This window comes from Brachyistius frenatus, unplaced genomic scaffold (genome assembly GCF_029030835.1).
Source record: "Brachyistius frenatus isolate BFR_SWC_R1_liver_20210118 unplaced genomic scaffold, ASM2903083v1 Contig_28, whole genome shotgun sequence".
NCBI lineage: Eukaryota > Metazoa > Chordata > Actinopteri > Embiotocidae > Brachyistius > Brachyistius frenatus.
Genome location: NW_027210627.1, coordinates 3,116,786 through 3,395,000, shown reverse-complemented (window position 1 = coordinate 3,395,000; position 278,215 = coordinate 3,116,786). Strand labels below are relative to the sequence as shown.

Sequence of the window (278,215 nt, the reverse complement as noted above, 5' to 3'; positions counted from 1 at the left end):
GAACATCTGCCTTTCTCCCGCCAATGTTTCCCTCTTTTGGACTATTTCTGAGTTGTTGTCTCGCTTTCGTTTTGCTTCTTTCTGCTCGGTTTAACTTCATGCGCCTAATCAGCGAACGCCTACCCACAAACCTCTAACTCGCATTTTAAGATTTTTTTATTTTTATTTTTTTATATCGAGCAGTGGGGAGGGCAGCCTCGCCAACCTTAAACGGCCCCACGTGTTAGAGATCCTACTTTGGGCTCTTCTGCTTTATGTGGGAGCGTTTTCCGTTTACCTCAATTCACGTACCTCATCCCACCTCTATCGCTCTACATTTCCACGTCTTTGGCCTGCTCTGCTTCATGTCTTTATCTTAAAGTTCTCACTCTCAAAGGTTTTTTTTTCCCCTCTGTATCCTCGCCTCTTAATTTCTTTTACCCTTCTCAAGCTTTTATGTGTCCATTTCATCTCCCCTCTTTTTTCATTTCTTATTCCTTTACTGTCATCTCTATCCTCAGCCTCTTTATCTAACAAAAAGGCTGCAGAGCTTCAAAGCTATTCTGTTTTCACAGCCGCCTGTAGATTCACTGTTATTTTCTGTTCTGTGAACTTCCCATCATTTTTCTCCGACTTGCATTTTAGAGAGTTCACCTTGTGCAGCTTTTATGAGATCTTTGTTCATGTTTGTTACACAGTCGTACCTACATGTGAGCTGACAGACTGGCACACATGGAACAGTTTAGAATTTGCAGTGCATTTCAGGGTGGGAAGGTGAACAGCAAACTATCTTCCTTTATTACTGTGGCATTAATTTAACCTTCATGTAAGTCTCTCTTGAGTCAAAAAACAGAAAAAAATGGGGGGGGGTGAATATTTACTGACCCTAACCTTTACTTAGTTACGTACTTCTCTGTGCTGTGAATGTAAACACCACAATAGATAGATAGATTACTTTATTAATCCCCTGAGGGAAATTAAAGTGTCGTAGCTGCCAGGTTCATAAAATACATTTACAATAAAATATGAAGTAAAAAAAAATACACAGGGGTTTATACACAGGTGTTTGTATATATTTTTGATGTGTATGTACAGGTTAAAAAAAAAAAAAAAAACATGAAGTATGCCAAGCTGCAACGACCTGAATTCTGAATTGTGCAGGAGCTGGACGGTGGAAAATATGAACAGAATTTCCACCAGTCTCTCCATGACAGAGGTTCGTGCAAAACAAGTTTAGCGTGCTTCCGTGATGGCAAGCAGATGAGTTGTAGAGTTGTAAACTCCTTTAAACAGTAAGGTTTGATGAGTGTGTTGCTGAAGGTGGTCTTTAATTGGTCCAGCATTTTGTGACGGGAATAGGAGGTTGTGGTGGCGGGGTGTGGTTAGCTCAGCTGCAGGGGGTAGAGAGTGGGAGGAGTGGTTCAGGGAACGGTGCCGGGAAGGTGTAATGAGCACAGCTGAGCCAAATAGGGACTGTTGAGCTCTCCCCTATAAAGGGAGCAGGAAGAAGGAGGCTGGGGAGGAGCGGTTGCACGGAGACGTCGGTGTGTGGTCAGGGCAAATAAAGGCATTTTACGCCCGAACGTACGACTGAGCGCGTCATCTGTGTCCAGGAGAGACCCCGGTAGCACCAACCTCGCTACAGGGGTATTGTCCGAGATTGTCCGTAGTTTTGCCAGATTAAGTAAACAAGATCATTTACGTAAGAAGAAAAGTAATGCTCCCGAATATGTTCTTGATGCAAGCAGTTAATGAGGAGCCTTCCAGTTTTCATTTATAGTTCAACTTTGGATTTCTCTCTATGAATGCACCCTGGAAACCGGAGACGCTGACGTGATCCGGCCATAATGTGCGTTAATCATTTAACCTTAGGTCGGGAATTTAAAGGTGGTGAACTCTGCCTTATCTCTTTACTGTGTCACTCACTGTGAGATTAGTGAGTAGAAGGTGTGCAGTTCACATGGCTGAGCGAGTCGCGGGTCACTATGTCGGACCAATCGCAGTTCTCGTAATCCACGTGGTACTTGTCGATTCACTTCTGAGAAGGTGCCGGCCAACCATGGCGTGACCTCTGACCTACCTAAAGTATTACTTTTAGGTCTTGTTTTTGTAATGTGTTTATTTAACCTTTGGAATTCACTCTGAAAGAGATCAACAATCTGCCTAAACAAGCTTTAAACCCACATTTTATTAATTCAAGCATTTGCTGCGTCCATCCAGTCCCACCAGGTTTTTTTTTTGTTTGTTTTTTTTGGAACAACTGATTCAGTGAATGGTTTGGAAAGATGAGCTGATGTGGAAACATGGCAAAATAAGAGCATGAGCCGAGCACTTGTGCCTCTCCCTGTCCTCGATATCTGCCACTAGTTTGGTTGCACCACGTCCCTAAAACACTTCTATGCTGTGTGTTTTTCAAAACGTTGACAGCGACTTCTCAGTCAGCTAAAGTCTCCGCCGGTTGCTTACTTGGAACATTTTCTCTCTCTCCACCAGGTTTTTCCGATCACAGACTCGTCACAACAGAGCCAAAGGTGAGTGGTTGTTTTTTTTTCTTCTTCTCGCTCCTTTTCCGATCCTTTTTTTTCTCCTGACTTTCTCTGTACACTACACGCTTTCTGTGGCTTTATGGGAACTTTTTGTTTACCGTTTGTCAACAAAACCGCATAACCTTCAACTACAATCATACAGTCCTCTGCAAACTGTCAATGTAAACACAAGCGGGGCCCTCTGTGGTTTGAAATTGGTAGTTTGACATATCGGGATTGGTACCATCACAAATGCAACTGCAGAAAATAACCACTGGAGGGAGGCAGAGTATTTCTTTCTCTGTTGCCTTGTTCTTACACTTGATGAGCTTCCTAAGAATAGAGGGAATAGGAGCACCACAAATACAAATGATGAATGAAAAATGATTTCAACATTGCAAGGGTGACTTTCTTTTTTTAATATTAGCAGGTTTGAATATGTTGTGTGTGTGTGCGTGTGCGTGTGTGCGTGCGTGTGTGTGTGTGTGCGTGCGTGCGTGTGTGTGTGTGTGTGTGTGTGTGTGAGAGATTATGGAGTTGTATTAGTCCATGTTTTCACTTTAAAAAGAGCATAATTAAAGAGAGAGCTTTAAGTCTGTCAAACAGACAGAGGGAAGGAAGAAGTTTTTAGCCGGATTAGGTTGTTTTAGCTTGTTGGAGGGTCTCTCTCCTCAGCTAGTCCCCTCCTTCTTTTTTTACACTCTACTCCATCGCCTCCCCTCTCTGACTACTGATAGGGCAGACATGGATTCAACGGAGAGAGGAGGAGGAAAGAGAGGGAGGGAGGGCGGGAGGAAGGAAGGAAGGGATGGGAAGAGAGTTCAGATATGAGGGAAGGACTAAAGTAGAAACAAAGAAAACGCTGCAGGTGTGAGCATTCAGCATGCCATTAGCTTGACCACACAAACTGAGCAGGTGTGAGAGAGAGCTGAGGTGAAGGACAGGTAGATGCTGTCTTCACTGTGGGATTCCGGCAGCTGAAGTTTGTATTTGGTGCAGGATGGTTTCGAGTTAGAGAGCAGTTCAGTTGATTTCATAGCAAGTGCAGACCAAGCCATGGCCCTTCTCACCAACGGAGCGCAGAGTCTGGGCTCCTATTACTGCCTGATCCGACGCAGGTTCAAGAGGAGGCGCAAGAAACGCTCCGAACGCAAAGGTAACCCCTCAGAGTGGAAGTTCCCAGACTGAGATTTGATGCTGAGCTTGCTTGTTGTAGACGAGGAAAGTCAGGAGAATTGTGCACTGGCTGTGATAAACCATTTCTTTCACAGCTCTGTCAGTTTTTAACTCGTTTATTGCATCAGCAGACTGCTGTGAAATCTCTTCTTGTTTCTCCGTGCAAACAATTAGGGTTCAGAAGCTGGTAATTCTTCACAGTATATTTGTGTGTGTGTGTGTGTGTGTGTGTGCGTGCGTGTGCGCGTGTGGTTAGACATCCTGTATTCAAAATGAACTTCATACACCTCAAATGCTTCAGTTTCTGTTCTTTGGCAATTCTACCCGAGGGATATTCTGGAGTTGAAATTTAAAGTATTGTAAATTTGTAAAAAAAAAAAAAAAAGAAAAAGAAAAAAAGAAATGCACTTTCCAGAAAAAATTTGGCCATTGACATTTTCTTGGAAATAATGTGTACTTATTAGAGAAGTATCTGTAATTATGTGGTTTACATGTGTTGTTTTTGTGTTATAATTATTCATGTTCATGTTTTATCTTAATTTTTTTACATTCAATTTTTCGTAAAGAAATGTATATTAAGCACATGTTGGCAAAGATACTAAGTCTTTTGTTAGTTTACAGATCAAACGTTCAGTTATTGACCGAATACGCTGCCTGTGTTTTCACATATATGTAGATTTACATTTGGTATTATACCACCATAAAGAAAGAGACCTGCTTTGGTCCGATGTTTACAAACATATTCATTGTGAACCGTAAACACCATTACAAAATGTACTTTTTGTTTATCTGTTTGCTGTTCAGTTTATATTTTCAGCATTTTAGCTTTTATGAGAAAAGTAAGAGGAGCGGGTCATAAATCCTGGGCTGCATAATGGTGTTAGTATCCTTTTGCTGTTTCAAGGGGACATTTTTACTCTACATTTAATGCATGTTAAGAAAACGTGCAAAAAGGAAAGCTTCCAAAAAAACAAAAACAAAAAAAAAGGGTCACAATCCAAAGCGCTGAATATAATCTGTCTGTTTTGATTTATGTTTCTGCTTTCTGGTTTGTGTCGTAAATTTACAGAAAAGAGTTTTTCTTTGTTTTGTTTATTTATGTGGAATTATTGGAATATATATATATATATATATATATATATATATATATATATATATATATATATTTTTTTTTTTAAGTACAGAGAGATGGTTTCTTCTTTGCCCTCTTTCTCTCTCTCTCTCTCTCTCTCTCTCCCTTTGACTCTCCCTGTCTCTGAGTGAGACGGGTCCATGTCTCTGTGTAATTGAAGTCGAGTGACGGGAGCCCCACAGAGGCTCTAAGCTTTTCTCTCCTGAGTTTGCTGCCCTGCTCTGGGGATTAGCCTAACAGCAAAGGTAGTAATTACTTAGGTGGCCACAGCTCACTGGCAGTATTAGCCATGTCTCAGCCACTTGCTTTGACACCCGCCACCCTCCGTAGCGGGCTCCCCGCACCGCCCCACCCGCTCCCCCAGCTGAGTCGAGTCCATTCATCCAAATAAATCCGCCACTGCTGATGCTGCATTTTTTTAGCCTCCGATTTGCACACCCGAGCCCCGCTCGCTCGGAGAGTGACGACGTCCATCAGTATTACGCAGGTCTGTTTCCCGCCTTTTCGCTCTCCCTTATCACCATGGGAATGAAAGTGGCACTTTTTCACCATGCTGAGAAAAGCGATGACTAAGCGGGACTTTTGGGCCAATGTTGCGCCGCTAGCTCTCTCAGTAGGCTTTTAATGCCCTGCGCTGGAAGCCTCCTGATAAGTTGCTTAGTACACGAGAGTGTCCAGTGGGTTAGCCGCTAATGCTAGCTGAGATGATGAGGTCATGTACTTAGGACAATCCTCAGTAGAATAACTTGACACTGACTCGAGAAAAGGTCCTGGCTTGGTTTTTCGTGACAGTGAGGGCAGTGTCGGTTCTGCACCGCCGGACTGGACAGTCCATTAAGTGCACATCAGTATCTTGCACAAGGACACTTCAAGGCGTCGATACCGGGGTCTACTAGGGTCAGCTGTTTGAGGAGCCGTCTCTGTATCCACTAGTCCACACCGCGAAATGCATATTTATCTCAACTCTTATTTATTCCTTTAGAACTACTTATTTTATTTGACTAATAATTTGCATCAGCTTATTTGGAGGAAGTGTCTTTAAAGAGTTTTGTGTATTTTGTGTCTACAGACGAGCTATGAATTTCAACCCAGAGAGGATTTTTTTTTTTTTTCTCCCCCTGAAGCTCTGTGTACTGTTTGAATCTCACTGGGAGTTGCACATAAGGTCCAAACACGATCATCACGTACTAACATCTGATGTCACGCAGTTAATTTTTCAATATATTTGTGTAATGTAACTGTAAATGCAGACATTTAGACATGTTGTGGTCAAAAAAAGCACAGCTGTTACTAAAGACATGATGGTTCTGTTCTGTTCTGTTCTGTTCAAGTGTCTCTGTAAACCATGACGATGTTACAGTGAGCCAACATGTGCGATGCCAGGACCCTGAAGCTGAAACGGCTAAATAGAATTTAGCCGGTATTCATTTTATTATTTACAACTGTTCTTTTCCTATATGCCCAAATGTAATCTGTAAAAATGCCCTACTACGGAGTATTTAAGTCATATGCCTCTGGTTAAATTACAGGTGTGTAAAACGATGGTGGACAGTATGCAAGGACAATTGACTCAGTATAATTGCATCTGTTAAGGTGGGACAAAATTACACTTTTACCTCCTTACAGTTTCACTAATTGGAGAATGAGGTAGATATCAATCACGCAGGGTTATATATTTGCTATTATACTAATTACCTACTTCAATGGTCCATCTGTAGCTGAGTTACAAACTGAGCACCCCCAGCCTGCATGTTTTATCAATTTCCATTCATGTTTTATTCCAGCAGTGGTCTTTGTTGTAGCGCGTTTAAAAATTCTGTAGCTCTCTTGATCTTTTTTTATTGTCAATAAAGTCCGGGGTCAGTTGACAAGATTATAGATTTTTGTCCATGCCGGTGCTCAACATGGTTTGATACAGAGGTGAAAAAAAATATTCAGACCCACTGCCTGGTAAAAATAGAAGTCCTGCATTCAGTTTAAGTATTCATTGCAAAATGTATTTCAGAGGTAATAGTACTCAATATGGAGAGTATCTGATGGATTTGTGTTGTCATTTATCGACAGTGCGGTACATGATTCGATGTAATTTATGTTGCACCGCAGGTATCATGTCCCCCAACCCTGGTTTTGAATCATCACCCTGAAACAAAATAATTGATTTCCAAAACTATGGTCAGTGTTTGCATTATGCCATTTAGCTACTTTAGTTTCAGGACCCCGATATGGTGCACATTTTCTGATTGTTTCACTATCATGGCTGATCGGAACATTTGAATTGAAGAGACATAGTTAATGTCAATAAAAGCACTCGTGCTTTTCCTAAAAATGTAAAAGTCGAAATATGGAGTGAAAAAAAAAAACCCATAAGGTTACTCTTTCTATCTCTCGCCTGTGTAAGGTTGGTGTCGGAGTTGTAATAATGTTGCTGAATACCATTTTCCTTCTCTTAATATTGTTTTTATGTATTGTCCAGATATTTTGGGACCTGGCCCTTCAATCTTTTTTCTCTATTTACATAATTTGAAGTAGATCAAATGTAAAACTGCAACTCTGATCTAAACATTAAGTTGAACATACTGCGGGACTGGTATTTATTGATGGCAGAAGCAGTTATTGTGTAAATAATCATAATATATTTGTGCTTTGTAAGTGAATTACCACACAGTTCACGGTGACTTTTTAAAAATGCTGAACTTAAGCATATCTTCCAAGTAATAAGTTCTTCAATGCATCTCTCATAAATGTGCCAAGCCATGACACTCGCAGACGATGCTTTCCAATGGGCCGTGTATGAAATATGGAAAATGGGGAACAGAGGCCTTTTTCTGCCATGCCAGCAAAATCTCCAAAATGAGCTTTTTGCAACTTGAATAGGAGGGGCAGACGGGGGGGGTCTGCACTGCCTGACGCTTACAATCAATCGCTGTGGAGGAGACTTTGTCCGCAACAAAAATCTGTTTTCAGATTCTCTCCTCTTAGATAACCTTCCTTCAGTCTAACCGTTCTCATCTTATCCTATTTTTCATTTCCTTAATTTACTGTATTCACACTTGTCTAAAATGGTCTCAAAATGTTTTTGCCTTTTGTAAAACAAAAAATCTACAACCCAATTGTTTCTTTATGATTTGTCTGTTTCCCTTTAGAATAATCAAAGCTTCCGTGTAGGATTTAAAAAAAAAAAAAAAAAAAACGACCCGGAAATCAAATAGAAAACACGTTTGCATTAATTTACCTAACAACAACTTCAACAACAACAATAAAAGCTGTCGATTATGAGCCTTGCCTCATTTGGCAACACAAACATAGCAGCACTCTGTCATGATAAGAAATGAGTTGTGTCTGCCTGTCTCAATGTAATTAGCTTTGATTAGCATGCTCTAATGACTGGAACAGACTGACAAGGGAGAACAAAAAAAAAAAAAAAAAGGTTGTAGTGAGACTGCACAAACCGCCGAGGTGTGTTCAGCTGGCGCAGAGACACTTTCACAGCCCGAGAGATGTATGCAGGGGATTTGTGTCGGCTCCTCTTCATCACAGCGGAGATAAACTTCATTAGTGTAGATTCGGTGTCTTTGTAGATCCGCATAGATAGGGATATTGAAATGTTTTGCTTTTGCAGCTGGTTATTCTGCTGCTTGCATGGCATAGGTGTGAAGGAATTTCTGTTGAGGTAATGGAACAAGACGTAGTGGTTATGAAAATGTGATTTTCCCTACAAATGCGAGGCAATGCGGAGGAAAGCTTAATTTTCAGTGTGAGATTCTCACCACAGAAATCATGATTCATATTGCTTTGTGTAGCGCGGCGTAGACCCTTGGTCTCCTCTTTCCTCCCACCTCCGACACTCGTCCTCTTATGGTGTATGAACACCTCGTGCCTCCCTCTGTCAGCTGTCATGACCGATTTCATCCAGCAGAGGTTTCCCGTCCCGCCCTCTCCCGACTCTCCATCAACGCTACCTGTCTGCCCGACAATAGCAAGGGCGTAAAGTGTGAAATTCAACTCGGAGATGACAGTGTCTCAGGCACGCACAAATCTACATTGATGCATCCATGTCCTTTGCACAGCATTCATAGTAACCCCCACCCCCCGCGCCTTCATGCGTACACGCAAACAAGCATATGCACGCTTCTCTCCTCGCAATCCCGGCCTTGAATGTGACAAACGGGCATCCAGGCAAGGAGAGAGGAAGGACAGAGGAGAGGGTTGTGTGACAGGGTGAGATGGACAGAAGGAAGCAGAGAGAAAGAACTGATGAATTTCGAAAGTTAAGCAATGCAAGGAGAAAAAAAAGGCACCATGCATGCACCAGTCTGGCTGTCCCTCTTTATTCAAAATTCAAACATTCGTTCAGACGTATTAAACGTTCCAACTGTGATGACCCGTTCAAATTCAAAATTCCAGTCAATATGCACAGCAGCCCGTATGAGGTAGTTTGCCTTGTCATCCAACAGAGGGCGCTCTAAAAAACCACCATCAACTCGACCCACCGAAGCCCCTATTTGACCAGATATGATCATTAGTTGTTGGTCAGACGAAGGTAAGAATGGAGGACACTAGTGAGCAAAGCCGTGCAGAGCAGACAATCACGATACGAAAACATCTGAGAAGCAGTGTGCAGTGTGCGTTCCAAAACCGTAGATGCAAAAGTAACTAACAAAGATATTGCTGTGACATCAGGTTCGAATTAATTCGAGCGAACTGCGTATCATTTGATGTTTGTTTGAATGTCATTTTTGGAAAAAGGGACAGCGTTGACCCGAGGGCTCCCGAGGCCTGTAATTGGATGTTCTCGAACTCCATTGTGGAATTAGATGTTGGTTGTTATCTTGTTTTCTTCACAACAAGACAAGTGTAATGGAGATCTTTATCCCTTTGGAAAAATGCCCACACTGTAGGAAGAAGTTTTAGGGCATTTTGTAATTGAAGTCGGTCACCTAAATTGGACAGCATGTCAAATGTAATGTTCTGCACGATTGTTTAATTCTTACCGTTCTGCATCTTCAGTATTGCTGCTGGTCAAATGCACCTGGATATTTGTGTGCACACGCGTGTTTACGGGCGTCCCTCTACCTGTGTGCTCGGTTGGGCGTTCGAACATTGAGCACAGCAGCAACGGTGGTGGTCCTCTGCATTCGCACACGCACGCACGCACTCACACACACACACACACATACACACACACACACACACACACACTCACACTCACACACACACAGGCGCTTGCTACCTATGCTGTGTCATAAATCAGAGCTGTCAAATAGATTTTACAGCTTCTAGTGAAAAGAGGAGAGGCAGCCACCCAACAACCTTGAAAAGATGGAAGAAAGCAAAAGTAGTGGAGTTTTATTATCATCAAACCTGATACCTGGACCTGAGGAATCTGTAAAGAGCGACAGGACAGTTTTTGACTGAGTGTACATGACAGACAAACTGAAAGATTTTCTGTGGAGTGAGCATGATGTGTAACTGCACTGACCACTCCATCTATACAATCCCTGTGATGCAACAAGTCCATGTGACAGGACTCATGGTTGTTGTGTCTTTGGGAGACTTTGGGTTCCAAACCCAGTCAAGGTTTACAGGTTATTTTAATTCTGTACTCGCGTGCCAATTGGTACATTTCATGATGAGATTTGCATTAAATGATACACTGGTATGTAAGGTTGTAACAAAGTTGATTTAATATAGAATCTTTCACACACAAAGTCAAAAAGTGCTTCACAACAATAACAACAAAAGCGATGCCACGGATATTAAAAATAATCCACAAATTTTAACAAACACAACATACCCTTAAAATACAAGCCCGAGACAATATGAGGTGAGGCCAAGTCGAATTTTAATAAGTGTGTCTTAATTTGTTTTTTCAAAGGCATCAACAGAAATTGCAAATAGTATGAGGAGTTAAAGCTGAATTGTGGCATATCAAGACACACTAATCTAGGAACTGAAGAAAAAAGAAAACATATAAACAAAATAGAAAAAAAATACAGAATTTTTGACTGCCCAAGTTTACCACTGTTCCTGTATATGTGAGGAAAACAACGGATTCATTTTAGCAACATTGTATTTTTTGTTTTTTAAATCTATTACGAATGTATCTGTGTTTTTTGTGTGTGGTGGACTGTGATTGCAAATGACAGTGTACCACAGACTGAAGGAAACACTCGGGGTTTGTGACTTTTAATGGTTATTATTCCATTAACAAGACTTTGTGGGACCTGTTGTTATTTGGGGAATTGTTTAATCGGACAATAAAGAATATTAATAATGCATATATACCACACAGGTATCCAGTCTTGTTTCACTAAAGGTCTGAAAGAGTAAGGGCCACAAGTTTTCGCCATTTTGTAAAGTGTAACTCGTCGCGAGACTAATGATGTGCATACGACCTCATATTTCTACAGGTGTAGTTGTGTTCTGTCAGCTTAACACAACCACAAAGTGGATCTTTGATTCTCGTGTAAAAACTGAGAAAGAAAGATGAAGGCCATTTTTATTAAGTGTTCATTGTCTCGGACACTTTCCTCGACCAAGCGTGTAAATTCCCTGACTGGCGAGCCTCACAGGATGTCAGTGAGTGAAGAGGCCACCTCTTAATATGCAGAGTGGAGGAAAGCATGTACATCCAACAGTAGGGCTCAGAAGGCAAATCGCTTCTGGCAGCCTAATTCACTGGTCATTAGAAGGGCCAAATTGAATAATGGACTCTGAGGTTGAGGTGTGTATGTACGCGTGTTCATGTGTAAGTGTGTCTGATGAGGCAGGGAGGGCCATGTTGGGTGGCCGTACTCTTCGGCCCCCTTACCTTGGCCCATCAGTTTCAATCAGGCAGCGCGACAGGCCCTCCCCCTTTCTGCCACGACCCCTTCTCCATTAGGCCACCGGCACCCGCACGTGTACTCCATTACGCTGCATTACCTGGTCAGTGTCTGGAGACATCACCTCAAGAAGCGGGAGAGGGCTTCACAAAAAGAAGAAGAAAAAAAAAGACCCAATGCTCTTTCTATTAAGATTCTTCCTCTCTCGCACTTTCTTGAGGTAATCACTGGGCTGCCAAAGCTTTATTGGGGAAAGTAATGGGATTGTGGGATGGCGACAGTAGCACTCACTTATCTAACTGTATACATGGACAGTTAGCAATGATACCTGGCTTCCACCATGTATCTTTCCCTGTCCTTATTTTCGATTCCTCCTTCCCCTTGCGTCTACTTTTACTAATTTTTCTATTCATTGTTTGTGTTTTAAAGGAAAATTTCAGCTATTTTCCATCTGCGAAGCGTTCCGTCTCCGACAAGGCGACCGGAGTAAATCGGCGTCATTAAACTCAATGCTTCACACCCCATCGGTTTGCCGCAGTGCGCGTTAGCAGCATCCAAGACATGCTAAAGATAGGCAGGGAGTCTATTTCTGACGGAAACCACTCAAACACCGCGGCAAGCTGAACAGAGCAAATCCGCCAGGCAGGAAGTCAGTTGGAGAAAAACAAACAGAATTCTGTCGATTTTCTAAATAAAACACCAATGTGCAAACTTCTTATCATAAAACAGTTCGCTGTCTGCACCTGCGGTCTTTCAATTAGGACAAGAAATGCGTTCTCTTTGCGCTACAGACATGCTATGTAAAATAGCTACGCAATAAAAAAAAAAAAAAGAGCATTCATGTTTTTATATATATTAACGGATGGACTATATTAACTTTGTCTGTAGGGTGCAGCACAAAGTAGGAAAAGACAACAATAAACACAAAATGGACCGAAAAAAAGAAAACATTTAACATTTTACCCGAGCCAGAAACACAAAAATCAAGGAAACATGTCCAAATCAGGAAGCAGGTAGAGAAAATGCTGTTTCTGAAACACTCTCGATGGGATGTCAAACCGTGGAGAGGACGGAATAAAATTGCGGCGCAAACCGGCACTGCTCAGTGGAAAATGCAAGTAAAAGTAGTTACCATCAAACAATATCTGGACCATCTTAACACAGACAAGATTATCAAATGCACGGTTTACAGAAGTAAAGAAAGGAGTCTAAATGTAATAGCTTATGCTTTGGATGTTTTGGAGTATATTTCAGCAGAGTGAAAGTGCAAGTCCAAATAGAGGAGGACTATTTGCTGCTTACGTTGAAGCCCCAGAATGACACAACTCCGGAAGAAAACCTGATTTCTGCCTGTTTATTTACCTGCAAAAGCTAGACACCTTCATGGTTTTGTATTACACCAAACAAGAAACTGATATGAAAACACGACTGTTGCTTGATTTTCCCCTGAAGATCAGTTTCAAATAGTAACAAAAAAAGAAGCACTTTGCCTTTAACCTAAAATAGGCCTGTGTCACTGCTAATGTTCCTGTTCTAATAGCAAGTTCTGGTGAGTTGGATAGGCCTGATGTGGCTTGAAATGTGATTCTTAAAATAAAGGAAGAATCAGACAGAAATGGAATGGCTCGGAGTGGTGGCGCTGCCTGGTGGGCCTATCAGTCTGTGTTAAGGCTGCTGAGAGGGCTGTCTCACAGGCGGGCTTCCTGCACCAGCCATTTCCCATGGCCATTTGTCTCTGTCCACTTTCTTTCCCTTTCCTTGCCCCCTTTTTTTTTCCCCTTCATCTCCTCTTCCCCCTCATCTTCGATCGCTCATTTTGGACTCTCAGTCTTGTTCGATCTGTTTCTCTTCTCTTTACTCTGCTTTCTCCACTTTTGCCATCACCGCAAATCTCCAGTTTTTCCTCCGTTCCAACGATTACACTGATAAACAAGTTGTGCTGGCCATGGAAACTAGTAACTAGCCTACTAGTTAGTTGGTATAGTAAGAGAGCAAATAGTTCAGTTTAATTAAAGACGCATGTTATGTTTATGACATCGTTCTGTTGAATGCACAACTTTAAATGGCCAATTAAGAACTTCCACCACTTGCTCGTTTGTTTTTTGTTTTTTTACCTGTCATCATGTTACTCCTCAGAAAGATGTCAGGTCAGGTTTTTTCACCAAAAAATACAATTACCCTGATGACTGTCTTTGTTTTCGGGTTGTGTCTGTTAGTGAAAGCAGAGCAATATGCCTGTTGCTTATTGGCAGCTTGAAACTCAACAGATATGATCTAATAAAAGTTACTGATGCCAGTGCCTTTTATTGCAACTATACACAGCTTATTAGTTTTATGAAGAATGAAATGCAAATTGTAATCTTGTTTCACGTTTTTCGTTCACATTGACATATTCATCAAAGCAGATTTCAGTTTGGGGAATTGCTTTGTCTTGTTTTGACTTAAAAAAGCAGTGATTAAGGCTGTGCATTTTATATTTTATATTTATATTTTATTTTATATTTTGTACTGCTATTTTATTGCTTTTCTATTATATTATTATCTTATTGCTTCTGTATGCTGCTGTAGCGAAAAAAAATTCCCCTCGGGGATTAATAAAGTAACTACCTAACCTAACCTAACCATAACTCTCCGGCAGATGATATGTGACAAAGATACCCATCAAATATGTGGATTTGACTGTTATTATTCCTGTAGTTCAACTGAACTTCAACAAGATACACAATTGTGTCAATTCATGGGTATGCTCGAAAATGATGTTCTACCATTACGCAGCGTAACAATATTACACTATTCGGTCAACAATTCGGAATATTAGCATTATTAGAATATTCATTTTAACAATCACACTAAAAATGATAATGCTATTATAGTGAACGATATGCTATTGCACACCCCAAGCATCCATCTCACACTCGTAGACACGTGTAGTTTCATTTTTCATGGATGTTGCAAGGTAGTTAGCTAGAAGATGAAACTTCACGTGGAGACACAAAAGGTTCTTGATGATTAAATTCACGTTATCAATAATATCTATGTTCTCAAAGCCTGTGTGCTACTAGGAAGGTTGTAAAATGTTCAAAAATGATGCCAATATCCGAACCAAGAACGAAAATTGAATTGCACAAAAATAACATTACGTAAAAACCCAGCTTTGGTTTAAACACTTTACATTATGCTGTTGGTCGGTGTTACAGCAACAGAGCAGTTCACATAATACGAGCGATGTTGTTAATTATGATTTGCGCAGCTAGCGCTCTAACATTTTCCTCTGATAATCTAATGCCAGACGGCAACACACTTATCTAATCTTTCTGACATTCTCTTTACAATGTGTCAAACTGTACCCCATGTGCAACCGCAGAGCTGAAAACAGACCATATAAAGCCAACGCGAGCAGATGTTTACATCTGGTTTCCTTGGAGGTGGAAGCTACATCATCCTCCACCTTATCATTTGCTGCTCCAGTGAAATTACATCTGTGGTTTAAACGATATTGTCTTGAACACTTTGAATAGATTGGAATAAAGTGAAGGAGAGCAGTAAAAGTTTGATCAAAGAAAAACGTGTCAGAAAGCAACAGAGTACAAAAGTGTACTTTTTTTTTTTTTTTTTTTTTTTTTTAAGAGGGCTGGGATTTGCAGCGGCAACAAACATCATTGATGTGACGTTTTTCATCGTCAATATAAAAAATGACTGATTAATGTCCCTGAAAATTAGAACGAGAAATATCTGACGTGCATCACGAAAACGCATTGTAGGAATGAGGCCTGGCAAATCGTTCATTTTCCCTCTTTTGGCTGGCTACCTGTGTGTATGTGTGTGTTTCACTGATGTCAGCCGGCTGCACCTCAGAGGCCGGTACGCTGGGTCCTTCGGGCCTTGATGGACACGGGAAGCGAGGGCAGCCATTTAGCTGCAGCCCGGTCTCTGGCCCACCAGCCCCGCTCGCTGCCCTCCCCCAGCCCCGCTGGCGCTGGAGGGAATCATAGCCACTCAGTCTGATGATTTATGACCACACGTGAAGCCAGCCTAAGAAGTTTGCATGCGTGTTTGTGTCTGTGTGTATTTCTGGGAAATTGTTGCGGGGAGAAAACAAAAAAGAGGCACGAAAGAAAGAGTCTGTATTGTGTGAGAGGGTGTGATTTAAAAAAATATATATATATATATATATGTGTGGGTTTAAAGAAACTAAAGATTGAAAAAAGATGAGGGAGTTTTGCAGCTTCAAGGAGAATGCTAAAAATTTGCAGTGCTGTGTTTTGGGCTTTTGGTTTACAGCTTTTTATGCACATAGGCAGAGAATAGATTATAGTGGGTTGCAAACAGAAGTCTGTGTGCTCATGTGCCAGGGACACCATTATCAGTCGCCTGGCCTTTATGGCTGGGCCTCTTATTCTCTCTCTCTCCTCACTCTTCCATGAACCTTGACTCTGCCAGCCTTCTGAAATGCAACCCCCCATAAAATCCATCAAATAAAAAATTCATATTGATACTCTGCCTGTGTTTTCACCACCTTGTTCTGCTCCCACCATCAGTAGCCTGTGATGATAAACGACTGACTGTCAGATATTAAAGTCTAGAGCACAATAAAAGTTTGATTCCCTCCTTCTTCCACACTCCTGCCTCTTCCGTGCTACTCTGTTTTCTCGCTGTCCACGTTTCTAGGACGTAGAAATCAGTTTGCATTGTAGGCTTTCAGCCATGCTTCTTTATTCATTGTGAGGTATGACTAATGCAACAGTTAAAAAGCTAGTAAACATAACAGGCTTCGTGTTTAACATCCATTCTGTCATTGGATGTTCATGTAGTTGTCATTCTAGCAAAAACAGCAAACTTACTCTGGCTTCACCATCTCAAGCTGCTTTTCTCTGTCATATAAAATAAGATAATCCTTTATTAGTCCCGCAGTGGGGAAATTTTACAAAATATATATAATAGAAATGAATACAAAATATCAGTTTTCTCTGTTTTAAAACAGAGAAAACTCATCTGATATTAATCAGCAGATTAATAACTAAGAAACTTTACTTGCGACCCTACTTCTTATTAAGTTCAAGTGGAAAATCAAGTTGTGTAAATTGACCTTGTAGAAAATGTTTTGAAAAGTAACCAACCAAAATGGACTTTGAGCAGTGCACCAATGAATTAGCCGTGCGACAGGGGCTCAAGTGATAGTGTGGTGTGCGAGGGCAGTGCCCATTTTTCCCTCTTAACTCCCAGCCGAGCTTCTGTATTGGTCCATTACCCAGCAAGTCCTGGCATTCGACTGCAAACAACGATGCCACCACAGAGAGCCTGTCAGACCACAGCAGTCAGTTAAACAGACCGCTGGCCAGCCAAGCCGTTTGCTGCAGGGATCTGATGCTGAGGACGTGAAGATGACTCAAAATCTGCCTCTTTAACCCCTCAATATTGTCAATGAATTACTTATTTTAGTAGCTTGTTCCATTATTTTCTCTAATAATATCAAACCGTGCACCAATAATGTAATTGTAAATTGAATTGAATAATATTTATTCAAGTAGACTTTCACATATATTTAAACAGTTCTACTTGATTAGTCATAAATTAGTATTTTACATGCAAGTTCATGAAAGCTTTCATTATAACTTAGTGTGAAATGGTTCTCAATGGAACCTGTTTAAGTCCCCAGATGTAGCATTCGAGAAGTATATAAACATTTAATAATTGCTTTATAAAAAATGATGTAGTTAGCAGCTATAAGGGCATTTTAAGTGTTTGTTCTTGTACTGTATTTGTCAAAAACTATATGTATTTGTATGAAGATGTATTAGGTTATATGCACAGTTTTGAAAATTTAACATATTTTAAATATTTAAAACTGTTTTACTATATTGAAAGTAATGATCTGTGTGTACACCAGCCTCGTGTTTTGGTAAAACAATGTTTATGACGTATTACAACCCATTTATTACAGTTTTATATACTGCTTACAAATATAATTGTAAAGCATATTCTCCCATATACATAAATAACTAATGAATGACCTGTCTGCCTGTATACGATATTCTAACAAACTAAAGGCAAAAATAAAGACATCGTCAATCAGGACTGACCGATGTTGCTGACGCTGTTGAAGAACACTTCACAGTTTGCAAACTCAGCCAATGTTTCAGTGAATAAATTAGTGAAATGATTTAATACAAATCAAAACTGTATTTCCTGTAGAAGCATATTTTCAATGTCAGGTTTGTAAAGGTCAGTGCCACATCAGTTCTAGCTATTAATTTGACTGCATTAGTTGAAAAGCTCCTTTCACTTGGCGTAACATCCGGCAAGTTTTCTCTTCTCTCTGTACATTTTCTTTGGCTTTTCATTCTCAAATCCTTTTTCTACAACTCTGTTTAATTTTTCTTTCCACCATACATTTTTTGACAAAGTTACACCAGAGCTGATAAACAGAGAACTTCTAAAATTGTAACAATGCTTTACCCTTTTTAACCCTTTAAAATAAAAATTTTACCACAAACAACGTGAGAATTTGAACGAGATGTCTTACTGAATTATAAAGAACACCACACAGACGCCATGGCATCACTGGCGGAATCTGCGCAGTTTTGCAGTCATTAAAAAACAACATTAAAAGGTATTTTTATAACAGTGATGGAACCTGAGAGCAGCACATTTATCTTCGCTTATTCAGAGCAAACACTTTAGGCCTGAATATCAATTACTGTGCAGTCAGGCGACACAATATTCAGCCGTCACTGAAAAAATAGGTGTTTGCTCCATTAAAAACACATCCCGACATGCATGTTTCTGTTTATTGTGAACTGTGAAGGTAAAATATAGTAAAAGAAATCATCAAGACCAAGAATTAGTCGAGTCTACAGTATGATCCTTGGGATTGAAGAATATTTTTGTTGGGTTACAATACCACAGGGGTAAGGGCTGTATTTGTGCAAGGGTGCATGCTTTTTCCTCTGTCGACTGGTGACAGGAGCTAAGTGTGAGCTGTTTTTAGAGCCTGTCTTGGTCCTGTCAGCAGAGCAGCATGTCAGGCTGCTGAAAGTTTGAGGGAGGAGGCTTTTGTCTTTTGTCTTTTTAATATGCTGTTAATGTAGTCTGGATGACAGTAGTAGATTTCCCTCACTGGGCCAAAGCATCAGGTGATGTCACTGACGCTGTTTGCCGACACTGCAGGCTGAAAAATGATGTGAGGCAGGCAGGACTGAATGAATAGCTTATAAGTAATTTCATCGGTTGAAAAAGCAAAATGCAACTTTATTTTTTGTTCGTATTTGAGTAACACAATTTGTTCTCCATTCAAAGCCATGACTTTCTTATCTAGTTAAATCTTTCATATTTATTTTTATCTGCCTTTTGGTACTGCCAAATTGTACCATTCAACCCCAGACACGTAGTGTATTTGTAGCTTCTTTTTTTTTTTTAACAGTTTGTTTTCAATTACAGTTGGACTCGCATAGCTCGAGCGAAAGGTGAAACACTAAAGTAAAGGAGGTAAGTGCTATCAAAGCCAAAACACCTTCCCCACAGTGTCTGTATAATCACATGAAAGAGCAAACCTTTTATGTGAGATGACAGTAGAAACTTTAGTTTACAGTCAGACCAATCAAATGCTGTCATCTCCTCACAGGACCAATTAGAAGCTATCATTCCATCAGTGGGCCAATTGCCACGTCATCCAAATTGCAGCCGTGTTGCCTTGTGTCCTTTTCTGTTACGCTTTTTCTACATTTCAATAGCCAATGCCAAAATAGAGGAAGGTGTATTATGTGCTGGATGCTTCATAATTAAAACATTTTAAAAAAAAACCAAAGATGAGATTGCATTCCTCAGATGTTTATAAGTGAAACTGAGTAATAATAAGTGCTAGCTGTGTCGCTTTGGTCAAAAGACAGACAAGGGATGCAGTTTACAGCCATGCTGAATATAATACAACGACGATTCAGAAGGAGTCAATCATGCTGTTAAAACGTGTTATATTAGTTGGATTCATGTGGCATACAAACTGGCTAGTCAAAGTACATTTTTTGAAACTGCGGTAGGTGTCGCAACTGAGGAAAATGGAGGGACAAATAAGAGCTGTGGAGAATAAGGCAGGTTGCAGCAGAAATATAGATGTAAATATACAAACCACAATGCTAATTTTGTGGCATTTTGAAGACATGGTGTATCAGAAATGTGACAAGGCTGCTCACTGAATAAACGGAAACAAACATGGAAAAAGCCCCACGCAAACAAAAATAGTGCCACTAAGCATCTTAGTGAAGGACATGAGTCAGACATGGGGACATAGTGAGTAAACGGGACTTCAACCCAAGCACCAGTAATACAGCGATCTTTGTGGATTATTAGTTATTTACATGGCAAAACAGTAAATACACGGAGAACAATCATATCTGGGAAAAACTACTAGAAGCAAGCCAATCATAAAGCACATGCTGGGATAAACAGTAAAATAAAAAGTCAATCACCCTTAAATCATACAAAGATAGTTTAAAGCATTTGAGTGTTTTGAAAGCCAAAACTCTAAACTATGACAGTCGTGTTGGATGATGTAGCCGACTGAGTGGATGAACTGGCCTCCAATTCAAGTTGACTGGCCACCAAACAAAGAGTCTAAGTGCCTAGACTAGAATCTAAAGCAATGTGGGACACTGAAAAGAGGCCAAACTAAGCACTCTCTAAAAACTACCCTCTTAGTAATGCAGATCCATGTGCCAAACATGTTTAGAGTCCTCACCTAGGACGGTAAATCACTACGGAGACTAGTAAAGGCAGAGATTACGTGATGAGTAAAACCCAACGAACATCCTAAATATTGTCATTATGCTACGGAGATAAAACACTGAGGTGATGTCAGGATTGTGAGTGAATTTAAATAGCTTCATAGGGAACCGTTTCCAGTCGTTGTATCCTCCTGGGCGTAGACCTTAGGTTCATTTTGAAACTGTCGGCTAGAATTGTCTCCAACAAGCCATTTGGCATCAGAGTTTTCCAGAGATTCAAGGACAAAATTATTAAAAAACTTCATGATGTTGGAAGTTGCTTTTATCCAAAGTGATGGTACACCATCGGGAGCAATGTGTTTTTTTAGTGTTCAGTGTCTTGCGCAAGGACACTTAGGCATGTGGACAGGAGGAGCTGGGGATTGAACCACCAACCTTCTGATTCGTGTGCAACCCACTCTACCGACTGAGCTACAGCCTCCCTGTTATACTATAATACAATGTTATACTTAACATATGCACGAGCAAGTGAGGGTCCATTAGCGTCTGTTGGACATACATTTCCTTCATCAGAGGGTGTCTGGCTCTGTCCGGACGGCCACGTAGCTCCAGTTTGTTTCTTTGGACTGCGTGGACTTTTCCAGGCAGCCACTGTGCTACAAGAGAGCCAGCAGCACACACGTCGGAAAACCAGAATGGATGTTGAATTGGAAGAGAGGCTGTGTGAATCTGTTAAATCCACCAAATATCAGGCCCTCGATCGATTTTATAGGTCCTGTATGAATTCAGCAAAATTACAGAGCCGGTGTTTGATGTGTTGGATAAAGCCGTAGTTCAAAGGAAAATGCTTCCCATTTTGCGAATACATTCCTATACTGCTTAGCATTGGTGATTTTGCATCAATGGAGCTTTCAACTGAATGTATTTTTGTTTTCTATCTAATTTCCTTTTTTGGTTGCCTTTCCAGTTTCCAGTTGCAGAGGGTGTGTAATTATTATTATTGATTAGTAAATCAATATGACCTCCCTCTTTCATTGCTCTTTTAAGGTTCGAAGTTGGCCTGAAATCATTTTGATGTAAATTCTCCCCAGACTGGCCTTCATAGACGGTTTGTTTTTAGACGGTTTGAACCCCACTGCCTGCCAAGGGCAGACCTTTCCATCTCCTTCTGTTTTAAAGGAGATAATGATTCTCCTTTAGTTGCAATAGGATTGCATTTTCTATCTCATCCTTTGTTCCTCACTCACCTTTACCTTTCCATCCCCACCGCCCCACCTCCTCCCATCAGTCGGCCACTGCTGGTACTCCCTCCATGGTGGCAATGCTCTATCGCTCCGTCACAGCGCAAGCGAGGGATGAGAGACAAATCAAAACCACCTTATTTCCCCTCAGTCCCGCTCACCGTGCCAGATTGAATTTGAGGTTTTTCATCTTCTTTCTCATCTTTCTCTCTTCCCTGCCTCCCTTGGCGTCCACTCAGAATTACCGGGAACCCAAGCCGCCTCACAACTTGATGACGCACTATGGTTTATGCATGTGGAGGGAGATAGTTGGTCGCCCTCGGCTCCAATTCTTTTGACTCACTTTGAATCTTCTGCTTCAGTTATGTGTTTTAAAAAAAAAAAAAAAGGTCAATATGATGATCCATCAAGGATCCCGCCTTGACTTGAAATCCTCAAGCGTGCAAATGTCCAACTTAGTTTTGTAAGCTTTAATGTCCAAAAAAAAAGTCCGATCTTTAAAGAAAGATGAGAAAATGTCTGTTTTTAATGTTCTGTACTTCACATTTCCCAGAAGGTTTTTTTTGGATCGGAGCGTAAATATTTTCAAAATCCCCTGGTTGTCAGATGTAAACCATAAGATGTATCTAAATCAAGATTCTTTGATGTCGAAGTATATTCTTTGCGAGCACAGCGGTGGTAAATATTACATTGCTGTCAGTCCATCATATTTTAAAGTACATAGTGTGTAGTTGCAGTGATGCCCAGCGCAGTCATTTATTTTTTTATTTTTTTTCAGTTCAGAAATTATTTTCAAATAAAAGTTAACCAAGCAGCTTAAGGACTACACCAGTAAATATTTTGATAACCATGTTACTAGTTTTAGAAAAAGATCTATAACAATCAGGCAACGGACCACTTTCCAGAAAATATCATTGACTCTTAAGCGGAATAGATTTTTCTTGAGGCAAAAAATTATTTATGTGCCTCGGTTAACTACCAGACAAGTTGATGAATTTTCTAAGTCACGGTTTAGATTACTCCAATTTGTCACTGTAGCTCAGCATTTGGCTGAACTAACAGTGGACAGCTCTTCTCAAAGGGAGGAGATACAGCCACACATCAAACTCCCACACCGCACGTTATACATACACTGAGCCCAGCGCTGATCGCTCCTAATAATCACGTGTCACCAGTATCTTGAGTGTGAGAATTGAGAGTACCCTGATAGTACTGGCATGTTTTTAACGTTGCAGAATGGGTTTTAACAGGGATCTTGAATTTCATGGAACGCAAAATATAAGCTTTCATTTTAGAAAACAAAATCCAGTGACCATGTTTTTTATGAAGCCCAGTGCCCTTTAGGTCTGCACAGTCATTTATATCCACGTTTACTTCTCAAGACACACACACACACTCTCACTTTATGAATTCTTCGTGGAACGCTCCCGACTGATTACACCTGATTTCAGGAATAGTTACGGATTTATGGCCAAGGCGGTCTCATCTGAAAATCAAAACTGACAGTCACACTTGCATAGCGTGCTGATTAGACTACACAGCAGTGTGTGTTGGAGGAATAAGACAGAATTTATATGAATAAAACCACAGCAATGTTTTATTTATTTTTTTATCGTTGTACTTTGATAAATTGACTCCAATTTACTCCTCCACATTTGCCCAATCCTGATCATTAAAAGTCTGTAAAAAAAAAAAAAAATCACACTGCATGTTGCACTGCAGATGTTAAAAGTTGTAAGTTAACTAGTCTGGCGCGTAGATGTGGCTCTGAGTTGCTGGATGAATTGTGTTGGGGACGAGGGAGAAATTACTCTCATCTCCCACTCTGTTGGACCTAGTCCCACCCATCCTCCCATCACCCCACCTTTTCATTTTCAATTATGGGTTGGAATATGAATCTTTAATAGGGTGATAATTGTGCTAGCATATTTGCTGTCACCCACCATTAGCCCAGATTAATTAGCCCATTTAGTTTAGCTTAAGAAAGTGTCTGGCTGAGGAATGGGTGCACTGATGGAAGATAGAGAGAGAGGAGAATCAGCACAATCTGTTCTGTATCATAGTGCCATCTTTTTCCTGCCTTCTCTCATTCTCTTTGTGTTGTTCACTCCTCTCTGCTCTCTTCCCGCTACTTTAACTCTCTTTTTCTCATCTGACTTAGTCTGTTAGTCTGTTTCATCCGTCTGCACTCTTCTGCTCTGCTCTCAGCAATATTTTTTTTGTCGCTCCGTGACTTTTCAAGTGGTTTGTGGGGAGACTGATGGGGGTGCTGAGTCGTCGCAGTTGAAACTTTCTCAGAATTTATAATTCTGTAATTACCAGTAAAGCATTAAACCAGTGGTGCAACTTTTTCAACTAAGCTGGTTTTCTCAAATTGTATTTTTGGAGATCATGAATTTTATGTTAAGCAGGCTGAAATTGATTCTAAAAATTAAGCCCTTAAATTTGATATGAATCACCAATTTGATTCATCATTTTTGAGTTTCAGCAATATGTTTTAATGTTGCTGTAATAGCGTAAGTAATAGGGGCGGCTGTGGGTCAGCTGGTAGAGCGCGTTACCCACTAATCATAAGGTCGGTTGTTCAAAACCCAGTTCCCCCTGTCCACGTGCCGAAGTGTCCTCTACTGACTGTTCTTCAGTCCCGCTGAGTATTTTAGGATCTTTAAGCTCATTGTTTTGGTTTTATTGACCAAGTCTGTCTTGTTTAACTCTCGCTCAAGCTTGTTTCCGGCCACAAGAGGCTGACTTTTTCGCTAACAAAGCTCCAGTGATGTGATATAATGTTACCCGCTCAGCAGCAAACAGTAAACGGATGACAGTTAGCAACAAAGTGGCTAAATATTCTGCGGTGAAACATTTAACTGGTGGAGGACAAGACGGAGATAGATATTTGTCATTAGGCCGGAAACACAACTCTGACCGAATGCTGACCAATTACAAGCAACCAATTACAAACCTAAATACCACAACAGCTTTAGAAAGAGATAAGATATCAGTATTGTGTTTACAACTTGTTCCTGTCGCACCGAATGGAAAAAACAAAAGCAAGTCTTAAACTTTACTCCTGATGTGGTTTTGCCCGCCTGGTATTTTATAGACAACTTGGTTCGCTTTGCCCGGTCATCGTTTGCTTATATCATGTCAAACACTGACCAAAAAGTTTTCTTTGATTACTGGCTTTCTTAATGAGTCATTCATTTGTGGCCTTGCAGTCAACCACTTCCACAGTACTTGCAGTTGCAGAAAAAAAAACCCGAAAGAAAATGACGTATGGCTGAAGTGTTGGATGTTCACGGTCAGTATGAGGGAACATTTTAAATTGGAGGAAATCATTTGATTCAGTGTTAGTGTGAAAAGTATTGCTTAATGGAGCTTTAATCACAAGCTCCACCTTCAGATGAGTCTTCTCTGCGTGCATGCGTGGCAGTGGAGTGACTTGGCCATGTCACTAGCTGTATATCTCTCAGCAGGCAGTGGGAAATGAGGTCTAATCGGAGGGATATTAAAGTCACAATAGACTGCTCCTGCTATTAAGGCCTGTCAGCCCTGGCCTCCTCGCTCACCTTGATATCTCTCAGTCTCTGAATATTTATATGCCTACATCAGGGTCTACTTACACAGTACAATGTGTGCATGTTTCTGTGTGCGTGCGCCGGTGCATCAAGCCAGAACTTTATCATCACTGTAGCTCCTCGGGCTGAATATGTTTCTTTGTGCATGTGTGTCATTGTGTCTGTGTATCTTACGCAGTCCACCTTTCTGTCCCTCGTATCCCCAGGTGCAGCCGGGGCAAGGCTGCTCACAGGTCAGAACAAACCCGTCACCATGGATGTGGATGAAGAAGAGAATATGAGTGAGTCCACTCTGATTTTTCTCATTTGTCCGTCCGTCTGTCTGTCCTCTTGTCTGTGCAAATACCTGGTCTCTCCATTTAAATGTATGCCTGTACTTTTGTTTCCCTCCTCTCTGTCTGCCCGCATGTTATCCCTTGTCTGTCCTCCTCTGCTGTGTAATCAGTGTGAAAAGATTTTTGGTTGCTTATATTATGCAAGTATTTGTACACGCAAAACAACAGAAACAAAATTCAAATCTAACCTGTACCTATTGTATAATTGTGTTTCAAAAACATATGTTTGAAAAACCTAAATAGTACTGCTCATATCTGTTGTTATAAATTATATGCTGATGTAGGAGGTTCATCTTTCAAATGCTATGATCAAGATGGAGGTATCATTTGTCCTTATCTGCACTAACCGAGCTCGCACACACAAATATACGGCGCTCATGCTAGCAAACCTTTTAGAGAAGAACTAATCATCACATCTGAGATGCTTCAGCTCATATTTCAGATTTCATCTACCTCCCTTTCTCTCTTTAGAAAATCTTCTCCACTCCAGCTTATTGAACTTTAATTAGACTTTTTTTTTTCTGACTCTGTAACTGAGGCCCAGAAGGCAAAAAAAGAGTGAATGTGTTTCACCACGTCTGCAACAATACTGAAGGTCGCTGTCATCCTAGCGGTGCCCTAACCGGCAACACAACAGTTTCTATTGTAGTATCATACTTGTTGTTTTTTTACTCTGGAGAAATGTTTTGTTACTTGTTAGGTCAAATAAGCAGTCACAAAATAGTCTTTGTTGCCTTTCAAAGCCTGTGAAGCCTCCTTCTTACATTCGTGCTGCCAGTCAAAAGATATATTTGAAGATAAAACACAGTCCAAGCTCACAAGCCTGTTTCTTTAATACCAAAGGAACACCAGAGGGAAAACATGAAAGAATTTCTAACTTTTATGTGACAACCTTAGCGCCGCTTGAAATTCTTTATTCACATGAATCATCCCAAATCAAAACCCCAACAAACAAGTTATGGTTAAAATTAAGTTTTGATAAAAGGCTTTTTTTTTTTTTTTGTCTGAAATATTCGGTTCATGCAACTCCCACAGCGGATTTTAGCGCTGAAAGATCCGAGCGTATGTTTTCTCTTTTTTTTTTTTCCTTTGTGTAACTAATGGATGCTGATTACACAAAAGTTGGCATGATGACAACCACAAGTGCATGTGTGTACAATAATTCAGTGCATGGATTCGTGGCTGTTGCTATATGCCGTTTGTCCTCTGATCTGGTAAACGGGCTCTTGATTATTAATAGATATCCATCCTGCAAATTTATTATATTATAGAATGAATACATTTTTTTTTAGTTAGCTCCAGGTTGTTGTGTGCCATTTTATTCAGTGTATTTGTGCAGCATGCTAAAGAGTTTCCGTTATGTGTCTTTTTGGCCACAAATCTAACTGTTAAGGTGAGATACTGGCCACTAGCAGAAACATGAGTAGTTAAATATGTTATGCAAGAACTTAAATGTAAAAAAAAAAAAAAAAAAAGATTTACCCCAGAAGATTCTGTTATCTTACCTTTGTAGAGTGAGCCACAGTACTCCTAGCTGTTTAATTTAAACTTATACATTTATAATGAGTCTAAGTCCTAGTTTAATTCGTCCCATTTTCCACCACAGCTTCAATGCTCCGGTATTTGTGGTGGACAATGGTGAAGTTTATGTCCATGTCCGGCCCACAAATTTCAACCATCATCATTCTGATAGGTGATAGTTCTCCTCCGCTACTACTACGCACAGTTACGCTCTCCATATTTTACTATTATTTAGTTTATTTGCATAACACGAATACCAATTTGCAGAATGCATCAACACACCACAAAATATTGCATGTTTTGAGCTCATAAACTGAAGGATTTGCAGTTTGTGTTTGTGATTTTAGGAATAAATGTGTTGTTGTCTTTCTCCTTGCCTTGAGACATGTCAGTTGCAGTATGCAGATGGTAACGGCATGTCAGTACATTTTGCAACCTAAAACTGTTCTCTGACAAGCTCCACGGGGGGATCTAAGAGGCGCAGGGTCTTATGAATGGCACCTCTTAGGAAACTTTTTTTTTTTTAATTCCGATTTTCCTCATTTCAAATACAAGTCATTCTTTAAAAAAAAAAAAAAAAAAAAAAAAAAGAAATCTCGTAAAAAGGAGTAAACAGCATTTTAACCTCCCACCGTGTCACCAGTCAAGCCGTAGGATCCTGCAATAGGTGGAGTCTTCTCCTTCTGCCTCTTTGATGTACTCTCCTGTTTGCCTGGTCCTCAGCTCCTCCCCCTGCACTACTCCCCCTGCACTCCCTCAACCCAACCTACAATCCCACTCATGCACACTGCGGCCTCTCTTTCTCCTGAGTACCGCAAGGAGTAACCTATCAAGCCTTTGCTGAAGGATGTTATAAATGAAAATTTTTGCCAATATTCCATCCACTTTGCTAACTGGATTCAGTGATATGTGTTCCCCAGTTCAGTATATTTCAGAACCTGCGGTGTAAAACTGAACACTCAAAATGTTTTTGGATTTCTCTATAGGCATTCAAGCTATTGAACATTTATAGAGTGGAAAAAGAACAGCTCTTTTTGTGTGTGTATGTTTCTATGTTAAGTGTAGATATGCGTGCTCGTATTTGTGTGCATTTATGTTTGAGACCCATAACACTGTGCAACCTGAAAAATGTACACTAGTTCCTATACTTGAAAAGACATTTCTCCCACTTTACCCCCACTCTTTTAATAACAAGCCCTTGTCTTAATTGTTAAGATAAATTCTGAAAAAATACCCCAAATTATTCTCAACGATGCTTTGAATATTGGCAAAGGTATACTTTTAGGGACGATAGCTGTATTGTTGTTGTGCTGTTTGTAGTAATCTCAATAGACTAAGGGTAATATGTTCAAAGTTAAATTAAAAGCTAGCTTCTTTTGCTATAATAAAGGAACACAAATCATTGGTTCAGTTCCAAAGAGTGATAAAGGAATCTATAAATTTTGCATTTACAAGATCCTGCAACGAAGGCGTTGTAAGTTACTCTTTCTGGGCACCGCAGGTTCAAGCAGCACCGACGTTAAGGAAAACCGAAACCTGGACAACGTGTCCTGCAAAGACGGGGTGGGAGTGGCTGAACAGCTCCCCAATGGAAGCGGCCTGGGCAGTCGTAAGCGTCCCTTAGAAGAGGGAAACAATGGCCACACGCATTCCAAGTTCCGGGCCAAGAAACGCAAGAAAACCCCCGGGCCAGTCCTGCCTAAGAATGCTCTGATGCAGCTGAATGAAATCAAACCAGGTCTTCAGTACAAACTGCTGTCTCAGACCGGACCAGTCCATGCACCAGTTTTTGTCATGACTGTGGAGGTCAATGGACAGATGTTTGAGGGCATGGGTCCAACCAAGAAGAAGGCTAAACTGAATGCGGCTGAGAAAGCACTGCGTTCCTTCGTCCAGTTCCCAAATGCATCCGAGGCCCACCTGGCCATGGGCCGAACCCTGACTGTGAACACAGACTTTACATCCGACCAAGCTGACTTCCCAGACATGCTCTTCAATGGGTTTGAGACACCGGCCGCACCAGAAGAACCCTTCTTTCTTGGCTCCAATGGTAGCAGTTCCTTAAATTCACTAGGAGAGTACCCACTGCCCACGCCACCTGGCAGCAACCTTGTCCAGGCCCCATTGCCCCCTCCATCTGCATTCAGCTCGCCCTCCAGTGGCAAAAACCCAGTCATGATCCTCAATGAGCTCAGGCCAGGCCTCAAATATGACTTTGTCTCGGAGAGCGGTGAGAGTCATGCCAAGAATTTTGTGATGTCAGTAACAGTGGATGCACAGACGTTTGAAGGCTCAGGGCGCAACAAGAAGCTGGCTAAAGCCCGGGCAGCACAGGCCGCCCTATCTGCTCTGTTCAACATGCAGCTAGACCAGACACCATCCAGGCAACCCATACCGAGAGAAGGATTGCAGCTCCACCTACCCCAGGTAAGATATTTGTTTCACTTGTTGATTGCAAACAGAATCTAACCAGATCAGATGAGATCAGTAACGGAACAATTTGATACATATCACCAAGGTGTGCATCACTTGAGGCCCCAGGAAGTGACAGCCTTTGGCTCTCTTTAGTTATATTGCCCTGAAATAAATATATTGTTTGATAAGGTAGCTTTGGTTTGGTAATTACATTTTCATTTGTGAAGTTGTAGTGTTTTCAGGTGAATATCAGTTTTTCTGGCCTTGAAAATTATTTTGAAAAACAACATTGTTTCCTGAATTGAACACGCCCAAGAGACCTTTTTTTTTTTCTAAGGGTTGTGATCTTCAGAAGATATCAGTACTTTCAGTAGTCCCGAAAGCTCGTCATACTAACATTTCCATCGGCAGTAGATACAAATAATTGTACTTGTTTGAATAATTTTATTATTAAAAGCAAAAATGCACATAATCATAGATTGACTTGGCATCACAGCTCAAAAATTTAAGGTACACCCATGGGTATCTGGAAAGGAATCTTAAGTACGACTGTTTTATAATACATAAGGATACTCAAAGCACTTGTCCTTCCCCACTCACACTATTTATGTTGGGCATGGAATTAATTAATTTGTTGTTACAATGCAGGGATTATAATTTAAAGTATTCAGTAGTCAATATGGGACGCGTACCTCCCGGAGTTAGTTGAATGTTTGTTTTAAGCTCAGGGAGTAACAGCAAATCCCTGAGGTTTTATTTGGGGTTTTTTTCTTACGTTAAATTGCTTATGAGTAAATGCAATGGCTTGTCAGAATAATTCTGCCTTCATAAACGGTGTTATTAGATGACTTAGTCAATGCTTTCAACCATACATGACCCTGAATCTTTTTTTAAAAAGAGCGTCACAAATGACAGAACTTGAAATGACAAAGATTTAAAAGCAGATGGAGCCGTTAAGTTGTAAAGATGATTGTTTTAGACACTACACATTGGATCTAGATAAACAAGTCACGCCACTCTCAATAATGAATAATGCTCCCAGAGTAAATGGCTGTTGAAGAAATAGTACCACCGTTAGCTTCGGTAGAGGATATGGCCAGAACTAGAAAGGAAAGTATTCTTCTGGACTTGTCTGTTGGGTTGCAAAGAGGTCGACTCCAAACTGCTCCATCTGTCAAACTGTGTAGTTCTGCTGGGTTATCATTCAAATCTCATTCACATCAGGTTAGCAGAGACTTGGGGAAGGTGGTACCTTCATATGCCACTGACTGCCAGTGTGTGACAAGAGATAACAGAGGCAGCAAAGCTAATCAGCTTGACACGCTGTCAACAGTGCCCCCGCCCAACCACCCCAAAGCCTTTTCTTTCTTTCTTTACTCACTCTCTCCACTTGTCAACTGATTTATTCAACAAGCACCCCGTTATAACGATAGCGCCCCCACTAATTGCTCTATTAATTCTCTGTCGCTTGATATTTAATTTCTGCAGCCTGTTTCCATCTGGCAAGGCACTAATAGGGAGAAATAGTTGGAGTACACTGCTGTTGCAGAATTTTTTTTTAGATTTGTCTTTGATAGTTTAGTAGGTTTCTTGATGTTCAAACTAAAAAATAAAAAAAAAAACATCAAAAATGTCTTTCATCTTTTCAAATACTTCTACAACAAAGAAATATGTAGTAGTGAAGAGTAATAGTTAAAAAAATTTTACTCTTTACTGAACAACTTTGGACGTGCGATGTGTATTTTTTTTTTGCACCCCGGGAGAATAAAAGTCAGAGATGACCTTGGCATTCGAAAGTCAAATGATCTGGCCATGAGTGGGTGATTCTGAAGTAGCAGGGAAGTAATATTGGACTAATCTCTTTAATTTGTGATCATCCAACCGTCGTCTCTCCTCTCGGTTGTCGTCATTTTCCATCACATTAGCAAGGGATAAAGAGCCAGCTCGGGGAGCAGGCTGTCCAAGAACAAAAGACGTGTGAAGTTCACGTCAGGTTTCTCCCATTATTTGGACCACAGTTTTTAAACCTTGCGGACTACCAATGAGCGCTTTGTTCTCATCTGTAGCTCAGATTTTTCGTGTTTGTTTTTTGACATGTGATTCGCTCTCAGAAGGGAAGATGGTAAATTATAACTGTCATGCCAAAGTCAAACAGCGTTGTTGGAAAGATGGTTAGCTTTGCCTCAGGGGGTCAACCCAGTTTCACTTGTTGCTGTTTCAACGCTCTGACTCTTGTTTGAAGCTGAGGGTGAACACTGTGACAGGTACATAGTGCTCTAGGGGAAGATAACATCAGACATGCTTTGTAAGCTGACATATCTGACACAAGCTTGTGTTTGTGTGGCTGCGCGTGTCTTCCTGCTGTGTCTCTGCGTGTGTGTGTGTGTGTGTGTGTGTGTGTGTGTGTGTGTGTGTGTGTGTGTGTGTGTGTGTGTGTGTGTGTGTGTGTGTGTGTGTGTGTGTGTGTGTGTGTGTGTGTGTGTGTGTGTGTGTGTGCGTGCATGTGCGTGTGTGTGTGATTCCAGGTTCTAGCTGATGCCGTCTCTCGCCTGGTGGTGGATAAGTTCAGTGAGCTGACAGAAAACTTCACCTCCCCCCATGCACGACGAAAAGTCCTAGCAGGGGTCGTCATGACAACAGGTAGGTTTTTCAGGAGGAGACTGTTGCCGCTTTTAAGCTGACAAAATACAGCACCGACTACAGTCGGTTGTATAGTCCAAAGAAAAGTTGAGGTTTCGAGCCCAAAATAGCAGCTGACAACAATCAGGGTTAAGCGCACTATATGATGGTCCTCATATATACATTATATAGGATATTGTATATGCATGCAGGGAACAGTTTTCAGCAGACAAAAACCCAGTGAGTATGACCCGCTCAGTACCAAACAGCAAACAGACATTTGCAAACAACTGTGGAGCATTTACAAACTAAAGAAATAGATATTTTAAGAGTTGGTAGATACCAAAAACAGAGCTAAAAGAGTTCAAAAATGGTTAAATAATGTTGCCCCATAAACCTCCGGATGTAAGTAAGTAAGTTTCCTTCATTAGAGACAGTGATGTCTTTAACCACAATGTATTTACATTAATTTATATATTATATCATCTTTAGGGACCTAGCAGGCTGAGGGTTAGGATTCCACAGCAATGGCTTTTTAAGGCATGTTTTTTTTTTTCTTTTCTCAATGACATTGATCCTGTAGTATCCTCTTTATTTTCACACCTGTGAAGTTCATCAAGGGCACAAAAACATAATTGAGACCTCGTGTACAGTCTGTGCTTTAAGGCTGCGTCATGTCCGCTGACTCATATATGCTCCGTTTCACCCCAATAGGGACCGATGTTAAGGAAGCACAGGTTATTTGTGTCTCCACGGGTACCAAATGCATCAACGGTGAGTACATGAGCGACCGCGGCCTGGCACTCAATGACTGCCACGCTGAGATAATCGCCCGACGCTCGCTCATCAGGTACCTCTACACCCAGCTGGAGTTCTTCCTCAGGTCAGTGCACGATGTAAAAACGTATTTTCTTCAAGCACAGTTTATTTATTTTTTTGCATGTTCGAGCGGATACTGTAATACCGCCTTGCAGCAACTGCTCTGCTTCTAATTGTATTCATTTAAAGTCCATTTAACTGTGCCGTGATGAAAAATGATGTAAATGTAGTTTCTCCTGCTTTTTCGTCAGCCCCAGTTTAAATTTGCCATCGGTCTGTTGTCATAGCAATGGCAAGGAGGACCACCATAAGTCGATATTTGTTCAGTGTGACAAGGGAGGCTACAGGTTAAGGGACAACGTTCAGTTCCACCTCTACATCAGCACCTCGCCCTGCGGAGACGCCCGGATCTTCTCTCCGCACGAGGCCGGAGTGGAAGGTACGAAAACAACAGCAGAGGATTCACATGCTGCTTAACGCCAGCCGTGTGTCTCCTCCTCAACTCAGCTGACATGTTTTTAATTTGGTTCCGTCTGAGCTCAGAATTCAGTTTCAACAACAGTTTATGTTATTTAATTAAATTTGTAGGTTTTGCTCCTATGCTTCGTTTCATTTAATTAGAATTTTACTCCAATGTCCAAATACGCATTACAGACACATTTAAACAAGGCAGTAGTAATTAGAGCTTTTTGTCATTCTCTGTCTGCCTCTATCAGTCTTCCCCCCGCCCAGCCCACCCACACTGTCTGTCTGATTAACCTCCCTCTTACTCTTGTCACAGTGCTTTCCGTTGCACATGGCAGACTGAATAGAAAACAGACACATTCAATTAGTCACTGAATAGATGGTGCCTGCTGGTGGAACAGCAGAAAACTTTGATAACATAATAGTAAATAATAGTTCATACTGTGTGAAAGATTTTTTTATCTTTTTTTTCTTAGAATCACTGGCTGTGTCCAAAATCACTCTTAATTACTGCATGTAACTTGTAATATATTTAGTTGAGTGTCTGAACTCTCAATGTGTCAACTATACAGTCCCCACAAAAGTTCCCCAGTGGAACAAAAAAATGGTGCAAATGGCGTTTTCTTAAATGCATTTTATAGATGCAAAAATGGCTGTTGTACTGCTCAACCACTGACAGTGACGAAACAAAATGATGATTAGCAAGTGTCCGAATTGTCAGTTCATTACTCGGTATTGATTGCGTTATATGGGAAGTATTGGCTGAATAAACAAGGGAGAGATTTCGGACAAGGCTTCTGTTTTCTCATTTCTCATTTGTAGTTATTTGCATATTGATGGAGATAAACATTTTTGACAGAGCCAGTCATATTAGTCTGACTTGTTCTGGAATAAGTAGCCCACTGAACTTTTCTGACGGTTTGTGTTTTTATGTGAGCGTCTCTGTCTCTCTTTGCCCTTCCTTGTTTAGACCAAGGAGACAGACATCCCAACCGGAAAGCACGGGGTCAGCTAAGGACCAAAATTGAGTCGGGGGAGGGCACCATCCCTGTGAGGTCCAGCAACACCATCCAGACCTGGGACGGTGTGCTTCAAGGAGAGAGGCTACTCACCATGTCCTGCAGTGACAAGATTGCGAGGTAATTAGGTTCAAATTCAGGTCGAATACAGCCTTTAAAAACAATTACTGTTGGCAGTGTTTGTGGATAATATTATAATTCATGTTCAGTTTTAGCCTGCAGCTGATTGTTGCTTTGCAGTTTTCTGTTGTTTCTTATTTCACAGAAAATCTTTCATGGAGCAGGGCAGCATTTTGGAAAATATGTTCTCTTTCTTGAGAGAAGAAGGTCAGCAGTTTTCAGTGTAAAGCCCTACAGCCAGGAGCTGGTTAGTTTAACCTCTGTTCTGACAAATCCACCTACCTACATCAAGTTTGCTAATTAAAGATTTTAACCAAAATATCAAACTATTTTTTTATGTATTTTTCTCATGCGTGACAACTAGATACTGTGTTCAATTCTCTTGGTGTAACTTCAAGGACTCGTGTCCTTGAAGTTTGGTATATTTTTTAACAAAATATACCAAATATCTGTTGTGAAAGTACCTACCTTCACGGATAGTTTGTGTAATCAACAAATACTGGAAGTGAACATGTGAGCAGAGTAGAGAACTTGCCCTGGTCCTCGTTCTGGATGAAGGGGAAGACTGAAGCACGCAGGGAGAGAGGCGGAGCTGCTGGTCGGCGTTGGTTTCGGGAGATTTTGTGTGCGAGGAAACACCTTGGCGAGTTTTACCATCGTTTGGTTCAAGAGCTGAAGTCTCTCCGTTTGTCTGAGGTGTGTGCAGAGCAGAAAAAGATATGACGTAAGGTCTTTGTGGCTCTAGTCTTACATTTTATTTACAAAGATTTAGTTGTTACATTTTTTTTTCTGTCAGGGCACCTGATATATTTGAAAACCTCAAATTAAACAACTGCGACAGTGGATTGGACCGAAGGCTGTCCAGAAATGTGTTTGTGGACTTGAAGTCACCACCATCAAACCAGGAGAAAACAATGTTGCTACTCCTAACCACATTATAAATTGTATTCCCTAAAAATGACTATATAAAGCAGGGAAGCAATGACAAAACTGTTATTGTCAATAAATCAATAGTAAAAATACATGGAGGGCTTATTTTTCCAACTGACATTTAATTTGCTATCCCAGAATTTAATTCTTCAGCCCTTTTTCGCCGTGTTTCATGATACCCTTTTCATGTGTTTTATTTATTGGCAATATAATCTACTGTATAGTGCTAAATCATGCCTTGGTCGATCCGCTGTGTCACTTGGGAGTCTATGGTTTCCTTCAGGGAGTGTCAGGGGCAGCTGAAGTGATGGATCCTCCGTCCCTGGGGGCGTTTTTGCAGGCAGATCATAGCGTCTTTAGTCTCTGTCCATGTTCAAGGCAACACTGTGCCTCTCTGGTGATGAACGATAAAACTTTTCCATAACTCCTCTCACGAGCCCTCCTCCTCCTCCTCTTCCCCTTCCTCTTCCTTCTCCGCCCAGGATCGTAATACTTTGCCTGAACGCACCGAGTGATTGAATGCAGAGCGTGAATTTGACGAGGGACATGTCTACTGAGTAGCGAATGCTGTTTGCACTGGGTGAAAGGTGTTGTTGCCCTTTTCAGCGTGTCAGTATTGGCGCCAGTGATTTTGATTTTGAGTGGTTGTCCAACGTTGAGGGATCCAAGTCAGTAGAGGGCAAAATAAGGTTGAAGACTGTACATATGGCTACGTGCGGTGTTTTTTTTCTGGCCTGTTTATTTTTTTATTTTTTTTGTTAGATAACGAGCAAGAACATGAAATATTTTATGGCTCACACCAGTTACAGGGCCACAGAAAAAAATACCCCGCTGCAGTTTAGGTGTTATAAATATCTCTCCTCCACTGTGAGAGGCTATTATGCACGTCTTCTCTGCCTGATTATGCCTTCTCATAACACAGCTATTAGCCAGGTCCGAAATCTGCTATCCACCTGCTTCTGTCCCTGTCTGAGTGATTATTGAGCCACCGGGCTGCTATTTAATACAACCACTGACTGGCACACTTTGACCATGCCCTCACTGTTCCCTCCTTACACATTGTTTTGTTCTCCTCTCATTTTCCTTGGATTACATGCCCGGCCCGACAGCTTCAATGTGAACAAGCAGTTCTCTGCCTCGCGTCTGTTCTCTTCAGCTTTTTTTTTTTTTTTTTTTTTTTTTTTTTTTCAAAAGAGCTCATTAGCAAACAGGCGAAGCTTGTAAGGGTTCTTTCTCCCTGTTTGTCTTATGTTCTTATTTCTTCAACACCTCACCACGTGTGCTTTCTGACTTTGAACCCTTGTGTCGTGTGTTTGTATGTGTGTGTAGATGCACATAGCATGATATTGAACACAAAAAAAAACACAGCAATGTTTGACAAGGCTGAAATTGAATCCCTTTAAAAACATGAAAACTATACTGGTTTGTGGTTCTTTTCCCAAAATGTGTGTGTCCTTCAGTGGGTGTATTTGTGTCACCATGTTGTTGTGATGAAGCAATATGTGTGTGTATTACTGCAGCCTGCGCATGGCAGAGTATATTACGAAGCTGTTTGAATGTGCTGGATGTGTGCCTTACTGCTCACAGCAATTCATTGATTTCATTTTGCCCTCCCTCAGTTTCACACTCTCTCACACACACACTGCCTGACACACACACACATACACACAGGGAATATTGCATATGGAAACAATAGGCCCTCTATGTAGCCTGGGGTCTTATGCTTGCATTTTCCTCATCGTTGTGGGTTCATGCTGGTGATTTCACACACTCAAAAACAGACTGCCTCAAATGAAAGCCAGAATGAGAAGAGCTTATCAACACACTGTGTCACATTTATGTTTTTTTTGTGTTTTTTTTTTTTTATTATGTACCTCGCAGGACACAAGCAAAAGATAATGACTTTTTATATATATATATATATATATATATATCATCTAATGCAACAAAGAGACCAAAGCCATCTTTGAATTTATCCTGCGAACTTCTGGTACTGTTTGTGTAGCCAAAGCTTCATATACTGTGTTTTTCTGTGCCATATAGCTTTATTGTTGGCCTAAAACTATTTAAAAACTTGAGCCACAACATGACAAGTTCTTTATTACCCAGCCTGGTGTCATGCCAAAGCATGTAACACACCTGTCAGTTCACTAGAGGATACCGTGTCAGTGTCATGTTTTGCCTCACCTGGGCGTGAAAAGTACACACACGTATAAACGTGGTCAAAGAAGGGGGTCATGTAAGGAAGTAGTAAAAGTGATAACGTCCGGATAGGAAGGTAGCTTGTTGCTTGTTTGATGGATCAGGACTTTCACCAAGGAGACCAGGGTTTGAGTCCGTGAGAATGTGGTGTTGATTTCCTTCAAGTAACGTAAATACGTTTCTCATGTAACATATTCAACTTTCGTAACGTACATTAAATAACTACTGTGATATATACATATATATATATATAACGTTGCTTACATAATGTGACTTTTTTTTAACCCAAATTATCATCTTTTCTTAACTGTAAGCAAGTTTTTTTTTACCCAACCATGTTATTTTTTTTGGTGGCTAAACCTAAGGCGCCTTACTTGTCTCGCCTAAACGAGGCAAAACATGCCACTGACACGGTATCCTCTAGTGGACTGATGAGTGGATTGCATCCTTGACAGCATGTTGCATTATCATAAATATAGGATTTGTATTGTTTTGAGTAAATCCCATGCACACTATTCTATTGATGAAAAGATTTACTAACGCAGCCAATATGCATTAATCTGCAGCTGAAGATAGTTCCTAACAAATGCCTGACTTTCTACACTTTGAGTATTGAGCCATTGAAATAATAAAACTGTATTTGTGAACTGTTGTTTTAAGGTTTATGTCATAGAACCAAATGGGATTGGAGCTGAATACAGGGTCTGGAAAGACATTGAAAACTTATAGGTTTTACGCTTTCCATCGATTTTGTTGACATTAAGAAATATTAAAATATGAGTAACACCAACCAGCCATTTAAGTCCTTTACAAACTGTTGCTTTCTCTGTCTTAACTTTCCCTTTCCTTCCTTCTCACCATCATCCTTCTTTCTTCCTCCCTCTCCTATTTTCTCAGCCCTCGCACTCCTCCTGACTTTTCCTCCAATTCTGCCCTCTCCTCTGCATGTCTCCGACGCCCATTTCTCTTGCTCCCTCTCTGTCTCTACGTCTCTCCGTGTCTCTCTCTCAGTGAGGTGGGCAGGCGCTGCTTCACAGAGCATGTCAATGGGAAAATGACTGGGGAGAGATGGCTAATGATGCAGCGTAGAAATACACAGAAGTCTGCGGGGAAATGAAATTGGATACCTCAGAGTGTACACAGCTGTAGGATTACGTGTGTAGGATTGGCTGGTTATGTACGACTACTGTAAAGCAAATTCCATTGATGTGACAAGCCTTGCTCCAATACTGTGTCTTTGTTGTTGAGTAAAGTAAGACTTATTATAAATTGGAGCAAGATACAAATTATTCCAAAAATGTCGTTAAAACAGGATATTTCCAACAAATATGCTCCACTTCCATATTTTCTAATGTATGCGTGTTTCCCTCTGCAGGTGGAACGTGGTGGGCATCCAGGGCTCTTTGATGAGCTACTTCTCAGAGCCAATCTACTTCTCCAGCATCATCCTCGGCAGCCTTTACCACGCTGACCACCTCTCCAGGGCCATGTACCAACGCATCGCAGATATCGAGGACCTGCCGCAGCAGTTCACCCTCAACAGGCCTCTACTCAGTGGTAAGAGCCCCCTTTGACGTGGAGCAATTGGGAAATAAGAATTTAAAAAAAAAAAAAAAAACATCCAATAAGATTTCCCAAAGTTAAAGCATGGTGACGTTCACATTTTCCGGGTTATGAAAAGGTGAACGTGACATTTCATTGTTCATCTTTGCCAATCAAACTCCAGCTGTCTAAATAGCAAGGACTAAGACTTTAATCCTAAAAAGTAAACACATCAATTCACCTCGCTGGTCAGTCCCACGAGAACATCAACACAGTTATTGCTTTTCGCTTCTGTTTGATCTCAGCTGACATTTTCTTAGTTCCTGTGGAATTTAAATAGCTTTTATCATTTTGTGTACATTTCAGCAGTAGGTTGACCTTTTAAAAAGGCCATATAGACCAGGACTCTCTTTACCTTTACATTTTTAGATTTAGTGCAGTCAGTCTTTGTCTTCTTTGACCTTAGTAAGACAATATGATGTCAATTTTACGAACCTTTTTTTTCACCAACTTCACTTGGTTCTTAACTCATTTAGCTTGCTGTCATTCATATTTGTTCTTTCCTTTAAAGCCATTTTTCTGGGTTAAGTTTTAATTTTTTAAGTTTCTACTTTTTCACATTTGACTTCCTGTCCGGTTTTTTTTCAACTCCTCTTCAAGTTTTCACATATTTCACTATATATATATATATATATATATATATATACAATATCGTGCATTTACTACAGACATTGACAAGACAAAGTGTTCAAGTAAAAATAATACATTTTGTTGTTAAGCTCCTATCCCACTTATTTACAGTTGCTACTTCTGCCCAGATATCCCAGCTGACTTTGTGCGAAGGCAGGGTACAGCCTGAATAGATCACCAGTCCATCACAGAAAGACCGACAAGGTCAATGTAAAATCGCGAATTAACCTCATGCACATGTTTTGGACGGTGGGAGGAGCCCAGAGGAAACCCACGTAAGCAGAGGAAGAACACGCAAACTTCACACAGAGAAGACCAGCCTGCCCACTGTGGGAAGGTCTTTAATTATTATTATCATTATTGTAGTACTAATGCTCATGGGGTCCAATTTTCTGTTTTCCGGTATTAATAAAATCACAATCAAAATCAATCGTAGTCGCAAGTAAAAAAAAAAAAATCGATTCCATATTTTCCACCAAAACGCCAACAATCTGCGTTGTGCTGCTTTATTTGGATGGACCTTCCCTCCTGTTGTCATCGCTCTTCCAACCTGAGCCCTGAGCATGATGCACCAAAATACCACATCATCAAGAAAAGCAAATTTCAAGGTCAAGAAAACACCAGACTGTCAGAGCACTACTTGCACCGGTCATTACGCAGCCAGGTAAATAGTGCACTGAAATTCAGACGGCGAAGGGAGCGACACTGTGGTCATTGTGTTTACATCCTTGGGGATGATATGGGTTCATCCTATCACAGAGCCCGGAAATACGTGCAGCTCCTCCCCTCCGGTTGCTCTCTAACTGCCGAGTAAAGGAGATAATAGTCGGGGGTTATTAACCTTTTCCGCTTTAGAGAGTTTTCAGCGGTGAAGGGCTGTGGCGTTAGAGCGCTGAGGGTTTCATCCCTTTTAAATCATTTCTGCCACAAGTGCTGCCAAATGATACCGAGGAGCTTAACACACACACACACACACACACACACACACACACACACACACACACACACACACACACACACACACACACACACACACACACACACACACACACAAAGAGAGAGAGAGACATAGGGATTTATGACATCCATATATCTCCCATTTATGCTTGAGATACAGTGGAGGCCAAAGCCCTGGAGTGTGCTGCAGGAGAGCAGGCACTGTCCTCAGAATCCCCCCCCCCCACCCCTCCTGTTCGTCTCCCTGGAGATAGACAAAATAAATAAAAAAGCAAAGAAAAATAACGTCCTGTTTAAAGATATTTGAGCTGTGGGAGCAGCTGTCATTTGAAGAAATGGGCTGCCGGGTTTGGATACCTCATCCATTGTTCGGAGGGGGGGGGGCTTTTGTTGCTCTGGGCACCAGTTGGTGCAGAGCCAGTAATGAGATAATTATCTCACAGCAACTTTTCCGCTTGAAAGCCTTGAGACATTTGTTCATTTATTTAATGTTCTGAGGTTGCTGACATGATGCTGGAGAAGGAATTTTACCATGCTGGTAAATGAAAACAGTTCGATCTGTGAGGCCGTATTTTAACCGGGGTGTGTGTGTGTGTGTGTGTGTGTGTGTGTGTGTCTGATTTCAGGTATAAGTAACGCTGAAGCCCGGCAGCCAGGCAAGGCACCGAACTTCAGCGTGAACTGGACAGTGGGCGACCAGGCCCTGGAGGTGATCAACGCGACCACCGGCAAGGACGACATGGGCCGCGCTTCACGTCTCTGCAAACACGCCCTCTACAGCCGCTGGGTGCGCCTACACTCCAAGGTACGCAGAGGCCAGAGCTGCACGCACACATTCATGCAACTAAACATAATGCTCTACGCTGTATTGAAACATTTCAGTCAGTACCATTAAAAAAAAACACTCATTTAATAGTGTTTGCAAGTGCTAATAGGTGTTTAATCCTTATTTTCATTGAAACCGATTTGTTGGTTGTTGTTGTTGTTTTTTAAAAACCTGGGACACCTCAAACTCAACAGCAAATTGAACCTATTTTTTTTTTTTTAATATTTTAATCATAAGAACTTACACACCGTGCGATTCAGTCAAGACACAGAATCAAACATTTGGCAAGATTACTGGACTGGTTCAGTGTGGCGATTCCAGGGATCGGTCCGAAACTCAAGCAAGATCAAACGTGGAGGCGGACCGTCGTCATCAGCTGTTTGCAACTGTGTGAGCTGTGTGTTGCGCTGATAAACCAAAATAGGAAAAAAAAAAAAAAACTCTCGATGAATTTGTTCTTGAGAAGATAGAAGAAGCTTCTGCTACAAGCGAACGTTGTTGCTACTCGCCCACGAGGGAAAGAGGGAAACCTGCGATCATTGGAAATGAAATCGTTTTCACACATTCAAATTGTAAATATGAACCTGGAGGACTCCAGTCAGTAACGTGAAGATTATTTACCCCGCGCACGTAATTGGTTCAGAGCCATTCTCAAATCTGGAGCGCCTCGTGATTGTTTGTAGAAACTAATCCGATTCAAATCATCACGATCATGCTTCTTGTTTGGGGCCAACATTCGCCACAAGGTGCCGGCTTTAACGAATACGTCTGGTGACTGTTCTTTTTTTTTTTTTTTTTTTTTTGAACAACCGAACGGCCTCAACACCTGAGGAGGTGAAGATGAACGGCAGCAACACAAAATAAAATATTCCCCAACATCAATTCCAAAGAGATCTCGTTTCAAAGAAAAAAAACAAAAGCTTAAAACAGTACGAGGTGGAAGAAGTCTTCACTTATGTGGTCTAAGTAGCGGTGGATTTTCTGCTTTGGTTCAATGATTAAATATGAATTGAAAAATCTGATGTGTGAAGGAAAAAGTGCCTCTCTGCTGAGAAAACAAACCCCCAAATAAGGGCGATGAGTCAGTCTTACTGATTAAATTCATGCCTCGTTACAAGACCGAGGAACTTCACACCTGGAACAATATTTCGCAGAGAAGTCACGAACTGCAGGTGGTCGTAAACACGCAAAGACCGAGACATACAAAAGTACTGTATAAACCTTGTTTCTTTACATTGTTGTTTTTTTGTGTGGTTTTTTTTTTTTTTTTGTGTACTCTATTGCTCACTGCTCTTCGTCCCCTCTTCCTCCTCAGCTGTCGTCCATCTTGCGGATCAAAGTCCTGAAGCCCAGCTCGTACCACGATGCCAAGCAGGCGGCCACAGAGTACCACTCTGCCAAGCAGGCGCTCATCAAGGCCTTCCACAAGGCCGGCCTGGGGGCCTGGGTCAAAAAGCCCATCGAGCAAGACCAGTTCACCCTCTGCTCCTGAGGGAGTCAGGGGACCAAGGGGTTCCTGAACCACCCACTCCTCCCTCCCTGACCCTGACCCAGGCCTGAGAGCAAGAGAGCCCCGTGTTAACAACCAGACGCTTAACTTCCGTCCCATGTGTCGGCACGCACGTGCACTTTGTCGTTGTGAAAATAAACGTGCGTAGTTTCACAAACCATCCATAGCTCATCATTCTCATTCCTCAAAAAAACAAACAAACAAAACAAACAAAAAAAAAAACTCATCCTCATGTCTTTTCTCATCATGTTGATTTATGACCTCATATTTTTTTTTTTTTTTTTTTTTTTTTTGGATGGTGTTTTCCATCTGCTTGTTTTTCTGTTTTTAAAACTGGAATCCATGTTTTTAACCACGTAGCTGTTTTATGTTTCCCAGAGGAAATCGTGTTCTTATGCTGTAGATGTGGAAGTTGAAAATTATACAGTTTTGTCTTGATCCATGAGTGTAGCCACTTTTAGGGTGAAATGTAGCCTAGAAACAGGATCTTTGTTAACGAAAACCAACGTGTATGGACCTAAAAGATATATATATAAATATATATATATACATGCTAAAATTAACGACTTTGCTGAACCTTAATTTAATGATGCATAAATCTGCAGGATGTAAATCTAGTACTGAAAAGAAAGTGAGCATAAAATAGCTATATAACATTTAATATGTGTTATTTGGTCCGTTCCTTAGATGAGACTACATGTTCTTAGCCCCTGTATTAAAGATGAAAATGTGACACAATATTGTCGCCCTGTTTGATTCACTGACTGGGGATAATGCAACGCGGCAGGTGTGACAGCAGTTTAGCAACCTTTTGTTGATTTTTGTGTGTCTTTTCCATTCATCCGTGCATACGTTCTGTAAATTATTTGATGTCACTCTCATTTCACACTTGAACCGTGGGGGCGGGGTCATGTTGACTCCTCCCCCTCGCCTGGGTCTCGGGACAAGTTTTGGGAGGTGCTGCACGTTGTAATTTTTTTTTTTTCCTTGATCTAAGCCATGGCTTTGCATGGAAACTGAACTGAGAGGCCCGCAGAGCTGAAAACACGCGATGGGGAGCCCCCGTGCGTCCCTCGGTGAATGATTTTCGAATGAATGCCAGCATCTTCCTCCACAGGCAGCTTTGAATATTTGTCTCTATTTTCTAGATTTCTTGTGATTGTTTGTTTTTGGTTCTTCGGGGACGAGGGCGGGGAAAGTTATTATTTTATTTTTTTGGGTTGTTTGTTTGTGTTTCTAAAGATCGGGACGTTTAAAGATTGGGGATAATACTGCAGTGAAAAGTAGTGATAGTATAACGGACCTCTCGGATCTTGTAATTACGTCCCATTGTGGCAGGGATCCACGATAGCTGTCAAATCATCCGTTAATAGAGATGGCATGGTCGATGCACTAAGCGGCACATCCAGTATATGAAGTTATATTCACTCGATGCCACATTACGCCACTCTGTAGTGATTGTCCCTCCACATGTTCTCTTTGGAAACACCTAGACGATCCGTGTAGTGACATGCGATCCCTGCATGACCAGTCGAATATCTGATAAACTCTGCCAGTAGATTTACAACCAAACGTCTCACAGTGTGATGTCATGTCCACCCTCCTCTCTTAAACATTTCCTTCAGAAACATGTCGGTCGCATATTTCAAGAGGACCTTTGTGACTCCTGTACACCCTGAGTGCGTAGACGTCCTCGTGTTTTCAATTTTCTAAGTGAGGACACGTTTCCAATTAACTGCAGTCAATTCCTATTTCCAGTTGTAGGGAGAAAAAAAAAGAAGAAAAAAAAAACTGTGTGAGTGTGCAATTTCTGTGTGTGCTCAGGTGTCTTTAAGCATACTCTGTCAAATTTTCACCAAAGATGATGATGTCCATGTGTGTTTCTTCCCCCAGTATTTTCCTTATGCAGAGTTTTGTTTTGTTTTGTTTTTTATATCTTATACGGTATTTTGGCATCCAACCCTTTACTGTCTGGTTTTTTGTAAATCCACCAAAACAATGTACTTTTGCTTTGTACAAAAAACTATGTATTCAACTTCAATTGTGGGGGGGAAATTGAATTGCCAGGCTTCTTTAGTGCATCTGTAGCTGTCAGTGACCACATGTATATTGTGACCTGCGATCATTATTGCTGCAATATAGTAGTCCTGTGTATATAAGGAACAACAAAGATGAACAAATGTCCTCCCCTCTCAAAATCATCCTCAAAGAACTGTCGCTCCTTCCTCCGTTTTCTGGGATTGTGAAGATGTTGATGTATTTGTGCTTCTATGTGACTCACTGGGCACCGTAAAGCATGGCACTAACACTGCCGGGGTTAACATGCTTCCTCCCCAATGTAGCCACCATGTTTGAAAAAAATAATAATAATAAAATATATATATATATATATATATATATATATATATATATATATATATATGCACTGCAAAGTGCCTCAGCTAAAAGTGGCATCCACCAGCTGGCACGTGTGATGTCATAAGTGTACCTTTTTCACTTCTTCTTGGTTGTGTTTTTGAGTCAGTATTAAAAAAAAAAATTAAAAAAAAAAAAAGGCAGGAAAAAGGGGGAAGCTCCCCGAGTAGACTTGAAAGTAAAAAACCTTGAAATTTGGTTTAAAAAAATGTAAAAAAAAATTAAAAAAAAGAATCACAGAAATGAGTGGCATCCGGTGCCCCCCCCCCCCGACAAACAGACCCAGACCAAAGTCACGAGCAATACTCCTGATGTGTCCTTTAATGTCAGCCCGTCACAAACAGGAGTCCGAATGAAGTTTCCCTCCCCCTCCGCTCCTCTTTCGCTCTTCTTCTTTTCTTCTCTCTCTACAAAGCTGTCTGAGGATTTTTTTTTTTTTTTTTTTTTATATATATATATATATATTTCCCCCTAAAGACTGCCTGCTTCTAGATTTTTGTTTTGTTTTTTTGACTGCACTAAAGATGTCAACTGATGATGTCATGATAAAAAAAAAAAAAAGTCCTCGTTTATGGATCGGATGGATTGAACTATCACAGCAAAGATTGAACTGCTCCCGCTTAATCCTTTGTGAATCCTCGATGATGATGATGATGATGATGATGGTCAGAGCCACCTCTCCCTCTCTCCCCCTTCCCGCTGCAGCTGCGCCCACGGTGGGGTTATATTTTTTCGGGTTTCGTTTTTGGTGACCCCCGGAGTGGCCGGGGTTCGTTCGCTCCGGGTTTCAGAGCCACCGCTCTCCGTTCTCCCTCTCTGTGTGAAATCCTCCACCGACAAAAAAAAAAAAACAACAAAAAAAAACCAACAACAACAAAAAAACACAACCTTGCATGTAAACTACCAACACTGAAGCTGCACCTAGCATGATGACAAACTTTTAAAGGACTCGTGTAGAAAAAAAAAAAAAAAAAAAAGTTAACAGCTAAAGATAGATATATAAAATGAACAAAAAATAATAAAAGAGTTCTTAGTTTACTTTTGCACATGGTTGGGATTCTTTCTTCTCACGTTTCTGACTGTCGTTTTGTCCTGTGTGTCTGTGAAATGAAGGACTCGTTACAGGATCACCGCGGTTTGGACGCTGACGGGTTCGTTCCGAGACGCTCTGATCAAACTGCCGAACGTCTGTTGCTCGCGTTTATTAAGTGTAGTCCGTGCGCACTTAGTGAAGAACCCGTGAGGCGTCGACCGCTTTTAAGCAGTCGCATACGAACCGGAGGTGAAGAGCGAAGCAAATCAGCCGCACTTTTCCCTTTGCCGAGCCGACTGTCGTGTGACGGCGCTGAGAAAAGTGCCTGAGTGTAAACTTGGTTTGGAGTTACGGGAGCATATTTCTTCCATCACTGCAGTCTAAATACTGGTGATTTGTTTTTGGCGGTTTAGCTTTAACATCCAAACTTTCCAATCTGAACTCCCGAGTTTTACTGAAGAATTTTAGATTAAAGTTTGACAGCGATCCGAGTGTGTTTGCACTGACTGGTTTACATTTATTTTTCAGCTTCGTTGGCCCAGTTACAGTACAAACATTTGTTAGAAAAGAAATGGAAAAAAAATAATCAAATGTAATGAGTTATAATACTTTGATAAGGTAGCTAAAATAGTTACATTACTAATTGCATCTTTAACAGGGTAACTAGTCATCTGTAACCTTTTACATTTTTAAACGCATCGCTGTAAACCGCATTGAACACTAACCCTCAAATTCAGTCAAAACATTTGAGATCTGAGAAAAGAGCCTCCAGTCAATAAATCATACTTTCCTAATGTGGCGTGAGCTTCTGTGTGTCTGTTCAGTGTCCCAGAAGATGCAGCCAACAGATCAATAATAAATCCCCCCCCCCACCCCTAACGCCGCCGACATGATGAAGGCTCAATTAGATTCAAACACTCATGACAGGTAAATGCACCCCAGACCAAAACAAGTGCGAAACTCTCTGGTTCTTTAATAATTCAAAAGCCATCTGCTGCGTCTTAAGTAGCATCCTGCTGTTTACATAAACATTAATAGCGTCACATCTATCAGAATACAAGTACAACATTTTCACACAGTTTCCGCTTGCCGGTAAGCAGCCACGTTTCAGAAAAATAAAAACAAGACTTCCCCAGTAGCACTGACGCTAAGTGTACATTTAATTCACGTTGAACGTATTCACGTATTTTACTGGAATTAGACGACTATAACGTCAAAGTAGAATTGCGAGCAATTGTGAAGGCGGTCCAAGCACCCTCGCCAGAAGCCGCATCGACCCGTCGCGTAAATCGGACCTGAAGCTACACCCACCGGAGGGAAGCGTCCTGGTGCCTTTTGAAACTTCACCAAACGCAGTGGGGGGGAAAAAAGGGAGCATCTTCCAGTGGGATTTACGACAGCGCACCCTCCTGGTTCACATTGGTAATGGCACATTTATTTATACATGTATTAACATGAATTTTGGTGCAATAAAAAAACACGTGTATTTACAGCTTCGCTGAGGCGCCACCGTGTGGCTGATTTGCATCAAACGTTGTATTCCGGTTCTGAAACACACATGGTATGAGTATAGCATCTTTATGAAACTCAGCGATGAGATCGGAGGAGGAGATTGTGACTCACCTCATCCACCTGCTGCTCTAGTTTGGTTTTGGGCTTTGTTAATGTTTAATAGTAATTGTTAACGTTGTCTTCCTCTGCACTGGCACACAGCCTCACCTTGTTTTCTACTGCGTGTTTCTCCTTCTCCACTTTTGGCGTCGATGTCCCTCTTCGGATCAGAGCACTCGTCCTCGAGCTTCCTCTTCCCGGCGGTCAGCTACGCGTTAACTTCCTCCTCATCTTCAAATCGCTCCGTCACCTCCTTCGTCTTTGCTTCCAGCTGGATCTTACTTTAGATGAGTCCTTTGCATCTCTCCTGCAACCCAGCAGGTTGTCGGTGTCCCGGTATCCAGTTTGTGCACAAATATTAGAGCTAAAAAAAAACCACATCATTAACGATGTCATAGCAACTGTGTAGACCACCCGACTCTTGGTTTAACTTAACTGCTTGAAGAAGGAGATCGTTCCTTCTCTTTCACAATGGAGACCATTTTCTCCTTGAGCTCCCTCTGCCAGTTTCAGGTTTGGCCAGATCATCCTTGAGTTTTGTGAAATCTACCTTCATTTGCGCCATTTCCTTCTCCGCCTCAGCTCTCTTCGGAAGAGGTCTGAGCTTAAAATACAGCTTCATCCACGGCTGGTGTTTTACGTTCATGAAAGAACAGAAGTGAAACTGGATCGTGAGCAAAACTCAGTTTAGTTTAATCTCCAAGGTTCAACATTAAAGTCGTATTTTTACTATAATTTTTCTTACAGCAGCGGGCGATACCTTTACAGAACATGCACCCATCATATTTTTTTTATTTTGCAGCCCATTTTATAATTTCAAACGTTAATTTACTTAAATGCCAAGTGGTTTAGGTTGGTGAAGGGTTTTTTCCCCGAATCGTTGATTTGTGTCATTTCTTGTAAGGAGAGAACTTTCAGGGCTCACTATCTAATATCATAATTTCAGATTTGCACCGTGTACGGTTTGGGCCTCACTATAGTCACTATTTGTGTCTTTATTAAAATCCAGGAAGTAATTCCTAGGATTCGGGGAAATGTAGTGTTTCAAACATTTGAACAAAATGGGCTACCAGAGCTTCACCGTTTGGCCGATTTGCATCAAATTTTATATTCTGTTTAATAATAATAATAATACAAATCTGAGCAAAAACAATAGGGTTCCACCACCGTTGGTGCTTGGACCCCGAACTATAGCGTCAGTGTAAGCAGTGCTCTTGTGCTCCAGTTAAAAAGGAAGAACACATGAATGAAACATGACTCCATACAGTAGAGGACGGTGAGGCTGCTCAGCCCTCTGGTGCAGTACGAGTGTGAGAGAGAGGGCAGCCGCTCGTGCCCCTGAGAGAAATGACAAATCATTAGCTCTGGTCCAGGGGTAAATGGGAGGCACACTCTTCCAAGGCCCACATTTCCATTTCAATTTTCTGCTCAACAGAGTTGATGTATGTGGCGAATCCCATGGCAAGACCAGTCTCCACCTCAGCCGGCTCCAGCCTCCTGTTATTCACTGGTTAGACTGCATCTGTGACCTTGTGTCTTCTTGTGTGTGTGTGTGTGTGTGTGTGTGTGTGTGTGTGTGTGTGTGTGTGTGTGTGTGTGTGTGTGTGTGTGTGTGTGTGTGTGTGTGTGTGTGTGTGTGTGTGTGTGTGTGTGTGTGTGTGTGTGTGTGTGTGTGTGTATGTGAGAGTTTTATACAATGATATCACCAACTCACTGTCACTGAATCCTAAACAAACAGACAAGTGAAGCGAGTCCCGCGATAGAAGTGTGTTTATAACAGAGAAATGAAATCGATTGTGTGTATTGAGCAGAGACGTTTCATAATATGAGCTGACAATGAAGACTTAAGTAGTCTGTAGAACGCAAGTCTTCAGGCTTAACTGACAAACTAGGGAGGAAATACGCCTGGATTGAGCTGGCAAACAGTTAAGTGTTAAAAAAAAAAGAAAATAGTATGCTGTTCTCTGTGTACTGTATTGCCAAAAGACCATGACAGGTACAATGGTGGAGAACTTACAGTAGAAAGCTGTGGACTGGTTGGTTTTCCCACCTCTTGTCTGATAGTTTGTTACTAAAAAAAAAAAAAAAAACTCAAAGAATACTTAATAAAATGGGATACTGCGTGGAGAATATGTATTTTTCCATTCGGATGGAGTCAGATCCACCGGCTCGTCCAAAAATTTGGTCACTTGTGGCTCCAAACCGCTCCAAACTAGCAAGGTGGTGACGGCCAATGTCCGAAGTCGACGTTTCATATCACCAGTTCACCATCCAGTTGGTGACATCACTGTTGGTTGCCCCTTGCTTCACACCTGCCAAATTAATTAAAATTAAATATATATAAGAAAAGGTTTTTGCAGGCCAATATCTTCGTTTAGCTCAGAAAAGCTGAGGATAACCTGCCACCTGCAGTTATATGTATAAGACTGGATCGATAAGTTGGTACCACCATGTGATCAGAATCAATTCTGAACTCTTTATCAGCTGACTTTTCAAAATCGGATAACAAGAAGACACCCCGAAGAGTAAATTAATTGACTCAACATCCACAGTCCACTGGTAATTGCGAAACCGTCTCTTTGGCGTTGTACATTGTAATTTACTCTGAGGTAATGCTAAGTGTCGCTGTGTGTGAGAGGAGTGCAGATAGGCTAAGTATAGAGAAGAAAGTGTCAAGAGGAGACGCAGATTGAGCTTATCTTTGAGCTCAGGCCTTCCTTTGTCAGAGCCGCTCCTTTCTCATGAAGACTCTTTGAACCTGACAGAATAATTAAAAGGAAGCAGAAAAAGCTGACATTTGCAATTTGACCTTTTTGACTTACGTGGCAAAATTGGCACCGTTTCCTCCAGATCACATTATAATACAATTTTGGCCTTGTGTGTGTGTGTGTGTGTGTGTGTGTGTGTGTGTGTGTGTGTGTGTGTGTGTGTGTGTGTGTGTGTGTGTGTGTGTGTGTGTGTGTGTGTGTGTGTGTGTGTGTGTGTGTGTGTGTGTGTGTGTGTGCGTGTGTGTGTGTGTGTGTGTGTGTGTAAAACTATGTGTTTAAGTATGTGTTTTGCATATGCTGCGGCAGTACAGGCGGTGTGTATTTATGAGTGTGTGGGACAGAATAAAAGAATAGCTTTATGGCATATTACCCGGCCATCGCTTCATTAAGGAGCTGTTTTCCAGTAAGCGGGCTCTATTTGAATAGCTAAATTGTCCAAACAGTGTGCAAACGAGGACTAATAGCCCGGTGCCCTTGTCACTGCCAAAGTCAGACCGAAGATCCTTCGACCTGAGTGTGTGTCCGTGTGCGTGCTTGACAGCATAACAATATTTCTGCAAATTCAAGAGGTTTTGTCTTGTTCCGTCTGCTCGGGTGTGACTTCTTTTAGCACTAATGATACAGTCAACTTTACAAATTGCTGCATATGTTAACGAGGATCTGAATCCCATAATTCCTTGTGGGAATTGTGGGCATGACCTCTCGTTATCACAGGCACAAGTGAGTCGGAGGTAGCGGGTGTTTCAACTTTTCTTAGAGCTAAATTGATGTGAGGTCTCCAATTGGGGTTGTCCGATCAAGCTCAAATAAATTTAGGGCTTAAATAACAGTATTAAATATGATACTTAGGCGAGAAACAATGTAGTTACTGTGGGTGACCACTTCTTAAATTTAATGGTTAGACATCATGAAAAAATTGCTTATTTGCTATGAAAAAGTTCTGCGATTGCTCCTGTTGCGCACGAAGGAGCACAGCAGCTTAAAGCACGTGGAGCGGGAGGAAGCAATACATTTCGTGAGTAAGAATTCCAAGTTATGTCTCTTGATCAACATCAGCGCCTGAGTTACACAAGTTTTTGTAACCAATGGCATGTGTGCATTTGCAATTTCACCATTGTCCTGAAATTTGAGCAGAGCGTACATCAAAAATTGTGTCCGATTTTTGGGGAGCAGAAAGAATTTGCAGGAATCCAAATTGTGCAAGTAGGGGAGCGACGATTATGTCAGTTCTGGTGAGAAACTTTTTTTTTTTTTTTTTTTACGTGCTGAGAGGGGCGTTTGTCATGTCGGAGAACCAGATTGCCATCGCGCCACAGTTTAGGTTGGTTGTGGCGAGTGTTTTCCCTCCCTCTGTGTTGACGGTTTGACCCTGGAGGACGAATTTACGCTGTACAACCCTTCCACTGCCGAAGCAAACCCACCTGGTTGATCCTGAACCTGACGCACCTTCTTCCGTCTTGGACAGCGACATTCTGCCCTTCTTGAAACACGAATGACCTTCATTACACTTCACCAAGTTGGTTGCTTCATCGCTGTAGCCTTTCTGAAGCATTTCGAGGGTCCTCGTTGCTGATTTCTTGAGTACGACACAGAATGGGATGGGCGCTCTCTGCTCAAGTTTCAGGTTCGAGGCTGAAATCTCAAATGCACAAGGACCACTGCGCACAAAAACCCAAATAACTTGGGAGTCCTTACTCACGGAGGAAGTTGTTGCTTCCTCCTGCTCTGTGCACATCGCTGTGCTGCACTCTGTTTGTGTGCAACAGAACCCGTCTCTGAACTTTTTGACTGAGATCAAGATAGGGTTTCGTGGCCACTGTAGATACACGCTTGGAAGGAGAGGGTGAGGTGAGGTGAGGAGTCTTCAGCTGGTTGCAATCTGCAACTGCGCCGCTGGATGTCTACACACTGCTCAGTCAGTTCTTTTCAGTAGAAACATGAGCTCATCCTTTTGCATATATTTGTCTCGTGCCTCTAATTACCCAAATATGTATTTTCCCACTTCTATTTTTGCAACAGGCTGGACAAGCTCTCTGAGCAAACTAATTTGCTTTAAATTTGCAAATATCCAGCTGTCTTTTTTTTTTGTCTCTCTCTTCTCTGTGTCAGGGCCAGACTAAGATGTCTTTCCACCTTTTGTCTCTTGCCCAGCTTATAATGAAGATCTAAGACACTGTTCCAGAAATAATGTCCTATAATGTTGTGAAACCTCACAGTAGAAGCTTCACACAGCATTTGCTTTGTTTAAAGAAAAGAGGGCTTAAATATTATGCAGACTTTCTTTACAAACTTCAGTGCTAATTGCCATAGCAACCACTATAGATGAATGTAGACACTTGTTGATTCAGTTATTTGTACTCATGGGAAAATCCTTGAATCCTGGTTCGTCTTGTTACACCAGAGACTCGCTCCCTCTGTAGTCATAACAGACGTTGCATTTAGAAGTAATCGCCCCATCACCTGGCGGGTTCCATCTTCGTCACGGGGTTGCCTATGGCGATCAAACGTGCCGGAGGTCATAGTGATAAGAATCCCTTTCCCTCACAGAGCAGGAGAAACCTCGTGATGAAGGAAAAGGATGCAAGTGTGGATTTTACATTTATAGTTTATCAACTCACTTCGATTAGATTTCACATTGACAGTTTCTTAACTTGTACTTAAATATACATGTGCAGACTGGTTATAATAGACCATGTCACACTTTCTTTCAGAATGCGAGCCTCTAAAGATATGCTCCCTGTAATTTGAAGCTGACGTCCCACACAGCGTCCCCTTGGGTCATTTGTCCAAGTTGAGGACTACAAAACGCAGAAGTAAGTAATATTCTATAGAAAAATTAGACTGGCAAGCTTGCTGTAACCTTGAGAATACCCAATATATCTTGGGTATGAATATGTGTGTACATTTTCTTACATAAACGATTCAGATTTTCACCATTACTTTACTTGTGCATGTTCATGGAGTATAATAGGCTACTGTATGTAACTACCATTAAGCATCATTTAGCAAGCTTATTGTTATGAGGATCTGTAAATTTAGATACTTTTCAGCTCATTTTTTTTTCCAACTTAAAACAAATATTTCTCCCAATAATGCTGGAGATACTTTATAGTCCTAAAGAAATATGACAGGTTTTTTTTTTAGGTGCTGCAGAGAATTTTGAAAGCGGAATCTCTCTCACAAAGCATTAAAACAGCACTGCAACGATCCGGAGAGGGAATTGTCAGGTCCAGGATATAGGAAAGTCTCAGTAGGAAAACCCATTTCTAATGAAGCTGAAAGTGTAAGCCTATGAAACCTATTTCTTGAGAAAAGAAGTGGAGGGAAATATTAGCAAAATCTGGTTCTTGATGAACCATCTTGGGTCCATGTGAAAGACTGAAAACTGAAAAACATCATACATACAATTGCTTCAGATGTCTGACTGTGGAAAAAGGAGAGAAAAATGCAACGAAAGTGTGAATAATTTAATCATTTCTCAGCGATCAGTTCTTTCAATCTAAAAAATATTGAGGAATGAAACTTACTGACCCATTTAAAATGTCCCTGTTTCCAGCTTTCCTCTGAATTCAAAGAAATGCAAAAGAAATGGGTAATCTGGGTGCATATTATTAAGTGTAATAGATATTAGAGTGTATGTCGACAATAAAACAAGCTCGCATAACATTGACCCCTGCTGCTTTATGTCTTTACCCTTCCACATCTTTTTCTTTCAAAGGTGGAGACACCACAGTGGAGCCTTAACAATTAAATACAGCTCATTAATCCAAGCTTCGGCAGCAGAAAACTGCATCTGGGCTATTTGTGGCAGTGCAGCACGGTCCCATTCTGTCGAGGTCTGAGTTTATTTACATCTTTTTTTGCCGTTGTATTTTTTTGTTTTGCCGCTGTCAGGGGGGGATTTAAAAAGAGACACAAGAGATGCATCCTCAGACCACATGCAAGATTTATTCAGGAAATACACTGGTCAGATCAACTAATTATACTGCATACAATAAAAGGATGATAATCTTGCTAGTGCAGCTGTGACCTGGAGGTAAAGGCAGGAGGCAGGCCTTGAGACCAGTGACCAGTTCAATTCCTTGGACCAGCAGCTGCCCACTGCTCAATGTGTGTGTTCATTGCTCACAGATGGGTTACGCAGAGGTCAAATTCCTGCATGATAATATGTGTAAACACATACGGTATGTATTTATATTATTCTTATCATTATAGTGTGCGTTGTTTATGTGACATATGTAATCTCATGCTGTATGTTACCTGTGCTCGTGCCCTAAACATAGTTTAGATAAATGACGACATATTAAATCAAAGGAATCTCCTAATCATTGTGAAAAATTGGATTTCACTGTGAAAAGTCACCACGTAAGACTTTAGGCCTCTACATTATACTGCCACCTGGTGGTAAAACGCGCTACTATCCGTCAGGTGAAATCCACTCTATTTTCTGTCCACCGAGAATAAATTCTTTCCTTGATGTTATCACATCGAAAAAACAAACACACAGAGTAAAACTTATTTTGGAACCCGACATCCTCCAAAGTAACACTGATTATGGAAACATATTTATTTGGTGTCTTCTGTCGTTTAGCAGGTTCATTGTGACCTTTATGTTACGTGAGCAGCACTCTTAAATCAAACGTAGTTAAACAGGGAGACTGAACAATTTATTTTGGTGTTTGTTTTTTTATTATAAAGCATTTTATTATAAAGTATTTTAAATGAACGAAACAACTAACAATTATAACGTCTAGCTTGAAGGATCAACTGTGAATAGACATATTCTATATGATATATATATAAAAAAAACTGACACTTTTCTTTACGTGCATTTTGGATTTATTGAGCACTGAAAACCTTTTTAAGCACTGAGCAGACAGGAAGATGCAGAGACATCAGAATTCACTGTGGATCAAAACTTTGGCTTTCTTCATGTTTGTGGCCACTGTGGAGAAAGAGAAGACAAATGAAAACAAAGACCACAGTGCTTTTACTTTGCTGACAGTGTAGCAGCTCCTAACTAACGCCATACAAGCTGCAGGTTCTGCTCATCGCTCACCGTATGTGGTATGAATGTGTGTTTTTATTATTCGGCGACGGCCCAAAGTTAATTGCAGATTTTTAAACAGATTTTGGAAGCAGAAGTTCAGTTTTCTGAAGCCCATGAGTTAACCTGAAGCTAACCTTCAGTGCTCAACTCGTCTGCTCACCTTCCACAAATCTGGAAGCCAAGGTCCTTCAAAATACACCACAGAATAAATCCCTTTTCGTCTTTTGACCAAAACTGCAATCTAAGTTTTCTCCTTAATTTGCATTCCAAATAATATTATGGTCAATTAAATGAAACCTGATTTTACTTTTTTGCTTTTTTGTTTCTCTGGCAAGACTTCTTGTGTCTAATATCTGAGTAACCATAATTTATAGGCTTTTGTCTCTTTTTTTTGTGTGTGAATGTGTTTTTTAAATTCAAATTCCAAATGTGAATAACAGTGTGGCGCCGGCAACAAAAATCACAAGCTTGGACCCTAACTTCACTTCCTGTTAGCGTTTTCTGCTCTGGATAAAGAACTATATCAATCAATTTCACATCAATCACATCAATTGACAAAAAAAAAAAAAAATGATGCAGAATTATCTTATAATAATTGTATTAATCATATCTGAAAACACTTCACCTTTTTTATGTGGTAAATAACATCGGTGCTTTGCCATACGAGTGCCTCCCCGTGGGTTTTGTGACTAATATTTAACTCTTCAAACGGGAAACAATAAGGTTCACTGCCGATGCACAACTTCTCCAACCTTCTCGACTGACCCTCTGCTAAAACCTAAAACCTGCACAAGTCTCTTGCTAACATCCACACGAAGCTCATCGTTGTCTGTCAGACCCATCTCGTAAAGACAGTTTTTAACTCGTGTCAAACTATTGAGGGAGGAACACGGAAGCTGAAGCAGCATGTGTTCAGTGTGTCTCCAGGCGGCCTGACAGGTGAGGTGTGCAAACTGTCATTATGCTCACTCACGTAATCTCATGTCAGCGGGCTCGTAGGTGTAGAGGCGGCTGCTGTACTTTCCTGTGATGTCTGTGCGCACAGTCATGGATGGATCTGCAAGAAAACATGTCACACACACGGACAGTTAAGGAGAGCAACAACAACAAAAAAACATGTTATCAATAAACTGTTGATGTTGGGTATTTTGTAAACTGTGCTTGTGCTACTTTGAAAGCCGTTAGACCAGGGGTGTCAAACTCATTTTTAGTTAAGGGGCCACATACTGCCCACTTTGATCTCAAGTGGGCCAGACCAGTAAAATCACAGCATAATAACGCATACATAACGACAATATTTCTCTTTGTTTAAATCATTGGTGAAGGTTTTTGGATGATAAACCCTATTTTAAGATCTTTCTACAATAAACTAGAAACATAAAGACCAAAAACTCAGACATCAGCCCATTTACGCTGGTTTTGAAGCAATTACTGGATCGATTAAAAAAAAAAAAAAAAACAAAACGTTAGTACTCATAAACCTCCATTTTCTCATAGAAATGTAATTTATGTCTTTCTGTAATTTTCACACTTAGCAAAGTCATCCGGCGGGCCGAGCTGGATCACCCGGCGGGCCGGATCCGGCCCGCGGGCCGTATGTTTGACACCCCTGCGTTAGACAGTCGTAGAGGAAGAGCAAATAGAGAAAGTGAAAAGAAAAGAGAAACAGAGGACCTGACAGCCAAAAGAGGGGTGTTTTAAGACTGAGATATCGAGATATCAAGTTCTGTTTTAACCTCAACACTTCCCACACCATCATTACAAATACAATACTGACAACCCCTGTTCGTTTCCCTCTCATCAGCACCACCTCTGACATGCATGACGCTTCAATCCCGATTCAAATCTGTCTATTTAGCTTCAGGGTAATTTGACCATCCGATTAGAACAGTTTATCATCTCACACGGTCATTTAGGAAATAAATATATTGTTCTTTTGGATTTATAACAAATATTTTGACTATAGTTTTACATTATGATAAAGGCTGTAAATACCTACCAACAAAGACAATTCTGGGAACATAGAAGCCATCAGGTGCCAGATTATAGTCGCCTGTGTCTTCCTGTAAAATAACAAAAGAAAAATGTATTTAACATCGCATATAAATGTACGTGGTAATAAAAAGTCATGTTTGAAAACAATGAGCGCAAGTGTCAGAGCACTGAAGTAGTAGAGCGGTTGCAACGTCCACTATGTGCTTATTCTTTGATTTTAATCGGTTCAGATGTTTTATCCCAGCAGTTTTTATAGTTGCATACTGGAAAGGATTTTCTTCATATTGTATGTAACAGATCTTCAATTACCACCACGTTGAGCATGATGAAATCCTGTTTGGCCAGTTTCTGGATGGACTTCACAGCAACAAACGCCTTCTTCAGAGCTGTTGAAATATTCATGTTCAGTTTCATATTGTGGCAAAGAAGGCAATATGATATGTTCTGAAAAAAATATATACATATTTATGTCCCTTATTAAAGGTAAAATCGGTGAATGTGGTACGGCATTTGCAGTGATTGCAGACTGTGTTGATTAAATTGCAGCCCATGCTCTCAACGTGTTTTCTTTTTGACAGACACAAAGGACGCTGAGCAAGTAAGGAACAAGTTTTGTAGGTGGGACCAACCTACCTAGTGTCTTTTCTTGTTCGACACTAATAAACTATAAATGCATGACACCCAGATAATTCAAACCTCATCAAGTACGACTGAGCTGTGAAATAAACTAATTAGCAATGATTGGTTTTCCATTTCGACTGAAGTGCTGGTATGGTTCAGGCATTCAAAAACAGACTGCACAATATGCTGTTTTGGTTGGTTTTTTTTGCTCAAACCTACAAACATAAAAGTAAAAGCCAGACTTTGCCCCGTAGGTGGTCTGTATTGTTTATGTGTTAAAAAAAAAAAAAAAAAAAAAAAATGCCGTTGGAGGATTCCAATGAGTTGACTTGGAAACCAGCTGAGTGATTTATGAATATAATTCACACTGACTTCACTACCTGCTTTGCAGGTATTAAGGAATGCGCCCATTGTGCTCCCCATGAAACCAAGCCCACGTCTGGGTGAGAAAGACATTCTGTGTTGTTGTTTTTTTTTAACAAACCAAAGTTAGCGCAGTACCTTGACTGTATGAGCAGTTGTCTAGATGATGAATCACCATCAGCGGTTTCTGACTGTGAGAGCCAAAACACAGAGAAACAACTTCACACATTCCTCAATACAATAAACACATTGATGGCTGTGAATGCAGTCTTGCACAAAGAAAATCCCTGAGAAATCAAAGACCCTCTGCTGGATTGCAAATGAATAATGATTAATAAAGTGGTCTTTTTTTAATTTTTTTATGGGACAGTAAAGGGGGTATAATATGTTTGAGGGGGATGCAGTAATAAAACAGATGAACAAACAGGATGAACAAATATTCAATACTGTTATCACAGAGCAGAGCCTTACCTTTCGACCATTTTTGACAGGCCTTCTTCATAACTTTGGACCCAACTAATATTACGCCCCCATCCTACAGAAATCATAATAAAGACACATTGGTAAAATCAACAACGATTTAACACGAAGCTCTATGCTTTCACTGTATTACCTTCCCTTCAGACACAAAATCAAACTGACATCTATGACTCTCCTTTGATAAAGAGTTTAAAGCCCTTAACAACAGTTGTCACAACAAAAGCATCACCTACCTCTTGATGTGGGCTGAGGCTTCTCTTTCTTTTTCTTCTGTTCACCGGCACCGACGCAGACGCCAATGAACAGAGCCAACAAGAGCCAGCGAAGCATCACTCCCTGTCCTGTGAGAGAACTGCAGTGACAGCTGGAAGTTATTCCAAAAAAAGACAATTTTGTGGCAGGAACATTTACGAGACAATTCTTTGACCCACTGTGATCAGATGGCTTCCTGAAAGCCCGATCTAGAAATAATCTGCAGCCACCAAACAAGCTCGACGGGCCCGGCATTCAAATGGTGCTATACACAGAAACAGTGGAGAAAGAATCCCTGAACATTGTCCTCAAGTGAAATCTGCACTATTATTAAAAGGTCCACCTGCTACCGTGTTAAACTAGCCTATGCATTTTTTTTTTGGGGGGGGGGGGGAGTTTGTAATTTTATATATAGTAATCATATGGGTTTAAAAAAAAAAATGAAATGCAATGCTTTTACTTTAGTTTCAGATTATTTTTCAACATAACAATTATGCAACATCACTTTATCGTTACTATCATTGTAAAAAGGATTAATATTAAAAAAAAAGTAGGATTAAAGCAGTATCTTGAAATTCGACCGACGCATTACTCTACACATCATTTTCAAGCTTTTTACGAGGAACCTTGCTATTCTGGAAGCCAATATATACATGTTTATACAAAAAGCAATTCTCTATTTAAATATTGCTTTTTGCTGAAGCCTGTTAAGGTACTGTGGAAGTCTTACCTTGTGAACTTGAAGCAATAGGCATCTGCACTTACCCTCCTGTATGCACACTTATCTGTCAGGTTTTTTTTCTTTCTTTTCTTTCATCGTAACTTGCCAAACCGGTATCTCTGCTATACATAAACGCACCAATCGCTGAAACTCAGTCACACACATGCACCGATACTAGATTGTCTATGACAGAACATCACGTTTTTATATGGGTCTCAGTGCATGATATAATTTTTTTTTTTTTTAAAAGACAGTCACACTCATAGTGTGGGAGTTGACCTCACCACTGTTTTATTTGTGGCAAAGCACGTGTGTGTTTGATATTATGATGAGGATGTGATGACATGGAAAGCCTCAAACTTTGTTTTAACCTTGACCTAATACTGGGGTTACTGGTCCTCAAAGGAGTTCAGAAAATATTTATCATTCGAGGGCTTTTAAAGGCAACCTGACCTCACAAGTTTATCAGCAACACTTTCGAAATATTCCAGTTGAAACTCTTTATTCGTTGCATAGTGGGACGTGTTGAGAACAAAATAACATCAGAACGATCAATGTAAATCAAAATCATTATCCCACGGAGGTCTGGATTCAGAATCATACTCAAAATATAAAAAATAAAAAGTGTAAAAAATCAGATCGCAGGCTGATCCAACTTCTGTGGAAACTCCTCCAGACAGGTCCAGATGAGTCTCAGTAGTGTGTGTGACCTCCACGTGTCTGTATCACTCCCTACAACCCCTGGACATGCTCCTGATGAGGGGATGTTGTCCTGAGGGATCTCCTCCCAGACATGGACCTCTCTGGACCTCTGGACACCGTGCTGACAGACACTGTAACCCTTCTTGCCGCAGCGTGCATCGGTGCGCCATCCTGGATGAGCTGCACTACCTGAGCAACGTCTGTGGGTTGTAGTTTATATGCCGCCCCTCCTCTTCCTCCTCCTCCTCCCGCTCCTCCTCCTCCTGCTCCTCCTCTTCCTCCTCCTCTACCTACCTATCCGTCATTTGCAGTCTGGTTTCTGATTGTTAGCTGTTGCTATGGACACAAAAAGCGCCTCGCGACCGTAAACCCTTGGCGCAGGCGCAGTCTCCAGCAGTGATGCCCTCTGGGATTGCAGAATATTGACATAGCAACCAGGCGACGGAGCCGCTGCATGTCCTCCTCCGGATCACGTTGTAACTTCGTCTCCTGCGTCGTAAAGTGCTTTTGTGTGACTCCCGACTTGCTGTAATGAACGCGGCGGTGGTGAAGAGGACCCAGGACACGCTGGGCAAAGTGATCAAGAAACCGCCTCTCACGGAGAAACTGCTGAGCAAGCCGCCGTTTCGATACCTCCACGACATCTTCAGCGAGGTGAGACCGAGCCGACCGCGTTAACAGAAACGTCAAGCGTCGCCGCCGGTGTTTGTTCAACGAGCCTCTTGACCTCCCGACAACCGGAGCTGCTCCGCTCAAACACGCGCGGTCCTCCCGTCCGGTTAGCTGGCCGGCACACCGACTTTAGCACGAGCTAAGCTAACCGAGTGAGTTCCAGTGTCGGGACGGCGCTGCTTTAAAATGTCTGCTGCAGCACGGACACGGTCCGCCGCTTCTCCGACTCACTGGAGCGCCGCTGACGGAGGTCGGCGTCCGTCTGAAATGTTAGGTTACCCGTTTAAAAGGTGATGTCGCCGGCCAGCCGTGCTAACGGCGTCTTCTGGTCGCTAGGGCAGGGACACGAGTCTTCTGGTCGCTAGGGCAGGGACACGAGTCTTCTGGTCTCTAAGGCAGGGACACGAGTCTTCTGGTCGCTAGGGCAGGGACACGAGTCTTCTGGTCTCTAAGGCAGGGACACGAGTCTTCTGGTCGCTAGGGCAGGGACACGAGTCTTCTGGTCGCTAAGGCAGGGACACGAGTCTTCTGGTCGCTAGGGCAGGGACACGAGTCTTCTGGTCTCTAAGGCAGGGACACGAGTCTTCTGGTCTCTAAGGCAGGGACACGAGTCTTCTGGTCGCTAGGGCAGGGACACGAGTCTTCTGGTCTCTAAGGCAGGGACACGAGTCTTCTGGTCGCTAGGGCAGGGACACGAGTCTTCTGGTCTCTAAGGCAGGGACACGAGTCTTCTGGTCGCTAAGGAAGGGACACGAGTCTTCTGGTCAGGGACACGAGTCTTCTGGTCGCTAAGGCAGGGACACGAGTCTTCTGGTCGCTAGGCAGGGACACGAGTCCCCCCCAGGGATCAACAAACCTGTCTGTCCTCTGTCGGCTCTCCTGTTGGATAAATCGGTCTGTTCTTCAGAAACCGTCCCGGCTGAGCAGCTTATCGGTGAACAAGTTATATATATATATAGTTATATATATATATATAACTATATATAACTCTCTCTCTCTCTATATATAGAGAGTTATATATAGTTACATATAGTTATATATATATATATATATATATATATATATATATATATATACACACAGGTTATAATGCAGAGACAGTGTTCTTGTTCTTGTTTCAAACTGTTTAAAAAAAAAACAAGGTACACATGTTTATTTTTTTTTTTTAAGGTAGCCAATAAAATGTGTGATTTGTCTGCAGCCACCCACAGCAGCTCTTTCTCCGAGGTGGTGAGGAGCAGGTCAGCTACCACCTGTCACACACGTTTGGTTTCCATCTCCTTCCTGTACTTCGGGAAGAGCAATACGCCACTTGGGAGACCGGAGGAGTCCCGTGGTGTGAAGAAAGTTGTTATTCACAAATAGAAAATGTACAAACACATCCAGCGTGTTTTCACTTGGTTAAAAGTGTCCCAATCGTTTCAGGCAGTCTCGCTGAGATTAAGATATCTTCTTTTCTTTTTTTTTTTTTTTTTATTCCAAGAGAGAGAGAGAGAGAGAGACCTGAGATCAAGAAACATTCACAAGAACACAATCGGCAAAAATAGAAACAACACAATAAACAAGGAATTTAAACGGGCGATAATGAAGCTTTAAAATACCTACGGGGGAGTCTGGGTGTCTAGTTTGAGGGCAGCTTGCTCCATATTCTATTTAACAGGTGCATCGTACCTGAAACCTGTTTTGCCAACATTAACGAGTACAAAAGGGATTCTGCGCTTAAGTAGCTGCTGGATTGTGTAAGGTGATGTAAGGTGGTTTAGTCTTCAGCAGGAGAGCTTTATAACGTAAGATGGCTATTTCCTCCCAACTTCGGGAAAGTCCGTGGAATCGTGTGATACAGAGAATAATTGGGAATAGGAAAGATAAAGCTTAATGCACGGTGACGCACAGGTTTTAACTGCTGAAGGGAAGCATGACGATACAGAATATGGCCAGATGTGATTATTTGTCTCTAATAAAATTCGTGTCAGCATTTTACTTGAAGATGTCATTATTGTTATTGTGATCTCGTCAGCTTCGGGGACTAAAGAGTGACTCCTGCTGTGTTGCAAACTGTCATCTCGTTTATGAATATTATCAATTTAAAACCAGACTGAACACGACAAGAATACAAGCACCAATTTATCACAACAAAACACCGGTAGTGTAAGTAATTAAGAAGGAACAGTGGTAACAAAATAATGAGTGCAATGTTACATTAAACAGGGAACACATCATCAGCCCCATGGCCCGCTCTGTTCATTTAGTCATTTAAAAAAAAAAATTTGAAATAATAGTTTATTGCAAAATCTAACGCGATCAACACTATGAAACGGCTTTTTCCTCAACTTGCACCTTTGACTTGAGATGTCAAGCAGCGTAAAATCTGTTTCACTTTTCTAAACAGAGGTGAGATCTCATTCTCACTCTCCACCTATCGGCTCGTATTTTATTTCACTTGAGCTTCATGTATATTTGATGAAGGGAAGTGTGTCGGCATGTGTGACTCCTTTCCTCTGATTAGCAATGTGTCGGAGTCTGACTCCAGGAATCACGTTGTTAAAGCCAAGAAAGACGTTTGCAACTTTTCTTTAACCGCAGAACGAATTGCAAATATAAACTGATGTTGAGCAAAGTCATCTTCGTGTCACTATTAGCCTGCGGTAGAACAGCAGCACTGCTACTTGTTATGATATTAAAAGACGTCAGAAGAAGAGCACCTGATGCACAGGAGCTACTTTAAAGGCGACGCTGTGCTTGCAGTGTGTGTTTTTGAGTTTCAGGATCATGAAATGGTTCATAGCAAAAAAAAAGTATCTTCCAACTGTGAAACCTCTTTTCTCTCCACCTCTAGGTCATCAGGACCACTGGTTTTATGAAAGGCCTGTATGAAGACAACGAAATGAAGTCGGATAGCGTAAAGGTAAGCTCCCCTTTCTCTGCTCGTTTCGGTATCTTTTCTCTTACCTCTTGTCTTCTGATCCGCACAGTTGACATCACTACACTTTTAGATACCAGTGTTCCTCCATATTCAGTTGAGTCTGTATATGTGCTTTCTTTACGTCTTACGAAAGCGGTCTTACTTGTTCATGTGCTCACCCATGCGTTACGCGGGACAGCCTGAGAGTGTCTGTTTATGGGGTAACCCTACACGCTTGCCCGTAAGACAGACTCAGTGAGAGGATCTGGCAGGGCATCACTGAGAAGGCTTGTCAAGGTGTCAGAACTTAAATCTGCTGTGTACGAGCCAGATGAATACTTAATGAGAAGATGCTACGCTAATGAGGAGAAACGTCTTAGCTGATGTTAGATAAATGTTATGGTTCAAATTTCAATTCTTTACAACTTTGAGGTCAAGTTGCTGTGATGAAACACCGTTAATTTGTCATTGGTGTATTTGTAGTTTTATCGAAGGTGTATCAGTCTCAATGATGTCACGTGGCAATAAGCTTTCATTTTAGCAGACAATGTTGACACCAACACTCAGCTCGTTCAGTTCATAGGAATGAAAACGCAAGGGCTTTCATGTGGCTCAATGTGTTACCTCATTCGGAGACTTTAAAGACATTTAAATGAAAATCTATGAGATTATTTCTTTGAAATAGATTCTTTGTGCACCGTTGTAGGTCTTATATCCAGTTGACAAGTCTCTGCATATATTTGGTAGTAGAGAAAGACACCTTCAAAATGTTTGTGAATGGGTTATATGATAGGACAATGAATTGATTTGTAGTTCATTTGTTTGACAACCTGACATTTTGTTCTGGAATTTACTTTTATTTTCATTCAAACCACTGTTTGGAGCTCATGTATTAGATCTATTTTCAACATAATTTACTTTATTAAAATGTTTCTCGAAAACATCAATATATCCTTTTAATGATTATGTTTACTAAAAGTCCTCCCAGACATTATTCTCAATTGCAAAAGTGCTTAAACAAAACCATTGACTGTATTTTAGTATTTTAACGCAAGACCATGCAGTGCTTTATGAACTGCGCAATGACATTTTAAACCAGTACTAAAACTGATAATGATCACATAAGAGTATCACAACAGTGGAGGCTGCAGGAATATACATGCTAGTGGTTACCTGAGTAACACATCGTTTTTAATAACAATGTCTTATGTCAATCATGTATTTTAATAATTGTTGAGCTCCTGTGCATGAGTGTGTTACTGAATAGAAATGACATAATGGGATCAACACTGTAAAAGGCCAGCCTATTATCGGGTGCTACGGAGGGGCCAGGTGGTTGCACCAGATACATGTCCTTATGTTACACAGTTGGCAGGCTTCTCAGATGCAGCAGGCTGATAGTCTGGAGGCACTGTTTAGCTCTGGGCCATTAGTCTGGACCAAGGTCTGTTTTATTTACATTCAAGTAAGAATGCAAGAATTAAATCAAAAGAGGGCTCGGTATTTGTTTGTTCCTCCTATTCTGAAGCCACTCCTGATTATTATTTTACAGAGACGAAGAGAGAGGAATCAGAGTTAAAGGTTGGACACAATTTGTGCTTGTTGGTCCAGTTATATTCAGAAACTGTGTATTGGGACAGGTTGGACTAGGCTGGATGAGTCTACTGCTACTCAAAGCGAGCTATGAAGAATTGTAGCATGGTAGTAATAAGTTGAGCAGACTGCAAGGATACGCATATCTCAAGGGTTTAATCATTGCAAATGGGGTCGGAAAAACTTTTCCCTGGAGTTCCTTTACTTTCACAGCCGCATCCCATGTCTTGTCTCTCTCGTGCACTCGTCCCATTCATCACAACATGTCTTTTTTTCCGTGTAGGATAAGGACTCTAAAATAGCCTTCCTTCAGAAAGCGATAGATGTCGTAATGCTGCTGAGTGGCGAGCCTCTGGCGGCAAAGCCGGCACGCATCGTGGCCGGCCACGAACCTGAGAAAACCAATGAGCTGCTGCAGGCCATCGCAAAGTGCTGCCTCAACAAGGTTCGTCTGATATATCTTTTTTTCATGGCACACATTTTGACTTGTGATTGGAGGGAAAGCGCAGGTGTATTAATGATGGCCAGGTCCTACTTTTTGTGCATGTTGGTTTACTGTTACGATTTACTGGGACACTTAATGCAACAGCCATCATTAATACATCTGTGCTTTGCTGTATGCCATTCAAAAGATCCGTTGCGAGATTACACATATACACACACACACACACACACACACGCACGCACACAATGAAAAGCTCAGTTTGAAACCCACTAATTTTCCGTATTGTTTATGTTGTCTCTGTTATACAAAAGACCAAAGTACATCTGTGGCACTACATAAAAATAACGTAAAAAATGTGTTATTTTTCACATCAAAATATTAAACTCTTGGGAAAACTGCGTGCCTCAGGGAGAACTTTGAAATATTTTAATTGTACCCTGGAGATTGAGTGTAAACACATGAGCCTGGGGCATAGCTGCTCTTTAAACTGTGTAGAGAATTCTTCGCGGTTTAAATGTGTTTTTCTAAGATCTTATGAAAAGTAAATTTGCTGTCATGTAGACATCTGGTCACAATTGCAGTAGAGATAGTATTTCAGGATTTTCAACTTGTATGAAACAATAGAAACATGTGAACGTCTTTAATGTGTATTTAGCTCTGACAGTAAAGCGCATTCGAACCATGATCATGTTTATAATGGTACGCTGGGTCCGGAAAGCCAGCTGCTAAGACACGTGCTACAATCTTGCTAATAAATCAAACATAAAATGTCACAATAAGAATTTATTGCTGAGCTTTTTGGCAGTTTTTTGTGTTTTATTTAAATAGTTTTCCTGTCTTTGAAGAACATAACACTAAATGTACCATTATTGCTTTAGTGTTATTTTTGAGGAGCTGTGTTGAACCCTTCTGTCTTCCTCATTGCAAAGGGAGGTCAGTTCAGTTGGTCCTTTTTAACGGTTAGTTTTACTTCAAGACATTTTAAAAGAGATGTTTTTAAACATGATTTGAATTCAGGCCTTCAGCTTTAAATATATTTGTCTGCACACTGCATTAACCTCATGTTTAATATTCAAAAAAACAGCAGATTACTTCCTGTTTTCTCCTGTTTTCCACTGAATAATTCCCCGTGCTTGATCTATAGATGTCCAGTGATGATGCAGTGAAGCGAGTACTTGCAGGAGAAAAGGGAGACATGAAGACCAAGGCCAGCACCTCCAGGTCCCAGGACAAGGAGAATAGGGAGGGACGTGAGCGTCATCCAGACAGAGAGGTGAGAACGCTCATTGCTACATATGATGTGAAATGTATTTTGCTGTGGTAGCATTTAGACTTGCGATCTGATGGCCTGGTTCAAATGATCATTTTTCCCATTGTGTTACCGTGAATGTCATTAAATCCTTACACATTGCTTTGATATGAACAATTTCAGGAGAAGAAAAAGATCACAGAGCGCAGCGGCAGCCGGGAGCAGAAGAACCCAGACCAGCCCAAAGAGCAGGAGAGCCGCCGCAGAGACGGAGACAAAGAACACCACCGCGACAGGGAGCGCTCGGAGAAGCACCACCGCAGCGAGCAGGACCAACATGCCAAAGACCGGGACAAGGACAAGAGTCGAGACCGGGAGCGAGACAAGGATCGGGACAAAGGAAGAGTCCGGGACAGGGACAAGGAGAAGGACAGGGAGAGGGACCGAGACAGGGAAAGAGACAAGGAGAGAGACAAAGACAGAGACAAGACGAGAGAGAGAGATTCCCACAGAGACCGAGAAAGAGACAAGGAAAAACGAAGAGACAAAGAGAGGGAGCGACACAAAGACGGAGATGAGAGAAACAAAACTGGAGACAGCAGCAACAGCAGAGTATGCAGCTCGATCCCAATCACATCTTACATGTTGGAAACAAATGCTGTTATTTACATTTAGTGTACGTTTGTGTGCAGACGAGAGTATCAGAGGAGCCGCAGCAGAAACTCGGCGCTGAAGAGCCTAAAACAGCCAAAACTGTGCCAGTGGTGAGTTCTATATTTTGACTTACGTAATGTCGGTGAATTCAAAAAACATAAAGTTGGTCAATTAATTACTTGTTTGGATCTTGAACTTTTATGTGTTGTAAGAAATTCAAATTAATTTTCTAATCTTGTGCCTTTTATTCTTGCAAGGAACCAGAACCACCTGAAGAGGTATTCAAGCCTGTACAAATAATCAGTAGAAAATAATCCAATGCTTTGCAGATCTTTTTAGTGCTTGAATGTCGGGACTGTAGCAAAGAGTCTGAGGTGGCTGGCCGCTTGCTTCAGTTCTAATTTCGGTTACAGTGTTTATTAGGCATAAGGTTTTCTTTCCTCTTATTAACATCGTAATTGATAAAAGTCACGTTTAAGTGTTTGTCCTAACGCTGCTTTCTTTGCCTGTACAGCCCACAGAAGCAGTTGAAAACCAGGTAGGAGCTTACTCTGCCGTAACAGTTAAAATGGCTCAGTGGTACTTTTCTCATTTCACATCCTCAGGGCAAAGACAGTCCACTGCTTTTTTTTATTTTTAATTTTTTTTATTTCTGATGTCTTCTCAGTTATAATCAGATATATATATATATATATATTAGAGCTTCGTAAGTCAGCTGTCAATAAACTAAGCTCACTAACTTGCTTGTTTTGATTTGGGATATCCATTTCAGAGATGAAATGTTGGTCTGGCAGTGTGTAGCGATGTTCAATTAAACATAAAACCACCTTGTTTTCTACCATGGGAGGAAGTTCGCTACACAACACAATTCACAATTGTCCCGGTACTGATTTGGTTTGTTGCTGTTCTGAGGATTTTTCTTAGTATCTCATCCTCCGCCCCTTTTGATGCTGTGACAGTCGTGTCTTTCTGGATCTTTATCAACTGAAGCTTACAGTGCTTATTCAGCTCCTCACGACAGTCACTTTGCATTCTGTCATTCTGCTTTTCTAAAAGGAAGCGGGCCTTGCTTGTGTGCTCTGCAAGCATGTTGCTACTTTAAAGCTCTACAGTGTTTTTTTTTATTTATTTTTTTTAACGTGTTGTATAATTTTTGGAGAGTTTCATGTGTGATCAAGAATATTTTGCTGGTACTGGACTAAAGTTGTATTTTTCCCTCTTATAGTTTGACAGTCCAGCTAGAATACCTCGGCCTTCATCTGCCAAAGGGCAGAGACGGAGACCCAAACTTGGAGGTCAAGGTAAAACCCCAGCACCCTATTCCAACCACCGACACCAACAAGGCATCTCACATGGTTAATACAAATATATAATACAATGCTTTCAAGTCCTGAAATCATTGACAGAAGTGCTTTTTAGTACACACAAATAGATTTGACAGTTGACGGCTTTCTATTTGCACTCCGCTAATAAAATCATTGATTAGTTCCCTCAGTGGGAGGTAGGACTGACTCATCATGATTACTGCTGTGTTGGCTGAAGCAATAAAGCTGCATAGAACTGGCATTAATAACAAGTTTTCTACGATGTCATTCTCCTATAAATATTTCAAAGACACACAGACTGTTGATTAGTCTGTTTTTCATACTAGTTTTTTTTAGTAGGTCTCATTGCTCTGTGGATTACAAAGGACCCACCCTCACAATGCTTTGTTCTCTTCTTCTCAACAGATGAATCTGACAGTGAGGGAGGTAGGTGTTCTCTTTACTCCTCTCTCTCTGTCTCATGCAGTTCCATGTAAAGAGAAACATGCTGTGGACAAGAGGTCAACATTACAGTAGACTTGGTGTGATTTGTCAAAAAAAAAAAAAAAGCGTTTTGAGGATGGCTGTGGTAAGCTGCTGTAATGGAGACGGATCGTAATGATCACACCCATGAATCAAATAACCCATATTTAATGACAGAGTCACAGAAGGAAACCCGAGCAGCTATGTTAACTAACTCTGCACTCAAAGCACAAGGCATAAAATGAATCGATCTTTTAATCTCAACTCGTGGTAATGTGGAAAAGAAGTGTCCTCCCACAATGTCAGAGTGCTCCTTTGAATTCAGGCTCCACATACTCGTAGTCAGAAAGTGAGCGCAGGAACTCATTAAGTGACTGAATGACTCAATGAAGAAAAGGAATGATGTCCTTTGTTTAAAGCATCTGAGCAAGTCAGTCAAGTTTAATTTTAAAGGCCAATTATTGGATGCAATGTTTCAACGGGCTTTCCATGTCTACACTAGCAACGGTTCCTGCCACAGCCCAAACTTACCCGGGTGTGTAAAAGAATAGGAGGCACACCGGGAGAAACACTATGTGCAGAAAGAAAGAAAAAGCTACGATGGTTTGTAGAAATTTTAAAAGAAATTCAGATGCAAGTCCAAAAGGATGATATCTATTTATAGATCTAATCGTCAGTCTTCACATCACTACACATCTTTGAGATACAGGAGCAAAGTTTATCCACTTGTCGACAGGCACCGTATGAGAATGCTATCTGTCGAGGATTTTTATTAATTCTAGGGACAATAAAGCCGCCTGTCCTCACAGATATTAAAGATTTCCTTAACACCGAGCTAAAAGGCCATTTTACTGCCCTCACTGCTTGAAAGTTTGAAACCTGTTTCACCTCATTGATGGGTGAAGCTGGGTGTGGTCAGATATTTGCTTCATTGCACACCCAACGGCGATGTCATGGGATCTTCAAGTGTGCCTGTATATCGCTGCATCCAGGTGTTAAGTTGAACCGCTGGAGTCTGCAAAGTTTTTCAGGGGATGTTAAATTACTCCAAAAGATTTGAGTGAGTTTTAGGATGGAGCACTCAGTGAAGCTCATCTTTAATGTGGGATGAAGGTGAATGCAAGGAGGTAAAAGCTGAAGTTACATGACTGAATTTCCCTTGTCCAGAGTGGTAGTGTTTCAGAAAGAGTGACGAACATTGGTGCCTTGTTCTAGCGGCGTTTTACGACGTCTCAATCCGCCGTGCTAAGTTCAAGTGTGATACTTGCTCTATTATACAAAGCTAACAGGAGTCATTGTTTGTTTGTTTTTTATAGATGGAGATGCTCAGTTAGCCCAGAGACATGACCTGCAGGAAAATGGAAACGCTGGAAGATCCTCGGTGCCATCAGACATGGCCTCCAGGTCTGAACAGTCAACACCTAACCAGAACTCACTTTCCAAACACTCATTGCTCACATGTTGCTGCTCAAGTTCATCGTCTCAAAAATGTACTTTTTCCTCTACTCAAGCTGTTTTCACATGTATCTGTTAAATGATAATAATAATAATCAGAATAATATAAAATTCAATATTGTACTAAAGCCACATAATAAATAAGTTATTAATGGAGATCACAATGTTTAGTTTTGGTTGAGGATGTATCAGAGAGAAGTTGATTTAATTTTAAAAGTAGCTGCAGCATTATTACATTGTTATATTGCGTTAAATTAATTTATATGAAAATATGGTTAGTTTTGCTTCTGAAACTCTGCCCGGGACCCGATCCAAGATGTGTTCCAGTAAATTTTGGATTCAACTGACTAATCGGTTACGATTGCTGTGTTACAGCAGCTGTTATTAATATTCTGAATGTTGTCCAATGTAAAAATTATCCTCGCAAAATCTGAGCCACTCGGTGTGGCCGCCCAAAAGTGGACATTTGGTAAATCTCAGGGAGCTGTTGACAGAATTTTGTTCTATAAAAAAGAAGAGAAAATAAAATACTCTGAGACGGGTTTTTTTTTTTTTTTTTGAAAAATAGAAAACAAATTTAGATCTAAAATCAGCTTTTAGATCGAGATATTTTTTTTAATTATTATTTATGTTCCGTCATTCTGCAGCAACAGACGGATAGCACGGCCAAGCAGTGCCCGCCCAGCACCTCCTCGAATCAAGAAACAAGACAGCCACACTGATGTGACCCTGGCTGAGAGGTGACGTCATCGTTCATATTCACCAACAACACTTGTCAAATTTACACCAGCAAAGACATAACACTACTCTTCTTTATATATTCATTCTTAGACTTGTGTAGATCCCACTAGTGGTAGAGATTAATAACTGTTGATCAAACCAAATAGAGAAAACACGCAGATGAAGATAGTATTTGGGATACAATTGTTAAAAAGATGGCTTGCATTTCTCGCCCATACATATGCCTTTAAATTAAAATTTCAGTTAGAAATGAGTTGAGCACTTTGTCTGTCTTTCAGGCTGTTCAGTGCCAAACCCTCAGCACCTGTCATCATGGACGGGAAGAAGTCTGAGGATGAGGAGAATGAAGATGAGCAATTTCTCGTGGAGGAGGCGAGCCCTCCGCTCTTAGCTACTCCTGAAATAGAGGCGGTAAGTGGCCTAAACAGTGAGTTGTTCATTGAAAACTGTAAGTCTGAGGTAGTTACCTACGTTTTTCTCTTTACAGGAACCGGCACAAGAACTAAACAGTGAAGAGAAACATGGTACACAGTCACATTTCTATATTTCTGTACTGCCATCATTTTTCCTGATTCTGCTTCTCACTGAATTGCTGAATCACGTCCTTGTTTGTGGAAATAGATCTTTCTCTTTTGTTCTAACTGTTTTTTCTCACTGTAGGTGGCCTCGTGAAAAAGATCCTCGAGACCAAGAAAGACTATGAATTGTCGCCATCCTCCCACAAACCTAAAGAGCAGGTATGGACTTGACGTAGCAGTTCTTTTTATCTCCACTAGAGGGCAGTATTAGCCCAGTTCTTACCAAATCATCAGTACCAGTGACTTGAAACCCAGGTTAAACATCTCCATCAGTGCTATCAGCGAGTCTTTCTGGAACGTTTATTCTCAGGGAACACGTTTTAACCCCACCGGAAAAAAAACCCGCTGCAACACTGGTTATTATCAAAAGAAAGATATAAACAAATGTAGTGCGGAGGTGTAATTGCACTGCCTTGAAAACCACAAAAATGTTCCCCTCCAGTGAAGCTGAAGGGGCTAATAACCAGACAAGCAAGTATGACCCTCAACAGACCACACACACTTACCACGCACATCAAGATGTCTGGACCAAAATGAGCTTGTTTTCTTGGGTTGCTTAATATCTTAGGTATGCTTAATTTTTTTTTTTGCATACAGACGTCTTTGTTTGTGCACAGTTGGAAGGTATTTGCCATCTTGGAAAAATGTTTTCTGACCTTAAATTCGATTGAAACTTCTCCCCCTGTGTTAACGTGGCAGAAAACAGACAATACACAGTTGGTTTTTCAGTCATTGTCTCGGAATATCCTCCATTTAAAAACAATATGTATAAGGAGGTCAAAGGTACCAGTAAGGTTTCTTCTTCCTTCTCATCTCCTCTTTAATGTGGACCTTTTTTTTTATTACACAAGGTGACATCTTACTGCCGCTGCTCATGGATTCCCTTCTGTCAGCTTATTTATCAGCCAGTGAGAGCGTTCTTTCATCAATATTTGGAGTGTGAGACGGTGTGAAGTTTACAGTTTGGTCTGTACTCCGCGGTGTGAGGTGGCGTATGCTGTCGGCTTTGGGTGGTCCCCTTCACTGAAGCGTACTCTCCCTGCATCCCTTCCTCAGCTGACCACCCTGACTCTGATGGATGCACTGTTTTGGACTGTCACTCATGCCGAAAGGCCCCCCCGATCTATCTCTTCCTAACTGCGGCCTCAGAAATCATCCCTCATTAATTACACCCGAAGTTGTCGAAGCTTAACCAGCAGTAGGCTGAAATAGCTTAGCAGGAATTTCAAGGCCCGGCATTTAACAAACTTTTCGTGCGAGAGTGTGTTGAAATGTAGTAACAGACACACGCAGGTAAAAAAAAAAAAACATCCAAAATAGCAGCGTTCTTTTTGTAACATGAGCATAGCCTTGTAGAGGTTACCCTAATTTTCTTAATGCAGCCTCCTCAGTTTTCAGAGCATCCTGTACGGTCTGCAGGGCAGCTTAGTGCAGGTATGTCTGCACATAGGAACTGGGAACTGCCCAGTCCACCCCTCCGTCATTATTGGCCTTACCTCGTCAGCTGTATAAAGAGCTATAATGACTTCCTTCCTGACATGAAAGGGCGGGGGGGGGGGGGGGGGTCAGCTTAATGGAGTCCTTTATTTTAATTTTTTTTTTTTTTTTGGTAATCACGGTAAAACACGCAGAGACAAAAATGTAAATATTGAGCTTCCTCATTCTATGTGGTTGGACCGGTTTGAAATTACAGCTGCTTTAATTCATTTCTTAAAGAAATATTGATATTTATTGAAACATAGTGTCTGAATAAGTCAAAAACTACTTTAACATCGTGTTCAGTGCAAACATGTCGACCTTTGGACCATTTTATTTATTTTATGGAAATTAAGTTTTTTTTTTTTTTTATTATTTTTTTTTTTTTATGTCCATTGTAATTTAATTGAGCTCTTCCGTTACTGATGTAAATTTGAGAAACACTTAAGCAATCAAAAGAATATATTTTTGCCTTGTCCCACCACAGTGTGTGCGACCAGTATTTGCTGTATATTTATGGGGACGACCTTCCTCATGACCCCTCGGCCGCCTTGTATATTATTCCAAGATACTTCTCTTTCTATTTAGACAGAATCTGCCCCTTGCAACAGCTGCGTTTTCATAAGATTTTTTTGTGTACTCTTTTCCTCCCATTTCTTTGCCCCATCCAATTAGCCTTGATGAAGGTTTGTAATGTATAAATAAACCCTGTGGCATACAAATGGATGGCTGTTGAGTGAGAGTCACGGAGGAGAAGGGCCAGAATACTCTCTGTAGAATTGTCAGGAAAATAAATACTCCTCTGCAGACCTCTGTCTTCATAAACATCCAGCGGTTTTTTTGTGGAAACATAAGGAAATGACCCCGTGGCATTCCATTAGTCATATTACTTTTGTCGAGGTCACATTGGCTTGTTAAGAGATGTTTTTTTTTTTGGTCAGGTTTATGAGCAGCACTAATCTGTTATCAGGCCTGACCTCAACCTTGATGACATATTTTGACACCCAAGTTGTTCCTTCAAATCCTTCAAAGCGGCTCTTTTTTCCATCAGAGAATTTGAAAGATTAAGCGCTTCTTTTTTTTAAAATGCATTCTCCATTTTCTTTTGCTGCAGTGTAGCCAGTGGTCCCGAGGAGGTTTCCTCTCGGTTCACCCCATACCCCAGGGTAGCGATCTCAATAGTGTCCCAAGGGATGACAGTGACCTTGTAACAACATCCTGTAACCTCATTGCTGTTCTCCTCACCTCACTGACTCCAAGCTATTTTTATGATCTAGCCAAACTTTTCAATAGCATCTGATGAAAAATGGCAAGGAAGCCCATAAACAACGTCCACAGCCAATTCTCATCTTTTGCTTTACTCCGTGGCTCACCGCTCAGATCCTCCACAGGAACCCACTGTAAAATCCTTAAGGGAGCGCATCAGTGTCTCCACATGGACACCAGCAGCCAGTCAAATTGTTCCCAGATGCTCTGAAGTTGTTAAATGTGGTCTTCAGTGATCTATAACCCACTTTAACAAGACTTAATTTTTCTTTTAATTGGTGTGATCTGAGTTTTTTTCCCCCCTTGAGTTCATAAAGATTAATGGTCAAATGACATTTTTAGCGAGCTCTGTCACACGGTGGGAAATGTTGGTGTAATATTAAGTGACAGATTTCAGGGTCAAAATAATAATTTACTATTGTGAGGCTGGTAACCACCTGCTGTAACCACCTTAGTTTGTGCTCAAATTGACTCATATTGATTGTGGGTGTAGCAGCATTTATAATATGCTTGTTTTGACCAGATTTGATCTCATAATTTACCAATAATGAATGACGCTCAACAGTCTCTTCGTAAGAGAAGCTGATCTCTCGCCATCGACCGGACAGCTAGTGTTGAAATTTTTGTTTTCCCAGTTAATGATACCCTAAAGCTTTCCATGACACTGACAGCTCCTGTGTTTGTGAGCCATTTTTCTTGTCAGAGGATACTTTGAAGAATGTTTTCCTTTTAGTCCCACAAATCCCCATAAGGGCTCCATAAATCAAACTTTTGCACGCATATCCTAATTAAGCTGATTAGGCGTGTGACATCTGGCTGAATTCACATTGCACTGCACTTTGCAGTGTTATTTGTCTGCACTGAGTTTTAGATGAAGTAGAAAAATTCAACTCAACAAGTATTTTGCTAATAATAAAATGCAGATAAAATGTTATGTATGCACTTTTTTTTTATATGATATAAATACTGTAGGTATATAGCTCAAATTTCAAACTTTTCTTCTTCTTCTTAGTCCACAAAGGCTGTGTCTTCCCTGTTGCCCTGGGGCTTTCATCACCGTCTAAGATAATGGGAAAACCTGCCCCCCCTCCCCCCCACCCCCTCCCTCCCCTCCTCTCACCTCCTACTCCTCTGTGGTCACCACGTCTAAATATTGTTCTGTGATCTGGGTGAGAAAAAGGAAAACTAGGAGCACACGGGTCTCGTAGAGCCCGACACGGACCCCCATAAAGCTGTGATTTATATCTACCCAGACAGAGTGCACACGAACAAGGGGTCATGTTTTCACGGCACTTTTTTTTTTTTTTTTTCCAACAGAGAAAAGGAAGGGGGGGGGGGGGTGGCGAGAGGACGTCAAATAGAACGAAGCCACGGGTCCTGCTCCGTCTGGGCCGTGCAGACCAAACCGCAGCCAGGCAGGCCGAATGAGCCGTAGTGTTTGTCTAGCTGCAGGGTTCACGGCGCCCAGCGGAAAGCCACCCACCTTGCTGGGGGACCGCTGGGCCGAGGCATTTCAACCCTCACACTCCTCAGCAGAGTGAGTTCGTCGCAAATGTTGTACTCGCTTCCTGAAAGAAGAAATGGTGGCAAACAATAATGTCGCATGTCATTTCTGCAGTGGGGTCTTGTCTAGCCAAGCTGCCCCTCAAAACTGTAATCAGCGAGCTGCTTGGTTTGTTTTCAGAGACGGCTCGATAAGGCTACGCTATATGCTCCAGCCGCGCCAGCCATATGTTGCCTGCCATTGGAGGGGGGGGGCTCTGTGACAGATTGTGTGTTTTGAAGAGGAAGCTGTCATTTAGTTTACATTCTCTTCCAAGTATGAATTCGGCTGCCTCACGAAGGCAGGTGCTCCCATCTGTGGAGCCAAACGGAGAGATTTGGGCCAAGAGTTGAACTTGAAAGGAGGCATAAGTGTAGTAGTTGTTACTCAATACTGTAGTTAAATAACCCCGCTGCCACAGCCTGTTACTAAAATAAACAAGACTTAAAGACCAAGATTGCGTGTGGGGGTTATGTGTGATCACTGTATGCTTCCACTGATCCTCAGGTTGCTGTTTGTAGATGTGTGTGTGTGTGTGTGTGTGTGTGTGTGTGTGTGTGTGTGTGTGTGTGTGTGTGTGTGTGTGTGTGTGTGTGTGTGTGTGTGTGTGTGTGTGTGTGTGTGTGTGTGTGTGTGTGTGTGTGTGTGTGTGGCGCTTTAGGGTTGCAATGCCGAGTGCACGCACACACACACACACACACACACACACACACACACACACACACACACACACACACACACACACAGGCCTCGCGAAGCCCAGCTGAGCAAACATCCTTGGGTTTGCTCCCTGCGAAGGGAGGTCCTTCCCTGATACCCTTCCCTCGTTTTCACCGTCAAGGGGACTGAGTGTAATTGGGAGAAAGCCAACACCCCCCTCCCCTCCCCTCCTTCACCCGCACACCATACACTGGAAGCCTTCACCAGCCAGTCAGCCAGTCCCCTACTTTAGCCAACACAATTCAGCAGCACGTTTGATCTTTATATATACAGCTAGGTTGGTAGAATTCCTGCCTAACATTTTTAGCCTTGAAATCCTAAACCACTAAATGCAGCCTTGCTCTGGTTCTGAGCATTTGAGACTTTGCTGGCAAAGGTGGAATTCCTCAAGAGAGTTTATTATGGTTTTGGTCCGGGGACACACAAGTGATTTCTGTGTGTGTTCCTACATCGGTTTGATACAGCCCTGAGTGATAAATCACGCAAATCACATCGAACCTTTTTCTTTCTTTGCCTGTTAAGCGCAACCTGTTCATGTAATTAAACAAGGCGTTCCCTTTAATCATTCCTCAAATACCAACACGCGCGCGCCCTAGAATTTGATGGTTGCATGCTACGTAATATTTTGATCACCCAAACCTCACCCATCGCACCACTTCCCCTTTCAGAACCTGGTGTCCGAGGCGGCGCAGAGGAAAGAGCGGGACATGGTGACGAGGGAGATTGATCGGCTTCGCTCGTCCATTCAGATGGTGTGCCGCAGTTCCCTACCTTTGGGCAAGATCATGGACTACATCCAGGAGGACGTGGATGCCATGCAGGCGGAGCTGCACACCTGGCGGCGGGAGAATAAGGAGCACGCGCAGGCCTTGATGCAGGAGCAGAGGTAGGACCGGTACATGCTCAACAAGCCTGCAGTTATGCGTTGTCGAATATAGTTCAGTTTATGTCCGTCACCAGTTTCACATACAGACTCGCCTTCTCGTGCGAGGGCGCTTCCTTTCTACAACATTTACTAGGAGTGCGATTCTCGCTTTGGGTGCGAGAGGTGCCCGGTCCAAATCCCGGACGTGCCCCCCAATTTGTTATAGCCCGGCTCTGAGACGGTAGCAAATAAGGAAGCATACGTGAGGGTGTAACTAATAATGCGCTTTATTTAATCAAAATGAACAAACATAACGGAAAAACAATATTCCAACGAAAACACTCAAATAATCAACACCTCACATCTGAATTCTAAACAATATCTTTTAATCTTCTACCGTTTGTTTTTCTCTCCGAGTCTCTTAAATTCATTGGAGCACAGGCGATATGTTAACGTGAATACACTGACGATGACGTATCTGTTTAAATACGAGGTCTTAAGTGTTCTGTTGTTGTATTTGCTGGTCGTTGTGGTCACTTTCTCAACTTGAACGCGGATGATTTCATGGAAACATTTCGTTCTTTGTTTGTGTGTGCTTGTATACGCCTGCAGAGCGACAGACCGCGCAGTCGAGCCTCTTAAAGCAGAACTAGCTGAACTGGAGCAGCTGATCAAGGACCAGCAGGACAAGATTTGTGCTGTAAGGTCCAACATACTGAAGAACGAAGAGAAGATCCAGAAGATGGTGACTGGCATCAACTTCTCTTCCAGAACCTGAATGAGGAAAAAAGGTTAACAAAGAAAATCTTCTAAAAAAAAAAAAAAAAAAATGCACTGAATATTGAGGCAAGAGCAGTTTTGTGTTCATAATAATGGTAAGGTCATTTTTCTTGGAGATGATGTGGGATGGGACCAAAACTGAACTTTTAGGTTTTCCTGCCAGAACAGGGAATTAACCTAAATATGTTCCTCCACAACAAGGGCAGGAAATATCTGTTGGGTACACGTTAATAAAAAAAAATTTTTTTTAAAAAAGGCCACAAATTGTTTTCGAGGTCGGACATTATTCACAAATATTGGGATAACGGGATGGAAACGTGGACGTGTGAGCTGATAAGACCGACAGATGAACGAATACAATTCATCTTCCTACCCTGCAGGAGAACCTAACCCGGTCTTTGGCCCTTGTTCTGTGATGGTGCCTTTGTTAAATGAGCCCGTGCACAACGAGTAGATGGTTGTATTTAATGCTTGGTTAGCTGCACATTCAGCATCCATTAGACCAAATTAAAAGTCTATTTCCTTGTTCTTTTCATCATGAAGGGAAAATGCATTTTTGTTTAGGGTGTGGCACGCCCAGCATTTTTCTTGGATTTGGAACTTTGACGTACAGTTTGATTGGAGTAGGAAGCAGCTTTCTTTTCCGGATATTTTGCTGTTCTCCATGGTGATCATTGAATCTGCTGTCGAGCTGTTGGACTACCTTTTCAAATATATATTAAACTTATTAATGGCACACTCGGCTAACTGGAAAAAGGAGTAAAAGTCTTGGCTGGAGAAATCTATTATTTTTATGGAGGGTCCTGGTGGTTTAGATGACTGAAATATATTTAATAGGATTGTGGTATCTTGGTTTATCATTGTCCCGGTATCGTTTATATGTCATCCTAATATTTTCTTATTCTTCCAAACCTTTGCTTTTAAGCTTTTTCCCTCAAGCTACCTTCCCCCAAAAAAAGAGGATTTTAATGTTTTCAAAAACTTTTGCTTTCTTTGCTTACAACAACCTTATCCCACTGTGTAAAATCTAGTACTCCCAGTTTATCTGTTACTTCAATCACTCTTCCACTTTTGAAGCACTGCTGCACTTTTATAAGGGGAGGTACCTTTTGAAGGGGTTTTTTTAGAAGAAAAAAACAAAACGTTTTTTGGCGACGAAGCAGTGTTAAAATTCTTTCTTCTTTCTCTTAAAGTATCTTATAACAAAAATAACAGACACACCAATCTTTCATACTTTCAGGGAGAAAAAAAACATCCATTCTCCTTGCGGTGAGCATGCAGGATAGCCACCATTGTGGAGGCCCGTCTTGTCCATTTGTACGACAGGATTTGCCAAACTGTTCCTTTTTCAGGATGGAGACCATGTTTGGTTAAATGGAAATTTCTGTGGACTTTCTATATAATACAAACAAATATTTTACTAGCTCCTTTTGCAACTTGAAGAAATGTGCTTTACACATGTAGCTAATATGAAAATACGAAGCAATACTCGACTGATAACTGTAGTAGGACGTTGGATCGCGGAGGTGTGAGACTGAATAACAACTGTCTCAGTTGTCCTCAAATTTCCAGTAATAGAAATATCCCACTGTTGTCCATGTGTGAATGGAGTACAAACAAATGCTTCCTTGTATAGTGGCCTAACTCACCCTGAATAAAAAAAAAAGCAGTTACCACATTTAGTAACAGTGTAATTTGAATGTCGTTAATACTTGCACACATGCAGTTGCTACCTCGGTTAGTTCTACTGCACATTTGCCTCCCTGACGATATACATCAACAGTGTTTACAGAAAATTATATTAAAAAAAACATTTGCTGTGAAATTCTGGTTGAATTGATGAATGTATTTATTTTACTTTATTTCTTCTTTATGACCAGTGATTACAGTTGTATCAAAACTAGTTCCATTATTTCAGATGTGATTGTGCTGATCGTTCTTTAAAGGCTCTCTTTTCTGTATAAACCACCTAAATATTTATTAGGTGGTTTATTTTCTGCTCTTTCTGAGGTTTCCACTTTCACTGTCCTGGCAGATCAATTAGTATCCAAGAGTGTAGGCTAAGAATATGAATTAATTCTGTGATGCTACTAATGTCATGGCCGAGTATATTCTAAGGACAAAACAATTTGTAACTTGGATGCTACAAACCCTGTTTGTTTTTGACAACGGTGAAAGAAAATACAGCTTGAAACTTACATTAACACTAATTTTTTTAAAAGGGACACAATACATTGCGGTGCATTGACGCTATTCACTCTTAACAATTCAGCTGTCAAAATGTGCTCTAATTTGCTCTAATAGTATTATATATAGTCCATCAAATATAGATTTTTAAAACAACGGGTAACTAATTGAAAAATCGAATTAAAAAAATTATACGAGCAACACTTGTTAAAAGTGGGAACCTGCATGCTCATAGTTCTATAAAAGAATTATTTACACTGTACACTATTTGTATCATATCCTCGGTTTCTCTTTAAACTGTATATTATGTATATGTGGAGACTGTATCATAGCTCAAATAATTATATCATTTTGTAGTGGAGTGAAATAAATGGTTACATTGCAATAAATATTTGTCTCTTTTGTGTTTTTAACAGTGGACAGCAGTGAATTGTGGCGTGCAGAGAAAGATACAGAATTAAAACCGCAAGCAGTGATATACGGGCCCTCGCACGGTGCACATCGGGGATCCAGCGGGTCGGAGCCGCCGGCTCCCCGACGTGCAGCACGCGAGGGTCCGCATATTCCCGCTTTGCAGTTTTAATATTTTTCTCGATCTCGTTCCTTATTCTTCTTTAAAAAAAAAAAAAAAATCCCTTTTTTCGGCGGCTTTAACATCTTCAAAAACTCATGAAAGTTGGTGCCTGACGCATCTGCAAAGTTTCGTGAGGTTTGGAGCATCGTTTGACCTTAAAACTCAACTTCCTGTGTCACAGCGAAACATCAAAGTTAGCCGCATCACCCTGGCTATACTTTATTTTTTGTTATTGATTTTGTATTAGGTTTTTTTTATTTTGTATTAGGGTTTTTGTTTTGGTATGACGACATTTACTAACCCAAAACTGTGTGGCTTACCCGTAGAGGCTCTCTGTGAACTGTGTGGATTACCTTGAGCGGGGCTCGAACCCACGTCCTCATGAGGTCTTTTCCAGCTCCGAAGCGGCATTATAGAAGAATAATAGGGCTTTTGCACTATCGGTACTTGGGCCCTAATTAAAGTCACAATAGCCTCACAATGGCAGTTAATTTAGAGGTAAATGACTTTACTTTGTGATTTTACGTGAAGCCCCTGTTGCGTCCAAATCACACCCTCAAGGAGACCCTTCTCTTTTGAAGCCTCATCTTTCATGACAGTAGTAGAGTATTTAATTTTCTTTTGAAGACCCTTGAGTAACACTAGCAGCAATTTTTCTTACGAAACAGCTGCGACACACACAAAACATATTAATAATCCCCTTTTAACAGCTATTAGGAAAGACTTAGAGCATTTGTGATGCAAGTTGGAGATTTAGCTGAAGGCCTCTTGCAGGTGGCATGACACCTGCAAAGACGCTGGCCTCAGTCTCAACAGGTGGATTTAAAAAAAAAAAAAAAAAAAGACAAAGAAAGGAAACCCCAACTGTCCACCTGCATCTACCTTTTCACTGTTGGGCTTCACAAAGGAATGACTGGTGACATGACTGCCTCTTAAATTCCCCGTTGATTTTAGCTTTTGAATTTCACAATGGTTTGTGCTAATGAGTGAGATCACCTTTCACTTTTGTGGTTTCCCACTAATCCTTAAGCGAGGCCAAACTGAGGGGCCCAAACACATTTGAAACTTTAATCTCAAAAATGAACTCCACTTCGTTGGGACAAACTGAATGCTAACATTCAATTTTGGTTATTAAATGGTCATTATTCTGTGTGTCGCACTTAGTGGGTTAACCCGCACATTATTCCCAGCGCTGTTACTGTCAAAACTGTAACGTCAGCTGAGCAGAAGTCTTTCGCACACTGGGTTGCTTTTCTCCACCATAATGCTTCTTTTTTTTTTTTTTTACACAGAGCTTAACGTCTGTAAGCTCCCTGTACTTGTGGGGAGACATGACTCTGTTGACCTGTCGCTCTATTTTTAGAGCACCACCGGGACTTCACTGTCTGTCATCAAGCAGCGTAGAGCCGTGGCGGCATGCTTCCCTGGTGTACGTTACCCACTCAAACGTTACTAGCACACATTGATAGTTAAAATATAGTTGGTAGTACATTTTAGTAGTTACCCACCTACAAAATCAGAATCAAAAGCCCGTTGGACCTGCTGCTTTGCCCTTCCTCTTGGATGTCAGCTTGAAAGCAGCACCATGAACATCAGAGTTTTATGAGATAATTTGAGTCTAACTTCTTCTGAATTTTAGACTCAGCATAGCTAAAGTTGACCTCTTTTAGGCCAACAAAATAAATAAATAAGGAAAATGATCTTGTAGAATGTTATGCCTGGCAGTGTGGTCAAGGCTTTCAAATAATATTTAGGGTTTCAAGTTCGGGGAAATAACAGAAAATATCGAGATTGGTTCTTTAAAATAAACAAATCATTAACGATTCTTTATTATGTGACCAGTGAACATGTCCTGGAGGCTGCTGGAGATTTTTTTTTTTTTTTGGAGACTTGGCCTTTAAAAATCTTGGCTACAACCCTGTTGTATTTTTGCATTATTGTCTTTTTTGTTATTATTCAAAAAGGAATTCCTTTTCGAAGGACACACCCTCAATTATTATCTTTTAAAATGGTTTTATTTTTGTAATCGTTGAGAATGTTTCTGTGTTTTAAAGTGTTATAGGTTCGTGCACCCACAGCAGTTAACAGCTTTAGTTTGAGGCTTTTAAAAAAAAAGAGCGTGTCCCCTTTAAATCCGTCCGGCTGAGAGCAGTCAGGAAGTAGCGCAGTGAAGTGAGCGGACGCCTCCACCGAGACAGTCACGTTTTGTTTATTTTGATGCCTCTTATCTGATCCGGATCGTCGGAGCCCGGTGGTATTGTTGTTGTTTTTTTTGGAGGGTAAACCGGTGCGGACCTGCTGCGATCCGCGGCGCTAGTTCGTTTTTGACAGTGTGACATTTCAGGAGCATGGCCGACGGTCCAGAGGCTGACGTTGACGACCCGCCCAGTATCAATTTCCCTCCGCTCATCACTGTGTCCAATCTGCCCAGCGCGACCGCTGCAGGTAACCGAGGCTGAATGATCCGAGACCGACGATGAATCATCAGTTCTCACAGGGAGCCGAGTATGAATATGAATGTATGATCCAAGTGTAGGAAGACAGCAGCTGCAAATCCAGACAGCCTTTAATAAGCATGACAACATATTACAGATGTGTTTCTGTTGGGGATATCTTAAGGTAACACATCATCTGTATCTCTTCTATTTATATCAATTATAGCGTTATAAATAATGGATTGGTCTGACCAAGACACAAGTCATAAAAACGTATCTATCTGTTCTTCAAAGGGTGGAAACAATAATAGGAAAAGCTGCAAAACTTAATGTAGTTGAACACTATCGACCTTGTGTTTAACTTCTGCTCATCTTTGGGTCTCGATCAGAATGACACAGTCACAGGAGCTCCACAGAAACACGCATCCTTCTTTAAAGATATGATACTGATATATATATATACACCAGTACATTTCTGCATCTTTGATTTGATTTGTCCAGATAAGGCCATGTTTTATTGGTCAGCTCTCCAACTCTATGTGCCCCCGTCAGGTCGCAACCTGAAGGAATGGCTCCAGGAGCAGTTCTGCGACAAACCTCTGGAGCAAGATGATATGCGGCTCCACAACGCAGCCTACGTTGGAGATCTGGACACCCTGAGGAACCTGCTGCAAGAGGACGACTTCAAACGGTGAGGAAACATAGTAACACTGCACAGCAGTTTAGGAAACAACCATTTGTTTTTCTTGGAAAATAATGAAGAAAAATGGAAAAGGCCCAGGCAAATGGAAAGAAAGACAATAAATTCACAAACACAAGGAACCAAACCCACAAAGGCACACGGTCTTTATGACGTTGGGTGTGATTATATTGTAAGTAGTGAGACAATACAGTCAGAGAGAAACGGAAGTTTTTTTTGTTTTTATTTTAGGGGTCGAAAGTAGAAGCTTGGTGTCACCAGACCCACATTTATTTTGTGAATATCTGGGTCTGGCCAAGCTCCAGAGGGAATAGTTTCCAGTCATTGCATCCTAATGAGCGTAAACCTCAGCTTAATTTTGAAACGATTGGTTCAGCCTTTAACCAATCAGCTCCGACCACCATAAGTGCCAAAACTCCACCACCGCTGCAACTACATTTAGAAAATAAAAAAAAAAAAAAATAAAAAAATGACTTCAACATCAATGCACTAACAACCAACGCTGGTCACTGATTGGTCCACCCTTTTTCAGACTGGCTAATCGAACAATAATGTGTATTCCAGACTATCATCACAGTGGAGAAAACTGAATCTGCGAGCAGAAACACCAGGCTACTAAAGTAGTGTATATCTCAACAGATCAATGTATGATCCATCTCACTGCAGAACCGCCGGCTTTTTGTCGAAGTGGTTTGTGGTTTCTGTGCTCTGTGGGTTCGTTCAGTAGTTTTTCTGAGCGACAGCTAGAGCGAGACAACTTGTACAGAATATGTCCACACACATCTGTACCACAACACGCTACATAAAACCGGTAATAAGCAGGGTGCTTTTATGTTCGTCACCTCATAGTATCAGTGGGTACTTCTGTGGAGGACAACAGCTCTCCAACATTATTAGAGATCTAAAACTCCACAAAAGCTGTGCTACAGTTACTACTACGCTATCCATACACGAGTTCTGACAGCTGTATGACTGATAGAATCACAGCCTGGCTTGACCAACCGAGACACACAGAGGACCTCCTCATAGTGGTCAGCACACATTTAACCCCAGGCCCGCAGCGGTCGTCTGCAGCCATCATACTTGGTCTCAGCGTCCACACCCAGCCAACCCATTATTACAGGTTTTAGCCAGTTCATCTCCATTACACATGGTTTACGACATGCTGTTATTTCAATAAAATCCTTTGGACCTCATTTGGTTCGGCCTGCCCTGAATACCCTAACTGCCAAGGCACTAACGCTGAGAGCTTATTTTAGCAGGTAGCTGTTGTAAATATTGAATTTGTGTTGACCGCACAGCGTGATATGTTTAAGACCTTGGCAATGCTGTTGTTTTCAGCAAGTTTTTGTGGTCTGCTTTTCATCCGACAAAAATTCATACAAAATTCAACAAGTGCAAGTGCGACATATCCAATACACTGGGCCGCTCCTTTTTCTTCTTCTTCGGTGCCAGGCGTATCAATGAGAAGTCGGTGTGGTGTTGCGGCTGTCTGCCCTGCACCCCTCTGCGGATCGCAGCCACCGCCGGACACGCCGCATGCGTGGCCTACTTGATCGCCCAGGGAGCCGAGGTGGACCTGGTGGATGTCAAAGGTCAAACAGCTCTCTACGTAGCGGTGGTTAATGGTCACCTAGAGTGTGTCCGCATCCTGCTCGAAGCCAGAGCGGATCCCAACGGGAGCCGCCACCACCGCAGCACCCCGCTGTACCACGCTGCACGGGTGGGGAGGCTGGACATCCTGCAGGAGCTCATCAGGTGAAGTTTGGCAAAGATCAGACGATGTTTTTTTTTCACTTTACTATTTTTTGTTTTGTTTTTACTACATGGCTTGTTCCTTGATTATGCATTACATTCCCTAAGAGCTTTGTATTTTTGATCTTCTGCTACCTAAGTACGTGATGCAATATTTTCCACTGCTTCTGGCAACGGTTTGGTTACTTCCTGACTTATTAAGAGCTTTTTTAACTTTTCCCAGAAGGCACAGGAACAATCATTTATCAGTCATTGGGTCCCGACAGTTACATCAGCAACGCACGTGGGACCATAGTCACAGTGTCACATGAATATTTGACTAAAGAAGAAGAGACTAAAAACGCGAAAATGATTAACTTGACCCACAATTTTTAGACTCATACCTTGACTGCATACTTAAGTCTGACCCATAAGTATTATTCTTATTCCATGATAAATTTCTCAATCAATGCAGTTTCTTCAGTCCAAATTTAAAGAAAAAAAAAGAAGAAAATATAAACTGTATCCATGGTTTGCTCTCACCAAGGTTCAATGCTGACGTTAACATGGACCACCAGCTGGGCCCGCGGCTCCTTTTAAGTGCTCGCACCCTCAACACCCTGGTGGTGTGTCCTCTCTACATCAGCGCCGCCTACCACCACCTCCACTGTTTCCGGCTGCTGCTCCAGGCCGGCGCGCAGCCCGACTTTAACTACACGGGTCCCGTCTGCCAGGAGGCTTTGACGCGTGGCCTGGCCTCCTGCCTGCTGGATGCGGTGCTGCGACACGGATGCGAGGTGGCCTTCATCCACCTGCTGCTGGACCACGGAGCCAACCCGGCCTTCGTGCCCTGGGACGAGTCTGAGCTGGAGGCTTCCAACCGGAGGAAGGTGAATCCGGAGGCACTCAAGGTTTTCCTGGAAGCAAGGCGTAAGTAAATATAATGTATGGGGGGGGAAAAAAATCTGTGAATATGCAGACATCAGACGGGAGCAGTGATTAAGTCGTTAAAAACACTGTTGCGAGGCAACGGCAACGTGGACGGCGTCTAGAAGCCAAGCAGGCTAACAATTTAGCAAACTAACAGGCGGATAACGTAATGCAGCAAATGAAAACACACAGAGGGAAAAGATGAGGCCATTGGGAAGATCAACATCTTCCTCAGACGTGGGCTATTATCTAATTGAAGTAGACAAACGTGACTAAAATTACAATATTAGCTTAATATCCAACAAAAAAAATTATTTCCACGGCCTCTGCCATTTCCGTAAATGTCACGGTAAATATGACTCACACAGCGAGTGTTTTCACTTAAGTTTGTGGAAGACTTAGGCGCAATTATTTGATAGGGGTGTTGTGGGTCCCCCAGAAGGCAAATTTTATATAATTAAATTTTTTCAATTAAACATATGCAATTTTTGAGCGTTATTATTACCATATCTGCGTAATAAGAAATTAGAAAAAGCTTTAGCAGAAAATAAACAAACAACACCCAAAAAGCCAAAAAAGGCAAAACTTGCCAAAGAAACGGAAAAGTCATTTAGTTAGTTTGATGCTCTGTTTTTCTCAAATTTAAGCAAATTCTCTTACATGCTTTATAATTCATGTTGGATTACATTGTTCGCATTTCTGAACATTTGTTGACAAGTTAAACAAAACAAAAAAAGCAAGAAACAATTTACAAAGAAAATGTCTGAAGGTTTGGATTGAGTTATTTGGGGAAAATAAATAACTGCTCCGTACCCTGTCGTCATGGCTAACTTAAATCTTAAGATTGATTTCTTTTCAGCTGCTCAGCAGCCTTTGCTTTCTTTCCTCTCAGGACATCCTCGGAGGCTGACAAACTTGTGTCGCATCAAGATCCGCAGGGCGATGGGCAAAAGTCGTCTAACCCACATACCTTCATTACCCCTACCTCAACCTATCAAGAACTTCCTGCTCCATGACAACTGACAACCGCCCCCCTTCTAGTCTTGTAAAGTGCTCATCCAACCTAAACCTTAAAAAAAAACCTCAGTCCCAAAGACAAGCCATAGAATAGAGCATTTTGTGAACCCAACTTGCTTATTGCTTATTGTTTTGTAATGATAAACAGTAATAATATTATTTTTCAAATGTTTGGAAGTCAGCATTTATACTTACACTCCTTCTAGTTATTCTGCCACCGTAATGATTATTGAAACACTTCTTAACTCCGCGGAGAACTTTTAGTGACGCCTTGACTGTACGTGTAACCTAAATGTTTGCTTTGGGACCTCCCAAATCACCAGGATGGGTTTTGGTTTTACTTTGAGTAGCACTTTTTAGCTGAACAGCCACAGTGGGAATATAATTTGGCTTAATGCAACGACTTGAACCTGCCATTTAATAAATATCTTGTCCATAGGAACATTGTCCAGATCCAGCTCCTTCAAATGCTCACTTATGCTTTATGTAAACCTGGATTTTATGCCTCTCAGGCAGGCAGAATGTACTGCAACCCCAAATTCTTAACTTGATCCCGTAGAATATCTAGATAATAAGAAATGACAAGTGAAAAGATAAAAAAAAAAAAAAGTGCCCTGGTTTAAATTGATTTGTGTTCTAGTTCTACTTGTTTTGGTGTGTTAATCATTTAATTACGCTGGTAGATCGAGGGGCTAGCAAACTACCAACACTGTTCTGTTTTTACTTATAATTCTGTTTGGTAATTGATTCTTTTTTAGCCATATGCCTTAACTTTGAGTTTTGGAAAAGTTGCCTCAAGGACTGGTCAGACAACCCAATATTACGCCAAAGCATATAATACACTTGTCCGTCCACTAGAGGACACCGTATCAGTGGCACGTTTAGCCTTGAAAAAAGGAATAAAAAGTACACACATGTATGACCAGACTGCATGCATTCCTAGGGATGCAAAGTCCGTGTAACCCGGGATACCGCTGTTCGAGTCTGTAAAACAGCACAAGTCAATGTGTATTTCTTTTAAGTAACGTCAGGAAGTTAATGACAAATTGCTACGTATTCAACGTACATCACTTACATTAAGTAACGTTTATGATGTAGGCAATGTAAAATTACTTATTTTTATCCCAAACCATGATTTCTTTTCCCAACCCTACTTGCTGGGTTTTTGGTGGCCAAACCTAAGGCACCTTTTGTTTCTTGCCGAGGTGAGGCCAAAGGTGACACTGACACGGTGTCCTCTACTGGACTTATGGGTGTATTACATGCTTTTAAAGTGATATCTGGTTGGAGCAGACAAAACTACTAAAAATAAACCAGACTACTGAAGTATAACAATGTTTTTTAAGAAGAAAATATATTTATGAATAAACGAGCAATTTAAGGCCCTTGATCTAGACTAAAACACTGGTAGGAGGAGAAACGTTTACATTTGGAGTCTAATTACTAACGTTCTTGTCAGCATAAAAAAAAATATGAAGGAAACTTTTTTGAAACCTAGTGCTGTTTAAACAAAATTAATGATTCAATCTTTTTCTGCAACACTGACAATCTCTAAAATAGTGAGTGAAATGGATTTATGATAAACAGAATAGGTTTGTATTTATTAGCCAGGAAGCTGTGTTCTCTGCGAGTCTATTGTCTGCTGTGCATTTCTGCTGCACAGCTTTTTTTCCTCAAAGGTTCACCATGCTGAAATGTCATTGCATTTTGCTTTATATATATTTTATTTTTATTTGCATATAGTAAATTTAATTAAATTATGCATTTTCTCCTGTATGTTTTTTAAGTTTGTGATTATATGACTTGAAATATCAGATTTTCACACAAGTCCTCAAAGTAGATAAAGAGAACCCAAATAAATGAGACAAAAACATTATGCTTGGTCATTTATTTTTGAGGAAAATGTTCTGATTTTACATTGTGAGTGGAATAACAGCTAATTTGAAGGTGAAATTGGACTCAGTGTTTTCACTCAGTGGGATAACAATCAGGTGTGAGTGGGCGTCCTGTTGTATTTAAAGATCAGCGATCTGTCGAAGTCTCAGCTTCACAACATGTTTGGGGAAGTGTTTCATGGCATGAACAGAAGAGATTTTTGAGGAGCTCAGAAAAGAATCGTGTACAAACGGGAGTAGTTAGAAGACCACTGTTCTCCCCAGGAGTGGTTGACCAACAAAGATCCATCCATGAGCAAAGCCAGTAACCCAGGGTAACTTCTCAGCAGCTAAAGGGCTCTCTTACATTAGATAATGTTCATCTTTAGTGAGGCCCCAATCAGGAGATGGTAAAATATTTTGCCTTGTGCTCGAGCAGACTGTATCAGTTTGACCTACTGAAAGGTCAGACAGAATCTGAGAGTGGGAAATTTGTTATTGTTGCCAAGCTGATAAATAGTTCAGGATATCATGATGGTTGAGAAAACTGCATTTTGGTGAAAACACAAGTGTCTCAGTGGAAAATGCACAGCCTGGGAACCTTGATTGGAAGCAGCGGGGAGCACAACAGCAGAGGGAAGAGGGTTCTCGGTCCAAAAAAAGTTCTGGCAAAGACCCGAAAAGATGGACTGGGATGCTTTCTGAAAAAGCCGCAGACGGAAAGGAAGATTTCCTGTAAACATGTTTTGAAGAGTTCTTCACTTTTAGAAAAGTAGAAAAGCCTTTGAAACAGCATTTAGGTTTTCATTGTGCAGTTCAAATATTTATTAAACCCAGCAAATTAACAAGACTTAATCATTAATTTATAAAAAAAAAAAAAAATTAAATCCTAGAAACAAAAAACTCTTTACCCTGTGAGAAAAACAACGTAGTCGGATGTTTTTAACAGCTTCGTGTGCAATGCTGTGAAAACAATGCACAACTGTTGCATGAGGTCTCTAGATGGCACTGTCTTCCTTTCAAGCGTGGCAGACATTTCGCTGTCTCCCATATCTCCTTCCCTCACTCCTTCTTCCCTCTCATTATTCCTTTCTTAATATCTGCTGTTGTTTATCTTTCTATCTTTCTGTTTCTTTTCCTTTCTTGATCTCCTTCATCCGTCGTTTGTCATCCTCTTCTGACTGAGTTCGCTGCAGAGAATTCGGCTGCAGACCTCAGCATGTGTCCTCAAGAGCCTCGTCCTTTCAGATCTCATCAAAGCAAGTCTTTCATTAACAGAACACACACATACACAGAATGAGGCCCTTTGCAGCAGTGCAGAGTGAAGAAGCAACTGGACAGTTTGGGAAGCCAATGTCTTCCTGTGGGGAGTTTCCATTACGAGAGTCTTCTCTTTTAAGTCAAACACGTTTTATTACGTTACAGTTTATTCAGGAAGGCATTGTGGACAGATGCATTTGAGTAATTTAAGAGATTAATTTGGGAGTGAGATATCACACGCTTGCAAAAATGATGAAAGCTAAATGCTAAGCACTTGGAAATTTTATTTTATTGGTGGCGTATATACTTTAAATCATGATCAGCGCTTAGTAGTATTTGAACACTAAAGCGAGTTCTTTGGTCGTGTAACAAAAGAGACACAGAGCTGGTAAATGGTTTATTTCCTCAGAAAATAAATGAGAGCCTGGAAAAGCTGAATGGTGTTGTTCATTCCTGAGTTTATTTGCACCACAAACTGCAATCAAAATCTCAACAGCCTCCGCTAATATCACCACAGTATTCCGCTTCAACTGGGGACCAGCATGCAAGGCGATGTTTTAATGCAGCACGGCTCGCTTCATGAGCCGACCGCAGCTCTCAGATATGGATTAAATGTTGTTTCCATGGATTTGGTGTTTCCATATAAAAAAAAAATGCTGGCGTGTTTATCAGCATCAGGAATGTCTTGAACGTGTTTGTATAACTTTTGTGTTAAATCCATGTTGGATCAAAACTCACCTGTAACTTGTTAAGCAGTTCCACCATGATGACTTTGTGCCTCTTTGTCGGGCGGCCTGCTCTCCTGCACTTGCACTAGCGAGTAGCCTGTTACCATTTGGTAATTGCCATATGCTTTAATTTGAATGACCTCATTCCTCAGGCGCTCCGGAACTCTTAGTTTCCTTCAATGACCACATCACTGTGTTTACTGCTGCCACACATGCACATGTTTGTCTCACTATCCCTGTGGAGACAACTAATTGACATACTGCAGTCCCTTTAGCCCCTTACCCTAACCTTAACTATACCTTAACCCTTACCCTAACTCTGACCAAGCCTGACCAAGACCAAGCCTTAACCCTCTAAAAGAAGATCTCAAGTTTTTGTCCCTATAGTCCCAGTCCAGGTTAAAGTCCCCACCAGGATATGAAAATAAGCCCACACACTCAGGTACTCTGCCTCTGACCCAGTGCAGTACACGTTGTTGCCACACAGCAAGCAGCAGTGGAATCGACACCCAATAACAGCTTGATGTGATTCACAGAGATTACATAAAACTGTGTTTGTCATGTAACGGTCCAAGAAAAGCACACTTTTCCGTTTCAGCTCATACCTGATCAGTGGAACAGGAAAAGCCTGGGTGTGGATGAATGAGCCTGAAAATATTGATCATTTTTCTTCATTGTGTCGGCACATGTGGGCTACAACTGCGCGTCCGGAAGCACTTTTCCCTCTATTAAGCCTGTCTTGCTCTATAAACTACTCAATCAGTGCTGAAGCGCAACACACACAAGGACTTCCTTTAGCTTTATTGATATAATTAAGTCGTATATGGTTAGAAATATTGAAAGAATCTTTACCATTAAAAGTGTGTTATAATTAAAACCCTCAGAGGGGCTTAATGAGTCTTAATTTGACTGCTTTCCAAAGGAGCCGGTAGTCATGAAATGTGGCAAGGCAGGAAGGATGTGAGGTGATTGCTTCTGTAATTACTGTCACAGTCTGTAACTTGGGTCTTATAGTTAATTAGTTCCCTCTCATTTTGGTGATGTTTAGTTATTGTGTATTGCAGCTTGCCTTGTTTGGTCTGCCTTTCAGAAACAATGAAGCTGTTGAAACTGCAAGAAAAAGCAGCTTTTGTCAATGAAAAGTTTAAAGGACAAAAATCACATTAAAATAGTATTATCCATATTCGCTCATTAGAAGTAATGATAGGAAATGAGCAAGTGGATTTAAGGCCTGGTGTAGAAAACAGAACCATTATGATTGACTGGTTCTTCAGACATAATAGTATAATCCCACTAAAATACTCAATAGTTGAAGAAAAGTACATTTATGCTTCTAAAGAGTCTGCGGGTTTTTAGCTACGGTAACAAGTGTCTGTCTGTAAACAAGTGTCTGTCTGTAAATTAGCTGTCAGTCCACGCTTTGCTGAAGACTGTAGATTGTATATTAATGTAAACCACGCTTCCGGGTCTGACAAATTAGGCCACTGCAAAAGTGCCTGAAAGTGCAATACCACAGAGGGCCTTTAGGCTAGTTTGCTCCAAAAAGGCTCTGGCTTCATAGACTCCCATTCAACTTCTGTCATTAAATACAAAGTCAATATATATTTTCAACAAGTGACTATAGTGTCATTCACTAAAGTCACTCCTTCTTAGTTTTCTGGTGGTCCATCTAAAAATAATCCCGTCATTAATTTGATATTTAGCTTTTAAAGAGTGGTGTGTTTGGGGAGGGTGTCTGCTTGATTGACAGGCATGTGGTGCAGTCAGGTTTCCATGATAGGCGGGTGGATGTAGTGTAGTCGCAGATTAAATCAGATGGCGACGGCCGAAAATACCAAACTCAAGGCTTCAGAACGGTAGTTCACAAACCAGGTTTGACGTCTCAGCTGGTGACGTCAGTAATGGCTGAACTGCTGTGAAGTTTTGTATCGACTTTTACCCTCATGATGTCCTCTTCTTTGGTCCAATACTTTGATTTATAACTAAATACAAAACTAAATCCTGTGATTTGAATGTTCAAAAATTAGCTGCAAGTTTTGTTACTTAAGTCTTTCTATTATTTTATCATGTCTGTCTTTATTTTGTTGATCTGAATAGATCATTACACATGAGCATGTTAAGTGTTGTTCTCCCACGTTGTCCTGAAAAGAAGATAATAAAATCCAACTAATTTTAGCTCTGCTACATGTCAAAACACAGAGTTTAAGAACAAAGACTCTATTTTTGTTCTTCTGACAGTAGTTGGTATCTGAGAAGGAGAGCCTGGGGATCCGTTAATGGCAGCATGACAATGTCCATTACACCAAACTACCCATGTTTGATTACTTCCGTAGAACTAGACGACTCATGGGAAGGATTTTCCACCACTAAGAAGGTCCCGTGGCTAGAAGTAGGAGGGGGTGTGTTGGATGGGGAACAAAGCTGTATAGCTGTCATGGACGGTGGGGTTGGAGCGACTGTGGTTGGGGGGTGGGTTGTGGGGGTTCCCCTCCTCTTCTTCCTCCTTCTTCTTGTCCCCCGCACAAAATGAACCAGCAACCATTGGGCAGCTTCCCAAACCGCTGGCTGACAACAACATGGGCAAGAAGAAACCCTAGTTAAACAAAAGAGGGGAGAAGAGGAAGAGAGTCATTCGGTGGCCACCACTGTGGGAATGTTGTAAACTGTACTTTCCTGAGGCCTTGGGAATCCCACACCAGAGCTGGAACCTGCGGGCATGGAAAACAGGGCCTGCATCCCCCGAGAAAGGAGATGTCAGATAGAGAACAACATCACTTGATCACTTAGTGTGGGGGAGCTAGCAGTGACGTACTTTCTCTACTGTGAAAGTGGTGAGGCAGACTGAAATTTTTTTTAACAATAGATATATTACAATACTGAGAACAAAAGCTTTGTTTAGTGAGGTATAAGGGGACAAAAGACACTGGGGACTGACACCCCATTAAACCGGCTAGATTACTATGCACCTCACCGTGGGCATCTGTCTTTGGCCCTGGACTACAAATGGCCCCAAAGGCTAAATTCACTGAGAGGCATGCGTCAGTTGTGCATTTGTCTAGTATCTACAGCACATTATAAACTGAACAGCCCGACCTCAACAGCAAATGACAACACAGGCCATAGTGGCGGTTGTAATGATGTGGGTTAGAGTTAGGGTTAGACCTCCTAACTCTAAGTCAGAAGTAATACTACATATGACAAAGTCCGCAAAAACTAAAATTGGATGGCCGTGATCATCGGGCTCTCAGACGCACTGCATAAAAAACAGACACACATCTGCAGTTAAAATCACTGCATGGGCTCAGGAACACTTCTGAAAACCATTGTTTGTGAACACAGTTCGTTGTAGAACAATATATACAACTTTTGGAGCAACATATGCTTTTAAAACTCCAGCAACTGGTCTTTTTAGTTATAAAACATTTACAGTGTTGTTAAAAGTAGAGGTGATGTAACGGAGTAAAAATGCCCGTCACAACTTTTTGGGAAATATTTAACTGGCATCAAATTCAAAATGGGCATATATTTTCCCCCCAAAAAACTAAAAATTCTCTGTTTTAACATTTGATAGGTTGCATTTGTTCTATTTTTAATTTCATATGGGTTTACATGATTTACAAATTGTCACAATCTGTTTTTATTTACATTTTATGCAGCATCCAACTTTATTGGAAACTGGGTCGTGAAAAGATATTGGTTGTAATCTGTGCCAATATCAATTTTAGGCTTGTCAGACACATAATTAATGCTTGGTGAGTCATGCAGACACATCATCAGGTCATCCATCTGTAAGATTCTCACATAATTTGACTATGTTTTATCTGTTTTGTGTTAAAATGTCCTGTTTTAAAAGAGGCATTTATTTTCACACCTGGCTAGTAAAGTTGGTTTATTTGTTGGATTATGTCTTTTGAGAAAGTTACATAAATAGTTGAAGGATCTTTTATCGGAAAGGGGCTTTTAGATTCAGCCAGAAAACCTAACCAGCACATAGTGTACGGCACACTGAAGCCTTTATTCTGCATACGTACAGGATATAGAGACAAACCACAAATGATCATTCATGAGTATTCAAAATATTTTTGATTTTTTTTTTTTTTTTTTTTGCATTGGTATTTTAATGAAATTAGCAAATCAGCATTAGGAAATCAAACTAATTACCTCATAAAAATCGATCTGTGCCTCTGAAAATGCTGAAAATCAACCAATTAAATAAAAAGTTTGAAAATGGAAAAAAATGAGAAGCCTGCATACAGTATGCACATACAAGTTTGTCTGGGCTACGATGCGAGGCCGCTGTGGAGCACCACATCAAATCGACCATTTCCTCCACTGATAAGCAGCTTCCCAGATCTGTTCGAAAGACCAAGCAGCGTTACAAAAAACATTTAGGGAAATGGTTTTGGCAATTCAAGATGTTGTTAAAACATAAAATCTGTTTTAAATTAAATGAGACATTCTCATTTCCAGATCATCCCTTAGTTTTGGGACTTTGTGAGAGAAATTACAATTTCTTGAAAAGAAGACTTTGGCAGGCCACTATTTTTGTTTAACACTGCTCCTTTGATTTTAATACAATTTCTGTCTGGATTATTTCAACTTTTATTTTTTTTATTGAAATGATCTTTTATTGATTATTTAAAGTTTTTTCATGGATGATATTCAGATGAATACTGATTCTAATTATAACTAATGTGATGACCCCAGGGCCTCTTGTGTGTGTCTTTTGGTGTCTCTAGTTCCTGATTGGTTGAAGCTGGAGATTGTCAAAGAGTTGGAGGCAGCTGGCCCCTTTTTCCAGGTTGCTTAAAAGCTGCCACATCCTGCTAGTCTGTGGACTGCTCCCCTGATACCATGCTGGGTTTCTGAGAATTTGTACAGTTAATTTTGCTTGGTCTTTGTTCATCCAGCAGCATTTCTTTCCAGTTTTTTTTTTTTCTTCAAACCAACATTTTTGTCACAATTTGTGAGATAAAAAAATGTTTTAGTTAATCCCTCATGTGCGCTTCCCTTATGTACTATGATCTCAGAGCTCACAATATTCCCAAAAGTAATTTACAGACAAAAACAGTTACAGATGTAAAAACACTTGCTTTAATCCAAGTGACAATCACATCAATGATTATAAAAGTTACAAGAAAATAGAATCAGTGTTTTCTGTTCGATCATAATTTAGCAAGATAGACATGGTCACACAGTGAACACATTATTACCTACACTTATCATTCACATAACAAGAACAAGGTCTCAATGCACTCTGGCAATATTCAGTGCTTGATACAGATGCATAGACGCTGTTATGTATGATGGGAACAAAACAAAAAAAGTAGGCTGGGACGAATGCAGCATTGCGTGACCATGAAGCCAACATCCTGTCCTCAGTGAATTCCATGGAGGAGTGTGCGGCTCCTTCGGTTTTTTCGATGCTTTTTCTAGAGTCCCAGCAAACGGCAAGTGTGTATGTATATGTGCGCGTGGGGAGGAGAGTGGCTTGATTTATGTTTCTAGAAGTCATCTCTTGCACTGTGATATTCCACAGAGACTAAAGTGAGAGGATATATTTGATATGAAAGAGAAGTCATGGATGGTGTTTTTACTGCAGGAAATGATGTAATTCTGCTATTAAATTAGGGTGTGTCTGCACTAATATTTGGATGTCAAACGCAAGATGGTTGGTGCCAATGAATTTTACAAAATTACAGTGAACTATATATGATATGACCTGTGATAAGGAATTATTTGTGTGGTTTATCGGACTGAAAAATGTGTCTGTTGCACAAACAGGTATTTTTCACATTACAGTGAGAAAATCAGAGGCGTAAATAATAAAATCAACACTTTTTTTTTTCTTTTTTTTTTTAGCTCTTTCTATTTTAGAGTCAGGTGAATCGCAGCAGATTACATTAAAGATGGCTTTGTTCTGTTCAAGTGTTAGATTCGGGTTCTGAAAGTGAAAACTGGCATTCTGCCATTCTTAATGTCATCAATTACACCTGTTTCTGCTGTGAAAAAAGGCCTGTAGTAATCCAATCAATCAAAATGTTAATAAAAATATTACTTTAAATTTTAACATTTATTATTTAGGTGTTATGTAGTGAATTTATTGCAATGTAATTATATATTAAATCTGATATTTGTTTTGTTATACTTTCTGGAAAGTTTTAGTTAAAAAAAGACATGATATTTAATTGATGGTGTAAAACTGAACTTTAGTAATGTCTTATTTTGTGTGTGATTCTTTATCACGATTCCTCTTAATAATTTGTTCAGGATTACAGCAAGATGATATACATCTTGTACAATACAATACAATACATATTGTCAAAAAGATTTTAAAAAAATTAAGTAATATATAATAAATAATAATAAAGTATTAGCCAGCAGGAATATAAGGAGAAAGTATTTTAAAGCTCGTGCAAATATTAATCCACTCTGATTATTTCATAGACAATTCGAAATATTTAGTAATGTTCACCTACTGGATAATGTCATCAATTGAATTAACAGAGTCAATCAGATGAAATTACATTCTGACAAATAATCTTAGATTTTTTTTTTTTTAAATAATTGCAGCTCATTTACAGAATGGAAAATCCAAATATGAACTGAACAATGCTGAGATTAAAATACATTAAAAGAATTTAGAAAAAAAAAAATAGATTTGCAAATAAATCTCCTCCAGACACAACTCTGCATCTGACAGAGGGAACACCAAAACAAGCCTTAAAGATAAGTTTAGACGGGGAGAATTACTTCTTCTCCGCTCCTCTCTGACTTATCTGTGTCCTCTGTGGTCTCAGAGACAGGCAGGCATTAGCACAACCCATCTCTTTAATCAGCCCACTGGAGGAGGCACCGAAGGACGCGCTGTTGACCGCAGTATGCCTCCTCTTTTATTTTCTCACCCACTGGCACGCCCACTCAGTGGGAGAGTCCTGAGGTTAGTTGAAGCCTCATGAAGCCAGTGACAGGTGGACAGGTGGCAGTTCAAGAGCACGAGCGTCAGCCACAGGGCCTCAAAGACTGCTGTGCAGCTAAAAATATGAAGGTAACCGCATCCACAGCAAACAGAGAAGCATTTATTTAAGATAACAGACACAGGTGACAAATATAAAAAATATGCTCTGGTCATATGATTTAACAACAGTTGGATTTATGATTATTAATATTGACTTCCTAATTTAATTAATTTTTTTTCTGTGACACCTTTTGGGAAATCGGTTATTCATGCAATTCAAATGTGAGACCTTAATAATGTTCTTGAGGCTTGCTGAACAACAATGAATCTGACAAAGCCAAAATAAAAAAATAAAAGTCGAACCCCAACATAAAATCTTTACACGACGGAGTGCTCCATGTCTTTCAGCTAATCTCAAACAAAGATCACAAACCCGTTAGGACAGAGGTTCCCAAAGTTTCTGGACCACGTGACACCTTAAACTGAACCAAATATCCCCACTGTCTTTAATAAAATAAAATACAATTACAATGCTTCGGACTTGGACTAGTTCGAGTACAATTGTTAGGCTCTTGAGTTCTTCCACCGGTGGTTTATGCGAGCCAGTCTGGGAATCAGGAATCTTTAAAATATATATAGATCACCATGTTCTGTTTTTTATCTTTGTGTTTCCGGATGTTTTCCAGACTTGCTGTATCCTAAAAGACAGTCAGTTCCAGTTCAGTTACAATAGTCTATGTAAAAGGTTAAAAAAAGCTAAAGTAAAGAAGAAGTGAACACCGGCTGGTCTGATTGCTACATCATTTGTGATGTTCTCTATTCTTAGTTTTCATTTTCTTATTTTTCTGGCAGCTCGTTATTGAAAACTCGCCCTGAATTTTCGTTTTCCAGGATGTTACATGTATTTGAAGAACTCCAGAGAATCTGTGACACAGAAACCACACATGGACGTACACATGCAAGGTTACATTTGTGAGAAGAATATCAGAGCAAGATGAGCTACAAAACCATCCAATTCATCCAAAGACAGCAGTTCATTTTTTTCAGTACGCCCATCAAACACGACTTTAGCAGCACAAATGTAAAAAGTACAAATACTTTAGAAAATCAAAGACATGTGCATGTAAGGTGTCAAGTGGATTTGATTTTCTGAGAGAATGTTAATGTGAAGCACACTGTGCCGCAGAAGAAGAATAATAAACCAACAAAATAGCAGCAAACAGCTGATCTCCAGTCACACAATGAACTTTAATCTCTTCATTTTTTGTAATCTGGTGTATGTTTTATTCATCAAAACATATTTTTAATGGAAAGATTCTAAATGATCTGAAAAGATAAAATTTAAGGAAACAAGAAACGGGTTTGCTGCAGGTATTTAAATCTGTGTGTGTGTGTGGGGTGGGGTGGGGGGTGGGGGGGCCATTACATTTGTTTGCATGTACAGTAATCAGCCTTTCACAGTATGTGTTACTGCTGATTATTTTTTGTGTGTGTATTTTAATGTGGTCTTTGTTGGAAGAGCGAGGTAGGAAACAGGCTTGCACGAACCACATAAACATTTCAGATTCTGAACCCGTTTTATTTATCTCGGCTCACTTCCACAATCTATAACTATGGTCGCCACATTTGTAGGATGAAAGAGTCGGATGTGTTTGCACGAGCCAGGAAGTTGTTGATCGCGTGAATCTGTGTGAATGTACACAGAAATATGAAGGGTATCAGTTTGTGTGTATATGTATGTCTTAACAGGTTGTTTGTATGGAAACGAGTGTACTGTATGTGTTTTGGTCTGTGTGCGTGAGGGTGGGTGTTTCACATGCAACGTGGCAAGTGTTTGATGGACAGTAGAGCTGCCGTGCGTGTGTGCGTGTGTGCGTGTGTGTGTGTGTGCGTGTGTGCGTGTGTGTTTGTGTGCGTGTGTGTTTGTGTGTGTGTGTGTGTGTGTGTGCGTGCGTGCGTGCGCGCATTTACTCTGTCAAATGTTTCCCATATGTGGGTGCAGGTCGAAGCCTGTGCACACTTCCTCCGCTCTCTACTGATGCCTGCCACCACCACCATTGAGTGAAATTATGTTTGCGGAATATATTTGTATGGTACTTAAACATTTCTGGGATTACAGGTGGATGGCAGTTTTCTAAATTTTTTTTATGGACATGGAATTGATTCCTTCCTGTGGGAGAGCGCAGCATGATTTTTTTTTTTTTCTGCATGTAATAATGTGTTGTACGGTGTTTTAACATGTTCACTGGACTCCCAACTAACACCAAAGTCACACAAACAAACAACTTAACCAATTGAGGCAGCGGTAAACCAGCATCTCCCGTGTTTTGCGAGGTAAAATTACTGTTTTTGTTAAGGAATTCTGGTGGCTTTGAAGGGAGAGAGTTCTTCAGTTTGGAAAAGGCTTTCTGATGGCAAAGTAAAGGGATGAACATTTTCTAAATTAGAGTACACTTGTGGTTCTCTTTTTTTGGTGGCTAGAACACATTTGTCGCTGATTCCATCTGCGGTATTTCATTCCTTAGCTTTTGGTGGTACGGCTACCTGCTTCTCTAGTACCACACACAAACCCACTTAAAAAAAAATCAAAGCTATTATTTTTTTGTTAGTTTAAAAAAAAAAAACAACACACAAACAAATGGACTTTTGCTGTATGTCATGTAGATGAAAGGATGCCAACTGCTGGTTCTATTACATAATTTTAGCATTCCTATGGGTGGTGTGAATAAAAACATCAGGTATGGGTATGTAGATCTCAGGGGGAACTCCCCAGAGGCTAGTTCCTCTCAGGGAGTGCCAAGATCTATTTGGTCTGCAGGCGCCTAATGATGACTTTACTGATATGCTTATGAGATGGTTAATATTATAGGCTCATGTCTGTATTGTGTATTACTAATTTACTGTATGTCAAGTAAAAGACATGGTTCTATGTTTTCTCAGTCATTGGTGAAGCTTTTAAATGCCAGAATCATCTTGACAAACTCCAACTTGTTGTCCTTTAGAAACACTCAATCAAATATCTCCTTCCTCTGGTAGCTCTATTGGGGTTTTACAACACAGTATAATGGGTCATTTTATTATTTTTCTCTATTATTAAGGTTGTGTACTTTTATGCTGAAGACACACACCTTCCCAGACTGTCTTTGCAGTTGGTTTGACACATGGTTTTCTTGTCATTCTGAAAACAACAATTAAAAACAAAATTTGTTTTTATTTGTTCTGATGTTTCTACATTCAGAATGCAAAATATTTGCTGTGGGAGTATTTAAACTGGATTTGGTTAAAGATGTTTAAAGGCATTACAAAAAAGCCTTCACTGCATCGCATGACAATACGCTCATCAGTACTTACCACGGCTGTAAAACCTCATCAAGCTGTGGCTTGTTGTTTTATACTTAGTGCCGAGTCTGTACCCATCACAGTGAACTCCTAACAAAGAAGGAATCAAGCAGCCACCTCATTTCGACCACATATTTGGTGTTTGTTCAAAATGGGCTGATTAAATGTCCCCAAGGCCCTTTAATGCTGCCAGATTTTCTCATAGTCAAGACCACCGCTTCTCACATGTAAACCCTGTAAGGCCTTTGTTCCGAGTTGCTCAGGTATAAGGTATAAAGATTTGCTTTGCAAGTTTCTTGCCAAGTTAATAAATGTTTGCAGTCTTTCTGCAGATCAGTATTTCACTGCTATTGTCAGTACAAGTTTGCAGTCATATATTTCTTCTTTTTACCTGCAGACCAAGGCAGACAAATGTTGATCTATATCATCTTAGCTGAAACAAATGGACCATTGCTCTTCCCAGTGTCATTAACCATAGACTCATGAAAATGTCAGTTTTCAGCGGGTGGGTTTTAAAAGAAGACACTATGACTTCTTGTAAATGTTCCATTTTATCCCAATTTTTTTTTTTTTCCAGACTTTCCTCTCTAAGATTGTCTACTGATCTACACATAATTGCGACTCTGTAAACGCTGTGCTCAAAGAGAAAACCAACTATATGCAGTGTCTTGCAAAAACATACTGAATATTTAACAGCCTCCAAGGAGAACGTGGAAAGATAAAAAGGACTTGGGTGTATCAGTACACATTTCTTCCATACATTATGAATAAACAGACAGGACTCATAGTGGGTCACAGCGACGATACCGAAACTACAAAACTTAAATGGAATCGCAGGGGTACATGTACAGACATGCAGTATGTAAACACAAAACAGGGTTGCAACATCATCCCTCTTTGACTCTCAAATGCCAATAGGAGGGATGACTCTCACCACAGAAGGATGTAACCACAAAAGAGGGGAACATCATCACCACAGCAATCACCAGTCTACTTCACTGACTTAAACCTCTTGGTTCAAAGACATTTGATCCAAACAGTACAGTGACCAGGTCTCATCACATGTCACATCATTGCTCTTGGATCATTTACTGATGGAGACAACATTTCAACAACATTTCAATCTGGTCTTTTTGGATGTCCAAATATGGAACCTGGTATCATTGCAAGGCTGTGATTAGACACGCCTGTCCACTACAGCAAAACGTGAGATAGCTGCCTAAATTGCACGTTTTCCTGTAGTGGCCGAAAATGAAAACCTACTGCATGCTTTGAGCCGTGTGATTTACATGAAAATGAAACTATTGGCAAAACCACATGGTTGGGGTTAGGAAGCAAAAGAACAAGTCAAGAAACATGTTTTCACCTCCTGGATTTGAACCTCATCATCCTGCCTCCTAATACCGACACAAAGTGTCCTCTGTACAACCTCTCTTGCCAGACCTTGGTCACATGATCCCGCGTCACATGACATTTTCATATGGGTCAGTTTCACTCTTACAAAACGTGTAACTTTCACACCTAAACAGTCCAAAGCGTAGCTATTTCGCATTTTGCTTGTCTTGGACGGGAGTGTCTTTTTCACGCTTTGCCATGATATTGGGTTGAAATATGCCAATTTAGAATGGATTTCAATCAAGTAAAGACAAGAACCAATGAAATAAGTATGACATTGGTTGATGCATACAGCTAACAATAGTAGAACCTAATAAAACAACGAGAACATGGAAGAGTTTGAATTACCATTATATCTTACAGGACGAGTCATCTCTCCATACTAGGTAGGCTACATTAAGGACCTTCAGAACTCAACATGAGCATCTTTCACCCCTCCCCACATCTCCCCCTCTCCTACCATCCCATTCTCCGGCTTAATTCAAAGCATCTTGTGGAACGACTGCAGCGGAGAGAAGGATGTGGCTGAGGCAAATAAAAGAATCATAACAACAGGATCAAAGCAGTCCTGCAAATCTATTCCTTCTGGACATGGCGGCTTTTGCATAAAACAAAGAAAGTCAAAGACAAGACAGACAGGGCGATGCTCAGAAAGGGAAGGAAGGGATAAAAGAAAAGAAAAGAAAAGAAAAGGGGAAAGCAGAGCCCCGAGTTCTGTAACTTGCGGAGAAGGTCATCAGCACCGTCTGCTGCTGTGTGATTGATATTCTTCTCTTCTTTTCCAGCTTTTTTATGTCTCTCACTCTTCCGTATGTTGATGACGCCCACCTTCTTTCTGCGCATACGATCAAACAGCTGTGTCAAGACTAACCCACAACTCTGATAGTTATTCTGCCTTCTATAGTCTAACTTAGTACACATCAGTTGGTTTTCCATTTGTTGAAAAGCTGAAAGAAATGAAAAAAAAACTGCTGCCAGAAACCAAAAGTTTAACAAACATTAAAGAGCTGGCTCCTTCAAATTTTTTGTTGTAATCATTTAAAATTCAAGTTTGAAAAAACATTGTTTCACCTTTTATTGACACAAAATGCAACAAATAAAACTATTGTACAGAATTTTGTATCCCAACATGTTTTCAAGTCTCTGCCTGTAATTTGCTGAAAACATTATGGATTAAAACTTTTGAAATTTTCCTCCAGTAGAATGTTTTATGACCTTTAAAAAACTGGCACAGAGATTCTGTATGAAAGTCCCAACATCCATACTTTAAACTGCTTTTCTCGTATAATTTCAACATAACAGAAATAATAAAGTTGTGTTTTTAGAAATAAAACATACTAAATTTGATATTACATATATAATAAACATGCTTTAGACCAAGTCCTGATGAATCTCACGGACTCGTTTAGTGTAGTCTAGAAAACCCGACAATGAAAAATTAGAAATCTTTTTATGAGACCTGTTGTCGTACTGTCACCACACACATCTGGCACTGAAGAGGAATTAAACAAACCATGATAAGAATTTGTCAATATGATAGTGGTAAGAAGAATGTTGGAGGCAGGAAGCTCTTGTTTACCAGCTTTTGTTCCAGTTTTTTTTAAAACATTATCTGCCGTTTATTTTACACTTCTTGAGTCGTTGCCACTCAAGAAGTCTTCGGCCTTCCTCGAAAGCTTCCGGTTCTGGACAGATTGAATGCGAGTACAGTTTAAGAAAATCAAAGACAAAGATGTTTATAGAATCAGGGGTTCATCCGCAGAACATTTCTGCACTAAGTATGTTTGAAATGAGCACACTGATCATGTAGTTGCAATTGTTGTGGTAAAATACTTCAACACTGCTATTATTTCTTTGTGCTCCTCCCTGTTTCATCTCCCTCAAGCTGGAACTGAGATTTCTGAACTGAAAATGGAGAGAGCCAAATCTGCACTCTGCACAAACTGCATATTTAGATCATGATGCATCGATCCTCATAATTCACATGTTTCTGTCATTTTACACTCAATTTACGATATGTTACAACTTAGGAATTCACAACACATTTTCTCAGACATAAAAGAAAGAAGGGGAAATCACGGACAGACACGGGGCAAAGTCAAACAAGCGGAGCTGCTCGGCCGGGCACTGTCACTTGGACTGCGTAGTCTGTTTTGAAACACTTCAAAGAAAATCAGGATTTTGCATGAAAAACCACATCGTGACTAGTATCTCCCCCCTGCTCCCCGGCCTTGCAGTTCCCTTGAGGAAAGGAAAATGCAGATTCGCAGAAATATTATTCCAAAGAAATATACACACTATGAACAAAAGTGAGAAATACATATTCCAGATCCAGCAGTAAAAGCCTTATGTTTGGGTCCAAGCCTTTTTGTTTGACTCTTGAGATGCCAGGGGGGTCCGGAGGGATTGGCAGGTTTACAGTCGGGGGGTAAAGTGGGGTTTGTGTGTGTGTGTGTGTGTGTGTGTGTGTGGGGGGGGGGTCGGGGTGTTTGCTATGTAAAGAGCCACCTCCTGAAAGTTTTCTCTGAAACAAAGAAGTCGCTGTGTGACAGTTCAGTGGAAGCTTCCCAGTCACTGTATAGGCCTTTGTAATCACCACAAAAGAACATACCAGCAGAGTAAGTCCATAACTCATCCACACAAACAAACTCTGATGTCGGTAAATGAGGCCGAACTCCAACCCCCGAAGGGTGAGACTTGGCTTTTGCGGTTGTAGCTTGATGAAGGCAAACAATGCAGTGTGCTGACGAGAGAAAACAGGACAGGAGACCGAAGAGTGGCAAGATGTTTCATCCAAAAGTACAAAATTACCAGCGTTAAACTTCCCTTCAATGCTACGAAGATGGAAAATCTCATGATTTTTGACACTTTGACACTTCGGTGTAACTCTGATTTTATTTTAGATTATTTGGCTTCATCGCTGAAACAATCAGATAATATTCACAGAGAAATATGTCATTTATGAGGTAAAGAAATTTAGTTTGAACATTAATGAAAGTTAGACAATCAATATGACGTTTTTCATCAACATCTGTAAGATATATACGATTTTTTTTCTTCTTTGACGATTCACTCCTCACCCACTGACAGCGGTTCTTGGGTGGCCGTCATCAGGGCTCAGATGAGTCTTCACACTGATGTTGTGGAAAACCCTCTTGTGGCGAGACCCCTGTTTCTGGTCTAAACTTATCAGTGTAACGTTTGACATAGCTGCCAAAGACCTCACAGACTGCACTGAGAAACACAGAGGCCAAAAGGAAAAAACTCGGCCAAGGCCATCCATGACAGCTGGCGTGCCACACGGCCTAAAACAATACACAGTCCGTCCCTCCTGACGGCCATCAGTACACACTCGTACTGTCACGGCAGGGGAAGAACACACGCTCGCCCTGACATCTCCAGACAGCGAAAAATAAACGGACAGATGGAAAAAGAAGACACATAATGAATAGCAGTGGCCTGGGAGAAAGGAAAACTGATCTTCTTCTCCCATCGTACACGGTATACATGCCGGGTGTCATTGTGTAATAAAGATCTTCCCCTTTACAGTCAGGACCTTTCCATGTGCATTCTCCCTATGTGTCATTGGAGAGTTCACGCCAGCACCATGAAAACACTGGCCGCAGGTCATTAAAATACCTCAGAGAATATGGGATGGTTATCAAATAATATGAACCACATTGCTCCACTTTCCTCCTGTGTAAATGGAGAGAGGATGTGAGTCTGGGGTAGATATCTCTACCTTTTCAAGTCCTCTTTGAAGTCTGGGCTTCGAAACAAGTGCCTGGGAACGTGGAAAACTTTACACACAAGTACAGTACAGAGTGCAGGCTTTTGTAAAGGTCATGACCTCACAGTTTCTCACATTTCCTTGCCTACTTATCAGAAAATAATCTGTGGAGTGGATGGTAGGAATGTTTACGTATCTATGTGGAAAAAAGCCATGAGGATATTTTGCAATTCAATTCTCACACCAAAATGATCTTTTTTAAATAATCTATTTTTTTAAGGTCACAATGAGGCCAACAGCTGAAATAACTGACCTTAAAGAACACCATAAGATGCCCTGTAAAAATACCAATCATCTTCTCCTCATAAAACACAGGGATGGATGTTCAGAAGGAGGGGGATTTTCCATCATAGCCTTTTTTCCAAACTACAAATGTCCAGCTGATTTGACAAAAGAAAAATACCAGAAAGAAAATGTCACTGTAGATGGTAGAACCTGTCAATCTCTTATTTAAATTTTTTGCCAACTGGGAATTTTCCATGTGGTTCTTTGAATCCAGTGCATAGAAGAGGCAAAATATTGTCAGCTCATCTGGACTGTAAAACATTTAGCAATAACCTCCCATATGCAGAGAAACACAGCAGGGGCAATGGTGTTGGTTCAAATTTAAATACGGACAAAATAGGGAAACACAAAGCTGAGCACATACCTTTACTAGTTTATTTTTATTTTGATGACAGGATATCAGATATTTCATTGGTTTGTAATTGTATTTATCTGAGTTTGATGATGATAAATAACAAATGAGGCACATTGTTAGTTGAGGAAGAGCACTGAAGTTGCATTTGATTAGTTGATCGGCAGCAGCTGCTTCAATCAGGTTTCACAGTCACAGCCTCGTTCATCAAGTGTTTGACATCCAGCTGAATTTGACCCTGATAATCTGAAGTTTTATCCTAATTACGGGTAATCAAGATAAAGAAAATTTCCTCAGCAGGTACATTGGAGGTCATAAAACAGCTGATTTTATTGTTTTACATCAACTCTATGAATAATAAACCTCCCTACAAACTGCTTTATGAGCTGCTGGCTCTCAAACAGCATCATCTGACCCATAAATATAATTGAATAATGCTGGTAAATTTGCATTCTGTCAATAGCTGTGAAATGGGAACGACTGCACGGCATATAATAGATTCAGTGCCTGTAGTTTGACTCATGCTTCACTCCGGTTCCTTCACAGTGGAGTTTAATCAGGCATTGAGTAAACAGGTCCAGTGCAGCAGCCCGTCTGTCTTTGACATTTCCCTCTGACGCTCTCAGTCACTGGAATTCCTCCTGCGTGGCTCACACTCCTCTGCCTCGGGCCAAGCTGGATCCCCCCGGGGCCCATCTTCAGGAGGAAATTATTTTTCATTGCCCCCAAAACACTGTTGACTCTTGCCAGTTTGGCCTCACGCCCCTCATGCTACTCTCCAGGTTGTAAGGCCGGGATTCCTCCTGCCCGTGAGGGGGCAGCTGTGAGGTCAGGCCTTCAATAAAAACAGGTCACACTGTAGACTTCAATCTTCCGTCTCCCTGTGGCTCCTGTAGACTCTATTGTCTTTGTACCATCCACAGAACAAGATATAAGTTGCATATATCATCATACATGTACTTGCCTGACTTTACCTAGAACAGTAGGAGCATTCAATCCATCTTTTCAGTGGATCTCTGCAAAATCTCTTGTCAAGCTGGATTTCAGTTACATTTCTAGGAGACTTTGTGTTTTCATTGTCAAACAAGGGCTTCATGTTGTATTATTAAACGTTTTGTTCTCAGTGGTTTTTGGGGACTGGGAAACCCTCACCAAAAATATTTCACTTCAAATAATCTAAAGTGATGGAAAATACATTTTTTTGTTGTTGTGGCTTCCCTTAAAGAGCCACACTGAACATTTCAAATGGTTGTTTTTCGCCATTTCTGCTGCAGCTGACTAATGTTCTGGTTGATGGTAATGCAATAATTGGAAGGTTCAGTATCCGCTGTAATTCATCGTGTGACGTGACGAGTATTTCTTTAAGAATGCAGTGACTCATCAAATTGGTTAGATGGCTCCAGTGTTTCAGGTGATTCAGCAGGAAATCCCACCATTGATCACAAAGGCTGCGTTTGTACTCCAAAATTTTGCGTTCATTTCCACATGACACCAAACACTGAATTTCTCCCCCGAGACGAAGGAGACAAAACACAGGAACGGAGACACGGAGGAGACAAGGGGCTGAGTGGAGAGTCTGTCAATTAGCGTTATTGTTATAAAAGCATCAACAAACAGTGTTCAAATACTGTGTCTGTACCATAAATATAAAGATACTGCCGGCAGCTAGTTAGCTTAGTTTAGTATGAAGAGTGGAAACAGCTAACAAGGCTCTGTCTGAACCATCAGCGCCTCTGAATTTAATAACAAACAGAATCGCATGATATCTGGTTTGTTTAATCTGTAAAAAAAAAAAAAAAAATTGACTTGTAAATTTAAACATGTTGTGGTTTCACTGTAGGTTTATGTGGTGGACTATTTTTCAAGTTAGTGACAAGATAATTAAACTCATTAGAAAACATGTTTGAACTGAAAGTTCAGTGCATAGAAAAAAAAAACTGCAGCAACTGTTTCCATTCTCGGAGCAATATTTGAACAATCTAAGCACACTTTTTTACAGGCGTGGCACAAATGCATTTAGGGGCGTGTCCAAATCCACTTTAGGGTTAGGGTTAGGGTTAGTTTAAGGTGGAACGGACGGTTCAAAGGGTTTATACTTAATCTTCCCATTAATCATTGGTGTGTTTTGTGCGTAACATGAAATAAATCCGTGTCATCTCCCGTCACTTTTATGCGCCGAGCACACTTGAACTTTGGCGAATTGCTAATATAATGGTAGACACCGCTTTGCAGTTAAGTGAAAACATCAAGGCAGACTGAGCTGATTAATTTAAACAATATTAATTTTACACATTGTATTTTTTTGTTTTTAACATGTTCTGTCATTCATTCACTTTGTTCCGTTTCACTCGCTCCGCCCACCGGGGGATCCAAACCTCTGCAGTCACCTGAGGCCACGCCCACCTCACCTGCTCCCAGTTCCCCAATCTGCTCACCTGCAGCCACTCTGCCAATCAGCCCTCTGAGTACACCTGCTCCGTCTGCCAGTCACTAGGGTTTAGTCTCTGTTGGTTCCGCTTAGTCTGTCCCAGTGATCAGTTTGCTGCCAACTTTAGACCCCTGTCTGAGCTTTAGACTTTGCTCCTGCCTGGTGTTTTATTTGCCCTGTTTTTTTTACTCTCTCCAGCCCTTTAGACTCAACCTCAGCCCCCCCCCCCCCCCCCTGAATTGTGGTCAGCTCCCTGGTCTTTGTAATTTTACAAACTTGGTAAAATACTGCCCACTAAATTGAGGCGAAACTGCTGTTGGCTCAAGATAGCAATGCACCTGACCACTCCTCATTTTAAGACCAACACACTCCTGGGCGCTTATGGGTGCAATACGTCTTCTACAACATGGGTGCTTGATCGGAAAATGACAACTACCTCGGTCTGAAACTAGTAAAGACACTTGTTTTTAATTTGGGCCACTTTGCACTGGGTATGATAAGATGGAGCCCTTTTATGTTACACTCAGCTGACCAGCTACTTGTCTGTAGCTTCAGACAGATATGAAAGTGATATAAATCTTCTGCTTCAATCTTGGCAAGAGAGACCAACACATTACATATACAAATCTCTATCAATGAATTTTTAAGGGGAACGCAGTGTACTGAATCAGTGAAATTCCTCACTGGTGACTGAGAGCACATGTTCTTTCCTTTTTAAAAATGCATTAAAATAAGTGAAAGCCACAGAAATAATCATGATCTAAAAACAAACAGGCTGCTGAGCAAGTTCAAATAAACAGATTTTCTGTGTGTCCTGACTGCAGTTATGAAGAGAGATTAATGCAGTTAAAGAGGGTGGCCAGTAGGGGAAAGAGGGAGGTTGAATGACCTCATTAAATCAAGAAAGATGCTTTTGTTGGGTGAATTTGCTCAAACTTGTATCAGCAGACCAGGAGAAAAGGCCCTGTAGTGTCTCTCGTGACCATCTTTCTTCCTCTTTATGTTTCCATTTAATTTCTTTTCATTATTCCTGCTCGCCTTCCCCTTTTTTCTCATCCAACCGTAGCAGGAGAAGTACAATGAATCATCGATAGTAACTTTTCTCTCATGGATGCATTTTCCAGTTCCTGGGAATCTAATTTCCTTTTTCTGCTCCTGTCAACTCATTGGTGTTTATGTTTAGCAGTCTGTTTCTTGTAACCTTTTTTGTTGTTTGCTCTTTATTCCTTCTGTCCTCCACCCCACCAGGTTCTCTCCATCTATTTTTTTTTTTTTTTTTTCTGTCAGTGGTGCTCTTTATTGTCTGCATGAAATGTTCCAAGATTAAGCCTACTCAAGGATAAGTGGGTTTTAGTACTTGGCAGCAGTTCAACCAGATATAAAATGGTAACACCTACAGCATGAGCCATTCAATCCAGTCCAAATATCCATATTGTGGAAGGGGGTGTGCATGTGCGTTGGCGTGTTGAAGGTGCAGTTGCCTCAAATGGGGAAAAAGCACATTACTGCTGGATTTTTTTTTTTTTCTTCTCACTGGAGCTTGTAAGCTTTGTGAGAAACTGTTAATTTAGATGTAACAAAAAATCCCCACGGTGCCATTTATCCCCATTAGATTAATAGTGATGCAGCGTTAATGCTCAGAGGGGGACGACTCCTGATTTAAAAACACTTTTTAAAAATTAATTTTAATGAGGCATAAAACTGAAGCATCTTCATCTGATGTGAAGTTGCTTGCTCTCTTCTTTTAATATGTAAAATCAGGGCATTGTTTACCAAAACCGGATGTCGGAGATCAATTGGCGTCCGTGGCACACTAGTCAGTCAGGGGAATAAAATGTTTTGGGATTTCACTTTTACCGAAGAGAACAGGAGCTCACTAAACCCTAACCAAAGTGCTTAACAATAAAAATGATAACCCTCATCCCCCACCACAACATAATCGTGGATTAAAAAAATAATAATAACAAATAAAACCGGAGCATAGGAACTAAGGAAATGCTATCTATCACACAGATCTGGAATGATGAAAAACCGGATTGGAGTCGAATAAAATACTAAACATGTATCATTATGCCAACTAATAAAACCAACTAAAATGTAAAAATAGACTATTAATCATATTTATTTAAGATTTTAAATTAAATTAAATAGTTATACCCAGAATTAAAACCAAAATGTGTAAATAGAAAAACATTTAAATAAATTCAAATTCAATTACAGGCCAGACTAAGGATAACTTTTTTTTTTCGAGTTAATGAGAAGATCAACACCACACTACAAGACGGGTATTTGATCTCAAACTCATCTCACAAGAAAGCTCAACCTATCTCCAGAAATGTCAAAACACGTCCTTTTTCTCCTTATCAAACAAATTGGAGAAATGCCCTGCAAACATTAAAGCTCTTCCTCAGTGTCAAACTGTTCATGCTTTAGCACTATTTTGGAATAAACATGAGTTCTGTGAGGTGGCGCCACAGTGGAGGCAGCATGGCGCACCAGAAAGGAATGCACTTCTCCCGTGTGCAAACAGATCAGAACATTAGCAGAATTGTTGTTTTTATTTTCAACCCAATTTTTTTTTCTTTTTTCTTTGCGATTTAAACCTGCTCGGGCCTCGCAGCTAACGTGAGCTTGTGGTACGATTTGGGCAGGCAGCGGGGCACTCGGGGAGGGGAGGGGAGGGGGGTTTGGGGGGTGAACACACTTCCCTCCCGCTGCAACTGTCAACTGGCAAATCAGCCTCTCATGAAAACCAGACGTTTAATTATTTTCAGATGCTGAAGCTTTTGGTGTGAGCCGCGATGTGTGACTTTGCTCAGTTCTAAGGTTGGATTAATTGAACCCTGTTGATTAAAAATGCTTGCGTGTCTCGCAGACGTGTGGTCTGAATCAGAGCGAGATCAAATAGTCACCGCACAGATAGCAAAGAATTTACAATTGTTTGCTCCCAGCATGAGGTGTAAACAGATGAGTTGGATCGACTTCACTTGGGCATGAAAGTGCTGTCAATCACATTAAAGTGTGCTTTGTGGACTTTTAGATTTTTTTTTTTTTTTTTTTTTTTTTTTTAGGCGAAATCATCAACCAAAAACAAAAACATTCCTCGACTGCATCTGATTAGTTTGTGTTGTGGCAATTTCTCCTCAGACTTAAAAACAACCAAAAAAATAAATAAACCAAAACTCGCCAAGGAACAAACTTTATGTAGTGAAAAAAGCCCATCGTCCAGGCAAGCGTAACGTTTCACAAAGTTTATTTTAACATTTCTGCAAGAAAACAAGCAAAACGGTAGCGTCTGCTGCCTCCCTCGCACTGGTAAAAACAACATTAATCCTTCCTGGTGCCTGCTCGTGCTAAACCTGCCAATTGTTGATTCACCTGACGTGCCCAGAGCCTTCAAAATAAAGGCATTAACAATTACTCTAATGAATTAAAATAATGTAGTCAAAACAAATGTAGCTATATTCCTCAGACAAATCAGCAACAGAATAAACAGATAAGGGTTTAATTAATAAACCCAACTAATAGCACCAACACTTTAACTACTGCCTCCAACGTGTTTTTAAGAGTGTGTGCACTTTCACATCGGATGGACAATATTTAGAGACACTGACTAAAACATGTGATTAGATAATGATTTCCACAGAGACTCGTCTGTGTGTAAGAACGCTTTCCATCCACCGCGCTTTGATTTGTTTGTAAAATAAATTGCTCATCATGCACACCTTCTCATGTTGCAAGCTCCTGTTGATCATTTCAGCTTCAGTGGAAAGCAGTGAAATGTTGATATACAGTGCAAAGCTGCAAAGAGGTACGACGCTGAATGAAAATCATGTGACATCTCATCTTCCACCATGATATGAAACTCTATCCTCAGCTCTGTGTCTCTTCAGCATTCAGGTTTATGATCAAAAATGCAGTCAATCATTTCTTGATGGTCCCCAGTTGGTTTCTCATTTTACACTGAATCTCGACCGCTGCGATCAAGCTGCTCCGGACTTCTGAAGTTACAAACTCTGACTACTGAGTGACCAATTTTATCCTCCAGAGCACCTTGGTGCAGTTGTGATTCCTTTCCAGTATGCAGATTTGGCTCAATCGTGCCAACAACTGGGGAAAAAGGTTGAGCAATCATGACTGTTTCAGATGGGAGAAAAACTCCCCTAAATCTTTAACAGAGGAACTTTCCTCCCTCGTGCACCCAAACGCTTTCCTTTCTTGGCACAAGCAGTGATTTCCTCCTGGTTTTTGATGTTTTCGTCATATGCCAGTTGTATACGTTATTGCAACTGACACGTACAATGATCTGTGATATCTAAATGATTTTTACTGCAATATTTAGGAGCTTGACTGAGGTACTGTGTGATAAGTGCCCTCTTGTCACCAACTTCTTTGCTTTTAAAAAACAAAAAAGAAATCACACACAAAATTTTCAAGCATGTACACTAAATATTTTTGGGGGGATGTTTGGGTTTTGGCCTCGACTTTAAGCAACAAGAGTGACGGCAATCAAAGTGTTGTATTGGTCTGGGAATCATTTTTAGAAGCAAACATCTTTTTGGCAAAACTTAATGGACGTGTAGTTGGTTGGTTGGTTGGTCCACCGTTTTGGCTGAAATATCTTAAACTTTTGAATAGCATGCCACAAAATGTAGTTCAGCAACCCAAGATCCTCAAAGACTGACCCATAATAACTTTGGTAATCCCCTCTGGGTTCACGTGGCGCCACTATGAATTTAAAATTTGTTTTCCAGAGAAATATTGGATGGATTAAATTTGTAATGTTTGCTGCAGATATTTATTCCCACCTCAGGGTAAATTAACATTTCATCTCGTGTTATCGTCAGTTCAGAGTTTTTTCATTTGTCTCGTATTATGATTTTATGTACCAAATAACTGACATGTAACTCATTCTCAGCTGTTCTTTCCGTTTAGCACTCATTTGCCGATATTGTCATGATAACAGGCTAAACTGAGCTGTTGAAGGTGTTAAACATTTATACCTGTTTAACATCAACACACCAGCTTTGCCACCACGAGCATGTTAGGCATGCTGATTTTAGCATTAGCTCAAAGCACTGCTCTTGCTCTCGAAGGAAGGGTCATCATTCCCCAGGCAGGTTTTGCCCTGAATGTTTATTTTAAGATTCACTGAGTTTAAAACCAAATCAAGCTATAAAACACGAAGAGCTTAATCTATGTGAATAGCATATTTCATTGCTTATACAGAAGTTAGCATTTCATAAGCATTTTATAAATCTTATAGAAATCATTATGAGGATTGGATACAAACAGCAAAGGTACTCGTTTACATCCTACTTTCATTGCGGGACCTATCGGTTCCATTACAGACACACAGCATCTGTCTTCAGAGAGGAAGCATTAATGTGAACAGAAGAAAAGAGATAATTGGATGATCAGATAATCACCACATGAACTATAAGAGCGACATTAGAGATGGTCCCTATTTGCATTCTTTGCTTTGTCTCTTTAGTCTCTAAGCTTTCACCAACACATTCAGCTTCAGTGGTCTCTATCCTGAGTTCAGCCTCGCTTTGGACACGATCCACCACTTGATCTGCGAAAACATGGGATTGTTCAGCGTGTGAATGTGCAAAGTTTCTTTTCACGTCTAAATCAAACCCAAAGCCACTCAAACCCAGAGCAGGAAAGACTGACCAGGTGACAGTTTCTTTCATGTTCTCTTAATCAAGCTGTAAAAAAAAAAAAAAAACGTGCATCACCTCGCTGACCTGAACAACAACAACAAGGGTCGAGGCAAAGACGGAGGGAGACAACTGGTGTCTAACAAAGCTAGCAGCTGGTCTGTCGGGGCAGTGTGTCCACAAGCATGTCTCTGCAGTGACCTAAAACGCCCCCGTGCCTGTTAAGACCATCTCCTGAGTATCAGGCCTGTGTGCGTGTGTCTCCATGGACCTGATAGTGTTTTGTTCCAAGGAAGTGGAGTTGCAGGAGGATCATATTCACATCTGGTTTCAGCAAGAGTCCCAATAAATGATACCTACGGACGACTCTACAAAATCAGTTGGTCAGTTAGTTTTCGAAAAGTTTTGCTCTAAAAGTGGACAATGAACTCTTTAACTAACCGCTACTGTTTGAAAATAATTGCCTGCCATCATGTAGGTGATCTGGGGTCAGTTAGGAGTATTGATACAGACGTGTTGGATTTACTCGTCATAAGCGCTGCCCATCCTGTGAAATCACTTGTTTACTTTCCTCTGTGGCTCTGGAGATGCATTATAAGATTTTGATTAAAAAAAAATTTAAACAGTTGTGGTGATGTCATCTGGTGATGTCATCATAGTTATCTTTCTTTTGGCTTTAAAATAGATAGAAAAGCTTTGTTTAAAAGATGGGGATGTAGAGTCCGAAAGATGTTTACTGAATTTATGAGGCAGGAGGGGCAGGTTTTATCAAGCTGCATTATGGGAAAAGCAGCAGATCAGGTTACATGGCATGACATATTAGGGGCTAAAAGTTGGACTATTTCAGAGTCTGCTGCTTTAAATTTTACAATTCTTTTGCTTTATATCCATTTCTTACAAGCCACCTTTTTTTATATACATATAAAAGCAACATGGGAAGTGTTAGCACTTTACCTTTTAATTTCCCCCTATTCATATAAACATAAGGGGTGTGCATTTTTAAAATGCCAATGGTTCCTTATGAGGAGATCAAGTTTGCCTTAATGCACAGTACTTGTCAACAATTATAACTTATCCGATAACACATACTTTACTAGTTACTAGTGGAGAGTATATACAGATGATGACTTATGTGCCCACATAAGGAGCTACATATGTTGACAAATATATGAATATCTGCCTACAACCACATTGTTCTAAACCAATCAGTTATGTTTGTTTCCAGCTATTAATTGAGTCTTCACTCCTATTTCAGTACTGGTTACCTCGGATTTGATTCAGTTTTAAATTGCTGTTGTATTTTGCACACTTGACATAGAATTGGTTCTGTTATTGCTCTGTATCCAATCAGCTGAAAAATACCTATTTAAACTCTCCAGCTGCTCTCATGACAGCAGCCTCCTGCTTTTCTTTTGATTATTCTATTTCGGATTGAAATTTTTTTTTTTTTTTTTTTTTTTTTTATGGGTTGAGTGAGTTTCGTTGTCCTTGAGCTCTTGAAAATATGTTCAAACAGTTTCATTTTAAATGCTTGCAATGAGTGAAGAAAATGAGCATTCTCTTGACAATAAAGTCCACCTTTTACAGTGATATAGTTTAAGGGGAGGAGTCATACCGACATCTGTTACTCTACAGGTGTCGCCACTGATGAGTGGAGATTCCATCGTATCTGTCCTCTCCTCGGGTCTCTGTGGCCTTTCAAACTTTCCTCAGAGACCTATAACAAAAGTCTCATAATGGTTGCGCAGATTGGGGTTAATACTTGTAATAGTGCAGTAAAGGGGAAGCTTATGATATGTTGTACACACATGAAGTCACAATATCTAAATACCACCTGCTGTATACACACCCTTAGAGCAAAAAAAAAAAAAAAAGTGTTTTTATCAAACTCGGGGCCGAGATCCAGCGTCAGGCTCCGGCAGGTCCGGGGAGAGGGGTGGTGCCCCTGGAGGGGTGTTTGCTTTAGGCCCACTTTACGACTGTGATGCTTTTTCCAGACGCGACTCGGGGCTGAAACGCAGACAGGAATGGCGCGGAGCCAGCACGCTGCTTCTTAACTTCAAGAATCAGATTCATTTTTTGGCAGGTTTTTGTCGAAGTGCTTAGGTTTGGCTCGATTGGCACAGCTCACACAAATGACTTGTGTGCATGATCTCACACACACACACGCGCTCGCACACATACACACGCGCACACAAAGAATCTGTTGTTGCCCCAAATATGCTTTAACACTTTGTGCTGGGAATGATTGTCACCCTAAACCCACAAATTCTTCACGAGAGATTTGCATTGCGATCAGTCAAGGCATTTCCTCCGTTATTTTCCATCCAGTTGACTGACATGCCCTTTGAAGCTGTGCACATACTGTTCATTGCATTAATGGTGATCGTAGCTTACCTTTAAAGGTACAAACAAAACAAAACAACAACAAAAAAAAGCCCAGAGCTATCTGAAGCCCAATCTGTGGTCAAGGGTAACTTCTGCTCCGAGTTATCACTCCAATGTGCCGTGACACTGTAATGGCTCAGGCCCAGGATGGATCAAAGAGCTGTTTGTGGTCAACATTGAAGATTACACTTGGCCGCCATGCCATTCTCTCATAGCAGCCAAGGCAGACCCCAGAGGTTTTCAGAACCGAGATGTTTATCAGCCCAGAACCCAAACAAACAAGATGTGCGTCACTGAACACAACCATGAAAAGTTAATCTTTCTTTTTTTTTTGTTTTTGTCAAGGGTGAGTGGTAAAACTCAAATCTGCTGTTCACAGCTTTTACTGTGTTTGTGTGTACTGGCTGTACATTATGGTTGAGGGGATATAAATCGGTTTATACAGTCACACTGTGGAGACCCAAATTTTTTTATTTATTTATTTTTTTGGAGGGGTGGGGGACAAAAACAAAGTCTCCGGGTAAATTCAAAGTTTAAGACTTTGTTTAATTTTCGGGTAATTCTCAGAAATAAGTAAAAGTCAGTGTTTCAGAGAGGTTTGACAGAGCAGCGATTTTGTAAAGCATGTTGGCACTGATTCTTCCCAACACAGCTCAACTGTAGGAAATGACACGTCCTCTGCATGAGCTAACGGTGTCCACACTAACCCCTCAAAATATGTCCCTGATTAAAAAAAAAAAATCGCAATATTACAAAGGACATGAAAGAGGAGGTGCTGATCATTTCTGATGCGCGTTTGATTCGCAGTTTCGTTAACTTCCTTGTTTTCCGCACAGTAACTCCCAGGTGGGAAACGGCTTCAAAACCGCGGTCCCTAATTGCGAGCATGTGGCCGTGCGCAGCGTCCAAGGCGCACTTGACTTTTCCAGGCTGTCTGATCCTGTGAGTTGAACTCCCTGGAGACGCAACGGACTTGCAGTGCTGCCTGCATGTCAATGAATAAACTACCATGCGCAGAGGAGCGAGGTTTTAATAACAGTTCGTGAGCAAAAAAAAACAAACAAAAAACAAACAAACATATTTCACGTCTCAGTAGGGACAAAAACGGATTTAATGTTTTCCCCTCCCAGTTTTTCCTGAAAGATTTCTATCGTTTGTTCTTTTCAAACCCCTTCAGGCCTCTTGAATCCTTGTATAAACAAAAAGGCGGATCTGAATCTGACAGGCGCATCTCTTCAGCGGAGGAACAAACCAAACCGGGGCCGTCAGCTGGGAGAGAGATGCTGTTGGCAGGACGGCAGACGGTCCTGACAGGTCCCGTATCTCTCAGCGTGGGCAGTCCGCTCCCCCTCCTTAATTAGAAAGCCAAGCACACTCGCACTTCTGAGGATGAGCTGTAAAAAAAAAAAAAAAAAAGAAAAAGAACACACAAAAAAAGAGAGAACGTGTCCACCCGATCAAACCACTGAGCCTAAAAAAGTAGGTCCGACTCTTTGTTTTTATGGAGTGAGATAAATTCACTTGTTCCGTATTTGAATTTTTCTGAATTAAAACGCAAAAAGGCTGATGATGAATTCATTTTATGCAAGGTCCATTTTTTTTTTTTTTAAAGTGAGATATTGAAGATTCCTTTTTTGAAAAACAAGTTTTTTTTTTTTAATTTTTGTATTAGAAACACAAAACTCACATCACAATTCAAGAAAACGTTTGGATTTGTATGCGATATCGCCTAATGTAGTTTAAACGGATTCATGCGTTTAAACCTTTCCCATGGTGGTTAAATGTATTATCTACACTAGCCAATTAAGCTTCTAACAACTATTAGAGGACATCCGGGATTAGAAGTGTAAATAAAGTGACCTTGATGTCGTATTAAGCGGGAAATCATTTATGTTTGTCTTTCGTGTGTAGCTATTCACTCCAAACTGTTTTATACTGACAATTAGCGCAGTTAAAACAAGGTGCTGGGCTTGATAACGCACAGAGTGTTGTCCGTTCAAATTTCTCCTGTGTGTCAGTCTCACGGGTGAGTTGAAGTGTGGGATGGGAAGGAGTTCATTAAGTATTGTAACTCCATCCTTGAGAAAATATGAGCGAGTTTGTTTCCTGAAATCGAATCCTAAACCCTGCTGGGAAATCAAACTCTGTGAAGATGAAGGCCGATGGGACTTTTGCTTTTTATATCCCTCTTTCAATATAAACAGAAAACTGTCTTTATAATCTAATTTTATTTAACAGAAGTTGCATCTGCAGACAAGTTTAAATGATTAAACCCGGATACAGGTAATATCTCGTGAAAATAAACAATTTATAAAAACCAAAACGCCAGAAAATGTGCCCTATGGGACTGTTTAATAAAATCCAACAATCGACTTAATCGAAAATGCATTATAATCTACAGTCACAATCGAGATCCTTTCTGGCAACAGAAAAGAGCTACATCTCGAGGTGCTTCGTGGTGTTAATTAAAAGTACAACTGTCTTATCACCTGCGATGCTTAAATGTTTACCTTTTGAGATGTTATAAACTCCACCTGGTCCGTTGTTAGACGTCTGGATTATTCAGGTTAAATCAGCTGCTGCCTCCTGATGAAGTCTCTTTCTCCATCCAAAGGCCTCATGCCGCCTCTGTTTACTGCAACACGCAGATTCCCTTTAAATAAGCATCCTGGAGGACTTCGTCAAATCGAAACCACGTGTCAGCAAACATACAGCCTTGTTGAATTAAAGTTCATCCCCGAGCTGCCCTCCATCCAACCTCGAAAGAAGTCTCTTATTTGATTAACCCCAGCGTAATTACAGCGTGCGTCCTCTCCACGGTTTTGCCGTTTAGTCAGTCATATCATTTGCAAATTAGGACCTTATTAATGTGGCTACTAGCTCCAAATTATGTGGGACGAGTTGTGGTGATACTATTGGAATACTTAAAATCGTGTAGGTCTGTTTGGAATCCTAACTTCAGCGCGTAAAAATATGCAGACACCGGAATAAATCCAAAGGCAAAAAAAAGCTTTTTTTTTTTCTTTTCTTTTTAAAAAAGCTCCGTTTTGCATTAAAATCTCGTTACATTATGTGCCAACAAAGAGCTTTCATATGTTCCTGACAGTAGTGTTTGTTGACAGCTGAGCTTTAATAGGTATAAAACAGTCCCATTCAGAGGCCACTGGGTTTGCGTGGCCTGCTGTGCCATAATGCTCGGCACAAGCCCTCCAATGGCTGCTAAATGCTGAGTGTTTTTTTGTGTGTGTCAATATTAGCGGGACTACTTGGGGGAAGTTTATAATTGGACACGTGTTTTCCTCGCTTTTTGTCGTTTGGAGATCGACTGATCCCTTTTGTAATTCGTTTTTAAAGCAATGAGCGATCCACAAGGAGGGGTAAAGGGTTCTGAAGAGCTCCCTTTCAGCCTTTAGAATTGGCCCCTAGCGACCCGCCGAGAAACATGGAGGCCCTTAAGTATTTAATCCAGGAGATGTGCCCATGAGGCTGTCACACAGCACAAATTCAGGCAGGTAGGAAGTTCTATGTTTCGTTAGGAAACACGGGCGCTCTGTTTTCTGCCTGTTATCTGTCTCTCCTGGACAGTTTATTTCCCCTGTCAGGAAAAGAAATTATAAATAGTTTATAGGTTTTTTTTTTTTTTAAATATGGAGGACATCCTTTTTGACTTCGACCAGGATGGCACCACAGATTTTGCATTTTGGGGACCGATGGATCCGAACTTCCAGTTTCAGACGCAGCTGGACACCTTCCTGCTGGACTGCACCGCAGCCACCGGCCAGCTCTCCCCCTGGTCTTCTTTTGGCTGTCAGTCCATGTTCCCGGACGCACAGCTGACCTTCACCGACCTCGACGTGCAGTCCCCGGGGTTGAGCGTCTGCGCTGAGGGCGAGACCTCCTCCGTGGACGAACCCCTGGAGGTGACCAAGCATAGGGCGCGGAGGCTGGTACCGCATCCGCCGTACAAGGTGCAGCGGCATGCCGCCAACATCCGGGAGAGGAAGAGGATGCTGAGCATCAATTCCGCTTTCGAGGAGCTCCGGTGTCACGTACCAACGTTTCCCTACGAGAAGCGGCTGTCGAAGATAGACACGCTGAGACTGGCCATAGCTTACATCGCCCTGCTCAGAGAGATCCTCATGTCAGGCTGCGATCCAAAATCCTATGTGGATGAGTGCATGAAGAATGGATACAAGAATAAAACCAACGCCATTTGGAACACCAGTGGTGAGCTGATCACTCTCATAAGCACATCACAAAAATGTCAGGAAGGATGGGATATGACAGGATTTGATCAAATCTTTACGATCATAATATAGAACATTAAATAACCTTTTTATTAATTGGTCATCATATTAATGTAGACTAAACCGCAAGCTTCTGATTTATTTTTATTTCACATTCAATTCACTTTTATGTGAAAGATCTGAATGAAACTGATGTTGATCAAATCAGTGCATTTAACTCACTGAAAAGACACGTTTTCATTATGAAGCTTATTCTTTCAGAAAGGCTTTTGAAAACTATTTAAAATATAATCCGTTTTTTCATTGAACAGAAAGTAGGCTGCTATTTGTTATTCACAGTAATCCCACAAAGCAAATGCCATTTGAAGCAGCTTTCTGTGTGTTTAGCGCAGACTTTTATCCCCAGGTGTGTTTTCCTGCACTTAAATGAGCCTCATTTTGACCGAAACAGAAGTGCTTGTATTCTTACTGACTTAACTAATTCTGTGGGAATCTGCTCTGAAGCCTCTTTATCGGGCCTTTTAGAAATAAGTGTCCCCCCCCCTTATTCTTCAGGCCCAGACCCAAGACTTGTTAAACAGTCATTAAAATGTATCGAAACTTATGTGTTTGTCCTGCCTTTGTCTCTTTCTGGCCCCGTGCTCCCTCCCATTTCTCAGATCTGACAGCCCGCCTCTCTTGGATAAAGTGGGATTAACGGAGAGACACAGTGTGGAGACTGCAGCAGGGAGGTGGTTCAGGTTCCCTCTTCCCTCTCTCGCTACATGTCAAAGACAGGCGGCCGGCCGGCGTGACGCAGCCTACCGATCGACATCTGCAGACTTCTCACCAGGTCACACACCTCGGGCTCTCTCAACCCCATCCACCACTTTGTCCTCAGAGGCTTTGAATATTCGAATTTATTGTTGACTGGTAATTGAGAGCCATTGTTTCTGGGGCAGGGGAAGGAAAAAAAAAAAAAAGAGGGTCGGCATTGTTTTTTTCCCCCCAAATGGATGGCACTTGTCACGGAGAGGCACATTGGCATGAGACTGAATGGACTTGCTGAGGACTCATACTTCTGCATGTAGCGCTGAAGTGTTTTCTGGACTCTCGCTCATTAGGCTGCGAGTCGATGTGTTAAAAAAAAAAGAGCCTTGATCATGTAAATGAGACGATGGGCGTGAGAAGCAGATCAGTTCACTGTGTTTTAGCATGTCAGGTGCTGTTTCCAAACATAGCAACAAGACTGTTTGTTACATGTGCAAGCTCTATCATCTGTTGTATTATTTATTTATTTGTAATTCTTATTTATGACAAACTGTGGTTATCTATTGTTTTGTAGCTCCAATGAGAATGTTGTTTATTTGGACTTAATGTACATTTGAAAGCTTCTCCATGTCATTTGAAAGAGTAATTTTTTCTGCAAATGGGTCAACACAGAAAACCTCACTCAGCACCTTAGAGGAGTATTTTTGTGTAGTTGTGCCACTGATGTCTTCTCAAAGGAACAATCATAAAAGATAATCCTACCTTTTCTACTGTGGTTTTATTTGTACTGGTTTCCTTTCTTGTATTTTCTATTAAGGTCTTTAGTCTGTTAAAGAGGTCAATCAAGGATCATTTCTAATGGTTTACCTTTCCTTTCCTGCTTTCACTTCCCGTTAGATGATTCGAAATATCACTTTGTCTTCTAGTGTGAATATAAATACCTATTCAAATCTAAGTTTCATATTACATCTCATATTACACACACATCCTGAATTTAGTCATGACTTGAGGACGGTGAGTCCAACTGCAGAACTGCGTACTCGTCACATAATCAGTGGATCAGTGAAGAGTATAACAGCTGTACATTTACTTTAGCATTAAACTGCTACTGTGTCGAGCAGCATGAATAGGATCAATCGCCTATTACTTTACGCAGTCATAAAAAAATTCCTAATAACTACAACTGACATCATTATGGAGGCAGACACATGTAAATGAGAGGACAGACTGCTAAAACTGTGTGTGTGTGTGGGGGGGGGGAGTTCCTGTATTGAAAAAAATTAATTGCCACCTGGCCAACAAGACAAGAGGAACTTTGCTATGCTATCAACTCTGGGAAGCTGTACCGAGGCACACGGGTGTTGTGGTAACATGGTCATGACAATGCTTATTGCTGGCAGTGTTATGTTGACAATAATCCCCCATGACGAACAAAAAGCACAGCTGAGGCGGATTGTTTTGTTCGTTTTCTAGTTTTTTTACCAAAATATTAATGAACTAAGCTATTACAATTCAAACTTGGGGGGCGTATGAATCAACCAAATTTCACAGCAGTATAATATGCAAAAGAAGTTGTGATCTTTCACCCATAGCCACACATCGATGTCAAGGTGGCACTGGAGGAAACATCCAGGTATCATCGGGGCCATTAGACATTCATTCTTTGGAGATCATCAATTAAATGCACAAAATCTGCTCAGAGCCGTGCAGCTCAAAATGTCAATCAGATAAATCCATGGTGATCAGTTGAAATAGAAGCATTACAGCCACCTACGTATTCCTTACAATGTTGCACCATGTCGACACTAATCAAACTCATAAGAGGCTTCATATCAAGACGACATCATAAGGCAAAGCTATTCTTACCACAGTGTAGTTTCTCATAGACACAGTCCACACACGCTGCTCCAGGTGTACTGGTCAGATGTGTAAAACAGGCGGAGGGAGTCCATAACAAACCCGTTCTCCTGTTGGACATGCAATGCAAGCTGAGTGTCACTAATAGAGCCCTGAGGAAACAATTAGAAAGCAGCCCAATTTCTGGTTGGGGAGTTTTGGTTACAGTAAATTTTAAAATGAATCCCTAGTTATTCTGGAGACAAATGATGAGAGATTCAAACCTATTTTTCATGAAGTTATCTGCAATTATGAGCAGGCACATCATTCTTCTTTTTTTTATTTTATTTTATTTTATTTTTTATTTTTTTTAGTGAAGAATGCATTTTGATAAGCAGTTTGTTGAAGAAAAATGGCCCTATATTAATGAGAACTTTATCAGGTTTGTACTCAAATGATTGAAGTCTTTAAAAGTTCTGTATAAGCCCTCGGCCTTTTAAAAGAATAAATGACAAGAATGACCTTTGTGGCACTGATGATCAGTGACCCCTGAGTCCCTCTAGTGGTATTGGTCTACATGTTGGACTGCATTTTTTTGAGAATTTCTCAGTGTGGTAGTTTTGGTGCCGTCCTTGTGTTTCCTAAAAATGTGATCACTAACTTTTGTGATGAAGTCTGCATAGATAGCAGAAAAACCTGTAGTGTAACCTAAATATGAAGTAATAAAGAAGTATACATTTTTTTTTAAATTTTAGTTTCGCTGTTTGTTGATTTAAAGGGCCTTTTCATTTAAACTGCTCTGTATCACTTACAAACCCTGAAACTGTCTGACAGTATTAGAAGGGTATTACTAAATGAGATAGTTTGTACATTAAATGAAATAAAATTCAATTCAATAATTATTAATAATAATAATTATTATTATAAAAAATATGAATCTATTCCTGAATATAGATCAAACAAGGATATAAGGATAACGTCCAGTCTTCTATCTTTGTTTTTAGAAACATAAAAAATAAAATGATAATTATCCTCTATAAAAACTATTATCATTAAAGAACTATGTTTTAGTTCATTATTTGTATACATTTAATGTTTGAAAGAGAAGGTATCACTGTTCTCCATAACACCCGAGCAAGCCCCATCTGCTGATGAAGACCATGAGACTTCAGTGATGCTTACGGACCGCATCACTGTCGCGCCAATAATCACGTCAAAGCTCACACTCGAGTGTAATATTGCGATAATACAACAAGTTCCACACGAAATAAAATATGTCATCTAAATATATTAATGTTGTGGAGCAATTTGCTCTTAAAATATACAACTTTTTCATAGTGGCAGCGCCGTTTCCATGGCAGCACATGGGTTATGACTAACAACTGGAAAACAATCAGTCGCCTCAGTAGAAGCGATTGTAATGTATCAATGTTTACAACTCCAGGAAGTAGTCTGACCCTCAGCAACAACGTAGCAACAAAGACGAGATCTAGTCCGTTTTACTGCTTTCTAGAGATCGTTTCTCAAACTGAATAAATGTAGCACATAGAAACACTAAACTGCTTAGCGAGCACATTCTTGTTGTAAGTAAGATATCCGCTGAAAAAAAGATATCGATGGAGTCATGTATTTTTAAGATTTTAGCACCGTGTCATGTGTTAAACATATCCGGTCAAGCCAGCCGCCGCGAGGGGTGCGCAACTATGTGTGGTGTTACGGTACGGGCGCTCGGAGCGATACAAAAAGAACCAAAAGAGACCCGATTTCGCCAAGTGGGTCATAATTAGTAACAACAAGTAAAAAAGTAAAACAACATTATTTTACATATGTATGAAATTCAATTCCAATCATATATTCCCTTTGAGACGGCGGAGTGATATTTCTAGTGATGAGCAGAGTGTGATGCTTCATGGTGATTCGAGCACGGTCCAAATATACAGTCGACCAATCAGATCGCTGGGTCGGAACTACTTGTTGTATAAACCGATTTGTTGAACTATAAATGATCAATTTGTGCATTTATCAATGTATTGAAGACGTAGAAATGGGATTTTCACTCTTGCATGACACCATGTAGTGTTTCCTCAAGATTAGTGGGATCTTCACCCGTCACAAACAGCTCTGAATACCATTCAGATGAGATACGATTCAGCCAAGCGGAAAGTTTTAGAGGCCAGAATGAGTATGATTCTTCCAGTCTGTGCACTACATCAGGAATCTTCTCTTTTTTTTTCTTTTTTTTTGAATGAGGTAGTTTATTGATTTAACGTCCGGCAGACTTACACTGACAAAAACACTGAGGCTGCTTTGCCACCAGCCGGCAGGTGTGTTTATCATGTTAGTGCAGCGCTGGAGTCTGGCCCTTGCACTTGTAAATAGAGTGAGTACATCACATCCTGTAGGAACAATGAAGGGGTCTGGATGACAGAAGATCTGAAACAGCTCTCTCAAAAGGTCACAAATCAGTCAGATGAGAGAAGCTTGACTCGATCTGAACGTGGCACATTTGGTAGATTTACAGTGTAGCCTGTCACATAACTTAGTTAAAAATGTACATAAAAATGTTGAAAAGGCTGCCTTTGATGCTTACTTATAAAATGTAGGAAAAACATATTCAATACTTCATGAAGTTAACCAATAAGATATAGAGTTCACTGACGCAGACTCGATAATGAAATCCATCTGCTGGCTATATAAACGCTTCTCGTTGAAAAGGGTAAATATAGCTGTGAATACTCTATTGCAGTTTATGAACTTACAGATTCAATGTGACACTCTACTGCTGAGGGAATGTATGTTTAACATCGTTTTAGGGTCTAAAACTCCTCGTCACCTTCATGAACATCTTCAATTTGGGAAGGTCTTTCTCCAAGAAATACACAGCCGACATATGTACTGTTTCAGTCTCTGTTTCCAAAAAACAATGGTCAATCTGCTGCATCATCATCAGCCTTGCCATTTTGAAGGAGATCCATGACTTTTTTTTTAAGCAACACTACCTTTCAGAGTCTAAATGCATTCAGTACTTGTATAACTAATGGAACTGTTGAAAATAAATTAGGGGCATCCGAGATAATAACGGTTTATTCCACAGAGCATATTTACCTAAATAACTGAAAAAAACAACAACAACAACATCCTCCCGTCTAATTCAAATGCTGACTCCTCAGAAGCCTTGCCGCCGCTCATCACCATGGTGACTCAGTGTGTTGGCACTTTTAACGGTTGTGAAAGTCTAGTTAAATGACTCACCTGCTTTTCTCATTTACAGCTCCTCTTCACAACACCGTGCTCTTCGCCTTTAGAGTCAATAATTCAGATCCGAGTGTGTGCAGGGAAAACGTGGTGCCGTCTTTACAACGTATCCCTCGGTGCCGTGAAGGGGTGGGGGGTGAGCAGTGGAAACATTCAATGGTTTCCTCCTCGGATTAGAAGCGCGGCCCTCCTGGTGACTAGAGCAAACTAACAGTGCAAAGAGAAATAAACAGTGTCAGCTTTTCGGGGCTCTCTGAGGTGTTAGCGGTGAGCGCTAACAAGGCTATCGGGTGAAATGAACATAAAAAAAAAAAGCAACAAGGCTAAAGAGACTGTGTAGAAGAGTCACCATTTCAACTCCTTTGGGTCATAGAGAGAAGATATACTTTCCTCAAGGATCCACTCAGTCTCTGTCAGGTCTGAGAATGTTACTGGTGACACAGGTGACATTGAGAGAGTGACAGTAGACTGTAAATGCCCCCCCCCCCCCTCATGTTGACATCCGGTGATCTTCACCCAACTTGTACTGCAGTCCAATCAGCAGAACAAACAGCACCACTGTTTACCCAGCCCTCCTGCGCTGCCCCTCCGAGCTCAGTCTAACCTCACTGTAGCCTGACTAACCCCAATCCCACCACGGGACACCTGGCTGAGACATCGCACCGTGAACCTGGGCCAGACCATTGTGCTAACCTTGGCACCAGGGTCACAAGTGCAGCCCCTAATTACGCTGCATTATTTGTGCAGGAGACGGCCCCCATTAAGCACCCGAGTGCGCAGCCCTGGTGTCATTTGTTCAGCAAATTTACTCTGACCCACACCCACCCTACCCCACCCACACCCCTCCTTCCCTCCTGTTTGAGCCTGGTTTAAAGTTCAGATTCTGGAAGTAGTGCCATCATTATGCATGCATAATGAATATAATTGTGTTGTAGCCGACATAATTGATCCGGCGACACTGTTTTTTGTAACTGTCATGTCAGTGAAGTGCATTTAAGTTGAGTGCCTATTGGACAAAACTGATCGACTAAACAGTACATCCATCTGTGCCCCGCACCACCACCGCCGATCCATTTGTGTATACATGTATAAATACACAGTTTAGATGGTACAGCAGAGCAGCCATTATTCATAGGCGTCCAACAAACCCATGTTGAAGTGGTCCTGAGCTACAAACTGAACCTCAAACTGACCTCCACGTGTGTGTCGTCACTTTGGACAAAGGCCTAGTAATATACATTTGTTTATATCTTCCAGCTCAGTTTTGACTATCAGGTAGTGTTTTGGAACCACAGGGCACCTTCGCTAACAGATCCAGCATGTGGCCTGAAATGAACACACAGCACTGTAGATCACGATTTCATTTCTCCACGCGCATCTCCCGCAGGGTGTAAAGCCTCAGAGAGCTGCACTTCAAAGCTTGGCTTGTTCATCGGATGTTCATGACTCTACAGGGCAGAGTCAGGTATGGGGCGGTGAGGTGAAGGTGTGTGTGTGCGTGTGCGTGCGTGCGTGTGTGTGTGTAGGGCCGGGGTTATTCTGCCCTATCTCCCCTTCCACCTCCAGATATCAAAGCAGCCGCTGAGAGTGAGGGTCTCTGGCATCCCCGGGCCCCTTTCCACACAGGAGACAAAGCAGCGAGCGAGTCTGCATCGTATTAAACAAAGCCTAAATGCTTCAAGCTGTTACACACTCCCCGGTGAAACCTTTATGAAAGGGCCCCTAATGCGATTTCAGAAACACCTTGTCATCAGCCCTGTGGCAGAAGAATGGGGAAGTGTGGATATGTGAATGAATGGGTTTCCTGGCGTTGCTCAGAGTTGACTCCGTGAGTGCAGGTGCCCCCACAGTTTTACAGCCCAATATGTACCTCTCGCTGATATCGCCTGTTGTTTCGTTTACTGTTGAGGCCTCGGCTGAACACAGGCTCTTATTAGAAACAAGTACCATTGTAATTATTTCAAATGAGAGCGAGCATGTACACTTTGAGACTGAAGAAGAATCTTGAACAAGCAAAAAAGGAAGCGATTCTTAATTTGCTTATTTTTGTTCTTTTGAAGCTATGCAATGAAATGTCATAACGTGTTAAGAAAATGTTACTGCGCAGCTCTTTTCCAGTAAGTTGTGAAAAAAGTGACTCACAACTCAGTTTTCAATAAAACAGACAAAGATGTTTTTCTCTGGGAAACAACCCGCTTCTGACTCAATACCAGGGTTTTAGTTCAAAACGGCGAATAAAAAAAAAAGAAGATTTAGTTTCTACTTCGTTACCGTATCAGTCAACATTTATCATTCATTTTCACTTTTGGTCACTTAGTAAAGCTATTTGTTAGGAATTTCCCCACATATAATTTCAGCCCAATTTATTTAATTTGTTATACTTCCTTAGTCACATTTTCTGCAGTGCTTGTGCTGTAATTTTCTTTTTTTTTTTCGTTCTTTATTATCAGTTGTTCTTTGTACTACGATCCAACTCTGCCAGATATGTAAATGGCTGGTCTGATGGGAACGGTGGGGCTACAAGTAGCTTTAAAAGCGACTGCGCTGCTGGTAATAAACACAGTATTCTGTGCAATGAAAAGCAGCTGGACGTTTTTCTCTGCTGAACATCTTTGGTTCATCTTGAATCACTTTCTGACACACACACATGCAAGTGCATATGCGAAAAGGCAGATGTAGATACATCGGTGCACGTAATAATCAGGTGATAATGTGCACGGTACATGAGTCTGAAGCGCGCGCGCGCGCGCACACACACACACACACACACACACACACACACACACACACACACACACACACACACACACACACACACACACACACACGCGCGTGTATGCTTACACACAGGCCATGGCTGTAGTTCCTCTTGCCAAAGATCATTCGGGGTGAGCCTCTCACAAAGTGTTTGGGGGTGCTGGTGAAGTCAAAGGTAACCGATCCTGGCATACATATGGACAGTAAAATTCCACTCAACACAGCCTCCAACAAATCATCTCTTCCATAACTTCCCTCACACGTCCATAACCCTCCACGTCAGATCAAAGTCTTCTTTTGAATCATAACACATCCTCACATTTGGCCTCTTTTCGCTCTGCTTTTTGTCCCCTTTTCTTTCTTTCTTTTTCTTTTGAACCTGGTTTCTGTCTCTCAACACCTCTCCGTCTCACGTCTTTGTCTCACGACCGCTTGTTTCTATTTACGGGGCTGATTTGAAGGCCGAAGGCAGTGCGTGCACCAAGGATGTGTTTTTTTTTTTAAATTTTTGCTGATGTGACATTATACAGGATCTGAGCTTATTAAGGCCGTGCCCTCGACCCTTGTGGAGCTGGTTTTGAAGGTGATAGACAAGACAGGGGTACGTCACCCGTCACCAGTCACCCCCCCCCCCCCACACACACACACACACACACACACACACACCCCCGTCTCTTTTTTTATCTTCTATAATTTCTCTCAGGGGGTTCTTGTAAGAGTCAGAAACACCAGCAATTCCTCAATGCCATTGAAATGTTTATGAATCATTTACCAACACCATATATGAATCATTTACCAGCATCCACAGGGGATTAAGAAGCTCTTATGGATATTACAGTCTGTATTTCCACATCAAAACATTTCCCAGATCTTGCTGAGGTACACTAAATAATCAATTAAAGATAATGGTTTCATACTTTGATTAGAAAAGCTCAAACTTTAAGTGGATTTTACCCTCCAGACTAGATGAAATGGGGGGAAAAAATGGATGCTCTTTTAACAGTTTGGTAGTTAAATTAAAGGTTTACTTTATACAGCGGGATTATTTTCACACTGCGTTTGGAATATGACCAGTTTGAGATTGAGGCAAACTGTCACCCCTCATTATTTGTTGCTTGCCTTTTTGAATAAACGCTTGCTTGTCATTACCCGGAGCATAAACACTGCATGGAAAAGTGCTGGTTTGGGGCCCCCTCTCCCTCCTTTTCTTCCTGTAAAGTGTGTATATGTGGAGCCTACCTCACAGATGCTGCTCAGGATCAGTCTCTTTCTCTGCAACTCAGAACCTTCTCCCCTGGGCATGCAGGCCTCCTGCAGCTGATCCAGAGAGCAGAAGGTCAAAGGTCATAATCAGGGAAAAGTGCATGTGTGCTCCTGCAAGTACATATTCCCTCTTTCATGCTATTCGCTTGCACATTTTTGAGCATTACTTTCTTATTTTGCATGTGTGAAACATTATAAAGAGGTTGTATGAAGTAGGCCAGTAAAATGTAACCACACTGCGACCTGTGCTGAGGCATGCCACATTCTGAATTAAGAGCTCTGGCACTGCATTAAAGTAGTGTGACAGCAACCATAACCAGTGGACCCAAAAATACAAAGCAGACTGTTTCATAAATGCCGAGGGAGCCACAATCAACTGGGTACTCATGGGTTTGAACTCAATTCTCAGGAGGAGCTCGGTTCCAGCCCATTTACAGCAGCCAGTCTCCATCAACATGTAGAACACAACATGGACACGCAAGATACACTTTGATTATTTTCAGATAGTTTTGTTGAACTGAAGTGCATGCTGCAGTGTAAACTAAAATTGGTGCCTAATATAATCTAAATATTCACAATTTGATTATTAATGGCTTCAAATTAACATTTGAATACTTTTTTTAAGTGTTTAATAAGTGCAAAAGCATCATACAATTTTAAAGCAACCTGCATTTCATAACAGATAAAATATAGCCTAGATCCCCTCTTCATTCGAAAATACATTCATCGATTTGAACAACAGCTTTATATAGAGGTTCAGGAGGAAATTAAAACACATTTAAATAATGATATATATAGAAGTGTAATTTCCTTAAAAACCAAGTCACAAATCCTATCCTGAAGTGTTAGGGAAATTCTATTTGATTCAAAACAGCATCTTACAAGAAAATCAAATTATTTCATCACACTGGCATATTTTTCTGATTTATTTCTTTAAGTAAAAAAAAAAATAATTAAAAATTGCAGTTTATGGGCTCCAACGCTCACTGTAGTAAAAAAAAAAAAAAAAAAAAACACAACAATGTAGAAGTACCGAAATCTCCAGAGGTCAGTCAGCTGATTTGGACAAACTCTGCATTTTGGCAGTGGATAAATTCAGCTGTTTAATATGAGCCACCTGTGCGCCGCTCTGCGCAGGGAAAACATGACATGACGGATGAAGAGGTGGACCGCTGACAAAACGCATGGTGAGAAACCGTCCAGTGGACGTATCCGCAGAAACCAGAGAGCTCGTTGGTTAGTTTAAGCCTCCTTCCTGTTTCACTTCCACATTATAGGAACTATGAGAGCGCACTGACTTGATTCGATTAAAGATCAAGCAGATAGATTTCTTTCCAGTCTGGCAAATTTGTGCGTAAATGGGCCTCCACAGTGCACCGTACTTTACACTGCCGTTAAAGCGCAGTATACTGTGCATGGATGGTTTGTCTGGATATAAAAGGCCCTTCAGAGAGGGACTGAACTGTGGCACCAAGCCTCAACTCTCCAATAACAATTTTTTTTTTTTTTTACAGCAGTTAATTCGATAGTTTTATGACCTACAAGGCTCCGGGTGACGTTTTACTTTAATTCAAACCTAACAAACTTCTCAGAAGTTTGATCTCAATAAAGAAATAATGTGTTTAGAATGAGAAAAATGAGTCCCACAATAAAATAAAAAAACATGTTACTATTTATCACAAATAGAAAGCTATTAGAAGTATTCCAATAAACGAGCAACACATTTTTTTTATAGAATATTTTAATTAGTAATTTGATCAGTTATGATTAAATTTGGGATCTCAGAAAAGAATATCTCAAATTTCGATTTCCTGTCTTTGAAGAACTGGTATGTTTGATGGGGCTATATTTGCACTTAAAGAAAAAAAAAAAAAAAAAGTAGCTAGAGGTATCCGATTCTTTTGACAGTAAATATAGTGCCTTGTTTCAGTCATCCCAGATACACGAAACCATGACTGGTCCCTCCTGCTTATTAGAGGACCAAGGAGCACACTGGCTCCCCCTCTGTCTCAAAAAAGCCCTCCCCTTTCTCTCTCAAAACTATTTAGCATCTGAAACCGGGATAAAGTTTCCCAAAAAATTTAAGGAAAAAACTTCCTGCGAGAGAAGAAGCGTGCCAACCGCCAGTTTGAACCCGGTGTCTTCTAAAGTAAGAAGCGCACAGAGATACGTCCTGAAATTATTCCCTCTCATCATTAAGGATATCTATACATCTTGGTAACCACGGCTTCAAAGGTGGACACCGTTTTTTCGTCTCTATCCCTGCATTTCTTCAAGAGAGAAATGGAAGAGGGCTCCAGTTCTCCGGTCTCCCCTGTGGATAGTCTGGTGACCAGCGAGGAGGAGCTGGACAGACAGCAGAAACGCTTCGCGAAGAAGAGGAGACACAGTAAAAAGTCCAGCGAGGATAGCAGCAGCGGCAGCAGCCCGGGTCCAGGGAAACGGGGGAAAAAGCCGAGTCCGAGCAGCACTCAGTCGTACGAGGAGCTGCAGAACCAGCGGGTCCTGGCCAACGTCCGGGAGAGGCAACGGACTCAGTCTCTGAACGAGGCGTTTGCGTCTTTGCGCAAAATTATCCCCACGCTGCCGTCGGACAAACTCAGCAAGATACAGACGCTGAAGCTGGCCTCCAGATACATAGATTTTCTGTGTCAGGTGCTGCAGAGTGACGAGATGGACAACAAGATGTCCAGCTGCAGCTACGTAGCGCACGAAAAACTCAGTTACGCATTCTCCGTGTGGAGGATGGAGGGCGCCTGGTCTATGTCAGCATCTCACTAGCACCAGAGACCTTCACTTACAATGCCAAAGCGGTGGGTATCGCGAGCTGAAGCCAAGAACATAGAATATTTGCATAATAGCAGAAGTAATGATTTTTGTATTGACTGGATCACTTTTCTACATTAATTTCCTGCAAACTGTGAGTAGTTATGAGGTGTTGCAGTGGCCACGTGTTTTTGGTATTTGGAGGGAAGTCGTTGAGGTGATCACCAAAACGTTCTTGTGCATCAGCTGTGCACCAAAATTTGAATTCGTGCGCTCAAAAGTCTGCCTGAGCTGTGCGCGCTCATAACGCGTGTGACAGATTTCACACTGAGGCCTCAGCATCCTGTCAACGCTTAGGCTGCGCCTCCGCATCTGACTGCTGCTGTATGCGGGGTTCTAGGTGACAACTGATTCGTCAGAGTACTTGTCAATAAGATCCCGCAAGAATCGAGTCAAACAAAAGTGTAGTTCAGGATGTGGAAAATAGACTGCGTATTTTGAGAACGGGATTATGTGGAGGGAAGTAGGCGGATTAATACAAATAATAGTTTCCGAACAATTTCACATGCCGGGCATCAAAATACGCCCCGTCTGTTTCTGTTGGTTCTATTTTTGCCCAGGAACAGATTAAATTAGCCCGTCTGTGACTTTTGCAGTTGATCAATATTCAGTCCCTCTTAACAGCCTTTCATAAAGAGTGGGGTTAAAAAAAAAAAACAACTAAAAATCCAGGGCCGCACCAAAACGCAGCTGCAGTGCCTCCACGGGTAATTTATATCCACAATAGAGTGCTTTCCTGTGTGGAGACCGCAGGAATGGGCAGCTCGGCTGGACATGAAAGTTCAAGCCAGTGCGAGACAATAAAAACAGAGGCCCGTATTAACAAGCAATCGGGATTTGGTCACGTTATTTTGCAGATTTGCACCTCGGTTTGCGCACGTTTGGAGAGCCCAAAACGTTATCAGTGCAGCATTTATAGGAAGAGGGTACTTTAAAAAAAAAAAAAAAAATTGGGAGTTTTTTTTAATTTGACTTTTTTTACCTTGCAATTTAGCAACATTATTGAAAAAGGGAGAAAAAAAAATAGCAAAACGCTATGAAAAAAAGATGATGTCAATCATCACTACTCCTCTTTTAGTCACTTTTAGCTTTATTGAAATATCTGACAGCTGCTCTAATTGAATCCACGCCACAGTTCCATTGTTTAAGAAAATACAAGCACAGATGTGAGCAGTTTATTTAAGCTTATACTTCTTATCAGATGGTCTGACTGAAGCTCCCCATGCAGCGTGAAGGGAACAAAGTGGATGGCACTAAACTTTTCAGTTCAAATAACCAGAAGCAGGGTTTGTTTAGTTCTCGTGGGCCTGACATGTAGTTAGCAGACCGCCCAGTCGTAACTGCTCATCAGCGAGGCTTTGTTGTTTTATAAACCAAACCCGGTGCCGTGGGGGAGAGGAATCAGGTTCATTACAGTGATTTGTGTAAGCTCAGTAAATTTGAAGGTGCTTTTTTAGTTTTTTTCATTTTATTTTTGCAGAGTTTAATTGCCCTCCATGAAATGTAGAAGAAAATAACAAAGCATTTAGATGCGTAATAACCTTAGAAACCCAGATGCCTTGAGGCTGCTTTAAAAATTCTTTCTCAAAATATGTGACGTAAACAGAAATTTTAACGTTGGGTGGAAGTAAACAGTATTAAGTTTGCTGCATGGATTTAAAGTGGGAAAATAAAAAATTCACATTGGAATATTATTCATAGATGTAAGGCCTTTTCAAAAATAAACATTTAAAACTGTGACCTTCAGTGAACGTCCTGATATTTTGATAATGACTGTGGGCTTAATGTTGCCCTGAGGAATTGGATTTTATTGTTTTAGGGTTTTTTTCCCTTATCTGCAGCAAAATGAAAATGCGTGAATTTACTCGGGTGCCTCAAACTAAAAGGCCTGGAAAAAAACCAAACTGTTTTTCTGTATTTCACTGCATCTGTATGATTCAAATAACAAATGTTCTTGCTCTTCTGTTGCCATGTGGTTTTACTCAGCTCAGCGGCTAATAATTGATTCATTAATGACTTCCCTCATGTTTAAGGGAGCCAGTGAACGCTTTAAAAACATCAGATATCCTTCCTCTTAAAAAACCCAAATCAATAGCCTGTACGTTTCAATGCATATACACACCATATCAATAATGTTTTCTCTGTTTTTCTCTCTATTTTCCATCACAGACTGTTTACTTCTACAAAGTATGAAAACCAAAGGGATTATTGAAGAACCCATCGACCTCAAAGGCATGGCGAAGAGACGTAATGTGACCCACAACAACAAACTCTTACAGGGAGTATGTATGTGGGTGCAGATCCATCACACTGCTTCTGACTGTCTGGAGCTGTTTGTGGCAGAGAGGAAGAAAAAAGACAGAGCCCTGCGATGTGTGTAGGCCAAAAGATGTTACTGCGAACAGCTCGGGATTTACAGCCTCTATTTCAGCAAAGCCATCCTTTTAATCGTTTTTAGAGGGAAATATATTTAGTTTTTCAAAGACTTTAAACCAAAGTATAAATATATATAAATGAATGCATATTGTACATACTTGTGTAAGTGCGCCTATAGCCTGTAAAGGGACCAATGCAATTTAGTTTTTTCCGCTGCATGGATTTATGTCACCGACTTTCTTTAGCAAGTCTCCATCCAAAGTCCGTCCAATGTACATTTTTGTTTTTGCTTATTTATTAAAACACGTATTTTTGAATGAATATGGTTCATTTTTTTTATTTTTTATTGAAGAAGTACATTTTGCGGCATTCAAATACATTCAAATATGAATGTAAAAAGTTGAATTTTCAGACCAACCTTAAAGAATATGACTCGTTTGCTCACCACATTTTTTTTTTTTTTTTTTTTTTTTCCTCTGCTGGGTGTGAGAAGTTGCCCTTTCGCTCTCCCCTCCTCTTGTTATGGAACTGAAACTTTAAAAAAAAAAAGCAGACCATAAAAAAACACAGCTTCATTAACAGTGGAGGAAATTTGAGCCGGTTTCAAGCTCAGCCATAAAATGTTTGTCCACTTAAATAACAAGTAATCGTTTCAAATGGCGATGCCTTTGGGTCCTTTAACGAGCAGAGAGCCCCAAGAACCGCAGATAAGGACAATAACTCCGCCTGCAGCTCGAAAAGAGAGCGAGAGAGAGAGGAAAAAAAAGGACCCCAACTAAAGAAATTCCTTTGAATCTCAGCGGCTCACTCTTTAATACATTAAGACTGTTTAGGCCTACATCTCGTTTTTCCCAGACGTGGTTAGATGCAATCTAAACACTAAAAGGAGCTCATTGTTAACGAGGCTGCTGGTGTAAGGCTGGTCTCTCTGTGGCTGGTTCAGCTAAACAGTGCACTGTAGCTCTGCTGCTGAAATCTTAATTTTACTACAAGCTAAACAAACACATTACCCTCTGGCTTTAAATATAGGAATCCTGTATTATATTTTAAGATACAGGCTGACACACTTTAAACTGGCAGTCTGCAGGTGGTGAGCTGTATAAAGTATCAAGTATCTATAGTATCCAGGATTAAATAAAAGACTTATAGCATGATGGTGATGCTATAAAATGTTGTTTTCTAATGGAATAATCTTAGTGCTGGTCTGTCTGATTTTTCTAATGGTCTGTGAAAGCGGTCTGGAGAAGGAAGCACCTGCAACGTCAGTGGCTTCACCCTCCTGCTGGTTTGCGAAGATGCTGATGCACAATACTGACATTATCCACTCGAAGAATACACTTAAAGGTCAAAATTTTGCGACACAGAGGGTCTACTTTATTTTAGAAATGATCTCAGTGGTGATCTGCCTTTCTGTTTGACTTGTTGCTCACAAAGTTGGCTGCACGGCCGGATGTGTAAAAGGAGAATCACCTCGATTAATTTCAAGAAATTTTAAATTGATTTATCTGACGCAGAGCACCATGTGTTGCTGCGATCTCTGTGACACGACCCTCCCTTCATGAAACCTGAACATCCGGCCCTTTTAAATTTGGGCCATGACAATACAAAATGTCGAAAAATTGGATTTTTCAGAATCAAATATTCCTGCAGTCCCTATTTTTTTTTTTAATGCCTTGCAAAATGTTCAAGCAATAATAGGCCACATCCTTTCTTAAATCTTTCAGAAAAACGTGTTATAGGGGAACAGATGCCACAGTGTGCAGTCACTTTTGGCATGGTGGTCTCAGATGCTGTTGGGCAGCCCTTCCTACCAAGGCCGGCTTATCCATAGGAGCCCGTTTGATACCTGCTCATTATCCCGGGCCCTCACAGCTGAGCAGCACAGAATCACCCGGGGCCACTGCACCAGTGGTGCGAGAGATCCAGATGTTTCCCGTAAAATCAGACGGAAAAAGCTACAAAACTTTAATTTGCAGTAAAATGGGAATAAAGTAAAGGTTTACACTGTATGCGCCTCAAACGGTATTCTGTATTCGTCTGGTTCAATAGAAAAAAAAAAAATCCAAAGGTTAACCTTACACCACTTTGGAGGCTCACGTTGGCTTGACTAAACTTCCTCAGTTTGTGTGTATGTTTATTTGTATTTGTGTGTGTGTTGGCAAAGCTGAGAGTCAGCTGTGTCGGCTGCCATCAAGGCGATACACAAAGCGTTAGTCAGACTTCGAATATGCCTCCAGTGTTGATCTTTCTCTTTCTTTCGCCCATTGTGTATTATGGAGGATCACTTTATCAAGTTAACTGTAAAACTGATGAAATGAGCGAATAATAAGGACTTTGTTCTGCTGTTAGTTTGGCCAAGACATTCAGTTTTAATATGCGTTTGTTATTCTGTATTTCATGCACAAGTTGGCCTTCTAAACAGGAAAAGAACAGGCTTTATAAACACGGAGGAGAAATTAAAATAAAGGCCAATCAAGAATGTGATTGCATTATAAAAAAAAAAAGTTATAATTTTGAATACTTTTCGCAGCCACACTCATTTCTTTCTCATTATTTTCTCCCTAATCATTATATATCTGTTTATACAATAGTGAAATAGTGCTGAGTATGAAATTCACAAATGAAAGGGAAGTCTTTGTGCTCACTAATTGCTGCAAAAGGCAGATAAAGTGGTATTCTTCAGCATCCAAGATGTTTAAAGGCAAACTAATAGAGCAGCATCTTATGCATTAATAGCTCAAATGGAGAGGAGAAAGTGTGTGACGCCTCAGAGCGTCGGCTTCCCCCCCGAACAAAAAGGAATTAGCCTGTTTCTTCAGCTCGTCTCCACCTTTCTTTCATTGCATCAATTAATCAGAGTCCCTATTTGACCGGGCACAGAACCTGCCTGCAAAATCATGAGGCTTTAGGCTGGTGCTTTTTATAAAAAAAAATTAAAAAAAAAAAAAAAAGATTATTACTTTACAGAAGGCTGGAGAACTATTATACACATTCACCTTATATCTGCTTTATCCGCTCTTTAACTTCTTCACATTTACGTTTCTCTTTCTCTAAAGCAGCTTGACAGTTCTGAACATCATCTGACCGCATCGACTTGTTCCAACTCGATATTAAATCTACACGATGATTACCTGAACAACTCTTACATAACATGACATTGTCAAGGTGCTGCACATCCTTGAGAAAGATGTGTGACAGGAGAGATTGTCTTCCTCATACCCGTTACTGTATCCTCCTGCAAACTGCGTGACCCCCCCCCTCTCTCTCGATGGTGTCGCTGACACTGTGAGAGAAATCCCTGCATGCCGACACGCAACGACAATACATGAGATGTGAAACCACTATTAAGTAGCATCCATCTCTTTCTGCTCTTTCAAGGAAATGTCTACTCGTTCTAATGTTTTCCAATCCTTTGAAGCGCAATGTGGATCTTTTTTTTTTTTTTTTTTTTTATTATTAAATCATTAAACGCTACAGTCCATGTAATCCTCTTATCTCTAAACTCTCACTGTTTACTGCACGGCTCACCCCTGGCTTCTAGTGAACTCTGGAAGATGGAGGGTGTGGAGCTGGACTGCAAGATGTAGTTGTAAAAGCAGTCCTGCTCGGCCAAAAGTGTCCTATGGACCCTGATGGGTGTGCGTGTGCGTGTGTGCGCGTGTGTGCGCGTGCGTGTGTGTGTGTGTGTGTGTGTGTGTGTGTGTGTGTGTGTGTGTGTGTGTGTGTGTGTGTGTGTGTGTGTGTGTGTGTGCGTGTGTGTGTGTGCGTGAGAGAAAGTGAGTGAGTGTGTATGAAAGTGTGTGAGTGATGTTTCTTTTTTCCTTTCTGTGTTCCACTGATAACACATCTGCAGTTCAGAAACCACCTTTCACTTCTGATTTGTGACAAACAAATAAACTATCTTACATTTGATGCTGTTGTACACGAACAGAGTCTCATCTGTCGTGTTGTTTTCGCATCTCTCTGGATGGGATTACTGTTGATGTAACAAGGGAGGACAATTACTCGGAGCCCTGGCAGGCAGAGAGAGAGCGGAGCTGTGAAACAAATGAATGTTTGGGCAGATGCTTTTGTTCAAACGCTCTGTGAGGTACGAGGTGTAACTTCGGTGTCTTTACTGACACACTGTCAAACCAGAAAGGCATGTGTTGTTCAACTGAGCGCTATGTATGAAGTGACGGGTCTTAATAAGGATGTGATCAATTGGGCCTTAAGCAAATAAAAAGTCAATGCCGAGACATGCAACCTGAATGCATCATTAGCTCTGCAGGTTGTGGACAGTATGTATGGGAATATAATACACATATTCACACATATATATATATATATATACACACACATATATATATATATAAGATGAGGCCAGATGGACTGTGGACAATGCCAGAAGGGAAGATGTGCTGTGAGGCTCAGAGCCAATTTCCACACACAAGCACACATATATATATTTATGTATGTATGTATGTATGTATGTATGTATGTGTGTGTGTGTGTGTGTGTGTGTGTGTGTGTGTGTGTGTATATATATATACACACAAATACATAAAATGCAGAAGAACGACTGTGAACAATAACAACATTTATATAAAGTAGTACATCAGTTTTATTCCTGAATAAATCAGTCAACCTCTTTGCTACCCGAAGCATCTGCTACCTTTTCAATAGGACGGCCAAGAAACGCTTTGACAACAAAGATTCACACGGATCATATTTTCAGTGTGCACTAACTCAGAGGGAATCTAACTTTAGCGTCCGCCATGTAAGCTAAACTATAATTACAGCTTCACTCACCGGTTCAGATGAAAGCCAGCTGGAAGATGTCGAGGCTTCACTGTTTGCTGTGTTCACAAACAAACAAACAAACAAACAAAAAAAACACCAAAAAAAAAGCATTAACAGGAATCTTTTGCCATTGATCTGTAATGCTTACTGAATTCATATTGTCCTAATGGAGATCAGTGTCAATATAAAAAAAATTAAAAAATTAAAAAAATGCCAGAATGATAATTTGCCTTCCAAAGTCACTCTGAGGCTGAGTAATGGGATGGCACCGCCCGAATCATTTCTTCTTTCCTTCCTTAATTACATGTAAAAGTCAGAAATGTTTCCCACATACTACTCACCTTCAGCTGAGGACTTGAGGCTGTAGAGGAGAAGGTAGTTCCCATCTCAATTCGCGTACTCCCGTTAGTACATTTACATATACACGTTCATTTGAATACACGTATTTGCATAATGTGTGAATTTCCACGAGGGTCGTGTTGTCTCCAATCGTATGCGGCCGTTTTGAATTTACCGGAAGTGACGACCGTAATATTTGAACGCATCACGCGCCAAGATACCGGCCGGCATTTGTTTTGCTAATTTCACCGAAACGTAGGCGTGTTTTCGTGACCCCACTTTCACGAATACAATAAACATGCTGACAGCTTCTACGCGTCCACGGTATAGTGGTACAACAACAACAACAACAAAAACATTGTAGTTTCAGAAACAACTTAAGCTTCCGGGTTGGTGGCCCCTCCCCTTCCGCTGCGTTCAAGAAAGCATCGCCCCCTAGTGGCGGGTTTCGAGTAAAGCAACATCCATACAACACGGCTCTCGTGCCAAATCTAAAAACAAGAAAAAAAGAGATTTGTTTTATATGTTTTTCAGTGACAATAACAACAAATTGATCATAAAGCCTACATAATAGGATGTGGAAACATGGCTGAAGAGCAAGTAAATGGCCTTATGTGTTCCCTGTAGTCATTATCTGATCAACAGTAATTGCAAAGAGGCAATATAACGACATAAACCAGATTAATTGTTTACCTTTTCTTTTTTTTTGTAAATAGGAGATACTTTGTTGAGCATTTGACATGTCCTGTCTTCGCCAGAATCGCTGAGCTTAGAGGGAAATTTTAGTCATTTGTGTGGATAAAGCCAGGCAGACACCGTTTGCTTGGGATGCTGACCGTCACTGAACTTTGTACTCTTGACACCCAAGATGAAAGTGACCTTATCCCAGCGTTATGTTTGCTGTAGCATCCCATAGCCATGTGTGCCCTTTTGATGTCAGTACATGCCGAACGGCAGACTAAACACATACAGTAGCAAGACAAGCAAATGCTGCACAGCTTTTCAAATACACTATGGATCAGACGCCCCAACTGGACTGGTGGAACATCCAATGGAAAGAATAGCAAACGGCTACAGGCTGGTCGTGTGCATTTCCATTGCTCCCAAAGTCATGCTTGGAATAAAATAAGTTGAGGGTAACTGCTCCGCTTGTTCAAGTTTTTTTTTTTTTCAACTTTTTGTTGGCCTTCTATCCTCCAAGAATTAATCGACTTTACTTGACAGAGACACCGCTGGGATTTCATACAAGCCCTTATATAAGTTTTGGCATGTCTGTGTTGATGATCTAAATTTGTTTCTAATTCCTCTCTTCTATAATTAGTTTTATTTGTCATCCGAGCAGCTGGCCAAAGCCTCATCGCCCATTTGGAGTCACTTGACCCTGCAATTAAAAAGCGCAGCGATGAGCACAGCTGGGAGGATGAGGCCTTTTTTTACGCATACGGGTGGCCGGGTAATAACAGAGCTAACTGATAACGACCGGCATTGCAAGAAGATGAGCAAGGCAAGAGAGCTGCCGCAGACCAGAATGTCACTGCGGAGAAACGAGAGGGAAAATAGAAAAAAAGGGGGGGGTTTCCGAGATTTCATCTCTTACTGACATTTCAGTCCTTTTGTTGTGGTAAGAGGGAACCATCTCGTGGGTTGGACTTCAGGGAGAGGGGAAAGTTCAACCAGCAGGGCTCCACCTCTCCTCTGACCCGACTCAGAGGGCACGGGGGGAGGGGGGGGTTGCTTGTCAATACCTAACAGAGATACAGTGAACTAAAAGGTGAGACGGGCAGTCTGCGTGCCACGAGCACTGTTGTTGGAGCATCCCCAGCCACAGAGGAACCATAAAGAGGGCACATTCCCAGCTTTACTGTCATCCTTTTTTCTTTTTCTATTTTTTTTAACTTCTGAAAGCCTTCAGAGCTCCTTTCAGAATCTGTAAAATGGTAAATATTGTCCCTCACGTCTCCATTTAGCTAAATTCCCGCAAGGAACCAGAGATGTGGTCTTTTTTCGTTTGCCTTCGACTCTGCATGGTGTCTCAAACCTTCGTGATTTACAGAGATTGTGACGAGCCTACAAAGCCCGTGGCGGTGGTATTATTTACACTGTCACTGAATTCAGAGTTTGACTGAAAGCAGTGGAATGTATGTTTATTTGAGGGGAGGAAAGGCGGGATTGGTTTTGTTTGCCTTCGGACTGTTGTCTTAGCGTTAGTTCCACCACCAACAGGGAATTACTGCTGTTTATTTGGACACTAGCTCTGACCTTTGACCTCTCCAAATGGGTGGCTAATCCCAGTCAGAGCTACTGTGGGGCCCCTGTTGCCATTCTTGCCAATGATGCCTCCCTCTGGATTTAAAGGGGAACTCTTTTCAGGTTTTGGGGAGAACTACTTTGTGTCCGAAAAGTTATTTAAAGCTTTTTGCGGCCAAAAACCATACCCGAGTAAAATCACAGTCCTTTTGTTCAAACTAGCCTAATTAAGTAGATGTAATACAAAAGGCATTTACTAGGAGGGGGAAAAAAATAGAATTTGTTCTACTTTCTCTTCATCGGGCTGCATTTCATGACTAATGAAATTGTTAGTACATTCACAAAGATGCACACTCAGATATTTATATTACAACCAGAGCAGAAGTAGTAGAGTTTTGATGCATTATATACTATATTTCTATAGTATTACATTCATAAGATTTCACACAACAGACAAACTTACTGATCTTTGTCAGTTCAGTGTCCCTCTCTCGTATATTGACTGCAGATAAGCATTTACAACCAGAGCTCTCTGCATGATATAAATGTTGCTGGCCACTGTACCCGTCTCAGATCGCAAATCCAGCTATGTTAGGAGAGAAGTGTTAAATCAGTGCGGGACTATTTAAAGCAGTGGGACAGTACAGTTAAAAGTAACTACAGAACATAAACAAATGCTCACTGGATGACCTGTCATATTTTTGCAGAAGATAACAGTTCTGGTGTTCTGATGGTGGGAGACACTAGAAACCAACATTATAAACATAAAAACCAAGACATTGCAGTTTTTCCAAAACAATACTTTATATTGTAGATGTCAAAGACAACATGTTAGAGCAAAGGTTCCCGAGAAAAATTTACTATTTCTGTAACAATGGTGGAACAAGTCAAAAACATAACTGATAAAAAAAAGAGAAGAATGTGCATTTTGTACATATGTAAACCTAGAACTGTTTTTTTTTTATTTTTCTGAACCACAGTGGTCATAGAGATAACTGGCTTATGTATTGGAATGGATGACTGTAACAATGACCAGGCATCTGGATGGAGCCCTTTGATAAGTCCAGATGTGACAAAGAACAAAAATGTCTTCCCACAAAATCCACCAGTCACATCTTGCCTGGTATTAAAGAGGGAAAAAAAGTCCATTCTGTTGTTGCAGTGTACAAAGCGTCCCACTAAAACAATTTGTTTTTCTACATAAATACAATAAAATCTACTGTCTGTACTAGATACCTACAGCCGCTCTCCTTCCCCCACATCCCCCCTTTTTTTTTTTTAAATATTCAAATGAAGTCTTCCAGGTTTGATGTTTCCATTTGCTACAAGTAAAAGCACAACATGGAAAGCACCCCGCCTCTTCCCCAATAGAAACAAACAAACAAACAAATAAAAAAGCGGTAAAAGAGATAAGACAGTTTGGATACAGTGAAAGTACTAATGTCCTTCAGTGCTCGATCCCTTGTGCTGGTACGTGGCAGGGGACGGACAGACAGACAGACAGACAGACAGACAGACATACATACAGACAGGTAGGCAGTGCATGCAGACACACAGATCATGCAGAGAGAGTGGAGTCAGACCAGGCCACCTAAATAAACAGACACTTCTTGGACCTATGAGGGTTAAAATAATAAAAAAAAAAAAAAAAAAAAAAAAGATCTGCCTCCTAATAAATGGAAATTATAACAAAATGGAATGTTGATGTTTTTTTTTCTTTTTTTTTCTTTTTGGTTACTGGACATTGTTTTAAGACTAACAGTGAAGACAGACGGCCAGACGAGTCAGACTGTGCTAGTTTTGGCTGCGTTTGACAAACCAAAGCATTAAACAGTAGAAAAACTATGACTGGCACTGCTGTGCAAAGGTTCTGGGAATGTTCTGGGCCGGGTTCCTGAAAAAAATCTCTTCAAGAGTGTTAAAATGCACGGAGATGTCAGTGTATCCCAGTTGAGGTGATATGCCGGACAGGCTCATCGTATGTTATTTCACATCCTGACCACAAATACCCCTGCATGCAAGTATCACACAACAATTCGGCCCCAAATTACAAAGTGATGCGTCTTTGTAAGTGTCTGATTAAATAAAAGGGAATGTACAAAAAAGCAAAATACAAAACAGAATGACAGATATGATGCCCTCCAATGTCCTTCTGCAAATGCATATGCCTTAGATGTGTTTTTAACCAAACTTAAATTCATGCCTACATTTCCCCTGTCCTTGTAAATTTACTAGGTGGAAGATGACACGAGGTTTAGATGGTCTGAACTTTGACCTCTGCTCATTTGGAGGAGTGATGGAAAAGGAGGTGATTTAAAGGAGCAGAGTTAAGGATTTAGTGGCATCTAGTGGTGAGGTTGCAGATTCCAACCGACTGAACATCCCTTGCCTCATCCTCTCCTTCCAGGCGTGTTCAAGAATCTACGGTGGCTGTAAAACTTGCCGAAAAAACAAAAAGGCCCTCTCTAGAACCGGCGTTTGGTTTGTCCCTTCTGGATTACCATAGAAACATGGCGGTGCTGCATGTTGCGGAAGAGGACCGGCTCACTACGTAGATATGAAGGGTTCATTCTAAGGTAGAAAAAAAACGCAACAATTCTTAAGTTTCAGGTGATTATACGCTAATGAAAACACAACCATGAATATAATATGACATGTCTGCCAATAGATGCCCCTAGAACCTACACATTGAACCTTTAGGGTACACGTGACATTGAAGGTTTGGCTTTCTTGAAGAAATTGGATTTTCTTGATTCCTGTTGTTCTGGGTTTTGTCCCCTCATGGTTGAAATGCACTTATTGTAAGTCGCTTTGGATAAAAGCGTCAGCTAAATGTAATGTAATGTAATGTAAAAGGTGCATTTGCAGGGAGAGATGTCATCTCTGCCATTAAGGATCATTTACATTCAGTCAAAATGAGGAAATTTACTCCTTGCAAGTCTTAAGATTTGGAAAATTTCAATCAGAATATGAGAATGTCATTTTTGTCATTTTTCTGTTTTTTAAGACATAGATATCTTTTTAAAAAAAAAAAAAAAAAAAAAAAACACACACACACACACACACAAAAAAAAAAAAAAAAATCAAAGGATGGAGTTTTGGTGTCCTTTAAGACACCCAAAGACATGTGGGCTGCTGGAGGGCTCAAACACCTGTGATCTTTTTGGATACAGAAAAAAAAAAGTCAGGCTGTTCTGAAAACCAGGAGGCATCACCTACAGACCAGAGCTGAAGAATGAGATTAATGATGCAAACTTGACAAATGTAAATTCAAATTAAAACTGAGCACATTTGGCCTGTTAAGAAAATAAGTGATGATCGTGCAAAATGATTTGCAGAGCTATCATTGTGATTTAATGTCGGGGTACAGCGTGGCCGTGTCCCAATTTAAGTCCACCCTCCTAATTTTTCTTGTTCTTTCGAACAAGTTGGAGGACAAACTTGTAAATCTTTAAAGGAAGAAAAGTGAAGAGACTGCACGTTGAACTGGTCCTTTTTGAGAAGTGTAGAATCCAGATTTTAAAATGTAGGCTCACATTTTGTAAAGTACTGAAAGTGAATAGATGCAAGCCAAGATTTTTGTTGCTCTACAATAACATCTACCCACATAACAATATTAAAAAAGCATAGAATAGTACAAGTATGTGCATGAATATGTGAGGCTGACTGCACACCTACTGTAACAGTGTTATGGTACCAATGGGATTAGAAAAACAAACAAACTGGTCATCACTGTTGAAAGACAAAAAGACAGCCAGTAAAACGCTGCTCAACACGTAATCGACTGTAACCCAGGACAGCAAATGGTGCCTTCAGGGACACACTAACTGACTGTACGCAACAGCCATGAAAAGTATCATTTTTCAATACCAACTTCAAAAACAAGGTCATAGTATTTCAGTATGTATAGATATATATAATATACTCATTTCTTTTTATATATAAATCTACTATGAACAGACAGTAAATACACAATTGTCCATCATTATACAAAGTAGAAACATTTGCATCCCGACACTCCCCCAACCCCCCCCCCCCCAAGAAAACATATTCAATGTAATGTCGGCTAAAAACAGAGTCTGAACCGTCACCTGTTGTGAAGTATGTCAGCTTTACGATGTAACAGAGAAACAGGGAGGAGAGCGTGGACAACATGTAAAAAAAAAAAAAAACACGATGGGAAAAGACATCTTAAAAAGTACAAAAATAAGTCACTAAAGAAACCGGAGAGAATACCCAAATGAGAGGGGCAAAGAGAATCCACAGAAGTAGTCATTGCGTGTGGCAGGAATACTCAGGACGTCGGTGTCCTATGTACAGTAAACAATGGTAAATACCACAGCAATGTTTCCTGTTCACTGAAATAATACATGATGAGCTTGGAGATGAAATAAAAGGTGGCAGAAGGTAGAAAACCAAACACAAGTTGGAACGATGGTTGCTACAGGAAGTGAGTCGGAAACTCACCCGTCACTGAGGCGGTTTCATCCGGCATGTTTTCAAACTTTATAGGATTATATCATTGTTTTACCTGCTAAATCATACAACTAAGCTGGTGGCAGGTGTGTGTTGCACAGTGTGACTATTTGGTCTGGCCTTGAAGCTGAATCATTTTGAATTATGGGATTAAATCCAAAATTCAGCTTCCAATTTGGAGTATTTTAAAGGTTTTACCTCTTATCTTCTCAAATATTCCGTTATGCCAAACTTTGATTGGAAAGGATTTAGATTTAATAAAACAACATTTAAAATCCAACTCTAACAGGGGGATTCAGAATCCAGAGGAGCGACTGATTGCAATACGTGCAACCTGTGACGGAGCTGGAAAAAAGATTAACATTTCAAATGATAAACGACTTTAAAAATATGTGTATACTCTTGAATATTTCTATTTTAAGACGAGCTTTGTCTTTCGCTGTGCATGAACGAGACAAGACGTACACACACCTGCTTCACAGCACCTGACATTTGGGGAGCAGATGTGCTAAAGATGTGAAACCAGCTGTGAGAGCCTGTGCAGCCCTGGGAACACCCCTCTGGAAAATCCCAGGTGGTACACTCCTTGTAACCACGGACACACATTTGTCTTAGAGAGGGTTGGTTGAACAAATTGGCTCTTATGAGATTAAATCTTTTCCAATCCTCAATAATCTGCAAAAATGAAGAGCGATTCTAATGTAGAAATTGTCACTGCTAAATTTTTGTTTTGTTTGTGGGATTGTGAGTGATTTGGCGCTACAGAGATGATAGTCCGTCATGCTTTGGCTTCATTACTATCTAAGTAGTGCGTAGAGTATGAAATGAAGTTGTGTTGCTCTATTAAAGTGCATGCTACTTAACTCTTCCCTTGATAAACAAGAATTGATGCGATTACTTAACGGTACAAATCCCACCATTAACCTTCGTTTAAATTGAGCCACCTCCAACTTGTGGCTGCGAACTACCTTCCAAGCTGAGACTGAAAATGAAGAGTAAATGCAAAGCTGGAGGGAGAGACAGTAGGCTGGTTGCAGGGAATTATAGGTAAACATGCCAAGGTCCTCCAGTCTATGTGCCAACAACATGCAGGCAGTGGATGTCTTGCCAGGATAGAAGTGTTTTTAAAGGAGTTAGGGGGGAAAAGAGGCCTCGTTCCCAAACTTTTTTTTTTTTTTTTTAAGGCAAAGCTCTTTTAAGTGGAGTTCAACACAGAAAATCCACCAGGTTTGGAAAAAAAAAAAAAAAAAAAAGGCACAAATGCACAGTCGTTTGCTGTCCAATCATTTTGGAATCCTGGAAAAAGCTGCTGACCTTCCTCATCTGTAATCTTCAACACTCTTGGGGGGGGGGGGAATTGCGGGAGATTTGTTTCTATCATTCAGATTCTTGAAAGAGCAGGAATCCATCCTTAGTGCAGAGTCACAATCACAATAGCTCTGGTTTTCTTGATAAAAGCGAGAAGATGAAGATAAAGCACAGTAAGAACAGAATAATATGAAAAGTAGACGACTGCAGATTGTCTCTTTGTGGTTCTGACTGGCGATCAGAAAGTCCAACTGTCTAGTGTTTACAAAAAGCACTGGCACTCGAGGTCGCCACTGTGGGACGGTTGAGACCATCCTCGCATATCCAAAGTCTTGAAGTGCAATGCAATGCAACACATGCATGCTGATTGCCCTGTGCACCGCTGATCAGTCAACGTATCGCTCATCTCCAATGGTCCATTTCCTTCGAGGGCCACTTTTTGTCAGCTTTTGTCTCCCGTGATAAGAATGCCATCTGGATATGGCAGAAGCGAGACACAGGACAGACATTTAAATTAAGACTGACAGGATGAGGACACGGTCAAAGATGAACACTGGTCTGAGTGGTCAAAGGCTTGGGATGTTTCTTTACATAAGAGCCTCCTCTTCCATGGGTTCTTCTTCAGATCTGGGAAGAATATAAAACCATAAACAAATTAGAAAAATTACATTCACTCTTGGCACCGTGACTGCATACTTCAAAGTATTATACATGTTATTAGAAAGCACCGAATTGGATACAACTAAAACCACTTAAACCATTTAACACTGTAAGTGAACACTCCATCATTATGTAATGATTTAAAAAAAAAAAAAAATGTTTTACTGTGTTGTGGCATCACATCACAACCCCACCAAATCTGTGTTTTTACTTCAGACATAATCAACATTTCTCCCCAGCTTGGTGCTGGGCAGGTAGCATCCAGTGGCTCAATCATAGCAAAAAAAAAGAGCTGCCTGCTGCAGCTGGAATTGAGGATGACGAGAGACTGAGCGCTACAGTTTGTAAAACCAAAAACAATGAGCTTAAGGAGACAAAGAGGCTGAAAGACGGGGCGTCACAGTTGCGCAGTAATTATCTGTCAGTATATAGTCAGTAAATAATAATAAAAAGTAATACAAATAAGAAAATGTTTTTGGAAAATATGGTCATTCGAGTTCAAATTGATACCTGTTGTTTAAAGACGCTGGAAGGTGTATTTCATTGCCTTTGGATAGAGATTGGGGTTCAACCTGGTTCGAGTCTTTGTGCTAAGCTAAGTGGCTTCTGTTTGTAGCGTCATATTTACCAACCCTCAGCAAGAAAGCAAATAACCATATATTAAGGTTCTTTAGTCACTGAGAACAGCTACAAACACAGACCTCTTTCCAATGTGCTTGTTGGCGACAGACAGTGAGGCCATGGCGGAGACAGTTTCAGCTTCCTCTGCGTCACGCTGGAGGGCTTCGCTCAACGAACAACCGAGTGTGGAGCCGGAGCGTTGCAGTGAGCGCCAGTGTTTACCTACAAAACAGAAGGACAGGGTACATGTCTAATAGGAACACTGATATGTAGAATGAGTATGGAGATGTAATATTTGTGTAAATAATCTACTCACTGTGGGCTTCAATTACTTTCTCCATAGAGTGCACAGCATTGGCGTTTGGTCTCTGTTGTAGCACCTCGTCAGGAATGGGGTCCAACTGAAACAAACAGAAAATAATCTGCGCTTTAATTTTTCTTACGAAAGAAAACAATGGTGCTGCACCTTTTTTTTAATTTATTATTATTTTTTTTTTACAGTATCAGCACCATACTTATTCGCTATCCACATCTTTGAGAGTATTTAAGATACTTGTGCTGAACTGTTCTAACTTGGCACTGGCATTGAACCTTTACCTAAAGGGAGCATCGGCGAAATGCATTAAATGTCTCAGGACATTATTTTAGATACACTGGATGTGGTCAGATATCTATTTTTCACGTGTGACTGACAGGTGTTCAGAAACGTTGCTCCAAAATCTCACTTGAACTAATGTGGTTCCCTCCTGGTTTAAAGGATCATTTTTTAATGTGGACCACAGCCCACTGGTGAGTCAAGCCAAGAGGTGGGGACGGAGTTTGAGCTGCTGACACAATAGAAAATAAGCCTGCAGATGCACACCTCCCCCCACGCACTGAGAGCTTTGCTATTCTTTGACACAAACTACAATGCGTGCTTTGTATTGCGTCCCACTCTGAGGACGCACACTAGTGTACACAGATGCCTACGCATGGAAATCGCCTGCCCACACAAACACATACATACATGCATGCACACACAAACGCACACTTCGGAGAGTACAGCAAAGCCCGTGAAACTCTCCAAGCCACAACTCAGAGGAAACAGCGCTATTCCCCAAAGTGCCTTCCCAACCCGGAATGATTCAATTTCCCCTTTGGCCGACTGCACATACGACACTTTCTCATCCCATTTTGTCAAACAGGCCCATTCAGCTCTCCACTCCACCACAGACAACATGCGTCCCTGCTCTGCTCAGTCATAACCCCTACCGAAATAGAGGACCGACTTAGAAACATGTGAAAGAGACACGGAGAGAAAGGAGAAAGAAAAAAAAAGGTTTGGCCTGAGATTTGGGAGTTGAGTGCCAGAGAAGAAGAGGAAAAAGTCATGGTCGCTTGGTCTCGCTTTGCCAAGGCTGGAAGTTTTCTTTTAATTAAAACAAATAGTGTGTGGGAGGGGTCCGCGGGGGCCGAGGGAAAAGGCAGTCTGGGGAGAGGGATACTTTAATCCTGCTGTGGCACGACAGGCTACATCATGCACTCAACAACGGACAGAGGTGCGTGCACACAGACGCACAGTTAGTGCACCAATATTTACATTGGATTGCGCTGTTTGACTGAAAGTCATCCAGAGCAATTTACAAAATTTCAAACAATAGAGGAGACTTAATGACCTCATTCGCTTGAAAGACATGACAGGCAATCTGCAGATCTTTTTTTTTTTTTTCTATGACTATATAGCAACCCATCAATAGCTCAACAATATATTTTTTACACACTGCAACAGTCAAAATAAAGAAACCTTTAAAGATCCACTCCAATCTTGTTATAATGTCCATGTGGTGTCATATCATAAGAAAAAATTAACAGTCAAAGCCATGGCTGAGCACTCCTACTTTGGAAGCGCAGTGTACCACTGACAGTCTCGAAAACATGGTTTTAAACAGCGATGGTGTTTTATGTCACATATCTTAAGAACCAATCGCAACAACTTGTGGGGTGGGGCTTTCCATATCATCGAGCCACCTCAAGCTGCGTAGGAGCGGCGGAGAGAAGGGTGGAGATAGAGGCGGGGTCAAGTATCATATAAAAGTGTAGAGTTACATCTAAGGCACTTTAAGGCATTTGGGGATCACTTTTCTTGGAAAAAAACTGTCTAAATATGTAATGTGATGAACAGATATGACCCTTTTGGGTTTCATCAATCCCAAGAGAAGGACTTTGCTTGTTTTTCTATCAACAAAAAGGGGTTAGTGGGGCCTAAAAGTGAGCAACACAACTTCTTGTAATTTAATATTCAAAATCTATAGTTTTCAGAAGACACCTGTCTGGTAACCATTCATTTGTTTCGATTGGTTTAAGCATCCAGTTTGATATCATATGATAGAGCACTTGCCTTTGTTTTTATACAGCATTAATAATAGCTGTTTTGAGAAACTGGAAGCACGCTTGTAAATTGTCCTTTTTAACTAAGATTACACCCGGACAAACCTTTGAGTTTTATGCTGTGTTCAAACCGACAATAGTGTTGAATCACAAAATGCAGCCAATTCATTCATGACTACTAAAGATCACAGTGAAACCACTTTAGTGCTGCCAATACTGAGGCCTTTGATAAAAAAATAAAAATAAAGGCAAGGTCTTGTGAAAGTAACCAGAAGATATTGACCAATCAGATACATGAAAGAGAACACTCCTGGTAGAGCACTTTCTTACGTAATACATCAGAGAGCTACACTCAAACACATCTGGGATCCTCCCAGCAATGGAGCTCATCTACTGGACAAAACTTTCAGTCCTTTTCAGACTGACACAGTAACGTATGGATCAACCCATGTCAGCAGGCCCTCCTTCACGACTTTCCTCTACAGCAGGGATGGATGCTGCCTGGCTTTGGTCAGCTGGTCTGGCTATCAGGAAGGGAAGTAAATTAATCTGATAGTACGGCCTACATTTATTTGCCAAAAAAAAGTAAGCGAGAAGCTTGAATGGTCGTTGGACGGACCATGTCATAGGAAACTCTGCTGTCCGACTGTGGCATAACATAACTTCAAATGGAGCCGAGAGGGAGACAGCGGTACTAATTCATCACTCATATCTCAAAATGTCCAAGTCTGGGGACTCAAATCAGCAATCTTTCAGTCAGACTTACTTCTCCAACCTCCAAGCTCTACCCACTGTCTGCCCACCACAACCCAGTCCCAGTCCTACTCAGCCCATACTAATCCAGCTTGCCTCAGCTCCCTGTCAAAGCAAGGTCAGGGGTTCTCTGGGGTTTCGTGGGGTTCACCTCAGAGCAGAGTTGGACAGGGGCAGCCTGTCAGCATGATTGACAGCTGGGCCTCACGCTTATAAACTTTAATGGCTCTTGTCAGGGTATTCCAGGGGCCCCCGCCCGGCAGGTGAAGCAAACACACATATGTGCGCACACACAAAGACATGCAAGTGCACTATGTATAATCATACATTTGTCCAACACATCATCCACGGTGACATTTCTGTTTATTTGAGTTTGTGGTCCTGGTCGTGCCCATACTTCTGCGTCTTGGTACCATCCGATGTCTAGCAGTCTTTTCATAGAGAGAGGGGGAGAGAAATGTCCTTTATGGACGGTTTGACTGATTTCTGAGGAAGTCTACTTCGCTGTGTGACACAGCCGCCCGAAGCAGAAGGTCCTGGCCAACAAAACCGAGACACCATGGAAAGCCATGAGCTGAGAGCGAGGAATGTGCCCCGCTAAAAAACATTCCTGAGGGAGGTTCAAACCAAAACAGAGGAAAGAGAAGGAATTCCACTTGTTCAGCAAAAGAAAAGTGCACAAGGCATCCATTGTTTACTGTTGTGTCCGTGTGCATGTGTTGGCAGTCACTAAAACCGGTTGATTATGTTATGCTAACTGAAAGAGGTAATGGTGTGTATTGTGCGAAGCAGGCGACCTTTTCGGAAAGAGGGTGTCGGTTTGCCTTGTAGTTGGGGGGCGGCGGGGAACAGCCGGACCCAAAGGGGGACAGGTGAAGTCGAGCGTCTTACAGTAACTGGAGTGCAAACGCACGGAATAACCTCACCGGCAGCTGGTAACAATTAGCATATTAGCCAGTTGTTTATCAAATAATTGCTAACAACCGTGGTTCGAAGTGGGCCCACATCTGTTTGCAAGCAATCATCAATTAGTCCCGAGTTCAGAGTTGACTAGTGCAGTCGCCAATGCATCATTCATGAGCTATTTAACTAGAGACACTTCACGATTACGCATTAGAGTGGTGGGGGTGAATAAAAGAGCCCGTAAAGTCCATTCAGCAATTTTCTTCCCCCTTGTTTCCCAGCTAATTTCAGCTGCTTTCAAAAGAAACCTAATGCTCATTATAGCACAGCAAAGTATCAACCTGCCAGTAAAAGCACAGCTATATTTCTCACACAAGTAAACAGTAAAACAAAAGTACGAGCTGCACAGGAGGGGAAGAGGATACAAACAACACCTTTAGGATGTTTTGGCTCCAATGTGGCGGCTGCCCAAATCTGCCTTTTTAGACTGCCACGTCATAAAAGCACGAATAATTTACCATATAGTTTCTTATTTTAAAAAGGTACAAGCATTTACACAGTCATTTCTATAAATGACTACATGTAAATATAAGACAAAGGAACTAGGTTTTGCCGTATTATTTCCATTCTACATAATTTTGATGAGTCGTCATGTTGCACATTTACAGGGGAGTTTTCAGTCGTTCCAAACCGGTAATACAAAGAACAAGACTTAATAACGGGGTCGACAGTATCAATCAAACCGTATTTAAAGCTACAGTAGATACTATAGTTTGATCGTAGATTTCTATTATGATGTATTGGGTTGAGGAAACCCCAGACAATACAAACCCTAGGGCAGTTTGAAGCAACACAAACAAAAGCACAGCTGACCAGCTAATCCAGCTGTGGTCTTATGACTGAGCCCACTCAGCCGACACACACACACACACACACACACACACACACACACACACACACACACACACACACACACACACACACACACACACACACACACACACACACACACACACACACACACACACACACACACACCCAGACAGCCTTGTTGTTTAGCTTGTTTGGTGATGCTACACAGCCCCTTTAGGCCTGATAGTACTGGCCTTAGGAGTTCTTAAGAATTGCTATTTGCAGGCCATTACCAGACTCTGACACTGAGTAAAGAACAAAACAAGAATACAGGCCTTTTTTCTTTCCGTCTCGCTCGGTCCCCCACTGACGTTTTCCAGCAACATTCCACGTCCATTACGGAGACCTTCGCTGAGATTATGATGAAAACACTTTCTTCTTGCGGTTTTGATCTAATCGGGGACATTTTAGCCATTTTTTCTTTCTTTCCTTTTGCTATCAGCTATTAAAGCTCCAAACAACTGAATGATCTGCCTTTGTTCAAACAGCTGACATCACTTGTAGCCAAAGAGCCAGCCGGCACAAGTGGTGAGAACTTGCGTCTATACTTAGTAAGTCGAAAACATTTGTGTTGTTCACCAGTCTATCAAAGGCATCCTGCTGATCCATCCATGCCAATATGGCTTTCTGTACAACTTTTTCTGATGTGCTGCTGTCATGATCGATTTTAATGGTTTTGGTTCAAGATTCTAAAAAATAAAACGTGTAGCCCAGAACACTTTTAATGTGAGAGCTGGAAATCTTTTCCAGAAGTCAACTTGGAACTATGAGAGTGACGCATGAGCTGAATGGTTAGAGTGCATACCACATGGGCTAAAACGACCTCAGCCTGTATTAATGGTCATCCCTTCACTCTCTACCCACATGTCCTGTCTATATCGTCTGTGCACCATGAAATAGAGGCCAAAATGCCCAAAAAACTAAATCTGACAATATGGTTGGTTTTTACATTCTAAAAATCATAATTCTGAACAAAAAATTACATTCACATTAGAAATCAATGAAAATATCAGATTTTCTTTTACAAGTCATGTATATTCAAAAAAAAGAATCTGTATATGATTAATATTATTCCTAGACTTTTAAGATCTGCCCTAGTACAGCACTCTGTACAGCTGCTTAATAACAATAGTTTCCTCCTTCCCGACTTCAAAAGATTGCACCGTTTCCTTTTATTATCTGATCCCGAGACCGAGGCTGACCCTGCTGGAAGAGGTGTGAGGGTAACCATTTTCAGATGTGTATCAGTGACGGGGCCCCGGGTGAGAGGGTGACAGGGTGAGAGGGGTGCCCTGCAGGCAGAAGCAATTGACGCCCCCCCCCCCCTGACTCCTGCCTATTTTCAAATTTTCAGCTCCCTGTGGCACCCATCCAGAGACCTCCTCCCAACCCCATGCTGAGCCCGGTGGACGGCGGGGCTGCTGAAACCTAAGAAGCAAAGCCCCCGGTCTGATTCATTATTTTTTCTGCAGGGCGGTGTTGTGAGTAACGAGAGCGTCCTTCGAACTGGAAGTCTCCGTGACAGCAAAAAGAATCCGCCCTGCTGAAGTGTCCTTGCATTCCTGAAGCCTTTCCAGATGTAATGTCGGTGTTATGCGCTGTGGCTTTGAGTCATTGGTGGGCACAGTGCAGGTAAACAGAGTTAAGTTATTAGATTAAGCCTCTGACTTCTGACAGGTTGGCGCATAGCAGTGCTTTCGTCTTAACAGGAAACATTTAAGAATTAATAGTGCTGCCATCATGATTCACAACACTTTAACTCAAGCCGCAGTCTGTCCAGCGTCACCTCAAAGTTTCTGCGAAGTTTGTCTGTCTCCAGTGGTCAGTGACTTGATGTTTTATAAGACAGTTAACTGGTGAGGTGCAGTGGCAGAATTTAATTGATGTGATCATATGCTATTGTTCTGTTTGTTTTGCTCTTGCTCCAAGATCCAAATGGAACAATGCCATGTGTGTTTTTTTTTCCAATTCCATAAACTCATTTATAGCTCGAGGGATCTGCAGGGCCGGAACGAGAAGCCTCAGGATGCAGAGATACAACCTTCAACATGGCTGATACGAATTCACCGCTCAACATTACGTGCTTATTGAACTGATTAGTTTTACTAGTACAGGCTTGGTTTGTTTTGAAGCTCAGACTGAAATATCATTATTTGTCTTACTTCATGAGTATTGGTGTTAGTCCCGAGACATTTGCCACCAACTGTATTTTGTTTGTACATCGTTACACCATATGATGACTACATGGAGTCAAACAAATAGTCCAACTTTATGTAGAGCTCTATGCATTAGTACTATTCTAAATGTCACAGCAGACATAGAGGATAATGTCTTTAGCAGGTGCAGAGAGCCATTCCAATGACAACCAACACTGTGTGGGTTGTGCTTGTGGCCAGGCCTGCAGCAACACTTGAGTGGACACTTTCGGGAAATAAATACACAAAATCTCAGTCTGGTTATTCACTCCTGATAAACTGTGTTTGGCACTCGTGGTGTTGATGCACTTAACTCTTAGTGTTCTGCCCTTATTTATCAGGCCATGACAGCTGTGTCTGCTCTCATCATTTGTTCATTATCTCTGGAAGGGTTCATTTGCAAATTGAAGGTGTAAGCCCTGTTGACAAATGTATGTAAACTAAAGGGCAAAAGTATATTTTTTTGTCCACCAGAGTATATAAAATAGGAATTTTGTCAGTTGCTCATGGACAGTTGCCAAAATCAGCTGTTGGGTATCTTTATAATTAAAGGAATGATATGCTCAACCACTATATACATATTATAAACTCCTTTCTACACAACAGTAGTCTTTTTTAGCAATAAATGAGATCTGACATATTTTGGACGAATAAGCAGCTAAAAGCTCTCCAGTCTCTGCACCAGCTTTGAGAAAAGAGTGGGTGGCAAAGAGAACCAACTACTCTGTTGTACGCTGTGAATCACAGAGCGCTGATGTTTGTTCAGTTTCATGGCTCAACCTACTCACTCCCACAATTAACCTCCTGCCTGGAAATCCTCTCCCTCCCGGGTGTGTGTGCATGCGTGCGTGCGTGCGTGCGTGCGTGTTCGTCAGTGTGGAGCGCACTGGTGTATTGACTTCTCACTCCCTGTCTTTGCGGTGGGGAAGATGAAGAGAACATGTAGAGTATATGGGACTGGCTTGGATAAAAAATATACTGTAGCTGAAACAATGTTGCTTACACATTGTCTAAGCCTGTCATATATTAATATTCCTACCTTTATTGTGTTTGGTATTTTGGCACCATTCATGTGAATGTATGAATGTATCATGTCAAATCTCAATGTTGCCTGAGATGTCAATATTTAAGGAATGAGGTGGAGTTTTACTGCATTGAAACATTTAGGAATTGCTATTTTTTGTATCATATTCATTTTCAAACTGAGGCAAATAACTTGTATCCACAAAAGCAGCCAAGGAGTAATAAAGGGGATTGATTTGAGGGAAGCTGCATCCTGAAATTTCATCTTTATATCACAAATAAAACAGAAGTTCTACAGCTGTCTGAAGTCCTTGAAATATATAAACATATAACTACACTAAAGAAGCTGTTAACGAAGTTTGTCCGCATGTTAATTTGAACAGATATCTATATCAACACACAATACTTCACATACCATATTGCTGATATGAAATCTGTACAATGAGAAAGATCCAACAGTAAAATGCCAATTTATGCTGCTGGATCCAATCAAACTAGGTTGTACTTGGGGAGTGTGCATGAAGATCCCATCTTGTGTTGTTAATACGTTTTTATCCTGAGTATGCCTTTTCTTTTGATTCCTCTACATTTGTATTTACTCAGTAATATGTAGTATATTCACGGAAATATCGACAAAGGTAAATTTGATTTGATACACTTTATTAATCCCCGAGGGGAAATTTCTTCACTGCAGCAGGGGGCTCTCAGGGGGGAGATGCTGCAGCAGGCTGCCACTAGCGCGGCGCCAGGTAACCCGACCTGAGGTGCATGTTTTTGGATGATGGGAGGAAGCCGGAGAACCCGGAGAGAACCCACGCAAGCACAGGGAGAACATGCAAACTCCGCACAGAAAGGCCCAGGACCGGATTCAAACCCGGAACCTTTTTTGCTGTGAGGTGACAGTGCTAACCACTGCACCACCGTGCCAGCTCCTTATTTAATTTTCGATGCCTTGCTCAGGAGTAGTTTGACAATAATTTCTGATGATTATTTTGACTGTAATGAATCCCTCCTTCTCTCAGCTCTCATCTTACCTCATTGCCAAGCAGAGCGGAGATGCAGGCTTCGGAGGCGTCGCATATGGCTGTGAGGTCGTGACCCCCCTCCAAGGCAAGCACCACCCGACCGCCTGCCAGACCCATCAGCTGCCTGGTCAGGTAGCCGAAGCCTGGACACACAGGAAATGACAGCAAAGAGAAGGCAGAGATAGAGAGGGAGGGAAGGAGGGAGGAACAGAGAAAAGAGCCGGAGAAAAAGAATGAAACGGAGGGAAAACTGGTATTCAGCCTCTGATTTCCTTTAACTTCCCTTTTGGATATTGATCAAAGAAAAAAGACAGAAAAAAGGGGTCTGGAACGTGGATGAAGGAAGGGTTGACTGCATCAGAGAGAGGAAAAAAGAAAGAGAGCGCACTGTGATTTACTGGGGGCCAAAAACTAAGCCCTAATATGAGCCAGGTTTAATTTTAATAAATGCGGCTTTGCGTTTAGTCTTGGTCACAGCCTTTGATGTTTTTCCTCTCAGGAGGAGGGGAGCTCTAATATATGCATTCAGCCATACTTTATTCTCCCCTAAATTCTACCCCATCCCCTCTTCCTGCAATCCTCTCTAAACCACCCATATCACCGCCTTTGACAACCAAGACCTCTGCTCTTATTTCAGATCTGCAGGACGGTTTTAGGAAAACTCTTTGCTGGCATGCCAAGGCCTCGATCTGAATACACAAGTCAGATGCACAGAATGCAGTCAGTCTTTCCTGATATCTGAAATTTGGTGTTGTATTGTACAATATACAACATGAGGGATGTTTGCAGAACGTGAGGGATATGCACGAAAATGTAAATGCATGATTAAGTTCTTGGGTATAAAAAAAACTGAGCCACAAGACATGTTTATAAAAAAAAAACAAAAAAAAAAACTTGTTGACTGTGATCATTACTTACATTTAGCTGTCAGTTTGTATCCTCCCAGGGGCGGGGCATGTCCGTCCACCGCATCAAAGCCAGAGGATACCAGAACCATGTCGGGGGCAAACTCATTAGCAATGGGCATGACCACCGTTCTACAGAAACCGAAAGAAAAAAAACCGACAACAACAAAACAATGTTTTTAAAGACTATAATACAATCTAAGACATTTAAGAGGTGTAGGAGAAGAGTTTTGCTTCCCATTTTTTATGTAGGCTTCATAACTAAGAATTTATATGAATATAAGTGCATGCATGCATTCGGTTTGGCTTGCTGTTAAAAATCCATTGTTCCTCAAAAGAATTAACAGCATGAAAAGTTTGGTGAAAAATGAGGTTACATTTTGTCCCACGAACTTGGAGAGCAGACCAACTAATTTTCCTGCCCAGTTGAATCCCATTTCTCATGCAGGCCTATCAAAATGTCACACGGCAGTTCATTAGCATTCTTGCCATAAGATATTCTTGAAGTGTCACATCTAATTAATAGGCTGGCTGAATAACAGGATCATTGGACTGCCAACACAACCAAAAGATGCATTTCTCAGAAATAAGTCAAATAAAGTATATACTCTGAGATAAGAAACTCAACTCACTGCTAGTACATTCAAAACCACCGAGTCTGATGAGCCAAGATTTCATGAAACCAATATTGGAAAATATTCCATGTGAATAGAAACATTTTGTTTTTCCCACTACTACATTTCCAGGACATGTAACTCTGTCAAAGGATGAGGAAGTCACAGCTGAACATACAGGGAGATTCAACAGGTACCTAAAAGGCACTAAAGGCAACAGTAGATGTATTTCAAGTGGTATTTCAAACAAGTACTCCACCATGATTCAGTTACATAAATCATAAACAAGCTAATTGCATAGTGAACCTGGTCACCTCTGGTGGCTAAAAAAAGGAGAAGTGGAACTTAAAAGGACTGCAATTAAAAAGAGATTCGCCATTAGTGTCCGTGTGATGTGTGTGGTATATTCTACACCCGTCTAGGGATGTTACATTTCAGTTCTGCTATGTATCAGTCACTGTTTCTTTTCTTTCTTTTTATGGCTCTTCTCTCCCTTTCATGGTTTTCAAAGAAAACATCCACCTAATGAGTTTGTATGTACAGTATGTGTGTGGCAGGGAAAATTACCACGTGTACTTTTTGAAGTGGAAAGTTTGGAAATGAGGAGGCAGCGATGAACTGCGTGGTCCTCAAGTAAAACGGGAAAGACGGAAGGACGGTTATAATTGCATGTGTGTACGTGTGTTAAGTATGGAGGATCATTCTAACACTGGGATGGGTGTGGTGAATGAGGGCTGTTTGTGTACAACCTCCATCTGACACACAACTGGTAAGGAGGGAAGGCTTGAGCGCAATGTGTCACGCACAGAAATCAAATCAACAGTGGGAAACTGTCTAAAGATTCACTGCGAGCTGCGGCTGGAAAATCCAGTCCGGTTTATATGGTAACCCCCGTTTGCAGAAAAGAATGTCAGTGTGTGTGTTTAATTTTAGGACAGTGTTGCACAGAAATATTCAATTAAATAAGATAGAATAGTTTGAATTCATTATCTTTATTTGGTGTTTTAGTGAGCTGGACATTACTTCTTTTTTTTAATAAAAAATTTAAAAAAAAAGAATCCAATCGCACAAAGGGTAATTTACACAATAATCAAACAACTAATTGGTGTCTGTAATGGTTTCTATAAATTATGAACCAGTACTAATCGATCACTGGGCTAGTCTACATCAATAGGAACACCCCACTACAAACTTAGTCAACTTTGTAGAAGTGTATCAAGTGTCATAGCTTTCTGGTTTAGAATAATTTAGGATGTCTCACTTAGTTCATAAATAGTTGGACTTCCCAAATGGCAAATCAAGTGTCTCTCTCTTTCTCTCTCTGACTCACTGTGGGTTCTTTTGGCTCTGCACAATAATTTTTTTTGGGGTCTGGGATATTTGGGCAAGTAGTGTTTTGGTGAGGTCTGCGAGTGATGGAGTACCACAGGGTTCCGTTGTAGGTCCCCTCTACTTTGCTGACCTCAGGAACACGGTGCTGGTTTGCCGGCTGTGGGCGAGCAGCGTGCCCTGAACTCCGTAGGCCACAGGTTTTTCCATCTCTCGCTCACCGCCAAATTATAACCCTGAGCTGTGCGCACCCCACCCCCCACCACAACACAACACTGGTACGTACACACAGCTGTCTGAGGGAAAGGGCGGGAGGTAGCTTTAGGAGGTTTTTGGGAGTCCCAGACAGCGAAAATACACAGAGTGTGTGCGTCACTGTGCGCTAGCGTGCATCTGGCATGGTTTCAGAAGGAAACGTCATGCAAAAGAAGATGAAAAATAGAGATGCAGAGAGGAAGAAGATGGAAGTACAAATGTGTCTGGAAAGAGAACATGGACATAATGAAGGAAAGCAGAGCATAAACAGTGGATGAATGAGGTGAAAAACATGACATACAGTAAGAATAATGTGTTTTTGATCCAACATTTCACGGACTTTGAGGCAGACAGGCGTCAACGACACAAACGAGAAGAAATAACAGATAACTATGGGTGAAAATAACAACCGGTGTGTTTAGGGAACTTAATATTGTTCTGATTTACAACACACACAGCCTTGGACCATTAATATTTGGGCTGTAAAAGACCCCACACTAAAGTGAGTCAGCCGCAGACGTTTATGTGGGCCGACACACAACGCAGAGGGTAACCTTGACCACCAAGGATACTCCAACCACCACAGGGCTCCTCCACCCCCTCCCCCAATCTTGAACACAGACAGAAACAGTCTTCTGGTCACTACGTTAAAACCTGCTGGTGTCATCAGTTACAGCCCCCCACCCCACCCCACCTAATACCCTGAAGTTTAAGGAAACGAAAAGCCGCAGCAATCAATTAGCAGACTGGCATGGAGGGAAGCGAGCGGTTTTGAGGACGACTAATTGTGCGTGAATCAGAGGGTATTTATGTGGAGATGAAAAAGACTCTTTTGTTAATTAAGGGAGGGAGAGTTTACGACTGAGCCGTAAGCTATGGGACGTTCTGAGCAAAGAGGGTCCAATCCTAACCACTGCCGACTCTCCTGGATAGATTTTTACTGCGAATAGAATTGTTTGTTGTTTCAACTTTTGTTTGGTAATGTTTGGTTTACCTAGCAACAGGTGGACATAAATCAGCTGAGAAGTAGTGGGTCTATGTCTGTATGTAAATCCAAAGGAATATTGTGTGGTTATTAAACTTCAGCACTTAATCATTGTTGTTTGTAATGTTGGGAGACTCTGAGAAATTTTAAAAAGAATGCTGAAAATCGATACAGCTGGGCTCAAACTCCAAAAACACTGGATCGTACACTTCCAATCTCCACAAGCCGAGATAAAGCCTATGACATCATTGAGGGTATTTTTCAATCTTACTCTTGGAGAAGATTTAAAATTCAACCTTTTTTCACTCGCATTCCCAATAGTGCATTAACAGATTTTCATGTGTAAAATCAATGGGGGACATAATTTTCAATGCCAGCATCTCTACCTCCACCCACACATATCTTTCCATGTCCTCTTAAAATCGACTGAATTTTACAGACTACAAACTTCACCGAGCACAACCTCATAAACAGACTTTTCATTTTCATTTGCTCTGCTCCAAATAATTTCTCCTGAGTGCTTTCAGCTTTTGGCACTTGTCACTCAACATGATTTCAACTATACACAAACGTGATCACACAGGTGAATACAGCAGCAAGTTTTGGTAGGAATATTTTTGAGCCATGAAAAACTTCCTCTCAGAACAACTCATCTTTGTGTAAATACTTTCGGCCATAATTTATCCTTTGCCAGATCTTGATTATGTCTTCAAATCCAACGTACTCCATATGGCGTCTAGGGAAAAGGGCTGAAATATGATACCGTGATGGACCACAAGATAAAAGAAATAGAGCATGTACGATGTTACATATGACACATTTTTTGTAAATTATGTATATAATCTAAAATACCATTTACTTCCACCAAATATGTTTCTTTTGTCATTTTTAAAGTCTTCAAATTTCATCTTCATCTATCCGATTATGGGTCTGGTGGGACTCAATCTGTAAAATATGGACTCTGTCCTTTAGTGGGAGGAGCACTTGTCAAACCAGCAAACAAACGGTTAAATTGCTTTCCCCCTTCGTTCATGAAAAACGTAGAGGAGAGAGAGAGAGAGAAAGAGAGAGAGAAAAACTCACACACGCACACTTACACTTCAAAGCCCTGTCATCTGGCGCTGTGGAGAGCTGGTTTGAATTAAATTTAATTCTCCTCTCTCGTCTTACCCAGTTCATGGCAAAAAAAGAGGGAGTGAGGCGGGTGGTGGAGAGAGAGAGACAGAGCGAGAGAGAGAGAGAGAGGGCGAGAGAGCGAGCGAGAGAGAGAGAGAGATGGTGCTTCTGGTTTTCATTAGGGCCAATTTTCTTATCTTTTTTCTCTGTGCTTTCTGAAGGCTAAGACTTGATCCCCTGCAAATGCAACGTGGCACAGGCCAGTGTTGGAATGGGAAGGTGCTGGCTGCAAGGCACGCATCCCCTCCCCGAGAATGAGAGGGAGGAAGGAGGGGACCACAACACACAGATAAACAATGAGACTGAAAGAGGGAGAGACAGTATATCAGGTAGCTGTACTTGTGTAAGCACACGGATGTAAAAGGTGTATGAGGGAGCATTCGCACAACTGTTCCACTGATTTTGTGCATGTTCATGCACCGTCATGTATATTTGAGCCGGGGCATTATGCGTTTCTTTAAGCTTGTGTAGGTACTTTGTACAAACACGAACTATGCATGCATATTCAATGTGTGTGTGTGTGTGTGTGTGTGTGTGTGTGTGTGTGTGTGTGTGTGTGTGTGTGTGTGTGTGTGTGTGTGTGTGTGTGTGTGTGTGTGTGTGTGTGTGTGTGTGTGTGTGTGTGTCAGATCAATGAGCTGCAGGAAAGGCTTGCTGGTGTCCTATGGGGCCTATAAATGGTCCAATACTGCTGAAGCCTCAGGGGATTAATGGCATTAAGATCTAAAGTAATAAAACCCAAACTGTCATTCTCCTTCACTTTATATGTGCAGAACTCTCCCATATTGTAAAGAAGGTTGATTTACGAACTCACAACTACATAAACAGCAAATACAAACACTGCATAAACCATAACAAAACTACTGTGCAATGCTGTACAGTATATATGGTTCCAGATGATGTTATTAAGGTTAGTTTAGCTTGTGCTTCCTCAATTTCCTTATTACTAACTATTTTAAAATGAAAAACAAGTATAATAATCTGTATTTTATTTCACTCCACTCTCTGCTATCAATTACTGTTTTTTTTTATAACCCCTGACAGAGTATACATATTAAAATGTAACTAGTCAGAAAAATAAGTTTGTTTGTTTTCTGTCTTTTGATTTCAGTCCAAACTAACACGCACACACAAGCACACTTTTAAATGTTCTACACAGCAGAAAGCTAAATGATATCATGATTTACTACTGTAATGGCTAACTCCTTTTTTATTTATTTTTTTAATACATTTTTATATTGAATTACATCAGCAATAATTGACTGATTTAAGAGACCTCTAATTGTTTAGCTTGACGTGCAATCCTTTCAACCACTGCTGTCAATGATAGAAGGCTCTGGTTTATGTTAACTCGCAATGCAGTCACTAAAATCCAAGAGTTGATTTGATGCTGTACACAGTCTTTAGCTTTCATATATGTGCTACTGGTCAGTGGTATTCCATTTCGGTGAATAATACTCTGCTTTTTGTATCAACATCGACGGAGCGAAACAGCATACTAACTTGTGTGTGCGGCACACTGCAGTAGGTTCTGGCTGCACTGATGGATTATAAATAATTTCTGTAGTATGATATACATTACATGGTTGTCATGGGTGCACATGCGTGAGAGAGCAATAAAAAAAAATAAAAAAAAGAGCACATAGGGGTTTCTGGGGTGCATTAACAGGCTACGGTGTGCTTCCGGGGGATTGCGTGCCGAAAGCTGTGATAAGACAGTGGCCTGTCGGTTAGATGTATCGGGGCCGAGGCCAGATGGACACACGACAGGAAAACATGGATTCATCTTCAAAGAGCGGTGGAACAAATCCAGGCCCTGCTCCTTTTCCAGCTGTACGAACCAAAAATGTGTAAGAGACATGTATCTGAGTGCATGCCTGTATGTGTGAGGGTGTGTGTGAGTGGTTATATATAGCTCCAGAGAGTGGACCTAATAGAAATCAGGTGAGGAATGAGGATGAGCCTCCTACCTGCTTTACAGCTCCCAATAGATAATTTGTTAAGCCATGCAGTGCAGACTCAAAAGGCTGTGACAGGAAGAATTAGGCTGCTGCCAATATTTTGAAAACCATTCCCTCTGATACACTGCCATGTCAGATAGTTAATGTAATAAAGGGACAACATTTACAGTACAACCACAATCATTAAGGCTTTGTTCAGACTGCAGGCAAATTGGATTCTTTTCTCAAATCTGATCTTTAGGACAGTCTGTCCGTACTGTTATTTGGAAGTGAACCGATCAGATTTGGTGTGTCCAGACTGATCCAGACATCCCCTATCTATCTGCATGGGTCGCTGTGGTAACAACGGCGACACGGTTTTCCGACACGGAAGCTGCCGACACAGAAGTGGCAGCAGACAGTTAGGTTTGGTTTCTGTCCGGGGAGTGTTGTTATCATTGTCCTCCGCAGTGTAAAAAATTTGCACTTTTTGACAGCGCTCTGTTGCGGTAGAATCGATTCTGATCACTCTGTCTGTCTGAAAATGACGTTGTCACCGTGTGTTGCGTTGCGAGTGACGCAAGAAATCCAATCTGAACCGCCAGAGCGTCCGGACTGAGACGCATCTGTAGTAATCTGATTGGAATCACATTTCAAACCACCTCCAAATGTGGTTTAGATCCGGATTGCAAAAATCTAATTTCATGTGATAATTTTGCCGTTCAGACTTTCACAAATCAATCTGGATATGACAATAATTGGATTTGGGCTGGAAGTCTGAACACAACCAAACTCTCTGTCTGCCTTACCTGAATGCAGCGAGATAGTCTACATCCCCCATGGGAGGCTCCAGTCCTCCAGTGAAGGCCATATTCACATTGAAGCCTACACCTGCTCCACTGCCTACCTACAATTCATAAACACACACGGCAGGGTTTGTCATGCATGAATTCCGACAATCAGGTCAGGATAAAAGCAGACAGAAAGACAGACTGGTAGCTCCTCCCACCTCATCAGGTGCTCCGCTGCCAGGGAAGAAGTTCCCGTCGTCGTAGCGATGCAGAGACAAGTAAAGGACACTGGGGTCAGTGTAGAAGGCCTGCTGGGTGCCGTTACCATGGTGAACATCCTGGAAACATTAAAAAGGGACAGGTTAAAGCAAAAATTATCATGGACTTTTCAACATTATTATCCTCTGACTATTATTTTTTGAAATGATATGGGTTTCTCAGAGACAGAGACATCAACCTCTGCACCTACACTTAGACCTAATGAATAAAAAGAGAGCGAGTGCACTATACTGCCATTCAGTGAGTCTGTATCTCAGCTGCAGCCTGTTGTGATGTCAAAAAAGGGATGGTCAGCAGGATTCAATAAAACACTCTAACTTCAATAGTCGCTCACTTTTGCCAACAACATGACATCAATTAAATTACCTCATTTTCTATATCCCAAGAATGCTTTAATACAGCGATCCTAAAAATGTCCGTTAGCTGGAGGCGAGCGGCCTGACAATGAGCTTGTTGCACTAAAAGTCGCCCTGTGACAGACAGAGAGGAAATGAAAAAGGCTCTTCAAAGGCTTTTGGGAGTGGCCACGACCAGCCGGGGATGCCACTGAAGAGCGGCGCTCCTGGACACGACAAAGGCTTCGTCATACGGTCTTATAAATTACTTTGTCTCCTCGGAAAAAAACAAAAAAAGGGACAGCATTTGACCTAAATAGCCTAGACAAGGGGGTCAGTTAGTGGCTGCTATGTTTATTACACCATTGCAAACATTTTAAAAGGACAGATAACATGATGATAAATTTGATATTCCAACAGCCTTATTTCTTGACAAGCTATTTATCTCTTTTTGATGGAAGTGCTGAAGAAGACGCAAAAAAACATTTATGGCTCAAGATGATGAAAAATCACAGGAAATGTAATGGGATCTACCTACTAGTGACTGGATTTTAATTATACCAGTTACCAACAGTTACTTTTTGAGTAAGAGAACAAGAAAGCATGTGGAGACAGCTGGACAGTCACTTAAGAGCCATTGTCTTAAGGGCAAAAATGTGTGACAAAAGAAAGGGCAAGATGAGACCATAAAAAATTTAAAAAAATCTAAAATAAGTTGTGGTAATGTCTTCGATTGGTTGAAAACAGATGACAATCCTCATCAGTTTATGAGTCATTTAGCTTTTTGTCAGTTAATTTTTTGACACCTCATGCAAGAAATTCTTATGAAAAAACCCTCCTCAGTAGCTCACCAGAAGTGATTCTTGGCTTGGAGGAAATACAATTTATGTCAAACTGAGAATATTCAGTGAGCTCAGAGAAACAGTTGGTCATACATCTATGCATAGGTGCATCCTCAGAATAGATGGTTGTGTAATAAAAAAAAAACTCTTTGGGTTTCCTGAAACTCACCCAGTCCACGATGAGGATTTTACTGACGTTGAGCCTCTGCTGCAGGAGCTTTGCTGCTATGGCGACCGAGTTGAAATAACAGAAGCCCCTGAAAATCAAAAGAGAAGATATAAACAAGACTGTGGCATTTCTGAATTGTATTGACAAGCTTGAATAATACACCTCTTAAATACTGTCATCACATTAAAGTCAATCTCAAAACTTTGAATTCAAGCGGTACAAGAGGATGAGGCAAAAAAAAAAAAAAAAAAAGAGGTGAAGAAAGAGGGGAACATAAGGACAATATACCTGCTGGAGGGAATTCAATGTAAGGGTATCTTTTTCTCTTCATGCATTTTTAATTGACTTACATAGGTGTGCTCTCCTCAGCGTGGTGTCCAGGTGGTCGAACTACAGCAAAACCATTCTGTCAGGGGAAACGGAAATCATTCACACATTACACACAGACCGTCACGGTCCTTGAAGGTTTGTTCTGTTTGACCATAAACCTGCTCCTTTGTTTCTAATCATATTCTTTCTGTCTCCTTGAAAAACTGAGGGGTCAGATGAGCATGAGCAGTCTTCATCGCTTTCAAAAATAAACTGGCACATGCGGAAATACACACATGACAACTCAAAGACTGCATCTGAATATATTACTTTCCCGGCCCCATTATTTATTATCCTGTAAGGAACATTTGGTGTCAAGAATGTGTGCAGCAAAAAAATAAATAAACGACACAAATACATAAATTAAAAGTTCAATTATTTTCCTTTCATGACACCACCTTTATCCAGTATGCGTCGGTCAATACTAAAACTAAACCTATTCTCACTATTATTCTAAAGAATGTCATCTTGCCTTACCAATTGAAAATTGTGCACATAAGTACACATAGAAACCGATGTTGCAGTGAGTCGGTTAAGGGAATCTGTGGTAACGCAGCCCTCCCAGCAAACTGTTTTTGGAGGCTCCCGCTGCTATGTGGGGACATTAGATAGATGTTTGGGCTGATGTAGAGCGAGAGAAGCTGGACTAATGATGTTGGGTCAGCTGCTGTGGATTAGCAGCCAGCCGGAAGATTACTGTGGCGACAACTGCCTCAGCTGGTTTAAGGACACCCACTTAAAGAACACAATACCGTACGTATGTAAGTGTATGAGAGGCGAGGAGGAGGTGGTGTGTTTCTCTGTATAGGCGACAGAGGAAAAATAACAATTACATTACTACAGATGTGGGGAGAAACAAAGAAAGCAGCACATGCAGAGACAAAAGTGTAAAGTGTGTGTGTGTGTGTGTGTGTGTGTGTGTGTGTGTGTGTGTGTGTGTGTGTGTGTGTGTGTGTGTGTGTGTGTGTGTGTGTGTGTGTGTGTGTGTGTGTGTGTGTGTGTGTGTGTGTCTTGAGTAGATTTATGACATTCTGTGGAGTTCACAGAGTTGTTGGTGCAGGTGGAATTTGGTTATTGGGCTGTGGAGGATCCTCCGAGGACCGTCTGCATGTGTGCAAGCATGTGTGTGTGTGTGAATATGTGTGTGCACATGTGTATGTATGACTAAAGACTAGGTTAAGCTCAGGGCAAGTCAATGCCTGTGAACTTTAACCCTAGTTTTAGCAACAAGTCTGGGTGCGTTATGCAGTTGGTTTTCGTTTTTAAACTGTGATATTGCCAACGGTGCGAAGTGCTGCATAGAAAGAGAAGATCAAGCCCATATGATGAGGGCAGGTGCGCTAGCAAAACACAACCAAAAAAACATGTGGGCATTAGTGTGGCGTGCTACCGTCTGTCTCTAAGGAATGTCATTAGTCTGTGGTATGTTGGTGCTAAGCTAACGCTAAGTGCGACGGCTGCTCTGCAGGTGGCTTTGGTGTAATACCAATAAAGGAGGCCTGTTAGCGGGGACTGCTGGCGTTTGCGGTGCCTGTGCACCAGGCCTCCCTGCTGGGTTCAAACAGTAAGCAGCCACTGCCAACAGACACATAGGAAGGAGGCTGGCTAGGGGTGGGGGGCAAGGCATGACGGGGTGGGGATGTCTGTCTGGAAGGTGCTAATGATGGTTCTGGAAGGAGGTTTCTGTGTTTGGAGGTGTGGATAGATAGTACAGCTCCAGTGCAGGAATGATATATTCATCTTATAGCACTGGGCATTAGAAGGTTTGATTAATTCACGATAAATATTCTCAATCAAACATTTGTGTATTTGCTCTGCCTTGTTCTGTCTGTAAGAATATGTTGTGGAGATTCAGGTTGAAAATGGAACAAGGCGGTTGGACTCGTCACGGAGACTAAAATCAAACCAAACCAAAAGTTATTGTCACGGCTTTATTTTGTCGCAAAGTTCATCTCAGCCTGGTTTTATATTCCATTTAAAAGTTATTAAATGGACATATTCACCCACACATAAAGGCCCCACAGACATGACAAACACATAAAATCCTTTAGTCATCCCGATATCTAAAAATGTACTGTAGCCCCAACAAACAACCATGACTAATTAATATCCAAAGAACATCCAAACCAACCTTCAGTTCTCCTGATGCTACTTTGAAGACCAGCTCCACCACAGAGCCGACGGCCAGACGAGCTGCACTGGACGAATGGACCTCGTTCCAAATGGTGTCACTGTCCACCTGCCAACACACACAAACACACAACACGTCGTGTGTTGTTTATGTGACATTTTTAAAGGGAGCAAAAATACGCAACTTCATACAGCTTTCCATTTATGTATTTATTTGTTCATCAAGGAATATGTGATGGCGTCACTTTCAGTACTTCAGAGGGACAGAGATCGTAAAACTATGAGCACATTTGAAATCATTTAGCTTGTGTCATTTCACAGGATCAAAGTTAGTCTTTTAAAGGGTGTCTGCTCTGGGTGAAGAAGCGACAGTGTAGGAAAGGCTGGAAAATGTATTCAGTGGACGAAAACAATAGAAAAAGTACGAGGCAGGAGGACATATTTAGAAGCTTAATAATGCAGACAATCTGCACGTAACAGAACAGATTTTTTTAACATTTATTTTAGTCAGAAGGAGATGATACTATCACATTTTAAACAGAATCAAAAAATATTCCTCAATTCACAATAGAGACAAATAGACATTAAGTATGGGGATTACTTAAGGTGTGATAGAAAGGCTGACTGACTTATGGGTTGGCCGATCAAACGTTATCGGCGTATACATTGTCTGATATAAAAACTAAACTTTTTTACAGAACGTAAGGCAGGAAAAGATGCTTGGAGAACTTTAGAAATTGTTGTATTGAGTGTTTTTAAAATGATAAATGATAAACTGAAAATGTGGATATGTCGTAATGTTAAGATGCCAAACTGTAATATTCACTATTGGTGGCTTATTGACGACCTGGTTGTAGAATATAGAAAATAACAGAAGTGGAGCTAAGTTATTAAAACAACCTAAAAAAAAATTCTGCATTTATTTGATTATATTATTGTATTAAAAAAAATATTTCCAGATTGATTGTTTGTATGTGTATGTGTCTGTGTGTATTTGTGTTTGAGCACACACAGACAAAAGGCAACCATTCAGTGGTCAAGTCTGATTAATGCTCAGCCCCCCCCCCCCCCCCCCCGGCCCCGATCACAACAGTACATCCACGCATACGTACACACATGCATACAAGTCCAACAGGCCAAAATATTCTGCGTGATTGATTGTACGCAGGGCCATGCACAGGATAATATACACACCCTCCATCAGGCATGGCAGATACTGCGGGCAGATGGAGGACATGATAAACACAGAGAGAAGATGCTGGCAGAGGAAAAGAAGAAAAAGGGAGGTCCGCGTGTTTGAACTGTACACACATGTGCACCGCGGGCCGATCCTGGAGCTCCAGTGAGGCTTTCTGATGTAAACCACGGAGCTCTTCTTCTTTAAATATGTTAACTTTAGAACCTGCCAGTCACTCGGCCTGTCAGACAGCCGGGCCCTTTCATCCGCGCCGACCGGCCTTAAAGCCAGTCGACTGACCGAGTGGAACATTAACCGCCAGCCACCCAGCCAGCTCCTCTGTCCTTCAACCAGTCCGTACGACTCGGCAGCTTTTCAGCCAACCGGCCCACTTTCCTCCTGTCTCCAGTGACGGAACTGAACAAAGCTGGATGATTACTCCATAATAACATCCACAGAGAAGAAAAACAGTGCTCTTCTTAAGTTAAGCCAAGAGAGAGTTTGTCATGAAATAAAACTGTGGAACGTTTAGCATTGACTAAAGAAACTAAAAAGGAGGGCGCGAGGATGCATAGAGCGCGTTGTTGCCGAGTGACTAATGGATTGAGTGGAAGACAGTATGTGGTAGCCGAGTTATTGACGGAGCGAGCGAGCAAACGAAGAGTCTAGTGAGTGAGTAAATGGGAAACTGAATCATATATACAAGTCAGGTTAATGAGCACAAACAGATGCTGCTCTAATGCTGCATGTGGAGAATGAGTGGTTTATTATTTCCCATGTTGATGTTAGTTTTGCCTCAAGCCAAGAGTGAGGGACACAGGCCAGTCAGGAAAAAGTGAAAGGGAAGCTGTGTGTGTGTGTGTGTGTGTGTGTGTGTGTGTGTGTGTGTGTGTGTGTGTGTGTGTGTGTGTGTGTGTGTGTGTGTGTGTGTGTGTGTGTGTGTGTGTGTGTGTGTGTGTGTGTGACGGAATGATGGTTCTCAACAGGCTGACAGCCTAATTTCAGCCTCTTTTCTCTGTAAATGTGTGTGTGTGTGTGTGTGTGTGTGTGTGTGTGTGTGTGTGTGTGTGTGTGTGTGTGTGTGTGTGTGTGTGTGTGTGTGTGTGTGTGTGTGTGTGTGTGTGTGCGCGCGGGGCGGGGGGGGACTTGTACGTGTGTGTATGACAGGAAGACAACAATTTAGTCTCATTTGCCATTATAAAAAGCAGAACAGAACAGCGGCGAGCTGAGGCTCTTCTTGTTCCCACCAGAGCAGCAGCAGTAACCCCAAAGGAGGGGAGGGGAGGGGAGGTAAAGGGAGGGGGCGGAAGGGAAAGGGAGAGGGAGAAGACCTGGACGTATGAGGGACATGTTAAAGACCTGGGGCAGTACTCACAAAGTTTTCTTTGACAAAATTCGCCGAAAATTCTCAGAATTGTTTTTTTAAGAAGTTTCCCGGAAAGTTAAGAGTAGATCCTGTTAAAGATACCGTAAAAGCTATTCACAAAGCATCTTAACCCTTAAAAGACGTCCTGAGGTGAAGAACTGTTGGGAGCAGGGAGGATCATTTTTAACAGGCTGAAGAATTTCTTAAGCAGTGGAGAAAATTGAGAGAAATCAGAGAAAAACTCTTGAAACGGTGAATGATGGCACATTAATGAAACTACGAATTACATCGTATAGAGATAATGTTTGTGCCGGAAATGAAAGTGATCGCAGCGCAAAGATATTTGGTAAAATGAAAAAGGACTCGAGTCTGTTACAACCTTCATCAGCAGTGATACAAACAAAAACACGCTTTCACAGCCTCGTATTGGCACACAGTTAATTCAATATACACTGGATGTCACTGTCCATTCTGTGCCCATTATTCCCAAGATTGCATTTTTTTTTGGATGAACCAAATACATCTTTTAAAAAGGATGCGTCACACCTGGAAACGGGGTCGAACACACCTCCTCATGAAGATAAGGGTTTTTGTCCTTTCCTTGCTCAGAGTTGCTCTGGGAAGTTTCCTAAATCTATCCTAAGCTAAGTCTCCTTGCTAAAAAAATGTTAAGCTAAGCTAGGAGCTGTGTGGGAGGATTTTAAGAATGTTTCTGAATACGGCCCCTGGAGATGTAGAAAGAGCAAGTAAAGGGGGCTTTTCCAAATGTTCCACATTGTAAAACAGACATTCAAAAAAACTTTCACACACATACAGGTGCAAGACTGTTCTGACATATCTGTTTCTAAAGACAGCACTTCCAGCCATCTAACTCATTGCCTTCACACACAAACATACCCAAACACACTGCTATGCACACAAACAAAATCATACCTCCCAGCACACGCACATGCACACGCACACGCACTCACACTCGCACTCACACACAGCTCGTAACATCTGGTTAGAATTACGAACACAACGGAAAGGCAAGCAACAGCTTATGTTGCCTCTGGTCCTTGAGGGGCAGTGTGTGTGTGTGTGTGTGTGTGTGTGTGTGTGTGTGTGTGTGTGTGTGTGTGTGTGTGTGTGTGTGTGTGTGTGTGTGTGTGTGTGTGTGTGTAAGTGTGTGTGCAAGTGTGTTAAGATTATGTGTGTTTGTTTAGTGGAACAAGAACAAATGGGACCATTATTTAGGCTGGGGGGCAAAGACAGAAGGTGAAGGAGACGCAGTTATTATACTAGTATTTGATGATGCTGAAACTATGCTCATTTGCTTCAGAATCAGATGGAGCGCTGCCAGATGGGTATTGATTAGATTTACACAGTGTTGTAAAAACACAACAGTCTATTACGACAATTTTCCACTGAATAAACCAGCGTGACTAACTATGGCCATTTCCAAGAAATATCCGGCACACAAATTACAAATGCTGAATTAAATTGTGAATATTTGAACGATGAATAATTTGGCGAACAGAAGATAAGCGACTCACCCCGATGCCTCCACATGGTAACCTCACAAACATGGGGCTTATCGAACCTGAAAGAGAAGGACAGACATCGAGAAGTTCGACAGAGTAAAAGGTTACGGGGTAAAGAGGTAACTTTGTGGACTCACCAGTTCAAATGGGTGCACAACCCCTAAAACTGAGCGTTTGACTTTGTGACCTTATCGAGCAGTGAGAGTACACAGGGACCAGCTTTAATTGGGTGAGGTGAAGAAGAAAAAGGTATCTCACTGACCTCATAATCAAGTCTGTCTTCATGGAGAATCAAGAGTTTTGGTCGTAAATGGTTATGTTTATCATTTAAAATAGAAATCAGTAAACTTCAGTTTTCTGACATGTCAGAAAAGAAATTTGATCAAACTCATATCAAATGCAAACTTCAGTTTCAATTTACTAACACAACCATCTTTTGTGTCTGTTTTATACTGTATTTATACTGCAGATGTAGAAGTGCCTTAAGCTGCAATAACACCAAGTACCACTAGAGGTTGGCTACAAAAAGCCTCCGGCTCCATAGACTCCCATTCAACTGGTCTCATAAAATTCTAAGTCAAACGTTTTGTACCACGAATTACTTCAGTGTTGTTAGTTAAAGTCACTTCTCCTTATTCGTTTTCTGGCCGTCCATCTGAAAATAATCCTGTCATTAATGAGAGAATAAGCTACAAAAAACAGTGTTTTTAAGGGCGTGTCTGTTTGATTGACAGAGCTGTGGTGCAGTCGGGTTACCGACTATCGGTGGGCGGGTTTTGAATGGCGGGTTTCCAAACATAGTGTCAGATCCACCGCTCGCTCCCCCCCAGCTCATCCAAATATGGTCACTACCGGCTCCAAACCGCTCGGAACTAGCAAAATGGCGCCGGTCAAAGTCTGAACTCGAAGTTTCATAATGCTTGTTCACAAACCAATGAGAAGCATCACTGTTGGTTGCTGCTTGGTCTGTATACATATTAATAACTGTGTACAAAAACTTCATGTCAAACCTTTTACTTCAGCTGCAGTTGCTTTCCTTTTGACTTTGATCTCGCTGCTGTGTTGTCTGTAAAATGAGCAATTCTTAAAAACGTGAAACTGATGTCAATCCAGTGTTGATAACTGGACCTGTGTAAAGTTTCATTACCACACCAGCAGACCTCTGAGGCTCAACGGGCAGAACGTGGCACTCATATTAGGCAGGTAAAGGTTCCAAGTCTCACCGAGCCACCCGCTAACTTGCTACGAATACATGTGCTCAACAGGGTCTGACAAAAAGAAATGCTCCCTCACGGATATTTAATACAGTGTCTTTCAATACTTTAATCCCTGACTAGTTGCCACCTTTTATAGCAGTTTGCATTTTCACTTTCTTCTTCTCCACTCCGATTTCTTACTGCGTGCACTCCTGTGTAAGTGGTAATAATAAGAGAAATTTATGTCTCCACTGGAATGAAAGCTAAGATGACCACTGGGGTTTGTGCACATATACTCACACACACGCACACAGGCTACCTTGGCTACACCTGCACTTTAAGGCCAGACCTAAGTGACTAAGCAGCCCTTTGCGACGTCGAGTTTAACAGCTTCAGCGGGTCCTCGCCTTATCGTAACACCTCCAGGACTTTATTAGAATAGACCTTTTGTTATGACACGGTTTAAACATTTAAGCAGATTCCTTTAACAGACGCTGCACATTCATGGTATTTACATGACCGCCTAGTTGGAGACCTTACTGAAGGCTTTAACATTGCATGTATACTGAGGTCCTACAAGAGAATATGGTTATTATTCACTACACTCATTCATTTCAGAGCTCCACCGTTTAAGAGTAAACTGGTGGGAAGTCTGTACTGTAGGACTGTAGAGAGAAAAAAAATCAAGTATATTTCTGAATACAGGGAAGCAGGTCTTACAGTCTAGTTTCTGCCGCAGTGGGTTGGTTCCGTACAGTAAGACGTGGGGTTCAGAGTGGACTGTTTGTAATTCCTCCAGCGAGGCCTTCCTCCCACGGATACACTGAAAACAGAGAAGAATACAGGAGAACAAGACACAAACAGGTATTCAGATTAGGTCTCCATATTTGATAACCAAACTGTTATGGTGACATAAGAAGATGGAAACAAGTGAGTGAAGTGCTTCATGAAGGTGGATACACTGTATGAACGTCACATTAGCATCTCCTGTAATTCCAGGATAAGAGTGCATATGGTGTATTGAAGTCAGACGAATTAAATCATTTTTAATCTTTATGTGAAAGTGTGTTGTTTTTAATGGTAAAGCCAAGAGTCAACAGAAAATAGATTAATACTGCCCCCTCCTGGTTGTGGTAACAATCTGCACTGGTGATGTGAAATTAATCACAACTGACCTTTCAAATTAAAGAATATATATATATATTTAAAGACTTTTCAAATAACAAAATAGTTACAATACAAAAAAGAATACAAAGAAGAGAGAAAATGACACAAACACTGCTGATATAAAAAATTATTTCCCGTTAGACAGCGTAAAAGACCAAAATAGGATTAAGATGTTGCGTATGTATAAAAGACATGAAAGTTATTTTATGGGCGTCATCTCAATAAATGTAACGTAATAGCCTTCCATGTGTGCATTCGAAGACCAACCAGAACTCACTTCTTCCTTTGAATGCTGGGTACTGATCAGTTTGTGTACATTTTGTACAGCAACTGTGTTTCCTTGTAGTTGGTCAGTTATATATTTATCCATGACACCATCAAGCCTTGTCTCCTCGATCAAATCTATGTCCCTACCTCACAGTGCGCCTTGAGGCCTGTCTCCTGGAGTCGGGACCAGATACTCTGAATGCGGCCAGCATGCTCTGGATGACTGTTGGTGTTACCACACATGCACTGGTGCTTCTGCATCAAAGAGTCGTACACTAGACCTGGAAAACACATAAACATGCACAAACACATATAAAGAGGTTCTGGGTGATTATATATCTTTGACAACAGGGATGAGAACAGATTCCTACAATCACACTGTAAAACGGGGAGTACCTTTTGCACCTGGCACATCATAAACTTATGAGAGAATTACACTTGTAATGGTTTTTGTGTTGTCAGGGGGGCCTCGATGACTAGCAACAGCACTGTGCATATACAGAGCACCTATATGTTGACCAATCCTGCTGTGCATTTCCAGGAATCAGTGGAATGAAAGTATGTCTGTACATCACTGATTACCACTCTGTTTCACGGGGAAACTTCATGTAAATGTAGTGCGCACACTAAGAATCAGAAGCATCATTTTGCATTTAGCTGCAGTGTGTTATTATTTAGTTTCTACAGACCTGTGGTAAATCGAGGCTTGGCTGGCGGGTCTTGTGCTACCAAAGGGAAAGAGGCTGAGGCTGGAGAGGACTGAGCCCTGGACAGCGGCCGATGTCCAGCAATGTTGACCGATAACCCGGCTGCTTCCACGGACGCTTGGTAGTTCCTCAGCTGGTGGATCCGCTGCTGCTCTAATAGCAGAGCCTGCTACGCTCATACATAAACACACACACACACACACACACACACACACACACACACACACACACACACACACACACACACACACACACACACACACACACACACACACACAGATATGTGACAGTTGGACTGCAGTATATTTATCATGCCAGCAGATGGCACTAGATACATGCACTTTCCAAGCTGCTGTACTACATACTGTAAGCTGCATTAATACAAATATTTTGTTGCAGAGCGACATGCAAGTTTTCTGTTGTGAAGCAACATTTATTTGAAATGACTCGTTATTAAACGTGAGCTCTTTATGTGAGCCTTCAGTTGAAAAGAGTACAACTTTACCTTTCTGTCTTTTGACAAGTATAATGGATACTTTTTACCTAAAAACGCTTTATATTACAACTATTCTCTTCATAAAATAATAAAGGCAGATGCCTCCACACCTAGATTATTATGACCCATCAAATTGCTTACAAAAGTACAAGGTGATAGACTATGAAACGTACCTAAGGCTGATTTTATTTAATTGTCTCTTCTAAGTGTTTTTTAAGTATCTGTTTATACCTGACCTAAAAAAAATCCCAGTGCCCTTTCTGGTCTGAAGACTCTCACCCAGCAATGCTGTTGTTCTATTCTGATGGGCGTGTCTGCCTACACTGTGGGAGCCATGGCGACAGTGAGAGGAGTGCCTGATTAAATTTGGCTGAGCGGACAGCAGGGATGGGCTGGACAGATGAGGACACGGTGTCTTGATTGTGCACAAGTGTAGCTTCAGATATATTGTCTTTGATGGGGTGTACAGTTTATTTTTGAATACTTGCTAGTAAATGTCCACTATGAGTCATGCAAGGGACTATTTTGGAGGAGGTAGACGTCCTAAACTGGTCACAAATAGTACAATACATTTGTATAGTATTCGTAGTGTGTGTGTGTGTGTGTGCGTGCCAGAAAGTGGGCTGGTCAGTCAATGAGGAAGAAAGGAAGATCGAAAAATGGAGTGTAATGTTTCAGTCAGTCAGTAGAAGCTCCATCTGTCACTGCTGTCAGGCTGCTTTTGCCCATTTGCCTTAAAAAAAAAAAAAAAAAAAAAAACACTAACAAATCACTATGAGGTGGTCCCAGTGGAAAAAAAAAAAATCCTCCACAGTGTCGAGTTATTGTCAGCCTGAATCATCATGGATACAAGATTAGATAATGTAACGTAGTGAAATCTGATGCCACATTTGAAAGAATGCACGATTAAAATGCAAGTATCTTCTTTCTTCTTGCTATTTTTAAACTGGGGTTTTTGAGAAGCAGATTGAACTTGCTAAGTTTACATTTTAATTGTCTAATTTCACGCTCATTCAGTCTCCAATTTCCATCATTTACTCTTCAGCTTATTGTCCTCCTCTTTCAATCCGAGTGTCTTTTTCTTCTTCCTGACATTCTCCTTCTTCACATGCATCTTCCTAAACTCCCACCTGCACCTGTCCTTCACTTGCTCCCCACCCCTCATCCCTTACCTGTTTAAACAGGAAGTCCTGCTCCACCTGTCTCTCTTCCTGCTCCGGGGGGTCTAGAGGCTCCTGCTTGATGACCAGCGCCCGCAGTAACCCCGTCTCCTGCATGGACGAGGAGAGTCCCTGGTGCTCCCTGAGCTCCTCTTCCGTCTCCTCCGGGTGACTCTGGTGCTGCCTGCCCGGACCCAAGGCACCAGAGCCCGCGGCCGAGGCCTGGTCGCTGGGCTTGGACATGAGCTGGAGGACGAAAAGTAGTAGTCCGGTCAAATGTCTGACAGAGCATCTGCATAATTGGGGGTCTGATTTTCATGGTGTAATGCCTGCTTGAAATAAAAAAATAACTCTCTCAGATAAAAAACTGTCTGCTAAACGTCAAGCCAATATTAGAAGTACAATTTTTTTTTAAATAAAAAACAAAGACAACCAAATCCAGTCAGATAGTTTCAACAGTTTTAAAGTGAAGGAGGAATTGTCTTTTAAATTCAGAGGACGTCAGGGACAATGCACGAGGCGAGACAGCTTGCTCCACTGAAGATGTTTTTAATTCCAAAAATAGCTGACTGATCAGTTTGAGTGCAAAAAAATAAACCTGCAAGACCTCAAGTTTAACCAAACAAAAACTAACATTAGCCAGGACCTCTTCACTGTTTTTTTGTAAACACGGAGATAAACTCGATCTGCACTCTGGACTCTCATCTGTGATTTTTTTTGCTCTGACAGAACCTAATGTGACTATTTTGTAATTCAGCTTGAGTTCATCGTGCCTGAGCCTGTAAGAGAAAAGAACAAAAATGAAAAAAACGAGCAAAGGACACGAGGGAGAAAGAGTGGAAGGATTGTAGAGGGGTGATTGCAGTAATCTTGTTGTGGCAGCTGTCCCTGTCCCTGTCGTCAAAGCCCTCAACCTTGATGTGCAGGTCATGATTGGACTGGACCACTGTTTGTGCATGGAACACACACACACACACACACACACACACACACACACACACACACACACACACACACACACACACACACACACACACACACACACACACACACACACACACACACACACACACACACACACACACACTTGGCTGGCATATTGCCCAGGGAATGCTCCATTGACGTCAGAGAGCAGGCTCTTGCCTCATCCCAGTCCCTGTTCTCCAAACAAACTCAAAACACTCACCCACCCCTGCTGCACTGATTCTTCCTCCTTTCTCCTTTTTTTTTTCAACTCCTTTCCTTTTAATAGAGGAAATAGTTGCTGAGATATGAACCATAAGGGGGACAGCCACTAAATAAGCCTGTTAAATCAACTGGAAGATAAAGAGAGAGTGGGAGGTGGCGAGGGGAGGTGGTTGTATACACAAACACTTGACACTAGTTGACTCTATGCATCTATCTCTCGCTCTCACACACACACACACACACACACACACACACACACACACACACACACACACACACACACACACACACACACACACACACACACACACACACACACACACACATTTAAACAACAATATTATGTGAGTGACTACACCGCGGAATGGATGGTAGACAGCAGGCTCATGTTGGAGCCGTTTAAAGAGTCTTTCATGCCTTTCTCTGCTGCCCTTTTGTCTGACTGTCAAAGTCAGATTTTAAAAGTTTTCAGGAAGAGCGTCCTTTCAGTGCTGATTTGACAAAAAACAAAAATTGAACAATGAAGGGAAAAAAGGCTGCAGATGAGTCATGTTTTACAAAGTGGTACATATAAAAGGGAGACTAGACCAATACGATTCAAATATAATGATAGCCATGATCCTTATCTCTATGATAAAAACTGGTATTCAAATCATGCTGCAGAGAGTTGGCTGGGTTATGGTACTTCCTCATGTCAAACAAAGAGTGTATGGCAGATTTCATGAACTTGGATAACTTTTATGACTATGTTCATTAATAGGAACAACAAACGTCAATGACTCGCAAGAGACATGTTATGTATTTCTGTAAGAATGAGAGTATTGGGTGATATAACTGTAGTGACTGTTGCATGGTACAATTTAAAAATAGATAAATTATTGTGTTAGCCAGAGCTGCAAGAATTTAGGTATCTGTAGTGAGATGCCTGATATAAAATATGACTGTCAGAATATTGTTTTGCAGTTCATACAGGGCTTATAATTCAAGAAGTCACAAACACAAAAAAAAGCTTTTCAGCCATGAACCCATAAATAATGTCAATATTTGAGCATCATCTATTCCAGCATCATACAATTCAGTCAGTCAGGGTTATTCTTATTTTATCACAGATTTCTGCCTTTGGGGACTGGATGAACACAGACAAACCATTCGTTCAAAAAACATTCATTGATTGTAACAAATGACACTGTCAAACATATCTCAGAAATCATCACAGGTCAAAGGATTTTTCTTGTTCCCTTGTGATATTTGAAATGACAAGTTGCATTTCACAGTATGAAACGGGCAAGATCATTTAAGTTAAGTGACCTTTTCAAGCAACACAGAACGTCAGCTCGCTCCTGTTAACCGAACATCCAGCATCCTGTGTCAGTCCTGTAACAGTGGAAATAGTGTTTGTGTAGAAAACGGGTGACAGTTCCTGCTTAATGGTTCATTGCACCAAAAGGCAGTGAATACGTAGAAAAAAGATGTGACAGGCCCGTCTATCAAAGGCCTGTCACGCATACCAATCTAGACAAATGTATCTAGTATTATTAGCTTCGAGTTATATGGGATGAAAATGGTTTGCCTTTGGGAAACCCCACAACACAAGGAAATCATGCAAACTTCATACAGACAGTTGTCAGCTGCTCAGTAGATTCAAATCCAGTATCAGTTTCCTGTGAGGGAGGTTGGAAACAATATTCAAAAATAAATTTCAGTAACTGTAAGTTTTGTATAGCAATGCAAATCTGATGCAAAACTTAATGCTCTAGAGATCGTGGTTACATTGTTGATGCAGATTGAACATATTTATTTTTAAGAAAGTTAAAGAAAGTAATGGCTATAACATCAGTGGCAGCTACAGTAGATGTCTTTATCCTTGTTCCATATTTACGCACTCACAAAAGTAGCGAGGTAATAATTTGTCGGTGTTCTTCTGTTGTAAATTTGAATACGAGGTGCACATTCTTCGTGATCTGTAGAGAAATGGTTTGCTTCAAAAACAGATCTGAGGAGCTTACAGTGTGAGTTTTTCTGCACATGACGGGCGTTTACACATGTGGTTTGGGTTTACAGGCATTATAAACGTTTGATGTGTCTGAATTATATTACAACAATTATTGCTGGAGAAATAGCCAAAGTATATCCCCATGCTCTCATTTATCACGTCTCACCAATGATTTTTTTTTTTACCCCAAAATACAGACCCATTAAAGGCAGACAGAGAACAAACATGACTTGTCTGGAGATCTCTGTACTCGCTACTTTAGATTGTGTTGTTGTGTGTTTTGTTGTGGATTACTGTTTTACACCTGCGGAATAAATATAATGTTTGGGGTTAGAGCATCTGTAATAGAAAGTGCCCATTACCAATTGTGCAAATGTTCTTTTTCAATGATTGTTCTCTGTAAATAAGAAAACAACCACACAAACAACCAGAAGCAATACAAATGTCATTGTGTCATAAAATATTAAGATTTTTAGAATAATCGTAATGTCCAAAAATCAGTTTCTGTTTTTCAATATGCCATAAAAACTTGAAAAAGAGCACGAACAAAATTTCTGTGTTATATGAAAATAACATGGTTTTACACTTGAGCTTGACATAATTAGCTGGACCCACAACAGCCTGCCATCCAGAAGCAGAGGGAGTCACCAACAGCACGACAACCCAAGATAATGGAGCTTAATCCTCCAGGACTTTTAGCACACACACACACACACACACACACACACACACACACACACACACACACACACACACACACACACACACACACACACACACACACACACACACACACACACACACACACACACACACACACACACACACACACACATAAATGCATATGCAAACACAAACAACCATCTCCTTCTCTACATTTACCCTATACAGACACAAACTTCCACAGTGATGCAGTGAGTCACATTTCCTGTGTGAGCATAAATGGAGGCAGCTTCCTCTAGTGCACAGTTGCCAGGGTGACAGAGGAGAAGTAGGGACACATGAACACAGACAAGAAAAACTGGCTAAAAGACTTGCTGATTGCAGGCTGATTCATGCTGCTCTTGAAGAAAGGACAAGATTTTCAGACATGAACCAAATCAGTGTACAAATACTCGTACTACTCAAACACAGTTGTGCACAGTTGTGTGTCGAGATACCTTGTTGATGATGATGTGCTGCTGCTGCTGCTGGAACAGTTGCTTGTGCTTCTCCAGGAACTGCTGGTGCTGCTGCTGGACAACCAGCTGCTGCAGGGCCTGGGCCTGTCCGCACTGCTGCTGCGGCAAAGGGGCCGACTGGGTTCTCCCCAGGGGACGGTGGCCCCGCACAAGTTTGGAGACAGAGGGTGATGGCAGCGGTAGCCCTCCCAGACCAACTATAGAAAAAAAATAATAATAATAATAATCATCAGTATTTGGACAGTTACACAGTTTTCTCCTCAGGCTGCTGAACTTCAACACATTCACCCTGCATTAAGAATTGCGTACTTTTTCTTTTTACTTTTAGTACGTACTGTAGCTTAAAAGGAATGTACTGTTGCATGTAGTATGAATACGATTGGGACATACTACTTCGTCATAAAAATGCGTCTTGAATTTTGACCCTCGATCCGTAGCACGGCATTTGAAGTAAAGAGAAAAAGGAAGCCATTTGGAACGTGTACGCTTCCTTTTATTGCCTTTTCTTCTTCTCCTTCTTTCCTTTTGTGGGCGGAGCATCAGCGCCACCAACTGTCTCGGCGGCTCAGTCGATGTGACATCGCCACACAGAAGATTGTGGGTCAGAACAGCCAGAGTAGCATGCTGGCTGCAAAATTCATCCCTACTACAAAATATGACGTCGAGGATGTAGGAGGACATCCTGGTACTTTTGGCATACTATGTTTAACATACTAAGTATTGGAACATACTAAATCTTTTTCTTGCGTACTAAATAGTACGGTAGTATGGATATTTGAATGCACGGCCAGTTTTAAATAAAGTAAGCATACTATATCAAAGTGCCAAATTGTAGCCTTAATTTTAGTGGGTTTACATCAGTATAGAAAGTACTGTGTGGGAAATATTCTACCAAATGTTTAGGGCTCCATAAGTAGTTGGGGAAAAACTGCACACATGACATCAAACAAAACCATGTGCCTCGTGTCAGTAGATCTTCCCTGGTGATCCTTTCCCAGGCTTGTAAATGTCCAAATATTTACGGTCTTGAATTGTATGTATATCATCCTACTAAGATTTATGTCGACATGTACTGCACCTGGGAACCTAATAAAACTTTAAATCATTCAAATCTTTTGGTGATCCAAACACCACCCTCTGACTGCCTGAGAAGTAAAGAATATACTGCATATGTTGCAGTGACTACTGACCCACTGGATTGTGGCTCTGCTCCAGCAGTACCATGTGTTGGAGGAGGGGGTTGTGACCCGCCGTGCCCCCTCCGGCCCCCTCTCGCTCCAGCGCCGAAGATGCCAAGTAGGAGGGCAGGTGGGCAGCTGGCAGGAAGGGAGGGGTCAGTGGAATGCCCTGCTGTAACGCAGGCAGCGCCAGATGACTCTCACCATCTTGGTGTCCCGACACCACCTACAACCAGAGGGTTGCGTGGAGGGTGAAGAAAAGAGGCAGGCAGACAGAGAGGGAGGCGGACAGTTGGAGAGGTGAAGGGGTCAGATGAGAGAGAAAGCCAGTGAGATGGAGAAAGACGGAAAGAGGCACGAAAGGCATCCTAGCGCAAAAAATCTCTGATGAGATGAAATCCAGTTTTAGACATTGAAAGCATGCGCTGAGCCTAAAAAAGAACAACTCCTGTCTTTGTTTAATGACACCCACCATTATTCTGTGTCGGAAACTAACTGGTAACGAAATTTTGGTGCACGTTTTGCGAACTGTAGATTCTTTATGAGTACTGTTATATTGCATCACGGTATAATATTGCATATAAAGTGTACTCACAGAGCTGGCAGGACCTGTGGCTGGCAGTCCTAAAGTGATGTTGGGCAGAGATGGTGAGGTGTAGAGAGAGAGCTGGCTGATTGAACCTTCTCTGGCAGCCAACCTCTGAAGCAGGGAGGCCTGGACACACGCATGCACATTAACATGAGAGTATTTCCACAGTACAGACATGAAGCAGACACAGTAGTACATAAAGTACATTCATTTTACTGTCTTTCTTCTGTCTCTCTTTTCTTTGTGAGGACATTCAATGATGTAAATTCCATAACACCTTAATCTAACCTTAAGCAGCACAACTAGGTGCCGGATTCAGACCCCTTAACCAAACCTGGTTTTAACCTTAACCCTACATACTCTTCCAAATGTCATACTTGCCTTAGTACACTAACAAATAGTGCGCTTACATGTTAGGACTCTTACTCGTGCAGTGCAGGAATTTTGACAGAGTAGTGGTGTTTCAAATCACACACTGCCGTTCTACACTTACTGGAAATGACCTCAACATGTGAACACAACATCCGCCAAAATATCTGCAGCTTTGATTTAAATTTTACTCCGATTTAAACGTGTTTTCGAGCCCACTGTTTTAACACACTCAATAAACACACTCAAACACTGTTGTGTTGTGTTCAGGAACAGCTGCAGCTTCCTCAAACGCCTTAATTTGAGACTTCTTTAAGTCGTGGGTCCTGCCCCTTCCTCTACGTAGCCAAGATGACGACCGCCTCGGGTGCAAAGTGTCCAGCGTTTCAAACTTCTTTCACGCAGTACAAGTCTTTAGCTCTTAAACAGCTCTTTGAAGGTGTTTGAAAACACAAAAACCTACAAAATTGTCCTTACTTTGTCAAAATGTCCTCACTCTGATGGACTAAAACTCAAAATGAGCCGCAAAATGATAGTTGTACGAGTATACACGCAGAGATTTCGACTTTCATTAAAACACACTGACAGCAAATCTCCTCCTCTCTTCCTCATTGACACACTTACAGACACACATGGAGAAACATGTTTTTTTTACCTCTCCTGGGCTGCTGGAGATTGTGACCCCGTTCTCACTGGGGATGTTACTGGAGCTGTTGTTGGGCGAACTGGGACCTGAGCCTGGCGCACTGTTGCATGCAGACTCTTGAATACACACAACACAGAAATTATAAGGATTTTCTAACAAGCTAGCATGCATCTAACTGCCAACCAAGTAAAATATATTTATTTTAACAGCATGACACAGATATGACAATAAATATCACAATCCAATTACTGAGGTTCCAGATTACATAGTTTTTTTTGGATCTTTTTAAATTTTTCTATTACTAATATGTGATCTGCGTCATCCTAATCACGATACCACCTTAAGAGTACTCACCGGCCACATCTAGGGAACGCTTCTTGGCATTGGTGATGGGTCCGTCCTTCCTGCGGAGCAGGGGGCTGCTGCGACGCTCCGTCACCTTCTGCTTTAGCCGGGAACGAAGCTTCAGGTTGGGCTCAGAGGCTGAAACGACACAAACATCACACAGATTTAACAAGGTGGAGAAGTTTCATTCTAGAGTACCAAACAGTGATGCAGACTAGATGAAAAAGGTGTTCAATGTGTTATCTGTTCCAGCCCGCTTAACACATGTGTCGCAGATAACAAAGTGGATAGAGCTTAAGCTGTATCAGTGTTAAATGTTTGATTTTCAACTGAGCCAAAAATGCAAAAAATATGGATGTGTTACAGTCCAAATTAGTCCGAAAAGCGCATTAAAAATTACAGCCTCACTAAACTGCTACTCTGGCACTTGGCTTCATGGTAGATTGCTGGGTCGCACAAGCGGGAGCTTGTTCGTTGGCATGTAGTGGTGCTAATAAGCTTGTCCCTATAGGCCACACTGTATGCGGTGGCTGACAGATTTGGGAGCTGAAGTTAGCCATCATCATGTGACAGTGGGAAGCACCGCAACAACAGGGGGAGCAGCCAACTGGCAGCTTTCTTGACCCCGTGCTTAATGATGCTGCCTCCACGCTCTGCTAATGAACACCGCTTGTTTCCAGACACTTCCAATTATATAAAAAAAAAAAAAAGAAAAAGAAAAACCTGAGAGTGTGTCTTTTTGGTTTGTGCGTGCATGCGTTGGTATGCCTGATTTTATATTTCTTACAAACAAACACACCTGTTCTGGATTTGCTGTGTGCTATGGAGCTGCATGGGCGAGTGCTACACGAGGTGTGCAGGAAGAAGAAGAGGCTAGTTTACACTACATTCTGGGAATCATGTCACGTAAGAGACAGAACCTCTTCTGGCTTTGGTGTCTCTCTGCCAGACTATACCAACAAACAGGCCGTTTTTATTCCCTCCTCTACTGGCTTCCTTCCGTTCAATTAGTTAAAGCTGGACGGTTGACCAGCGGTTGACCCCCCGTATTATCAAACGGACCATGCTACATCCATTAGCCTCGGAGAAGAAGGTTTGTTTTTCTGGTACGGCCAAGTGAAAGCAATTGATTCTTCTTTGTGTACAGCAGTGATGCAGTCATTCCGTATTAGAAGGACTCATTCTGGGTCATTACAAACCCTCTGGCCCCTGAAATCCTAATCGAGATGGGACAAGACACTGAGTTTTTCATGTACTTCAAAGAGGTGCAAGACACTCTCATTATACCTCCTAGTCTGTGGGGATAATGTGCATTTATAATGCGGAGGTGCTTTTTCAAATGCACTCTCGTTTTTAAGGGAAACAATGCTGCTGAACGTAGGAAACTCAATTATTAAAAAAGGGCTTCTTCTAAGTGGAGGGCACTCCTCCAAAGTCTTTGTTAAGAGGGAGAGATGGGTTGGGTCAGGATGAAATGTGAGGCATTAGGAGGAGAAAGTAGAAGAGGGAGAAGAAGAGCAGAGTGCATGCTGAACTGTAATAGTCTGACATATGAACATGATCAAAATTACAGTATTGTCATGATTATAATGACAGATGAAAGAAAACAATCAGAGTTTCTCTGTCTTTTTTGGTGAGTTTCTGATATATTACAAAAAGCATTCATTGTTACTGTAATGCAAATTATTCAGCATGAATTTTGTATTTGCTGATGAAGTTTGTAGTCAACATACAACCAACATAATTTAGCCTCATTGATTACCAATGTGCTTTGAATATCCCTAAATGATAAACCCTTGATTGTGTTAATGCTGGCAGGAGCAAATCAACCACCGTGCTGAGACTTGTGCTCTGTTTATTACTGTTCTGGGTGGTCTCCTCATAATACCCATTACAATCAAAACAGCTCTAATATGAGCCGTGGTGTTGGACGCACCGATATCAAAAAAGTAGACACGAGTATCGCTCTGCACATCTGCTGAATCATACACAAACAGGTATTTTTCGGTGTCAGAGGAAAGTTGATTAACCTCCACAGTGAAGACCTACAAACACTGCGTGGCAAAAGTGAAAGGAACTGACGTAGTAAAAACTGAAGAGGATGGTGTTCAAGGTCGTGTTTGTGCCTCCTCAGTGATCACAAAATAGATAAATGAAAGGAATGGACGGAGGGAGAGAGACAAACTAGGTAGATGGAGCAACTGGACATTAGAAGGATGATTGGAGAGCGGTGAAGGAGACGAAGAAGGACGCTGAGGTAGGGGTGTGTGTGTGTGTGTGTGTGTGTGTGTGTGTGTGTGTGTGTGTGTGTGTGTGTGTGTGTGTGTGTGTGTGTGTGTGTGTGTGTGTGTGTGTGTGTGTGTGTGTTTGCTGGGCACCAGTCGCCACGGGTGTGTTCACCTCAGGACGCAGTGACTTTGAGGGGTGTTAATGCCGACTGGGCAAAAGCACACCAGTGTGCACACGTGCGAACACACTCGCTGCAGAGGGCCCAGACGAGCTTTACTGCTGATGCTGGCATTTTGTTGCAGCCCTCCTTCACCTTCTTCCATCCCCTCCTTTCTCTCTCGCTTCCTCTGATGCCCCACTTCTCTCTTTTCTCTACAATTACTTTCTATCTCCTTACATTGTTGAAGCTCTATGGGCTCAGTGTAAGCAACCACTGGCAAAGATGGACGTACTGCCTTGTCAGAGCAGAGGTTATTGTCCTATTTTATGTTGTTTATCACTTATAGATAAAGTAGCATTTCTAAAATATTCAGACTTTTTTTTTTTTTTAAATTTACACCCTCTCTTGCCAGGACATGATGTCAGATAACATCATGTCTTCTTCTGTGGTCTTGCAGTTGTGATAATAGATGGGAAACTAACTGCTATGGAAAAAATGTAGCTGGGACTTTACAACCCAGAGTCCTGGCATGTTCAAGGGCATTTTCATGCTATCCATGGATGGCTATGGTATGGTATGACCATTATATTCTTATAAGAGACATTGCTCCATTGTGGCTTTTGCGTTTCCTTCACTGTGCTTTGCATCTATATGTGATTTCTTATTACACAAAGATGCTCAAGACCAAAAACTTTTTCTTTGAACCCTTAAAACTGTACAAAATTAACATTAAAAAAAATCTGCATAAGTGGTACTTCATACTTCAGTAGTGAGTTGACGAGGGCAACTGGCTCTCTGATAAAAAAAAAAAAAAAAAAATACTGAGTTGCTCATCTGTTCTGACAGATAGGAGGCCCGAGCTGCATGGAGTCATGCTGGGGGAAGCCGTGCCACTCCGCCAGGGAAAAAGGCAGAGGGAGGGAGAGATTTATGGAAATCAATAGGGGGAGTTTGCTGAAACTAATCAGCAGAGCTTCCGAGAAACGTCGTATGGATGATACATTAGATAAATAGAATAGATGCACATAAACAGACAGACAGACGTATAAACAAACAGATGGATTTCTCTCATTTTGCGTAATTTCTAATAACATGAAAACAAATAAAGTGGATCATATTGGCTATAAAATGTAATTCCAGTGAAATTAGTGTATAAAACAGGGCATTGTGATTAAAAGACATCAATTCTTAGTTATAGTTTCCAGAAGATATTTGCCTGCAAATTTGACATCAAAATATTGAAACATCTCTCTAGTGTCCAAAGAAATAGGATATGAGCATAAGACACACAAAAGATGGCTGACTGACTAAAGAGCATGGAGCTGTATGGGCACCAAATCATGGTTGGTGAGTTTAAAAGTAGGATTGGAGGAAGACCATAATGTTAACAGTCATCCATATTGTCATTTTCTACAATAAGACAGAAATCTACTAACTCACTAAATGTTCTCTGCACTGAATAGTATGTAAAACATAAAGCTGTGTATTGAAGGATCATTTTTCTCCCTTAAAGGACAGTTTTTTTCCTCCCATCTTTTGTGGAAATTGTTGAATTGTTGGGTTCCTCTGTATAATGTTGTAAAGTTCTTCACTGTGTTAAGTGCCTTGATATAACCGGTGTTGTGATTTGGCGCTATGCAAATAAAACTGAATAGAATTGAACTGTAATGGATAGAACAAAGACCAGGAAAGTGTGATACTGTACGCAGATATCCTGCACGGTTGTTGTTCAGTGTTCGGGACCAAGTGTGGTATGGGAATGTGTGTGTGTGTGTGTGTGTGTGTGTGTGTGTGTGTGTGTGTGTGTGTGTGTGTGTGTGTGTGTGTGTGTGTGTGTGTGTGTGTGAGAGAAAGAGTAAGGCAGAGAGGGGGTCAGCGTGACAAGTCTGCCTCTGTCATGAAGCCCTTACAGACTTCCTGTCACAGCATTCAAAGTGGCCCTCTGTGTTCTAGCAGCCATCATCACAAAGGCCCTCAGACTCGGACAACGAAGCCCTGTTGTAATATACTGTTCGCCTGAACTCACTGGACAGAAAGAGTTTTTAACATACATTTATAATTCACCCCCCAAAAAAGAAAAAAAACGTCATGCGTGACAGTTCCAGGCGTCAGAGATGCGCACAGCCTTGGCGACCACCGTCACTATCACTCACTTCCTATTGGACACAGTTCATATCTCTGTCAGCCGGTTTAATCTGATCTTTGTCTGCTCACTATTGACACAGCAGCTCCTCAACACCCATGTGTGTGTGTGTGTGTGTGTGTGTGTGCTGTCACCATTCCCACGTCTGTGTCTCAAAGATAATGACCAATGTCTTCAAATCCCGAACACCAGTTCTTCTAAAAATATGTCACAAACTGTTTCTGTAAGTCGTGAATACTTCTCCAAAGAAACTTCCCGGATTACATCCGGGTGTGGAAGAAATGTGAAACTTGCAGTCTGAGTATGAGTGCCAGGAAAAATCATTCCTGCCTCCAGCTCGCAGCAGGTGGGCAAGAGTGCAGAGTACACAGAGTTTGGCCTCCAGCTGTGAGAGCTGCCAGCGATACAGCCAAAGCAGCTGCTGACGCTAAGTGAATAATCACTGCTTGGCCGCACTTCGAATGGACAGATGGACAGACTCCGATACGTCCAAAAGGCAGGAAGTGTGGTTTTTACGTGCCTTCCAGGACACTTCACAGACGTAGTCAAGAGTAGCTTTGAATGATCTGTAATATCTTTGACTGAATGTGTCAGTTAACATCTGTGTGACTGATGTCTAAAACGAGCAAAAAGCCAACGGACTCTTTCCAAAAAAAAAAAAAAAAAATCCCTTACATTAAACTCTTTCGACACCTGATGATGCAGCAATAGACTGTCCAAAATAATCAAGTTCAGGCTCTTTTATTGTGACCTCAAAACCAGGAAAAGATTGTGGCTGTTCCAAATGACGTACTTCCCTTCGTACACTAACAACTAGTGCTCTGACGTGTTTCATATTTGAATTTCGACAGACGTGTTGTTTCAAACCGTGCACCGCCGTTCTATACTTACCTTCAATATTTGTCACATTTGAACGCAACACCCGCCAACATAGCTATAATTATTTAACCCAGAAAATAATGTGTTTTCGTGTCCTCTCTTTAAATGCACACAATAAACACACTGATGGCTTCAATCCAACAGCAGTATGATGGTACTTAGTGAAAAATAAAAACTTTTGTAACAGCTGCAGCTTCCTCAGACAGCTTAATTAGAAAATTCATTACCTCGATGGTCCCTCTCTTTCTGCTACGTTGCCAAGATGGCGATCATTTTTTTGGACCGCCTTGAGTGCATCATCCGGGTACTCGTAGCGCACTGCGTGTTTCCGTACATGTGCACGTACTAATGCACTCAAAATAGTAAGTGTTATGTAAGTTATATGTAAGTTCGCCATTTGGAACAAAGACCAAATTTCGGAATTGTTTTTAAAAAAAAAATTCCAGGTTGGGAACAATTCCCTCCTCAAATCTTTTCTGACTTGCCTGACATCTTGCTCGTTGTCGTCCTTTCCACACTTTGGTTTTACACATTTAACACAAATATGACAACTTCGCTACCTCTGGACAGAGCCAGGCTAGCTGTTTCTCTGTTTCCAGTCTTTAAGCTGAGCTAACTCACCGCTGACTGCAGCGTCATATTAACCACACAGATGTGACATTGGCACAAACTCCCAACAGATATTCTCAACAAATACTCCTGTAACACATTTATCATTTTTGTGAAGCTTTCTAATTTTCCAAACTGGACTGGCTCAGTTATTTTCTACCCCCCCCCCCCTCATTTACATTAAAATGACAACAACAACAACAAAAAATCCACAAAACAACTTTTGATATCTTTATTTTAGAGAATATTTTAGGACTCCCTGTTAATCCTCCTGTGGCTGACTGCTGGTTTCTGACTTTGAAACCTAATGAGTCAATTTTACTTTCAGTTGCTTAAGTAGTAAAAAGGAAAATTAGTGCTTCATTGTTGACAAGCGAAGAATAAGGATGTTGTGAAGCACCAACGCCTGAGCAGAGCATTTTGTTGTACCTGTTTTGCGGAGAGGGAAGTCGTCTTTTGAGTCGTACGTGCCCAGCATCGGGTGGGTGTACGCCGACAACGCCGTTTGGGGGGGCGAGCTCTGGTCCAAAGAGCTGTGCTGGGTTTTTCTACAAAAGAAAGTAAATTAATAAAATACCTCAGTACAACATGTAATTAGACTTCAGTCGTCCTTTTAAGGTGAAATCTGGCTCCATATGCTCAATACACACACACACACACACACACACACACACACACACACACACACACACACACACACACACACACACACACACACACACACACACACACACACACACACAAAGTGAAAAAGACAGCTTCTATCTCCCCCACCAAGGTCAACACTTTAAAAAAGACAGCAAAGTGTGGACAACAATGTGGGTGGAATGAAGAAAGAGGCAAAAAGAGAGAGCCGAGAACATCCTTTATCCTTTTCTCACCTTCAGACAGAAAATAGGCTGAGGTCTATAGTTCCCTGTCTGAAGGATGGTTCAAAATTCTCAGAGACAGTGAATGGAGAAGGTGAGAGGAGAGATGAAGACAGAAATACGTATATGGCAGAAATGCCAACAGGTAGGGAGCAGGGAGAAGACTAACGAAACAGGAATTGGGGATAAAAGTGATAGAGAGCTTCACAGTGCAGTCCTGAGATTGTTCAATCATCTCCTGCCTCTGCAGAAATGTTTTAAAGGCTCTTCAAATATTTAAAGCGCAGGAGAGGTGCCATTGTCTTCCTCTATCTGCCCACTTCAAACATACACACACGCAAACACACCTCAAAGAGAGCCAGCTGTCAATCACTGACAACAAACACTTGGGGGGAAAAAAAAGCCTTCAACGTTTTCTGTGTAGTTAAACTCAGAGAGGCTAATGTGGATGTTCGAAAACTTGATGTGCGAACAAAAGCGCATCGGTGACAGACGCCTACACAACAGGGGTTCATAACCACAGGGTTTTCCATGTTTGCAGAGCCATGATGGTGAGAGACTTTTATGTCGCTCATCACTGGCTTTTACGTGCCATATATTTGCCTAGAGTGGCGTTTTTTGTTTGTTTGTTTAGATAAGGAAAGGCAACAACTCGAAGGATTATAAATGAACAATATGAATGATGATATGAATGATATCTGATTGCTCTGAAACGTTGTGAAATACAGGTATAGCTATAGAATTCATTCTTCTTTAATCCCTTTGTTATTATCATTCTTTTAAACCCAAAACAAAAAATCTAATCATAAAGCTGTATTTATACTGAGTATAAATATATATTTACAATCCAAAGCAGCAGTTAATTATTTTACATTACAAGGAAGTATGCATTTTATGGATATAAAAAAATAGATATTTTCTTACCTAGTCTTATAATATAATGCTCATGATTTGATGTTGAGAAAAAAATGCCTTTTAAAAAAAATTGGATAATCATACAGTCAAAAGGAATCCATAGATAAAGTACCGATTACACAATACAAATCCAACTAAATAAAAACAAATCTCTAAAAACATTCTGTTACAAATGTTAATTGTGATTTTATTTTGAAATAAACTTGAGAATTGAGACGTTTATATTGCAAACATTCTTCACTGGTGTTGTGTGCATTGCAGTCCAAGCAATAAGTGGGCGCTGACACTCACCCATACCAGTAGCGTGGGTCGCCGGGCAGACAGTGGTTTAGGTTTCGCTGAGCCAGAGCTTTCTTTTTGTTCAGGACAAATTCCTGAAGTCGCATCTTTACCTCTGTACTGGCGACAGCACCTGCACGGAGAGTAGACGAACAGTAAGTAAAGAAACATTTTTATTTAAATTTGTGTACACAACTTTATTCACTACACACGCAGCCCTTTTGCCCTACATGAAAACACATCTTTTAAAGATTGCATTTCTGTGCCTCTGAGCGTTTACTGTATCGTGCCTACAGTCCAATCTTTCCACCTACAATGAAGATTATAAGGATATCCATCCGTACTTTGACAGGTAATGGGTTCCTAGCTATTAAAAGCAGCGTGCAGGATCTTGCATCTCCATTTCATTGTAATTCCACTGAGACGGCAGCGGTGGAGGAGAGTTACCCTCCAAGATGCACATCAGGAGTTTTCGCTCTGCTCCCAGTCTCTCCTCAATTATCACCCTCATTTCAGAGCTACAAACAAATCGTCTAGGGAGAGAGACGGGGATGAGTGAGAAAAGAAAAGGAGGAACAGAGTGAGGAGAGCAATAAAGGTGGTTACAACAAAAGGTGTTTCCAGAAAATAGGGAAAACCAGTGTAGGTGTGTTTTTATTAGGATGTGACAACAGGAGTGATAACAGGCGATGTGCTGAGCTCAAAGCGGTGCATTCAGTATGTGAATGTGACAACAGCTGATACTGTACGTGTTCCCTAAATCATGGTGCAGCTGGAAGTGCTGACATCCCAATACGTCTGCTCTGCCACTGAAGCAAATTGGCTTTTATGAGACTGCCTTCCATGCAATTTAGTGCAGTACTTAACAAAGCCTCTTCTGTTTACAACCCAATGCTCTTTTCCACAGACGTCAAACTGAAGGCTCACTTTGCCCAGACCGGAGTGGTGGAGAAAAAGGAATTTGCTGGGGGAAAATAATGGTTTTAAATGTGGCTCCATCATTAATTTCATTCAAAAGGATTTGTGCTGAAATTAACATGTCGTAGCCTACACCACCAAAAAAAGCCAATAGGAATATATGAATATCGGTATATTAGTATAAACCTAGAAAGTGAGTCATTTTCTCCTCATTATAATCAGGCCATTTACAATATTTCAGCCATGAAAATGTGCACATATACACACCAGCATGAAATGATGATGTATCTTTCCCACAAGTGGATAAACAAAGTTTACTAGCATTTAAGGCACTGCACGGAAAGGCAAGTTTATGGGTGAAGGCAATTCAACTTGCTTTACAAAGTCAGTCAAGTCTTTCGTGGCTTCTTCTATTTATGTACTTGTAGTGTAAAACAATTAAAGGAACAAGAAAAACAATTAGCTTGGCACTGAAGACTGGAACATATAAATAACACCTTTGTCTGCCATCTTTTTGGTGGAAATCCAAGAATTTAAAGTTATTGGGGTCTTATTTTTCAAAATTCAATTGAATTGAATTCCATTTTATTTATATGGCGCCAAATCACAACAGAGGTTATTTCAGGGCACTTAACACACTGAAGTCGTTACAACAGAACTTTACAACATTATACAGAGGAAGCCAAGAATTGAACAATTCCCACGTAATGCCCTTTAAGGGAGAAAAACCTCCAACAGTAGAAAGGAAAAATTCCCTTTTAACAGGAAGAACTAAGTTAAATGTCGACTCATGCCATTAAACCACAGCAGAGGAACAGGGCACAACCAAGTCACGTCATTAAAATAGTTCCAGTCAGATATAAATTGGTGGACAATAACGTGGAAAGATTGATGGAAATAGTACATTTCTGTTACTTTTATCCAGCTGTTTTTACAAAAAGGAATAAAAACGATTCTAACAATTCTACAAAATAATTGCGATCACGTGATATGTAATAACCAGCCTACTTGGCTCAAATAAATTAATTGTAATTTCTTTCCTGCCAGGAAAATATGCAATTGTCTCAAAGCTTATTTAAGCATCCAACTGAGGAGTTTTATTTTCTTTGCAGATGGGTCATCATGACTCCTTAAAGTGTGGATACAATAACTACAAAATTTAAATGAAATTATAACAATAAACAGATTGAATCAGAGTGCAGAGAATTGCCTGGTTTTTATCTTATTGCTGTCATTGTGCTCCTAAATCAACAGTAAAAGATAAAACCGAGGGCATGTGTGCCTCTCCAGTGTCTTGGTCCTCCAACCTAGTCTTGGCCATTTTATTGTGATGCTCCCTGTGGTGAATGTGTGATGTCAGGCTGCTCTGACTGCTGTGTATTGACTACAGGTGCTGTGACAGAAAGGCTGGAAGGGCCGAGTCTCTCTGACACCTGCTGTGATAACATGACACAGTGGTTCAGCGCAGCTGCGACAGATGTTGGCAGCGTACAGGAGAGGGAATATATGCTGGTTGAAACACGACAGCTTCATTTAGAGCTCGTTCAGGACACCACCGATTTTAGCCGAAGCCATCTTGCTAGTTCAGAGCAATTTGGAGCCGGAAGTGACCCTGTTTGGATGGACTGGGGAGGAGCGAGTGATGGCTCTGACTCTGATGGGAAACCCAACGATACAACGTCCCGCCCACTGATGGCTATAACCTGACTGCACCACAGACCTGTCAATCAAACAGACACGCCCCCAAAAACATGGATTTTCAGATGGGCCGCAAGAAAACTAATCAGAACAAGCGACTTCAGCTAGCAAAACCAAAATAACTCGTGGAAAAAATGAATTGACGGATCATTTTATGAGACTCGTTGAACGGGAGTCTACGGAATCTACATCCACTTTTATATACAGTCAATGGACCAAGCATTATATTAATATAGCGCATATGTTTGATGCCCCGTATAATGATGCTATTAATTTAGTATCTCATGTGTAGGTCACTTGTTTTATGAATCCTTCTCTGTAGCAGCTGCTACTCACTCTCTTGTCCCCTCTCCTTGTTTTTGAGCTGTAGGAGTTTGTGTTCCCGCTGCTGCTTCTCCAGCTGCTGCTCGTGACGCTGTTGCTCCATCTTCCTGTGATGCTCCAACAGCTCTTGTTGGTGCTTGAGCGCCAGTAAGTCCTGCTGGTGCTGGCGGAGAGAAGGACATGGGGATATATTGAAAGAAGAAAAGAGTACAAAGAGACACAGCCGATAAGGATGCTGCACAATATCTCATCACAATAAGCTGCTACTAATGTCAAATGTAAGGATTCAAAGGTAACTTTTCTAAAACAAAACAACGCAGTTCAATAATGACAGCCATGTTGATCAAAAGACTGAGCAGACAGGAGACACGTATCAGAGTTATTTTCAGCCCAAACTGTTCCTCCTTGTTGGCTGGCTTTGTGGTTGTAGCAACACCAGAGCGGGAGTTTTTAACAGAGATGCATACAAATAAATGCACACAACAAACACACACACACACACACACACACACACACAGTCACTGGGGCCAAAATTCCCATGGAGATAACCACGCAGCAAAATACTGCCACCAGATCAAATTACACCACCATACCCACTTAAATGTACACATGCACTTGTTTCCTCCTGTCCTTCACAAGGTGCATTTCTGCTGAGTCCTGCAGTTGCTGTATCCAAGGAAGAACTCCTACCTCACCCGCCAAACAGAGGAGAGGAGAGGAGAGGAAACGAGAGGAAAAGAAACGAAAGGAAACGAGAGGAGAGGAGGGGAAACAAGAGGAAACGAAAGGAAACGAGAGGAGAGGTCCTTTACTTGACCCCCCCCCCCTCCCGCCCCCTCCCACTACCTCACCACCTCACCTTGATATGTTCCTGCAGCTGGACTTCATGTTGTCGCGACAGCTGCTCATGTTGCCTCTGAAACTCGGCGATCAGCAGCTGCCTCTGGAGCTGCTGCTTGTGTTTGAGAGCCACCAGCTCCTGCTGCAGGTGCTGCTCCGGGTGACCTGCAGAAAGTGTTTTGAAGAGCTACATCACTCAGAGCATCTGCGGACACCAGATACCACAAGACAACCAGAAAACATCATCACTTACTGATGACAGGCCCGCGGCCCGTCTCGGAGGATGTGGCCGGCGTCGGGTGGGGCGGGCGAAGCAGACCAAAGGGGGGCTGCTGGTGGTGGTGGTGGTGGTGGTGAGAGTGGTCCACTACGCGGAGGTCCATGGGAAGGATGGCTGTGGTGGTGGGGGGCACCTGCGTGGGCAGCGCTGCTGTGCTCACGTCAACTGAAAAGGACAGAGAAACAAAGATTTCAAAAAGGCAGAAACTTAATAGAACTTATTTTTAGATTATAGTCAAAAATATTGCGTTTATTATAAAAAGAAAATAATAGCGGTCAAAACACCCTGTCCTCTCTGACCCGAATCAGGCCGATAAACATAGTTACATCAGCTGCCTGAGCGCCGCAGCCTTGACAGTTGCACTTAGGATTACACATCATCCTACTGCTCGTGCTTATTTTGTAATGTTGGCACACTAAAGGGTCTGTTTTAGAGTTGTACACAGAGGATAAGAGCATTAGCAAAAACAGCAGAAACGTAACATGTGTCTGAGATTTTTCAAAGCCAGAGATCATCAGTCTGTGCTCTGTTGGTGGTGGGAGAGGAGCGTGTAGGAAGCCTCCCAAATACACTGTTTACATAAATCCCTACAAACATCAGAGAGCAAGAAACAGTCCCTCCGCAACATGAGTTTTTCACCAAGGATTTTCTGACACGCACGTTGAATTGGTTTTGTTTCCACTGGGTGTACGTGTGAACATGAACAGTAAACTCTGCTAATTGGAAGTGCAAAGTGTCACAGACTTTGAGTGGATACAAATGATAATATACCCAAAATCCACACAGGTTTTATCTGTCACCATCAACGCAGACGATGCCATTTTACTCATGATTACACGCAAAAAATATAAACGTCTGTTTGTTGTAATCATTTAATCTGCTTCCTGTGAAATAATCCAGAGAAGTAGTAAAGGCCTGTTGTGATGCTGAGACATGGATAGTAAGAGGGAAAAAAAAAAAAGAGGAAACATCCCTGCTTCAACATGCTACAACTCGGGTATTGGTGCAATCAGATTATTTCCCTACAACACAGCAGCTTACACACAAACATACAACACTACGTAACACCCGAGGAACAAGAACAAATACAAGCAAATTCTGTGCCAACTTTAAAGTCTTGACATGTAACGGGGATACGGCATGCTGTGATCAAACACCATCAACACGCTACTTTGTTCATTCTAAGTACTTGCAGGCTTCATTTTTGTCAGTCTAAAAGGTGAAATTGATATCAAGATAAAACTTAAGATAAATCTTTGCGGTCAGAAGCAGTTTTCATATTCATGCAACCAAATAAATTCTTGACATAAGGACGGACACCCTCCCGTGTATCGTTCAGTCCCCTGATCGATATCTGCTCTGTGGAGAACCACCTTGCACCGTGCCCGTGCCCCCTTCTTGCAAGAGATCAATAATCCTGAAACCAGTGCACAGCATCCCCAGCCAATCACGGACGTGCTGGCATCCCCAGTGGCCAATGAGGTTGGCGGTGGAGTTTGCAGTTACTTGCTGAGATAGCCAATGACATCTTTGGTACCGGGCAGGTTTTTCAGTGCGAGGAGGGAAACTTGACACCACCCAGCAGGACAGCGGGGGAGAGAAGGAAGGGTGTGGCCGTGCCAGACATGCTGGTGCTTCACTGGTGCAGACACGCGTGTTCTGTTAGTTTAACTCTACTTGTAAGGACTTGTTTGAGAGCTGGACATTAGAAGTTTGAAGAATTGAAAGGCTTGGATTAAATTAAGTAAGGGTGGAGGCTCAATTTAGAGATTTAAGAAGTTATCCTTCAACCGGTGATTGTATCGACAATTATTGTGACAGGTAAGTTACAGGATATCGAGGCAGCTGAGTGCACATGTGCGTGTGAAGTGATTCCTGGACCTCTGAACTACAAATTTGTATGTTTGTAACTTCCACATTGAAAGGCAACCTCATTAAAGATGCCACCGATCGTCATTTTCTCTCTGAACAGTAGGTGCTTGTCAGCCGTGTTGACCAAACAAAGCGGTTACCGGTGGACCGTGGTAAAACTTCAGTCCACCACGTCTCACATTAGGCCGTGCACGCATGCATTTCCACAAACATGCCTGCTAACCATTTGCACACATATCTAATGAGTAGTAAACATCGAAGTCAAACAAACAAAACCTTGTGTTTACCCATAGGCCATGTCAGTCAGTTTCAAACGGCTTGCCACTTCTCATACTGAGGCCCTTTTCAGAGGGAGCCCGGCTATTTTAGTCCCACAGTGACAAACATGCATGAAGCGTCAGCTCAATTAATGGACTCGAGTGAGTGACACAAATGCCATCCCCATTTCCTCTGAAGAGGCCTTTTGGCACTCGCTCTCAAACCAACACTCTTCATGTTTGCATCAAGTGACGTTCTCAGTAGGACTTCACACAGGCCCTTTGTTTTCATGAACTCCCAACCCCAAAAACTGCACGATGACAAATTTACACATTCAGCTTCCATGCTTTCACATGTCTCTTTTTTTGTCTGATACTAGTTGCGTTCCGAATCACATACTTTTTCTTTTTACTTTTTGGTACGTACGGCAGCTACCCTTTAAAAAAGTATGTACTGTTGCATCCAGTATGTATACAATTGAGACATACTGTTTCGGCATAAAAATGCACCTTCAACTTTTACTTTTAAGTAAAAATGAAAAGGATGTGATTTGGAACAAGTACGCTTCCTTTCAATGTCTTCTTCTTCATTTTGTGGGTGGAGCCTTAGCACCACCAAATATCTCCGCAGCTCAGTTGATGTGCCGTATCTTTTGCCACGAAGAGGATTGTGGGTCGGAACAGCCAGAGTAGCATGCTGGCCTGCACACTGCAAAACACGACCAAATGTAGCAGGACATCCTGGTACTTTTGGCATACTACATTTCACATACTATTCATTGGGGCAGACCCTAAATCCTTTTCTGGCATACTGTTTAGTATGTGTCACAAACCGGCTCAGTGCTTGTGACAAAGAGGAGGGGAGACGAGACAGGTTGCAATGACAATGTTCAGCTTTATTGTAAAATCAACCAACTATAAAAAAAAAAAATAAAAAAAAAAAAAAAAACATGAGGTGTGAGGATGAGTAGCGTCAGTGGAAGGCACGGACGGGTGAGAAATGTGTCTGCGAGTGTTGAAGGCGGAATGAAAGCTCAAACAAACAAAAACCAGCCGATGAGACAGAGAGATAGCGCGAGCCAATGAAACCACACAGGTGCCAACGCATCACCTTAATGAGCTTCCTTTGCCTTGGAAGTCACAGACCGTGTTCCAGGTAAACACCCTTCTTGCGTGCCCGCACACCTGAACTTCCTTCAATCGTCAGCGGAGCCGTTTATCAACCGTCTGAACCAGTCCTGCCTTTTAGCCACTGAAGCCGTGTGTGTTGGGCTGGTGCTGCTATTGTTGAGCTGTGTTTTTGATCCCTCTTTGATCAGCTATGTATCAAAGTCTTGGCTGACTGGTTGTTAGAAGGACTTTTGTTCAACTTTTGGGAACTTTAAAGGAAACCTTGTAGGGGTTCTCCACCAGTTCTCCCACCTTTTTCTCCCCTGTTTCGTGGCCAGCTTGACAGCTTAAGTTTTGCCTTTTTGTTTGATTCTGAAGGGCAATTGAGGTTTTGGTTTTCTAGTTTGTGTGGGTTTTGGTTATTTACTTGGGACACATCTTTGCCTCCATTTTTTTCACTGTGGGTTGATTTGTTGCTGTTAAACCATTCAATGAAAAAATATTTGTCATTGTTACTTTTAAAGTCTTTGAGCCCTTTTCTCAGCATTCTTGGGTTCCTTTGTTGCAAATGCTTTTGTGTTACTCCTTGCAACTCCTTGTCCCCTATACGTTCAATTCCGGTTGTAACACCAGCTAATAAGAAAATATCAAACACAAACATTTGCATTTTTGGTGACTCATAAGCCAAACAATAAAGTTGAGTACCTGTGACAATTAAAACCACCAAAACTACTGTGCACATTTATCTGTAGTATGCACTCTAGACCACATGCCAAAATGAGTGCTAAAAGTATGCCAACATATCACCTCACCATCCACCTCTGAGCGACAGCTTTTGACTCGCATGAAGTTATCAAACAGAAACAAGGAAAGAAAAAAAATGCACCTTCACCCAACTAAAATGACAAACATACCAGTCCACACAGACATTGGATAATTTTTCACATACTTTTAAATGGTGTTTTACTGCATTTAGACGTGTGATATAATACACACAAGTTGTACTGTGTCGTATCTTGGGGATACTGAGCAAGCTGTGTGTAAGATGGCAACAACAACTGTGATGTCTACATCATAAGTTGATCCTTATGGAACAATAATGAATCCTAAACCTTTCATGTATTTATTTTGTTAACATGGCTGGTCACTTACTGACTAAAAAAGTAAAACTAGAGCTGGTTTTTTGTTTGGGGGAGGCGGGGGGGGGGGGGAATTCAATGTGGCAATTTCCCAACTCTTTTGGTCCATATTAATCTATACACAGTTTTTTTTTTCCCACCTAATTGCAGAGCCATAAAAGTCTCTTCTGTGGCAGAATGAATAATTAATTATTGAGCCTACTAATCTTATGGCCCCACTGGAAGATTCAGACAAAAAAATAAAACGCTTTTCAAAATGTACACATTCACTGGGCAAAATAAGAAAACTGCTTTAGCTTCACTTATGTGAAACATTAAATGTTTATTTTTATGTAACATTTTCTTTTGACCAAAACTGTGAGATTCATCCAAAACTAAAACAAGCCAGGCTGATGCTGTCCCTGAGACAGACCGGACAACAGCCACAAACAATAATAAAACAATAAAAAGCGTCATTTGCTTCGGGCTGATGCCGATGTTTGATTGTTACAGCCTTCATCAACTGATACCGATGACATGCCGATATTATCCTGCCCCCCTTAAAAAAAATAATAATAATAATTACAGCCACTTATCCCCAAGACGAGAGGCTGCGAGTGAAGGCAGCACAGAAGGAGATGGAGAGAGAGAGAGAGAGAGAGAGAGAGGCCCGGTGGTGTAATCACTGCTCCGACCAGCGACTCACAGGCTAACCACACCGGCTGGCACATTAAGACTGCACTGAGAGCTATTGCTGGCTACAGATTGCGATGTACAGGCACTTAGCAACTTACACCTTTTGATAACCTTGATGTAATTATGTATCAACACTATACCTGAACTACAAGTACAGAAAGAAGTGTCCATTTAAAGTCATGTCAGAGCCCAGAATAAATGTTTTTATTGGTTAAATATATCCGACATTACGCGGCAAAAGAAGGGTACATTTTAGAAATTAAAGGTTTTAAGATTTCGTTTATCAAAAACTGATGTTTGATGGTGTTTCAATTAAGTCTTTTTTTTTTTTTTAAATTTTAAGTTTAACAAAAACAAATTCCACTTTTTTTCCTCAAACAGACTATCAAAATATTGGAACGCACACAAGACACCCACTTGTGTCGCGGTCCAGCTGACATGGCTCTGAAGGATCCCCGTACAGTTGTAGGTCCACCGTGACAGAAGCAACAGCAGCTCTCAGAATACCTGTCCTTGGAAAGGCGTGTTTATAGTAAACAAAGCTTTGTCAACAGCGGCAGACTAACAGGTCGACATGCAGCGCCCGACGGGGGACAGGCACCTGTGGGCTAATTAGCCCAGCTTACAAGGACAGCACTCTGTGAATGTGGCACGAGGTTGTGGTGCTGAGCCAACGGCAGGAGAGGAGAGGTTGCACAAGCTGACTCACCGTGACAGCAGCAGACATGATACTGCACAAATTCCTGCTGCAGGCATGGCAGAGCAGTGCAACATAAAGGCTGACGTATACGTCGAAAACAAACATGCGCGCGCACACACACATGCAGTGATTTATTTTTTTAAATTTTTTTTATCCACGTGAATATATATTTATGGGGACTACGGGTGTATTTTTGTCACATAAAAAGTCTAAAATGTAAATTTGAAAAATGACTCACGACCAGAGTTAATGAATGTGTTCAATAGGTGTTTAAGCCCGGGGATCTTCAGCAGCTACAGATGAACGGCCATTATAGCTGTGAGGGGCGGAAGTGAGATAAACTCTGTTAAATCCCAGACAGGAAATGATGTTTACTTTCTGAAAAATCCCGCAAGAGTTGTGATATTTCCCCACAAAAGGCACGACGACGATGTGAAATCTGGCTGAACTAACTTAAAAATCGGCATGATCAAAGCTGGTGAAATGTCAGGCCGTGCCTCCTCTTCCCTATTCACCCATTACTCTCCGTGTGTGACTCTGCCCCTCCCTCCCTCCTTCCCCTCATTGTGATCAGGCTAAGATTATGGATCACACAGACAGGAGTTATTTATAGAGCAGGATTCCCAGGGGGAGTTCCTCGCCCCACCGGGCATCCGAGGCACTCAAAAGAACCCCCCCCCCCCCGCCCATGCATGTTTAGTCACAGTTTTAGGAGAGACTGAACGTGCACGCTCATTCACAATTCAAATATAATGATGTCAACACAATGTGTGTGATTAAAAAAAATTTTTTTTTTTAAATCTCCACAAAAAATACAAAAAAATAGTCACGCACCGGTGACATCAGTGTAAACCGTGCAGATTAAGAATGAATAGTAATCGCTGACATAATGTCACCCTGTCGTGAGCGCCACAGACACAGGTGCTCGCAGAGGAGGGAGGCAAACACCATGGCGACTGGTGGGATTGTGGCCAGCGGTTGGTTGGACAGGGGAGAAAGGGGGTGGGGCTTGAAGTGGAGGGAGAACCAATGATGGTAAGCAAGTAATTCAGCAAATAGCCTGCATGTGCATGATGCTCAAGTCTGGGATGGGTGTGTGTGTTGATGTATGTCTCATTGCTTGTCCCCGCAGCATGGCAGTTTGTTGTGGTGTGCAGCACCTCCTTTGTCCTCTTTTTGGTTTCTATGATGACAGTTCAGCTCCGTGTTCGCACAGACTGACTCCAGTGGATCAAACAATCAAAAGAGTGACTAATCCAGTCATTTAAAGAATGATTTAAGTCTAGCTTGTTTTCATGTGGGAAATCAAAACCTTCCCTACTTTTCAAAGAGCTACTGGCTTTCTCACAGCGCTGTGCTTTTAACTGTTAGAGCTGGGATATCAGACACAATCCAAGACAGAGAGAGGACATGTATAATAGTCAAATATACAAATTAAACTCTTTTTTTTTTATCATTTTAAAGGGCAAAACATTTTATCTGGCAAAGCAATTTAATCTAGAAAATAACCGTTTACTCTTTAGAAGAGTAAAGACACTCCAAAAATGTTTGATTACATAACAAAACTGTATTTACTTCTGTAAAAACATTAAAAACAAGTATTTATTTTCCAAGTGCTCAGCCATATTATTCAAACTGTGTTTTAACTTTCATACATATTCGTGCGCACCCATACACACGCACAGAGGCATCAATGCAAATGCAACTTGTACACAATAGACCGTGTGGAGGGACAGACTCAGTCACTGCCATCTGCTCCATTCAGTTAAAGGCTGCGCTGAGTGGTGCTGAGCGAGCCTCCATACATCAGTACCATTCAATAAACACTGTCACTACTCAAAGCCGCACGCCCACACGGCTAATCAACATGTACACACACACACATACATACATGCATTCCTCAAGTGAACACACGTATCCAACAAATGGATATAAACACATGCCATGTGATCACACACTCAATAAATCAGTGAACATATATAAGCAGTAAATAAACTCCACAACAACACAATCCTTGACACAACAACCCACAAACCAACTCCACACACTTTTCATACCACACAGCACTTCTCAACATGCCATTTAAACGGCGATCCTTGCATAACAACAAGAGCTCTTACCCATCAGTGGTGCCGTGCTCTCCGGTTCTTGCACGGTAGTGTGAGTGTGTGTGTGTGTGTGTGTGTGTGTGTGTGTGTGTGTGTAGTATCTGAGCGAGAGAGAGAGAGAGAGAGAGAGAGAGAGAGAGAGAGAGAGCGAGAGAAGAGAAAGTGTGTGTCTGTAAGCCAAAAGTGCGACTCTGAACAAGAACAGTAAAGTCCACTGCAGCGCAAGAGAGATGCAGCCACCCGAGCTGTTTTTGTTTTTTCTAGTAGTGAGAACAGATCTCACCCTCCCTTGTCTTTCCCACACTCCAGTCTCTCACTCTGTCGCTTCTCTCACTGACGTGTTCAGCTCTGCCCTCCAGCTGCCTCTCTCTCTCTCTCTCTCTCTCTCTCTCTCTCTCTCTCTCTGCTACTCTGGTCCCCTCCCACTCTCTCTCTCTCTCTCTCTCAGTGACATCAGGGGGCAGTCTCAGGCATGTTCAGCCTTTTATGAGCGTCTCTCCCTCTCTCTCTCTCTCTCACACACACACACACACACACACACACACACACACACACACACACACACACACACACACACACACACACACACACACACACACACACTGACCCACAGAGAGGCAGGCTGCATCAGATTGCGACCACGTTCTTATTTGAATACACAACCTCTACATGTTTTTACGAAACGGAGCTCAATGTTATCCTTACCCATGTTACTAGATGTGTTTTACTTGTTACACACACACACACACACACACACACGCACACACACACACACACACACACACACACACACACACACACACACACACACACACACACACACACACACACACACACACACACTTCGTCCTCCTCTAAAACCCTCCTACACAACAGGAACATAACAGCACAGACAGTTGTTGTGAAGTAGACTTGACAATACATACTTCTTTCAGGCTTGGAATCCCTTCACTACATTTTTAAATAGAAAATACAGAAATTTGAATCCGTGACAGGGTCAAATGTCAAAATGCGTTACTTTTCCCTGACTTTCATTTACTAAAAAGCTGAAATTTCATGACTTCCAATGAACAGAAAAACATGCTGCTGTTGTGCTGAGCAGACAAAAAACAGCAAAATTTCTGTTAAAAAACGGGCTGACACATGCCTCTCCTTTTGGGCCGATATTCAAAGAAATTAAATACATGTCTAAATACCGGTTGCAGAGGCAAGGAATTTATCTAACAATAATGCTAATTAGCTCGCAAAATAATAAGCTACCTTTTGAATTTCTGTCAGTGACCACTCATGCTACCAAACATACACATTGACAATAACTAGCTATGTCATTGCTACATCCAAGGAAAACATTACATTTTAATAAAGGGCACACTCAATCTAAACATGCAAACACGATTCCCTGATATTCCATGATTTGGCCCCCCAAAAAATATCCAATTTCCTGACTTTCCCTGTTTGGAAAAGAGATTTTGAAATTCTCTGACCCAGGAAGACTGTAGTCAAAGGATTTATATCACACAAGATGTAGGGAAAGCATCTCAAAATGACCAATATAGAATAACACGGGAATATCTAAGGTGCTGAACCGAGGCAGTTAACAAAGTAGTGATTCGAAAGAAAGGATTGCAAATTCTTTCAAAGCACAGTTCTATATTAATGATTCGTTTTGGGCTGAATGATAATGAGGAGCTATTAAAGCAGCTGAAGGACTCCCCCATCGAGTGGAATCAGTCTGCTAATGACAAGTGCTCCTCTGGGGGCGACACCTGACATATGTCTTGCTGTCATATCAGTGGGCAGTCTCATATCCAGGCAAAAGGAAGGAGGAGAAACAGGCACGATGGGACTGACTGCAGAACAAGCAGTTGTTTACTTGGTGAGCGTGTAAATGTGGGGAAAAAAATGACCACATTCGGGCTCATTTGGAAAAATGGCAGCCTATGATTCCCTTTCAGTCAAACAGACTGAAGATTGACTGTAGAAGTAAAGACTTAAATGCTCAAAAAGTGCTGTGCAGCGCATCCTTAGATGATTATGAAGGTTGGAACTTCGTGAAAATGTCCTCTGATGCATGAGAGAGGAAAACACTTGCGCTTGTTTTGGTTCTGATGGGGAACAGATGCACAGAACAGATGATCAAACACCACAGTCAGAATATAACAGACCAGTCAGAGTGAGCTATGTACTTTACATGCAACAGTAAACACATTCAAAAGCTACAACCTCTAAGCCAGAGACCGACTGACACTTCAAAACGTGTAGGTCTGCCCCCGATGAGTCGATGTGAAAGGTTTTAGTCGAACAGGTTTTCATTAGTCCTTTAGTCAGAAGTGGGTGAAAAAAAAAAAATGTTGAAATGCGCCACGTAAAAGATTTGATCAAAAACCTATAAAACATTTGTTATGGTTTTAGCATTTCCCTTTAGGAAGGTGGCCCCAATACAATGTATTGTATGGTAATAAATTCACTAAATGTTCAGGCTCCTTGCTTGTTGTTCCAACACGTTCAGAATCATTACCGTCTTACTTACTGTAATTATTTGGAATCAGTTAACATAATGGTCATAACTGGTTATTATCTAAGCAGTACAAACTAACACAGATAAATCATTTGTTCAACCTTTACATGTCAAACAGATCTAACGAGAGTCTGTACAGGCACCAAACTATTTGGTCAGTCTGAGAACAAACACTAGTCAGATCATTAAAGTGCAAACAATTTTTACACACGTCACATCTCGGTTTTTTTGTGCGTAAAGGTGTGCATGTGGGGTGGTCTGATTCTGTGTGTTCGTACGCAGGAGCTATTTTTGAAGTGCAGTGTAGAATCCAGGAAGCCAAGTTTTGCGCGCGCACGCGCGCACACACACACACACACACACACACACACACACACACACACACACACACACACACACACACACACACCTGGCTGCGATAAAGGTTGGCGTTATCAGCTTTGTTGTATGGTGTTGACGTCAAAGGCTTAGCTAAGCTTCATGCAGCCGCGACACTGATAACAGCTAATGCTACTGATCCCAAACCACAATGGCACAGACAAACAGACAGACAGACCTTTTCATTTTTAGAACTCGGAGAGTCATCCTTAGGGAGAGCAGTGACCAGACTGAGAAATTGAGTGGAAGAAGACCTCTTGAACTTTGCAGTGAAAATCAATGCATGGACGTCGTTGGTTCAGAGTCAAAGGAAAGCGGCGGTGAGCCGTCAGTTCATCAAAAAATATTAACAGTGGGGCCCAGGTGAAGACATTTGGAAAATGTTAATTTAAAATCTAAAAGTGCACGTAGCTTCTGGGTCTGAGAAAAAGGGGCCGATGAGGACGTGCATTACGATGCAATACCACCGAGCGCCATTAGAGGTTGGCCTCAAAACGTCTCCGGCTTCGTAGACTCCCATTCAACTAGTCTCATAAAATTCGAATGGGGTGTGGTGCAGTGAGGCGGCTATCGGTGGGCGGGGACATAGTATCGCCGGGTTTCCAATCAGATCGAGTCAGATCCCCCCCCAGCTCGTCCAAATATGGTCACTTCTAGCTCCAAACTGCTCCTGACTAGCAAAATGGCGACGGCCAAAAACTGAATTTGGTTCACCAACCAATGGGTAACGCTCCAGCTGGTTGTCACTTTGTCCTCAACACAACGAGAACGCCAGCTACACAATAAATCTGCATCCACACACAGACACACACACACACACACAGTATAGTTTGTATAGAACCATGTGCTGGGACTTAGAGCATATATTGGACCTGAGGGTACAGCATGTGTGCTCATCAAGTGAAAACCTTTATGAATGAAAGTATGAAACCAAGAAACAAACGATTGAAAATGAATGGCTGAGAGAAACAAGAGGGCCTTTGCAGTTATTTCCAACAGCCTGAGAGAGAGAACCAGAATAGGCAATAAGCGAGTGTATCTGAGATAAAGAGCTTGTGTAGCAATCTGCATCAGAGTCAGCATGCACATGTGCCTTAAATAATGCATGTGGCATAATGATTGCAAGGCATGCTGAAGTACACAGTGTGGCAACCAGGCAGACAGGACTGATTAATAAGTAATGGATGGCGTCCGACTCGTAATGTACACACATACCGCACACGCACACACAAAACCATAACCACAAGACTGTTCATGCTTAAGAGGGAGAAAAGACAGCTACTCTTATTTTTTTGTACCCCACCTCCTCCTCTTCACAGCGACAGAGGGGGTGGGGGTTGCTTTTTTCATCCATCTCCCCGGAGGACTCCAGACAAGACTCCAAATATGTGAGATACTGTGTCGTTTATTATTGATTTGGGTTATTTATAATACACACACTCCCACTCACTCACTCTCTCTCTCTCTGTTGCCCCCCACCCCCTTTACGTCTCTCTGCCTTTGCCTCCTCCTTTCCATTGACTGGTATCTTGGGGAATCTCAAAATACAGACACTAAATCTGAAATTTCTATTCAAAACAGTCGTTAAAATGTTCTCAATAATGCCTTCCCAACACCTTTTCTTTGTCATATTAGAACAGATTGAGGTTGTGCAATGAATTTCTAATTTGTAATTAGCTGACAAGAGAATGTGAGACACCACTATTTCAATACTCTGCTCATGTCCTACTTTAATTCTCCTATAAAGTACTGCAGAAGTGTTACATTAGTAATATTTAATGCCAAAATTGTAATGTGCATCCTATTGACAAAACACAAAAAGACTTAAAGTGACTGAAATCAATATTGATTTAAATTTAAAGAGTTGTTGTCTTTGTCTTTCTCTTGCAAGCACACGCGCGCACACACGCGCGCGCATACACACACAAACAGGTTTTGGCTGAAGGTCAATAAATTGCAGAGAAGCACCAATAGTATATAGAATAACCATTATGGGTGTTTTTTTCCCTCCAGATATATACAATATACCACTTGTATTGGGCCAGCGTTTCCCAACGGCTTTGGCTTATGACCCTTTTAAAACAAAACGCACCACTTGTCACCGGTAGCTTATGTCACCCACTTGTAAGCACTTGAACCAAAGAACAATTTTTCAAGTTAGTTTTATCTGAACAAGAAGCATAAAGAGGAAAAATTATCCAGTTAAACTCAGAGATAAACGTGGAGCTTTATAGAAAGTTTGTTTATACATTTTTTTTAAAAAGACAAACATTTTGTGGAGAGAAAATATTTGTTCTATTTGGTTTGCTTTACAACTACGAAAGATTGTTACTGGACCTCACCGTACTGATATTTCTGGCAATGTTGCCAGTGGGGAGAACTGGTTTCAGGCAATAGTGATATAAAATAAATGTGACGTACAACTGATTGTTTTCCCATCTGGTTGTCCATCCATCCATCTATTATCTATACCCACTTGATCCTGAACAGGATCACGTGGCGGATGGAGCCTATCCCAGCTCACTTTGGGTGAAGGCAGGGTTCACCCTGGACAGGTCGCCAGTCCATCGCAGGGCCAACACTTATAGACAGACGGAAACAAAGACCACTCGCGTTCTCATTCACACCTAAGGACAATTTGCAGAACCACCAATTAACCTGAGTTGCATGTCTTTGGATGGTGGGAGGAAGCCGGAGCACCCGGAGAGAACCCACACAGGCACAGGGAGAACATGTAAACTCCGCATAGAAAGGCATCTGGTTGTTCGATAGTTAAAGTAGTTGAGAATTTAATTTCCAGCAAATCAAGTTTATCATAGTATACAGTATTTCTGTCCTGATTAGGGATGGGTATCAAATTAAAATACTGGAACAAGTACTTTGACTTTGATACCAGTTCCTGAACAAAATGTTTTTCAATACCAATTTTCTAAATTCCATTTCATGAAATAAAAACATTACACTACACATTACGGTACAAATCTTAGTTTTTCGTGATGGAGCGGAAGAGTGTAAATTAGCTTTTCTGTAGCTACAACTAACAAATGTCCCCAAAATGTCTGACACGAAAGATATTGCTATTGCGCACAGAGCTCAGAGTTACAGTGGTGTGAAAAAGTGTTTGCCCCCTAAACCTAATAACTGGTTGGGCCACCCTTAGCAGCAACAACTGCAATCAAGCGTTTGCGATAACTTGCAACGAGTCTTTTACAGCTGTGGAGGGATGTTGGCCCACTCATCTTTGCAGAGTTGTTGTAATTCAGCCACATTGGAGGGTTTTCCAGCACGAACCGCCTTTTTAAGGTCATGCCACAGCATCTCAATAGGATTCAGGTCAGGACTTTGACTAGGCCACTCCAAAGTCTTCATTTTGTTTTTCTTCAGCCATTCAGAGGTGGACTTGCTGGTGTGTTTTGGATCATTGTCCTGCTGCAGAACCCAAGTTGGCTTCAGGTTAAGGTCACGAACAGATGGCCGGACATTCTCCTTCAGGATTTTTTGGTAGACAGTAGAATTCATGGTTCCATTTATCACAGCAAGTCTTCCAGGTCCTGAAGCAGCAAAACAGCCCCAGACCATCACACTACCATCACCACCATATTTTACTGTTGGTATGATGTTCTTGTTCTGAAATGTGGTGTTACTTTTACGCCAGATGTAACGGGACACACACCTTCCAAAAAGTTCAACTTTTGTCTCGTCAGTCCACAGAGTATTTTCCCAAAAGTCTTGGGGATCATCAAGATGTTTTCTGGCAAAAATGAGATGAGCCTTAATGTTCTTTTTGCTCAGCGGTGGTTTTGGTCTTGGAACTCTGCCATGCAGCCATTTTTGCCCTGTCTCTTTCTTATGGTGGAGTCATGAACACTGACCTTAACTGAGGCAAGTGAGGCCTGCAATTCTTTGGATGTTGTTGTGGGGTCTTTTGTGACCTCTCGGATGAGTCGTCGCTGCGCTCTTGGGGTAATTTTGGTCGGCCGGCCACTCCTGGGAAGGTTCACCACTGTTCCATGTTTTCTCCATTTGTGGATAATGGCTCTCACTGTGGTTCGCTGGAGTCCCAAAGCTTTAGAAATGGCTTTATAACCTTTTCCAGACTGATAGATCTCAATTACTTTCTTTCTCATTTGTTCCTGAATTTCTTTGGATCTTGGCATGATGTCTAGCTTTTGAGAATCTTTTGGTCTACTTCACTTTGTCAGGCAGGTCCTATTAAAGTGATTTCTTGATTGAGAACAGGTGTGGCAGTAATCAGGCCTGGGTGTGGCTGAAGAAATTGAACTCAGGTGTGATAAACCACAGTTAAGTTATGTTTTAACAGGAGGGGGCAAACACTTTTTCACACAGGCCATGTAGGTTTGGATTTTGTTTCTCCCTTAATAATAAAAACCTTCATTTAAAAACTGCATTTTGTGTTTTCTTGTGTTATCTTTGACTAATATTTAAATTTGTTTGATGATCTGAAACATTTAAGTGTGACAAACATGCAAACAAATTGGAAATCAGGAAGGGGGCAAACACCTTTTAACACCACTGTATGTGTGAAATAAGTAAAGTAAGATAATGTAACTCTACATGATAAATGCTGCTGATGAGAATTACTCCTGCATTAACAGAGCAAAAGTTCTGCATTTTAAAAACAGAAACATTTTAATGTGGCTGCATGTTAGTTATTGAAAGTTCGGTACTTGCCTGAATATTGATTAAAAATGGTGATGAATATCTAAACCATATTAGCAATCCCCGTTTATGAGAAATATTTGAACCATGTGAAAGTGTCTCTTCTCAGGTCATGGCACAGGAAGTCACACACTCAGGCAATGCTATAATGCATTGTAAACCAGCACACATATAAACAAATATGGTTGATCTCCTTCTTTCTTCTCTATATCAAAGGGATATCAAAGGCTTAAGAGCTGGTTTATGCAGTAAAACAGATACTGTTTTATACATCAGTAGACATCATTTGGTTTTGTAATCTGTTGTACAAATCTACATGTGCACATATACACACATGCACAAACACACAGACAATGCAATACACAAATCAACTTTGCTTGAGGCTGCATATCTGATCTAATTCAGGTATCAAGATTTGCGAAAGAATTCAATTCTAGCAATTAACACGAAGACCTTGAAACATCAAGGATTCAAAACACCTTCCTGAAAACCAGACGAGGCAACAAAGAGAGATGATTCGAGCTGCAGGCTGCAGCGGGGAACTCCCGTTCATTCATATTTTACACCCTCTCAATGGTAATGCCTTCCCCCAGTCTGCTCCAAGCTTGCAGCAGACAGAGAGCCATTAGCCGTCAGCAGTGCTAAACTGAACTTATGAAGGATGTCAGCTCACCACGCTGTGCCTTGTGCTCTTAAAATCACATGGGTCGCAAGACAGAGCGCCCCTATGCACGATAGCTCAGTGTAGATAGTAGACTGTCTATCATGGGCCTAGTCAATAATGTAAACAAACAGAGAGGTAGTAAAGTAATGTAAAGATGAGTCCGGGTGGAGCCATGTCAAATATCAAGGATTCAGAAAATCTATGGAAAAATCATTCTACTTCATCCTGGTGGTGATCTGGGAATAATCAGTTGTAAGAAGGATCTTGGCATTTGTCCAGTTTATTCCACTTAAACAAGGGTCTGTTTTTGATGACATAACTGCTTGCATAGGCTTGCATATCAGTAATTGGTTCTATTCTTGAACTCCACTTATGTTTCCAATCATGCAGACACCCAACTTCTTGGAAGTCCACTCCACTAAGAAACCTGGTACAGACAATCTCCGACAGCAAACCATTGTCTATTTCTTCTCTTAAATGAGTCTGTGGTCAAATATAGTCACTTACTGCCAGGCTGTAGCAATTAGGCCGTGGGCTTCTCTGTAATGAACTCCTCTTCCCGGATCGAGGAGGGCTAGCCTCTGGTCGTGATGGTGTCCTGGCCAGATGCTAACAAAACCCCTTATGAGCGAAAAGCAAAGGTATGAACCTTGGAGTGGTCATCCATAATAGATAGCATCCAGAGGACTCCTGTAGATCCATATGGTTCTGCTCAGGCTTTTAAAAGTCAAAACACTTCTGCATTAACAAGCGAGTTTAACAGGGAGTGAAAGGGCTACGCATGGTTACAGTGAAATGTACAAAACATCCATCTGTTTAACTTCACAGCTACTAAAAAAACAGATAAGATATTTATAAACAGTACAACTTGGGTATACCTAACCGGGGATTTCCCGAACATTAAAACCATTAGGTGCAGCGCCAAACACCTTTTTCACTCTGAGCCGGACGAAGTTCCTGTGTCTGGCCTACCATCAGCTGATTAAAGTGAAGGGGTTAGCACCGCAGTTAGAGACAATGCATTATTTTGTCAGGAGTCCTGTTTTCCTCTGTTTTACGTTGTTTTACCCCCCGATCACCTCTCCTCGCGTGTCCCCTCAGTCCCGTCTGCTTGTTCTGTGTCCTCCTCTCCTCACCTCCCGTGGCCAGGCGGCCTCTCACCGGTCCCAGCAGCTGCAGCCACTCACCCCGGATCACCACCTGCAGGTGTGCTGCATCTCCATGATCACCTCCCCGGACTATATGTACCCTGCTCCTGCACTCCTCTGGTTGTCTGTGCATTAGTACTCCTACTGCTAGCAACAGCTAGACGACGGCGAGTTACTGCGAGTGCGAGTTGTGCACCGCAAGGACCGCCGGTCACCCGTCCGTCACCCGTCCATCACCCATCCGTCCTCCTTCCGTCCTGTTCCCGTTCCCGTTCCTCCGGCTCCTGTTCCATTTGCAGAGCTTCTTGTCGGAGTCACTAGTCGGTTGAGTTACCCTCCCAACTTGGAGGATATCGACTTTTTCCAGCGGTCCTGTCCGCTGGTCTGCCCGCTGTCCTGCCGGCGGCGTTTCCCTGGATCAGTCGGTTGAGTTGCCCTCCCGACTTGGAAGCAAGTGGACGCTGTAGGTGCCACCTTTTGTTTGTTTGTTTGTTTGTTTTTTGTTTTTTCTGTTTGTTGGAATAAAAACTGCATTTTGGAACTAAAACCTGAGTCTGTGAGCCTGCATTTGGGTCCTGGTAAAACACCACCTCATAACATATTTAATAAGGCGCCTTATACTTAACTAAATAAAAGGTTCCATATTGTGTAAATTAAGATTACCATTGCTTTTTTGATTAAGAAGCAGAAGAGATATAAATTGTCTGAAATTGTGACGTTTGGAGGAGAGAGATGTCAAAACTTATGCTCTTGCCAAATATAAAATTATATTGAGTTTTTATGACTTAAAACCACCCAAAAAATATCTTCGTACGAATGTCAAGACTGCAAATATAACACCAGAAAAGTGTAACTACAGGACCTTTAAAACTAGGAATGTTAATAACCACAAAGAGAAAATCAGACTATTAGGATGATTTCGCATAAAGAAAAGATGTTGCATATTTTTCTCTTCCATTGAAGCCTTCCCATACCAGACAAATTTACATAAGAAGATTCATATTGGGCTATCATGGTGGCCAAGTAATTACGACACATACCATATGACCACAACTTCCCTGGCACTCCCACCCCTTTTTCTCTCCCCTGATTTCCGGTTGCCATCTCAAGTTAAAAATTAACTTAAAGATTTAGTATGTATTAATGCACACCCACAGACTGAAACACCCTCGTTCTTCCAGACGTCTGCTGAGTCTTCAAGAGCAGAGCCAGTCAGACAAAACAACAAAACACACCAGGCCATATGCAAAATTTATAACATGCTAAAATGGTAAAATCTTGCTCCCACCACAACATCCCCACACAAACGCTCTCTCACAACCTGCCGTGGCTGTCAGGATAATGGCACTGATGCAGACAAAGTAGGTTAAGGCATTGCCTGTTCTGCTGGAAGACAAAAACAAGTCTGGCTCTCAGCACTCCGCCATACTTTCTTAGACCTGAATGTGGAGCGTGTGTCTGCGAGTGTCTCTCTTTACCAGGGTTGACATAAAGGCCACAACCTAAGGCTATGTCTGTAAATATAATTAGACACTGGTATACTAGCTTGTATTCCCTTTATAATTCCCATCTTTCTCTGAGGATCAAATTTAACTTCACCTCACGCTCTCTGACAGCTTTAGATTTGTTTTAGTATACCGCCTTAAACCTATTCCTTTCACACTTCATGGGCTTCCTGATATCCTTTTTAAGAATATTAAATGTAGGTAAATTATTCTGAATTTGTTACGTGCAAAGGAAATAAAACAAAAAGACAGATTCAAGGACATGAGATGAAGCAAAGTGCGGGGGATTAAATTTCAGTTCATCACAAGTTCAAGAGAACCATTTGGAAAACATCCCTTGGGCAATGACTTTGACACGGTTGTTAGGATGCGTGTGTGTGTGTGTGTGTGTGTGTGTGTGTGTGTGTGTGTGTGTGTGTGTGTGTGTGTGTGTGCGCGTGCGTGCGTGTGTGTGTGTGTGCGAGTATATATATATGACAGCGATGGTGGCTTTGCAGAAAAGTAGCAGCTGCCCATCAACTCCTGCCTACACCAAACTGGCACCAAGCAGGGGAATCCATGCCAGGTGAGGGAGTTTGTGTGTGTGTGTGTGTGTGTGTGTGTGTGTGTGTGTGTGTGTGTGTGTGTGTGTGTGTGTGTGTGTGTGTGTGTGTGTGTGTGTGTGTGTGTGTGTGTGTGGAGGTGGGGGTTGGTAGATGGTTCTGCGGTCCCATCTGGGGGGCTGGAACCAGAGCCTGACAGCCATGAGGGCTGCGTGGTGACCGTGTGTATACAAAACAGGTGGAGCTCCATTAAGAAAAGTGGTGATTTGGACACGTGCAGATTGTGAGTGTCACCGTTGAGAGTTCGGGACTCGAAATTCGATACGAAGTTCCGGGGTAAAATCTCAATATAATTTCAGAAATCTCTGCCTGTAAGTATATTTGTCCTTCGCGTAGCTTGAGAACCGTTTGTCCAATCTGCTTCAAACCTGGTGAGTGTGTTGCTGGGAATCCGAGGTCATGCACTGGTGATTCAGACTTGTTTCATATCGACACATAAAACACTGACGAGCGGCGCCCAAGTGGTTTCACTTTTGATCACCTAAACTAAATGAACACTACGGTAGCGGGAGGAGTAGAACACCACCTAAGTGACCGGCAGAGTATGAAGGTAGAAATGTGTGGCTGCTGAGTTCAGATTAGTTTGTCACGTTTAAACTGCTCAAACTCTGTCCGCTGTCCTCTCATATGGACCCTCCTCCCTGCAGCAGAAGCAGGAGGACAGTGTCCACAGACCGTACAGTGACTGACCACCGATGTCTCATCAGTCATCCCGTCGAAAAACTATTTTGAACGGGCGCTGCACTGGTAACATTGAGTGGTGATTCTGTTTGCTCTATGCATACATATTAACAATGTCAAATGAGTCATTTATAGGTGAAATTATTGCCGGCAAGTCTTAGAATATGTGTGGGAAAGGGACTTCATGTTTTGACTCACCAGTACGTTTCCTCGGGGTTAAGTCTTTCTTCCCCGCGAGAGTTTGATGATCGACGACAGGAAAAGCAAAAATAGAGGTGATTATAGTCCGTGTATAGAAAATAAAGATGTTAAGTAGTTGAAAGCAGGTCAGCCTGTTACACAAACTAATCTGATCTTCCTCCCAAAAATAAAAAGAACCTGGAAATCACGGTGTAGGGCCTATTTGTCCTTTCATAGTGAATGCAAACACAAACACGCATATCAACAATGTCAGGATTAAGGTCAAGCATTCAGTCATGCATAGAGATACAAAACTCCCATGTTCCAGGGAGTAGGGAGGAAGGCAGCAGCGGGGGTCTGGCCGGCAGACAAGTGTCTGGTCATGGTGACCTACAGAAGAGGGTGTCCTCTGGAACACACCTCACTCTCCGTCTCTGGCTTTTCAATACTAATGCAGTCCTCTTTCAACTGCATTTCCACTCTCTTCTGTTCATGTGTTACATCTGGTATTTCTAAATGTGCGTTGCATCATTTTGGACAAGTTCAGAATGATCTAATTGAGGATGTTTCTGCAGGGTCGAGGTTAAGTTTAGGGAATACGTTATGCCAATGAGTGTCCTCATAAAGATAGAAAGACAAGTGTAAGAAAACGGAACTGCAAAGCGAAAAAAGAATTTGGCGTCGTCCAAAATTGTCTTTCTCTCCACTTCTTGTGATTTCCTTTCCAGAGTTTTTAAATGGTAATGAGGCTGCTGATATTTGCATAATGTGCCTTTCTACATCCCCCTTTTCCTACTTATCCAGACCCTCTTCTCCTCAAATTGCTGTTCTCCCCCCACCCACCTACATTCATTACATTTATTCTCCCTACTCCGGCCTCTCCCACCAACCCGCTCTCACGTTCTTAAGTGCGCTCACAGATTATTGACAACTCTAAATAAAGATAAGATGAGCTGTTGAGGCATGAGGACTGGAGCTGGCCGACAGGTTCCGACAGGTTCCGCCACTTCCTGCGCGAACCGCTCCTCATCCTCTGTCAACTCGCTCGTTCAGCTAAGCCTTAATATCAGAGCTGTGCAGGCAGCGAACGGACATGTGCACAAAGCCTTAAGACTGAAAAACGTAATAAAATAAAAAAAGGCAACTGTCACATTCCTTTGCCGATTACAGCGCTCCACGGCAGGCAGCCACTGATGAAAGGAGCTCACAAAAACTACTTCTGGTCTACATTATCAGTCACTTCTGCTCCTTCTTCCACTCTTACTCCTCTTCTATTTTTCCAGCCTCTTCTCTCAATTTGTCTTCCTCTCGCCTCCTCCTCCTCCTCCTCCTCCTCGTCCTCCTCCTTCCTCATCACTTCTCTCACCTTCCCCTCCTTCCTCCTCACTCCCTGCAGCGTCTGTGCTCTGACAGTTATGTGTGAGTGGAGCGTGGGCTGCTGCTAATTTGTGCAGAGTGGGAGAAAGCTGTTTTGGCTTGTGGAGGGAAAAAAAAAAAGAGCCCTGTTTAGCCTATAGGGTGGGGATGGATGGACAGACATGCCACGCAAACACACAAACAGACACACACACACACACACACACACACAGACTTATTAATACATGTTTGTTTAATCTGTAATTTCCCCTCCCTATCCTGATGTCACATGTCCGTCGTACACAAAACAGATGCTCAAACCTACATTCACATCCAGGTGTGGAAGTGACTCTGGAAGGTGCTGACTTCTGCTCCTCTTACAGTACCTCCTCCTGTGCGCAATTTAGTCATCCTGATTAATATGCACCCAAATCTGTCTCCATCTCAGAGTCTTCATCCTCCTCCTCCTCCTCCTCCTCAATGCTTCCCTCAATCATTTTAAAATGTCTGTTGGATGACTCATTCGCCCTGATCGTTGCTTATTGTACTTTTAATCCAAACATGAAAAAAAAAAAATAAAATAAAAAAAAAAAAATGCATAGACTGGTGGCTTTAAGGTCACCAGCGCCGACTGCAGCTGCTGCCATCTCATTAGGGTCTGTGTTGAAATGGACTTCGCAGCCTTGAATGAACACACACACACACACACACACACACACACACACACACACACACACACACACACACACACACACACACACACACACACACACACACACACACACACACACACACAGGAAGTGTCACTGTTGCTCTTGGCACCCAGCTAATTAATTCTAACACATCTTATGAATGTGTTAATAGAGCATTGTACTGTGCTTATTCCAATAAAATGATGTTGTCCTTTTTTTGGCATGCATTTAAGCATTTAGTTATTCTTAGGGCTGCAACAAACTGCATTTTTTAAGTGAATTTATTCGGGTAGTCAATCCAATGAAAACTACAGTGTGTGTTAGCTTTCACAACCCACCAAGTAAATTCCCTTTTAGAGACTTTTCGCTATGTATTGTGGAAGTTGGTCTGCTGTTTCTTGGCATTTGACATGGTATTTGACGTGTGAACCATATGCAGTACGATTTGTCCTTAGATACAAATTATTAGATGAAAAATCCCATTGACATTTAAAGTGGGAAGTGATTGGCGGCTGGAAGTTAATAAAAAACAATTATACTTTAACTGTTTTGTGTCATTTATTTAAAGCAGATGTAAAAAAAAAAAAAGAAACAAAAGAAACGCACATCCACAGTAAATATCTCTGCATTTGACATTCTCAACATTCGTTTCAAAGCCACCGTTTTTCTACAATCAAAAAGGCCACCGACTTAAAAGCACAAATCCCATGACAAATGTGATGGAAAGGATTGTTTTTTCACTGTTGAGTTTTTCGTTTATGTGAATGTGCCTTTGTCTAAAGACATGCACTCACATGTAATGCTCTAAAATAAGAAACAAGCTTATGACAGAGGTCGACTGAAAATGTGTTTCACCCACACTGGTCACATCCACATGAGACCGCTGTCTGAGGTTAATCTCTGGTTGTCGCTATTAGCAGAGAACGTGGGATACAGTGGAGCACGAATGCTTTTTAAAATGCTTTTTAAAAAAAAAAATGAGTGCAACCATGTGCAACCATACAGAGGTCGTTTGTTTCTACCTACAAATACGACCCACAGGAATGATTCCTAAAGCAGCGACCCTGGTTACGTAAACCCAATCGCGTAAAGATTGGGTTAAAATGATGACCCGAACTGTGTTGTATGTTAAAATTGTTACTTCTTAAAGGTTATGCAACCTTCACCGTCATGGCAACAGTAAGTGCGTTTTTTTTTTCTTCTTTTGGTTGAAAACAGGGAGCAAACACAGATCTCCTGGATGAAACCATCCACCTGATCTGCCTCCTCAAAACAAAACTCACAATATATCGATGTCATCTTAATGGAGTCATTCCTCAGAGACACCAGATTGTCATTATTTATACAACCAATACAACTTAACTGTGGTTCTTAATAAGCAGCTTGAACAAAAGACTGTGTTCTTTTGGAGGGCGATCTCTTTTAAACACCTCAAAATTACAGACACAAAATTACCAAATCAAATTTCAGATTCACACAGACACATTAATAATCTCTCTGTTTGTCAAACTCATTTTCGAGGCTCAGTTGAATATGCTTGAAAATTAGAATTTTACTAAATACCAGCTCACCAAAAGCAGGTAGCTAACCGACGTTCAACCCAGAACAAGAGCAAATTAATAAGTGACGGTTAGATAACGTCTGTTGGCCAGCTCGGACTGTGTTTTCTCTAAATGGGTTATGAGTGTCTGAGTTTGCAATCTCTAATAAATGCATAGACCATAGCTTTCAAGGAGAGAGCAATTTTAGGGAATCCTCCGGTCTAAAACATTTTTAAATGTGCCTCACAGTAAAGTAGCATTCAACGACCATGAATATGTGCATTATTTAATCTTAATTATAAAGAAAAACAGAGCCTATTACAGGTTTTACATAAAGTATCGTGCAAAAGATATAAACACTAAAGGTCATTCTAGGATGCCTTAAATAATGTCACAACAAACGTGCTGAAGATCAGACCAGTGCAGCAGGCTGAAAGGGAAACCAACTCAATGCTCGGTGTGACCATTCGCGCACAGTTTTTCCAAGACATTTGAAAGCATCTTGAAGAACCACGTTTCTTGTGTGGATGTAGGCTGTCTCAGTGTCTCTCTGTCTCTTTATGTAATCCCGGACTGACTCCATAATGTTGACATGCAGGGCTCTGTGGGGGCCAGACCATCTGCTGTGGGACTCCTGGCTCTTCTTGTCACCGAATATAGTTAGTTGTGACTGCGGCTGTATGTTTGGGCTCAGTATAATGCCTCAGAATGAATTTCAGACCGATCAGATGTCTCCCTGACGGGACGACACCGGAGATTTGAACCTCAACATCGAGAGTGCCTCAAACTTTTGCACGACTCGGCGTGTGCGTAGTTCTGTCTGTGTGTTTATGCCATTACGTGTGTCACTGCTGCCGGCATCGAAACATGCTATTAGAAGACTACGGCTCCAGGTCCTGGCACCTTTAGCTGTGACATCACTGCTGCATCAGCACTTCCTGCTGCCACATGGGACAAACATACCGCTTGTGGGTTGATGACATGCTGATGTGGCGTGATCATCCTACGCTCCCTGTCAACAAGAACACGGAGCTCCAACTAAATTTGCACGTGCACTTTTCACGTAAACGCACATGTGCGCTCGCACGGAGACTGCAAACTCTTAAACGGAGTTGGTCACTGAATAATACACTGTCATGTACTAAAAACAAACGCGCAATGTCAACTGGCGGGAATAATTGCAAACTTGGGAGTAAATGATAAGTCTCCTCATAAACAGACACTGACAGAGTGTATTCTTAAGCCATACATTAGCGAGCGAACGCAACCGCGGTATCACTCAATCCCCCATTGAGCACTGATGTTATGTTATCACCTGTGGCGTGTTACACGAGAAAACCCAAAAGACATGACTGGATCAATCACTTAACTGAGTGTATTTGAGGTGATGTATTTTTGAGTGTTTTTGCACGAGGCAAAAAAAAAAAAAAAAAAAAGTTTCTCAAACCAACAAAGGCCGAACTGTTACAAGAACTTTAGGACAACAAATGCAAATCACTGAATAAATTATGCAGACGCCGTAATTACACTTTGTTGTAACTTCTTTAGGTTAGAGGATCAGTAGTTTGACTTGTATGTACTTGCAATACACTTAAAGTCCCAAATAACCAAGGTCCCAAGCAGCAACCAACGGTGATGTCACCCGTTGGTTTGTGATCAGCCGTTATGAAGCCTCGAGTTCAGATTTTGGCCGTCGCCGTCTTGCTAGTTCAGAGCGGTTTGGAGACAGTAGTGACCATATTTGGTCGATCTGGGGGGGGGGAGCGAGCGGTGGATCTGACTCCATTTGATTAGAAACCCGGCGATACTACGTCCCGCGCATCAATAGCCGTAACCTGACTGCACCACAGGCCTGTCAATCAAACAGACACGCCGCCAAAAACAGCTTTTTGAAGCTTATTTTCTAATTAATGACCGGATTATTTTCAGAAGGACGGCCAGAAAATTAATAAGAAGGAGAAACTTTAGCTGGCAACACCGAGATAACTCCTGGAGAAATTTTATTGGCTGAGAATCTTCAGCAGTGGAGCCGGAGGCTTTTTGGTGCCAACTTTTAGTGGTATTGCAGCTTAAAGCACTTCTGCATCGGCTTTTATACACAGTCTTTGATTGGTCCATTCCAGTGACTCCAATTTATTTACCCACAAACGGTTTTAAACATTCATTCATTCATTCGTACATCCTGAGCTTTTCTCTATCAGATGACATCGAACATTTCCAGAAAATGAGTCATCTGTCTTTCATTGTATGTTTTACGGTCAAAACCTATTTTTGTCCACTCTTTTTCCATAAGCTAACCCAACAATTCACTTCCTTCACATCCCAGACACCATGTGTTACTGCTCATGTGCAGTGATTGTACGAGCTGACACAACCAAATATCACATTTTAAAACTTATCCTGCCAAATGTAGAAGAAATTATCATCGCAAGGTAGCACTCTTATTTTGAAGGATAAATCGACGCAATCACATACTTCTTTTACCACACAATTGATTTGGCTCTTACACTAACTATCGAGTTAAAGTAAGATTCAGTCAATCTGCTAGTTAGCCTCTTTGTAACCTCTTTGTTTCAGGTTTCATTTGAACCTCTGATTTGTACACGTGATAGATGAAAAACGTCCATCCAGTGAATCCCAACACTCACAGGATTGAAAACTACTACATTATCAGTCCCAATGCAGCTCTCACACACAGGAGTACACACACATAGAAGTCCTATCAAAATGGTTGTGTGAAGTTGGTTTAAGAAGTTCCAGAGGCTGCTCCTTGCTGGTCAAGCCACCTGTCACAGAGAAGGAGACGTCAGGTTTAGAGACGCTCATCGGTGTGGAAATAAAATTTGCATCTAAATAGACCTCAAATTAACTCTCGGTCGTGCCTGGATTATGCATTACTGGATTAGGTTAAATAGGATTAATGTCAGGCATTTTTACTAACCCTCATTAGTGAGAGTATTTACACTTGGATGAGGATGCTTATGAAATTAGGATGAGTGAAATTTGAGGAAAAATATTTCGGAAACAACTGAATGAAATTTAAAAGAAAGCCGGCATGGTATGGGACTAGGAGTCAAAACTGTTGTGTCACCTCACGCCTTCAAATCCAGAACCGGTATGCGATCTAAAACCACACACAGAGGCCGCATTATGCCGGCTTTGATTGGTTTAGTGTAAAAAAAAGAAACACACGTCGAATAAGGGGTCTTTTTCGTGGAAGTACTGTGGATCGGTCTTATGATTGTGCAGAATAGGTTTGGTGTTAAAAAAAAAAAAACAGTAGCGTTGACAAGTAATTAAATTCCCGAAGGACTCATTTTTAATACTCTGTTGGGAAAGACGCTCACCTTTTCCCAGCTCTCTGTTTTTCAACCAATCCCTACCACAGTTTATTTATTTTACAAGTCTTTTTTTGTATACAACCTTTCATACATTTTATAATTTTGTCCTAGAGAGATCAATAGTAAATTGAATACATTTTGATTTATTTACTTATCTTGTTAATTTTTACACTGGCTCAAGGAAGGTAATTTATGACATGATTGAAAAAAATATATATGATACTGTAGTCATGGTTTGATCAGACCTGGGTTCGGCATCCAGTTTCGTTTCAGTGTGTGCATCTCTGCTTTTCGGAGCAGGTGAGGAAGTTACCAATAATTTGCATATCTAATCCATCATATTCAATATTTAATATTTTATCGAGTTGCCCACACTAACATTTGTAAATTCAGACTCCAGCGCTGTGCCTACCGCTGTACCCCTGCAGACATTCGGGGCTATTTGCCTTCTGACTGATCTCCAGCAAGTGAATCACAAGCTCGGGTTGGGCTGACATCAAGTGATAACCCACTGTTTGGCCATGAAAGAACTTGCTTGCCTTGTCGTTGTGTTGCTATATTGGTCTGTGGTTTCACACAGCAGCTGTAAACACCCTAAAACATGTTTATACCAAAAGGTCATCACCACACAATCAATGTTTTGTACTTCAAATCCAATGTGATGGAGTGCAGCCAGTCTAAAAAAAAACATATCAATGTCTCTATAAATTCTGACTGCGCTAGGAGCTTGCTATAATTAGCCTGCCGGACTGAATCATAAGAAACCAGTTAATATACATTTTAGAGTGTTTCCACGGTTACCACCGTGAAGAAATACTAGCTTTTTGGGTGAGACTCTCAGGCAGCAGACGGTCTTCAGCTTGCTTTCAAGATCTTTCTCTATCTCTCACAGCTGGGCTGAAATGATGTGATGACTCAGCCTACATTAGTTTATTTTGAAGATTGGCAGCTGGTAAGAATGCTGGGGTCAATAATCCTGCAATTATCACCACTTTCAGGAAGGAAACTCTTACAAAGTTGCATATAACTCTGTTTGTACTCAGTGGGTGTCATCTTAAACACAGCAGGTTGCCAGATTTCAATTAAAAAATGTTTACTTCACAAATTACCCAAGTCTGAAAGTGATAAACATACTAACAAACTGAAAAGCAAATAGCAAGTATGATTGGAAATATCTCAGATTCAAAGATTTGAAATCTTCATTGCCATCATTCTTGAATTGGTGAAGACAGAAAAGAAAACCAAGAGTGGAAGAAGGGAAAATATGGAAGGAGACCATGTGCTTTGTCACACATGACCGAGCAGCCGCTCATGACATACCCACAACTACTATGGATTTTGTTTTTCTGGGTTGCTAGGTGCTATTTTCAGCCTAAGCAGACTGCTCCATGATTAATACATGACGGAGGGAGGGGCCGAATTAAATATTCATATCGTACACACAAACACACACCAAATGCATTTCTTGAATTTTCATATTCCGGGCAAAGCCTGCGTCCTTTGTTTTCTTTAACAAACACAAGATACCATATCATAAAAGGAGAAACAAACAAAAACAAGAGAAAGAGAAAGACAGAAAAAGAGAAAGAGAAGAGGAGAGTACTAGAAGAAGACAGTACTACAAGAAGACAGTAGTGCAGACGGTACTACAAGAAGACGGTACTAGAAGAAGACAGTACTAGAAGAAAGCTAGATACAGTATGTGTGTGCATGTCAGTAGGGTGTCAGTGGCAGATGGCAGAAAGATGACACCAGAGCTTGATGGGCAGAAGACAGGCCAAGCAATCACACACTCAAACACACACACAAAGGAAGAAACTGCAAGGGAGCGTTGTGCATCTTCCCTTTGTTGCACTAACAGCCATCACCTCTCGTTTTCTAATTTGGTTCCTCGAAGCGCTTCGCGTGACCCGTTGTCACGACAAACCCAGAGACTAACAGACAAAGAAAGAGAGCACGTAGGGCCCATGTTGGAGTGCAGAGACAGGCTGTTGTGGAAATACACAGGGAATAATGTGCGTAATTGTGTATATTTATCTGCGTGTGTACAGGAAACATATCTCATGGAAACTGGGCAGCTCCGTAGGTTGTCAACCACTGTGGCCTCTAACGCCTGGAAAGGAAGACGGGTCGAGCGCTCTCGGCCTTAGCACACAGCCGACAAGAGGAAATCTCCCTGGCAACCACAACAAACAAATAGGCAAGAGAGAGAGGAAAGAAAGAGAGGGACACTCTTGTATGGATACAATACTGTGCTATTAATACCAGCGCTTACACTTAAACAAGCCGATTATTTTAGAAACCGAAAACACTTACATCTCAAAGGCACGTAACTAAACAAGCAGTCGCAAGGTTAGTTGTCGTTCATATATTTCACTGTATATGAGGCAGCTGGACAAGAAATGGAGCACCCTCGCGTAGAACTTGATGAATGCACCATGTAAACATAACACAGCGACACATTAGGAGATTAGTATTGTTAATGAGATCAGAACAAAAAAAAAAAGAAAAAGAAAAGCAGCCATAGAAACAAGTCAGTTTGTCTTCATTACGTTCAGCCTGTTGCTCATTTATTTGCTTTACATTAAGATACACAGTACCGATTCCATTGTTTACACACTTATTTGAACCTTCTGTGGATGAGCACAATCCAAGAACTGTAAACTACATGTGGCAGCCACGATGTTTTGAAAACTGGGCAAACATCTTAATGCTGAAAAATGTTGACTGAGATAAGATTTATTTGCCAACATATCTGATCTTTAAGTAGTCATGTCATCTGACAAGCAAAAATTCCAACCATAAACCTGTTCGAGAAAAAACAATGATGTTTTCCATTTTGTAATTATTACAGAATATCTTTGGGGTTTGGATTGTTGGTCTGACAAAAAAAAAAAAATTATTTCACCATTTCATTGACAAAAAAAAACCAATTAATAAATCAGAAAAATAAAATAATAATATAAATGGTGATCATAACTGGACGATCCATCAAATCTCCAGTGAGACTGTAGAGTATGATAGTTTATGGTATTGTTTTATTGTTTAGAAGACCGCGGCTCTGACACTTTCCAAACAGTATTGTGTACAGACCTGCTGTTCTAACAAGGTTAATCAATGCATCACATCTGGACAGCTACTCTGGTGACAGTGTGCGATTCTGCAGCCCGCTGCTGGCCCTGCCTTGCTCCTGCCTCGCCCATGATTTGCAGCCTTTCAACGCCAGCCGCCATGAATAGGGACCCTTTATGCACAGTTCACTGGAGAAGACACCTCATCTACAGCTTCACATTTGCACGCAAAGCACTCTTGTCCACTTTAAACCGGGTACTCGTCACTGCTGCCCCGAACCCTGGCGCTATTGTGTCAGTGTTGCTGAATAGTTGTCCTCTTTACAGTACAACTATTATCTGCAGTTGTGGTGATAACAGGAGATAAAGTTCAAGAGAGATGAGCCAGAGGAGCTCACGGCCACTCACAGCTCGTTCTACGGTCTGAGCTTTCACACTGCTCAAACTGTTGTAGTTGTATAAATGGAAAGAAGGCAACTGGGGAGTTTTAGTGGAAAAATCAACCCCCCCCCCCCCCAAAAAAAAAAAGAGAGGTATTTTTCAATCCTTTATTCCCTTAGCAACGCATTTTGTGTCATAGGTTGCTCACGATTGTTGTGCATTTTAATGTTATCATGAGAGTAAATAATGTCCCGCTGGGTGTTATTACTGCGTGTAACGCTCAGTTACAATGACGAGAGAAATGTGAGGGATAATGTGTTGACCTCCGTGACCTGTGCCATATGCGTGCCTCTCAGCAAAAGCATATTCCCCCAGTGACATGTTGGAATAATACATATGGCCGGTAAAAAATAGATAAAAGCGCTGAAAAAGTACATGTGTGCCTCCGAGCTCAGGCAGGAAAAGTGATTTGCTCTTCTTTTTTTTTTCCCCGCGTGTCGTCTCCCGTTTGTAAAAGCCGAGAAGTGTCGACAGACTTCCTTCAGGACAGACATACGTGATCACCGCATGGAAAAGGAAGAGGGGCAGTGCCAAGTTACCGATGGCTGGCAAGACGACAAGTTGGCTCCGAGGCTACGGCAGGAAGCAGGAGTGCCCGGTTCAGTGAATACACACCCGGCGTACAATGCTGAGGACCCTTCCACAGTGCAATAAAAGATGCTTGGAGAAAGCGTGGACATTCATAAAAATGGGCCTGATGACAAAGGACGGTTGAACATGTGCACACGCCTTTCCTTCTGCTGAACCGTGAAGGTGCCAAGTCACCTTGCTCTGGGCCACCTTTACCTCCACCTGACCAGCAGTCATCGCAACACGCCAACCCGTCTGGTCCACCGCAACTCAGTCTGGTGTATTCTGAGCCCTCGATACCAGCGACAGAGCTCTGCCACCCCGCGCTCTCTTGCCAACTATGCCATCCTGTCTGCTGAGGCTCCACCAAAATTGCCCTTCTGCTACAACCAAACTCCGAGCCAGTCGGAGAGAGTGTGCCAGCAACGCCAACCTGTCCCCGCCACTCCAAACCACAAGATGATGTGCTGCGAAGCCAACATATGAAGAGATGCTTTCCAAAATGAGACATCCATCATGTGACTGAACATTTTTCACTTTTTCTCCAGAGCAACTTACAGTTTCTGTATTTAGTGGAGGAACCGCTCTCCTTCTCGGTCTTAAGTTTCCTCACGGAGATTCAAGTTTTATGTAACAAAGTCTGTTGAAGTGATCCGCTAACATGATGCCAGTCGGCCGTAAGTTCCGTATAAAAAAAACACGTCATTGACTCATGAGGAGTCCCCTTGAATAACAGTGAATGATTTAATAAGAGCACATATTATCGGGATGTAATTACATATTTTTTTAATTACCCAAGAAACAAGTTAACAGTCATTTGGACATAAACTGATACGAATTTGCAGGCAAGAGGTCAAAGGTCAAGGCTACTGTGACTTCACAAAACACGTTTGTGGTCATAACATAAGACTGGCGTTAGATGTCAGTCGGGCTATATGGCGAATAAATAACTGAACAGTTATGTTGACAAATGCCAAGTCATAACGGCCACAAAATGTGGCATTTTAGGTCTTAATATTATCATATCCTCTCATAAACGTTCCTCTTTATTACACATGAAAAAGTGAAAGCCCTTTTTTGTAATATCAAAAAGAAACAAACCAGCAAACTGGGGATTTTCGAACTCCTCCTGTTACGGAGTCTCCGTGCAGGACTCGACCCGTGAATAACTTCTCACCACTGCATTGCTACAAACCACTTGTTGGTGTTGCGGCCATGTTTACCAACTACTCAGCACTTCCTTCAGGCATTTTAAACCTACAAGACAAACCACAGCCTTTGACTTTATTTTTACTGCTGGTCCTTTTTATATTTTGTGTGTGTCTGTCAGTGTTTATACGTGTGTGTCTGTGTGTGTACTGTTGTATGTTTGTGTGACTCTGTTGGTATTAAAAAGGACAAAGCAAGGCAATTTAGGTGTTTATAGTATACATACAGTTGGTGTTTGTGTGTATCTACGACAGCCATGAGAAATAGTACAATACTCGCAAAGGTGTACTTACTTTTTCCACAGAATAATAATACATTTATAGATATTTCTGTGGCATAAATGATTACAAAAAAAACAAAAAAACATATTTTTGTTGTGGCTCAAGTAGGCAACCTTTATAGGCACTGTTTCCAAGAGGATTAAATGTTGGCTCATCCAAATATGTAAAAAAAAATATATTTTTTTTAAATTTAAAAAAAGGACAACTTACTTTTTCACATGATTGTACTGGCTACCTGCCCAGGTCGTGTGTACCCGACCCTCAAAAGGATAATCTGTTATATCTAAAGGATGCACGGTTCAGTGGTTCGAACAATCAAGGACTGGACAGTTAACAGAAATGCTCAAATTACAAAACAAAACTTAAATAAACCAATCCAGCCATATTCAGCCCAGATGGCCATAATCTGTAATTATTCATACTGAAATAAATCATGATAGTCATATATGTACATGTACATGTTTGCTGTTAGATTTTGTGTCAGACAGTCTGGTTATATAGTCCATCACTCTCCCCTGTGCCTCACACACACACACACACACACACACACACACACACACACACACACACACACACACACACACACACACACACACACACACACACACACACACACACACACACACACACACACACACACACACACACGCGCGCACACGCACACATTATGACTGTTCCCAAACAGAGGCCATGTGGTCTGGCAGCAGGCGGGCAACGCAAAGTAAGTCCACAGGGAGACAGGAGATCCCGGTGACACATAAGACGGCCATCTGAGCATGTTTGTGAAAGGCCTGACAGTGTACTGAAAGACGGAGACATCTGTAGAGTGGAGGGGCCACTGGGTAGAGGGAAAGGCCTGTCTGTTTGAGAGCAGTAAACATGTGGATATCACATGGTAGATTCCACTAACTGGTTACACAATAGGTCACAAATACTGTAAAATAGAGAATGCCGTCGTATCCAAAAGTCTTTGCATCGCTGGGCAAATTATACCCAATGAAAAGAAGTAAGTAGAACTCCTGCAGCCAACAGACACCAAACAAAGTTAATACAGTGTTACTTTACTTCTGTTTTCTACCAACAAGAAATAATCAGCAATTGTGGTGATACTATAATATACACGTTAACATCACATTGTCTGTGTGAACTCCAGGTCGACACTGTTTTAGTGGGACCGTTCACATCTGCAAAGTATCTATGACCCTGTTCTCATTTGGCTATTTCAATCCGGACGTATGCGATCTGACCACAAGTGGCCAGCAAAAGTCCAGGTGGAAACACACCCAAGAAGCGATGAGGTCTGATGTGTTCAGGCCACATTCGGAGGTGCTCCTGACACGTATGTGTCCACATTCGTTTCGTGATGAAAACACAATCCATCTTGAGGACTCATTGTAAGACCACCTACTCAGCTGACTCTGGATATGAATAAAATGAAATACATTCCTGTGTTCGTATCACCGGTGTGTTTCCGTCACGTTACTGCAGGTTCGTTAGTTTTTGATTTGTTTTCCTCCGTTCACTCTTTCACCTGATCTGATCTCTGCCTTCTCTTCGTTTTTCTTTATTTAATGTCCTGTGTGATTCTGCTGAGTGCAGCTGAATTGTAGCCAACTGACAGCGGGAGAAACTTACTGCAAGCTGACGTTATGAAGCAGCTGATTAGTGAATTAAAACACACAACGCTTGTTTCACCAAAGCCTCCACTGGGTTTATCTTTTTTTTTTTCTTTCTTTTAGTTAATATCGTGTGAGGATCGATAATTAATTCATAATTAATTCATCTGAGGAGCCGAACGTTTCGGGCTGTGAATTAGACTTACAAAACTCCAGTGTTCAGACATTTACAAAGGTGACATGCATCACAGCCCCATATTTGTAACACACGGCGCATTAATTGCTCCAAGTCACGTTGCTTTAGCAAAATCTGCATCTGAGTTACACATGTTTTAATTAGCATGTAGCTTAAACTCCTTTTCTCATGCATCTGTTTGTCTTGTAGTTTATCTTCCGACACATCAGACCCACAGCTGTGAGAGCCGCCGCCCCCTTTGATCCGCAGCAGCGGAGACACACTGGAACAATGAATTACTCTGACCCGGATCATTTGGGGTTCTGATGTTCAGGTTCCTGTTCTTGCGCTTATTTACTTGTATATTTCCGTGACGTAGCCTATGTGCTCATTTGCATAAACAGCGGGGGAAATGAGGTCTGACCTCAAAAGGTCACCCAGGACACATGTTAATTCAAGGTGGAAACACTCCGCCTAAAACTGCCCACATGTGGTCCGATCACTGCCAGGAAGCATATGTATGCATTGAAATTGCCAAATGGAAACAGGCCTGTATTCGATTTTACGCTGAAGACTCCAACCACTTGCATCATGGCTATTCCCCTGAATTTCAGCACACATTAGTGCTTTGTTCATCTTAAGAGTGATAGATAGAGAAGGAGCGAGAGTACTCAAAGGATAAGACAAAAGAAATCCCTGGCTAGATCTCAACTCTGGATATCTGGGTTACATACGAGGGGTAATCAGGGGGAAGCTGTAAGCCTCGTACGTGAGTGCTCCAAGTCACGTTGCTTTAGCAAAATCTGCATCTGAGTTACACATGTTTTTGTGACTGCTGCTAAGTACGCATTTGCAATTTTACCATGAATCTGAAACTTGAGCAGAGAGCATGCGTCAAAATTTGTGTCCAGTTTTTGGGAAACAGAAAGAAGTCACTAAATCCAGTAAGTAGGGATGGTGAAATGGGACGATACTGCTGTTGAGAAACTTGGGGGAAATTATTCACGGTGGAACTGTAAAAGAAAACCCACTTCTGTTCTGACGCGCCCTTTTCGATCTTGGGTAGTCGAATTTTGCCACTCAAAGCACCTGGCTCATTGCTTTATTGATGTAGATGTTTGGAGGCATTGATTTCCCAAGTTTGACACAAGATTTGATGTGCGCTCGCTGCTTTAACAATGGTGAAATCGCAAATGCCTGCTTCCTTCCTGCTTCCAGGAGCGTCCTCCTGCCCCGTGCACGTTACAGTACTGTGCAACGGAAGGAGTTTCTGAACTTTCTGACAGCCTTTCATTTATAGATTTTAGGTTCTCAGCTCCTGAATAACTTGACTCTGACTGTTTACATATGTTAGAAAAATAAAAGAGGTACGATGGACAATAGAACTTTGACATCTCCAACTATAGATTACTGTATTCAGACACCACCAGTTTAAAAAGTAGGACTGAGGACACTGTGCTGATCACACAAGGTTAATGTAGAAAATAAATCTCTTTTCCAATCTGATTCTGTTGTCCTGGTACTTTACCTTGCAGGCACGAGTGTACATTTTAGAAGTGAGACAAATAGAGGGACTGGACATGACAACCTAGCAACACCACCAGGCTGTGAACCACTGAAGTTAATAACACCTTTTGTGTCTTACAGCGTGTTTTCCCAAGAACTATTTTCACAGTGTGTGTCGATGCCTGAGATATGGGTGTGAGTCTCTACATGTCCAGTCATGCTGAATCATATTCTGTGTGTGTGTGTGTGTGTGTGTGTGTGTGTGTGTGTGTGTGTGTGTGTGTGTGTGTGTGTGTGTGTGTGTGTGTGTGTGTGTGTGTGTGTGTGTGTGTGTGTGTGTGTGTGTCCGTATGAGTGTGTGTGTGTGTGTGTGTGTGTTTCCGTATGAGTGTGCGTATGTGTTTGTGTGCGTATTGTCAAGGCCTGAGATTAGTTTGTGCTTCTCTATAGGTTGTGGGTGGTTTGCAGGAAAAGTGAAAGCAAAAGCACATCATGCTTCTTTAAAGTTACGTTATCAGTGCAACCAATACAATGCCGAGTCACAGAGTGGGACGGGGTAGGCTATCGGTTACTGAGTCTCAATTTATAAAACATTTTTAAAACAATATCCTCAATGTTTCAGAACAATGGAAGCACAGGAATCTGCTGGATAATGTATGTTTATGTTGGAGCTATCAGTTTTAATTATTTCAGCTTTGCCTCTGAGAAATGACGTTTGGACTGTTATAATTCTGATGCTAATACCCGTGACCACAACCGCCAACTTGTGGATACAGCACCCTCCATTAGCGGCTCACATGAAAGTATTTTGAGCTCACTGACTGGATGTTTTTTTTTGCCATTATGTAGAAGTGCTCCAGCCATGACTCATCAAACATCTACTGTGGGTAAAACGAATGTGATTTTTACTTCAGGAACAATGGGCACCCAAGAAAGTGCCTCCCACTTCTTATTATTTTCCTATAAACTTGTTATTGTTAGTTGTTAATGCAGGCTCGGAGCAACGTTAGCATTTATTGATGTCATATTTCTGACTATGCTGGTATTGTTATCAGACTTCCAGATGGAAATGACTGTCAATGTAATTTTGATGAGAGTCTCTGAGACTCAATCAAGTAAAAGTGCCACAAAACCAATAAAACAAACAGAACAGAGTCTGGAAAATGTAATAAAGTTGCAGACTTGGTGCAAATCCTCTGTAATTTTTCACTGAAAAGCAACCCCATTTATAATGAATTATGGTTTAATCATTCATTGTTAACTTTTTAAAAATTGTATCAATGCATTTTCCTCCAATAAATCAAACACACCACAAACTTTGCCCAAAACCTTTGAAACCCATTCAAGTATTATTAAGACAAGAACTCATCAGGCAGATTCTCATCTGCTAAATAAATAAATAAGAAAAGTCAAATAATTTTTTTAATTTAAAAATACAAATGTATTTTTGTTTGAAGTATTTAAAAGTCCTACACACGTTTTCGTTCCCCTTTGGGGCAGCAAAATAAAACCGAATGGACACCTGTTCTATAAAAAAAAAACAGGAGAATGGTTTTATATACACACACACACACACACACACACACACACACACACACACACACACACACACACACACACACACACACACACACACACACACACACACACACACACACATCAAACACTGTAAGAGAAAATGGTCAACCTCACAAGTCTACCAACAAATCCATCTAGCATGATTTTATTTTGCAATAAAGAAACTTTTCTGTTGTACAGATCAGTATTTCCCCTGTGAGGAAAACCAAACACCTGTTCAATAACCGCTGGCTGCCTGTGAACCCGACCGAAGAAAAATCTGACAGAAAGAGGGAGAAACGGAAAGAAAAGACGAAAGTTAGAGAGGGATTGAAATACTGCGATACGGTGAAAGCAAACGAAGAGACATGACTCGTCCACTCGTTGCCATGACAACTGAACCGAGTGGGTGATCCCACTGTCCCAAAGCCTCAGGTGCTGCTGACGGGAGTGTGGGGTTATGGTGCGGGGTCAGGGGTTCAGGTGACACACTTTACATCCTCCAAGAACGTGTGTTGTGGCCGGTGCAGTGACAAGAACCAATGAAATGTCAGCAGCGCTCAGGGGCCCCAAAGACTGCTGCTCACTGATGTCACATGGTCAGGGTAGGAAGAAAGAAATCTAGTAGTTTGCTGCTTTTTTTTTAGGGTTGGTAAAAATCAGATTATCTCGTCTACTATCAATACATTTTCTCAAATTCACTGATAATCTTAACTGGAGCTGAATTATTTTGCCTGTGCGAAGACAAGATGCGAACATCATTACAATTAGGCAGTTGATGGCTCGCTTTTCCTCATCTGCTGACTCCATTTTGGTTCCAGACAGAATGTGTCCGATCAGTAGCTGTCCCTCACAAATAAAATGCTTCCAGAGGGAGGAAGAAAAAGCTTCAAAGGCATTCCTCCAGTTGATATGGGAGCCTCCATAAATCCCTCAGTTCCCTGCCGTCTCCATTTTCAGCACAAATCCTCCCTGTGTGTGTGAAACCTCCTCACACCTCACCATCACACTCCTTTCTCCGAAATCAACTCTCTCTACAGTCATCTCAGAAAATCTTCTTCCTCTTTAAACTAAAGCACTACACTACAGATCCAAAGAAGACATTAAAAACTGATTTCAGACACACCTTCCACTTTTGGATTTCTTCACAATCTTGGGGGGAAAAAAATGGGATATTATGAAAGGCAATATATTTTTTACATATATATCTGTACCGAAATTGTCTTCTTGTTCACAAATTTACAAAACATCACAATGACTTTCACCAGCTAACATGCTGTAAGTGATGTAATAAACGTCCAGCGGTGTAGCGTCAGAAAAAGATACATAATACAGCATAAAGTAGCAGGCAACTTATGTAATAGAAATACTCAATACGCTAAGACTGGAAATGCTAAGCATTCGCAGCTGCGTTGATTCATGTGCAGTAACTTGTCAAACAAATGACAACCTGCCGAAAGCAAATGGCAGTATGTAAAAACACAAGTATCGTTCCTGATTAATCACTGGTTGCGTGCTAGGAAACTGACTGACAGGGCTAATTTACATCCATCCGTCACCTGGACCAAATCCTGCATCAGAGGCAACAAGTCATACAGACATGGGAAACAGGTGATTCAAGTTCAGAAACTATAAGCAGGATTAGGGAAACAAAACTTTTACACAAGTTAGCCAGGCTACACAGCAGAAAATCTAAGATTCAGATTATAATAAAATAGCCAGCTAAATTACTGAGACTGTCCTCCTCCAAAAACAACCCTATCAGTCTCTGTGCGAGCAGCTCGTTACGGCCCACAACTACGTTTTAAAGTTGAGCGACTTGCAGTTTAACAAACAACAACAATCCGGTGTCCTGGAGAATTGACACAGTTCAGATGTCGCCTTTCTAGTTCAAGTTGTTTCTCGTTGGGAGGAGGAGGGTTGAATAAACGGTTCAATGAAACAGCAGACTTTGGTACAGACTGCTGTTTGTTTACGGTCGTATGGGTTGGAGGACTTATTGAAATAACTGTCAGTTTTATTCTATATGTTTGACAGGGCTCACTACGATCTCCACAAGTGTCCTCCGAGCTGCAGTAATCTATCAAGTGTGGGCCCCTTGAACGAGATTAGATAGCAAAGCCACCTAACCCTGAGAAAACACAAGCGACACTCTTTATCAAGAGAAAAGTTCCCAAAGATTTACAAGCATTGTGAGAAGAGATATTTGCAAACCGATACATGTTTTAAACCTGATACCAACTGTTTCCAAGAGTCTGTGGATATATCAAAGGACCAAAATGTATCTTCTTTTCAATTCATTTTCATTGGTGTGTCATTTCAGACCGATGAAAAAGTTGAAAATAAAAAGCTAAACTCAATATCTTGTTGCAACAGGTAATAATTTACACTAAATCAAAGAAGCTCTCACAACTTCATTTTAATGTGACGACATACAGTAAGCATTTGAAACTGGTCCTGCCAAAAAGTACATTTATTAGTTATTAGTGTAATCATATCGGTGACTGTACGTATAATATTTTTGATAAAGGTGGGAAACAACAATAAAGAGTAGGTCTAACTAGTTGAGTCAAGTTTTAAACTGTTGTGAAAACAAGGCAGTAAATAGGAGTCACCAACTTTTCCTCCATTCCTGGAAAGAAGAACAGGAGGTGAAGCACCAAAAACCCAGCGGATCAGCAGAAATAATCCAAACACATGAGCTTTACAGCACACAAGGAATGAGGCCTGCAGATGTGGGCGGTAAGGTGTCCATTTGTAATTTTAAAATGAGCTACCTCGAAGCAGTTTTGTACGCTCAGGGAAGGGAAGACGAAGGAAGGAGGTGAAACGAGACGGAGGAGAGGAAAAAAAAGGTGAAGGAGAAAATGAGGAGGAGGAAGAAGCTGAAATCATAGAGGAAAAGAGAAAAAAAAAAAGCAGTCAATAAGGAGGAAAATTTAAGGGCTTGCTAATGTGTAAGAACAACAATGAAAAAGACCATGAACTATAAAACAAAAAGACACCTATTAAAAGACGAATATGAACTGGAAACATTTTTATACAATAAGCCAGCACATTCCCAGTAATTAGGAAGGAATTTCTTACATGTGGCTCTCTCTGACGTCAATCCTGTACCTTCCCAGAGTTTGCTTTCTCTTCCCCGGCTCTGTGAATGTTTAGTGTTAGGCTGCTTTTGGCATACCTCCTGGACTTGGGTGCTAGAGGAGGTTTGGGGGGGAGGGGGGGTTTCTTTGCTTGTTTAAAAAGCAAGCAAGGATGAGCATGGTAACCCCAGTTCAAGTATTTGGCTCTCCTGTGCCTCTACACTGTGTGTATGTGTATGTTGGCAAATGCCAAATCAGTGGAGCAGAAAGGGGCCAAGAAGTTTGAGATATTTCGAGCACAGTGCTTAAAAGTCAGTGGGTGTTAAGAGAGAGCTTAAAGGAGCCGTGTGTAGAGTTTAAGGGGAATCTATTAGCAGAAAGTAGGTTTTCATGTATGTGTCAATCACCGAAACTAAGAATTGTTGTGGTTTTTAGAATGAGCCCCGGAGTGGGCCTTCCTCACTGGAGATTCTCTAACAAAGGCCGACATGGAAAGGGGGAGTGAAGCGAGGAGTACTCAGCTGGTTACATTTTGCCACCTGACCACTAAGTGCCACTAAATCGTGCATACTGCTCCTTTAACTGACGAATGATGCAGTCTAACATTAGCCGAGCTGTGCCCAACTATTGCTCGAAGCTTTAGTCTTTGCTGTCATTTAGTCTGGAAACCCAGTCCGATTAAAAGTTTGGGCCGCCAGCCTGAAGGACGAACCACTTAGCGCCCGTTTGGGGGTTGGCTAAGTGTGATAATGTTGAAGTCAATCATTTAAAAATATATATATAGTTCCAACAATGGCAGCGGCGGTAAAGCAAGATGAAGCAACATGAACAATTGTAGCAAAGGTGGCAAAATATTGAGGGATTAAAGCTGCAGCAACAATATTGCTCCTTGTATCCTTAAATTCACTTTGCAAAGCCTGAAACGGTATTTTACCGACATGGCATTGCACTCTCTGCTCACATTCGGGGGAGTGTCTCCGTTGTCTAGCTTGGTGAATTATGTCACATGGTGGTTAATGTTCGATTGGCTAACAGCTGCTCTGATGGTTTAAAAATTAACTCCCTTGCAACAAGTGGAAGCAATCCCCAATGGGGCGTGTCCAGACCCATGTATTCACAAAGTGAATATCCGTCTCGTAATACCAGAGTAGTCAAATAAATATTGTATGAAGAAGACCATTTGGCCCAGATTTGTGAGAGCCTGAGCGCCTTTTAGTTGAACTCTTGGTTGGTCCAATTTTACATTACACCTATCTAACAGTAATTATGATATTTCAGTCAAACACAATGCTTTTAACGCTTACAGATGTGTTCCAAAAGAGTAGAAACAGAAAAAAAAAAAAAAAAAAAAAAAAATTCACTGTAGGGGGAAAGTTGAGGCTGATGCGTTGCATCAGTAAGACTAAAACAATCTCATGGTAACATTATACGCAGCAGCCATCTGCTTTATGCTGTGATCTATGTGCCTGCTGAAACTGAGACAATAGCTGAAATGCAATCAGTTGGGAATGCCGTGTGTGTGTGTGTGTGTGTGTGTGTGTGTGTGTGTGTGTGTGTGTGTGTGTGTGTGTGTGTGTGTGTGTGTGTGTGTGTGTGTGTGTGTGTGTGTGTGTGTGTGTGTGTGTGTGTGTGTGTGTGTGTGTGTGTGTGTGTGTGTGTGTGTGCGCACGCGCATGTAGTTCAGCCCTGTGTTCGCCAGCACGTCCAAGCAGACCAGGGGATTATCTGTAATAATACTGATTCACACAGGTTTTAGGGAGAGTTTACTGTGGGATTACAGAGAAATCTGATGCTGAGTGGATTGCGCTGTCATTATGATTATTATTGTTATTATTATTATCATTAGTCATACTGGGCTCTGCAATTTATACTGTATGTTTCTTTTACCAAATGCTGTTTGCCAAAGCATCCGATATCACACCACACTTGAACTGCACGCCTGGATACACAAATAACTTGTGTGTAGCTGAAAGAAGGACACACAGGCGATGATTTGTAATTTTTTTTTTCCCCGGAGTAATGCAGCATCTGGAAAGAGTCACGCAAATTATATAATGGAATTATATAATTTGGAATTTATATTTGTCAGACATTATTATTAGCAAGTTGTCTGAACAACTTGGAACAAATCCATTCACATTAACACTAATATTTGTACATTTTTGACCAAGTCCTTCACTGATAACTAGAGTGGCCTTGTATCCATCTTCTCTTTCTACCAAATGCCAACTGTGGGGATACTTACTTTGGGCTTAGTTTATTTGTTTTTCCCCCTCTCTCTACGTGCCCGGTGCAGGTTTGTTTGGGCTCTTTCCCTGAGCCATGTGTGTGGATTCATAGTTCCCATGCCATCTGATGTCAACAAGCTCCTTCAGCAACACTAATCCACTCCTGAAACTCCCAAAGCACAGCCAAGTTTTACACAAGTGTCCTTTAGAACTCAAGGAATTACCTCATAAATATTGATAATGACATAGCACTAATTTAACACGCTGTACTTTACATTACTTTTGTACAGTAAAAGAAAAAAGAGTGAGGCAACATTTGTCAATGCCAAATAAAGGTGAATGATCGCAATTAAGTAATAAATGAATAAATGTTGCATTGTTTGGATACTACTATTGAAAAATGCCTCGTCATTTGGGACAAAATTTCGATACATTAACACATTTATAATTTAACAACGCATAACTTTTCCTCTGTTTATGCAGGAGTAAATCTCACTAGCATCAATGAGCATTTGAACAGCATTTTCCATTTGTAGCCTCTACTTGGGCCACCCGCCTTAGCAAATAAAATTATTCAGTTTGAATTTAAATAAGATAATCGTACCCAAAAACTCTTCTCTCTCTCTAAACCAATTTTTGCTGGCAGACACAACAGTAACTGTGGTCTTCTCTTTGCGCAACCAGCTAGCTAGCATCTACTTATAGCATGTGAGGCGTTTAGGGGACATCTGTTAATTATACAGAAAACAACCTGGGTCACGCGCTCCCATTCTAAACTGCATGAAAACTTAACATTTGTACTGTTGTGTGGAATGTAATTTTGTTTTTCTTAAAATACATTTTATAAGATTGGTATTATTGCCTTGCAGCTCGCATCAATGTCTATCCATACTCATGTTATACATGTAGTGAAGCATTTGAAGGATATTATACCTCATGTGTTCACAATAAAACTGAATATAATCCTTTCAATATGGATGTGGCTGCAAAGAAGCAAACAAATTATAAATTGTGGATTCTTCACACAAATTTTCAACCCGACAGTAATTCTGATTTTTCTTCTGGGCACTTTTTGATCAGTAATGAAACTATTTGTCTCATCAATCTTTAAACATTTAAGAAAAAAATGTGCTCTGAACATGCGATTCATCTAAAATAAATAAAGATGAGAATATTTGAAGCAAAGGCATTAAGATGTATAAGAAAGGAAATGCAGATCATGTTCCTTCACGGTCCAATTCGGAGTTCACGCAACCTAACCAAACAAAAATCCTCAAGGTCAACCTCTTCACTCCTCTCTACTGGTAAGCAGTCCATTAGCCAGCTCATCTTTCCTTAAACTGCTGGCATATTTGGGGAGGCAGTGCCGGGGAGGGCTGTGCTGAGATGACAGAACTGTCAACATGGGCCTCTGACAAGGCAGAGCACTGCCATTACTTTCATGTGAGGGGATGGGTTAATTATAAGATTTAGTTTCTAATATGGAGCCTTTCAGGGGAAGTGCAGAGCTTATACCCGGTAATTAGACATAAATCGTTTGACTGAAGCAAATGTAGGGAAGTGGGGGGAGGGGGTGGGTTGAGTAACATCATGCTTTGTCTTTGGTAAAGGGGGGAGAATATGCAGGATAATGGCTTGGAAACACAAACTGTGAGTTATAAGAGCATATTCATTGTGGGGTGCAGCCTTATGATATAAAATCTATATCACAGTGTACCTACAATACTGACTAGTAACTGTACGTGTTGTGATTAGTGTAAGGCATAGTAGTGCAACGCAGTTTGATAAGTTGAACATGTGGCAGTATTTTTTATACTGAGATCCAAAAAATATCTATTTATTTCAACCATATTGCCATACTTTGTATAGTATATACAGTTTCCTTCCAAGTTCCATAGATGTGATTTTGCCCCAAAACTAGTTTGCAAAACAAATTCCATGTTTGGGAGAAAGAAAACAAAAAACACTGCAATATTAACTGAAACTTCTCCGTTATGCGAATCGTGTTTTGAAAATGTGCCATTGCTTATGTGACACTTGTGTCACCGTCACCTTTCCTGCATCACTGTTGGATTACCATGACGTCTGGAACAAACAATGCCCAGAAGATTAATCGTTATTACTTCAACAATCCTCTGACTTTTGCTCGAATCTCACCATGAAGTTGACATTTGTGTTTTTGAGTGAAATGTTTCAACTACTGATTAAAATCCAGCAAAATTGCAAAGACGTTCCCGTCAGCCTTACTGCTCGTTGGGAATTTGCTGAGACGCTAATTTAAGATGGTGGTAAACATTGGCTTGACATCATTGCAATTGTTGCATCTAGTCCAAATCATTAGCACTGACGTAGTCCTGTTAACAACCTGTCCATAACGAGGCTCACAGCATTATCTCCATGAAAATTCAAATCTATTGATGAACAGCTCCAAACAGCATTTCCTAAATTTTGAAAATATAATCTTATCAACTGCTGTCACGACAGCAGAAATATACCAGCTACAAAGAGAACTTAATTGGGTCACTTCAACTTGAATAAAAAGCCCTTTGATTCATCAAGAATAGCAATCTAATTGGTAGTGTTCATGCACTGACCTTATGAAACGTTGGTGAGAACACTGCTGAAAGCCTCGGTGAGCAGCCGAGCTCCCTGCAGATTTTAAGAGGCTGCGATGACAGTAAGATGACACAGGTAATGAAATGTTACAATGTGAGTCATGCTATTGAAGTAGTGACTGAGTACAGGTAGACTAAGCGCCCCTTCCCCCCCGGTAACACTCACCCACTAACTAATCTATTTACAGTATGACTAAACACGCCACGCTTACGGCCTTTGCTAGATTTTAAAGCACCATTTCATGAAGTGTCAGTCATGATCGCTCCATTATTCACATAAAAGGGAAAAACATGAAAGGGCCTGTGACTGTGCTTGCCCCTGACAAATACACAAGGAGTATATCCTCATATACTAATAGGCACACACTGGCACACACACTCACACACATAGAGTAATTCGGCGCCTACAATTGGCTTAGTCTCTACACCAATTTTCTCCCTCTAATTACAATTAAAATAGTCACGCTTGTTTTCATGCAGCATAAGCACACAAACGCTGGGCTGAGAATGGCTCACTTGTTTGTTGTTGTCGTGATGACAAAAGGGCCTTCGAAAGTGGGGGGGGCGATGTCCAGCCTGACCTTTGCCGGTGGAGATGGAGGGTTGTCTCTGTCTCCGGCCAGAATATTAGCAGATTGGTTCTGCATGCCATCTGGGAGCTGAAAGGTTTTTAGTTCAGACTCCAGCGCATGGTGATTTTTTTATTGCAACAAAAGCAAGGACACCAAATCATTGAATAAACTTCAAAGATGCATATACATGGCAGATCAGATAGAGTTATCTAAATATATCACGTCAAAACAAACCAGCACTGGACTCCTCTTCCAGTCAGTTAGAACTGAAGAAACCTTTCGGATGAGAGGCGAAACATTTTCAAGAATTGCATGCAGGTGCCTGCCCCAAGTGAAAAGTTACGTTTTCTCGAGGTCTACTATGGGTGGGATGGAGCAGGAGATTGACGGGCAGATTGGGGCAGTGTCAGCAACAAAAGCAGGTGCTGCAACGGACCAATTTGGCGAAGAGGGAGCTAAGTCGAAAGGCGACGCTTTCAATTTACCAGTCGGTCTACGTTCCGACCCTCCCCTGTGCTCACGAGCTCTAGGAAGTGACCGAAAGAGTGTGATGAGGCAACAAGCAGCTGAAATGAGTTTTCCCAAAGGGTGGCCGGGCTCAGCCTTAGAGGTAGGGTAAAAGAGCTTCAACATCCGGAGGAAGCTTGGAAAAGAGGATGTCGAAAGGACTCGGCTCAGGTGGCTCAGCCATAAGATTAGGATGCTTCCTGGGCGCCTCCACTGGAGGTTTTCCGGGCATGCCCGACTGGTAGGAGACCCAGGGGTAGACCTAGAACAAGATGGAGGGATTGTATTTCTCATCTGACCCGGGAAAGCCTCGGTAAACCCCCAGGATGAGCCGGAAAACGTTGCTAGGGAGAGGGCAGTCGAGGCTAACTTGCTCGGTCTGCTGCCACCGCGAACCGGCCCCAGAAAAGCGGAAGAAAATGGATAGATGGATGGCAAGCAAGCCTTTGGATAACATTTACATTGACCAAGAAGGATGTCTTGACAGTGTTCTCCATAAGATCTCCCTAAGATCCCCAACCCTGACCTCTATCATCTTATTCAATAAAGTGTCCCTATATATTTATGGATGTCCATCAAATCATTTCAAGCAATGTGTTCCTCAGAACGCACTTGTCCAGCCGTTGACCACCTACCTGCAAGTGGACTTGATTTTGCTGGCGGCCCTTATGCTTTTAATTTGTTTTTGTTTTTTTAGGTTTTGGTAAGCAAAGACGTCTGTTCTGAATGTCTTTCTGTTCCTGGCAATAACTTTAAATTGTATATAGAAACACGACTCTGTTAGGTGGCACTTAGCAATGTGTTAATGTCACCATTGCAACATTGTCAACATACTACAGGAATATTTACCATAGTAACTATCTCAGTTTTGCTTGTCAGAATGCAAACTTCAAGTACAACTGAGGTTAATGGGAATGACATTAGTTTTTTATTGCACGCTGGAATTGATATCTTGACCTGGTGATGATTCTCAATGAATAGTTAGGAAACTATTGAAGGACTGACGACAATCCTACATGAATATGAATGCTTGTACCAAATGTCATCGCAGTCCATCTTTCACTCCGAATCAAACTCGCTGACAGTAATTTAAAAGTCAAGGAATCACCAATTTGTACATCTCTATCGTGCCTGTTCACTTGTCTGTTTCACTCCGCTGACATAAATTTCACCGAATCTTTGTTCGGTATCAAATCATAACAACGGTGAAGGACACTAAGTGACTTTACGAAGGCCTCTGAGGACTGAGTGATGACATGATTCAGGCCCTGTAACCTAAACTGCTTTTGGATCGCGCTTAGCGTTATTACAGGGTTTTACCTCGACAACCTCAATAGGCTGCCTTGATTGTCCTCTATAGACATAATACCAAGGTCATAACATTACCGGGGAGACCGGGGATGGCACTTAAAGCTTAAAGCTTAAAGCAACAGTCAAAATTTGTTAAAAAAGAAACACGAAATGGGAGGTTTTTTTTGCTGCTATCTCACTGCAGAAATCTCCTGCACAATTTGTACTTTCTGCGCCAAATTAAAACCAATTTAATAAACAGCTATTAAGCCAGTGTAATGCAATTAAATACCGCCTATGGTAAGACACTACCATCACGGAGGCAACAGTAAATCTCACGGCTGAGTTTGAACTCTGATGTGGTTTGTTTGTTTGTGTTTTGGCATGAGGCTATTGCGAGTCTGGTGTGGACAAAAGGGGATGAGGGCCCCATTCGATCTGTGTTTGCAACAAAATGCCCTCTGTTCTCTAAATAAAATACATTTGTGAATGAGGAATACACTGGAGAGGGAAGATAAGTGCTGTCTATTAATAGTGTCTGTAAACAGATCAAAAGCATGTGATGAATACCACCTTAAAACTTGAGTTTTCTTTATTTCTGAATATGTCATGCCATTTTGGCATAAGGAAAAGAAGAAGGGATTTAATTATCAGACTACACAGGTCTTAAATGTAGAAGGTTTTCATTTTAACACATTACACCGCTACATGTGGTTAACAAGTGGGGTTTTAGAGTTCAGACGATGGTGTCAAACAAAGGTCAGTGATCTGTTTCTGCAAAGGTTTGGCCTCAGACATTGCAGAAAAACTATGGATAATGCAACAAAAACAAAAATGGTAAAACTCATTTTCCATTTAATGTCATCAGGACTTAACTTGTATATCTTTGCAATATATTTATATAATGTTGGTTATGTCATACTTGGACAGAAGCTGATATTTTGGCCGTGATATTAGTCGCTGACAGATAAAGATATATTCTATAATCATATTTTGTATCTATTAGTAAATAATAACAAAGAAGGAAAGAACATATGGTGATAAAGAGACTATGACTATTTGACAAACATTGACAGTCAAATATGAAACCAGTGTGTTTGTGACAAACTATTTAATTGTTCTGGCCACACAGCCTTCCGAGAGCGCATCTTTGTTAGGTCAAACAAACATTCCCACGGAAGGACCAGTGTTTGCGTGTATCACACGATGTGTCAGCATCTTCCGTCGCATTTCCATGCGAGTGAAATGCTCACTGTGTGGCTCGTCATTGCACGGATGCTCATTAAAGTGCTAGCTCCCAGTGCAATCGTGTGAGAATGACAGTGAGCCTGATAGACACCGGCACAAATACAAAATCAGAGGAGATGGTTTAACATGAGCTAACCATCTGTGACATTTCAATGAGCTGCATAAAGATAACAGCAGGAGAAAAGTCGATAGACCTTCATTTGTCACAAATTTCCATGAATTCTAATTTGCCCACCGAACTGTGCTTTGGAGAGTTGCAGTTTTGAGTTGATAGAGAGAGAGATAGAGAGACGCTGACAGAGAATGAACAAATCCATCAAAGTACCAACCGTCCTAACAATTAACTTCGGTGACAAGCTTACAGACTCGCAAGTCTCAAGTCAGCCATATTTTCTATTCAACAAGCGTGTTCGCACCAGCTCATTTATCTCGACAGCAACAACTCCACAGCAAAAACCTTGCTGTTTCATTCATCTAATAGGCTGTTGTTGTGAAAGCTGGAGAAATGAGCTTGCTATGTTATGCTAATGGGGGTAAGAGAAGTCTGGTAAATTAGAAAGTGGGAGGACGACAAACCTCATTTCCATGCATTTTGACTGATGACAAGTACTTGCTGAACTCGGTGATCTTTTTTACAGCAAGTTTCTCGGTGCACGGCTGCAAAGTGTTCATGTGCGTTGTTGGGAAAAGTGGCGCAGGAACCCTTTTCCTAAATCGTGCAACATGTCTCCTACAACAGAAGATTTGTTGAAGAAAAGCCTACTGTAGCTACAGCCAAAATCTGACGATCTAAACATTCCTCTATTAAAATGTGACTTAAATTGGAAAGCCGGTGGTTTAATTTGACAGAACAAAATAAACCAACTTAATCAAGTGGTACACTTGATAATCAACAGTGGTACACTGAAAGTTTAAAAGATAAAACATACACTGGCTAATAGGGCTGCAAAATTCTGGATATTGAGATCACAATTCTCTCTCACGAGTTTTCTTTTCAGTGTGAAGGTTTATTTCTCTCATTATTTGATATAGAAGGAAGCACACCAAAAAAATATGATGACGCTTTATATATGTGACCGGCATATCAACTTTAGACAGAAAGGGAACCCTCTCGTCTTTAGCTTTATGAATCAGACACTGAACATAAAACCAATCAGCTTCCCTCTCTTGTCTTCTCTTATGTACACAACCTTTGAACAAGTGTTGTTGTTTTTTTTGTGGGTTTATTGTCCAGACTGCGGGTTTTTTTGGGGCTCTGCATTACGTTGTGTAATGCCACGTCATCATTTGTTGAGGGACAAAGTACGGAGGCCTTGTTTTAATGCAACTGATATCCCTGATGGAAATGCAGCAAAATTACTAGTCGTTCAGAAATCAGATGGCATAAAGGTGCGACTTGAAATTGCGATTTTAATACAATTAATTGTGCTGCCTTAGCGGTCAGGGGCTGTAGCTATTTGAGCTAAAGTGAGTTCTCAGCATGACGATATGAATCCTGCAGGTGTTGATTCAGTACAACAGTTGATAGGCCAAAAATACTACCATGATTCAAATTTAAACAGCTTAAGACTGAACAAAAGTCATTTGTTAGGTGGTTTTAGGAAATCTTACATTGCCTTCATGATGGAATATTTGTTAAATGATGTGTTTTTCACTCTGATATTGGGATTAATGTTATAATGTGTTATCAGTTGCAGCTACTGGTTATCTTGTTCTGGACTCACTTGAAAAATAATTTTTCACTCTCAATGAGGTTCTCCTAAATAAATAAAGGACAAAGGTTTGTTGTCAACTATTTCCTTGCTAGCTGCTTACTACCTCTCCCAAGATACAGTTACACAATCTCCTAGTTTGTTTCCCATAGAAACAGTCAGCAATCTGTTTGCCTTTCTGAACCACAAAAAGCCAATCTGTTAGGGTTTTTATTCAAATATCAAAACAATATGGAGCATTTTTTTTTCTTCTAATAAAGCTTCTTTAGTGGAAAATAAACTGTTCTGCGGTGAGAAAAAAAAAAAAACAGACACAAGCCAGGAGTTTCAATTTGTAATCAATAATAACTGAACTTAATTAGCTATAGCTCATTTAATTTGTCCTTTTCAATGGTGAAACCAGTAATGGCTGACCAAGGTGGTCATAACCCAAACTCTCCTCCTCCTGTTTGCCCCCCCCCGCCCACACACACACACACACACACACACACACACACACACACACACACACACACACACACACACACACACACACACACACACACACACACACACACACACACACACACACACACACCACCGCTACCCCCTTTCCACCCCCGTCCGACTGTCTACTATGTTTGTTTTTGTCTTTATTTGACTGTTTAAAAGTTCAGAGGTCTTCAGAGTCCACTCTGCGAGGCTAAATATACCTGAAACATCAACTTGACATTTTGCAGATCAACCACCCACTCGTTAATCACTGCGTATCCAAAACAGCACGCATGTTTATCCATAAACACTGTGGTATTGTCCCACTGCTGCTATGACTCTGTACACGGTGGGCCAGAGCTAAAGTCAATATACATGTAGCATCTTAATTCTACAACTGAATACAGATATGATTTTATTTATGTTACACTGAAAGTGAAACAGACAAAAAAGTTTTTTCTTGTTAGTCATACAACAACCATCGGGGCTGGATAATTCCTGTTTTTTTACCATGTCAGTGCTACAAAGCAAGAATCTCTGAGAACCGATCTCGACTGCTACATATTTAAGAGCTATTTACTAAGAAGGCAAGCCTTTAAAAAAAAAAAAAAGATTCCTTCAAATTACACACATTCACACATGCAAGCTGCCAAGTGCAACCACAGGAGTCTGGTCTTGGCAGCCGAGCAGCTCCAGTGGAGCAGTAGGAGTTCAAAAGCCTTGCTGGGTAGAAGGCTCCAAGTGAGGAACATAATACATTCACTTAAACAACCCTGATTTCCCCAGCTACATCTAACTTATAAAGCCAGAAAAACTCCCTCCTCTGCCTCAGAAAAGTCTGGTCGTACTCCACTTGTGGCGTATGTGTACTGAATTTCCACAGTTAAACAGAGACCTGTTGGTGTCGAGGTGCTTTGAAACATCAAAAGTTAAGTCCCACTTGGACTGGACTGGTCCGCAGTCCTGCTTAGTGAAAGCAGCAAATGGATTGGGTTGGGGTCAGGTGGAGAGCGTGTTCAGGTCTGATCTTCTGATGAAGCCGCGAGCAAAATAAAAACACCCACTTTTAAGCATGAGTCATGGCTCAGCAGCCAAAACTGCTGCCATTTGTCAAAGGAAAGGACTGAGAGAAGAGGAGGTTGAGTGTTGCAAATGCCCACCTTAATGTCAGCAAGGCTCCATCAAAGCACTCTTAGGATGACACTGCTACTTTCAAGTGAAATTTGTGACGTCAGCCAGGAGCAGGTTGTTCACAAAGAGCGCATACAAATTGTTAACACCTCAAAATATGCAACACAGAAAAAAGGTGTGCTTTATTTTTATTTGTTAAACTAAACTAAATCCACTGAGGTTATTACAAACAGGTTTACATTTCATTTCTGTATTGTTTAATCGAGGATTGGCAACAGCTAAATGTCGGTTATCAATCAAAAAAATGTCAATTTAAAAATATACATAACCCTCTTCATATTTCCACTCTTTATTATAAGTTTGACAGTTACCTAAATTTGACTAGACCTGCCATATTAATCACTGTATCAAAATATTTATTTTGTAATAAATTGACAACAAGTTCAGTACATTGGTCAAGTTTACATATTTTTAAGTGTTAGTTTACTACCGCAAAATGTTTTTCACCAAATAAACCACTGATGTATCAGCGCAACCGGAAAGTATGAGATGCATTAAAATATAATTTGATATCTTAAATTAAGTAGAACTAATATGGAATTAGGTTTCTGTAAATATATTCAAACAAAATTTCTTAAATATCAAACAAAACTCGCATTGACCCAAACTTGAAGAATCAGAGTTGAGGTTGTTTTTTTAATGTTTTTTTCATGTTGGTCTGTAAGCTGCGGTCTGGATGAGTGATCTATAATTGAATAAAAGTCCATTGAAATGAGTCTGTCTGAAAGGCATACAGCTGTTTCTGAGAACATCAAGGCTGAAATATCCGTTTCCTGCAATTTAAGCAACTTTCCTGAAGGGCACGAATGCATCTTTAAGTCACCACACCAGTGCTGCGGGCACAAACCTGCAGCGGATGCCAGTCACAGTGTAACACATCGGCTCCTTGGGGCATATGAATGCATTTTTAGCGCACTGCGGCACACAGCGGAGTTGGAAGGCCTCTGTTTCAGGGCTTATCCTCGGATTAGTGCCTGGAAAAGTTCATTCTGCCCTGGGAGACCCGCGGTGCACTGAGCCCTTCCTAACAGGGATTGTGTAACTGCTGGGAACTTCTGATTTTGTTTTGTTCATAGAAGCAGGAGGATTACAACCTCAGAAACCCACCTGACCCGCCCTCCCCCCTTTGTGTCCCCTGCTGAACCCTCGCAGCGGATTGCGCCGCCCGGCCAGCTGGGAAATACAGCGGTGCGGGGATTCTCTTGTTTGCTGGGCAGAGGTCTCGTGGACGGTGGGACCGCCTCGCATGTCACTCGTAATGTAAGCCTGGCAGCAGATGTGAATACTTACGGGTTAATCTTCAAGGTCTTGCATGTCTTTAATCTCCCTTTCTCCTGTATTAGAGACACGACATCTGGGCTATTCTGCCCGGTGCGCAGTACCATCAAGTACGCGTCAGTAGCTATATCTGTGTGCAGTGTCGGATTATTCTACAGCCAGAATTTCAAGTTTCAAGCCTCAATTGTAAGCTATACGGTCACATTTTTTTGCCTCACTATAAACCCCACTGGGTTGTAATTGTTTTCCCCATGAAGCAAAAGCACTTGTGGCACATGAAATTTTAATACAGATCTCCTTACTAAAATGTCTGCTGAAAGCCAGACCGATTAAACGACACAAAGAGGAAATTTACTGTTATTTTGTCTAATTTAGCAACCAAATCAGCCGTGACAAAATTATCCAATTCTATAATGATCTTTGGTTTATTTTGAAAGAACACTGCACAGCAGTTTGAGCACAAGACCCATAATTCAATTCTGACCCACTCTTCCTGCAGAAGCAAAGGCTTTGAATGCTTAATAAATTCTTCTGAAGGCCACGTTGCACACTTGTTTCATCTCACAATGAGATTACTTGAATGGAATATTCTGGAAAAACTGTGGAGAGAAGAACAATAATGACACAGTAATCTCATTTCTCCACAGCAGCTTCCATTGTTCCCTTAAAAAAAAAAAAAAAAAAAAAAAAGGCTTCTGTTTAGTCGGGTTCGACTCTCATTCCCATCCATCTTTCCATTGAGAAGTATTTTTGCCGAGCCAAGGATAAATTAGAACAATGACGTTTCGGCAACACTCAAATGCAGCAAATCAAGCAGAGATAGGAGAGAGTGTCATTGTGTCCCGCTCACCGTTTGGACAATCACTTAGATAGCGGAGGCTGCTCAGAGCGCGGTTGCAAGCGTACCGAAGCGCAGATCCAGTGAACAGCGTCACTCTCTGTTAAACTTCCCTTAATCACTTCCTCTGAATTAGCTCTTCTCAACTCCGTTTTGCATCTCACCTTGGCCGACTTCAGTCATCTTTAGACAACTTTCTAAACGTTCAGACGAAAACCATCAATTAACACCCCGAGCCTTTTCCTTGTGGCGGTGGCCTCTGTAAATGAGGAATCATCAGTGTGGGCCAGCAAGTGTTAAGCTCCCTTTTTGAAGATTATGCTTCCCTTTTCAGTGGCCCGGCCCTGACACTAGCCACTCTCTTCTAATCCACCACTGCGGGCTTTTGATAGCTCCCACTGTGAGTCTTTATAACGGTTAATGATTAAAACTGGGACCCTGAGAGGGAAAAAAAAATAAAAAAAAGAAAGATACAGAAATAAGAGTGACAGAAGAGAAGGAAGGGCAGGTGAAATAATTAAAAATGACTCCTATTTCAGAAGCAGGAGCCTAAACTGCACAGCAGCTGACTTTGATTACTTCCATTTTGGAAAACCATGAGCCCAAATACCAAAGTCTGAACATTTATTTCATTTTTTTACCATGAAACAGTGCCTCCAGAAAAGCTTAAAGATCATAACTCTGCTTTTTTTTTTTTAAATTCGGTTATATATCATTAACAAACTCAAAGCAGGAATAAACAAATTGCTTAAAAAAAAGACAAAAACAAATCTATGATTACAACAATGATGAAAAACAACAGTTTTAATCTAGCACTAGCTGTTTACACTCAAGCATCATTCGTAGGGGACTTATCGTGCCGTCCTTCCTCTCAGTCATGTCTCTACCTCCTCTCTGATACTGAATAATCTCTGGGATAAAATCTACACACGGCTGTGGTCGTCCCAAAAACTTGACATGAATTATTCACAGCCATCTGCCATGGCTCAGCGGTCTGAATAAGGCTAAAAAATAAATAAATAAATTTTTAAAAAAGTGAGGAGGTGTGTGGGGTTTTTTGTGATCACTTTTAAATTGTTTTGTATCTATATTACAGTCAGACGACCATTGTTTTGATAGGGGGAACAAAATGTACTCGTAGAACAGTAGTAACATCCAGTAACTACTATTTATTTACCTTAGCTCCTGTGCACCCGTTTCATTTCAGCTTGGTGTTCAAATTCGCACACGCATTTTTCTGTCACTGAAAGTCGTGCTGATTTGTCTGTTTCTCCGCTCCGTTGCATGTCTGCGTTGAATGAGGGTCACGCAGACACACAGGTGAACGCCACTCCAGTTCATGACAACTACACTCCCAAAAAAAAAAAAAAGCGCAGTAAGCGCCTCCAGTGAAGCTATCGATGGACAAACCTCGACCTCAAACTGCTGAAAACCAGACCAGAACATTAGCGTTTTTAAAACGCACCTTACCTGTACCTACCGAAAGTAGTGAGGACACTAATGTTAGCGAGCTAGCCGGCTGGTTAGACTGCGAGCTAGTTGACCCCACCCCAATCTGGGGGACACACTGAACAGGAACAGCAGAACTGCCAAAAGAAAAAAAAAATTGATGATAAAAAAAAATCCACGAGGGGGAAAGAGGTTTTTTTGGTTGTTTTTTTTGTTTTTTTTTGCACAAGCAGGCATGAAAAACGGGACACTTTCTCTGCGGGGTGGCGGCTTAAAGCGTAACTACCGGCCGGCAACAGCTATGTCATCACGGATAGGACAAGAGGAAGAGGTTGGGGTCAGTCCAAGAAGTAAAAACAAGACAATACCGACACCTACAAAACACAGCTTTAGCTTTATAGTTAGTGCGGGCTTAGTGGGAGCATTTTTTTTTTTTTTTTTTTTTTTTAACAAGCTACACACAAGGCCTCCAGCAGCAGACGGCCTCCTCTCTGTTTGTGTTCCAGGCCGGGGAGTCGCTGTGCATGACGATTTATTGACGCAAGACCCCCACCCTCAGCCAGGACCTGCCACAGATTACTGCTGCTGGAAAGGAGGAGGAGGAGAGGAGGAGGAGGAGGAGGAGGAGGAGACTGGGGTTGGGGGTTGGGGGGGGGTCTTGTTGGGATGAGAGAGTTTTTCTGTGTGTGTGTTCTCGCCCGGCCTCCAAGGCCATAAACCCAGTTCTAAAATGCCAAGTAGCATGTCAACATGCCAGCCTCTGCCACCCAAGTTTAAGTCAGACAAAAGGCCCCTTCAGTGTGTTCTGAAACGGTGGTTCGAGAATAGGAAATGATGATCCGTCATAAGTGAAAAAAAGGAGTTTTTAGTAATGCTGCACAGACTGGAGGGCGACAAGGAGAAAATTAACTGCTAACAGGACGTGAAAGTGAGAGCTTCGTTCTTAAGTAGTAGTTCCCCCAAAGTGGAAAAAAAAAAAAAAATCTGGCAGTTGAAATGTTTTGGCTTGAAACGTATTTTCAGGAAAACTATCCCCTCGCCTGTTTTCACTGATACGTTGTAGAAGAAATGCGTTTTTTCCCAAAGTGGGATCATGTTTACACTTCAACAAATATAATATTAGTGTAAAAAGCTGCCTGTTAAAAACAAGGGATGATTATTATGACAAAGTGGGTTCAAGTTGGGAACCTTTTGCCTAAAATGTGGATTTTATCCATGAAAGCACAAAGATGACATCTTTAAAATAACCAGAAAATTGACACTCCTCAAACTTTGTCACACTGAAATTGTAATTCAACACTTTTAAGTTCTGTTAGAAACTTTCAAAGACATGAAACATAATAAAGAGGACAAAGCTCATACAGCATGGAAATGGTTCAGAACGGGAGAGAAATGAAAAAGGAAAATATGGTCGACTCCCAACGTTCCACTTATATAACATGATGTATTTAAGAAAAAAGAAGATGGAGGAAGAAACGCGCAGATATCTTTGGCCTGTGCCAGCGCCCGCCGCCATGTGACGACCTGAAACACCCGCTCTGACGCAAACCCCTTTTGGCCGGGACTGCACCGTGACTCCAAACACACTTCAAGAGAAAAGAGGGTCATGCCAGCAGATTGCATTGTGCCACTCAGGACATTTAGAACCACAACAATTAATCAATGGCTGTGACATCAATCTGCTGACCACGACCAAAGCATGATGGGAAGGGAGGAAACAATTGGCCTTTTGTCCACGTTTTGGATTGCAGATGAAGAAAACTCGAGCTCTGCATCATGGTTGTGATTAAGGAAAGAAAGGCCACTGTCATTGGCTGAGGTCAAGCACACAGTCCGTTTTTGAAAATGAAAGTGAAATGGAATTCAAGGGCAGTTCGAAACACCATCCGGGCACGACGGAAAAAACTGTTAGGAAAATGCATCCAAAAAGATACTTCAAAACAAAGTGGACTCAAAAAAAGACAAGATGTGTCGATGTTTTGCTGCAATTAAAAATTCAATGATGCTCGATAACTTTGTACAACACATCCACTATGTAAATCCATCAACGCTGCACAAACCAAACAGGAGATATTATGCAACATAATACCTTGAGAAATCAGTTATTCGTGGATTGAAAACACTTAAAGAGACAAAACAAAAATCTGCAAAAGAAAAGATAGCCATGGCCCAAACAAAGAAAAAAAAAAAAAAGAAGCCGATATGAAGCATGTAGAAAGAGTGTACGTAACTGCCCTGATTCAAGACGGTGTGGTGACAAAATCGAAGTATTTTTGTCACAGGCTACATTTGAACTATGGTTAACATTGTCGTTACTGACACACATTTGTGAGGTTTTCTTCCAGACAAAACAATGAACACTTCTTATTCCAGCAGCAGAAGACGTTTTCATGGTAAAGCAACTACATATCCACAGGAAGACCAAAAAAAAACTCTTCCCTGTTGTTATAAACAACTTTTTTTTTTTTTTTTTTTTCCATCTTACCTTGTCGACTGTGAGAGCTCATCGTTTTGGTTGCTGCTTGCAGACTTGACGAGGAGGGAGGACGGGGGAGGGGGGAGCGGTGAGGGGGGTCAGAGCACCTGCGGTGGAGACGTAGCGACCACCGTGTGCGACCCAGCTCGGCCGGGCAGCTGACGGAGGGGCGACCTTTCTCAGGGTTTCATCCCACCGACCTCGCCGGGGCGTTTGGTGCAGGATTCCCGCAGTCAGGCTGTGAGACGCAGATGCAGAGGAGTGTTTTTATATCAGAGCTGCAACGATTCGTCGACTGACAGAAAATGAATGATAGACAAATGATATATTTGGATTGTGGGCTGTTTATCGGGACAAAGGAGATGCTTTAGAGTGGCTGTGGTCAACATTTTCTCCATTTTCGGATATTTTAAAGAACCAACAGCTAATCAATTAATCGAGAAGATAATCCGCCGATTGATCAATATTGAAAATAACTATTAGTCTCAACCCTATTTCATTTATATGGGATATTCCAGACGGAGGCTCAACCACCATTGCATTTTTTTTTTTTTCAAACAAATTGTACATGTTGTACATTAATTATCATTGAGGTGCCTTTAAAAGTCTTTTCTATCCCTCATTTCAATCAGTCAAACGTCCTCTCGGAGGCCATTAAACAGGCCCAGGAAGGAAATCAGACCTGCATGTCACCAGCCTTCAAAGCATTGATGACCCTCTGATGTGTGTGTCATAATAAGTTTGTGTCCATCTGCAACAGTAATTTAACTTAAATCTCCTGCAGAATTTGGAGTATGTTCACAGAGAGAAGTTCAAGAGACATACCCTGATTTTCCAATATCCATACTAACATACTAGTTAGTGTGCCAAAAAATGATTTGGTTTGTCCCAATACATGGTATGTTAAACGTAGGATGCCAAAAGTACCAGGATGTCCTACTACATCCGGTCGTGTTTTGCAGTATGCAGGCCAGCGTGCTACTCTGGCTGCTCTGACCCACAATCCTTTGCGCATCGACTGATCCGCCGAGACAGTTGGTGGCGCTGATGCTCCGCCCGCAACAGGAAGAAGAAAAAGAGGAAGAGGCATTTAAAGGAAGGGTACTCGTTCCAAATTGGAGCCATTTTCTTTTTGCTACAAAAGTCGGGACAGATGTGACAAAGTGGGTCAAAGTTCAAGACGCATTTTTATGATGAAGTAGTGTGTCCCAATTGTACACATGCCACATGCGGCAGTAGATACTTTTTTAAGAGTAGCTGATGGAAAAGAAAAGAAAAAAATAAATAGTATGCGATTCGGAACGCAGGGATAGTCCTGTGTGCGTGGTCAGTAGTGAGCTGGTTTGTGGGTTCGCAGCCAAGCCGAGTGCAGACGTCACTCAAAGCCAACCACACTCAAAATTCGAAATTCAACTTTTCCCCTTTTTTTTTTTAACACCGTAAAGTAAAAATGAATCAAAAACTTATTTTAAACACATGTTTGAAAGCAACTGTTTGATGCTAGACACTGATCATATAAGTGCAGTAAATCTTCCTGACAAATATTAACACCCATTGACAAAAAGTTGCTTGATTTATTAGGAGAGAGCGGCTATGAGAAAGACAAAAGAAGTATACTGCCGTCCTACAAGTAAAAGTTGTACCACATGTCTGCTTTTCATAAAATGAATCTGGTTTCATTTTAACCATCTGGGTTTACTAAAATCACAGCATGTTTACACAGCCCCGCAAATCACTGACAGCACTGTCAGTGCTACGCTGTCTGTACCACACCCAAGCTGGGGAAAGCTTTGAATTTGGGCCTAATATTGTGGCTGTATTAGTAATCCAAATGCAACAATCAGACACTTATGTTTTTAAAACGCCACATTTTATTGAGCACAATGTGAATTGAAACATTCGATGGCTCCTCCCGCTCTGACTATATTTTTACTTCCACAGCTTGCATGGTCAGCTGGGGAAGTCGGTTCCTAAATAAAAGGCTCTTCCCTGTAGTGGAACCCAAAATTAAAAGCAAACAGAGGCCTCCTGAAGGCTTACACTTACCTCTGAGTCAACAGCAGGAGAAAAAAAAGAGGAAGAAAAACTTTTCATACTGTTTCGTATACGTGTGCGCCTTATGAAATCAAAACTGCAAGGGAGTATGTAAACACACACACACACACACACACACACACACACACACACACACACACACACACACACACACACACACACACACACACACACACACACATCAACACAGAAGCCACTGGCTACCGGCTGAAACTAAAACTCACCTCTGTCACATCGAACAGGTGTCAACAGAGCTGAGCACAAACAAGTGGTAATGAGAACGGCCGTCAGTCAATAGAAATAGTAAAGTGTGTACGTGCTGCCTTCTTTGCTCTTTCTCAACAAATACGCACATCTTTTTTGCCGTCCTCGTTACTTTAAAGCTGAATTGTTGTCCAATAAATAAATGAACTGAGTGAAGTTGCATGGCCAAACAAAACTTTATAGAAACACAGTACTGCCAACATTCTCTAGTGTCTGTTATCTTATCAGGAAAAGAACAGTTCCTCAAAAGTATGACAGATCTAATGAAGGCCGAGCTCATTATCAGCCTGGAATGTGCAGAAGAAATAAAGTCAGATCATATAGTTGAAGTTCTTAAATCTAGTAAAAAAAAGTTAGCTCCAGTTTTGCCTTCATGGTCTTAATGTGATAATATCAAAGTTTAAAGCAACATATGTAATGTTTTTGCTGCGCTTTGGCAACAGCGGCCTCTGTGGTCACGAATAGTTATTACAAGTCGGTGCATTAAATTGTGCTTGACGACTGCAACAGCTATCAGAGCCACTGTAGCGATGCCTTTACTTACAGAATCTAGAGTTAAGTTCAAAACAAATGTTTCTTTTTCTACTTTGATTTAAAAAAAAAAAAATTTTTTTAAATGTATTGACATGGCAAGACCTGTGCTAGAAAAGCCAGAGCAGAGGCCCGAACCCACTCCTCCCTGACTGAGCTTCAGTTCCTCGTTGGCCATCTTTACTGGCTGCTGAGGGAAGGTAACTATGCAGCGCGTGTTGACACCGGAGTTCTGGTATATGACTGCATGTGGCGCTGGAATATCTGGACATAGAGATCTTGGACCTGGCAGGAGAAGATTCCCAAATCAGCATGAAGACCGGGAACGTCCCGCCTCGCCTGCAGTTGGCCGGTTGCAACAACGTGGAGCTCAATAAGCCGCCGTTATCGATGAGTCCAGTTTTAGCGAGACATCCGACTCGCTCACCAAAGTTTATGATGCTAGAACAAGGCGTTCGGGGTGCACCGTGGGCATGAGGGAGGTGCCGGCCTCCCAATCAAAGGTCAATTTACCATCAAAAAGTGTTAAAACAAAAAGGTAAACATTGGGCCTTTAGGTGCCGACTGTGAGCTCTCATCTCTGAGTTTGAGAAAACAAACGTCGATGTGTTGCGAGGACAAAGTGCCTCCTGAGTGTTTTTTTTTATTTTCATTTTGCTCCTCACAACATCCTTCAGGCCAGAGGCAAAACAACCAGAGGGGAGGTTCAGACGTCTGTGTGGTTTACTATAGTTAGTCACGTGCACCAGTGTAGGGATGATACTTAGATCACCTGGGAGGGACACTGCGAGCGGGTGGTGACGGATTTGCTGAGGCATGAGGTGTCAGAGTAAAAGCCTTCGGTGAGTTAACTGGAGGTCAGCGGTGCAACTCTCAGTTCACTCCGCCTGTTTCTGTCAAAGGATCCGTCTGTCACACAAAGAATCCCGACTATGCTTTTACAGGTTGTTATACTATGTCAGCAATGACTTCAGGCATTTAGTACTCTCTCTCTCTCTCTCTCTCTCTTTGCCACACACATTCAGTGTGCAACTCAAACCGAAGCCGAAGAAATGCTCCTTCACCGACGCCATCGACCTGCAGTTCGTAGAACTGATCTGTTGTCAGCTGTGTTCTTCCGACATGATTTTAACTTTTTTATTTTTTATTTGAACTCCCCGGTGATCCCATTTAAAATGTATCTTCATACAACGAAGCAGGAATTTTTCCAACACCGTAGCGCCATAAAGATCCATCACCCGCATCTCTTCAAGCGCCTCATTTTCCCCGACTGATTTTAAGATTGGATGAGATTTATTGTTCTCGTGCAGTCAAGTTTGAATCTGCAAATGTTTCATGAGGCCTGACAGGAAAAACAGCTCTCAGGACCCCTTAATGGACTTCATTTCCCAAGCACTCTGAGCACTGCCGGGAGTAATCACGATGGCATAAAAATAACATGTGGTTGGATAGCGAGCAGTAAACAACAATTAAGAGACCCCTTGCATAGCTCATGAAATGAATCATTGAAAATGCACTTGTGCAGTGAAGACTGCTTCAGCCTCTCAGCCCTAATTGACTATGAATTATTCAGCTGGCGGAGTGGGATTAGCGGCATCACTGGCGTGCCATGGATTGAGGTGCTCCTGATTTTGCTTTGTTGTTGTCAGAAGTAGTTAAGGTATGTAGTTTTTACAGTGAGTTGTGGAAAATGTCTTCAACACGACGTTGAACCGAAGGAAAAAGGCTCGCATCTCACCGCTGGCATGACGAGGACAGAATACTGGAACATCTGTGACTGTCGCTGGTTCAGCCGAGGACATGAAACCGTTGTGAGAGTGTGTAAGCGGGAGAAATGTGACCACTGAGAAGTTAAAGAGACAAATTACCTGACATGAAAGCACCTGCAGTAACACAATAGTCCCTACTTCTTTTTTTTTTTTTTTCTCCAAGTGAACAAGGTCAGCGATGACCGCGAGACATCCCATGAATCAGCTGTTGGGTAAATGGAGACCAGACGACAAACGAGGACGACTGCTATCGAGCGGCACGGCGGCATCATTTTTCCTGTTGATACAGAGCTCTGACCGCCTCGGGACGGCCCGTGTGTTGACGATGACCGGCCCAACTGCTCACATGCGTACCCACAGTTAGCAGGATCGTGACACAAACCTCCCGGTTTTGTGTGATAATACACAATGGAACGTCAAAACAAATTGACTGAAGATCAGTTGTCCTGATTTGCAAAAGGTGCGGTCACAAAAAAACAGTGAAGTGAAGTTAAACAGAGCTTCAGAAAAATCCCTGAAATCACTTTGAAGGTGTAGTTAATGGTCGTAAGAAAAGAGTATGTCATCACGTTTGGTAATATGACGAAAGACCCTGCACCCCAAAATCAGTTCTCCCTGCCTGCATGTGCAGCTGCATTCTCGTATCGGCAATAGATTTGCACAAATCCACTTGCTTGTAAACGCTGAGCTGCATGCAGGTGTTCACAAGTCGTCCCTGTGAACCACCCTGCATATGGGGAGGTGAAAAAACATTGTGCGTCATGCGCACATTCACATGAAAACAACAGCGTACTTTTCGCCTGAAGACGCTTTTCAACCCAGCTGAGGAATTCAATTCAAGTTTCCATAACACAAACACACAAGAAGTCTCTAACTCTTGATGGCGTCACAGCCATGAAGCAAAATAATGAGTTCTGCTGTCAAATATTCTTGCGTAATAAACATTTCTTTGTAAGCCGAGTGACTCACCGAGCTGAATATTGAGGGAAATGCAAATCAAAGTGAGCATTTGACTCAGTGATGACTGGCACCAAAATCACATACTTCAGAACTGTCACTTGAGTTGTGCACAAATGTAAATGAAGCCACAGATACAGTGGTGTGAAAAAGTGTTTTCCCCCTTCCTGATTTCCAATTTTTTTGCATGTCTGTCACACTTAAATGTTTCAGATCATCAAACAAATTTAAATATTAGTCAAAGATAACACAAGTAAACACAAAATGCAGTTTTTAAATGAAGGTTTTTTTTATTATTAAGGGAGAAAACAAATCCAAACCCACATGGCCCTGTGTAAAAAAGTATTTTCCCCCTCCTGTTAAAACATAACTTAACTGTGGTTTATCACACCTGAGTTCAATTTCTCTAGCCACACCCAGGCCCGATTACTGCCACACCTGTTCTCAATCAAGAAATCATTTAAATAGGACCTGCCTGACAAAGTGAAGTGGACCAAAAGATCCTCAAAAGTTAGACAACATGCCAAGATCCAAAGAAATTCAGGAACAAATGAGAAAGAAAGTAATTGAGATCTATTAGTCTGGAAAAGGTTATAAAGCCATTTCTAAAGCTTTGGGACTCCAGTGAACCACAGTGAGAACCATTATCCACAAATGGAGAAAACATGGAACAGCGGTGAACCTTCCCAGGAGCGGCCAGCTGACCAAAATTACCCAAAGAGTGCAGCGACGACTCATCCAAGAGGTCACAAAAGACCCCACAACAACATCCAAAGAACTGCAGGCCTCACTTGCCTCAGTTAAGGTCAGTGTTCATGACTCCACCACAAGAAAGAGATGGGGCAAAAATGGCTGCATGGCAGAGTTCCAAGACAAAAACCACCGCTGAGCAAAAAGAACATTAAGGATCGTCTCATTTTTGCCAGAAAACATCTTGATGATCCCCAAGACTTTTGGGAAAATACTCTGTGGACTGACGAGACAAAAGTTGAACTTTTTGGGAGGTGTGTGTCCCATTACATCTGGCGTAAAAGTAACACCGCATTTCAGAAAAAGAACATCATACCAACATTCAAATATGGTGGTGGTAGTGTGATGGTCTGGGGCTATTTTGCTGCTTCAGGACCAGGAAGACTTGCTGTGATAAATGGAACCATGAATTCTTCTGTCTACCAAAAAATCCTGAAGGAGAATGTCCGGCCATCTGTTCGTGACCTTAACCTGAAGCCAACTTGGGTTCTGCAGCAGGACAATGATCCAAAACACACCAGCAAGTCCACCTCTGAATGGCTGAAGAAAAACAAAATGAAGACTTTGGAGTGGCCTAGTCAAAGTCCTGACCTGAATCCTATTGAGATGCTGTGGCATGACCTTAAAAAGGCGGTTGGTGCTGGAAAACCCTCCAATGTGGCTGAATTACAACAACTCTGCAAAGATGAGTCGGCCAAAATTCCTCCACAGCTGTAAAAGACTCATTGCAAGTTATCGCAAACGCTTAATTGCAGTTGTTGCTGCTAAGGGTGGCCCAACCAGTTATTATGTTTAGGGGGCAAACACTTTTTCACAAAGGGCCATGTGGGTTTGGATTTTTTTTTCTCCCTTAATAATAAAAACCTTCATTTAAAAACTGCATTTTGTGTTTACTTGTTATCTTTGACTAATATTTAAATTTGTTTGATGATCTGAAACATTTAAGTGTGACAAACATGCAAAAAAAATAAGAAATCAGGAAGGGGGCAAACACTTTTTCACACCACTGTATCTTAATAAAAGAATCCTCCACTACAAAATATGTAATACAGGGTGATGCTGAATGTTTGTTTTGCATTTTAAAGGTTTAGTACAAATCATCACTGAGCATTCGAAGCTGAACGAGGAGACGTGGTTGCAATACAGTATATTACTTGCATAACAGACCATTATAACAATGCTTGTACGCAGTAAATAAAAAAATAAAAAATCTTCATTTCTTGTCTTTTTAGTGGTTCAACTTTGAGAAACACTACAATTCAATTCGCGAAAAAAATTCCCCTTGGGGATTAATAAAGTAACTACCTACCTAAAGCTGTGCAGATGTGAACAACTGGAGGTTGATGCAAACACACACCAGCTACATGCCTGGAAATTCACTTTCCCTTCATCACCTGTGGAGTGTTTCTTGTCAGCAGGCAAGCTCAAACATATTACCTGCAGACAGACTGGGTCTCGATTTCGCAGTTCCGTGTCATTTAATTCTCCAGGTGTGGATGCCATAACTAACACTATCGATAAATCAATGTATTCCTGAAAACATCAACATCTTTTGCTGAATGGCTCGTGAGTTTAAACCCCTCAGAACAGTCGCGCATTGTTTATGAAAGCGATGAAAACTAAAAGGGGCATACAAAGTGAAAGAAAATGAAATGTAAAATAAGACTGGCCTCCCCGAGTGCCTCAAACATCTAAATTCAAAAGTATGTTTAAGGTTGCATGGAAAATGCTGAAGCGTGCCATGTTTCCCGAATGCGAGCGAGTGGGCAATCCTGTGAATCCTGGCGGGAAATGTGGGGTTTGGCGATTAAAAGTTTTGGCAAGCCACGACGACACCCTTCAGCTAACCCTATCTGTTCTTATATAGATGTGAGTTGTGGAGGTGTCAGCTTCAAACACCTAATTTATAACTATCATACGATACCATGGTGGAAAGTTGGGAGACAAATGGAAAAAGATGTTTGTTTGTTTAAAAAATAGAATAAAATAAAAAAAGGCATGAAATTGGACACCTTTATGTGTTTGAAAAAAATGAACATTTCTGCTCTCAGTGTCCAGCAACTCTACAGATTTGAGCCATCTTGTAGGTTGACCAGCTGTCTAATCCCTAAGTGAGCAAAAGAACACACACACACACACACACACACACACACACACACACACACACACACACACACACACACACACACACACACACACACACACACACACACACGTCTGCTGATGTTAATGGACATTCAAACATCCATACGCTGTTACCCTGGTAACCGAAAAAGCAATCAAATACAACGCAGGAAGTGGCATCTTTCCATGCTGTGAGCCCAGAAGTCCCATGTATGACAGAAGCCCACTCTCGTCCACTTCCCTTTCTTTGTCGCTCATATTCTTTCAAGATCGCCCTCCATCTTTAACACCCGCATCTCTCTGGAGTTCTCTCAGCATTACCCACGTTATCAACGATCCACCGCACACTTTACTGATCATCCATTCTGCACTGTGAAGCTGAAAACACGAGGCGGTTGACGTGCGTCGTGTTTTCCACGTCGCCCGTGGCACCAACGGGAGGCACCATGCAGTATTACGCAAAGACCACAGAGAAGAAAAGAGAAGGAAAAAAATAGATATGATGGAGAAGTTGCCCGTCGCCCCGGTGATAACAGCGTCGAGGGTCGTGCAGCTCGGGATATTTCTCGACTTCCTTCACTCTACTCTCCGAAACCGCTGTGACGCTGCGAGAGAAAGAAGTCGGGAAGCGATGAACTGCTGCGGGAAGCCGCGAAGTGCGGAAAAAAAAAAAAAAGCCTTTCCTCTGGTGGAGAAACATTATTTTTAGGCCTGGCGATGCTGGGAAATAGGAGAGTAGTGTTAAGTGTAGCTGGGTGCCGTGTCCAACGCGTGGTGCAGCGCGCCTCGCCACCGCCGTTGTGGGGGTTGAAATAGAAAATAATGAGAGCGGCTGTCTTGACGCGGCGCCTCTGCGTTTTGGCCTTGAGGGAGTTTTTATTTTTTATTTATTTTTTTTTTTTTCAATCAATTCTTTGCAGCCGTTTTAGCGCTCTTTTCTGGGGGAAATTTCTTTTTTTTTTTTTTTTTATGACCACTGTGTAAATGAATGAGTGAAGCTGCCTCCACATGATCAGACGGCCGAGCTAAACCATTTTCAACGGAGGCCGTATGGGGGGGGTGTATCACGGCCGTAAGTCAAGAGCGTGATCTCTCGGTTTGAGAGCATGATTTCTTGTTTTCACAATCAATTAATATTGTAATATTCTGTCTGAAAAGTCTACCCTTGGATTAAAATAGTCGCTGCTCACTCGCGGATTTGCTCCGCTCTCTTTCAGAACCGTACGCCTGCACTCGGAGTTCCTCTGAGTTTTCGCGAAACGACCCTGCCAAACGCCCCCAACCAATAGAATGCCAGGAATGACGTTAACCAATGAAATGGCACCGCCTCCTTTCAGGTGCGCTCGCTTCACGTCTTACAGCGTCCCCAGCGGGCGGTTACTGTTACTGTTACTGGCCACGGCCAATCTGCCTCCCCTTTCCCAATATACACAGTAGAAAATAAGTTAAGTGTGACTCCCCCCCTCCCAACTGTACACTTTTTTCTTTTTTTTAAACTAAAGTAGCTTTGGAACCGGATCCAGTCTGTGATATTATGTGTGTTAGAATCAATCAGTTTTTGGGACGTGCCATCGAACGCTCTTATTGGGCCATTCCTTGGTAAAAAACCATCTTTTCTATCCTTATGTAATGTTACCAAGTTTGTTTCTGATCACCAAACACAAGGAGGGACCCTTGACAGCAAAAATGACGACTAAATTTGCAATTCCTTTAAAGTCTGAAAAATATAAACTATCAACATGAGGATAATTAGAAATGTGTAACACTTGCTTTCAGCGAAACTGTAACATGCCAGGGGATCACTGCACCCTATTTGAGAGTGACGGTGTGTTAGGAAGGAGGTAGGGTGGTGGAATAGTTTGCGGTCCTGCCGGTTAAGTGTGCCTGTGCACCACAGGTACAGCAGCTCGTACCCGACACCACGCCGCCATTAATAGACTCAATCAGCGGAACAGTCACAACACGTGCACGAACACGGATGTCTTTCCCAACTGCCAACCACTTGTAAACTGATTTTGGGGCGCTAGGGCGGGTTCAAAGTCAGGACAAGGTCCTGGCAGAGCACAAAGGAGCTAAAACCGGTGTATTATTGGAGACGAGAGGAGCAACCGGGATATAGGGGGCCACGGCCATTTTCACATTGGGTGACCACAAGCATCAACATTACACAAGGATTCATCAAGCCCCAAATCACATCAGTTGAGGCTGAGAGCTTCTGTGTAGTTTCCCCATTACACGCTCTGCATCTCTTTAACTGCTCTGACTCTTCATCTTGTCTACTTTTACTGCTTCTTTGGCCAATTTTCAACTTCCTTTCTTTTAGTAACTTGCATAACAATAAGTCTAATGAGAAAAAGTGAAGTAACTGTGCATTTTACTGACTTAATCCAAGATTAAATAAAAAGGTTGGCCGGTAATGGTGCATGTTAACATACGTGGTTGGCTTCCCCCCCCCCCCCGAGTGTCATTCAAACCAAATTAGTATCTTCTCAAACGCTGAGAAACAAACAAATAAATGAACAGACTGGGAATAAAGAGGCAGTAATATGCTAGATGGCAGTGAACTAAAGGGAAGACCCCGCCAAACAGTTGGCAAATTTCTGCTGGGTGAATGTGTCCGTGCATTGCAGGGTCCTGTCACCTTATTGGTCCCTGAGCACAACAGTAGCATTAGCAGACCCCATCACAATCCGTTACTCTGAAAACATCCACAAAATGTCCATAAACGGATACATTTCTGTATTTCACAGTGCAGTTTTCATATCTGGTGTCTGGTGAGACGTTCCCGCACTGCCCAGATGATCAGTATAAGACAGTACGAGACGCTTTGCAAGTAACTGCAACATCAGCAGTCTGATTACAGCTGGGAATCCCCGTTTTACAAATATTTCCTGTATGTTTTCACCGTCAAATAAAAAAAAAAAAAAATTCCAGAAAAAAGAATCTCTAATAAAACATGACTTTCCCTCGAGTATCCCTTTTAATCTTTCAAATGTAGATGTGCATGCTTACTGTATGCTCTTCACAGCGTTCCCACTATTTGTGCTCCGATACCCTTAAAAGGAATTCGGCATGGCACCATGGATACACATTCAGGTCGACACATTAACTGTGGTTCAACTTCCAATCTATATACCGCTGTTCAGTCTCAAAATAAATCTCGGGTTTAATTCACCTCTCACATAAAGAGAGATGGAGAGTTAAAAGCAAGACAAGCAGTGGCGAAAGAGAATTTTAAGAAGTCTGACTTAACTGATTTAGCACTTTAACACCTGTTAAGACTCCTTAGATAGAAATTAACATATAGATTGTTATGATGTGTCTCATGACACAACACATTTGCTTTAATATAGTTATTATTGAGCTGTAATCATAACTTACAGTGATGTTGGCCCATATCACTCAGCCATAAGAGTATGATCCTAAACATCAGGGAGGATCTAAGACACACAAAAAAAAATTAAGAAACACCAAAAAACAACTTTTGATTAACTGATCTGAATATATTATTTTTATGAGCCCCTTCATATATTTCTTGGCCTGGCCATGTAAAACTGGCTTTGGACATTGCAGGGAACTTAATTCTGTCATCTATTGAGTTTGCATATCAAAATCCCACAAGATATAATTAGCACTACTTTTGCTCCACACGCAAACCTAAAATGTGAGCAGGATTTACTGCAGGTGTTTTCTTAGGAGGAGAAATTCACTCTAATACTCATTAAAAAAAAAAAAAATCTCCCAATGGACCTTAACAGTTTCACACAAATAAGGTGTGTGTAGTTCGCGTCAATAGGAACTTTTCGACTGTCTAGGCGGTGTTACTGTCTGTCTCAATCAGAGCGGAGAAGCTTCTTTCTAGACATTTACACAAATATTTAACTAACGCACAAAAAGAAAGAAGTTAAACAGGGCAGAGATATTTGTGTCTCCATCGTCAGTGACCTACAAAGACCAAAAATTCAGCGCAGCCACAAGACATATTGCACATTCCATGAATAGCGTGATCACTAGACAGGAAACCGGAAAGTGATTTACATATTAGTAATATTAAAAAATAATAAAAAAAGAAAAAAAAAAGAAAAACAACTCCTGGAATGAACATGGCACACCGCAGAGTCATGCGAACACTTCCTCTTTGCGTAAGACACAACAGAAATACGGTCGCCAAAAGAAAAAAAAAAACATGTTTCAGTCACAGAACATTTCTTGTGTCTGCTTTGCGTCACGATGTGATGAATCTCTTCCAGAGAAAGAACCATCCCACCTTATTCTTCAACAACGGATTATTACATGTGACCAATGAATAATTACAGCCTCGCCAAACTGCTCGACTTTTGGACAACAAAACCTTACAGGGCCGGATTGTTTCTCATATTTAGTGGATTTATTATTATTATTATTCAATGATGTCAGTCTATCTGTGTTGGCCTTGTGATTAACTGGCGACCTGTCCAGGGTGTAACTCGCCTTCGCCCAAAAGTCAGCTCGGACATACTCGAGCGCAGGATAAAGCGGTGCAGATATCGGACGGATGAATCTTAACACAATACCACGCTATCTTCTGCATGTCATCGTCAAAACAAGTGAATCTTTTCTTCTTCTTTTTTTTCGGTATTAACAGGAAAGATCCTGATTTCTCAACACCAATCAGGGCTGTGCTCTCAGCAGAGTCGTTCTTCAAAGAGGAGATCTCCTGTCAAGACGGTTTTTTTTTTTTTTTTTTAATTATTTTTGTTTGTTTTTTTATAAAGGCTGCTGTGACCTTGTTCCTGTGGGGTCTGGAGTTTACGAGCACGCGCCTGCACTCTTCCAGAGCGTGCAACGCTGAGGAGCACGAGTTTCCACCGGCAGGAGTCTTCACACAGAGCAGAGAGGCACAGAGAGGCCGCCGCCGCCTCCGCCTCTCCTCCTCCTCTCCTGGTGTTTACACTTCGCAAAGACACAAGTTTACACCCAAAAATCGGCGGCAGCGGGCCGTTCAACCTCAGCACAAACCTTCCATCACACCGCCGCTTTATCCTCGCGGACACGCACGCGCGCAGACTGATTTACGCACGAGCGCGAGGACAGGTAGAAGAAAAGAGAGAGTGTGGAGCGAACCCGAAGGTATACCGCGGAGCTCGCAACTCAAAGCGGGTGACAAAATCTCCCCCCCCCCCCCCCCCTACATCTGGCAACTCTTTACACTAACCTCACACTTAGAAAGGGGAGGGGGGGGGGGAGTCCACGCGAGACCGTGCTGCGGAACAAATTCATGAGAGGAACGTGAAAAGTTTGGAAAATAATCGTCCGTTGTCCATAAGCATCACTTTTTAAACCACGTTTCAGACGAGTTTAAAATAATACAACTGAATCCGAAATTAATAAACCAGACTTGAGCAGCTAAAGTCGCGGAGTAACAATGTTGCACAACACGTATAGTCAACAGTTTTGTTTTGTTGTTGTTGTTTTTTTTTAATATCCACTCCGGACTGGTAATCCTGAACAACAGAGCTCGTATTACGCAATACTTCAACCTTCCTTCTTTCATGACTATTAAAGACTCTTGTTAAAACTCTCAGGGAAAAGTCACGTACAGCGGACAACTGCCACTCCGGTTGACTCCGAGGAGAGAAAAGCGCAACAACCAGTGACATCCAACACCAGCCAACTTTCTGAGACATGCTTTCTAAACAGTCACACCAAAGAGAGAGAGAGAGAGAAGCTCTGTTTCACAAAGACAGAAAGGAAAACACTACCTGAATTGTGCACCCTTGGGCGCAAATTGCTGGTAATCTCGCACTCTCCAACAGCATCCACGGTGTAGGGTTTTAGGACCCGTCGGTACTGTACAAAAAAAAAAAAAAAAAAAAATCATTCAGCGAAACAGCTCCGCCATACTGAATTAATCACGTGTCGCACAAGCGCCTGTATTTCCGTAGGGGGCGGGATCTGCGGGGCAGGATGATTGACAGCTGAGGTAAAAGGAGGAAAATCGAATTGTTATTACATGAGTGAAGTGTGTCATTGTAATGTTAAGGTTGTTAAAGCAGACCACGCAGGTGTATATCACTACTGCTTGTGTCCTCTTCCTCCTTCAAATCAGCAGCAGGACACAGCTGAAGTATTCAGGTTTGTCTGTGGTTTATGTAATGCTCCTTTACTTACAAACACATCAGGTCTTTTTCTTTTTCTTGTTTAATGGGGATTTAATTCTCAACAGATAGTTTCTTTATTTTTTTTTTCCATTACCCAATATGATATTTGTTTGGTATTCTAAATGCTACTAAAGCTCACTAAAGCCATTATATTGAACTATTCTGACTTATTTTTGTATATTCTATTAAAGCTCATGAAATCTTAATCAGTATTTTTATGCAGCTATCAAATAAAAAGTAAATGAAAACACTTTAAGCAGTTTTTTATATTCATGAAACACCCAGCACCCCTTCCAATGTTACATATAGGTGAGACGGGGTATTGTTTTAACACACTTTGCTTTAGCACCTGTAACTCACTTAATTTTTTTTGATAAAACTCCCAATATTTTATACAAACTACCCACATTTGTTTACTACAAAAGTGCCAATTCAAACCTCTGTAAGAATATCACAGACCTTGTGATTTGATGTCAAATACATGGTGTTCCTTTGTTACAACCACAAGACCAGGGTGGGTTATAACGTTTAGACAGAAGAAGTCACACAATGCAATATTCTGCTGAAAGAGATTTATTGAAATTGAGTCACAAACTGTCCTCCATGACCTTTTTCCATTTGAAATCTGCAACGTTCAGTTCACTTTAAATATTGTAATCCGCTTCCTTGTGCAACCACGGTCTGCCCCACCTTCTCCCTTTTCAGTTGGTGATTCCCAGGTAGCTTTTTCCACGCTGACTTTCCAGAACTGCAGAGAACATGTGTCAACTTGATGCATTCAGTAGCTGATGTAGTACGGAGGTGCAGAGGCATACCATCAGTGGGTTCTCCAGTTGAGAGAGGTGAGACTCCTGATGTGACGCACAAACATGTTTACGAATGTTGGTTTTGCATCCTGTCTGGTTATGAAGATAATAATCCGAATCCTGGAAGAGAGAGCTGTCATAAAATGTTCAAAAAAACCAACTCAAGCTAGAAAACCAAGTGCACAAGGAAGGCACTGAAATCTCACCTGATTCTAATGCTTTTGGTTCCCATTATTTGTCAGAAGAACACTTTCATAGGGTGAGAAGAACACCTTCTTCCAACAAAATGAAGCAGGTCTTTAATGTACGAGGTCTTTCCCATCAGTCATTATCATTGTTCGTATGTTGGATCACCTTGTTGAATCCTTGTTATTGCCTGACTGGCTGTGAACAAGCCGAGAGTAGCACAGAAATTCTTCTCTTCTAAATCTTTGATTATTAGCATAATCACAAGTGGGCTTTGACAACAATCAAGTGAAGAGGAAGAAACTTTATTTATTGCCAGTGTGTTACACACACAGGAAACCTCTGCAGTTAACCCATCATTGAGTAATGAACACACACACACACACACACACACACACACACACACACACACACACACACACACACACACACACACACACACACACACACAC

General features: G+C 41.4%; 7 protein-coding genes across 11 annotated transcripts in view; 5 read left to right on the top strand and 2 right to left on the bottom strand.

Annotated features, from left to right (window-relative positions):
- Window positions 1-44,381, top strand: part of adarb1b (adenosine deaminase RNA specific B1b) — a 114,724-nt gene extending 70,343 nt beyond the window's left edge. For 3 of the 4 annotated variants that reach the window (XM_069698908.1, XM_069698910.1, XM_069698909.1), the window contains 10 exons: window positions 2,473-2,510; window positions 25,376-25,450; window positions 28,527-29,452; window positions 31,966-32,080; window positions 32,774-32,942; window positions 33,130-33,317; window positions 34,314-34,482; window positions 38,990-39,171; window positions 41,430-41,608; window positions 42,945-44,381. In XM_069698908.1, coding sequence (XP_069555009.1) covers window positions 25,423-25,450; window positions 28,527-29,452; window positions 31,966-32,080; window positions 32,774-32,942; window positions 33,130-33,317; window positions 34,314-34,482; window positions 38,990-39,171; window positions 41,430-41,608; window positions 42,945-43,121 — 2,133 coding nt within the window. In that variant the 5' untranslated portion in view covers window positions 2,473-2,510; window positions 25,376-25,422 and the 3' untranslated portion in view covers window positions 43,122-44,381. Of the gene's footprint in view, window positions 1-2,472; window positions 2,511-3,421; window positions 3,661-25,375; window positions 25,451-28,526; window positions 29,453-31,965; window positions 32,081-32,773; window positions 32,943-33,129; window positions 33,318-34,313; window positions 34,483-38,989; window positions 39,172-41,429; window positions 41,609-42,944 lie in introns of those variants that run through there. The other variant, XM_069698907.1, reaches the window with a different exon arrangement.
- Window positions 44,382-55,782: 11,401 nt separating this feature from the next.
- On the bottom strand, window positions 55,783-60,507 carry agr1 (anterior gradient 1). The gene is made up of 8 exons (XM_069698719.1): window positions 60,458-60,507; window positions 59,709-59,827; window positions 59,467-59,530; window positions 59,134-59,186; window positions 58,321-58,397; window positions 58,016-58,079; window positions 56,990-57,073; window positions 55,783-55,911 (listed from the first exon to the last, which is right to left on the bottom strand). The coding sequence occupies exons 2-8, from the start codon at window positions 59,803-59,805 to the stop codon at window positions 55,862-55,864; spliced, it is 489 nt and encodes a 162-aa protein (XP_069554820.1). The 5' UTR covers window positions 59,806-59,827; window positions 60,458-60,507; the 3' UTR covers window positions 55,783-55,861.
- A 1,068-nt stretch (window positions 60,508-61,575) lies between these two features.
- Window positions 61,576-82,446, top strand: traf3ip1 (TNF receptor-associated factor 3 interacting protein 1). 2 transcript variants are annotated; one of them, XM_069698912.1, is made up of 17 exons: window positions 61,576-61,804; window positions 64,659-64,727; window positions 66,601-66,762; window positions 67,907-68,035; window positions 68,195-68,623; window positions 68,704-68,775; window positions 68,923-68,943; window positions 69,180-69,203; window positions 69,891-69,966; window positions 70,396-70,416; window positions 71,769-71,856; window positions 72,555-72,647; window positions 72,927-73,059; window positions 73,136-73,172; window positions 73,309-73,385; window positions 78,900-79,117; window positions 79,709-82,446. In XM_069698912.1, the coding sequence occupies exons 1-17, from the start codon at window positions 61,682-61,684 to the stop codon at window positions 79,872-79,874; spliced, it is 1,938 nt and encodes a 645-aa protein (XP_069555013.1). In that variant the 5' UTR covers window positions 61,576-61,681; the 3' UTR covers window positions 79,875-82,446. The 2 variants fall into 2 exon arrangements, with proteins under 2 accessions (XP_069555013.1, XP_069555014.1); XM_069698913.1 differs by lacking the exon at window positions 68,923-68,943.
- Window positions 82,447-84,791: 2,345 nt separating this feature from the next.
- Window positions 84,792-91,321, top strand: asb1 (ankyrin repeat and SOCS box containing 1). Its single transcript, XM_069698862.1, has 5 exons — window positions 84,792-85,082; window positions 85,625-85,763; window positions 87,228-87,530; window positions 88,054-88,436; window positions 89,329-91,321. The coding sequence occupies exons 1-5, from the start codon at window positions 84,986-84,988 to the stop codon at window positions 89,457-89,459; spliced, it is 1,053 nt and encodes a 350-aa protein (XP_069554963.1). The 5' UTR covers window positions 84,792-84,985; the 3' UTR covers window positions 89,460-91,321.
- A 31,873-nt stretch (window positions 91,322-123,194) lies between these two features.
- LOC138621110 (protein Fer3) lies at window positions 123,195-125,707 on the top strand. Its single transcript, XM_069698922.1, has 2 exons — window positions 123,195-124,143; window positions 124,823-125,707. Exons 1-2 carry the CDS (start codon window positions 123,564-123,566, stop codon window positions 124,858-124,860), a joined length of 618 nt encoding a protein of 205 aa, XP_069555023.1. The 5' UTR covers window positions 123,195-123,563; the 3' UTR covers window positions 124,861-125,707.
- A 10,411-nt stretch (window positions 125,708-136,118) lies between these two features.
- On the top strand, window positions 136,119-139,524 carry twist2. Its single transcript, XM_069698927.1, has 2 exons — window positions 136,119-136,837; window positions 139,020-139,524. Exon 1 carries the CDS (start codon window positions 136,308-136,310, stop codon window positions 136,803-136,805), a length of 498 nt encoding a protein of 165 aa, XP_069555028.1. The 5' UTR covers window positions 136,119-136,307; the 3' UTR covers window positions 136,806-136,837; window positions 139,020-139,524.
- Window positions 139,525-150,636: 11,112 nt separating this feature from the next.
- Window positions 150,637-276,446, bottom strand: hdac4 (histone deacetylase 4). Its single transcript, XM_069698901.1, has 27 exons — window positions 276,373-276,446; window positions 262,191-262,419; window positions 203,621-203,812; window positions 203,387-203,532; window positions 202,540-202,690; window positions 199,600-199,720; window positions 197,954-198,072; window positions 191,514-191,642; window positions 191,169-191,275; window positions 190,151-190,270; window positions 189,568-189,781; window positions 188,357-188,574; window positions 184,028-184,261; window positions 182,342-182,528; window positions 181,800-181,933; window positions 180,939-181,041; window positions 179,035-179,081; window positions 174,958-175,065; window positions 172,808-172,863; window positions 172,458-172,545; window positions 171,051-171,170; window positions 170,851-170,948; window positions 163,756-163,874; window positions 162,847-162,980; window positions 153,976-154,060; window positions 153,740-153,881; window positions 150,637-153,005 (listed from the first exon to the last, which is right to left on the bottom strand). Exons 2-27 carry the CDS (start codon window positions 262,210-262,212, stop codon window positions 152,966-152,968), a joined length of 3,234 nt encoding a protein of 1,077 aa, XP_069555002.1. The 5' UTR covers window positions 262,213-262,419; window positions 276,373-276,446; the 3' UTR covers window positions 150,637-152,965.
- Between the last annotated feature and the right edge of the window lie 1,769 nt (window positions 276,447-278,215).

Bases quoted from the DNA above. Each gene is read 5' to 3' on its own strand.
- LOC138621110 (XM_069698922.1), top strand. From the start codon at position 123,564: ATGGAGGACATCCTTTTTGACTTCGACCAGGATGGCACCACAGATTTT. The intron at 124,144-124,822 runs GTGAGCTGATCA...CCCATTTCTCAG, and splicing joins CGCCATTTGGAACACCAGTG to ATCTGACAGCCCGCCTCTCT.
- agr1 (XM_069698719.1), bottom strand. From the start codon at position 59,805: ATGCTTCGCTGGCTCTTGTTGGCTCTGTTCATTGGCGTCTGCGTCGGT. The intron at 58,398-59,133 runs GTACTGCGCTAA...ATATTTCAACAG, and splicing joins CAACTGCTCATACAGTCAAG to CTCTGAAGAAGGCGTTTGTT. The intron at 55,912-56,989 runs GTGAGTGAGCAT...CTTTCTCCACAG, and splicing joins GCCCGCTGACATGAGATTAC to TGGCCACAAACATGAAGAAA.
- hdac4 (XM_069698901.1), bottom strand. From the start codon at position 262,212: ATGAGCTCTCACAGTCGACAAG. The intron at 203,813-262,190 runs GTAAGATGGAAA...TGTCCTTTTCAG, and splicing joins GAGCTCTCACAGTCGACAAG to TTGACGTGAGCACAGCAGCG. The intron at 181,934-182,341 runs GTCTGTAGAAAC...TGTGTTTTCCAG, and splicing joins CAAGCCTCGATTTACCACAG to GTCTAGTGTACGACTCTTTG.
- traf3ip1 (XM_069698912.1), top strand. From the start codon at position 61,682: ATGAACGCGGCGGTGGTGAAGAGGACCCAGGACACGCTGGGCAAAGTG. The intron at 61,805-64,658 runs GTGAGACCGAGC...CTCCACCTCTAG, and splicing joins TCCACGACATCTTCAGCGAG to GTCATCAGGACCACTGGTTT. The intron at 68,944-69,179 runs GTATTCAAGCCT...TTGCCTGTACAG, and splicing joins AACCAGAACCACCTGAAGAG to CCCACAGAAGCAGTTGAAAA.
- twist2 (XM_069698927.1), top strand. From the start codon at position 136,308: ATGGAAGAGGGCTCCAGTTCTCCGGTCTCCCCTGTGGATAGTCTGGTG.
- asb1 (XM_069698862.1), top strand. From the start codon at position 84,986: ATGGCCGACGGTCCAGAGGCTGACGTTGACGACCCGCCCAGTATCAAT. The intron at 85,083-85,624 runs GTAACCGAGGCT...TGCCCCCGTCAG, and splicing joins GCCCAGCGCGACCGCTGCAG to GTCGCAACCTGAAGGAATGG. The intron at 85,764-87,227 runs GTGAGGAAACAT...CTTCGGTGCCAG, and splicing joins CAAGAGGACGACTTCAAACG to GCGTATCAATGAGAAGTCGG.